Source organism: Abrus precatorius, unplaced genomic scaffold (assembly GCF_003935025.1).
Source record: "Abrus precatorius isolate BTA unplaced genomic scaffold, Abrus_2018 Scaffold7, whole genome shotgun sequence".
Lineage (NCBI taxonomy): Eukaryota > Viridiplantae > Streptophyta > Magnoliopsida > Fabales > Fabaceae > Abrus > Abrus precatorius.
This window is the reverse complement of record NW_020874417.1, coordinates 29007010-29260726: the sequence shown is the minus strand read 5'-3', so window position 1 is coordinate 29260726 and position 253717 is coordinate 29007010. Positions and strand designations below refer to the sequence as shown.

Sequence of the window (253717 nt, the reverse complement as noted above, 5' to 3'; positions counted from 1 at the left end):
CTGAGGAGTGAGGACAAAAGAGCCAATTTGTTAGTTTTGTTAAGAGTGTTATGTGGTCAAAATTGAAACCTCAAGTAATGACCAATAATAACACCACCTTAGATTTTTTCACTTCTCATTCACGTTAGATTTATTTAAGGATAACGAAGCAAGTTTTTAAGACTTCAATAAATCTTACTATAGCATTTGTTACGGTATTTTTAAATTTAACAAAACATTGCATGTCCTTTTTATACCGAGTATTGTGATTATTTTAATATCTTAAAAATATAAGAGTATTTACATTTTTTAAATAAATCACTAATTTTATTATCTATTAATATAAAGTTAATAAAAGGTATAAAAAGTATCGTTGAATTTACTTCTTACTTATTAGCGTTGTAGCCTGCATCATGAAAATGGAAAGCATAAATGTATTGTTTTCAATCAACTTTGAACAACAGCGTTATTTATTTATCTTAAAAAAGAAAAAGAAGGATTTAAGAGAACAATAAAATAAAATAAAAGCTGGATAGTGTTATAAAAGCATATATTAGTTAAAAATTAGTTATATTTTTTTTATTGAAAATATTATTAATACATTCTTATCTTACAAATATTCATCAACAAAGTCTTATAATTAAAAAAAAAAAAAAAACAAGCGAGACTGTAAAATTTAATGATTCAAAATAAAATTTATTAAGATAAATTTTTAACTTTATTTTAAGTGAGTACTAGGTAGGACTTGCATGATTAACTTCTTAGAATAATTAAAACTCAGAATAATTAGTTAATTATTATTTATGCATATACACATCTCAAAAAATATTTCAAAAATAAAGAAGACAACTAAATGATTCCTCCAAAAGTTATGAAAAACATTCCTAAAAATATAATGTGGAATACTTGTTGGCTGTGTACGGTAGTTGTGTGTGACTTCTTTCTTTATAAAGATTAAAATAACTAACATTTGTAATTTATAGAATAATTTAGAGTATTATACTTTATTTTAACGCAATTATCGGTAACTCACGCATTATTAGTTCGTACCAAAGCAAGACTCGTCAGTGTTGTCAGCCTGTCATTTTGTAAGAATAATGTTATTTATATTTTTTATTTTATACTTTGTTTTAATGAATATAAAAATAAGCTATAATTTATCATTTAAATAAACAAAAAACTATCGAGTACATGAATCTCACAGACATCGTTTCAATTAAACCTATAGATATAACTGTATTAAGTAAGAAGAGAAAATTTTGCTGACTTAAATATGATTGTTTTTAATAGAAAATATGTGATCTAGACAAAAAATAATAAAAAAATAGTTATATAAAATTTTAGTATTAATTAAAAATAAATAAATTTAACTAAAATAAGTAAACCTTTTTATTGTATTTTTTTCTGAAAATATATATTTTTATTATTTATTTTTTGTTATAAAATCATGTTAAAATTTTGTAAAATATAAGAATGATTATGAGTGTATAGATTCAATTAACCGGACCAACTCAACATAATCTAGTACTAAATCTAATGAATTAGTTCAGATTTTTTTATTAATTAGATTATAAAATCCTAAACCCAATGATTAAATTAAGTTGAATATCAGTTTTTCATTATTTAGCCCGACTTCACCTAAATATTATTATTATTATTATTAGACAAGCACACAATTACATATATATAAATTGAAGAATTTGAATAGTGATAATTTTTTAAAAGTATTAATTAATCATTTAGAACGCAATTTTTTTAGGACCCGACTGCTTAATCCTATTTAACTCATTTTCAATCGGGTTGGTTCAATTCGAGTTGCAAATAAACAATGTAACCAATTACCTATTAATATCTCAATAATGAGTTAAATATACAAGTCCTTAGTTAAACAAATATTTTAACACGCTGAATGGCTGCATTACGTATATGCTCGAATTAAATAAGTGAAATTGTGTAGATTTATATTTAAATAAGCATAAAAATTTAAAATTATATATAATTTTTTTTGTTGTTGGTAGATTAAATGGGTCAACCCATATAACTCGTGAGTTATGTTTCAAGTTTAAATAAATCATATATTTTCAAGTCTAGACTACTAAAATTGTGAGCTTTTAATATATTAAAAAAAATTGCAAGCTTTTGGGGGGGCGAATTTGTATGCCAATGCCCATATATTTAACTTGTACATATATTTTTTCAAACGTTTATGTATATTTATTTGTATAAGATAATTTTCATTTTTCATTGTGGACTCTATACACGGCCCACACATCCATTCCCTACATGCCGAGTACACCAACTCAAACTTTTCACTTATTCGACAAAAAAGAAAACATTTCTGTTATGAATGACCACAAATAAAAGTGCTAATAAAATATGTTTACACATTTTTTAGTTTTTATTATACTTTCATTTTTTAATAATTAAATTATTTATCAAATAAAATATTTTGTAAAATATTATTTATCTTTTTAAAAAGTAAATTAGTCACATGAAATTTGTCAAAAACTATATTTTAAAAATATATTGCTGACAAATATGAAGAATTTTTTATATGGAATAATAACATGGTATGCTGGAGCATGCCTTGGCACAAAGTGACAAAAGGGAAAAAGATCAGATGCTTCATCCCAAGTTGTATGTATCCGAGGGACCCTGTTATAGAATTATAAAGTATATATATTTACACAATATTTTCATCTCATCATTTTTCTTTTGTTATTTTCTGCCTGTTCAATTTTTTTCTTTTCTCCATTTTATTTCCTTATGTGTCTTTAGGTGTACATTCGGTGAACGTATGAATATTATATTTTCCTCTTATAAACGGGACCCGGATATCACATGCAATTAAAAAACATAACTCTTCGTGTAACGTGTTACACTTGATACATTATAATTGATGTTGTGGGTAATAAACAATTGATTTTAATCGTGAAAACCTTGAACAGTTTGCTCCTCGATTCTATAAAAGGAGGTGCGCAAGAAAGGTGGTGGCAGAAGTTGCTTTGGACCTTAACTTGCTATCTGTTTTGTTGCTTAATTCTGAGAGGTAAGTCCTTATAACTCATCTCTTCCCTCTCATCTTACTTCAGTTAGTGTACGTTTCTTCTGCATTTATATAATCGTGCATGCTTATCACATAATTAAGTGTATATTTGTAAACAAAGAAAAATTTATAAACATAAATCTAACGCCGAAGTAACAACTAAATGAAGCAAATGTAGATTCAAATGTCTAATATCCAAACATGTTATATATAAATCATAGTGAATATTTTGTGGGTTGTGTGTGTGTATGGTTCGATTTGTTGAAGTCTTGCTCCTGCCGTCACAGACAGTACGTTAACCTGACACGCTCCAGGGTCCACCAGCAAAATTTCCACTTATATCATACTGCAAAAATATAAATAATCACTTAAAAAACAAAGCTCTATGCTGTAAAACTTACGTTTGTACTTCCATTTCTTACATATTTTTTCTCGTCTCTTTTGATGCAACAGACATGGATTTCGCAATTTGCATGCTGCTCGTGTTGTTGGCATGTGTTGCTGTAATGCATGCAAGAGGCAAGAAAACAAGCTACAAGCTACCACCGGGACCTTCCCTTCTTACTATCATAAAAAACTCTCTTGATTTGTACAAAAAGCCACAACAGACCATGGCTAAACTTGCTAAGGTGTATGGCCCAATAATGCGTTTTAAGATAGGGCAAGCAACCACCATTGTAGTCTCGTCCACAAACGCAGTCAAAGAGATTCTTCAAACCCATGACACATTATTCTCAGACAGAACAAACCCTGATATTACAACAGCTTATAACCACAACCATTATAGCTTGGTTTTCCTCCCAGTTTCACCTCTTTGGCAAGATCTAAGGAAAATATGCCATGGCCATTTGTTCTCCAACAAGACTCTTGATGCCAGCCAAGACCTTAGGCGCAAGAAACTTCAAGAACTCCTCAGTGATATCCGTCAAAACAGCCTTAAGGGTGAAACAGTGGATGTTGGAAGAGCAGCTTTCATGACTTGCATTAACTTTCTATCCTACACGTTTGTCTCTCAAGATTTTGTTGACTCTGTAGGTAACGGTGAGTATAAGCATATTGTGGGGACTCTCTTGAAAGCAACTGGGACACCTAACTTGGTGGATTATTTCCCAATGTTAAGGTTGTTTGACCCACAAGGCATTCGAAGGCACACCAGTAATTATATTGACAAGTTGTTCGATGTCTTGGACCCCATAATTGAGGAACGGATGAAGCTCAGAAAAGAGATGCATTATGTCACAAACAATGACATGTTAGACACATTGCTTGAAATTTCTGAAGGGAATACCCTGAAGATAAATAAAAAACAGATCAAACATTTATTTCTTGTACGTTTCTCTCTCTCTCTCTCTCTTTGTTGTAGTTTACTATCTATGTTATAATTATGACGTGCATGAACATATATATATAACTGCTGGATCATGTTATATTAAATATTATGGTTTGTAATAGGACCTACTTGTGGCGGGAACTGATACAACGGCATATGGATTAGAAAGGACAATGACTGAACTAATGCACAGCCCAGAGGCAATGGCAAAGGCCAAAAAGGAGTTGGAGGAAACCATTGGAAGAGGTAATCCGGTTGAGGAATCAGACGTTGCAAGACTTCCATATTTGCAAGCAGTGATAAAAGAGAGTTTGCGTTTACATCCACCAGCGCCACTTTTGCTCCCTAGGAGAGCCAAGATAGATGTGCAAGTGTGTGGCTACACAATCCCAAAGGGTTCCCAAATCCTTATCAATGAGTGGGCCATTGGTAGGAACCCAAACATATGGGATAATGCACATGTTTTTTCACCTGAAAGATTTTTGGGTTCTGACATTGATGTCAAAGGTCGCAACTTTCAGCTCACCCCATTTGGCAGCGGTCGACGTATATGCCCTGGCTCTCCTCTTGCTGTTAGGATGTTGCATTTGATGTTGGGATCATTGATCAACTCTTTTGATTGGAAACTTGAAAACAATATCAATCCAAAAGACATGGACTTGGATCAATCCCTACGAGCTATTCCAGTTATGAGAAAATAACCAATAGCCTAGTTGTTTGTATTTTCACTTGCTCCTATCCCATTTCTTCCTTCTCATATTTTATGTATTAGGGGATGGTTGAATTTGACGGTGTTGTGTTGTGCTCAGAAATAAAAATAAGAGAGATAAATAAACAAGCTTTAAGCGACATGATCAATGTATCTTCTTGCAAAGGAATTGATTTGAGGGCTTGAGTTCTATGCACTTTAATTTTTCTTGTATGAGTGGGCTTAAGTGCCTCTCAGAGTTTCAAGCCTTTGTATGGGGATGTGAAATAGTGTCGGCTTAAAATAATACTAAAATGCATTCCATCCAAATTATTTCTAATATCCCTATTTATTATCCAACTTAATCAACATGGGATGACATTTTCGAAATATTAAAAATATTGATTTTTTTTCTTCCTCTCTCTCCTTATAGTTTCACACTTATGCTTAACCTTCTACCTTTGAATTTATAAAAATATAAGTAAAAATCATTAAATCAAGATTGAAATATATATAATCTTATATATATATATATTTTAATAAATTTTAACAAATAATAATAAAAAATATATAAAAAAGTGTTGCTAACTTTTCTCTTTCACCCTTTTCACCTCCGTACCTATCGATATACCTTAACATCCCCTATACGTACGAACTGACAAATCGTTTTTTTTTAAACTACGCTTTCACATTTTTTATTGGCCTCATTAACAGCATTAACCACAATTCCAAATGCATGCTCGTCTTTCTTAATGGTTTCTTTTTTCTTATCATTAGTTTTGTTTGAAAAATTAGTTTGAAATGATAATATTAATATTAAAATATTATTTGGTTTAAAATGACATTTGAAAAATATTAAAATATTTTTGGTTAAATAATAAAATAGACATTTTCAAAATATTGAAAACATATTTTTTAAATTAAAATATCTAATCTTAAACGTGAGTAATTTATGTCTCACGAATTAACTTTTGAAGTTAAGATACATCTGACCCAACTTTAAAAGAAAAATAATTTATTCATCTTCACATTTTGGGTCTTAGGTAGATGATGATAAGAGAGATAAGAAGGAAAAAGAAAACGAGAAAATAAGAGATGTGACTAGTGATAGAGTGAAAAAATAAAAATAAAAGATGAAAAATAAGTGTGAAAAAAGGGTATGAAAATACAATAGTTAAGTTTAAAATTGTTAATATATATTTTCTAGAAAGCATGCCGAACACAACTAATGAAAGGTGAACTACTGGAAAAGTGCATGACATCATGTGGGGAAAATCATGTAAAATTGATCCAAGCAATAATTAATTTCATACATTGATAAGCCTCATCGCTGGGTCCAGCGTTAATTACAAATATTTCAAAGTATGGATACCAATCACCTCGAATGTCGAGTAGCAACTTCCATGAATTTGTGAAGTATTTTGGACTGTGTGTAAGTGCATGTTAGCATGGCATTGAAAGTCTTTAAACTTAAATTTTAAAATGTAGGTGTACTTTAAAATTGTATTAATATATTTAATGATTTTATCTTTAAATTTTATATTTATGTCAACATGATAAATCATAATTATTACGTAACATTAAAAAAGTTACATTCAAATTTATTATAAACATCAAACACTTTTTAAATAAAATTTATTTTATAAAGATTAAATTTACTCAAACGTAAATTTATAATCATCCAAACACACGATAAGTTGTTCTAACTCTCAGTCTTCATTGAATTGGTTTCACCTTCGTCATCGGATACATCTTATTCATTCAACTCTGAGACAAATGTTGTTGAGGAAAAAGATGACTTAGAAACTCTTTCCTCCTTCTTCTTCATTAAGAAGCCCTTAGTGAATTCTAAAGAAGCCAAAATATCCATTTTTCACACCACAAAACAAGCGGTAACAAAGAGAGGAATGTAAATCTCAAGTGAACTACCTCTAATAAATTTTTATTTATTTTATTATAAAAAAAAGCTACACTACAAAGAGAGAAATGACCGACAAAACTCACAAAGTACACCTTTATTTTAGTTCCTAAAATATGTAACGTTATTCAGATTAATTTTATATCTTTATTTTAGTTCCTAAAATATGTAGTGTATGTTAAAATTGAATAATAGAGTGATAATTTATCATGTAACACGTGACAATCTATTTTTAACATAAAATGACGTTTTAAAATTTTTAAAACGTAGTTCATTTGCATTATTAACTTTTAATATTTTTGGTTAATAAGGTCTTTTTTCGTTTTTTTTTTCTGCCTTTTTCTATGACATCTTCTTTCCTCTAACCATCACTATCATGACCTTCAAGCTGCAAAAATTCTTCGTCTTAAGCTTTTTTAGTTGCATTACCAAATTCAAGTCTTAAATTTATGAGTGAATAACTAATTATGATTATTCAGTGAAAGTGGTTTTATATGTAGGATAATGAGTACTTTTATATCTCCTTACAATGATTTTTTTTTGTAGTTTAGAAACTCTTTAAAGCTAAAAAGAAAAAGATTATTGCAATTTTATTCAAATATGTTAGAAATGTTGGTTTCATTGTTGTTATACTTGGTGGTTAGTTGCAGTAGTGGTCAAAGGAAGAAAAAAGATATTATAGAACAAAACAAAACAAAGGTGAGGAGAGATCTTATTGCTCAAAAAATGTTGAAAGTGAAAGATAAAAATGAACTATTTTTTAAAAAATTTTAAAATAATAATTTTTGTCTATAATGAACTGTCATGTGTCATTTAATGTGAAAATCATCAATTTCGTTATTTAATTTTAACGTTTCTTAATTGTAAAGATTAATGTGATTGATAATAATTAATTTTAGGAACTAAAATTTCAAATTTTGAGAACTACCTTAGGTGGTAGTTTATTTATTTATTTATTTATTTTACATGGGACTAATTGTAATTTATATTAAATACCTTAACATTAATTCCTTGTCCCAGTTATGAATCAAATATATCAACCATTCATTACATAAATATTATATCTAACGACGCACATTCATTTGTATATATATCTAACAGGTCAAATTAAGTGGTGTAGGGAGCACAAATTTCAATTTTTAATTTATGCTCTCAATAATTCTTCAAAAGTGTGATTAGAGTTGAGGCTGATCTTATCATGTCTGTCTAATAATTAGTCTGTTTATATATGATCTGCTTATAGTCCATATTTTTGTTGATTGATTATAACTTTTTGTAAACTAGACAAAATCGTGTTCACACAGGGAAAGAAAGTCATGAAGGTGAGGACCGGAAAATTGGTTTGAATTGGAAGATTTAAGAAAAGCATAGATTCCGAATTTACTATAGGAAGTACGTGTGAATTCGAGGATATTGCGTATTACAGTTTATGTTGCTAGGAAAACAGAGGGAATCGCTTTGTTGTCAGATTTGAGGTCAATAGAAACACATGAAATTGTGCACTAGCACGTGTCAAGTTTAACTACCATATGCTTGTCCTGTTATTATTATTATTATCATCATCGTTATTTTTTAATCTGCATACTTCATTTTGAAGTCTCGTTTTGCAGTTTATTTTGTTGCATATTAGTTAACATATTTTCCTGCTAAAATATGTCCGTTGAATTTGTTTCGATCTTTCCTTACATGTGACTTAGCATCTAACGTATAATCACGTTTGACAAACTATTAATTAAAAAAATATCATGTAATTTCTTTTAATCTCAAACTATATTATTTGAATTCCTTGTTTGTTTTGTAAAGTAATATACCCGTTTTCAATCAAATTACCCCTTTGGTATCACGACTTGTCAAGTATAATACATTTATGTTTTAAAAAAATTGTGATATATTTAATTCACATACGATGAACAGTTTATGTATAAGTATAGTTTCTGTAAGTATAATTAATAAACATTTTAAAATGCATCAAAATTAATAATAAAAATAAAAATGATAACAAATTTTGTATAAAATTCAACTTTTTTTTTATAATTAATATATTGTACCCACAAACATTGTTCTTATGCAAGAGTGGCATTTATATTGGCAATTTCATGGACATAATTTTGGGACCTAAGTTATTGAATGCATGAAAATCACCTGAGAGGATATCAAATTATGAAAATGTTACGTGGGATAGACGAATATGTGAGGGGCACTCATCACGAGACAAACTGAGTTAAATTCAAATAGTTTGGGAGCCAGGTTTTTTAGATTCCGTCCTTAAAATTATAATTTTTTAATAACTAGTCTGAAAAAGGATATGTTTTTTTTCCCTCAATTACAAAAATTACTTTTACTTAATAAAAGTTCTTTCCAATTTTTGATCCAATTTCCTTTTTATACAAAAGAAAAACTAAAAAAAATGGTCAACATAGTGGTTTGATTGAGAGATTTATTTTGACCTGAATCCCATTTTCGTGATCAAATTAGTGATCCATGATAAACCCAAACTGATGTCAACACATGTACATTCTGTTATCTACTTCGTACAGATTGATACACCAAAAATTGCAACAACTGTTACAGTTCAATGGGAAATATGATTAAGAGAATTGAACCTAACAAAAAATCTGAATCGTAAAAATGTAATAGAAAAATCCAAAGAAAAAATGAGAATATATCGGATTAACTAGGGGTTAAGGAGAGTTATATAAAAAATCAGAGGACATTAGATTAGTGAGCCAAACAATGACAGTCAACAGATTCCTCCGATTCTTTAATAATCAGTATAGATCAATATGGATCTTTAGAATCAGATCGATTAATAAAATAATAAATATTATTATTATTATTATTATTTTAATATTTTGATCCTATTTCTCTTTTGGCTGTTTCTTAACATAAGCATAAATCCATCCAAAAGTTTCCTTCCATTCAATGGCATGGCTCAGCCGCACATGGCACAAATGAAATGTGCTCAGACGCTTCTGCCAAATTTTGTTTGTACATTCATGGGACACGCGCAAATCACGTGGTACCCAATTTAGTTTCTAACGGGGAAATTCAATTAGTTATTTATTTATATGATTTTTTTTATAAATATCCTAAGTTGTAATTAAAGTTGATTCCCCGTTGTTTAAATAGTAATATGAAAATATACTTTTAATATTATTATTAGAACAAATTTAATTTGTTTCAAGAATTTTTATCGTAGATTTCTATAAGTAAATTAGAGATACGAACTTAAATTGCCACTTTCGTGAAGGAATGATAAGATAATCAAAACATAAGTCTCTATAATTGAATTAAAAGATAATATTCTAAAACTAGCTATAACTCCATAAACAGACCAAGACAATAATTATACACATTAGAAAAACTGATAAAAAATAATCATTGTTTAAATCTAACATTTTTCCCTATTCAAAATAGTTTCCCACGTTATGCAAGTAGGTGGTATGGCCATATCAATATCGACGGTAAATAAACAAAATTAATTTTTGAATATTTTACCTATCTAAGAATAACTTTTAATTAATTAACGAAATTTAATGCTTATAATTAAATGAGGTGATTATTGTCAGAAAGTAACCCTTATAGTGAAATTTAATAATTTTCGTGATGCATTTCAAATTTTAAATCAATTAGATATTTATAGTTATATAATTTTACAGTCAAAATTTACTTGTACTTTTAGAAAGTATATTATACATCAAAACCAAAAAATATTTAGGGAAGTGTGAATTATTTTTAAACATGTATGATTTAATCTACATAATAAAAAAAATAATCTTTTACTGGCCTCAATAATATTAATATTTTTTCTTAAACTTGGAATATAACTCAATCTAATCTCTTACGAATTACTAATACCTTTGAATTCATCGATCCCGAGCTATGACAGATATCCATATCACAAAATATCGTCCCTATAATTTTTGAAGTGCTATACAATACGACAACAGATAAGTCATAGCGTCTAACTAAGTGGTAGATTTTGATTGAAAATACGGGTTATATCATTTTATAAACAAATAAATAAACATAAAGCTAGTTAGACTGGTTTAGTTGAAGATAAAAAACCTGAAAGATTAAAAAAATGATTATATTGTTTAAGACAACAGTGTGACAAGAAAGAAAGAGAGATTAAGACACGTGTAATTAGGAGATATTTATGCATGGCTCAACGTAAAATAAAGGTCCAATACGTACCATTATTTTTTTAATAATTATAAAAATAAATATAAGAGGGACAGAGAAATACAAATATTGATGGTGGTTAGACTTGAACTTGTAACAATAAAAAATAAATACGTCTGAGGACTCATACATGGTCGTTAGACTTGGCTTCATAAAATAACCCAAAAGTCATACAAACACGTTATCAAAGGGATCAACATCACAGTCACACTCTAAACACATACACATGCAGCACCACAAATGCATGCTTCCATGAGTAGAATGACAAGTAAAACCGCGACATGACATGGCCCAGAGTGAAAGAGCGCAGACGCTTCAAATTTTTGTTTGGATCCGAAAAAACGCGTTACACATAAACATCACTTGGAAGTCTAAATAAAACGACAAGAGGGGAAGTGCAGTGAGGGCTTTATTGAATGTTGATTTTTGGCATAGAAAACGTGATTTTAATGCTGAAAATAAATTAACACTCTTTAGTAGCTTAATCATTTGTTCTAGACGCTGGACTGGACTCTATAAAAGGAGGGGAAGAAGGGAGCATGAGGTATAAGTCCTCAGTATCATCTCATCTGCTCTACCTATAATTTGTAGTTTCTCATATCACTCTCGAGAGGTATATATTAATTAATAATCCGTTTGCTGATCTGCTCTGAATTATATGTGTGTGTGTGTGTGTGTTGATTCAATTAAATCAAATTAAAGATGTTAAATAATTAGTACGTTCCTAACCCATTTCATTAATTTGTCTTTGTTACAGCTAGCTAGCTTGAAGAATAATCGATATTCAAAGACGATGGATATTGGTGCAAGTAGTATATTGATGGTGGCGTTGGCATGCGTCGTGATGTATGTTGTTGTGGGTTCACTGCAAGCAAGAAGCAATAAGCTTCCACCGGGACCTTCCCTTGTAACCATAATGAGAAACTCTTTCGAGTTGTACCAAAAGCCACAACAGACAATGGCTAAGCTTGCAAAGTTGTATGGGCCAATAATGCGTTTGAAGATAGGGCAAGCAACGACCATTATAATCTCTTCAGCAAATGCGGCAAAAGAGATCCTCCACACCCACGATGCGTTATTCTCAGACAGAACAAATCCTGATATAACAACAGCTTACAACCACAACAACTATAGCCTTGTGTTTCTCCCATATTCCCCCTTATGGCAAGAACTGAGGAAAATATGCCATGGCAACTTGTTCTCCAAAAAGACCCTTGACGCAAGCCAAGACCTTAGGCGCAAGAAACTTCAAGGACTCCTCAATGATATCCGTGAAAGCAGCCTTAAGGGTGAAGCAGTGGATGTTGGAAGAGCTGCTTTCATGACTTGCATTAACTTTCTATCCTACACTTTTGTCTCTCAGGATTTCGTTGAGTCTCTAGGGAACGAGGAGTACAAGCACGTTGTGGGAACTCTCTTGAAAGCAACTGGGACACCTAACTTGGTGGATTATCTACCAATGTTGAGGATGTTTGACCCACAAGGCATTAGAAGGCACACCACTAATTACATTGACAAGTTGTTCCACATCTTGGACCCCATAATTGACGAAAGGATTAAGCTCAGAAATGGGAAGCACTATGTCACAAACAACGACATGTTAGACATCTTGCTTCAAATTTCTGAAGGGGATAGCCAGAAGATGACTAGGAAACAGATCAAGCATTTATTCCTGGTATGTATATGTGCGTGCATGTTTTCTTCTCTAGCTCTCTCTTTGTGATCCATGCATGTGACTAATGAATAAATGTAATTAATTAATTAATAGGATCTTCTTGTTGCGGGGACTGATACAACAGCATATGGATTAGAAAGGACAATGACCGAACTAATCCACAACCCGGAGGCAATGGCAAAGGCCAAAAAGGAGTTGGAGGAAACGGTTGGAATAGGTAATCCGGTTGAGGAATCAGACATCGGAAGACTTCCATATTTGCAAGCAGTGATAAAAGAGAGTTTGCGTTTACATCCACCAGCACCACTTTTGCTCCCTAGGAGAGCCAAGATAGATGTGCAAGTGTGCGGCTACACAATCCCAAAGGGTTCCCAAGTCCTTATCAATGAGTGGGCTATTGGTAGGAACCCAAACATATGGGATAATGCACATGTTTTTTCACCCGAAAGGTTCTTGGGTTCCGACATTGACGTCAAAGGTCACAATTTTCAGCTCACCCCATTTGGCAGTGGTCGTCGTATATGCCCTGGCTCCCCTCTTGCTATTAGAATGTTGCATTTGATGTTGGGTTCATTGATAAACTCTTTTGATTGGAAGCTTGAAAACAATCTCCATCCAAAAGACATGCACTTGGATCAACCCCTCCGAGCTATTCCACTCTTGGTCAACGACACTTCAAACCCTAGATAATAATATTGTCTTTTTTCTTTTTTTTTTTTTATCCCTCTTTATTACAGCTTAGCTACTAGCTAGCTAGATTCAGCACTACCTCTGTACCTTGATTTACATTTATAAAAATTAACGATAATTAATCTGCTCTTTTCCTCTCTCTTACCATCTTTCAACTACATTAAAGTCCCATCGACCATTATTTTCTTTTTGATATTGTCATCGTTCAAAATAATTGTATAGTTAATGAATCATTAGAAAGGGACCTTCTCACTTGGATAAGAATCCCTTGGCATCCCTTCTCCTGAAGTGGTCCATATCCTTTGTCAATGTGCATATTACGTGTTACCCCATCCCTTTTAATAATCTACACACATACTATTTATTTTGTTTAAATTATATATGGTTGGTTTTTAATCCTAATTTTATCCACTAATATAGCAATTTTATTATTGTTAATAAAAAATTACTGTGATTACTATTTTTATCACTGTTATTATAATTAGTGCCGTTAAATTAATATCATATTTTTTTAATAAAATATGACTATTTAGAATTTGAAATAGACTTTTACTTTTCCACAAAGTTAATTTTTCTTTTAAAAATTCGCATATTCATTGCAATTTGCGCTTATCTTGAATTAACTATATATGAAAATTCTTATAAATATGACTCAGTTGATATATGGTTTAATCACTTAATTTAGATTCGCTTGAGAAGTTGAAGTAAAATGTTCAAACCTCATGACTAAAGTTTTGAGTGGTAAGTTTAGAAGATGCTCGTACAGGTCTGTTAATACTAATTTTGACAAATTTACTTAACCTTTAATTTTTTTATTTATTTTTCTCTTGGAAAAATAGTTTAAGTGTTTCTGATGTTATCTATAATTTAACATAATATATTTTAGAAACATACATTTACAGTATATAATACTATTTTTTTATTAAAATAATTTCTTTGAAGTATATTATAAAATCTTTATTATTTATTATTTTTTCATTTTAAATATTACGATTCATTCATACATTTTAATTATGTCTTTAGGAATGATTTCGATACTATGTTGTTCAATGTTTAGAAACCCAAGCATAAAATAATCTTTCCAAAGCCTAGTACTAAGACCATTTCCTAAAAGTTAGAAAAATCCTTTATTTAAGTTAGTCTAGAGATTGGGTTTGTCTTTTCAAGTTAGAAAACATAATTTAATTTTGTTTAAATTTCTGTGAAGGATATTAGTTGAAAATTTGTATTTAGCATTTAGAATCTACAGTGATAGTGAATTAGGACAACTCAAAAATTTCCAACCTACCTTAATCATATAGAGATAATTGGAAGAAGAAGAAATTTCATTCAATTATCAAGAATTTTGCTAAAAATTTTATAGTTTACATTACATAGAAAGATAGGCCTAAAGTAAGTAACCATTTCAGAATTAACAATTTTAGTAACTAGGGTTAAAATAGTTTAATTCACGTGCACTTTCTATTTTGTTAGGCTTTGTTAGAACAACTTTAATGAAATTTAAAAGATAATTTTTTAACAAATTCTATTAAGATTTGAAGAAAAGAGCATGAAAACCATCAATAGAGATATATGTTTTAATCTCATCAAAACATATATCTCTAGTTAAGCTAATCTATATAGGCAATATCAATTAAAGGATAGGAAATTGGAGAATCTAACAAATTTATGTAAATCTTATCATTAGTTAAAAGAGTTTTGAAATAGTTGTATTTTATTTTGGCTATAAACTCAATTGTTGTCCCAATGTTTTAAAGCTTCAATTCTGTTGACTTCCCTACACATACTAGTTTTATGATGAAATGCTTTTTGTTTTTGTCCCCCAAACAACAGCCATTTGCTTTTGCCTATTGGAACCGATAAATTTCTTCTTAATCTAAAATTTGTTCATATTCTTGCCAAAGTTTAATGATTAACTTATGCAAAAACTAGTTATTTCCTAAGACAATTTTCTTTTTAATTCTCTCAATTTTGTTAAAAGTTCTTCTTTTACAGTAAAATTCCTAAGAGTTTCTTTGTTCCACTTACTATACTATATTTAAAATTTTCAAGATATTAGACCATTCACCCTTAGAAGTCCAACTACTTTTGACTTCGTTAGAGAAGTCAAGATGACTTATTTAAAGGACAAGAAATTTAAAGTAACTACAGCTTCGATATTTAAAATCAGGGTGTCTAAGTTTCAGCCATAGTGCATTGTGGTCAAATTTACTAGAAATATGGATAAAAGAATAGTTACAAAGAATATTTCTGAGCTTATGACTAACTACTATTATGTTTGGAAGCTCTCTATCAAGTGTAGGGGACATCTTTAAAGCTAAATCTAGAAGTTACAAGGAACATATCCCTTCAGCATATCATGCATATTGTGTGCAACACATTGTGTCATTGTATCAAAATTTGTTGTAAAATTTAAGAACAGAGGTGCAAAGCGATTGCTAATGAATATTATCATGTGACTCTAATTTTTATACTTAATTTCAAAATTTTCTCATCTTCAAATGACAAATTTTTCTTTATTTATAATAGACTTATTTCTAATCAACTTTAATTATGCATTATAAAGTTAATTATAATCGATTTCTTTCTAAAACATATTCATGTGTGAGTGAATGTTAATTTAAATTGACTCGTATAAACAAATTTTGAAATAATAATGAAAGTTGAATTAAATTATTTTTTATATAAAAAATTTAAAATAAAATAAAAGTCAATTTAAATAAACTTCTGTGTAAAAAATTTTGAAAGCAAAATAAAAGTTGATTTAAATTGATTTCTGTGTAAAAAATTTCAAAAGCAAAATAAAAGTCAATTTAAATCGACTTCTATGTAAAAAATTAAATCTATAATAGAAGTCGATTTAAATCGATTTTTGTGTAAAATTTTTTAAAATAAAAGCAAAAATTGATTTAAATTGATTTTTGTTGTATGTACTTTTAGGATATTTACGTAATTTTTTTAAGGATATTTAAAAGTAATAATTTTTTTAATTTATTTGTGTAAAAAAGCCTAATTTAAACTTCAAAAGTTTTCACATTTTCTTTAGTTTTATTTGATATAAAATAGCATATGTTATTAATAATATAATATTTTTAAAAATTTAAAAATATTCATATAATATCTTTTAATTATTTATTTTTAAAAAATTAATAATGCATATGTGGTTCTAAGAAAATTACTAATTTTAACTTTAAAAAATGTATCAGAAAAAATTTAAGCACGTTTAATATTTTAGAAACGTGTTTGAATCGCTTTTAACTTATTATATAAATGCAAATGGACCTAAAGCCTTGGTACCCATATTATTTTGAAATCTTGATAGTTACACCATTCTACTTATAGGACAAAATTCAAAGTTTCAATAAACACTTCTACCTGTATAATTAATAATATTCACGTGATAAGAGTCTTATTCTTTATTTGTGATATATATATATATATAAATTTTTTCACTTTCATTTAACTTACATTTAACATGTTATAATTTATTACTTTACTTGATATTAAATATAAGTTAAATGAGAGACTTAAATTAAGTCTAAGAATTTTTAGACTTAGAGTAAGAAGGTCGTGCCGCTATATATATATATAAATATAATATTTCATAAATTTTAACTTTTTATGTATTTTAAAAGTTTATAAAAAATGGCCTTTTTAGTCCTGTTTAATATTAAAAAAATATATAAACTTTTAATATATTAAAAATGAATGGGTCACAAATGTACTTTTTTTTCTTTATATTTTACAAATAAGAAACAAGGCACTAAAATAAATACGTATTCAAGGTCTTGAAGATAAAAAAAAAATTATTTTTAAAAAATAAAAATAGAAAAATATATTGTGTCCTTTCTTTTGCCTAATAAGATGATCATGTCAGAAAATTCAAAATTATGAAATAATGCTTATAAATATTTTTCATAGAATAAATAACATTTGAAAAAATTTAACTCGTCAAACTAATCTTAACTAATCTTAAACTATAGATTTAAGAAATAAAAAATTTAAGATATTTTTATAAATGTAAAAATAAATATTTATAAATAATATAAAAAATTATATAAATTAATAAAAATATTAATAATAACTTTAATCTCTAAAATATAGAATAGAATTAACAAAGGTAACAAAGGTATTGATGAAAAGTAAAATCGTTGCATAAAAAAAATTACAGTTCACATATTATTTCTAATCAATTTTAATTTAAAATATACTTGTATGAAAAAAAATTAACTTCACTTACGATTTATTTTTTGAGTATTAGGCTATAAAAAAGTAGCTCCACTAATTTTTTTTTTCTAGTAAACGGAGCTAAGATACTTAAAGACAACAAAGACTTAAAGAACACATCTAGGATACCATGAACCTAAAGCATACAGATTTAAGAAAGAATATAAGAAAGGGAGAGCTTCATCAAAGCAATAAAAAGACATTCCACAACTAACTCCAACTTTAGCAAACTAATTAGTACATTGATTGGCTTCTCTAAGAACATGACTGAATCTAATAAAGTGGATACTTTCTAACAAGATCTTAATCTCCCTAATTATATAAAACAGAAGGTGATTACAATTAGAAAAATTAATAACAAGGGAGATAGTCTCCTTTGAATCACTCTCAATTCAGACTATCTGAAAGTTCTTTGGGACAACAAGCTTTTCTCCAAAAAATTTTCCAAAGTTCAGCCGGAAGAGGAAGATAAGGATCTAAGGCACCATAAAATCCAGCAAAGAATCTACCATGCCTGTCACGAATAAAGTCATCACATCCAGCAAACCCATCACTTAATATAAAAGTATTTGGTTCTATAATATAAAAATAGATATATAAAATATTAAACTTAAATATTTAAATTATTTAATATTTTTTTTATAAAATATAAAATTAATCAATCTAACTATTGAATTATCTTATATTATTTTTTAATTATATATATTAAATTTTATATAATTTAAACATTTATATAATTTTATGTTTATTTATTTTACACCATTTAATAATATTTTATGAAATATAAAATTGATCAATTCAACTATTTAATCATCTTATATCATTTTTGTGATAATGTATATTAAATTTTATAAAATTTGAATATTTATAAATATGTTATTTATAAATTAATATTGCTTATCTTTTAAAATATATTACCCATTAAAATAAAGTATTACAATAAAAGTGCTTGTTAATTTTTTTAGAGAGAGAGTCAAATTAGTTAATACCATGTGTCAAACTTATTTACATTTTATAAAATTTAATTAAGTGAGATAAAAATTATAAAAATAGTATTAATAATATTTTTTTAGTAAAAAAATAGTTTAAAGGTTTTTTTATAAAATAAAATAATATTATAAAATATTTTTTATTTTAAATATTTATTAAATTAATAAAATATGACAAATTTTATCTATCATGTGGCCTTGTCATGTCATTCGGTTAGTTTAAATTTTATCATGTCCAAAAAAATAATTAAAAATAAAATAATGTGACAGTATAAAATGATATATTTGCTTTAGTTTAAATTTAATTTATCATTATATTAAAATGATATTTTTTTAAAAATTTAATATCTGCTTTTAAACATGACTTATATTTTGAATATAAAATTTATACGTCCTAATAAAAGTTTACTCCTCCTATTTTTTTAAAATATTTTATTTCATTTTTTTAAATAATAATTTTATAATTTTAAAATAAAATTATTTTTTAATTTTATCCTTAAAATAATTGTTATCTTGTGCTCTTTATAAGGCATGCTTTGTATTGGTTTTTACTTAATTTCTTTCTCTCTTTTTTATCTGCTTTTCTTTCTTTGATGGTCTCGGTAATCATCTTTTATATATACAAATTCTAAAAAAAAAAAATTAAAGATTTTGATTAAATAGAAATACTTTTTATAAGTTATTTTTTATTATGTTGGGTACTAATTTTTTGCAATATTTTTTAATTCAATATTAATTTAAATTTACTTTTTATTTTAATTTTTTATTGTACAAATAAATTCTAAAATAAGTATAATTTTTTATAATATTTTTAATAAAAATAAGATGATTAAATTCATTTCTTAGTTTTTGTTAGTTTTAAAATAACTATTTTTGAAAGACGGCCGGAGACTGAGAGAACTAATTTTAACTTTTAACCAAAGCTCTATGAACTTAGTACATCTTTATGAACATAGCAAGTCGAACTCATTATGTGTATAAATAAACATAGTGAACCCAGCTACTACCCTCGTTCACAAGTATCAAAAACTAGTACCATGGCTACCCAGAAATCATTTTCTCTACTCTTAGTCACATTCACAACTTTGCATCTTTTGTTAGCAAGAAATGTGAACTCCGCAAAAGTCCTTTCCTTCAATTTCACCAAATTCACCACAGGCTCATCAAGCATAACCCTCCAAGGCAATGCCGAGATTTTAGCCAATGGGGTGTTGGCACTGACCAGCCATACAAATTCTGCCACAAACGTAGGATGTGCCTTGTACACAACACCAGTTACCATATGGGACGAAACCACTGGCAACGTTGCAAGCTGTGTGAGTTCCATCTCTTTGGTCTTACGTGACATCCAAGGTTTTATGGAAGCTGATGGAGTTGTCTTCTTTCTTGCTCCTTCAGACACTGTCATTCCCAACAATTCATCTGGTGGTAAACTCGGAATTGTCGATCACGGCTACGCTTTCAATAATTTCGTGGGTGTAGAGCTTGATAATTGTGTTAATGATTGGGATCCTAATTATCCGCATATTGGAATTGATGTCAACTCTTTAATTTCGTTGAAGACCGTAAAATTCAATAGGGTGAGTGGATCTTTGGTCAAAGTTAGCATAATCTATGACTCTCTTTCTAAGACGTTGAGTGTTTCCGTGACTTACGAAAACAATCGAATTGCTACCGTTTCTCAAGTGGTGGATTTGAAAGCTGTGCTCCCCTCAAGGGTAAGGGTTGGTCTATCTGCTTCCACGTCATCTGGTGGCGCTCAATTACACGATATTCATTCATGGTCTTTCACTTCCAACTTAGAGACAACTGTCAGCAGTGTCATGGAGAATGTGAATATTGCTAGCTATGCATAATTTGGTCTACTTGTATTGTATGTGTCTAGTGTCTACATTTTGCCCACTAGTATTTCTAAATAAAGACCATGCGAGCCTTGTTTATATATGTGCCACTTGAATTGAAGTTTTGGTTAATTAACTCGTGTAATGATTGATAAATATGTTTATAGATTCATTCAATCTAGTAAAAATTAAATAACAAATGGTGAATAGGATTAAAATAGAAAAGCATTTTATTAGAACTAATGTATTTATTTCACCTCTCTCGACTGGATGAGGAACGGTAATCATGGTCTGGCAAATATCATAGCGTTGATGCAGAAGGGGAAGATTTTTGGTCATACAGTCACGATATTGCAGAAATAATAAGAAATTTTGCAGTTTAGTATCGTAAGGACTTAAATGATGGGCATGCAACGCCAATTGTAGGTGTTTCTGAAAAAACACTGCTCATCAAGAACTCACGTACGGGAGAACGTGAGATTTGAGGAAAATCGTGTTTATTTTCATTAGAGGGTCACTTGACCATATATATTTTAACTTCAAATTAATCCGATCTATTAAATTAAATTTAAAGCAACAATAATTATTATTATTATTGTTATTATGTGTTTTCATTCTATATGTATACAGGGATATGATCTTTTCATACTAATGTAAGTCTAAATATTCTTACATTCAATTTGAACTTTTTATTTAACTTACATTTAACGAGTTATAATTTCTTATTTTGCTAACCGTTAAATATAAGTTAAATAAAAAGTTCAGATTAAATGTAAGTTTTTAAATTTACACTAGTATGTAAAAATTAATATATATATATATATATATATATATATATATATTCATTCTTGATTAGACTGGTTTAGTTCAAGATAAAAAACCTTAAATACAATAAATTATTGCTTAAGGTAGTGTTTACCAGGAGTGACATAAGATATGTTAAGTATAGGAAATGAATAATAATAATACTGTTCTACAGATTACAAGATAAGATTTAGACTTGCGTAACAATATGATATTCTATCTATAGTTCAAAACAAATGCAATTCAAAATAATAGCATTATATCAGTGGAATTAATAGCAAACAAATAATCATGAAATTCCTTGATTATAGAATATTAGTTGGCTAGTCTAACATGCTCCACAAGATTGAGGTTATGTTGTGCAACACCAATCTTGGTTTGTAATTGTTAATGGTGAGCCTTTGATAGTGGCTTGGTGAGACAGTCTTCGAGTTGGATAGTTGTACAAGCATAATGAACGTTGAGTTTTTCTTGTTGAACGAAGTCTCACACAAAGTGAATGTCAATTGATATATACTTAGATTATCAAATAAAATTAATAGAGCTTGTGAGGGCATAATGCCTAAGTTATCTTGTAGAGAGTGGATCTATGATAGTTTTGTTGCAGAATTTGCGAGGGCTCTATATTCAACCTCTGTGGAAGATCTCACAACAACTCTACTTGGAGGATTTCCAAGAAATCAACTTGGAACCATAGTATACAAGTTTGACAGAGGTAAAGGTAGATGTGAAATCATCTTTGTTGCTAACCCAATCAAGATCATTCATTGTATGCAATGAGGGGGGAGGACTTTGGTTTTTGAAACTTTAAACCATCTAAGATAGTACCTTTAAAATATCGTAGAAGCCTTTTTAATGTTGTTATGTGTGTGGCAGTGGGGTGGGCGTTGCATGAATTAGGCTAGCTTGTTAACAAAGAAGGCAATATTAGGCCTTATCATGAACAAGCACTAGAAGTTGCCAATTGTACTCTTGTAGAAGGCGATGTCAGTGCTCGTAGAACCATCATCCTTGTACAAGGGCGTGCTGGTTGACATTGGAGTGAGGATAAGCTTGACTTCATTCATTTTGGTTCTTTCAACGAGGTCAATAATGTATTTATGTTGATTAAAGAGTTACTTATAATAATTATATTATTGGCATACACAAATGTGTATAGAATGAGGCTTCCAAATTTGAGAATGAACAGAGAGGAGTCACATTGCTAGTTAGCAAACCCATAGTTACATAATCAGTTATGCAAGGTTTGGAACTAAGCCTAGGCTTGCTTGAGATCATAAATGGACTTTTTTTATTTGACAAATATGGTGAGACTTTTTAGAATGAATGAAGCCTAGAGCTTACATGTAGACCTCTTTGCTTAAAGAACCATGCAAAAAGGTATTATTCATGTCAAGTTGAAGAAGTGATCAATTATGTTTAGTGCTAAGAAAAGGATTAATCTTACCATTGTTGGTTTAACAATTAGATTGAATTGAATGTCTAAGTGTAATCACTACTAGAAAAGCGCTATTTACAGATGGATTTTACAAATGGATTTATAGACAGGTTTGTGGATTATTATTTTTTGTTTATTTTCTAAAAAATCTGTCTGTAATACAGACAAATTTTAATCCGTTTGTAAAACTCGTCTGTAGTTTGCCCGCCATTTGGCGCGAAATTGTATAGATAGGAATTACAGATGGATTTTTTCGTCTGTAATTTAAAATTAGGAGGAAATTTTATAGCGGGAGTTACAGACAGATTTTTCCGTCTGTAAATGGATTTGACGAATTTACAGACAAAAAAATTCATTTGTAATTTGCCACCTGAAACGCATCATTTCATTAAACGCTTTACAGACGGATTTTTCCATCTGTATTGAGTGAAACCCATAAAACGTCGCCTCCCCCTTCCCCTTCCTCATTTTTTCATAACTCTCTCTCTCTTTAGGAGCTTAGTGTTTTGGCCTTTGCAAGTGATTGGAGCATCCATTTGAAAGATTTTTTGCATCATTGTATTCCTAGTACGATACTCTAACTTTTAATCGGTTTAGTTTTTTAATTTGTTATGTTTTTTAGAGACTTAAAATTTTTAAGATAGAGTTGTAGGATTGGAGATTGTATGACTGGGGTGAAGGGCGTAGAGGTCCTTCTCCGAACCTGATTATTGTCTGCTGTGGGATTGCTTGTGTTCATACGTGTCTATTGTAATTCACAGCAATTCATTACCAACCAAAAAGTTAGGTGTCCATGTTCTAAGTGCAAGTGTAGAAATTTTTTGGATATTGATTCAATTAGATATGATTTGTATAAGTTTGGATTTAAACATGATTATTAGATATGGGTTGAGCATGGGGAAGTAGTTAATTTGGAAAATCAAGTAGGTAATTCAAATATATTGCAATCAGGTGAGGATGTAGGTAATGTAAGTTGGGAAGAAAGTAATAGTCATTATCAAGAAATGGTTTATGATGTTGTTGGTCCTCAATTCAGAATTTTTCGTGATTTCGAACGAGAATAAGAACCTAATTGAGAGGCTGCAAAGTTTTATAATGTTTTAGAAGCAGCAAACAAGCCTTTATGGGATGAGTGTGTGCATTCAGAGTTATCTTTAGCAGTAAGAATGTTAAGCATAAAGTCAGAAGACAATCAAAGTCAGAGTTCATTTGATCAATGGGTTACATTAATTAGTTAGCTTAGTCCCCAACTTGACTCCATCCCAAAGGACTTTTACCAATCAAAAAATTAGGTTCCAAATTTGGATTAAAAGAAGTCAAAACTGATTGTTGTTTGAAAGGCTGCATGTTGTATTACAAAGATGACGTTGTTTTGACCAATTGCAAATTCTGTGGAGAGCCTAGGTGTAAACCAAGAAGAGGTGGTAGAAGTAGTACACATAAAGATGTACCACAAACTAGAAGGCATTATTTGCCTTTGATTCTTAGGCTAAAAAGGTTGTATGCGTTTATGAGTTCAGCTCCTTAGATGACGTGGCACGATGAAAATAAAAGGAGTGATGGGATAATGACTCATCCATCTCATGGTGAGGCTTGGCAACATTTTGATCAAGTGTATCCTAAGGTTGCATCTGATCCTAGAAATGTAAGGTTAGGGTTATTTGCTTATGGGTTCGCTCCAAACAATCAATTTAATAAACCATATTCTTGTTGGCCTATTGTGGTTACACCTTTTAATCTTCCTTCTGAAATGAGCGTGAAAAATCCATATTTATTCTTGACTTGTATAGTTCCTAGTCTAGAAAATCCAAAGACTAAAATTGATGTATACCTTCAACCTTTGATTGATGAGTTGAAAGAGTTATGGTGTGAGGGTGTAGTAACTTATGACCTATCAAAGAAGCAAAATTTTATCATGAAGGCAGCACTGATGTGGACGATAAATGATTTTCCTGCTTATGGAATGTTGTTTGGATGGATGACTCAAGGGAAGTTAGCATGCCCAATTTGTATGAAGGATACAAAGGCATTTACTTTAAAACATGGAGGAAAAATTTCATGGTTTGATTGCCATAGGAGATTTTTAGATATGGAACATCCTTATAGACGTCAAGCCTATAAATTTAGGAATATAACTGTTAAGAATGAGGACCCCCCCCGGTCCGTTTAAATGGTCATAAAGTATGGGATAGAGTTAGACACTTGTCAAAAATAACAGAAGTAGGAAAATCCATTAGGTTTCCTGGTTATGGGATGACACATAATTAGACCAAACAAAGTATATTCTGGGAACTCCCATATTGGAAGGATAACTTAGTTCGTCATTGTTTAGATGTGATGCATGTGAAAAAAAATGTATTTGACAGTATCATGAATATTGTAATGGACACTGATCGAACTAAAGATAATGTAAAGGCAAGGCAAGATTTAGAAGAATATTGTAGGCGTCCAAAATTGAGATTAAAACAACTTGCAGATGGTCGATAGTCAAAGCCAAAAGCAAGTTACACTCTGACTTTACCACAAAGACAAGATGTGTGTAAGTGGGTGAAGGACTTAAAAATGCCTGACAATTACGCTTCAAACCTCGGTCGTTGTGTGAATGTTGAACAAGGAAGATTTTTTGGGATGAAAAGTCATGATTGCCACATATTCATGAAGTGTCTTCTACCTGCTGCATTTAGGAAACTACCAGACCATGTTTGGAAGCCATTGAGTTAAGTGAGTACTTTAGGGACCTGTGTTCACTTGCTCTTAGGGTTGAAGATCTATTAGTTATGGAGAAAAATATTCCTGTGATTTTGTGCAAATTAGAGAGAATACTTCCTCTTGATTTCTTTGACTCCATGAAGCACTTGCCTATATACTTAGCATATGAAGCACATGTATGTGGACCAGTACAATACAGGTGGATGTATCCGTTTGAACGAGAAATTGGAGGGTTCAAAAGGACTGTGAAAAATAGAGCTCAAGTGGAAGGATCCATATGCCAGGCATATATATCAAAGGAAACATCAAATTTTTGCACATACTATTTTGAACCTCATGTTCAATCTAGGAGAACTCGGGTTGGTCGAAATGATGATGGAGGAGAAAGTAGTAATGAGCCAACTCTATCTATATTCAACCAACCAGGACGTGTACCTGGAAAATGCAAAGAACGATGGATCTTAGGTGATGAATCAGAGGCCGCACACTTGCACATCTTATTAAATTGGGATGAAGTTCAACCATTCAGAACGTAAGTGACTTATGATTGCTTTAATAAATTTTTTTGATCATGGTGATTCAAATCTAATTAATGATATTGCAATGTTTACAGATATTTTGAATAGTTATATGGTCACGAATCCCTTAATCAATTTCCATCATGGTTCAAAAGTTATGTACGTCATGAAATTTCCCTAACATTTTAGTTTATCGACTTTTGAATATTATTCTGTATTCAATCAATTGACATATTTAATGGTATGTGTAGGTGCGTGATCCTAGCAATGGTATCACAGATCTTGACCTATATAACTTGTCCAGAGGTCCAAAAAATAAAGCATTTTGTTGGCCAATTTACTTTGTTAATGGGTATAAATTCCAAACCATTGAATCATGTAAAGGGAGAAAAATAGATAATAGTAGAGTTAGTGTGAGAGGAAATTCAAGTGATGGTGACTGTGATTGGTATGAAAAACTTCATAAAATAGTTAAGCTTGAATATGCTGGTGAAACCATAAAAAGGATTGTCTTATTCAAGTGTGAATGATTTGATCCAACACGCCCAACAGGGACACGTAAACATAACCATTACAATATAATTGAGATTAACCATACCAAAAGATTTAGAGGCTTTGACCCCTTCATCATTGCACAAAATGAAAGACAAGTATATTTCTTATCTTACCTTGGCAAATGTAATAAAAGTTGGAGGATTGTAATAAAAACAAAACCAAGGGGTCTAATTGAAAATGATGAAGTAGATGATGAAGATGCATATCAAATTGATGACTCAATCCCTTCACGTGTAGTAATAGACACTATTGTCCCTCCAAATTTATCTTCTCCTTTGAATGAAATTAAAATAATTGACCCTCCTACCCAATTTTTGAGAAATAATGAATTAGATGACATGACTGAAGATGAGAAGGAAGGATTTATGGATTAACTTTCATCGACTGATGATGAAGGTAGTCTTGAACTATCAGAGTAAATGAGGTAAATTAACTAGGTTTGTCAATTTACTATGTTTCCATGATTATTTATATTGAGTTATCACAAATATTAATTATATTTTATAGCAATTATAGTATTTGTCACTAAACATATATTGTATTTGATTCAGATATGGCACGTAAAGGTAAGAAGAGTGTTACTCAGCGTCCTGATTGTGGTAACACTTCTTCACCTAGGGCTCCCACTTTGACCTCCACACCACCTATAGTGCAGACTTCCTAGGTTAGGGGACAGGAGGAATTTATCATGGTGCCCAATCCAGGGTATATTGCTCCTCCCCCTCCAGTACAACGAGTTTCACACTCTGCACTGCCTACTACACAGGCCACATAGTCACCTACTATACAGGGCACAGGAGAGGGATCCATTGCTGTCCCAGCTGTAAGTGAGCAGCAATCATCATAGACCCAGGCATCATCGAGATCGTTACAAACTTTGAGATGAGATGGGTCCACTTGATAAGTTTCCTTCAAAATATGCCAAACATTGCGTATTTTATGTGAATGTTAGTCCTGATATTTTATTTTATTGTGTTATCAGTTGGATACCACCACAGAAAGGTATCCACCAGGTCACATATACGATTAAGAAGATGTTTGATGTGTCTTGCACAAGTTTTGCAAAGGTGTCGTAGGATACAAAGATGAAATGGTTCAAAGATTGGAAGGTAATAATAGTGTATTAATTTTAACTAAGTGTAATTACATATGACTGTTTGTACCTTTTGTAATGAAATTGTATTTTTGTAGAGCAACTTCTCCATTCTCCCCAAGACGAAAAGATGATTTTCAAGACCTGGAAGAATCGCACTGCAAAGCGACTAAGACAGATATACACTGAGGCTCATCAGGTGTAACATCTTGTACTTTGATTTAAATAAAATGAGGTTTGTTAAAATATAATTGGAATAGATTTGGATAAAATTTCTATTTTAAAAAAAAATGTGAACAGTAAAACTGCCTATGAACAGTGTCGATAAACAGTAAATTTCAAAAAAATTCTATAAAAAGGGAGTTTCACATGAAATTTTCATTTCTTCACTCTTATCCAAGGTTCTCAAAGGTTCTAAGGCTATATCTCACCATTTTCTCCCATACTAAACTTCCTAAACTTAGATTTATCTTTAGATCTGTGATTCTATATCCGTTCTAAAGGATTTCAAGTTTCTCTAAGTTTGAAGTTAGATTTACCGTGTGTTTCTTTTCTTCTTCTTTTTCTTATAGATGTTCATGATATTCTTAGGAAAAACTCATTTCTAGAGTTAAATCTTTGGTTAAATCTTTGTAAAAGCTCTGTTTTGAGATAAGGGGGCTCTACTTTATCATTTTATTATGTTTATTACTTGTATTCTCATAGATCTTGTCCTGTATGTGATTATATGTGGAATAATCCTTGTTTTATGAGAAATAATCGATGGAGAGTGAGAATAATTGGCTATTTATGTGATTTTATGATGAATACATGGTGAAAATATGATATTATGTTCAAATAGGGCATGATAAGGTATATTGAGGATGGTTTATATGATTTTATGATTTTGTGATATGAAATACACGAAGAGATAGATGTTTCATGTTTGAATATATTGTGTTTCATGTAAAAATGATGTATATTGTGAATATGCCATAGTTTGATGTATATGATGAAAAGTATGTGGAAATATGATGAAAAATATGTGTGAACATGAGAAATGACATATGTGAACATGTGAATATACTTGAAAGAGTATGAGATGGAAAAGGATATGATGTAAAAAGTTACAGAGATACACTGGGGGAGTGGAAGATGGAGACAATATGAGATATCTTGGGGAAATGTGGGGTGGTGAGTAACATTCGAGATTGTGCACGAAATATTGCGTTCAAATACACCACATGGCCACACACTCGTTTCCTGACTTGACTCCTGACCATTACCTTTGCTAAGGGGTTATCTATTGCATGTGTTGTTCGTATTGCATTGGGCCATCCGACAACTATTTACATGGATGTGTAAGACCTCGGGATAGAGGCATCGGATAATTGTGGTCACAGGGAGCGGTAAGTGCGGATAAAAGTAAAAGAAATTATGAATATGTGGAATATAATATGTATTGAGATGAGAATATGCTTTATATGACACTGTGATATGTAATGCCATGATGTTTTCTTTAATCGTGATAAGATATATTTTGTGATGAATATGTGTTATGTATGAGTGGTAAAATAGAGACTCACCCTTACACAACATTTTTCAGGAGACCAGGACGAATAGTACCAGACTCACAGTGCATGGATGGATGAGAACTGCTATAGGACTTAGTTAATTTGAGTTATGTAATGGATATTTTCAGTTCTATAGTATTCTTTTGAAACAGTTGTAAAACTACTATTTCTTTTTGTGGCTGATGAAAATTTTAGGATCTTGGTTTTTCTAAAGTACTTATGAATTAATAAAATTTTACTCTATGAACCTTATATCATTTCAATGTCTTTTTTTATTATTAGAGAATTTTTGAAAGAAAATTTACTTTACCATTTAAATTTATATGAAAATTTATCATATATTAAGGAAAGAAATATAAGGTGTTACATCAGGACCCTTCTACTATTGATTGGATAGCACCTAACTTTTTTCGTGTCTTGCACGTGTATTGGGGTACGAATGAGTTTAAAAATCTCTCCGTAAAGAACAAGACAAATAGGGCATCTAATAAGGGGGGTCACTGCATATTGGTGGGTCTACAACTTTGGCTGGCACTAAAGCGAACTTAGTATGTGATTTTAAAATTCAGTTTACTCTATCTATAACTTCATATTTGAGATTGTGATTTATTTTGAATTGCAGGAAAAGTCGTTGAAGAGGCCACCTACGACTGGAGAGTTGTTTAAGGAGACACACACTCGCAAGCAAGACAAAAACCTGTGGCTTGATACACGATCTCAGGCCACATATGTAAGTCATTAATATATTGATACTATATGTTATTATTAATGATTTATTAAATAGTTCTCCAAACTAATATCTAATTATCTGAACTGAACTTTAGGATGATTATGTTCAAAGGCTTGAGGAGACATCTTCTCAGGATCCAGAGTCAGTAGATGAGGATGCTATGTAGTCACAGACAGTGGGTAGCCTTTATAAAGGTCGCATTTATGGCATGGGGGCTGCTTTGCAGACTCCATGATGAAGACTTAGATTTTATTTTTAAATGTATTTATTTGGATGCTTTTGTCTTACTTTGTAATAACATTTAAATTTTATATTTTATAAATCATTTTTAAATGTTTAGATGCCTAATTTATAGTTGTTATTATGTTTATAAATTGTGATAATTAGGAACAGTCAGAAATAACTACCTATATAAACAAAAAATACTAATAATAGTAAAATATATTACAGACGGATTTTTTCTTCTGTAATGTACAGACAAATTTTTCCGTCTATGAGTTACAGACGGATTTCACAATCCGTCTGTAATTTTTACCGACGACAATATCACAGACGGTTTTTGTCCGTCTCCAAATCCGTCTGTAATTTTCTGCAAATCTATCTGTATATACAAACTTTTTGGTAGTGAATCTAACCTCAGTCGTTGATGAAATCTCTTGACTACTAGTTTGGCCTTGTACCTGTTAATGTCACTATTAGCTTTTTACTTGATGTTATATACCTATTTAAAGCCTATGGCATTTGCACTTAGAGGCCGAGGTACGGGGTCCCCTATACCTTCATGGATTAAAGTATATCTTCGATGGACAAGTGTATCCATCAAAAAATAATATGAAATTCTAAAATAAGTTTTCAAAATATCGTCCTACAATGATTGTTTTAATTACTAAGAATTTCTTAATTTAATTGTTTGGGCTTAAAGGATGCGAAATTAAATAAAAGCAAGAATTCAACTATAAAATCAATTATAAAATTTAGAACAAATAATACAATACACATCTTGGTTGAGCTTTATAGGAGAGGAACCTAGAATATCTTAGTTTTGTTATTCAATCCTTTATGTTATTTTTTTGTTTAACTCTAAATCTGATTCCCTTGTGATTACCAATCATTCATAGAAATACTATTAATATCCAATAGTCATGGAATATTAATATTCTTTTCTCTAAACTAACAATCATGCAAGATATTAATTCAAGAAAGAATAAAATATTTATGAACTTGTTAATTTAATAACGATTGATTTGATTTACTTAATTCCTTGTTTCATTTTATTTTATAGATTTGTTAACTAATTAAGGTATGGTCGCTTAATGATATAATTAATTAGGGTTATATTACGAGTGGTTAGTTCACAACATACAATTATGCACAATTGGATACATTAATCACAGACAGAAAACAAACTTAGACTCAAATATCAAAATCTTATAAATTTGTGAACAATAATTCTTATAACCCTAGCTATGGACTTGATTACTGATGATAAAGAAAAAAAACTAAAACAATGATAAACACAACTATAATAAAAAAGAAATAGCAAACTAGAATGTCCCCAAGGGTTGGTGATGAGATGAATTTCCAGTCTTTAAGTACAATTGCTTGAAACTCCAAGAAACACTAAGAATATGCCAAAGATATAGTTGGAAGAGATGTGAGAAAGATGAAATGGAAGATGTATTTAAAGATATAATCAAAGGTGACTTAGTCACTGTTCTTGAGACTCCTTTAATAGGATTTGAAAACCCTAAAAGTTGGGATGACTACAGGTAAGCACGGTCATCCATAGTGCTCGAGGCACCCCATATTGGATGCTAGGATTTGGGCGTGTTGACTTCTGCGAAACTCTATTTTCCAACTAATTTGAACAAAAAAAAGCCCAAAACTCCAACTGTGGTCTTTTTATGTTAAACTGCATAATATATATATGAATCAGTATAAAACCAAATTAAAATAAAGGCCAAATATAAATATATGAGCTATAAAAATGTGCTAAAATATAGACTTATCAGTAGCAAACTCCTTACTTATATCATCATGCTAGTCACTGGATTTACAAGTTTGAGATAAACATGTTCATTCCACTAAAAAGGATAAAAGATGTTTGGTGGTGATGAGGTTTTTCAAGTTGGACTTGCGTATCTAGTTCATGGCTCGTGTGACAGGTCATGCATAGGCAGGCAATGGTGATGAAGGACTTGAAGCTTCGGTATATATGATTGAAAGGAGAGAAGAGTAAAGATATTGTTCACATACAAAAATATAAAAATTACTCTAAGAGCTTCATTTGTAAACTTAGGGGATGTTTGTAATTGTTATAATTTATTACCCCTTTGTATATTCCCTTTCTTTCATTTATCTCACCTCAATTATTATAACCCTTTGGCCACATTATAACCCGAAAAAGACCTCATGATTTTTACTTGCATTTAATTGATTTAGTGGAGAGTCAGTTTATAGTCAAGCCTATGGTAGTATACTCTTCTTTAGGAGAACTGAGTGATATCTTATTTTGTCCCTTAGTGAGAGAGGAAAGTAGAGTATCTCAGTTTGATGTTTGAGAGGAAAGTATGGAAATATAAGATTCTAATTGAGAATCCTTTTGATTGCTTATGCTCAGTGATATTACTGTTGTTGCTCTCTTTATCTCCTCATCTCGGGTTCCTTGTGTGGTATTATATTTTATGTTATTATGTTACTCTTAACCAACACTTTGCTTGAGGATAAGCAAACAGATAAGTATGGAGGAGTTGATAAGTCTGTAATTAGGCTCTCTTTTATAGCTTATATATTCATATTTGACCTTTATTTTATTTGGGTTTTACACTAATTTATATATTAATTATGCAGTTTAGTATAAAGAAGCCGCAAGTAGATTTTGGGTGCATTCTGGGCCCAAATTGATGGAAGCTTAGAGCTTCACAGCAGTCAGCACTCCCAGACCCATTCAATAAGCACGGGGTGCTTCGAGCCCATGCACAATCATGCTTAAGGCCTTGCACGACCGTGCTTATCTGTGGGAAGCGCAATTAATTAGAGTTTTTAGGGTTTTCAAACCCTATTAAAGAAAAGACCGAAGGCACCATTGGACACACCGTTTTACACTGGCTTTTGCTCTGGGATACATTTCATATCGTCTCTCTTGCACGGAATCTTTGGCACACTTTTGGTGGGACTTGGAGCTTCAAGCGACCGTACTTGAAGATTGGGAACTCACCACCCTCTAATTTTGCTATTTCTTTTCTTTATGGCTTTGTTTATGATTGTTTTAGTTCTTTTCTTTAACATGAGTAACTAAGTCCATAGTTAGGGCTATGGGAACTATCATTCATGAATTTATGGGATTTTGATGTTTGAATCTAAATTTAATTTCCGCTTTGTGATTAGATTTTATCCTGTTGCGCTTCTCTCTTAATCCTAATTAATTATATCGTCAGACGACCGTACATCGGTTAATTAATAGATTTATAGGGTAAAACAAGACAAAGGATTAGATGGACCAAACCAATCTTTCTCTTCTAATCGTTATTAAATTAACAAGTCCGTAGGCTCCTAAAGCTTTCTTAAATTAATGTTTTGCTTGACCATTGGAGATGTTAATTTAGAGAAAAGAATATTAATATTGCATGACCATTGGGTATTAATAGTATTCGTATAAATGATTAGTAATCACAAGGAAATCGGATTTAGAGTTAAATAGAAAAATAACATAAAGGATTGAATGAGAAAACCCATATGCTCTAGGTTCCTCTCCGATAAGTTTAACCAAGACGTGCATTGTATTCCTTACTCTTAGTTTTATAATTGATTTTATAAATTCTTGTTTTTAATTAATCTCGTATCTTTGAAGCTTAAACAATTGAATTAGAAAATTCTTAGTAATTGAAAAACAATCCTTGTGGGAAGATATTATGGGAACTTAATTTAAGAACTATTTATTACTTCTCGATGGGTACACTTGCCCTTCAAACATGGCACGTGTGACAGGTCATGCATAGGCAGGCAAAGGTGGCAATGGTGATGAAGGACTTGAAGCTTGGGTAGTAAATGGCAATTCATTGTAAGAGGTTGTGGTGAGGGGACTAGACTGGGGAGATAAAGTGGGATCAAGTGGGGTTATGGAGATAAGTGGGGGAGTTGAAGGAGAAAAGTTTGAAGTTTAAGGAGTTGGAAGGGTGATATGGTTGTTAAGATGCTGAATGATAAGAGAATGATGAGAAACAAAGTGGTTGTTGGTGTTTGAGTTTGAATTTGGAGAGGAGGTTAAGGCATATAGATTTGAATGAAAAGGAAAGATTAATTAATGAAAAGTCATATGTCTAAAGAGATACAACTTTTGAGTGTGTGGGTGATAACATTGATAAACATGGTGTTGAGAAGAATATTCAAGAAAGACATAAGGCATGCTCTTATTGGATAGTTCATTTTAAGAGTATTAGTGAAGCCAAGGGTAACACAAGCATCCAAAAACTTGCAGATTGAGATAGTTAAGATAGGAACCAAATAGAGTTTAGTGTCCTATTATTTGAATTACAAAACACCAAAAATTTTGTGTAACCCAAAAATGAATAGGAGACTTGGAGGATTTTCCATTATATAGTGACGTTTACATTCGATAGTGCCAATATGTTCAAGAGTATATGGTTGACATACATAAGGTTGAAGCTTTATATCTTCAGTGCCACCATTAAGGTAAAGAGATTTAACATTGTAGAAGAACATTGTTTCAATTTTTTTTATGGAAATGTGAAAATATAGTGACAACATCAGTTTTGATTTTTAATAGGTAAATTTACAAATAATGAGTAAAGTGATCTAAAAACACTTTATTCATATTTGTAATTATTTACAAAAGTAATAGGAGAGAGTCCCTAAACATCATAAAAAATAAGTTCAAAAGGAGTTGAAGTTTTAATAGAAGACATCAAGAAAGGGAGTTTGTGATTTTTATTAATAAGACAATAATTATAATGAAATTTTATATTTGTCTAAAGTCTTAAATTTGTCACAACTAGACATCATTTGAAAAAGTACTTTTGACGAGGGAAGGCCAAAACAAGCATGCCAAGAAGGAAAACAAGAGCAAGTGAGTGAAGGTGAAGGAGTTAGATAGTCACTATGTTATATTTCACTTTATAATTCGATAATTAGGAGAACGGTTAATAAAAAATTGCTCTCTAAGATACACCTAAAGAACCCATTTTCCCAAATAATACCAAATGCCCACCCCTAAATCCTAAACCATAAATAACCTAACTTTCTAAATACTCATTTTCTATTTCTGGCAGTTTGTGTCTATTTTCATATTATATTTTAAGATTCTGAAACACAATATTCTTGTTAATGAAGGCTTGGGAGGTCAGGGTAGTATGAAAAATCAATAAATTGAAAAATAGGAACGTGTGTTCAGATCTACCGAAGATAGAAAATAGGTATTTAGAAAGTTAGGTTATTTATGATTGGAGACTTGGGGTGAGTGCTTAGTGTTAGTGGCAAGAAGATGAAGATGAAAGGGAGAAGGAAGAAGAAAACTGCCGATAATCATATCAGAGATCTGAGGAAGAAGACGATGAACAGTAACATATAGTACACGTGGCACAAAATGATAAAACTTTCTAACGGAGTTAAGATGTTTAACAGAAAAAGACTTGTTTGAAACTTTTTTAAAAGTTAGAGGATTAAAAGAGTAATTTTACCTTTCTTTTACAAAATCCAACTATAATTCACTTAAAATATAAAGATATAGACGGTAGTTGGAAATTAACCAATAACAATAAAAAAAAAAAAAAAAAAGGATACACACATGGTAATTTTAAAATTTTGAAAAAAATAAAGATATTTTATTCAATTTTTAAAAAGTAAACATTGAATGGATTTCTCTTTAAATAAAATACATACTTTAAATAAAATACATTCAATTTTTCTTTTGCTGTAGATCATTATCACTTGACACTTTTTGAGGAATTTCCATGTCTATCTTGCTTATTCTTTGAGAGGGGATGACTTCCATGAATGTGTCTTCCTTCTAACAACGTTTGCTACATGTTTATCCCTCTCATCCATTTTGACCTTCCTGGAATTTCTCTCTTTAATATTTTCTTCACCAATTGAAATCTCTAACGATCCATCCATGTATCTTAGAAATTTGAAACTTAAAAGAATTTTACAAAACACCACTTGTCCTTAGAAAAGCCGAAAGCATTCATCTTTATAAAAGAGTTAAAATTATATTTATTAATAATTTGATCAGTTCTATTCGGATTAACATGAAGTTATATAATATCAATAAAATCTAAATAGTAAATATGCTTAAGATCATTGATAAGTCTAAAAAAAGTTTTGTTACCTATTATTCTACAATTCCAAAACATATAATCGTTAATATTTGTCTAGATAGAAGTTTGACACTTGACTAGTGTCTTCTTTACCCTTCTCATTAGAACTTTGTTTATTCATTCAAACATGTTTGTCATTTTTATAAACCTTATCTATTTCAAAATGTTGAATAAAATTTAGAAGCTTATCAGTAGACAATGTTTCTTCAATTGGGGACTAAAGTCATATTTGTTTGATTCTCATTCTTAAAATATCTTCAAAGTTACCCTTATTTTATATTTTTTTCTTTATTAATAAACTTTTAGAAATTACTCATAATAGTCATGATATCTTTTCCTTTCTCATGAGAATTAAAGTCTAATTTTATTCAATTTCGAGATAAAACTTCTATAGTTTCTCTAGTTGGAATGGATGTGTCATTTTTAAGATTTTTAATTTTCTGAACCGAATTACTTTTAACTTGACTTTTATTAGGAACAATTTTTTTATTATTAAAAAGAGTTTTGTGAGTTCTCTTATCATATTTTAGTAAGGGACTCATTATCCTTTTTTTTTTTTAATTTAAGCAAAGACTTGTATATTAGAATTCTTATTAATTGAAAAATCCATTTAATCAATTTCTTCTAAAGGGTTGTTCAGTATATCAAATCTAGAATATGTTTCTTTATATCCCATTATTATTTGAACCTTGTATTTTATATGAGCCTAATTTTTTTTCTTAAAGTCTTTTAACTATCATATATAAGAAAAAAAATGCTATTTTTCTTTACTATTATTTTCTTGATTAGTGCTCATTAGCCACCTATATTTTCTCTCCATTCAAACTAATGATTTAAAGATTTTTCTTTTTTTTTTTCCTACTAGATTAGAATTGTTCACTTTATGTTTATCTTGTATGAATACTTTCACACAAAATTCAATCATATGCCTTGATATTATATAACGTATTTATTTTAGTGCCTTGTTTCTTATTTGTAAAATATAAAGAAAAAAAGTACATTTGTGACCCACTCATTTTTAATATATTAAAAGTTTATATATTTTTTTAATATTAAACAGGACCAAAAAGGCCATTTTTTATAAACTTTTAAAATACATATAAAGTTAAAATTTATGAAATATTATATTTATATATATATATAGCGGCACGACCTTCTTACTCTAAGTCTAAAAATTCTTAGACTTAATTTAAGTCTCTCATTTAACTTATATTTAACATCAAGTAAAGTAATAAATTATAACATGTTAAATGTAAGTTAAATGAAAGTGAAAAAAATTATATATATATATATATATATATATATATATATCACAAATAAAGAATAAGACTCTTATCACGTGAATATTATTAATTATACAGGTAGAAGTGTTTATTGAAACTTTGAATTTTGTCCTATAAGTAGAATGGTGTAACTATCAAGATTTCAAAATAATATGGGTACCAAGGCTTTAGGTCCATTTGCATTTATATAATAAGTTAAAAGCGATTCAAACACGTTTCTAAAATATTAAACGTGCTTAATTTTTTTCTGATACATTTTTTAAAGTTAAAATTAGTAATTTTCTTAGAACCACATATGCATTATTAATTTTTTTAAAATAAATAATTAAAAGATATTATATGAATATTTTTAAATTTTTAAAAATATTATATTATTAATAACATATGCTATTTTATATCAAATAAAACTAAAAAAAAATGTGAAAACTTTTGAAGTTTAAATTAGGCTTTTTTACACAAATAAATTAAAAAAATTATTACTTTTAAATATCCTAAAAAAATTACGTAAATATCCTAAAAGTACATACAACAGAAATCAATTTAAATCAATTTTTGCTTTTATTTTAAAAATTTTTACACAAAAACTGATTTAAATCGACTTCTATTATAGATTTAATTTTTTTACATAGAAATCGATTTAAATTAACTTCCATTTTGCTTTTGAAATTTTTTACACAGAAATCAATTTAAATCATCTTTTATTTTGCTTTCAAAATTTTTTACACAGAAGTTTATTTAAATTGACTTCTATTTTATTTTAAATTTTTTATATAAAAAATAATTTAATTCAACTTTCATTATTGTTTCAAAATTTTTTTACACGTGAGTCAATTTAAATTAACATTCACTCACACATGAATATATTTTAAAAAGAAATCGATTATAATTAACTTTATAATGCATAATTAAAGTTGATTAAAAATAAGTCTATTATAAATAAAGAAAAATTTGTCATTTGAAGATGAGAAAATTTTGAAATTAAGTGTAAAAATTAGAGTCACATGATAATATTCATTAGCAATCGCTTTGCACCTCTGTTCTTAAATTTTACAATAAATTTTGATACAATGACACAATGTGTTGCACACAATATGCATGATATGCTGAAGTGATGTGTTTCTTGTAACTTCTAGATTTAGCTTTAAAGATGTCCCATACACTTGATAGAGAGCTTCCAAACATAATAGTAGTTAGTCATAAGCTCAGAGATATTCTTTGTAACCATTCTTTTATCCATATTTCTAGTAAATTTGACCACAATGCACTATGGCTGAAACTTAGACACCCTGATTTTAAATATCGAAGCTGTAGTTACTTTAAATTTCTTGTCCTTTAAATAAGTCATCTTGACTTCTCTAACGAAGTCAAAAGTAGTTGGACTTCTAAGGGTGAATGGTCTAATATCTTGAAAATTTTAAATATAGTATAGTAAGTGGAACAAAGAAACTTTTAGGAATTTTACTGTAAAAGAAGAACTTTTAACAAAATTGAGAGAATTAAAAAGAAAATTGTCTTAGGAAATAACTAGTTTTTGCATAAGTTAATCATTAAACTTTGGCAAGAATATGAACAAATTTTAGATTAAGAAGAAATTTATCGGTTCCAATAGGCAAAAGCAAATGGCTGTTGTTTGGGGGACAAAAACAAAAAGCATTTCATCATAAAACTAGTATGTGTAGGGAAGTCAACAGAATTGAAGCTTTAAAACATTGGGACAACAATTGAGTTTATAGCCAAAATAAAATACAACTATTTCAAAACTCTTTTAACTAATGATAAGATTTACATAAATTTGTTAGATTCTCCAATTTCCTATCCTTTAATTGATATTGCCTATATAGATTAGCTTAACTAGAGATATATGTTTTGATGAGATTAAAACATATATCTCTATTGATGGTTTTCATGCTCTTTTCTTCAAATCTTAATAGAATTTGTTAAAAAATTATCTTTTAAATTTCATTAAAGTTGTTCTAACAAAGCCTAACAAAATAGAAAGTGCACGTGAATTAAACTATTTTAACCCTAGTTACTAAAATTGTTAATTCTGAAATGGTTACTTACTTTAGGCCTATCTTTCTATGTAATGTAAACTATAAAATTTTTAGCAAAATTCTTGATAATTGAATGAAATTTCTTCTTCTTCCAATTATCTCTATATGATTAAGGTAGGTTGGAAATTTTTGAGTTGTCCTAATTCACTATCACTGTAGATTCTAAATGCTAAATACAAATTTTCAACTAATATCCTTCACAGAAATTTAAACAAAATTAAATTATGTTTTCTAACTTGAAAAGACAAACCCAATCTCTAGACTAACTTAAATAAAGGATTTTTCTAACTTTTAGGAAATGGTCTTAGTACTAGGCTTTGGAAAGATTATTTTATGCTTGGGTTTCTAAACATTGAACAACATAGTATCGAAATCATTCCTAAAGACATAATTAAAATGTATGAATGAATCGTAATATTTAAAATGAAAAAATAATAAATAATAAAGATTTTATAATATACTTCAAAGAAATTATTTTAATAAAAAAATAGTATTATATACTGTAAATGTATGTTTCTAAAATATATTATGTTAAATTATAGATAACATCAGAAACACTTAAACTATTTTTCCAAGAGAAAAATAAATAAAAAAATTAAAGGTTAAGTAAATTTGTCAAAATTAGTATTAACAGACCTGTACGAGCATCTTCTAAACTTACCACTCAAAACTTTAGTCATGAGGTTTGAACATTTTACTTCAACTTCTCAAGCGAATCTAAATTAAGTGATTAAACCATATATCAACTGAGTCATATTTATAAGAATTTTCATATATAGTTAATTCAAGATAAGCGCAAATTGCAATGAATATGCGAATTTTTAAAAGAAAAATTAACTTTGTGGAAAAGTAAAAGTCTATTTCAAATTCTAAATAGTCATATTTTATTAAAAAAATATGATATTAATTTAACGGCACTAATTATAATAACAGTGATAAAAATAGTAATCACAGTAATTTTTTATTAACAATAATAAAATTGCTATATTAGTGGATAAAATTAGGATTAAAAACCAACCATATATAATTTAAACAAAATAAATAGTATGTGTGTAGATTATTAAAAGGGATGGGGTAACACGTAATATGCACATTGACAAAGGATATGGACCACTTCAGGAGAAGGGATGCCAAGGGATTCTTATCCAAGTGAGAAGGTCCCTTTCTAATGATTCATTAACTATACAATTATTTTGAACGATGACAATATCAAAAAGAAAATAATGGTCGATGGGACTTTAATGTAGTTGAAAGATGGTAAGAGAGAGGAAAAGAGCAGATTAATTATCGTTAATTTTTATAAATGTAAATCAAGGTACAGAGGTAGTGCTGAATCTAGCTAGCTAGTAGCTAAGCTGTAATAAAGAGGGATAAAAAAAAAAAAAGAAAAAAGACAATATTATTATCTAGGGTTTGAAGTGTCGTTGACCAAGAGTGGAATAGCTCGGAGGGGTTGATCCAAGTGCATGTCTTTTGGATGGAGATTGTTTTCAAGCTTCCAATCAAAAGAGTTTATCAATGAACCCAACATCAAATGCAACATTCTAATAGCAAGAGGGGAGCCAGGGCATATACGACGACCACTGCCAAATGGGGTGAGCTGAAAATTGTGACCTTTGACGTCAATGTCGGAACCCAAGAACCTTTCGGGTGAAAAAACATGTGCATTATCCCATATGTTTGGGTTCCTACCAATAGCCCACTCATTGATAAGGACTTGGGAACCCTTTGGGATTGTGTAGCCGCACACTTGCACATCTATCTTGGCTCTCCTAGGGAGCAAAAGTGGTGCTGGTGGATGTAAACGCAAACTCTCTTTTATCACTGCTTGCAAATATGGAAGTCTTCCGATGTCTGATTCCTCAACCGGATTACCTATTCCAACCGTTTCCTCCAACTCCTTTTTGGCCTTTGCCATTGCCTCCGGGTTGTGGATTAGTTCGGTCATTGTCCTTTCTAATCCATATGCTGTTGTATCAGTCCCCGCAACAAGAAGATCCTATTAATTAATTAATTACATTTATTCATTAGTCACATGCATGGATCACAAAGAGAGAGCTAGAGAAGAAAACATGCACGCACATATACATACCAGGAATAAATGCTTGATCTGTTTCCTAGTCATCTTCTGGCTATCCCCTTCAGAAATTTGAAGCAAGATGTCTAACATGTCGTTGTTTGTGACATAGTGCTTCCCATTTCTGAGCTTAATCCTTTCGTCAATTATGGGGTCCAAGATGTGGAACAACTTGTCAATGTAATTAGTGGTGTGCCTTCTAATGCCTTGTGGGTCAAACATCCTCAACATTGGTAGATAATCCACCAAGTTAGGTGTCCCAGTTGCTTTCAAGAGAGTTCCCACAACGTGCTTGTACTCCTCGTTCCCTAGAGACTCAACGAAATCCTGAGAGACAAAAGTGTAGGATAGAAAGTTAATGCAAGTCATGAAAGCAGCTCTTCCAACATCCACTGCTTCACCCTTAAGGCTGCTTTCACGGATATCATTGAGGAGTCCTTGAAGTTTCTTGCGCCTAAGGTCTTGGCTTGCGTCAAGGGTCTTTTTGGAGAACAAGTTGCCATGGCATATTTTCCTCAGTTCTTGCCATAAGGGGGAATATGGGAGAAACACAAGGCTATAGTTGTTGTGGTTGTAAGCTGTTGTTATATCAGGATTTGTTCTGTCTGAGAATAACGCATCGTGGGTGTGGAGGATCTCTTTTGCCGCATTTGCTGAAGAGATTATAATGGTCGTTGCTTGCCCTATCTTCAAACGCATTATTGGCCCATACAACTTTGCAAGCTTAGCCATTGTCTGTTGTGGCTTTTGGTACAACTCGAAAGAGTTTCTCATTATGGTTACAAGGGAAGGTCCCGGTGGAAGCTTATTGCTTCTTGCTTGCAGTGAACCCACAACAACATACATCACGACGCATGCCAACGCCACCATCAATATACTACTTGCACCAATATCCATCGTCTTTGAATATCGATTATTCTTCAAGCTAGCTAGCTGTAACAAAGACAAATTAATGAAATGGGTTAGGAACGTACTAATTATTTAACATCTTTAATTTGATTTAATTGAATCAACACACACACACACACACATATAATTCAGAGCAGATCAGCAAACGGATTATTAATTAATATATACCTCTCGAGAGTGATATGAGAAACTACAAATTATAGGTAGAGCAGATGAGATGATACTGAGGACTTATACCTCATGCTCCCTTCTTCCCCTCCTTTTATAGAGTCCAGTCCAGCGTCTAGAACAAATGATTAAGCTACTAAAGAGTGTTAATTTATTTTCAGCATTAAAATCACGTTTTCTATGCCAAAAATCAACATTCAATAAAGCCCTCACTGCACTTCCCCTCTTGTCGTTTTATTTAGACTTCCAAGTGATGTTTATGTGTAACGCGTTTTTTCGGATCCAAACAAAAATTTGAAGCGTCTGCGCTCTTTCACTCTGGGCCATGTCATGTCGCGGTTTTACTTGTCATTCTACTCATGGAAGCATGCATTTGTGGTGCTGCATGTGTATGTGTTTAGAGTGTGACTGTGATGTTGATCCCTTTGATAACGTGTTTGTATGACTTTTGGGTTATTTTATGAAGCCAAGTCTAACGACCATGTATGAGTCCTCAGACGTATTTATTTTTTATTGTTACAAGTTCAAGTCTAACCACCATCAATATTTGTATTTCTCTGTCCCTCTTATATTTATTTTTATAATTATTAAAAAAATAATGGTACGTATTGGACCTTTATTTTACGTTGAGCCATGCATAAATATCTCCTAATTACACGTGTCTTAATCTCTCTTTCTTTCTTGTCACACTGTTGTCTTAAACAATATAATCATTTTTTTAATCTTTCAGGTTTTTTATCTTCAACTAAACCAGTCTAACTAGCTTTATGTTTATTTATTTGGTTATAAAATGATATAACCCGTATTTTCAATCAAAATCTACCACTTAGTTAGACGCTATGACTTATCTGTTGTCGTATTGTATAGCACTTCAAAAATTATAGGGACGATATTTTGTGATATGGATATCTGTCATAGCTCGGGATCGATGAATTCAAAGGTATTAGTAATTCGTAAGAGATTAGATTGAGTTATATTCCAAGTTTAAGAAAAAATATTAATATTATTGAGGCCAGTAAAAGATTATTTTTTTTATTATGTAGATTAAATCATACATGTTTAAAAATAATTCACACTTCCCTAAATATCTTTTGGTTTTGATGTATAATATACTTTCTAAAAGTACAAGTAAATTTTGACTGTAAAATTATATAACTATAAATATCTAATTGATTTAAAATTTGAAATGCATCATGAAAATTATTAAATTTCACTATAAGGATTACTTTCTGACAATAATCACCTCATTTAATCATAAGCATTAAATTTCGTTAATTAATTAAAAGTTATTCTTAGATAGGTAAAGTACTCAAAAATTAATTTTGTTTATTTACCGTCGATATTGATATGGCTATCTTGCATAACGTGGGAACTCTTTTTTATTTCTGACGTGAGACCTTTTCTTTTGACCTTGACGGGGTGCCGCCGAGTGCCTCGCAATGTTTTAATTTCAATGCAGTTCTTTCGAGACTTGTGTTAAACGACTTAATTTGCTTATAATTACTTTTAAAATGATCTGACAAATTAATAAATAAGCAAGATTGACACAGAAATCCCTCAAAAGGTGTCAATTGATAATGATCTACTGCAAAGGAAATGTAAAAAGTTTAAAATTAGTGATTTCATGACGAAGGATTCTCATATTAAACAAATGGAGATGAATTTGTTAAAGGAAATAGCTTCAAGTCAGGTGAACTCGTTTTATTCAAATGTTGACCATGTCTCTTATAGAGATAGTCTTATGGCATCTTAAGACATGCATTTCACATTTCAAAACGATGAAATAATAAATTTTCAAATGGAGGATCTTAATATCCCTTTTGATTAATAAGAAAATAATTAAGAATTAAAAAACGAAGTTCACCTTAGGATTTGAGTCACATGTATATGGAGCAAAAAATAAATAACTTATGGGAAAAGAATGGGCTAGTAAAAGTATTAGATTTAAACAACAAATTTTTTCCTTCTTTGTGTTTCTAATATGGACTATTATCGTTTTGGTCTATTTGAGGAATCAAGGCTGGTTTTAGACCATTTCTTATTAGTTCAATGATGGAGATCTATGTTTAAATCATCTGACCATTCCTTTAAGAAAGTGACAGTTTATGCTCTACGAACAATGCAAAAATATTTTTATATTGCTATTCAAGTTAAGAGTAAATTTACTCGAATCTATATAGAAATAGACCTTCAGAAAAAAAAATTAGTACTCATTTTTCTCTATTTTAAGATAAAAATACTTTATAAATATGAGAAATTACATCTTATTTGCTTCTCATGTGAGAAATATGGGCATATGATTGAATTTTGTCCAGAAGTATTAATACAAGATTAAAGTGAGCAATTCTAATCTAAGGAGGAAAGGAAGAAAAATCTTTAAATCATTAGTTTGAATGGAGAAAAAATATGGGTGGCTAATGAGTACTAATCAAGAAAATAATAGTAAAGAAAAATAGCATTTTTTACTCATATGTGATAGTTAAAAGATTTTTAAAATGAAAATTAGGCTCATGTAAAATACAAGGTTCAAATAATAATGGGACTTCTCTTAATGTTAAAGGTACATATTCTAGATTTGATATGCTGAATAACCCTTTAGAAGAAATTGATTAAATAGATTTTTCAATTAATAAGAATTCTAATATACAAGTCTTTGCTTAAATTAAAAAAAAAAAAAAAAAGAAAATGAGTCCCTTACTAAAACATGATAATGGAACTCACAAAACTCCTTTTAATAATAAAAAAAAGTTCCTAATAAAAGTCAAGTTAAAAGTAATTCTGTCTAGAAAATTAAAAATCCTAAAAGTGACACGTCCATTCCAAGTAGAGAAACTATAGAAGTTTTATCTCAAAATTAAATGAAATTAGATTTTGATTCTCATGGGAAAGGAAAAGATATCATGGCTATTATGAGTAATTTCTAAAAGTCTATTGATAAAGAAAAAAATATATAATAAGGGTAACTTTGAAGATATTTTAAGAATGAGAATCAAACAAATATGGCTTTAGTCCCCAATTGAAGAAACATTGTCTTACTGATAAGCTTCTAAATCTTATTCAACATTTTGAAATAGATAAGATTTATAAAAATGATAAACATGGCTTTTCTAATAAGAAGGGTAAAGAAAGTATTAATCAAGTGTCAAATTTTTGTCTAGACAAATATTAACGAATTGTATGTTTTAGAATTGTAGAGTGACAAGTAACAAAACCTTTCCTAAACTTCTTAATGATCTTAAGTATATTTACTATTTAGATTTTACTGATATTATATAACTTCAATTAACCTTAATAGAATTGATCAAATTATTAATAAATATAATTTTAACCCTTCCATAAAGATGAATGCTTTGGGCTTTTCTAAGGATAAGTGGTGTTTGTAAATTTCCTTTAAATTTCAAAATTTTCTAATTTCTAAGTCTAAATATATTAATTTAAAAGTTGAATTAAATAATTTGTAATTTTAGACCCTTTCTATAGTGTATGTAGCCTTTAAGAACATTTGAGAGATATTTTATGGGATAAGCTAATTAAGTTTAACTCAAACATTTTGGGCCATTGGTGTGTTGCAGGGGATTTTAATTGAATTCTTTAGGAATATGAAATGTTAAGGGACTCTTGTTAACGATAAAACTCTTTAAAAATTTGCTGAATGTTTTCAAGACTGCAGGCTCTTAGATTTAGCTTTAAAGATGTCCTCTACACTTGACAAAGAGCTTCCAAATATAATAGTAGTTAGTCATGAGCCGAGAGATATTCTTTTCTAACCATTCTTTTTGTAACATTCTAATTCTCAGTACTCTTGGTCTGCTGAATTTTGACAAAATCTTTGTCAAAATTAAAAAAAAATTAAATTATTAAAAATTAGTTAAAGTTACTTTAGAATTTTATATTCATTAAATAATTTATGATTTTCTAAAAAAAATTTGAAATTTTTAGAAAATACTCAAAATTGACCTATTTTTCAAGAATCTTAACAAAAATAAATAAATTTTCACACTGAATCTGATTATATAGCAAACAAAGTCGTAAAATTTTGATAAATTTTAAAATTCTATTTTTCAGTATGTCTAATAAGCAGACAAGAAACGAACCGATCCGAAAGCAATTTGAGTGAATTAAAATTTTAGTGACCATCCTAGTATTATTCTAAATATTTTACTACTTTTTTTAAAAAAATTTCTCTACCTTTTAAACTGCAAAAAATTTACATTTTGCAAAAGTGAAATTTTTAAGTTAAAAAAAATGGATAAAGTAATTAAATTTTGACTTTTAAAAGTGATTGAGAAAGAGAATGCATCTTCTTCTTCAACAAGCTTCCGTAAGATTTTTCTATATTTTTCTCTTCAAATTCTCTCACTTTTGAAGCTTGATTTTGAGGATTAAACTTTGATTTTCTTGAGAAGCTTCAAGAGGTAAACTTGTTACCCTTATCCTCCTTTATACTTGTATGGTTTTATTTTTTTAAAATGGTGTTATTTAATTTTCTCTTCTTATTTGGATGAGCTTGAATAGGAATGGGAAGGGTGTTATCTTACTTTTATTGTTGTGATTTTACATCTAGGATACTAGAATCATGCTTGAAATGGAGGATTAGAAGTGGTTGAGCTAAAAACCTAAGAACCCAAATTCGCAGGTCACTGTTCACTAAATTATGGGACTTGTATGGACTGAATTGGGAGTTTATGTCTTCATAAAAGTTGTAGCCTTTTTAATACTTGAAATTTAGCCACTAGTTTCACCTCAAACGAATATTTGTAACTCAATTTATGTCTATTTTACTAACAGGTGTTCTAGCTAAGACTTATCAGTGTAAAATTAGGACTCGACTCCTTCATAAAAGTTGTAGGAAATTGTATTCCTGAAATTGAGAAATTAGTTTCAGGTCAATATCTTATGTGTAACATGAGATATGGCCAGATTACTAAGGTATGTTCAGAGTGTTTGTGTAGTTGATCTCTGTCAAAAACAGCCACTGTAACCAGAAAACTGGCACTATTCTATAGGGTATTTGAATTTAATTCCTTCATAAAAGTTGTAGATAAATGAATACTTGAAATTTATAAATTGGTCTCATGTTAAAATATTAAGTATATCTTGAGTTATGACAAAAACACTGAACCTTGTGTAATCTGCTAAAAAAATTAGTATATATATATATATATATATATATATATATATATGTGTGTATGTGTGTGTGTGTGTGTGTGTGTGTGTGCGTGTGCGTGTGTGTGTATAAAAAGAAAAAATTTACTAATTCTTTAATTGAGGGTTTATAAAGTAGGGTGTTGCACTTTTATCCATATTTCTAGTAAATTTGACCACAATGCACTATGGCTTAAACTTAGACACCCTGATTTTAAATATCGAAGTTGTAGTCACTTTAAATTTCTTGTTAGACTTCTCTAACGAAGTCAAAAGCAGTTGGACTTTTAAGGGTGAATAGTCTAATATCTTGAAAATTTTAAATATAGTATAGTAAGTGGAACAAAGTTTATTGATAAAGAAAAAATATAAAATAAGGGTAACTTTGAAGAAATTTTAAGAACGAGAATCAAACAAATATGGCTTTAGTTCCCTATTGTAGAAACATAGTCTACTAATAAGCCTCTAAATTTTATTCAATTTATAAAATGATAAACATTTCTGAATGAATCAACAAAGTTCTAATGAGAAGGGTAAAGAAGGCGCTAGTCAAGTGTCAAACTTCTGTCTAGGCAAATATTAACGATTGTATGTTTTGGAATTGTAGAATAATAGGTAACAAAACCTTTCCTAAACTTATCAATGATTTTAAGCATATTTACTATTTAGATTTTATTGATATTATATAACTTCACGTTAATCTGAATAGAACTGATCAAATTATTAATAAATATAATTTTAACTCTTCTATAAAGATGAATGCTTTAGACTTTTTTAAGAACAAGTGGTGTTTGTAAAATTCTTTTAAGTTTCATATTTCTCTAATTTCTAAGATACATGGATGGATCGTTAGAGATTTCAATTGATGAAGAAGATATTAAAGAGAGAAATTCCAGGAAGGTCAAGATAGATGAGAGGGATAAACATGCAGCAAACATTGTTAGAAGGAAGAGACATTCATAGAAGTCATTCCCTTTCGAAGAATAAGCAAGATAGACATGGAAATTCCTCAAAAAATGTCAAGTGATAATTATCCACAGCAAAAGGAAAGTAAAAAGGCCAAGATTTGTGATTTTGTATAATAGAAGACTAAAGTATGTATTTTATTTAAAGAGAAATCCATTCAATGTTTACTTTTTAAAAATTGAATAACATATTTTTATTTTTTTTCAAAATTTTAGAATTACCATGTGTGTATCCTCATTTTTTTTTTATTGTTATTGGTTAATTTCCAACTACCATCTATATCTTAATATTTTAAGTGAATTATAGTTGGATTTTGTAAAAGAAAGGTAAAATTAGTTTTTTCATTCCTTAACTTTAAAGTAAAATTCACTTTCATCTTCTAATTTTTTTTTTGGTTTATTTTAGTCTTCTAACTTTTAAAAAAGTTTCAAATAGGTTCTTTTCTGTTAAACACTTTAACTCCGTTAGAAAGTTTTATCATTTTGTGCCACGTGTACTGTATATTACTATTCATCGTCTTCTTCCTCAGATCTTTGATCTGATTACTGGCAGTTTTTCTTCTTCCTTATCCCTTTCATCTTCATCTTCTTGCTATTAACACTAAGCACTCACTCCAAGTCTCAAATCATAAATAACCTAACTTTCTAAATACTTATTTTCTATTTTAAGTAGATCTGAATACACGTTCCTATTTTTTATTTTATTAATTTTTCATACTATACTGACCTCCCAAGCCTTCATTAACAAGAATATTGTGTTCCAAAATCTTAAAATATAATCTGAAAATAGACACAAACTGCCAGAAATAGAAAATGAGCATTTAGAAAGTTAGGTTATTTATAGTTTAGGATTTAGGGGTGTGTATATGGTTTTATTTGGAAAAATGGGTTCTCTAAGTGTATCTTAGAGAGCAATTTTTTATTAACCGTTCTCCTAGTTGTCGAATTATAAAGTGAAATATAACATAGTAACTATCTAACTCCTTCACCTTAACTCACTTGCTCGTCTTCCTCCTTGGCATGATTGTTTTGGCCTTCCCTCGTCAAAAGTACTTTTTCAAATGATGTCTAGTTGTGACAAATTTAAGACTTTAGACAAGTATAAAATTTCATTATAATTATTGTCTTATTAATAAAAATCACAAACTCCCTTTCTTGATGTCTTCTATTAAAACTTCAACTCCTTTTGAACTTATTTTTTATAATGTTTAGGGACTCTCTCCTATTACTTTTATAAATAATTACAAATATTAATAAAGTATTTTTAGATCACTTTACTCATTTTTGTAAATTTACCTATTAAAAAGAAAAACTGATGTTGTCACTATATTTTCACATTTCCATAAAAAAAATTGAAACAATGTTCTTCTACAATGTTAAATCCCTCTACCTTAATGGTGGCACTAAAGATATAAAGCTTCAACCTTATGTCTGTCCATATATATTCTTGAACATATTGGCACTGTCGAATGTAAACGTCACCATATAATGGAAAATCCTCCAAGTCTCCTATTCATTTTTGGATTACACAAAATTTTTGGTGTTTTGTATTTCAAATAATAGGACACTAAACTCTATTTGGTTCTTATCTTAACTATCTCAATTTGCAAGTTTTCGGATGCTTGTGTTACCCTTGGCTTCATTAATACTCTTAAAATAAACTATCCAATAAGAGCATGCCTTATGTCTTTCTTGAATATTCTTCTCAACACCATGTTTATCAATGTTATCACCCACATACTCAAAAGTTGTATCTCTTTAGACATATGACTTTTCATGAATTAATCTTTCCTTTTCATTCAAATCTATATACCTTAACCTCCTCTCCAAATTCAAACTCAAACACCAACAACCACTTTGTTTCTCATCATTCTCATATCATTCAGCATCTTAACAACCATATCACCCTTCCAACTCCTTAAACTTCAAATTTTTCTCCTTTAACTCCCCCACTTATCTCCATAACCCCACTTAATCCCACTTTATCTCCCCAATCTAGTCCCCTCACCATAACCTCTTACAATGAATTGCCATTACTACCCAAGCTTCAAGTCCTTCGTCACCATTGCCACCTGTCACAACTGGGCGGTCGCAACGGTACGGCGAAAAACTTTTTCAAATATATCAGAGGAGTCGCCACCAAAGTTTATTTTAAGAAAACTTTGGAAAAAGTTTTTAAAATAATATAATCTTTGAAACCAAAAGCGAGTTCGGTAGTCATTTACGTGTAGGGAAAGTATTAGCACCCTACAACGTCCGTTTAAAAACAGTTACCTAAAATTAATTGTGCAAATTCATTCAAATTCTGAAAAATATTTATTTAATCTCTAAACATTAATTATTTTTATTTTAAAAGAAGAAATATTATTTATTGAGATATTATTTGGATTATTTTGACAAAGAGAAAATTTATTTTGAAAATTATTTTGACTTGACGGGTCTGGTTCCCGTTCTTACGTATCCCTGGGTGCAATGGGAAACTCAAAGCCACGTAGTTCTATCTAAAAATTATGAAATTAGTTGATTATAATTAAGTTTAGTAAAAGAAAATTTTGAAATTAAAATTATTTTCGTAAAATTATAATGTTTAGGATACAAGATAACGCGGTTATACATGTACCTTACGAGAAACAATACAAAAAGTGAAGGAAGATCACATAACTATACTGCAAATCGTTAAAAATATTTTATTCGTAAATGAAGTATTTGAATTTTAATTTTGACTATGATTAATGTTGAAAGAGAATTTAAGATAGTGTAAGTTATACATTAGTCTCTTATAATTTTTGGATAATCGAAGGTAATGTAAATTACACATCGATATTTAAAAAAAAATAAAAAAAACTGTATAATATAATAAAAATGGAGAAATGATTTGTTATTTAACTTATCGGAATCAAAGATATGATTCAAGAAATTTTAAACTATAAAATTAATTTCAATTGATGAAATAAATAAATATATTTGAATTGATTAAAAAATATTTAATAATAACAATAAAAAAAATAAAATATTGTTTGATAAATTTATGTTGTATAGAACCTATGGTAACGTTGGTACACATAGGTTCTAATAATTTATAACACGTAAAGGTAGAGCTGCTGCACATTAGCATTATAAGTTACTGTGTTAATAAAATAATTTCTATTTAAATTGATTGATTAGTAAAATAATGATTATAAAGAATACATTTTGATTGATTATTAAGATAATTTTCTAATTAATTATAGATTACATATAATAAACCAATATTGCATAAAACTTTAGGTAACGTAGGTACACCCAAGCTTTATTAATTTATAACACATGACGGTAGAAAAGCTACACGTTAATGTCATAAATTGATGCAAACATGTACTATTTATTATTAATAATATAAGAGGAAGTACTCATGTATATAAAATTAAGTTACATCAACATTCTATATAATAAGTAAAACAAAAGATAATAATCTTAAATTAAAAGAAAAATAATTAATCATAATAATAAAAGTCTAAATAATCAAATAACATGAAAATATTATGGAAGAATTTATTATCAAATTAAATTTTACAATTAAAAAAAATTCAAGTATAGTAAAATAAAAGGAAATTACATTGCGTTGCATTATATTGCATTTAACCTAATTTAAATAATCTCTCATTATTATTTCAATTATTATTACATAAAATTAATAAAATGTAATTAAGAGAAGTTAAGTCAAAATAAAAAATAAAGATGTAAAATCAAATATTTTACTTAAGACAATAAAAGATAAATAAAATATAAAACAAGAATAAAATAACTAAACAAATTTTCGTTCACCAAACAATTAATAAATAAAGAAAGTTACTGAACAAAATAATAAAAAAGAAACCACGTAGATGTAACTAATGCATTGGATTGTAGATTTTGTTGGTATATTGAATTGGAACAGCACGAAGGAAAGAAAGAAACCCCTTCCATTAAAAGCTAACGAAATAATAGATAAATAATAAAAAAAAGTTGATTTGACTGGACATGGCTTAGTAGATAGCATATGCTGCTAGTGTTCAGTCTTTCAAGTCATTATTCCATCAAAAGAAATGTAATATTATTAAAATATATTTTAAATAATAAAATAATAAAGTTAAAAAAAAAAAAAACTACCCAGAACCACTTCATTTTTACAACCTTATTTTAATCAAATGCTGCAAGTACTCACGGTGTCATTCTCACAAACTCTCCTTTCTCATATTCATGGTTCATTTTACAACTCTTTCATAGTTCTTTCATTCATCTCTACACAAATACTTCAAGAAAGTTGAAGGTAAAAGACAATACCTGAAATAGTTATGCTTTTTACTTCTGAATCTTCTAGGTGCCTCTGAAAAATTTTCTCCCATTCTCCGAAAAATGATTGTGGTCTCCTTTCTTCCTTTTCTGGTTCTTTCTTTTTTTTCTCTTCCTTTTAAAAGATTTTGCCGCTCTTTTAATTTTTTCGTTTATGAAAAGGCCCCCTTTCCAAATTTCTTACTTGAGCTTTTATACCTCCTTCCATCTCACGTTTTAGGGTTTTTTTTTTACAAAATGCCAAAGTTCTGAGTTTTCCTTTCTTGTGTATGGAGTCAGTTTTGAAATTGCAATGTAAACCTGCACGTTGCAAGACTTCCATTTTCATGATCCGATTTCTCTCTTTTTTCAAAATTTTCTATTTTTCTGTAAAATAATTTTATTTTATTTTTATAAACTGAAAAAAAATTTGGAGGCCATTCCAAAGATGCAAAAATTGGTATTCACACCACCTTTGCCTGCCTATGCATGACCTGTCACACGAGCCATGAACTAGATACGCAAGTCCAACTTGAAAAACCTCATCACCACTAAACATCTTTTATCCCTTTTAGTGGAATCGACATGTGTATCTCAAGCTTCTAAATCCAGTGACTAGCGTGATGATATAAGTAAGGAGTTTGATACTGATAAGTCTATATTTTAGCACATTTTTATAGCTCATATATTTATGTGTGGCCTTTATTTTAATTTGGTTTTATACTGATTCATATATATATTGTGCAGTTTAACATAAAAAGACCACAGTTGGATTTTTGGACTTTTTTTTGTTCAAATTGGTTGAAAAATAGAGTTTCGCAGAAGTCAACACGCCCAAACCCTAGCATCCAATATGGGGTGCCTCGAGCACTATTGCCGATCATGCTTACCTGTAGTCATCCCAACTTTTAAGGTTTTTAAATCTTATTAAAGGAGTCTCAAGAATAGTGACTAAGTCACCTTTGATTATATCTTTAAATACATCTTCCATCTCATCTTTCTCACATCGCTTCCAACTATATCTTTGGCATATTCTTAGTGGATCTCAAAGTTTCAAGCAATTGTACATAAAGCCTAGAAATTCATCTCATCATCAACCCTTGGGGACATTCTAATTTGCTATTTCTTTTTTAATAATAGTTGTGTTTATCATTGTTTTAGTTTTTTTCTTTATCATAAGTAACTAAGTTCATAGCTAGGGTTATAAGAATTATTGTTCACAAATTTATAGGATTTTGATATTTGAGTCTAAGTTTGTTTTCTATCTATGATTAATGTATCCAATTGTGCATAATTGTATGTTGTAAACTAACCACTTGTAATATAATCCTAATTAATTATATTGTTAGGCGACCATATCTCAATTAGTTAATAAATCTATAAAATAAAACAAAACAAAGGATTAAGTGAATCAAAACAATCTTTCTCTTTCAATCATTATTAAATTAACAAGTTCATAGATATTCTATTCTTTCTTGAATTAATATCTTGCATGACCATTGTATATGTTAGTTTAGAGAAAAGAATATTAATATTTCATGACCATTAGGTATTAATAGTATTTCTATGAATGATTGATAATCACAAAGGAATCAGATTTAAAGTTAAACCAAAAAATAACATAAAGGATTGAATGAGAAAACTAAGATACTTTAGGTTCCTCTCCTATAAAACTCAACCAAGACGTGCATTATATTACTTGTTCTAAATTTTATAATTGATTTTATAGTTAAATTCTTACTTTTATTTAATTCTGCATTCTTTAAGCCCAAACAATTAAATTAAGAAATTCTTAGCAATTGAAACAATCATTGTAAGACGATATTTTGGAAACTTATTTTAGAATTTCATTATTTTTTGACGAATACACTTGTCCATCGAACATATTTTAATCCATTAAGGTATAGGGGACCCAGTACCTCGGCCTCTAAGTACAAATGCCATAGGCTTTAAATAGGTATATAGCATCAAGTAAAAAGCTAATAGTGACATTAACAAGTACAAGGCCAAATTAGTAGTCAAGAGATTTCATCAGTGACTGAGGTTAGATTACACTCAGACATTCAATCTAATTGTTAAACCAACAATGGTAAGATTAATCATTTCCTTAGCATTAAACATAATTGGTCACTTCTTCAACTTGATATTAATAATGCCTTTTTGCATGGTTCTTTATGCAAAGAGGTCTACATGCAACAACCTCTAGGCTTCGTTCATTCTAAAAAGTCTCACCATATTTGTCAAATAAAAAAGTCCATTTATGATCTCAAACAAATATTACAGGCTTAGTTCCAAACTTTGCATAACTTCTTATGTAACTATGGGTTTGTTAACAAGAATTGGGACTCCTCTCTGTTAATTCTCAAATTTGGAAGCCTCATTCTATACACATTTGTGTATGCCAATAATATTATTATTATAAGTAACTCCTTAATCAACATAAATACATTATTAACCTTGTTGAAAGAACCAAAATGAATGAAGTCAAGCTTATCCTCACTGCAATGTCAACCAGCACACCCTTGTACAAGGATGATGGTTCTACGAGCACTGACATCGCCTTCTACAAGAGTACAATTGGCAACTTCTGGTGCTTGTTCATGATAAGGCCTAATATTGCCTTTTTTGTTAACAAGCTAGCCTAATTTATGCAACGCCCACCCCACTGCCACACACATAACAACATTAAAAAGGCTTCTACGATATTTTAAAGGTACTATCTTTGATGGTTTAAAGTTTCAAAAACCAAAGTCCTCCCCCCTCATTGTATGCAATGAACGATCTTGATTGGGTTAGCAACAAAGATGATTTCACATCTGCCTTTACCTCTGTCAAACTTGTATACTATGGTTCCAAGTTGATTTATTGGAAATCCTCCAAGTAGAGTTGCTGTGAGATCTTCCACAGAGGTTGAATATAGAGCCCTCGCAAATTCTGCAACAAAACTATCATAGATCTACTCTCTACAAGATAACTTAGGCATCATGCCCTCACAAGCTCTATTAATTTTATTTGATAATCTAAGTATATATAAATTGACATTCACTTTGTGTGAGACTTCGTTCAACAAGAAAAACTCAACGTTCATTATGCTTGTACAACTATCCAACTCGAAGACTGTCTCACCAAGCCACTATCAAAGGCTCACCATTAACAATTACAAACCAAGATTGGTGTTGCACAACGTAACCTCAATCTTGTGGAGCATGTTAGACTAGCCAACTAATATCCTATAATCGAGGAATTTCATGATTATTTGTTTGCTATTAATTCCACTGATATAATGTTATTATTTTGAATTGCATTTGTTTTGAACTATAGATAGAATATCATATCGTTACGCAAGTCTAAATCTTATCTTGTAATCCGTAGAACAGTACTATTATTATTCATTTCCTATACTTAACATATCTTATGTCACTCCTAATAAACACTACCTTAAGCAATAATTTGTTGTATTGAAGGTTTTTTATGTTGAACTAAACCAGTCTAATCAAGTATATAATATATATATATATATATATATATATGAAAATTAATGATTTTCTCATATTAGTGTAAATTTAAAAACTTATACTTAATTTAAATTTTTTATTTAATTTATATTTAACGGTTAGCAAGTAAAAAATTATAACTCGTTAAATGTAAGTTAAATAAAAAGTTCAAATTAAATGTAAAAGTATTTAGATTTACATTAGTATGAAAAGATCTTGTCTCTATATACATATATAATAAAAACACATAATAATAATAATAATTATTATTATTGTTGTTGCTTTAAATTTAATTTAATAGATCAGATTAATTTAAAGTTAAATATATATGGTCACTTGACCCTCTAATGAAAATAAACACGATTTTCCTCAAATCTCACATTCTCCCGTACGTAAGTTCTTGATGAGCAGTGTTTTTTCAGAAACACCTACAATTGGCGTTGCATGCCCATCATTTAAGTTCTTACGATACTAAACTGCAAAATTTCTTATTATTTCTGTAATATCGTGACTGTATGACCAAAAATCTTCCCCTTCTGCGTCAACGCTATGATATTTGCCCGACCATGATTACCGTTCCTCATCCCGTCGAGAGAGGTGAAATAAATACATTAGTTCTAATAAAATGCTTTTCTATTTTAATCCTATTCACCATTTGTTATTTAATTTTTACTAGATTGAATGAATCTATAAACATATTTATCAATCATTACACGAGTTAATTAACCAAAACTTCAATTCAAGTGGCACATATATAAACAAGGCTCGCATGGTCTTTATTTAGAAATACGGTGAGCAAAAGGTAGACACTTGACACATACAATACAAGTAGACCAAATTATGCATAGCTAGCAATATTCACATTCTCCATGACACTGCTGACAGTTGTCTCTAAGTTGGAAGTGAAAGACCATGAATGAATATCGTGTAACTGAGCGCCACCAGATGACGTGGAAGCAGATAGACCAACCCTTACCCTTGAGGGGAGCACAGCTTTCAAATCCACCACTTGAGAAACGGTAGCAATACGATTGTTCTCGTAAGTCACGGAAACACTCAACGTCTTAGAAAGAGAGTCATAGATTATGCTAACTTTGACCAAAGATCCACTCACCCTATTGAATTTTACGGTCTTCAACGAAATTAAAGAGTTGACATCAATTCCAATATGCGGATAATTAGGATCCCAATCATTTACATAATTATCAAGCTCTACACCCACGAAATTATTGAAAGCGTAGCCGTGATCGACAATTCCGAGTTTCCCACCAGATGAATTGTTGGGAATGACAGTGTCTGAAGGAGCAAGAAAGAAGACAACTCCATCAGCTTCCATAAAACCTTGGATGTCACGTAAGACCAAAGAGATGGAACTCACAAAGCTTGCAACGTTGCCAGTGGTTTCGTCCCATATGGTAACTGGTGTTGTGTACAAGGCACGACCTATGTTTGTGGCAGAATTTGTATGGCTGGTCAGTGCCAACACCCCATTGGCTAAAATCTCGGCATTGCCTTGGAGGGTTATGCTTGATGAGCCTGTGGTGAATTTGGTGAAATTGAAGGAAAGGACTTTTGCGGAGTTCACATTTCTTGCTAACAAAAGAAGCAAAGTTGTGAATGTGACTAAGAGTAGAGAAAATGATTTCTGGGTAGCCATGGTACTAGTTTTTGATACTTGTGAACGAGGGTAGTAGCTGGGTTCACTATGTTTATTTATACACATAATGAGTTCGACTTGCTATGTTCATAAAGATGTACTAAGTTCATAGAGCTTTGGTTAAAAGTTAAAATTAGTTCTCTCAGTCTCCGGCCGTCTTTCAAAAATAGTTATTTTAAAACTAACAAAAACTAAGAAATGAATTTAATCATCTTATTTTTATTAAAAATATTATAAAAAATTATACTTATTTTAGAATTTATTTGTACAATAAACAATTAAAATAAAAAGTAAATTTAAATTTATTAAATTAAAAAATATTGCAAAAAAATTAGTACTCAACATAATAAAAAATAACTTATAAAAAGTATTTCTATTTAATCAAAATCTTTAATTTATTTATTTTTTTAGAATTTGTATATATGAAAGATGATTACCGAGACCATCAAAGAAAGAAAAGCAGATAACAAAGAAAGAAAGAAATTAAGTAAAAACCAATAGAAAGCATGACTTATAAAGAGCACAAGATAACAATTATTTTAAGGATAAAATTATAAAATAATTTTATTTTAAAATTATAAAATTATTATTTAAAAAATGAAATAAAATATTTTAAAAAATAGGAGGAGTAAGCTTTTATTAGGACATATAAATTTTATATTCAAAATATAAGTCATGTTTAAAAGCAGATATTAAATTTTTAAAAAATATCATTTTAATATAATGATAAATTAAATTTAAACTAAAGCAAATATATCATTTTATACTATCACATTGTTTTATTTTTAATTATTTTTTTTGTACATGATCAAAAACTAACCGAATGACATGACAACGCCACATGATAGATAAATTTGCCATATTTTATTAATTTAACAAATATTTAAAATAAAAAATATTTTATAATACTCTTTTATTTTATAAAAAAATATTTAAACTATATTTTTACTAAAAAATATTATTAATACTATTCTAATATAATTTTTATCTCACTTAATTAAATTTTATAAAATGTAAAATAAGTTTGACACATGTTATTAACTAATTTGACTCTCTCTCTCTCTAAAATAAAATTAACAAGCACTTGTATTGTAATACTTTATTTTAATGGGTAATATATTTTAAAAGATAAGTAATATTAATTTATAAATAACATATTTACAAATATTCAAATTATATAAAATTTAATATACATTATCACAAAAATGATATAAGATGATTAAATAGTTGAATTGATCAATTTTATAGTTTATAAAATATTATTAAATGGTGTAAAATAAAAAAACATAAAATTAATTTATTTTAATGAGTAATATGTTTTTACAATTAAATAAATATTTAATTTTTAATAAAATTTTTATAAATATTTAAATTATATAAAATTTAATATATATAATTAAAAAATAATATAAGATAATTCAATAATTAGATTGATTAATTTTATATTTATAAAAAAAATATTAAATGATTTAAATATTTAAGTTTAATATTTTATATATCTATTTTTATATTATAGAACCAAATACTTTTATATTAAGTGCTGGGTTTGCTGGATGTGGTGGCTTTATTCGTGACCGTCATGGTAGACTCTTTGCTGAATTTTATGGTGCCTTGGATCCTTATCTTCCTCTTGCGACTGAACTTTGAAAAATTTATTGGAGAATTAAGCTTGTTGTCCTAAAGAATTTTTAGATAATCTGGATTGAGAGTGATTCAAATGAGACTATCTCCCTTGTTATTAATTTTTCTAATTGTAATCACCCTCTATTTTATATAATTAGAGAGATTAAGATCTTGTTGAAAGGTATTTACTTTATTAGATTTAGTCATGTTCTTAGAAAAGTCAATCAATGTGCTGATTGACTTGCTAAAGTTGGAGTTGGTTGTGGAATGTCTTTTTATTGCTTTGATGAAGCTCCCCCTTCCTTATATTCTTTCTTAAATCTATATATTTTAAGTTCATGGCATCCTAGATGTGTTTTTTAAGTCTTTGTTGTCTTTGAGTTTTTTAGCTCCGTTTACTAAAAGAAAAAAAAATAAAATTAGTGGAGCTACATTTTTATAGCCTAATACTTAAAAAATAAATCATTAATGAAGTTAGTTTTTTCATACAACATTATATCTTAAATTAAAATTGATTAGAAATAATATGTGAACTGTAATTTCTTTTTATGCAACGATTTTACTTTTTAATCAGTACCTTTGTTACCTTTGTTAATTCTATTTTATATTTTAGAGATTAAAGTTATTATTAATTTTTTTATTAATTTATACAATTTTTTTATATTTTTTATAAATATTTATTTTTACATTTATAAAAATATCTTAAATTTTTTATTTCTTAAATCTATAGTTTACTTTTAAGAATTTTATCTCTTAAATATATTATTATTAATATATAATGATTATTGACATTTAACTAATTTTTTAACACTATATAATACAAATATTATTTTAAAATAAATACATTTTAAAAATTATTAAATCTTTATCCATTTAATGTATATTATTTGTAGTTATATAAGTTGTACAAGATGTGACCTCAAGAGTTGGAGCATCCTCACATAAAATATAAATTAACGATATCCACACACAAAAAACAGTTGGACGTCATCTTTTGTCATTAACTGAGTGTCTCTAAAGAAATATTGCAAGGGATACGAAAAATCAACGATGGTCCTTCCACGGACGTGGATTCATCAGTTAAGATTAGTTTGACGAGTTAAATTTTTTCAAATGTTATTTATTCTATGAAAAATATTTATAAGCGTTATTTCATAATTTTGAATTTTCTGACATGATCATCTTATTAGGCAAAAAAAAAAGGACACAATATTTTTTCTATGTAGTCATATGATTTTTCTATTTTTATTTTTTAAAAATTTTTATTTTATATCTTCAAGACCTTGAATACGTATTTATTTGAGTGACTTGTTTCTTATTTGTAAAATATAAAAAAAAAAAGTACATTTGTGACCCATTCATTTTTAATATATTAAAAGTTTATAATTTTTTTAATATTAAACAGGACTAAAAAGGCCCATTTTTTATAAACTTTTAAAATACATAAAAAGTTAAAATTTATGAAATATTATATATATATATATATATATATATAGCGGCATGACCTTCTTACATTAAGTCTAAAAATTCTTACACTTAATTTGACTCTCTTTTTTAACTTATATCTAACATCAAATAAAATAATAAATTATAACATGTTAGATGTAAGTTAAATGAAAGTAAAAAAAATTCTTATATATATTTTTTTTATTTTTAAATAAAATTTAGGTAAAATTTACCAAATAAAAATAATTGTCACAAATAAAAAATAAGACTCTTATCATGTGAATATTATTAATTATACGGGTAGAAGTATTTATTGAAACTTTGAATTTTGTCCTATAAGTAGAATGGTGTAACTATCAAGATTTCAAAATAATATGGGTACCAAGTCTTTAGGTCCATTTGCATTTATATAATAAGTTAAAAGCGATTCAAACACGTTTCTAAAATATAAAACGTGCTTAAATTTTTTCTAATATTTTTTTTAGTTAAAATTAGTAATTTTTTTAGAACCACATATGCATTATTAATTTTTTAAAAATAAATAATTAAAAGATATTATATGAATATTTTTAAAATTTTAAAAATATTATATTATTAATAACATATGCTATTTTATATTAAATAAAACTACAAACATGTGAAAACTTTTGAAGTTTAAATTAGGGTTTTTTACACAAATAAATTAAAAAATTATTATTTCTTAAATATTCTTTTAAAAAATTACATAAATATCCTAAAAGTACATATAATAGAAATCGATAAAATCAATTTTTGTTTTTGTTTTGAAAATTTTTACACAAATCAACTTCTGTTATAGGTTTAATTTTTTTTTCATAAAAGTCGTTTTAAATTGGCTTCCATTTTGCTTTTGAAACTTTTTACACAAGAAGTCAATTTAAATTGACTTTCATTCTGCTTTTAAAAATTTTTTACACAGAAGTTTATTTAAATTGACTTTTATTTTATTTTTAAATTTTTTATATAAAAAATAATTTAATTCAATTTTCATTCTGGTTTCAAATTTTGTTTACACATGAGTCAATTTAAATTAACTTTCACTCACACATGAATATGTTTTAAAAAGAAATTGATTATAATTAACTTTGTAATATATAATTAAAGTTGATTAAAAAGAAGTTTATTATAAATAAATAAAAATTTGCCATTTGAAAATGAGAAAATTTTGAAATTAAGTGTGAAAATTAGAGTCAGATGATAACATTCATTAGCAATCGCTTTGCACCTTTGTTCTTAAACTTTACAATAAATTTTGATACAATGACACAATGTGTTGCACACAATATGCATGATATGCTGAAAAGATGTCACTAGTTCCTTGTAGCTTCTAGAGCTAATTTAATTGCATAATAGGGATAGGGCTGGAGTTCAACAAGAGCGAGACAGGAAATCATACAGTCGACAACTAGCAAGAATAAGAAAAAAGATAATAAAAGCTCAAGGGATTTATCACGAAGACAAGTGCTCCAGCGAAAGCTATCAATTAAAAGAGAAGACCGGGTAGTGGTAGTTACTTAGGGGAGGGAGCAACTTATCCGTTAGGATAGGATCCCTCTACTTCACGTTTGATGGGATGGTTAAGAGATTATCTATGGTAAAATTCATCACAACTTATCAATGGATATAACCCTTTTGGCATGAATAGTTTATCAGTCTAGGCGTGGATGTTCTTATTTGGACATCTTATTTGGGCTACTGGGTTTATGTTCTTAATCTCCTGGCGCGGATATTGGCAGGAATTGATTGAAACTTTAGCATGGGCTCATGAACGCACACCTTTGGCTAATTTGATTCGATGGAGAGATAAATCAGTGGCTCTTTCCATTATACAAGCAAGATTGGTTGGACTAGCCCACTTTTCTGTAGGTTATATACTTACTTATGCAGCTTTTGGCTTATCTTTTGCTTGCGTTACGCTTCCAAAGCAGCTCCGTCTTTGCCTCAGCCTTCTTCGCTCCTAGTTGGGTATCTCCGAGAACTTAAGCTAAGGTGTTGCAACCGGCGATCGCAACGGTACGGCGAAAAACGTTTTCAAATATATCAAAGGAGTCGCCACCAAAGTTTATTTTAAGAAAAACCTTGGAAAAACTTAAATATAATACAATCTTTGAAACCAAAAATGAGTTCGGGAGTCATTTACGTGTAGGGAAGGTATTAGCACCCTACAACTTCCATTTAAAAATGGTTACCTAAAATTAATTGTGCAAATTCATTCTAATTTTGAAAAAAAAACATTTATTTAACCCCTAAATATTAATTATTTCATTTTAGAAGAAGAAATATTATTTATTGAAATATTATTTGGGTTATTTTAAAAATTATTTTGACTTGACGGGTTCGGTTCTCGCTCCTACGTATCCCTGGGTGCAATGGAGAACTCAAAGTCACGTAGTTCTATTTAAAAATTATGAAATTAGTTTATTATAATTAAGTTTAGTAAAAGAAAAAATTATTTTAAAATTAAAATCATTTTCGTAAAATTATAATGTTTAGGATACAAGATAATGCAGTTATACATGTACCCTACGAGAAAACAATACAGAAAGTGAAGGAAGATCACACTGCAAATCGTTAAAAAATATTTTATTCATAAATAGAGTATTTGAATTTTAATTTTGATTATGATTAATATTGAAAGAAATTTAAGATAGCGTAAGCTATACATAAACCTCTTATAATTTATTAGACTATCGAAGGCAATATAAATTACACATCGATATTATAAAAATTTATAAAATAAAGAAATTATAGTAATTTAATTTATCAAAATTTGAAATATAACTTAAGAAAATTTAAAATATGAAATTGATTCTATTTTAATAAAAAATAATTTTATTTGAATTGATTAAAGAAGATACTCATTTAATGAAAAACATTAAAAATTTTATTTGATAGATTTATATTATATAAAACCTAAGGTAACGTTGGTACACATAGATTTTGATAATTTATAACGCATAAAAGTAGAGTCGCTACACATTAGCATTATAAATTATTTCTTAATAAAACAATTTAAATTTAAATTAGTTGATTGATTTGTAAGTTAGTATTTAGAAGAGAAATACATCTTGCATTATTATTAAAGTGATTAACTAATTAATTAATGACAATATGTGATAAATTAATATTGCATAAAGTCTTGGTAACGTAGGTACACATAGACTTTATCAATTTATAATACATGATGATAGAGAAGCTATATGTTAGTATTATAAATTGATACAATTATATTATTATTTATTAATTAATTATAAAAAAATAAGTAATTTAGTATTCACAATATAAGATAAAGTAATCATAAATATAAAATTAAATCGCATTAATATGATACAAATATACAATAAATAAAATAAAAGATAACAATCCTAAAAAGTAAGATATAAATAATGAAATATAAAAAAGGAAATAATTTTTTGTTAATGTTAAAATGAGATAAAAAAAAGTCAACTCAAATATGATATTGTAAAGTAAACGGTATCAAGAGATTTTAAATAAATAAAATAAAATAAAATAATTTAAACAAGGTTAACATAAAAAAATAAAAAAAAATAATAAGAACTCATTTATTAAATAAATTAATAATTATCATAATAACAAATAATAATGATGAATAAATAAATAAAACTAAAACAATAAATTATATGTTGAACTAAATAATGATAAAAATAAAATAAATAAAAAATTTGGACAAAAAAATAATAAAAAATAAAAAAAAGGATAAAATGGTCCCAAATTTTAAATTTTCAGATTTGAGAGGGAAGGACTTTAGGGTTAGGGGTGTGCTTTTCTCCAAGAAAAACAAAAAAAAAGTTATGAAAGGGTGGAGGTGAAGTTAATGGAGGCCATGGTTTTGAATGGTGAAGGTTATTGAGAGCAAAAGAAAGATGAATGAGACAAGGTAGGGAAAGAGTTTTTTATGGTGAGTTTTGTGTTTGTGGATGATGATAGATGGAGGAATGGGTGGAGAGATGGTGAGACATAGATGTTTGAAGTGGTGGTTTGAAACCTTTTTTTTTTTTGTCATTTGGGATTGATTTGATATAGGAAATGTTTATTCAAAATATGAATATGTATGAAAAAAAAAATGTATAAAATGTATGATGAAGCTTACTTGACGTTTTTGAAAATTTTTGCTTGTCTCTTGTTCTTCCTCCTTTCCACTAACCTTTCTTTCTCTATATTTTCTCTTTTTCTCTCCAAGTTTTAGAATGCCTCCTCTCAAAAAAATTTTAGCCTCCTTTGATGTCCTCTTCGCTCCATGGTTCTTTTTTTCCTTTTATTGTTAGGATTTTCACAAAAGGCAAAAAAAAATCTGAATTTTTCCTTTTTTATGTATAAAGTAACATTGGTTCAAGAGTTTGATTATTTGTCATATTCTATTTTCCTTTTAAAAATTAATTTTGAAATTTTTCTATTTTATTAAGATAAATTTTTGTTTTTTTCTTTAAAACCTTTTGATTCCATTCTTCTTTTATAATATTAAAATTCAGATTTTTTTTTAAATCAAAATTTTAGTGTTCACATAAGGGATTGTTTATTAAACGTCCCATATAGTTATCATACAATCAAATTAACTTTAGAAGATACAAGAAATGAGTGACATTCCTTCAGCACATGCATATTGTATGCAGCATATTGTGTCATTGTATCAAAATTTATGTAAGGTTTAAGAATAGAGGTGTAAAGCAAATTGCTAATGAATGTTTTCATCTTACTCTAATTTTCACACTTAATTTCAAAAATTTGTCATTTGAATTTCAAAATTTTTTCATCTTCAAATGACAAATTTTTATTCATTTATAATATACTTCTTTCTAATTAACTTTAATTATACATTACAAAGTTAATTATAATTGACTTTTTTCTAAAATATATTCATGTGTGAGTGAAATTTAATTTAAATTGATTCATATATAAACAAAATTTGAAACCAGAATAAAATTTGAATTAAATTAATTTTTATATAAAAAATTTTAAAATAAAATAGAAGTCAATTTAAATCAACTTCTGCGTATAAAATTTTCAAAAGTAGAATAAATGTCAATTTAAATCGACTTCTATGTAAAAAAATAAACCTATAATAAAAGTGAATTTAAATCGACTTTTATTATATGTACTTTTAGGATATTTAGGTATTTTTTTTTCAGGATATTAGGGAATAATAATATTTTTTAATTTATTTGTGTAAAAAAGCCTTTAAATTAACATTGAATTAACAAAAATTACATAATATAAAAAAAAAACCAATAAACATGATAAAAGAAAACCCTAAAAACATTCTCTTTTAAAAATACTTTTGTAAACACTTTTAAAAATGTTCGGATTCAAAAATTATTATTTACAAAGGTTGTTAATTTCTATAAGTTACTAATTTTGAACTAAATTAAAGAAATATTTTGAATCTGTTCTTAGCTAATATAAAACATTTTACCTTAAAAGAATCGGTTTATTCGAGTTTTATGAAAAATATTTTACCTATAAAGTTAGCAAATGTGAAATATTTAAACATTATTACTATATGAGATAAGAAGTATTATCAACATGTTATTTCATAGTAAAATGTTACGAGAGCTTAAAGTAACTTCATGATTGATCATATTTCTTTTCAAGTTATGTTGCAATGCCCCATCTCTCTTATTTGTGGTTGCCAAGCATTGAGGAGTACGGAGTGAGTTCTAATTTACTGCAAGCTAATATGGTGTTAATTGATGTGGGGTATAAGCTGAGCTGACTGGTTGATGGTTGATATGAGAGTTATTGTCTCCTGTACAGTGCTGCTCCACTTGGATGGTGGATTAATGGTTGTGGGAAAGTGTCCGATCATAGATATAGCATTCGAGGACATTTCAATATAAATATGCAATAATGAATAACAATGATCGAATAAGAAATAAATACAAAGTTATTTAATATGAAAATTTCATAAAAGCTATTAGTAGTTCATATCATATCAAAGAGATTTTTTTTATTATCATCAAACAAAGACAAACAAGTATACAAACAAACTGTTACAACTAGTCAATTAAATCAACGGTAAAGCTTATAAATTGATAATTAAAAAGATAAAAATACTAAAAAAATAGAGTTATTATATAAACATTATTAATTACATCACAAATCTCGTTTCAACAATCTAACTGCCTTAAAACTATTATCAAATTTTTTATCTACCATTGAATAACTTTAAAATTGCAGATTTTTTTAAATTACTTATAAAACATTGCAAAAGTATTTATTTTCTCACTCTAATGACTCATTTTTTTTACTTTTATACATAAATATTCATCTCTACCAGTGAGACAAAGTAAACTTATTTATTTTAAATTTATTTTTCATGATATAAAATAAAAGTTTGATACCCGACAACATAAAGATATTTTTTTTCAAGAGTAACAGTAGGAAGTAGGATGAAAAGGATGCTTATAATATTGCGATGGTGCGCTCCCTCCAGTAATATAATTCGAGTGTAAGAGTCGCAATTTGGTGACACTAGTTCACGTCGATGCATGTTGAGATTCGACCAACCGATGAAGTAGAGAGAAAAAGGTAAAAGATTATGGAATGCTAACTGATATTGAGTGCATGTCATTTAAGCCTGAGGTTAATTATTGACCTGATCCACTAAAAGTGTAACTCGGACTTCATGCTCAATTTGGCCCAATTAAACGTTGAATCTGGGCCTGTTAGGCAAGTCCAAAACACTTAGGACGTTACTAATATATCTTTTAGGATTGGTCAAAATCAACATGTTTCCACGACCAAAAAAAAACATCATGTTTCTATACTTGTTTTGTTTGAGCATCGTTGCCAATTACTACCATGTTTGGTTTCCTTGATTCTGGTTTTTTCTTTCTTTTGAACCCAAAAACAAGTTTGTTTGTTCTTTCTAACGATAAGCAACAAATTTCTCATAACTTTTTCTCATCTTTTGGTTCGTTTATTTGATGTTCAGTTATTAGTGTTTGTTTAAACATATTGGACTTTTAAAATTAAAATATTAAGTGTCACAAATTACCTAGTTAGAATTTAAATACAAATTAAAATGTTATATATATTTTACTTGAAACGGTTGCTTTTGTTTTGGCGAGGGTGGCTAACCCTTTCCCTTTGCACTCTTGCTCACATTAACGTAACTTTGCCCTGATCACTCTCAAGAATCAATATCTTCGCACTTTATATTGAATTGAACGTGGAATCAGAATATTGGTCAAGAGTTTTTTACATGCTCAAGATTCAGGATAAGAACCTTTAATCGGAAGCCACTTCGATTCATGCACAAGCAGAGCTCGTGAATAGAAGCGATTCAGATCAGCCACTTTTATTTTGTGTGTTCTTTTTGTTATAATCATGTTTGAATTTTAGTTTGGCTTGCTCTATTTCTTCGATGGTCCTCATTTTGGGAAAATTTCCAAGCCATTGTTCATTTAGTAGAAAATTATAAATATGCGTTGTGTGTGGTTAGGTTTTGACACACAATTCAGTTTAATTCTTGTGTTTTTCATGTGCCTTGACGGAATGGGTTGAGGAATGACTTCGACATAGTTTGAACGGGTTTTTTTATTTGTTCCTGATTATGAATTTGATTGGTTTGTGCAAATCAAGTTGGTCTAAAGTGTCTTAGAAGTGTATGTTTGTGCAAATCCGTTGATTCTCAGTTTCGATTCCATTAGGGTCTACACTTTTCATTATTGCAAGCTCATTGGTTTTCTTTGGCTTAAATTATAATAACGATTATATGCAGACCTTTGGCTTAATGTGGATGTGAAATAGTTCCTTGGCTTCAATTCTACATGTGATAGTTTGGTACTAAGGTAAATTTTTTCCTCTCTTTTACGCTATACTTATTCTTCTCTTTTTATCTAAGGTAACATCAGATAGTTTGCCTTTCATGCATTGCACTTTGTGGGGTTGAAAACGAAAATGTTACAGTGGTTGAATCAATCTTTTAGATTTATCGTGACTGTAATCATATCAATATTATACTTTACTAGACTTTGATATTAACCTAAGGCTTTGTCATGGGCCAGAGTAACATTATATTAGTCGTAAAATTTCCAAGTTTCCTTGTTGAATGTTAGTTATAAATCTGAAATATTTTGGAGATAGTTTTAAATTAACCATTGTTTTATTCAAACTTGCATTTTACTTCTTAAATTAAGGCAGTTTTTCTTGTTGGAACTATTGATTTGAGTTAATCATTTTTCTATTTTTTCGTAATGTATATATAATTTTTTTAAAAATATATGATAACATTTGTTGGGATAGATCTGACAGTTTGATGCACAAGTTTAGATTGACTTATGTACCAATAGGGCTAACAATGTCCCAATTACTTTCTAGTCAGAATGTATTGTCCCATAAATAGACGAAATCCCAGTCATTTAATTTTTTTTGAAGTATTAATAATTATAAAATAAAATTTGTATTGTAATAACTTTAATGGTTGAATGAAGAAATGGACAAGAAAATTGAGAGAAGAAAATGGAGAGGATCTTAACTCCTCTCTACTTTTGGATGCTAAAGAGAGTCCCCATACACAAGTTTGAAGTAGTGTTTAGTAAGAGGGAAAAATGAAGGGAGGGCAAGAAATTTTATAAAATTTTGAAGAGAAGGAGATGGGAAGAATATTTATAATTTTTTTAATTTTTTGATAAAAAAATTTAAGGAATGAGAAAGGAGATAAAATCTGTCATCATTTAATTTTATCTCCCTTAAAATTATAGAATTTGAGAGGGGAGAAAAACTTAGACTAATAATAAATTTATTTTTATTTATTTCGCTTCTCTCTTCTTTCCTTATGGACTAAATACATTTTCTTGGTCAAAATAACTCCCCTTCTTTCTGTTAAAATCCCTTCATCTCCTCTTTTCCTTAAAAACAAACAGTGCTTAAACTTAAAACAAAATTGTTCGACTGATTATGTCGCTACTCAGGTATACAGGATACCATCGTCTTGTTTGAGCCTGTTGAAGTTGTGTTGATGTAATTTCATCCAGCAAGACTGGTTATTAATCCTTTTCTTTCATTGTTGTAATTTTCGGTGATACTTGGAAAACCTAGGTTTCGTATTTATCAATCAAGATAAACTAACTTATCAAAGTGTGGTGTATTTGAATTTGATGTTCAAAAATTGTGGTGAAGGAGAATGAATTACCTGTTAACAACATTGTCAAAGAAGATAGAGGTGGATTCCATCATCAGGGACACCATTGATAAGGTCCTCGTCCTCCGCTTTGGTCGTGCCTCTGACCCTGTCTGTCTCCAGCTCGATCAAATTGTATGATTTTCATTCATCATCTGTTTCTCTTGCATTTCAATTTATTGGTTTTTTTTTTCAAAATCAAAATCATTTTTTTATTACTTATTTTTTAATTTTATACTTTCCCATGATCATTTGCTTTTGTTTGTTGTGTGCATTGTTGATACAGCTTTCTAAAGCAGCAAGGGATGTGTCCAAGTTTGCAACTGTGGCACTGGTTGATGTTGACTCTGAGGATATTCAAGTCTATGTCAAGTATTTTGACATCACTTTGATACCATCTACAGTGTTTTTCTTCAATGCCCATCACATGAAAATGGATTCTGGGTTGGTGGTCTCTGCTCCATTGTCTTTTGTCTTCAATTTCTCACATCCTGTTTTGGTTTAATTCTGGTCATTTCATTATGTTTGTATAAGTGGTAGATATTGCCAGAGATTTTACTTGTAGTTATGATTCCCATTGAAAAGTATTGTTAGAAACTAGTAAATGACTTCCATATTTTGAAAAGGGGATTTGTTCTCTATTTTTCTTTATTATTATTTGACTTATTTCCCTTTGAATCTGTGATAGTATTCCTACTAAAAGAATCTATAAATGTTATGAACTATGCCTCATTTGTAGCTTGACATGTTATATGTCTTAAGATGTCCTACATTGGTTAGGAATTGAGCTAGAATACTCCTTATAGGAAGTTAGGTCCAAGTTTCTTAACAATATGCATAGCAAGTTCCAGAATAGGCATGTACTTTTTGGTTGTTATATAGCCCACTAGTATGCTCATTTAATTGAGATCTTGCTGCAATGAGAACTTGAGAATAAGATATGAAAACTTTTGCCAATAGAAGGTTTAAAAACTGTAAAGGATCTTTTCTCTTCTAGCTTCTTTTCACATACTATTCAGTGTATATAAAATTTGACCATTCCATGTGTTGGGGGCATAAGTGGGCTTATTTTTATTATTAAGCCAGGTGAGCTTGCTGTCTAGATTAAAGAGTTTTATGTTTATGCTGATAAATGCAATCTGAATTAATATCACCCAAATGCTTGGGTTAGGTGGGGTAAAAGTCTTACAATTCAGAATTGCTTGTGCAAGTTGCAACTATACGAAGTGTAGTAAAGTTTGGGATTGCGGTCTAAATGAAATGTTGCAATCCAATAATAATATAAAATGTTACACTTGTATCTATGAAAATTCTCACTATCTTTGGAGTCCAGTTAAATGTCATTTTCTAAAGAGTTTATGTAGTACTACTGCTTTTTGTATTTTGTAATCTCTTATTCTGTAAGTTGAATTAGAATTCTTGTGGTAAAGTGTTGTGATGTTGTCATTGCAGTTTTGCAAAAACAGATATCTTTCCTCTCAATCCTTTAGCTATATTTATCTTGTATTATGACTCATATCAGTAAATTTAGAGTGCAAGTTTATTGACATTTTTGCTATTGTATTTAGGACTGCGGATCATACTAAATGGATTGGTGCTTTTCACAGAAAGCAAGACTTCATAGATGTTGTAGAGGTATATATCCTTGTTTGCTGCACTAATAACATTATTCATGTGGATAAAGATCTAGTTGGAATGATTAGAAATTAACTGCTAATTATTTACTATTGAGCACTAAATTTATTGTTAAAAGTAGTAATAGATGACAACCATATGGCAGCCCAGCAAGATTACGAAGTAAAATGTGTTTTAGTCTGGCAGGTAATGGAAAAATAGTTAGTTACTATTTTTCATTAACTGTTTTAGTCTGGCACATTTGAAGTTTTTTAATGAGAAAGCATCCTTGTATGATAGCTTGTTTTAATCTGAGAAGACATATAGATAGCATTCCCTTGTAGATAGTGGGAAAAATGAAGAATGTTTCAAAATGACTTGCTTGCTTGTGTGAGTACTGCCATTTGTTTTCAGTGGTCTTCGCATTTTGTGAATTAATTTCAATATTTGAGTATTTGATGTTTTTTGTTTTTCCGCCAATCCCATGTCGTTTCTCTCCCTTGACTTGATGATTGGATTAGATGATGTATAATTGTATATCTGAAGTTCATTTATTTGGCGCTAGGTTAGCTTCTACATAACTTTACCCTCTTTTGGTGTTCGAACTTGTTTAACTGCAACGTGAAGCCCAGGAGATATTTTTGTTCTAAATGCTATTATAAATCACTTTTTTGTTCCCTTTCATTCTAAACCCTTCAATACGTTGGATTCCTTACCTGAGATTGAATAGAGCCACCCCTTCATTTAAGATGAAAAAAATATTTAAAAAACTAATAATAATAACAGTGAAGTTTTAGACCAAACAAACCCACTAGAGTAGGAGAGGAGAGAAAGTTGTCCACAACATTTAAATTTCAGTATCCTAATAGAATTCTCTTGTTTCTGGTTTAATTATTATATCATTTGTAAAATTCTCTTAACAGTTTACGAATTACCAGTTTTTGGTGGATATCTGGAAATGTTTGCTTCCAGGTATTATTTATTATCAGTATTCATGAAACTGTTTTTACATTCCTGCAGGCAATATTTCGAGGAGCAATGAAGGGAAAGCTTATTGTGAATTGTCCTCTCCCGCCTGAACGTGTACCGAAATACCAGTTACTGTACAAGGATGTCTAAAACTTAACAACCCTCCCCTCCCCTCCTTTGATGTATATGTAAGTTCATGAAATAAAAGTTGGTCGGTAAGTGCTATTTTATTCTTTCATCTTTGGATCCTTTTTTATTTCTAAAAAGGAAGTACTTGTACATTGGTGAAGTTCAAATTCACATGCAAGGTTGTTATTACGACATGGAAAGATGTTTATACAAGAGGAGAAAATCACATGCAGGTCTTTCGAAACTTGACACCCAACCCAATTAAGGGGTGTATGTTAGGCGTGAGAAAGTAATGTGATTTAAAAAGAAGAGAAAAAAAAATGTGAGTAAAAATTAGATGCAAGAAAAATAAAATGTAAATAAATTGTTTTTCAAAATTGAGCAATGCTTTAAAGATCAATAAGTTGAAAAAATCATATAAATAATTACAATAATTTTTTAAGAAAAGTAAATAGTAAGCTTGAAATTTTGTATACACAACCAACCCTGTCCCCCCCCCCCCCCACCTTGGCAAGCTTGAGGCCTCAAAAAGTCATAAATATTTAATATTGATTTAATCTATACAATTTATGCACATTAAATGTATATAAAAAATCTCTCTGATTTTCAATACCTGTTTTCTTTTACAAGGGGAAAAAAAGGAGATTATCTCATGAATAAAATAGCACTGTTTATGTCAATGATATAAAAATGTAACTAATATTCAACCGGCATATCGATTCATAATTATTGATTCAATAATAATTAAATTAGCAACTTGTATGTATATTTTTAACACCATATATCTTAATGTATTTATAAAATATTAAGTTCTGTAAAATTTTAAATTAATATACAAATTTATATTATGTTACAAAAAATAAAAACGTTGACAATAAACACCGACACACTATAAATGTATATATACTTCTATTTATTTTAAAAAATGTTTTACATTAAATAAAATACAAACCTAGTTTTAATGTATTTTGACCATGATTTTTACGGGTTTTCAACCGGTGTAATTGGATTTTCATCAATCTTTTGATTGACCAACTTTGAGAAATTCAAATTAATGACTTGATTGATTCGTCAATTTTTTTGTAACTAAATATGTATTTCTTGTCTGATTTTTAACCCACATTTTGCGTAAAAATAAAGGATGAAAATGATTTTTGTTTGGAAAAACTCTTGTTTCACTAGAATTTTAATTAGATTCAAGAAAAAAACTACGATTTAAACTTGGGCCTAATTAATTTTTTAGTGGGCTGTTTGTAATTAGAATATGGACCAAATGTTAGTAGTTTCTTAAAAGCCTCAATTGGACATTAAACAAAAGTGAACTTACGTGCAATATTTTATTATTATATTCTTTTAAGTAATTTTTTAGTTATTTATTAGTATTTTTATTAAAAAATCTTACTTAATGCATGGTCGAATAAAAAACGTGGCTGATTTTTTAATAATAAAAAAAATTTAAATAACAATTCTTATCTTTATGAGAAACTAATTCCTTTTTCTAAAATTAACTCCTGTTAATATATTATTTTAAGAATATATATAAATCAGGCCGTTTTAAATGAACTTTTCCAAAATGATATGCAAAGGGAAAAGATATAAAATCAAAAATGATATGGCTCCATGAAGTGCTCAAAATTGTTTTCGATTGATCAACACAACTTAAGACCCAAATTTTTATATGCAAGGTATATACAGCCTGGAATATTATTTATATAATGAGGACAACCCAACATGCATAGAGATAAGCTTCGATTATTATTAAAATTATAGAAAGGCAAAAAGAAAATGACAAATGACTAACATGCCAACTTATGCTTTACGAGAACCAGCTCTACCTATTTGGCTATCTGACACGAGACCATATCATACCCACAAATGTCTATTAAATATTTCAATAAAGGGTTAATTTAATTAAGTTGGACGAAGATACATATTGCAATATTTGATCTATGGGACTCGAAATTAAAGGAAAGGAAAGTGATAATGCATTCAATTTTTTTGGCAAAGTTCAAATACTATTTGTTTTTATTTCATTTTTTATTTGTAGTGGTGGAGGGAGAATATGGAGTGTAGTGAAAGGGAAAGTGTTCTTTATCTTGCTTTCAGCTCTTTTCCTTCTTATTATTCTAATTAATATCTTTGTCATTAAATGTATATCCAATAAGCGATAACCCTTCTTCTTTCATAGCCCCCACCACTTTGTTTGCTTTGAATCTTTCTGCTTAAGAGCCAAAGAGTTACACAAATCTAAACCAGCCTTAAGTAGTTCCAATTAAAAAGAGCCAAGAGACATTGAAATTGAAAGATATACCAAATATGAAATATGGGACCATGCATGTTTGTTGAACCCCGCAGCATGGCCAACTTGGTTCCAACCAGGAAGTTTCAGAATAAAGTCCTACTCATCTTTTTGCACTTTCACACTTCCCAATTCCAATTTTAACACTTTCTATTACAAAATTTAAAATAGTTTATGACTGACAAATATGGCTTTGAATTCAAATATTGTAAAACTAAGTGTGAAGCACATTTTAAATAGAATAACAAAATTTAGTTTCTTTTCCTTTTCTCCTTTCTCTTTATTTTCTCTGTTTATTTATTTTTACTTTAAGAAAATGCTTTCTTACAAACATGGGTTTGTTTGCTGGAGGCCCAGTATGGTAAAAATCAGTAATAAAATAAGAAAAATTAACGTTGACAGAATAATTGGATTTAAGGGCCGAAAACAAAATCATTCAAAACATGAATACTTAATAATATATATATATATATATATATATATAGAGAGAGAGAGAGAGAGAAGAGCCGTTGAAAATTGATCTCCAACTCAAGCATTCAAAACTCCAAAGGCCAAGTTCTTATCAACTCGAACTCGTTTGTCAAACCTTTCAAGTTAAGCTTCTAAAAAATTATTGGACCCAAAAGAAAAATCCTTCTAATAAATTAAAGCAATTATATTTCTCTATTTTTTCTTTAACGTTTAAAATTTTGCATAAAAATTTAAAAAATTAGTATCTTAAATTTTATAAAAAATTATTTTACTTTTTATTATACTCTTTACTTATTATATTAAATTAGTATCTTACTTATTTAGTATTTATGTTAAATAAATATTATTTATTAAAAAAGATATAAAAATGTAAATTAATTATTAGTTTTAAATAATAATATTTGAATAAAATAAAATTAATGCAGTATAAAAAAGTAGAAGAAATACCTAAATATTTATTTGGCAGAGATAGTACCAACCTAATAAAGCCTTCCCCACAATCTTCTAACAGTGGTGGCTGCCATTTTTCAATGGAAGGGATCGAAAAAAAAAAAAAAAAAAAAAAAACCATGCTCCAAAACTAACATAAATTATTACATTCGCATCACTTTGTGTGTGTTTAAAAAATTTAGATTCTTAGATCATATGATGATACTATTCTAGGTTTCTCGAACTGCATGTGGTCTTATTCCAACAAAATTAAACTGCATATTGAACTCTGCTGGTCGCAATTGTCCCTTATCACCCATTATATTATAGGAGAGAATAATGCTATACAACAAAAAATAAAGTCAATTTTTTTATTAAATTAATAATGGTTGTTATTGGATGAAATGAAATGTATTAAATTTCTCACCATTGAAGAAAAATAGCATACCAACTAAATTATCAAAATCATTGACTAATTAATTTAAAAAACAGAAAAGGATAACCCTCCTTGTTATTCAATTTTTTTCCCACGTTTGCTTGCATTCTAGCTAGTTCCCATTTTTGTAACTTAACTAGCTAATTAGAAATACATAACGAATTGGATAATATTACATTGATTCTTTAAAATATTCACTATCAAATTAATATTTTACAAATAAAAAATGCTAAATTTATCGTTTTGCATTAACATTTTCGACATTTGTAAACATAAAACTGATGTGACGTACACTTTAATTTGTTGATAGAATTCTTTTAATATTAATATGATATTCCTAATTTTGGGAAGACCATGTATTGATTTTACTTATTTCTCATCTCAATCGAAAATGTTAACCTGTCATAATCTTAAATCGTGTAATTTGAATCATCCTACTGCAAGCACTGTTGCCAATATTTAGTTGCAAGGGTTCAAAAAGTAAAGTAAAAATGATAGTATTTTAAATTTGAACTAATTCGATATTATCTGTTTGTTATACAAATTAAAACATAAGAAAATAAGTTTGATTTTCCTTACATATAGTAAGATCCGTTACATCATCATATAAACATTAGTATAAAGTTTAACGACTATTCTATACATTAATATCATGCATGAATAAAGACAAATATGCATCAGTACGTACGGCTGCAGTAATCCTGTTGTAATGTAAACCCTGTGGCTGTTTAAAGTAACAAAGATCTTCATAGGAATTATCTAAATTTGATATGAATATGAAGAGTACTAAGATTGACCAAGTTCAACGCATTATGAGCCACATCTGTAACCTTAACAAATTCGAATTTGCCATTACTTTTCACACGTAAGAAGATTGCTACTTCGTATTCTCTAAATATTTTATTAATTATCTGTCAAATGTTGGCAAACTGTTATGATTTGGTTCTCATGTATATGGTAAGAAAACAACAACCACCCCCAACTCCCGATTACGTTCTGACTAAAATATACAATAATTAAATAATTTAGAAACATGTATATTGCTTGCCAAAGTTTGCAAATATTAATCAAATTGAATTTAAGCTTTGAAAGCAAAGTTATTTTATTCGTTACTTGTTGAACTAAACACGATCAATGAAGATAAATTCAAGAAAAAGAATAACAAAGTAAAGGATTTAATTGAAAAAAAAAAATCAGGAACGCAGTGTAAATTAAGTGGTACATTCTCTTAAGAGACTACTTCATTTCGCAGTTGAGTTTAGACCATAGATCACATTATTTTATTTACAATTTACCCTTCTCTTCTTCTTCCAACTATGGATCCTGAAAAACGACGAGGGAAATCCATATGGGCTGTCAATATAATTATGACACTTAAAATGAGCTGTTAAATATGTGGGCTAACTGTTCATTATGAATGGCTTTAGGATTAGAGTTTGAGGCATCACATGCACTATTAATTATAAATCAAATTAAGTAGCATAAAGAGAATCAAGCTAATGGCCCTTCACAAAAACCAAGTCGTTCTTTTGTAATTGTTTAATGTAGAAAGCCACATATAAGTCTACTTTATTCCCGTTTGATTAAGAAACATGTTATTAAAACCAAATCAAATATTAAAGCTCGCAAACTGTACATAGATGATGAAAGATGATAAGGAAGGTGGACTATAAAATTTAATACAACGTAAGGTCTTTGAAAAATCAAATTCAATTTGGATTATAGTTTGTAATAATCGATGTTTCATGAGATGATAAAATAATAAAAAGAATTAAGATGTAGAGTTATTTATTTGTATATAGAAGATATTAAACTGTGTCATAATGTAACATTTTATTTATGTTTGAAAGTCAGATATTTATTTGTAAATGAGGAAGAATTGAATAAGCTTAAATATGTTTTTTATTTTTTAAAATATATTATTTATTTTTAATTTTGATCCTTAATTACTATTAAATAATCATGTAATTATAAACTTATATATTATCGCATGTCATTTTTTATTTCACATAATCTTTTTTTTAAAATCACATCAATAAGAGAAATTAAATCAATAATTTAAAAAATTAAAAAACAAAAATCAATAATTTAAAATTAAACTCAAGTTAACATAAGTTAGCAAGTAAGTCATTATGTCAAATTTTACTTTATAATAAAGAAAGACTTTAGGAAGTAGTTAATAGATAGAGAGCAATTATCTATTAACTGGTCTCTACGAAATACTTGTATAGCAATTACAAATTAATTATTTTATAAAGTTACTTTTGGACTTAATTTTGGTTTATGATAAAAAATTTATGAAAAAAGAATTTTTAAATTTTAAATTTGCAGTTTATATTTTAGAGAGTAGTTATATGAATTGCTATCTGAGTAATATTTATTTTAGACAACAATGCTTGCTTATTAGAGCAGTTTGAATTGTTCTTTAATGTCTTTTATGTTGCATTAAAAAGTGATGCACAATGAGTAAGTCTTTTTAAGTCATTATATATATATTTTTTAAAAATAAATGATTTAGATATTTGACTTGTAACTTAATATTTTCAATTTTTATATATTTATAATTTAATCTTCCATAAAAATTTATAAAATTACTCTTTGAACCTTAAAAAAAAAACTTGTTATTTATATCTTTATATGATTGTATTAATAGTCATTTTTTATTTTTTTTAAACAAATATTGTATGCATTCCGTATTTAGGTGGTAAATTTAAAAAAGTTTGCATTCACATATATTGATACAATTTTAATTTATAATAAAAAATAACTTTTGGATTAATAAAATATTTAATGTTATTTAAAATCATGATTTTTATAATTAAAATATTCACATCTACTCTGAAGGTCTCAATTCATTGTGAAAATAAACTTTTGTATCAATAGAATGGTAAATGTCATTTTAGATCTTTGCATAATTTTTACAAATTTTGCTTAAGTCAATTTTCTTTTTCGCTTAAGCGAAAGTTACAAAACAAAAAATGACTCACTAAATAAATATAACTTAAATGATTATTAATTCGCTTAAGTCATACAAGATATTTTAACATTTGCTTAATCAAATAAAGTCTAACTTAAATAAAGATTAGATTAAAAAAAATTTATATTATATCATATTTTCATTTAAACCAAATACATTCAAAGCAATATATAACAGTACTATTATTATTCATTTCTTATAACATCTCTTGTGTCATTTATGTTTAATACTACCATAATCAATAATTTTTTGTATTCAAGGTTTTTTTTGTAGTGAACTCTAATTTTATTGCTCATATATATATATATATATATATATATAAATAGATAATAATTATTGTTAAATTAAAATTAATAGATTAGATGAATTTGAAGTTAAAATATATACGTTCACATGACCCTCTAACAAAGCAAACATGATTCTTCTTAAAATTATGTTTGGGAGTTGTGTTTAGGAGGGAAGGGAGAGATTATGAGGGATTAATTATTTTTTGTAGTTGCTTAATTAGGAGAGAAAAGTTCTAAGAGTTTTTCTAAACTTTCTAAAACCTTCTTCACCTTTATTTTTTAAGTTTTCCCATTTTGAAGAGTTTTTTTCTCTCATTTTCTAACACTTTTTCATAAATAGGATTCTAACTTTTTTTAATAAAAATATTAATTTTTTAAGTTGATGAATTTTTAAAAGAAATTATAAAAAAATAAAATTATTAATTTTTTAAAATTTATTTATTTATTTTTATTTTTATAAAAATAAAAAATATAAATAAAAAATAAAAAATATAATATTATTTTTATAATTAAATCCCTATCACTTTTTCCTCTCAATATTAAACATTCAAATAAAAAGAAGTTTAACCTTTTTTTTCCTCTTTTTTTTTTTTTTCCTTTTTTCACTTCAACCCATCTTCTCTTTCACCTTCCAAACTCCTAAATAAAATCTAAATCTCACATTCTCCCGTAAGTTCTTGATGAGCACTCTTTTTTCAGAAACAGCTACAATTGGCGTTGCATGCCCATCATTTAACTCCTTAGATAGTGAACTGCAAAATTTCTTATTATTTCTGCAAGGTCGTGCCTGTATGACAAAAAATCTTTCCCTTCCGCATCAACCCTATGCTATTTGCCCGCCAGAGAGGTGAAATAAATATATTAGTTTGACCCATTAGATTGAATGAATCTATAAACATCTTTATCAATCATTACACGAGTTAATTAACCAAAACTTCAATTCAAGTGGCACATATATAAACAAGGGAAGCATGGTCTTTACCATCTAACGTTGTTAGGGCCAGTTATCTGGGATTTGTTGTTCAGACTTCATGACACTCACCTACGGACATGTGAGTGACAGAATAAATACATTCAGTGCAAGTTAGACCCCAAAAATTATGTTAAAAAATAAAAAAACAGGATTTGCTGTTAGTTTTCTTACCTCTGAAGAAAAAAGAAACATGTTCAATATCAATATTGGTGGAGCAAAACAAGAGAAATAAACTAAGAATGGTAACGGGTTAAGGGTTTGGATAGATATATAACAAATTGAGTTTTATTACATTCTCTTGCAAATTTTATATTTTTTAATAAAGTAAGTATTAATTAAAAAACGCATATAATTATTATTTTGAAAACATAAATAATTTAATAATTAAAAAATTATAAACATGAAAAAATAAATTTATTTTAATATATCAATTCGATATAAATAAAAAGAACCCGAGTTGGTTCAAAGAATTTATTTCTGATGTAACTAAGTTAAGATTTGACAATAAATATAACCTAGTTAGTCCGCGAACCGAACCGCAAAATATAACTTAACCTGTTTTCGTATCTTAGGTTTGCATTAAATATTTCTAGTATAACTCAATTAATTTTCATATGTTTATTCTAACTTTTTTTTTTCTAAACCAAATTCAACTTGGCTCGTTAACACTCCTCATGAGGGGGAAAAGTGCCATGGTTTCTGATTCTTATAATGCAATGATTCAGAAACTGGTGGTTCTACTTGCAACTTGTGTGAGGATATTCGAAGCAGTTGGCATCATAGAAGCTCAAAATATAGATATAGGACGAGAATGTGAACGCAAAAGTGGCCCACCCATAAAGAGATATTTTGGATAAATTTGGTTTTAAGTATTTGGATAAATAGTCCATCTTTTAAACATGCTAACTACAATTAATTAATTACCTAGATAAAAAATAGTTTTTGTTGAAAAGACGAAAAAATTCATTTTAATAATTTTCTCCAAAGAAATTAACTATTAACTATCAATTAATTGAGAATATAGTATAAAAAAATTGATAATTTAGGTATATTATTACACTAATAAAGTATTACACATCATTAATTTTCGTTAAATGAATAATATATTTATCAGTGTATTAATAATGAGCTAATACTTTATTAAACGAGCATATTGAAATTTAGATAATATTTTAACCACAAGCATTAAGACACCATATTTGGTTTTGCTAAGATGAAGAAAATTTTATATAAACTGATCGATCATTTAATTAACATCAATTGTCTAACTGAATTAATTACATATTTTCTTACAACTTATTTAAAAAAATAAAACTTTCATAAATCTATAAACAAATATTTACTTAAAATAAACTAATTTAAGCATACGTTAAATTTGACACATCGTCATTATACATTAAATAAAAACAAAATTATGTTTGATATTTTGGTTTTCGAGTGATTATTTTCTAGTTAAAATAATAACATGTTTGTCTTTTATTTCCATAATATGTATTATTGGTACATAATAATTATATATAGAAGAATTATTTCAAAGGATGAGAACAAATTAACAATGGTCACCAATGGCTATATAATTGCCCAAGCCAATGATTCTGATATTTTTTCTGCAGCCTATAGGATTGTCTTTAACAAAAAAAGAACCCTCTTTTTGGAGATTCAACATGATCTTAAGCCATCCATTATTATGACACTCCCTCTTCTATCTGTCTTTGTGTGTGAGTGTCTCTTTCCTTGTCTCCAATACAACCCACTTCTAATTAATAAACTTCCAACGCTCCAAGTCAATGCTCCTAGTCTCTTTCTTTATGAGTGCCCCCACCATAATTTGAGCACTAGTTGGATTTTAAGAGTAATATATATGTGTTTGTTCCATCGCATATGAGACCCACCCACACATTAATGCATATATGAACTCCCCATTTATATCCATCAATAAAGTTTATATTCTAATTTAAGGGCTTGAGAGAAAAAAAAAATCATTCAGTGATAAACTTGACCTATTTCACTTGTGATGAGTATTTTGAATTTCCCAATAGTAGAACACTTTCAGAACTATTAATCTTTAAGGCAGTAAAAATATATATGTATGTATGCGTCATGTAATTAAAAGCTAACTTTGCGATACTATAAATTAATATTACTCATGCACTTAAATAAAATCACTTCTCATTAAAGATATACAATTCAATAAAAAAAATTCGAGAAATCGAGTTGTGCTAATTAAAAAAGAACACATCTTCATTTTTTTTCCCTATTTGCGTACAATGAAATGTTCAACGCCTCAAGTCTCAAACTACTAGAATATATCATAAAAAATCATTATAATAATCTGGCTATTGAATTAATCTACTAAGTTTTGTTAATAAAAATAGAGTATCAGACATTCCCATGGCTTTCATTGGAAAATGATAGTGTCAGCGACCCATAGCTGCTCTTATAGCATAAAAGCTCAGAAAGCTAACTTATCTAAAGATAGAGCAAAGTTGGACGAAATTTGTCTATGAGGAAGAACATCAACAAGACAAGTAGACAACATATAATTCATCTCAAGGTACAACTGCTATCTTGAAACTCCATGAATCGCATCTAACTTAGCAGGCCATAGCAATATATGCATTTAAAAATACAATATATTAAAAAATAATGCATAAATAATCATTAATAACATTAAAATAATCGTAAATCCATACATATTTAAATGTAAAATCAATTTATTTTGTAAGCAAACAGTTAGAATGCAATTACTTGTTTGACTGAAGTATGACATACATCACACGGTTGACCAGTGAAGGTTATCCAAATTCGGCTACCACACCTAATCTTGCTTTATATTACCCTTTTAGATCCAAATAAAAATATACACTGATTCTATTTTTAAATTTCAGTTTGCAGCTAATTGATTAAACTTACTGTCGTAATATTACAGTTTTAAAGGTCTTTGCAATTGCAATTAATGGCAATTTTTTCTTCATAACCTTTTATGATTTTTGTAATTCCAACTAATTAATTTAAAATCACAGTATTAATCATTATTTCTCTCCTTTTGAAATTAATTAGAAAGAAAATTTGATTTTTGAAGTACACGAACTGAGATTTAAAAAACACAGTACCTAGAACCGATTTAAAAAGATGGTAGTGGCAAACAGAGAATTTTCAGAATGCAGGCTTTCCAATTTAACTCCCGAATTCTAGCTGGTCTACTGATATTGGTGACGATGTTCGTAAAACTTTCTATTTATCTTTCTCTGACTAAAATAAAGGTGCATGCACAGTCGATGTCATTATCGAGGGTGATAAAATTTTACATTTCATCTAAGAGATATAAATTAACTAGAATTAAAGTTGAGACATGTGAATTGCATTGTCTTATGTTCTAATGATTTTATTTTATTTTTACTCACATTTTTATTAATTTTTTTAAAAATTTAAACATTAAAGTTGTTACTTAACTTTTTTTTTATAATATTATATAAATTTTTATATTTTTTGTAAATATTTATTTTTACATTTATAAAAATAAAAATTATTTTTTTAATTATACTTTACTTTTAAGAATTTTATCTTTTAAATTATAATTATTAATATATAATTTAGTAACTTATGCGATGCAAATATTTTATTTTATAATGAATATACGTATAATTTAATAATTAAATAGAAAATTTTTATATTTTTAAAAATAATTATGTATAATATTATTTTAAAATAATTATATTTAAAAATTATTTAATTTTATTAAATATTTATCATATTGATGCATATTATTCGAAGTTATAGAGTAAAGTTAAAATAATTTAAAAGAAACATTGTTTAAAATAATTTTATTACATATATATAAAATATAAAATTTTATTCATTAAATTATATGTATATTTGTTCAAAAGATTATTCATTTAAAGAAAAGCCATTTGGCACACCAAGCATATCAATTTTTGTAACATTGTGTTTGCCAATTAAGAATCAAGATGTGCAGAATTGGGTGACACATGTACAAATGACAGGACCTGCATGTTATTAAATTTTGTTAGTTAGTTAATGACATTATATATGGCTATAATTAACTTGTGGTTCTTAAAATAGAAGGAGATTACTGCGTTGTACTTTCACTATGAGACCAGCGCATTAGTATAGAAAAATATTTATGACTATAGACATATACATCTTTCAAAATGTACTAGGTAAGAAATTATTAAACAAAAGGTTTGACATTAAAAATAGAATCGACTAAGAATAATATGATCAATAGCTTTATCTTACTCAAATTAATTTAAAATTTCTGATTCGATTAGAACATTAGGTAGTGATGCATGCGATTTTGTTTTTTTAGACACCTAGCTCAAGCTCTTCACCACCCTTCTCGATCAGCTATAAAATTAAGATGCTTTTAAGGTTCCAAATGCTCTGGATCAACCTTAATACTTTATTCATCTATTCCCTTTCAATACAACGCTAAGGTTGAGGATCTGGTTTAGGCTTTGTTTATTTTACAGTTAAATAATTATTTTTCAAATTTTTTAAATAAAATATTCATGTTTTATAATGAAAAAAAAAAGTAATTTAAACTTCATAAATTAAAATATTTTTCGTAAAAAGTTAAAAATATATTTCATTTTTTAAAATTTTAAAAAGTAAATATTTGCATTTTTAATAATAAATATTTTATTATACATATTTAATTTTAGTGCATTATTGATGTATTTGAATTAAATTTTTATTACAATGAATATGATTAAATTAAAAAAATTAAAAATTAAATACTTAGTATAAAAGTTAATAGTGTAACAATAAAATAAATCATTTAACAAATAATTTTATTTAAAATATTAAAAAAAACACCCTTATTTAACAGTTACGGTTCATAATTATTTAAGAGATTTGATATTAACACCATCCAGGAAGTGAAAGGAAAATAAGAGAATAATACTCTTTTGCAAAATGCTAAATTTTGGTCAAATAAGAGAATTAACTTTCAACTGACTTGTGATTACGGAGTAAAAGTTTTATACTTTACTTTTTGAAATATAAACTTTTTGGTGAGCATTTTGCACGAAATATACTATCTATGAAATTCTTCGGTTGTGCTGATCCATTAATTTGAGAGATATTTTCCCATTTATCATCTATTTGATTTACTTAATTTAGAAAACAATAAATTGTATTATTTAAAAAAAAGGAACTTTGAAAAAGGTTATTTCCTTTTAAAAACAGTTGTACTGAAACATACCCTATGTGATTCTTTCATTATTTTCCATGACAAATGTGAATGACTTTGGTTGGCATTGTCAATTAGAAGCAGATTCTTTCTACATGCTTTTCCCAGAAACGAGTTCCATACTTCGTTGTCATGATGACACAATAAGAGTTTTGGATGTGCATTATATATGCCACTAATCCTTGGCATCTTTTTGTTCTAACAAGAAGAAGTGAGCTTGAAACAAGGGAATATTCTCATTATTAAAGGAGCAATTGGGGACAACGGTTCATAAACCTCGTCACCATTGTTCATATTAAAGACACTATCAAAGTGTGAACTTGTTGGTCACGAAAGTGCTTTTGTCACTGTAGTGTGTGGTCTAGATAGGTATGTATTTGTTAGTTGTTACTGAAGATAAGAAGGATCTCTTTTCTTTATCTATTCTATGCCGCCACCATTAATTATCTCCACTCACCATAGACTTCTGAGTCAATGCTATTTTCCTTTAATTTGCTGTCATGCCCCACTGCCCTTCAACCTATTAAAATTAATTATAGTACAAGCTTGTTTGATGTAATGTAAAAAAGATAAATTACCTTTTTTTATTAATTTTTTACGTTTATTTAATTAATATAATAGTTTTTTTTAAGGTAATGAATATTGAACACGCGAAAGAAATAAAAATGTTGAGGTAAATAAAAAAAATGATACAAAATAATAATATTATACGAAAAAATATTGAAATAGTATTTGCAGTTGAAAAATAATTGAAAATTATTTAAATAGTTTGGTTATGTGAGAAAAAACAAATTTCAATAAACACTGATAAAGAGAGTGAATTTTATAACTATTAATTTAATAAAAAAAGAATTGAGTGTGATTTATAATAACTTTAGTTAAAATTATTAAAAAATATTTTAATTAATTAAATTTTTAAAAATTTAAATTTTGACCAAATTTAATAGTTTTGTGTAATACCTACTAAAATAAAGCTAGTTTGTTGATGTTGATGTATTTAATTAATATAATAAGTTTATTCTATTTTTTGTAAGAATGTTTAGATTAAAAATAAATAGAATAAAATGGATAACCCTACCAGCATGTGAAGCACTCTTGAAGACATTGCTCCTGGAATTCTTGTTTGCGAGCATGTCTGACTAAACTAATAGAAAAAGAAAGAAAGAAAAAGTTGTATAAAAGTAAAGGTTAATGAGAGGAAATATGCGAGCACTCAATATTTGTATGAGGCATTAAAAATATTTCACGTTTACGCTGTTTAATAATATTTTATAAAATATACATTTCAAAATTATAACTTTTAATTATATCAATAATTTTAAAATATTAGACTAAATCTTGGTGAAATTAGTCTCAGTGACAAACACTATTTCAGACTGTGACATGTAGGTTGTAATAATTTCAGTCGTTTAATTTTATTTTATTTTATTTTTTAAGTTAGTGTCCCTTCAAGAAACTACATATCAAATTCTATATCACATTTTTTGTGGCGATATCAGTTTTTTTTAAAAGTCACGTTATCTTAGAAAATTATATTTTAATAAATAATTTTTAAAAAATAATAATAAAGCCAAATTTCAAAACTGTGTCCATTTTAGTATATAATTTATCAGTTTTTTCTGATATATTTATGGACACATAATTAAATATGATATATTTATATTTATTGATACATTAAATTTAATATTTTTTAATAATAAATTATTATATGTATATTCTTATCATATATATATATATATATATTAAAAAAACGATAATTTATTAACGAATGACTTTAAAGTCAACAAGTAGCATCAAAATTTCTTTTCACAGCTGAAATATGGCGTTTGAATGGAGATGATATAAAATGAATGGTTATAAGATGAGTTGAAATTTGAAGTAGACAATCTTAACAATGTTCTTACAGAGTACACTACTCGCATTCATTCATTGACTAGCCTTTTACTATTGGGAAGTTTCGTCTTTTCCAAAGGCTGCTATCTCCTACCCCTACGAAGCTTCTACAATGAATAAAACACCACAAAAAGCGACATCAATCACAAACTCCACATGCAAATCCAATTTTGGATTTTTAATCAAGATTATGACTCGCATTTTACTATAATTCATATGTTTAAGTTTCCACATGCTATTAACGCTTTCATGCTTTGATGATGAAACATTCTTTTTGTTTAACTATTCTTAAGTAAATGCTAATAAGTATTTTTTAAGACATTCATTAAGATATTAAAAGTATACTTTTCTTTTGTTAAAAAATATTATCAATATATTTTTTATAATTTTTAATAAAATTTTACTATTCTTTTAACTACTGTCTTAAAAGTACGAGATTTTTTTTACTGTTGTTTTCGATGTTTTAATCGCCAATTGTCCAAACTTTGAGATGGAAAAGAAAATTCCAAACTCGTTGAAAACAGGAGGAATGAAAATATTCAACATTCTTCGCATCGCAGGCTTTAAAAAATTGTTTACAAAATAATTTAAAATTTGTTATTTTATCTATTTCAAATTAAGCAATGTTTTAGCAAAAAGAAAAATCATATTAAGTAACCCTTGAAGAATTCAATGAATTACTTTTTATTCTAATTTTGTTTAAAATAAATAATAAATATAACTTTTGTATAGTATTGTATGAGTCAATTTTTTAATAAACAAGTAAAATAAATAATAAGAATAATTTAAAATGGAAATATATCTATAAATCAATCAGAACCACCAAATTAAAAATTTGAATTTAAGCTGAGTTGATATGGTTATCAAATTTTGTGATATCCCTAATCAGCTAGCTCAATTTAAAATACAACTTAAAAGTTAATAATTATGATACTCAACCTTAAATTAAGAACCAATTAATTAATTTCGTTTAGAATTTGATAACCATATTCTGGAAGGAAAATTTAGTCATCATAATCAACTCAACTCAATTTAAAATAATTGATAAGATATCAAATATTCTAAACAAAATACTAGAACCATATTAAAAAAAACTACTAATTATTGTTTGGAGCCAAGATTGACAAAGTCAGAGAAAGCATTAATTTCTTTCCCGTTAAGAAATAGGAACTCGTTTAGAAATGGTCAAAGGATACGCAGAATAAATAAACAAATAAAAATGTTGATCGTTGACCACTACACAGACAGATAAGTAATTTGCACACAAGTGGTTATAGATACAGCTAATCAAAAGTTAAAGCGATATTAAAGTAAAAAATAACAACTATAATAAAAGAACACACATTAAAATCATTTCAATAATATCTTAAACTTACGAGAATTCCTCTCTCTTTTCTATTCAACTTCAAGTCCCAACATGTTACCAAGTTTTATCTGCTATACAAAATATTTGTTAAATGCAAACATAAAAATGAAAACACCCCGTTACAAGAACATATATCAATTATGTATACAAATTTAACGTTTATAGTATAAACTTGTTTTCAGACATCTACAAATAGAAGGAGAAGTTGTTAATAGTTGCATTTTTATGCAAAATAAATGTACCCTTGAGGTTGAGCACACAATAACTATGGAGCTTTCTCCTTATAAATGTTGGAACCTGAGTTAATGGTAACATGTATGAAAGGCTAAAATTTCTCATGGCTGAAAATTGTTTTTGTTGCGACGGACAAAATAGAAGTGGTGAAGAACTTTGTGTGAACCGTCTTAATAATTGGTCCATAAACAACGATGGTATGATAACAAGGAAAAGGGGTTTGGTGATTTATTATTACTTTTAAAGGGCAAAAAGTTACGATGTTATCGTTTTTCCCATTGTTATTTATTTATATTCGTTTTTATGGGAGAAGACAAGAGTGTGGAGTCAAGGCTGGCGAGCCGTCTCTTCGGTCCAATGTTGAATCATAACAAGCTGCTCCAATAATGGGTGCCACCATTCAAATCCTTTGAGAATCGTATCATATCATCTACAAGAAAAGTGGATGCATATGTTAAAGTTTAGCTACAAAAAGTACAAGGTTCATATAATATTAGTTAAAAAAAAATTATGGTTTAAATTTTAATATAATGCATCACTAAGTGAAACAAATACTATTATTTGATTTAAGACTATAGATGATCCCGTTCGTTTTTTCAGAAATAAAAATGTTAACGAAAATAATTGAAACAATATTACAATAAAAAATTACATTCATGTGTCCTTTATGCTTAATAAAATTTTGTTAGATGTTTCATTTTTAATCCTACACGAACATCCTTTAATTTTTTAACGATATGTATAATAGTATATTTTTCTCAATTACGCAAATCATCTATGATTTATTATGTAAATGTTTAAATTAAGAGACACTAAATCAAGATTTAGAGTTGAAGTGAGGAAAATAGAACTAATTTTGTAAATATATTAAATAAAAATGTTGAGAAGAGCATGCTTGATGACTAGGACCGCTAAAAATCAATGATGGCGATTGACTGAATAGAATTGACAAGTAATTAATGCATGGAAGGCATATTAGTTAAGGCTTACGATCATGATTATTTAAGATTTTATTTTATTTAATTTTTTCAGTATAAAAATGAACAAATAATAAAATTTTATTAAAAATTATAACATTTAATGTTATTTTTATAATATCTTGTAATTTTTTATATAAATTTACTATATGTAAATTCTTATTTTGTAGCCTTTACATATGTTAAAAAGATATTTTGTTTTATAAAAAATATTAAATATAAATGCGAATATTGTATTTGCTAAAACTTACTAGTTACTATTGAAAGTATGCAGCAAACTTTTATCCTTCAAAAAAGATAAAAAAAAAAAAAAGGAACTTAAAAGACAACTTAATCTTCTACTCCTTAAGCTACACTAATCTCATCACAAGTAGTTAGGGCTTGTTCTTCTTGCCCAATGGAGATCATGCAAAACTAAGTTGTTCATTACGTGGAATCCTCTTTCTTTAGGTTATATGAAGTTAGCCAATGAGATTATGTGAAAAAAGTTATTGTGATTTTTATGCAAAAATTGATTGATGTTCAACTTAGCAAGTTGAGCTAGGTGGGCTCTTACATGGCTTAAAATATGTTAAGATCTTAAATTTAATGATTTTATTGTGGAATTAGATTCTCAACTTTTCTACCATCTTGTTTTATAAGGATATCCCTATTTGATCGAGGAGACTAAAATTCTTATCCATGATATGAGTTGTGAATTAAACACTTGTTACAAAAAATTAACAAATATGCATATCATTAAAAGAAAGTTGAGAGCTTCTTATGATATATATATATATAGGGTTTTAGCGATAAATGATATTATTTTTTAAGAATGTAAAATGAAAATAAGGATACTTATAAGTCAATTTCCTTTTTGTGAAAGTCAAGTTAGATTTTATTTTAAATAAGTTTGTCTTACTTATTAAATCCAAAACTCGAATCTAATAACCAATTTATCTAACATTAATTTTTTTAAGTCAAACCTAATACAATTTAACTTAAAGTCTATTTAAAAAATTCCATTAAAATAAGTTAATAGATTTATCTCTGAACAGGTTAACGAGCACAAACTTTTATCTGCAAGGCAAATATGCCCAAGTCTTAAAATATGCCAAGAAGTATAAAATTATAAGATATAGTAATATTGTTTTGTGTTAATAGTATTTTCTAATTAATCCTTTCAATACTTAAAATATATATATATATATTTATTAGAAATACATTATAAGAGAAATAAAATTATTCTTTAAAATTTAGAGAAAAGAATTTAAGTAAGTACAAATTTTTTTTTATTATTATTATATTATTTTCATCTAATTAAATTAATTAATCTATTATAGTTAAATTGTTTTTTTAAATAAAAAATTGATTATATAAACTTTTAAATTATTTTAATTCATTTTATTTAATAAACAAGTCCAAATTATATAAAATTTGATGTCAGTGTAAATTCCCAATGAGCTACTTAACCTATTATCATATATACCAAAATTTTCTCCCTTATTTTAATTATACTTAAAATTTTAATCCTGAAATTGGTGGCTGCCACATTATTGTTTTATCGATGTTTGTATAAACACCCTTTTATTTATACTAAGTTATCCATGTGTGGCTGAACAAAAACAAAAAAACAAAATAGTGAAAATAATGAATGATATATCATTCTCTTTCTATAGATGGTGATCCAACAAAGCTTTAAATGATTCCCATATTCTCTTTTATTTTTAGAATCCCATTACATTTAGTAATTCTAATTACGACTAACATAGAATCAAGTTATATATGTGTGTGTAATTTTAATAGAGAGTGAAAATCTGCAATTTTTAATTGAAATTTCACAATCACCTATCATGCCAATAATAATAATAATAATATTTGTTGTTTCGTAGAGAGGCAAGTTACAATGATGGACATTTGAAAACACAAATAGGGGATCTTAAGGAATGATTCCTTTTTACATCGAAAGAAATATTCTACACCAAAAAAGAGAATCAAATTAAATGAAACAATTATAAGTTTAACTAGGTCTTAGCTTAAGGCCGATGTATATATAAATAATGTAATAGTCATATCCACCCTCTATTAAAAAAATTAAAACCTACATGCTTTAAAATTATAATATATAGTTTATTATGTTGTGCACATCTTAGTAACCTCCTCCCTCTTTCCTAGTTGGAAAATAAAAGCAAAGTGGACCCAAACTCTTCTTTTGTTTGCACATTCAAATTTTAAACCCTTCCTTCTTTCTTTCTTCTAAAATTTTAAAAAGAACAGTTTTCCATTGTACTTAAATAAAAACTAATGGAACAATTTCAATTATACTTAAAAATGAATTTTTAAAATGATTCTCTCTTATTCAAGTCGTTTCTGTATATAATGAGTAACTTATAGATGTTTCATAAATTAAGCTACACTCTAGTCGAGTAAATATTTATAGTAAATAAAATCTAATAAATATTTGCCAAATCCTGCACATTAGTAGTGTAACGGTAATTCCCCCCCCCCCCCCTCCCCCCTTCTAGAATATGCCATTATTTCATAGACAAGGCGTTAATCTCTCTTGAAATAGTTGAATGATACAAATGGAGGTTATCCGTTAAAATCAAATTTAAAATTACATATTTTATAAATTAAAAAAAATCATTACAATTTAATAGATGTTATGACAGTAATATAATTTGCATAAAAAAATTCAGTCATAATTTTTGTATTAAAATTCTATTTCATAAAATATAAACATGTAAGATCATCATAAATTATTAAAATTTAAAAATGATACCTTTGACAAATTATATTTGCCGTAAAAAACTGGCATAATATATACCAAAAAAAGGTTTGAAATAAGATGAATTTGGAAGTGAGGTTATAAATTTAATTTGAAGAGTTTTATTGGCAATTCTCTAACACTGATTACGTCATTTGGTGGAAAAGAACTTCTCCTCCTATCCTTTGTCTCGTGCTCGTCTCGTTCCGCGTTGAAGAGTTGTTCGTCATTGGCAGCGAGTACTATTCAATTCCATACGCGCGCAATTAACGTTAGACCAAATTAAATCATTAATTACCCAATTAATAAACCCAAATTTTTTAATTAAAAAAACATTTAACATTAGTGCTGAAACGGTATATATAGCAGACCACCAAGGTAAGGAAGGTCCAGTCGCACAATAGTTTCCTAAATTACAACGTTGCCCCCATCAAAGAAAAAGAAGAAACAGAGAGAGAAAGAGAAAGAGACCCAAGCAAAAAAAAAAATAACTGATTGGGTGGTGTGAAATGCTGGCGATGGGGTTGCAACGCGGTGGCGGTACCCCGGCGGTGTGAGATCTTACGGTGGCGCTGAGCATTTCCGGTGACCCTTTTGCGAAATGGGTTCGGGGCCGATTGGTGGCGGCGGTGGCGGTGGCGGTGGCGGTTGTTCTAACGGTGGTAACGGTAGTTGTTGTGATATGAGTCTCAAGTGTTCGTGTAGGTGGAGATTGGAGAACCAACAGTATTATAAGCGGTTTTTTTCTTCTGGTTTCGTTTTCTTTTTTGGGTGTTTCGTTTTGTTTGGATCGATTGCCACGCTCTATGGTTGGCTCGCTTTCTCGCCCGCAGTGCACACCGCTCTCTCTCCTTTTGGTTGCCAAGAGGACAATGAGGGGTCTTGGTCAATTGGGATTTTCTATGGTGACTCTCCTTTCTCTCTTAAACCCATTGAAGCTGTGAGTTTCTCTCTCTTTCTCTCTATGGTATTTTTATTTTTATTTTTTAGTGAGTTTACAGTGGGGTTTTCATTTGCATGTCTGTGTTGATTCGTATCTTAAAGTTATCATTTTTATAAAAAAATAAAAAATGAATTTTTTTTTGGAGTTGTGGATTATGTTGTTGGAAGTTTTGCTTTTTTTATGATGAACTGATGGTCATAAATTATTTCAATTGGGGGTTTGGTTTTGTGATGTGAGAGAAAATTAGAAAATAATAATAATTCTTTTTTATGTTTGTATCTCTTTTGGTTACTTTGATGCTTGTGTATTTTGATTTTGAAAGTGTTGTTTTTGTGATTGTGGGATGGGTTAATTTTTGTTGTTTTGGAGGTGATGGTGTTGATTGTGTGCAGGCGAATGTATCCAACGATGATAGTGCTGCTTGGCCGGTCGCCAATCCGGTGGTGACGTGTGGTTCGGTTTCTGATGCTGGTTTCCCCAGTAATTTTGTTGCTGACCCTTTTCTTTTTATTCAGGTAACAGGTTTTTGTCACCCTTGCTTCCTTCATATATCTGGTGTTTCGGATTCTGTGAAATCGCTTTGCTTCTTTCCCTTTTTATTTTTTCTTTTGTATCTGTACATTTTTTACCCGCACTATCCTAACTTTTTTTTTTTTTGCATACTGTTTTGTTTGCAAAGTCAGTGTTTGGATTCAGTCATTAGTCCCTAATAATTGAATTTTTGTGTTAGAACGTTAAGGGGAATAGTAAAAGATTATATGTTATGTTATAAGTATTATTATTATTATTATTTCTCCCGATGAACTTGCCTGTTTCTGGAGAATGTTATTTGGAGCTTTAAATTTTACATGGGACAATAGATTTTTTTTACTTTCCTGGATCTGTATGTACAAGCAATGTTTTCTTAGTTGCTTGAGATAACTAACTAATTGTTTTACTTATGTTAGAAGCTGTCTAAAAGTTGACGGGTAGGTTAGGATGTGTCTAGTGGCAACGATTGAAGTGTGAGATGAAAATTTATGGCTACGTAGGGATTGTGTGACATCTTGTATTTTGTTCTTGTCTGCAAGGTCTTGCTCTATGTGCAAGTTAGTCGGGGTCCCTACTGTGTGTCATACTTAGAGAGGAATTTTGAGCAAAACCTGATATTGTTCGTGCTGTTAAGGAGCTGATGTTAAATTGTATTCTATTTCCCATGAAAAGTAGGCTTTCTGCTCATTCTGTATATAGCTCTGTGGGGGTGTTGCTCAAGGTATTAAATAGTGTTTTTCTCTTTTTTTTATTGAAAGAGGATATTTATAAAACCTTCCGAGCTTTAGTGCCATCAGTTTAGTCTATAAACTATAAAAACTAGAATAACCGGGGTCCTCTTTTGGATTAAAAAAGAAACAGTGGTCCTCTTGGTTGTCCATGTTGTGTGATTAAAAATAAAGCTAGTAGGAAGAGATCCATCAGGGAGTGTCTTGATCAGTTCCAAAATCTATATTTTACCAATCTTTTTGGGTTTTTAATTTACATTTTCATTAAACAAGTAGTACTTATACACAATTTATTGCTTACTGTATTCCTATCTGATTTTTATTTTCTCCTTTGGACCATCATATTTTGTTTGGAAAGAAAATAAAACAGTTTGTGATAACTGGAAATCAAGTGCCCCTTTGAAATTCTTCTCTAAATTTTTGAAAAAGGATGAATCAGAATGGTGACATAATATCTAAGTGTTGTTGTCAGGGGGAATATAACAGGTGAATTAGGTTCAATATTGTAGAACGAGGGGAGATTTCTGTGGACTTAATCTCTAACAAAACAAGTTGCATCTTTCTAAATATCTGTGCATGTTTGCTCTCTATAGTGTTATTTCAAAATAATAAATAGAATCCTTTTTTCCTTTTTCTCCTCATTTCGAATTGCTTGTGAAACATTGTCTGCTAAACTAACTGTCAGTAGCTTCAGACATCATTAATTCTGCAACAAAATCTTCTGTGCCAGATAAAGTTTGTATGGAACACCCTTATGTCCTATATAGGTGTTAGTGCTTAATCTCAACTTTTTGTCATGTTGTTCTGATGTAATGAATTTATAGGAACATTTTTTATAAGCAGTCTTCAAATGGAAAGGTATAATAATAAGCCTAAAAATATTTGCATGTGCACAAAGAGATGCATCACTATGTTTGTACATAATGCTTGAGTGATGAACAATATTAATGGAAAATTGGTTAATATCTTTAAATTTCTTGTTTAACGCTTTTGAAGTTTCTTGTTTTCTATATGGATAACCAGTATGAACCTATTCACTGATGTTGGCATTGTAACACAGGGAGATACCTTTTACCTGTTCTATGAGACAAAAAATTCAATCACTGTGCAAGGTGATATTGGAGTTTCAAAAAGTACTGATAAGGGTGCAACATGGCAACAACTGGGAATTGCCTTGAATGAGGACTGGCATCTTTCTTATCCATATGTCTTTGAGCATGGTGGCAAGGTATTGTTCTTGGGAAATATTGTGTGTATTTAGTTATAATTATAAATATGATACATTCGAACTTTTCTAATGCTCTTCTTCTCAAACTGATCATTGTAGTTAAATTATAATTGTTAAGATATTCAAAATTTTTTTTTTTTTTGCTTGTTTGTAATTTCACAGATATATATGATGCCTGAGGGCAGTAAGAAAGGAGATCTTCGTCTCTACAGAGCAATTAACTTTCCTTTGCAGTGGAGATTGGAAAAGGTCATCATGAAAAAGCCCCTTGTTGATTCTTTTATCATCAATCATGGTGGGAAGTATTGGCTTTTTGGCTCAGATCATAGTGGGTTTGGAACCAAGAAAAATGGGCAGTTGGAGATTTGGTATAGCAGATCGCCTCTTGGTCCTTGGAAACCGCACAAGAAGAACCCCATTTATAACATTGACAAGAGCTTGGGAGCTCGTAATGGAGGCAGGCCATTTAAATATGAAGGAAATCTTTATCGCACGGGTCAGGACTGTGGTGATACATATGGTAGACGGGTGCGTGTTTTTAAGATTGAAACTCTTACTAGTGAAGAATACAAAGAAGTTGAAGTACCATTAGGCTTTGTTGAACCAAACAAGGGTCGAAATGCTTGGAATGGTGCTCGATACCATCACTTAGATGTGCAACATCTGCCATCTGGTGGCTGGATTGGTGTTATGGATGGGGATCGTGTTCCTTCTGGAGATTCAGTCCAGCGATTCATGGTAGGTTGTGCTTCTGTTGCAGTTGCTGCTATACTCATTGTGCTGTTGGGTGTGTTGCTTGGATTTGTGAATTGTTTTGTCCCTCTTAACTGGTTCATTCATAACTCTGGGAAGAGGAATTTAACTTTCTTGACGTGGGAAAGGTCAAATATGTTCTCTTCAAGAGTAAGACGGTTTTGCAGCCGCTTGAACCGGGCCCCGACATTTCTCCGAGGTAAGATAAAGCATAATGCTTGTGCTAGGAGGTTCATTCTGGCTATTATATTTGCTGTGGGGGTTGGATTGATGTGCATAGGAGTGAGAAATATTTATGGCGGTAACGGTTCAGAAGAACCTTACCCGTTGAAAGGACAATATTCCCAGTTTACATTATTAACAATGACCTATGATGCTCGTCTCTGGAATTTGAAGATGTATGTGAAACATTACTCAAGATGTTCTTCTGTGCGGGAGATAGTTGTGGTGTGGAACAAGGGAGTCCCTCCGAAGTTGAGTGATCTTGATTCTGCAGTACCAGTAAGGATCAGGATAGAGGAAAAGAACTCTCTAAACAATCGGTTCAAGGATGATCCGTCTATAAAGACACGGGCAGTCCTTGAGCTTGATGATGACATTATGATGACATGTGACGATGTCGAGCGTGGTTTTAATGTGTGGCGTCAGCACCCTGATCGCATTGTTGGATTCTACCCTCGGCTTATTGATGGGAGCCCATTAAAATACAGAGGAGAAAAATATGCAAGGATGCATAAAGGGTACAACATGATTCTTACTGGTGCTGCTTTTATGGATTCTCAAGTAGCTTTCAAGAGGTACTGGAGTAAAGAAGCAAAGCAAGGGAGGGAAATAGTGGACAAGAATTTTAACTGTGAAGATGTGCTCTTAAATTATTTGTATGCAAATGCAAGTTCATCAAGGACAGTTGATTATGTGAAACCAGCTTGGGCGATTGACACTTCAAAATTTTCAGGCGCAGCAATCAGCCGAAACACGAAAGAGCATTATCGGTTGAGAAGCCATTGCCTGATAAAATTTTCAGAGATGTATGGAAGTTTAGCTGGTCGAAAATGGGGATTTGACAGTAGAAAAGATGGTTGGGATGTATAGTAGGGGAGTTTTCTATAGCTAGGTCCTTGCCAACTTTTGTATTTTTCATCTTTGCGGCTATAAAGTCTTCTTGTCTATACTTGTACCCCCACTTTCTAGGGGGTTTTCCAATAGAATGTCTGCAACATGTAAATTGGTTCCATAATGGCCTTTTCATGTTATATTTTTTAATTTGTGCCTCCAACCCCCCGAGGCTGATTTGTCATAGATGGTGTTGGGATTGAAGGAAGCATAGGGAAAGACACAGATTCATCAAGGATCATTCATACATGCAAAATAGGACTAAAACTATTTCCCAAAGACATTCCTTAGAATACTGTAATTCTGATCCTGGCATTGATTCTAATTTTGATTGCTTTTTCACTACTTCTTAGCCTTTTTTTTTGGGGGGTTCCTTTCTTTTATTCTTAGATTGACTCTGGTTTCTGGTTTCTGGTTTAGGATGGGGGATGATTGAGTCTACATCTAGCAAGCAAAATGAAACAACTCTGGAGTCGCTGTTATATAACCCTGTTTAATTATTTTTAATGACGTCTAAAATTATATAAATTATTATACAAAATGCGTTTACACATAGTAATAATGATTTAGATATCTGAAAAATGACACAGCAAAAAGAAAAATGGTTATTGAAGGAACATGATGCGTAAAAATGCATCTACAAGCAGCAGCGATCCCAGGCCTGGCAGAGAATTTTTCGAACCTTCTCATGATTCTGGATAATTCGTGTTAGCTACGAAGTCTGCATGAACATGCTTCAACAACAGCATGTGCAGTTCTCGCCATCCCCGTAAGAGTAAAGGTAATTTCTTGATTATTAATTTAGGATTTGACTAAAATAAGAAAACATGTGAAGTGAGAAAGTGAAACTCTATTTATTATTAATTTAAATTTGATTATATTTATAAAATACTTTAATTCAAATTAACTATGGATAGTGTTTAACTTTCTTACTTCAAATATTTTCTCCTTTTAGTATAGTTAAATCTATTAATTTACTAATTAATTGTTAACATAATTAGGTAGAGGAGTTAACCAAAAAGGAAAAAAAAAATTGTAACAAAAAAATCACTACAATTTGGTCAATCACTCATTAAAAACATGATGCTTGAATTATGCATTGGTCCGAGGACCATTATATCCTATATTGAAGATAATCTTGTTGAAATATTCAAAACATGCTTGGGACAATTCTTTCTGCGAGATTTATTTTCTTGCTTAGAAGAAATTAGACATATATGACATAAACTCCATAAACGTTGGTTCTTTTGTTTTGTTTTATACATGTTTTGGTGGGGGAAGGCATTGGTCATTCATTGGTTGTCAATTAAAAAAGGTTGGCTAGTACGAGAAAACAAGTTGCAAGATATTAAGCTGCACTATCACTCAGATTCAACTGCATTTCATAACACTAATGTATAAAGAAAGTTTGATTAAATGCCCATTTAGATTATTGACATCTTCATTTTTTTTGTGATGTCTTGTTTTCAAAGGATTTTAACAACATATTTTCATATATTAGCAATATTTAAGAATAAATTTAATTAAAACTATTGATAAAATAACAAGTTTTTATATTGTTTTTATTAAAAAAAATTATATCGTAGTCTGTTCTCGCTCATTTTGCTTTCAACAAAGTTGAATTTGTAACATGTTACATTGGATTTACATGTCTAATGGTTTTTCTCTTTCGACCATATTCAATTATATGGTGAAGTGTTCGTATGCAAGCTTTTCATTGCGACATTTTATCAAGAAATGTCTTCTTGTGTTCGAATTGCCTATAAAAGATTCCATCTTTTTGTTTTCTTGATTGAAATCCAAAGAATAAGTCACCGACTAACCTTTTCACATAAAGCATTATTAATGTCCCCGAAAATATGTAAGGGGAAATTCTTACATTTTTTTATTTTGATTAAAAAATTATAGTATCAACTTTTACTTTTTTATGCAAAAAATAATTGTTTAACCTTTCTTTGATGAATTAAGAGCTAGTTTGAAACATTATTACACTAAGTTGATACTAACCTTTCTCATCATTTTTTTAATCCTCTGTAACTTTTGAAATAAAAAAATTTCCTTTCTCTCTCACATCAAGTGCATTTTTTTCATATGTAACAAGGATATAAAAGGGGTGTGTTAACAAAATAAAAAATTAACATTTTTGAAAAACCAAATAAAATAAAAAGAGATCAATACTAGAAATTAATGGGGTATGCCAAAATAGAAGTGCGACATTGAAGGTAAATATATACATAAAAAGCCACATGCAAAGTGGGTTAGGTGGGTAAATCCCAATTGAAATGGAGTCTTGTGATTGTCTATTCCAACAGGCTCGCCCTATTCAACACATATTATAATTTTAAAACATGTTAACATTAATTGATTACTATAACTGTTTTTAAATAACTTAAAATATATTTTATTAAAAATAAAATATTTATCACATAAAATATAAAATTCCAATAAATATTTTTACTAAAAAAGCTTAAAAAACAGTATATAATAATTTTTTCTCTTATTTCTTAGTATTTATTTAATCAACAAATATGATAAACTAAACCTATCAATTTATTTTATTATATTCTAATCTAAGTTTTATATTCTCTCTTTTATCATTATATTATATCTTATTCACAAAAATAATTCTAAAATTTAATATTAAAAAGAGTTGATTTCTGCTTTATTATCAATTTTTGTTCTTCTTTATCTGCAAAATTATGGAGTTTGTATATGGGTCTTCAACTAGTTATTTCAAAAAATGTTTAGTATATTTAAATCGAAAGTGATTCTAAAGAAGTTATCAATCTTATCTTATTTATCCAGCCTCTTTCTCGCCCTTTGTTTGATCTTCTATGTAATATTAGAAAGTCTCTTAGATAAATTAAGTTTGTTAGGTTGAATCATATTTGGAAGAAGACAAACCTTTGTGCGAATTTTATCGCAAAATTTAATCTTGACCTCATGTTTTCTCTTTGTCAGTTTAAGTCCTTTTCCTTCTCTAATTTTTTTGTTAATTAAAAATTCTTGTAAATACTGTTATTTTAAACTTTTAAGGGTTCTTGTTGTTTGAATTGGTAAGTTCTATTTATTACAAAAAATATATATATTAAAAAGAATAGTTTTAAATTTTCATTTTTTATATTTGTGAATTCTTCTAAGTATTAAATAAAAAATATACATTAATTTTTATATTTTTAAAAGAATAATTATATGCACTTTATTTAATATTTATCTCATATAATAATTAAAAATATATAGGAAAAAAACGTCATTTTTAAAATAAAATCAGCTAAGCATGCATTTAAATTCGGCATTAGAAAAAAAAAACAAATTTTTAAATAAGATTTGTTAAACTCTGACATGTAATGAATTCAAGAGACTTCAGCTTTAGTTCAGCCCTTTAAATTAGTTAATTGAGTAGAATAAGGTGAATGTCCAATCTACAACACTACACGATACAATATATGACGCGATCATTGTCATAGGTAAAATATTGTCAAAGAATATTTTGAAAATATTGATTAAAATACAATACATAGTTTTTTTTATTAAAAATAAAGGTTACATAAAGAAACTAGTTGTTGTTTTCAATAAATAAATAAATAAATATTTAAAATTAAATTTTAAAATAAGATTTAAACATATACAGTAATTTATTTTCAAAAAAGGTATCAGTATATATATATATATATATATATTCATAATGTTAAAATGAATCTTAATTTGAATAAGAAGTGTGCTAGATTTGATATGGGTGAAGATAAGATATGAAACGTGTGATTTGCAGTCAAAAGGGTCAAAGCATTGAATCCAATGTCCGGAGATGTGCCCGAAATGGCATGGGATTGGACTATTCCATCTATTGGAAAGGGAAGACTGACAGAAAAGCATGGAATTGCACAAAAGATTGTAATGATATGAATTATTTATTTATGCAAACACTTCGCTTCTTTTTTCTTCACTTCTCATGACAGGTGTTTGCGTTGTTCCTGATTTAGGCATAATAGCCACAAAGAGAGAGAGATAAAATGAATGATCTCCATCATCATTCCTTTCCCATGTGATGTGCTCCCTCTCTCTCTCTCTCCCTCTCTCTCTCTAGTTAGGGTTTTCAATTTCAATCAAACCCAAAGCACCCAACTTTCCCATTGAATCACACAATTCCCTTCACCCTTCTCCTTTTTGGCCAAAAGGGTCTCATCGGGTTTGCCTATTTTTGACAGTTTCGAGCTCTCCTCCTCTGGATTCTAGAGAGAGAAAGTGCTTTTCTAGAGAGAGAAACTCATGATGGGAATGTAGAGTGTAGTTCCCTTTTTGTTGTTGTTGTTGGTGGTGGTAGTGGTGGTGGTTGCGGTGACCGAGCAATGTTGGAAATGGAGAAGGATTTTGATTCCAAGCTGAAGGTTCAGGCGAATTCTTCCTCTTCCAACGGTGGTGGGAATGTCCAGAGATCCAAGAGCTTTGCTTTTAGGGCTCCCCAGGAGAATTATACCATTCAGGACTTTGAATTGGGCAAGATCTATGGCGTTGGCTCTTATTCTAAGGTCTGACACAAACTTTTGTTGTTTTTATCTTGTGGGTTGGTGTTGGTTTGCTTTTCTTTTTTTTTGTGCATTGCTTTGATCGATGAATGAATCCTGTGTGGATGTTGTTGGCATTTGTAGTTTTGTCACATTATATCTGTTCAGTTCTGTTGATTGTTGGTTGCCGGTTGGATAATCATTGATGCCTATTGTGCGGTAGAGATCATTGGGCAATATTTTCATCCTTGTTGCCATGCGTTGTTGTATTGTATGGAACACCATTTGGTAGCTTTCATTTAGCAATTTTTATTTGCAAAGGGGGATTCTTCTTTGATGCTGTGACATGAATGGTTGCTAAAACTGTTGTAAATACTGCTCGTAACTCCACCCTTCCCATATTATTGCTCCACTTATTTTACAGAATAGGAAATACCTTTCATTTTCGGAGCTATGTATTATTTGTTAATAGCTATTATGGTATTATGACCTATATTAAAATATGAAATTTCACATTTGTTTTGGAACAAATGAATCCTCAAGATAGCCTTTGATGTAATTAATGTGAATTACAGAAGTTATAGAGCTGGAAGTAAAACAATTTATAGGTTGTAGAAAAGGAAGCGATCCGAGGAAATGATTGGCTTAACTGTGAGGGGTATACCCAGCTGGAAGTGAAACTACTGCTGGTGCATGAAATCGGCAGGATATCCTTCGTGCAAGTGTGTTATTGCGATGCCTTTACCAGTAGCCTTTATTGGGAAGTTCACCCTGCATGTGAATTGCTATTACCAGTGTACTTATTTGAACTGCATCGACATCAAATATGACTATCTCACATCTTACTGAAAACATATATTTTTTTGTCCCTTTTTCTATTACTTTTATGTGATACATATATTGCCTTTGCCTTTACCCCTCTTGCTCTCACACTTGCTTTCTCTGTGTCTTGCTTTATTTATGATTTGTTTTTCATTTTTGTCCGACTGTTTTGGGTGGCTGTGACCAAAACAGTCTGACATTTTGGCACTTTTCTCCCGTTATAGTGAACAGTTGTTTGAGTCAATTTATTTTCTCTTGTAAATTATTACCAAATATGTTTCTTATTATGTTTAAAGGTTGTGAGGGCAAGGAAGAAGGACACTGGAACTGTGTATGCATTGAAGATCATGGACAAAAAATTTATTACCAAAGAGAACAAAACAGCTTATGTGAAGTTGGAACGCATAGTGCTTGATCAATTGGACCATCCAGGCATTGTGCGGCTATATTTCACATTTCAAGACTCACTTTCTCTGTGTAAGTATTTCTGATTATATTTTCTCTATATACTGGCATTTCCTATGGTTTACTCCTTTCCAATATCTTCTCAACTCTTCCCTTGTTTGCCAAGTTGGTTTATATATTATTTTGACGTTATCTTTTTTCCCTTTGTTCCTTTTACATTGATGAAGATATGGCACTTGAGTCCTGTGAAGGTGGAGAACTTTTTGATCAAATAACCAGGGTAAGCTAATATGAGTAAGACAGTATAATTATAGAACTGTTACACAAGTTAATTGTAGAACTGTTACACCAAAGCCCATGAAAAATAGAACTGTTACACAAGTTAATAACCAAGTTTATTAGTTTGTGAGACGATATTACAATGGTAAGTAAGACAGTAAGCACATGTTTGGTTTTGCATAATTTTAACATGAAAGAAAGCTTTTCAGCCAAGAGCTCTGTTTGCTGCATTTTGATTATAAGATTTTCTTAATGCAAAATAAGCTAATCCATAGAAGCACATATCACTAAAAATAAAAGAAGTCATAGATTATACGATAAATCAAATCACATAGAACATATGGTTCCAAAATACAAATCCGTTACACCTACTAGAACAAAAACTTGCAAAAAATGGCAGTGCTTAAATAGTATTCATCTATACACTATAGTTTGTAGAAGGTATCAAACTCTTGGCATCCCATATCCACTTAATTAACATCCAATGGCCCCTATGCCTCCAACAAAAATTACTTGTGTAGTTGTGTACTGTCATATTTTCCTTATCATTATTTGTCATCTGTGTCAGGAGACCCTTAAGACAATATTTGTACTTTAGTAGTGGTTAGAATATGGAAATTAGTAATATGTAAGCCAATATCTTTCTGCATGCTTGCTCCTGCATGATATCTACTAGTAATCTTTCTGATTTGCTATGTGCAGAAAGGTCGACTAACAGAGGATGAGGCACGATTCTATGCAGCTGAAGTTGTAGATGCTCTTGAATACATACATAATTTGGGAGTGATACATCGTGATATTAAGGTAGTTCTGTGACATAATTATACTGCATTATAGCCATATATGGCCATGTTAATATTGTATTTCTTCAAATGCAGCCAGAGAATTTATTACTTACAGCTGAAGGACATATTAAAATAGCCGATTTTGGGAGTGTGAAGCCTATGCAAGATAGCCAAATTACTGTCCTTCCAAATGCCGCATCAGGTAAAATAGGAGCAATGTGGAAGCTACTTTATATATATATATATATATATTATTTTATTTTATTTTTTGGTATTGTATTTATTTATTAAGTATTTATTTTAACATTTCTAGATGACAAAGCCTGCACTTTTGTGGGCACAGCTGCTTATGTCCCTCCAGAGGTTCTTAATTCCTCCCCAGCAACTTTTGGGTAGGGACTGCATTATCAAGTAACAGATAAATTTTATGTTATGATAATATTATTTCTTTTCCCTCCACCATGATGTAAGCAGATTTTCAAATTTCTCTTTGAATATTGTCATTCACTTTTCTCCAAAAAAATTATTTCTTGTACCAGTCTTCCTTGTATGTAGATTGTTCAATTCGGTTTGTGATTTTTTTTTCTAAATCAATGATTATCTTTGACAATTTAGATGTTAAATTTGCTTATGAACTGAATTTCATTATCGCTTTTGTCTCATGCCAGGTCCCCATATAATAACTTTTCTTTTGTTTTTTGTTTTTCTTTCCCTCAATATATCACCACAGAAATGACCTATGGGCACTTGGCTGCACATTATATCAAATGCTTTCTGGAACTTCCCCTTTTAAAGATGCAAGTGAATGGCTTATTTTTCAAAGAATTATAGCAAGAGAACTTAGATTTCCAGATTACTTTTCTGAGGAAGCAAGAGACGTTATTGATCGGCTATTGGTTCGTATTATGACTGTGCACACAGAAATCATGGCATCACTTATGTTCTGTATGATACATTGTTACACTTCGTATTTTTGTTAATTGATTAGCTACTCTTTAAATTCACAAACTAAGAGCATGAAGGAGAGTAGTATCCAGGATTTAAGTGTTTCATCTCTGGTCTTCTTGAAGGACAGCATTGTGAGGCTGGGGGCAGGTTAGGGAGGGGTCAACAGGAAGTGAAAAGGTATATGTGTAGACTATTAGATAACAAAGATAAAGGGTACATTTGATTCACATTGAAGGACAACATAAACAAAACAACAATTTTAAGAAACTGAGCTGCAGACTATTTTTTTTGTTGTCTATTGTATGTTAGTTGGTGCACAACACAAACTGGGGGGCTGTGCGAGGTTCTTAATTGACATCAATGGGGTTTGGCCACATTGATGAGTATTTTTGACTTTTGGGTGGTGTTGTGGGGCAAGTTGTTAACAAACTTTTGTCTTTTTCTTCATCTTTTGTTTTGTTAGATCCCATGTCAAATTTAAAATCAATATGAAACAAGTATTTGAGTGCTATCTAGTCGTTTCTGTTTTTAACAAGTCAAAAGCACCCATATTATACAGATCAGTGAATTTTTTCCAGAAGAATCATGAAAATTGCAAGACAATGTATTTTTAAGTACATAACTACATGCCAATCAAACTTACAGGATATGATAATAATGCATGAATTAATTAGTAATACTAAAATTCATCATTTTAACAACTTTTTTTAGCATGCTTTAAGTTGCATGCTGTAGGTTATTTTGTCAGGTTTTAATTTTAAATAGCAATGCATGCAGGATTTGGACCCCAGCAGGAGACCAGGTGCAGGACCCGATGGTTATGCTTCTTTGAAAAGACATCCATTTTTCAAGGGGGTTGACTGGGATAATTTAAGGTCACAGATTCCTCCAAAACTTGCTCCCGAACCGGGGGTATGACTACCATTGCTTTGCTCTTTGAAATGCTATATATGGAGAATGAAGAAAGGAACCTCCATTTCTTATCACTTTATTTGTTTATGAACGTAAGTTTTTAACACTGTATATTTCACTTTTAGACTCAGTCGCCGGCAGGTGATGATGTTCATGACTCATCATGGAGTCCTGCTCACATTGGGGATGGTTCTGCAGCTGTGGTTAGACAACCTGATGGTGCTACATCATCTTCTGAAGGGACTGGTCACATAACCAGGCTAGCTTCAATTGATTCCTTTGATTCAAAATGGTGTGCACATGCCTTCCTTTTTTGTAATGTTTTCGCATCCAATCAAGTTAATGCTATCCTTTATGTTTTTTCATGCTGTAGAGCTTTTCACATCCAAGAAAACTGTATTTATTATTATTGTTATTATTATGTAATACATAAATGGGGAAAAACTATGTTAGTTTTAATATTCAGTTGCTTCACTTATCCTAAAAGACAAGAAATAACAGCACATTGAGGTCTCTTTCAATCAAATTATGTTAATTTACACACAAGTTAAGTTATATATTCCCTAATCTCCTCTCGTTCCTTGTTAGTGTTTAATTAAAAAAATTGTGTTCTCATAGAGAGATAAAAAAATTGTTCCACAAATATAGAAATAACAGGATATTGAAAAGGATATTTTAAAAAATAATAAAAAGAAAGGCTCTTATGCACAGCACAGTGCCTAATAGTCTGTGTTTACGTGGCTTGTCAACTTATGCTTGTATTACAGGCAACAATTTTTGGAACCTGGGGAATCTGTTCTCATGATCTCTATGGTGAAGAAATTACAAAAACTAACAAGCAAGAAGGTGCAGCTCATCCTTACCAACAAACCAAAGTTGATTTATGTGGACCCATCAAAGTTAATTGTGAAAGGAAATATAATATGGTCTGATAATCCAAATGATTTAAGCATCCAAGTGACTAGTCCATCAAATTTCAAGATTTGCACAGTAAGTTCTCTCTTCATTACTGATTCTTGTTATACAGTTCGCACTATTTATAAATATAGAAAACAGTATGTTTAAAGTCAGAATCCAAGGTGGCCATGCTAATAGCTGAAACATTTAAATTACAATCTAATGTATAAGTAATTTAATCAATTCAGTAAAGCATCAAAATCATGTACGACTCTAGTTTTTAACATATATGTTATTCCTTAACATCTCTAGAGCTGGAATTGGGTTTTGGTTTTATTTCTCAGACATACAAGAGATCAGGTGAGCTTCATTGCATCCCCAACAATTCTTAACGCCTGAGCCAACATGATCTGAAAAGGCTATTATGATTTAAATGTTTTTCCATAACATGTTTAAGAAAGTGATTTTCCCCAACTTGTAATACCCTTCCCCTATTCATATGTAAATTCTAGTTTTTATTCTATGTTATTTAGTTTTGGTACTTTCCATTTTTCTTATCAAATGTAAATGTAACGATGCAGCCTAAAAAGGTAATGTCTTTTGAGGATGCAAAGCAAAGAGCTTATCAGTGGAAAAAGGCAATTGAAGGACTTCAAAACCGGTGAATTTATTCGGGTTTTGAGAACTTATTCTTCAGATATCTTCATATTGTTCAGCAAGAAGGGATAAAACAGTTGACTTCCCCCAACAATCAATTATTCATTAAAAGAAAACGAATGAGGATTTAGCATTGCTGAAGCTGGTTCTAGCTAATTCCTCACCGCAGCTTAATTTTGTAACAAGTTTTTCCATCCTCTTTCATACTTCGATGGGATGATAAAATGTGGAAGTTCTAATTGTAGGTATGTTGGAGGTTGGAGCCAATACTTTGTAAGAAAAACATCAGTTATTTTTTATAAGATTATGAGTTGTAAGATGATGAAATTTTTGCTATCATAATGTATGAATCATTGAATTTCTCAATTTATTGTTCCTTCAGCCCGTGGTTAGACAGTGAAGCCATCTTGAAATTTCAAAATGGATATTTTGGACATTGGCAATCTGTAAAGAATATAGGTGTAATCTGACAATTCTATGAAGTTTTAGGCATTGAATAAAAATGTGTTTCTAGCAAGCAAGTTAGGTTGCAATTGGTAAGCTTTGCTGTCAAAGTGCATCTGCACAAAGTTCAATGACTATTTGTTGAGCTAAGATGGTGTGTCAAGAATGTATATAATGAAGAGAGACACTCAGCCATGCTTGTAACCTATCAAAATTTGCTTGTGTGTGATCCAGATTGCACATGAAGCAAGACTATATATTATACATACATTCCACTGTCACTGGACTTGCCATTTTTATTGATATTTTCAGATAGACTCGAGAGGACAGAAATTGCATTGCATACGAAGTGAATCTAAATGACATTTCAGTTTGCGGACTTGATATGACAATTCAATTCTCCCAACATAACTCCAAGGTTTGGTAGGTTGAATTAATTGAGGTACCAAAAACAACTAGTAAGGAGTTATTAAGGAATGATAGTTTGGTTAACATGTAACGTTTTTTTTTAAAGTGACTACTACATATTGTGTACTTTCACTATGTCCAAGTACTATGCATGTAATAGGTTCAATTCAGGTCTATTAACCTCTTTTTTTGAATTACAAAGAAAATTGAAGTGTATGCAAGCGTTTACCCAAATTAGCAACAAGGACCTATATTATGATTTGGAGTGTGTTCCAAGACTACTTTGGAGTGAGCTTGAATCCAATTGGGAGGAGATAAATGCAAAATTGCCATCTGCACAAATAATATTCTGTCATCCAAGTCTGTGCTCGAATACCATTTACTAATCTACACAGAACCACCTGATTAGGATCTAATTCTTGGATTAGGAAATAATATTCAAAGAGACAATCGAACGTTTATTATTATAATTTTATGCGTACTAAATTCTTACAAATCCTACTACACCAATAAAAAAAAACGGAGATTTATCACGTTAATTTAAACATAACACTACCGAATAATTATGGCTAGGCTTCAACAATGATTTTATACTATCAAAATTTTAAAATTAAACTTGTTACTGATAATTTCTTTACAATGTAGAGTTAATTTCATATTGCCAAAAACATTTTCTCAGTGTACCCGTAGAAAAAAAATGAAAAATGCATGCATGGCATTTCAGGGGAATTAGAGCAGTATGCTCCAAGAGTTAATTATGAAAAGTGAAAAATGCGACTCCCATGGTTGCTAGTGGAACAGATATGTTGTCATCTACTAACTCAGTAATGGGAAGGGACTCCACCAATGTTGCCACAATAGAAACAAAAGCAACTTTGGGCACAGTGCTTGCCCAATCCAACTGCACATATCCTAGAGCTGAATAGTAGTAGAGCATCCTACATGCAATAATATCATAAGCATCAGTGCCAATATCTAAATGGAACAATATCTTTTTACACTTTACATGTGACTTTGGTTTATATCTTGCCATAAAGATAGGAATAAAATCAGAATTGATGTTGGAAGTCAATTTCCTCACTAGTGAAAGCAAAAGATCTGTTAAAAGGTTGGATAAGTTTGTGACACACCCGATTGAAACTAAGAATCCAAACACAAGCATGGATATGCTACCAGCCCAACTCTTTTTATGATTATAAGGAATCTTCATGGACCCATATCTTCTACCAATGATATCAGCTATACCTGAAAAGTGAAAACCATCAAGTTCAATGTTGATTGATTAGACAAACTAAAAAAATCATCAATTACATAAGAAAGTGAAGGAATGTGTACTAGTACCATCCCCTCCGCACATCATAGCCAAGGAAACCACCCCAATTGGAGACTCACGCCAGAACACAAGAGCACACAAAATCAACATAATAACATAATAAAGGGGACCCCTTAGCAATTCTCTGCAGGTATGAACAATCAATGCTTAGAAGTTACAACATATTCATTGTTTTTCAACTCTCATGATCAAATAAAACCAGAGCAACTGTCAAAAATGAATGAGGACACTTACTGTGGATCTCCTTCTCTAGTCACGGATTTGATCAATCCTTCATCAGAAGTCAATGAGAAACCATTCACCAAAAGCCTCAAGCAATTCACAAGAGGAACAAAAGCAGCGAAATAGCGAGCCTTAGTGGAGTTGCTATCTTAACATTAACATCAAAACATTGAAACAAAGCTACAATCAATGCACAGCAAAAACCTCAGACTCAAAACTTCTACATATATAATATAAAAAGATCAAAACTTTATCCAAAACACAGAAATGGGTTACCTGAAAATAGGCCAAGAAATCAAAAACAGCAAGCCAGAAAGTATATGAACCAGTTTTCTACTCATTCCCTGCCTCATCAAATTTCACAAATCCAGAGAGTCACATCACATCAAAACCAAGCACAAAATTGTCCATCAAAACACAAATCATTAAACAAAACCCAAAATTCAAATTGAATCAAGCAAGTAACAAACTGATTCATTTTCAAAGATTCTGCATCTGCATGCAAACACTGAAGCAATAAGCAACCAGTGACAGCACCTGGTGGAGGATGTTCCTCCGAGTGAGATCGTTAAAAACACGCACAAGGGCGTAACCGCCACCAAGAACAGCCACGGTGGCTCCGCCATTGTAGAGCAGATCCTCTGCAGTGGCAGGGACAGCAAAATGTGACACCCTTGGACCCAAAGGGACAATTGGCACAACAGGACAACGCAAAAACCGAACAGTGTCGTTTGTTGTTATTGGCTTGTTCCAGGGAAAGAGGGTGATCGATGGTGGCCGTGTACGGCAGTGCAGGGCCGAGAATACAAGTTGGTGAGATGATAAGAGCGACATAACTCACAAGACTTGAGAGGACCAGGCAGGACACCCGAAAAAACAACTAGGAGTGATAAGCACTTTTATTGATGTTGATTTAATTTAAATTAAGACAACTTAATTGTCATTTCATGCGTATTTTGAAATTTGTTTTTCAATTGAAATTTAATTTTCGATTTAGTAACATGTATATTAATTGTTTAATAATGATTATCAAGATAAAACATCGAAAATTTTGATGTTACTATACTTAAATCTTCTTGTTTAAATTAAATTATATTGTATTTTCATAAACTTTTGAGAGTGAAAGCAAGAAGTATGTTCCATTAAGCCACTTACCTAAAGAAACCAAAACAAATGTTAGGTTTCAATGGCAAATGGCAACAGCCTCTGTGTTACTTCCACGTCTCCATGGGGACCACAAATGCAGAGTATCACAGTAGCTACAATTTTGGGCATTTGCTACCGCAGCATCAGTTGCATTTCATGTATAAATTGCTTACAATAGTACTTTCCACATAATAAAAATAGATAAAAATTTTGACAACTTTATAGACTAAGTTGTCATATTTACTATTTAGTAAATACCATTTTTGGAGATGAGTAACTCTGTAGCGTGTAATTCATTATGGACTTTTTTGTGTGACAAAAGAAGAGAAGCCTGAATCACTACTTACTCATATGGTTTCATATCCCATGAATTATTTTTCTCTGTTTCCTTGTCCCCACCAAAAATAGCAGACTCTCATTGTTGCCTAGTGAGTTTTGATGTTTTCTTAGCATAGCTAAGGTAACTTGGATTCCCAAATAAGTGTATAGGGTCCTGTTTCTCAAGACCCTCTTACATTGTCCAGAGGAGAGATTTTTTTCTTATCTTTTATGTGGATGGTATATAACTAGCTAGAGAGAATCCAAACTCAGGTCATGTGAGTGTGCGCCTATGAGTCTTGTCTATCAAGTTAAGAACTAGTTATGACAAGTGTTTGTTCTTTTGTTAACTCATCTTTTTTTCTCCACTCAACTTGATTTTGCATAACCTAATTCGGCTATCTCGAATTTGAATTATCTAACTTTTTATGGCAAAAAATGAAAAAGTTTTGCAATGTTGAATTTGAAATTAATTGTCAAAACCACTCAAAGTCAAGAATTTTTTCTGCCGCAATTGATGATTCCAAATCTCTAAAATAGGAAAATCATTATGAAGACACTAATTTTAGATGTAAGAGGTAAAAAGGCTGAAAAGTAAAAAAGAGAGAAAAACAAATAAATAATAAAAGATGTGATTCTGGACCTTGAATTATGCTCACGGTTGACACTAGTGAGAAGAATGTACCATAAGCCTATAAGTTTCATGGGGCATTGCTCAATTAATGATAGATATTATCATTTTCCACAAAGAAAAGAGAGAGAGGTGAATAAGGGGACATGAGAAAAGTGAATGTGAGATGTACCAGAAAATATATATTATTGTCCTCACTAAGAATAGAGTAGTGATGGGAACAGTGGTAAAGGGTTTATAGTTTCTTACCACAACAGGACCTTGACAAACCATGTATTTGCCAGGATTTTAATGATAAAACTTGATAAAATATTAGAGTTTTTTTTTTAATTTCAAAGTTGTATTTTATTTTTAAAATTTATTAGATAAATATTACATGAGAAAAAAATATTTATATCAGTGCAAAGCCTAATACTTTTATATTATTAAATAACTTTACATAAAATATAATTTTTATCTATTTATCTATTAATTTTAATCCTTAATATGATTTTTTATGTTACATCTTGCAATAAAAATAAAAATAAACAATCAAATACATCTAACATCGCATTCATTGAGGTATTTTTCTTTGGGAGCAAATGCCACACCGTGTGCAGGTGCAGTTCATTTTTTCACGATTAACAATTTTTTTTTTTGTCTAAATGTTATCTCGTTATTTTGTCATAAAAAATTATTTTAAAAGGTTCATATCAGTTGGAGTTCATAAATTTATTTAATGAAGATTTTTTTACTGCTTTGGATAATTTTATGCAGGTAAAATGTGTGTGTAAATAGATAAAGTGCCATTATGGTACTTAAATTTAAGAAAATATTATATACTCTTAAATTTCTCTAATATTTTATAGATTAAATAATATTTATGTTTTATTCAAATAAATCATTAACTTTATTATTTATATGCTTGTAAACTTTATCATAATAAAATATGTTTAATAGTTTTTAAAAAGTAAAAGATTGTGATATTAATAAATAGATTTATTTTTTAAAAATAGTTTTAAATTTTTAATAATTTTGATAATAAATCACTAATCTCTCTTAGTTTACAAGATTTTATAAAAATTACCGATATATAAATAACAATAATTGTTGCCCATATGCCAGTAGTTAATGGGAATGGTCCACTTAAAAATGGGCCTCTATTGGTAACCCAATGTGAATGCATTGTTGTTGGGCTGAGTAAATAACAGCCCAACAATGACAATTCATGCAATAAGATTCTATGAATAAGTTACATAATTTGTAAAAATTGAAGATAAATCCATTAAATGAATCCTTGGATCTTTAATCAAAATTAGAAAATAATTATCAGAGATTATATAGAAAAAAAAAAAACAATTTGGCAATGTTTTTGTACTTGTATTAATTGTTACACCATCAATCCCAATATTGAAAATTTTAAATTTTATTTCTTTCAAATTTAAATGATTTATGAGTTTTGATTTGCAGCAAAATTTAGGAGTCCTCTTATTTGATTTGTACATACACATTTATTAAAATTGACACCTGTTGTTAGCATTTGATTTGATCCAATAAATAATATAATAATTGAATAGTCTAATTTATTTTGTAGAAATCCAACATAGTATGATGAATCTCCAAATAAAAAGACATTCTATTGCATTATCTATGGTTCAAGATTGATATAAAAATGTATAAGATATAATCATTTTTGCACTATCATTTTATTTTTTCAAAATATTATTTCTTGGAGAGCACATTCTCTTGTCTTCATTGCTAATACAACAAAATACAGTATCTTTTAACAATCGATGACTTTGGCATTTTAAAATTTAAAAAGCAAAAGATTGTGATATTTTCGTCCAACTTTATTTGAAACCTATATACTTTTAAACTTATTTTTTAACTAATCTTGATTTATTAAGACGGAGATGCAACTAATTCTGAATACAGTATTAGCATAAAAACTATTTTTGAATCAACTATTAAGTAAAGTAAGAGCATTAATTAATGGATTAATAAATAATATTTTTATTATAAATTATATTAAAATACATTAAAAATATAAAACTATGTATTTTTAAGTTTTTAAAATTTTTTTAATCAGTGTCTTGAGTATATTAGTTTCCATTATCCTATTAATTACATATACATTGCAGGAAACAATGCCTCATCAATGCGAAACGCTTCCTCCAAAGGTTGTCTCTTTATTACAGGAAACAATGCTTCACCAATTCAAAGCGCTTTCTCCAAAAGTGGTACCTTTACTTTCTAGTTTGCATCCATTCAAACCTTTAAAAACGACCCAACATTTCCAATTAATAGCCATGTAAGTGATCAAACTCAACCGTATTAGTTTACCCAAAATAAAAATACAGTTCGTATATATGTGTATGGCCATGGCAAGTAACGTAAACATGTTCTCTTTCTTGCCAGAATCTCTTCTTATTGTTATTGTTTCATTCCTTCCCTTCAAAGAAGCGGCAAGAACATGCACTCTCTCCAAACGGTGGTTGAAGATATGGCAATCAACGAGGAACATAGAGTTCAATGAACTCTTCTTTGTGAAACTTGGTGAATCTGATGAAACCAAAGAGGGACAGAGAAGGGTTTTTCTCGACTTCATCACACACTTCATCGCAAACTACAAAGACAAGTTTGTGGACAAGTTCTCTCTCAAGGTTTCACACCCTCGAAGTTGTGATGACAGCATAAAACGTTGTGTTGCCTTTGCTACGCATCGGGGGGTGAGAGAGTTGAGACTTGATTTCTCTGATCCATCATGGGAAGAGAATGATTTTCAAAATCGTGATGCTTTGTTTCAGTTGCCAAATCATGTTTATAAGCACGAATCACTTGAGACTTTAAAGATGTATTCATGCGGTTTTGCTATGCCTGATTTGCTTAACTTTAAGGCCCTCAAGAATGTTTCTTTGGGTTGGATTGAAGTGAACATTTCCACTCTTAAGACTCTTTTGTCCACATGTAAGAAAATTGAAAACTTGAGTTTGAAGAAATGTTGGAATCTTGTGCACTTCGATATGGGTGAGGAAGAACTTGGGTTGAGAAGGTTGGTCATAGATAAGTGCAACTTTGTTGGCGATGATTATTTCGTTTTCAGGGCACCAAATCTTACGTTCCTTAAATATTCTGGGCTAATGGGAGTTTTTGAAATAGATGTACGCCCCTATGTTATGGAAGAAGCAGATATTGACTTCGCCTTAATGCCCCACTTTGAAGAATGTGGCGATTTACTTTGTAAACTACTGCATGATCTTAGCTCTGTTAGGGTCCTAACAGTTTGTAGTTTCTTACTTCAGGTACCCTTCATTTATTTTATAAATTTCCCTCCCTATTATTTAAACAAATTTCTATGGTTATAATGTTACAAATTATTAGAGATATATAGTTATTAATAAGTTAGATGGTTTAGCTAACTAGTTAATTAATTCATACTAGTATATATATATATATTAAGTTGATTATTTTCTTCTAATCATTTGTATTTTCTGATGCATGAAAAGGCTATTCCTTCTGGGGAAGAACCCGTGCGCATCCAATGTGATATGAATGTGAGACATTTGATTATGAAAACACAAATGCATCATTTTGAACTATGCGGATTCATGTTTCTTCTCAACAGTTGTGCTTTGTTGGAGAAGCTCACGTTAGAGATAGGCCAACGAAAAATATTTCGTGTAAGTCAATAAATTTTAATATATGTATCTTTCTCAGTGTTTATGCATATTAAAACGTGATTGGAACTTGTGTTAGCATGTTTTGGTTATTTACATGTTTTTTGTATTACTATTAATTTCAGGATTATAAACTTCCGTATCGCGTTAGCCTCAGGAGGTTCTGGGAACAAGATCTCATAGTTTTTGAATGCTTGAGAAGAACTCTAAAGGTAGTGGAGGTGAAGGGATTCAGAGGGATGCTGAATGAAATTCAAGCGTGCAGCTATTTGATTCAAGCTGGTAGTGTTTTAGAACAGGTCACTATCAATGTACTCAAAGATGAGAGTGATGGTTCTGAAAGAGTGGAAAAGCGCTATGCAAATGCAAAATATTTGCTCACTGTTCCAAAGGCTTCGGAAAACTTGCAGATATTGATTGCATGATATAGATGTAATGTAGCATGTATTATTTGATGCAAGCTCATAATATTAATATGCATGAAAGTGAATAACAATTGTTACTTATGATTTTGAAATATATGCATGCATAAGAAAATAATTCAACAATCGAAGTCTAAAACTTAAAAAATTTCAATTTTTAGAATTTTAATTTGTATTAAAATTTATTTTTAAAAACAAAAAACTATTTTCAAAACAGTAATCAAACATACTCAATATTTTAAGAGATAAAACTAAACATAGCTGAAAACTTTGAATTTCAGTAAACTTCTAACTAAAAATTTAATAAAATTAAAATTGTTTGACAAATTAACTATACAATTGATTAATTTGTATTAAATAATTTATAAAAGAATATGTAATATTAAACTTAATTATAATTTATTTTATTTATTTATAATTTTTATATAAAAAATATATTTTTAATATAAAATATATATTTGGATAGAAGAAATAAGAGAGCAAATGAAAAAATAAATAAAAATGAATAAAAATATTGAAAAGTAAAGAGAATAAAAGACAATAAAATTTACATAATTATATGAAGTTTTAACTGTGTAATGACTAAGTCGTCATCTTCAAACAAAATAAAAGTAAAAATGTGATAGAAATGTTGATAAATAATTTTTAAAAACTAAACTTAATTTTAACTCATTTTTTCAAAAGCTACAACTTTTTTTCATTTTATATTTTTTAAAAAAATCTACAAACTTACTGACCAAGTTATATTTATAGATTTTGTAGTAAAATAAATAGAATTTTCAAAATTAAAATTTTTGTAGGAAAAGAGACAGTAGGAAAGTTTGTCTAGGAATAAGAGGTGCTGCAAAATTTGTTGTAAAATCCAAACTAAAATTTCTGAAAGATCTTACTGATTAAACATCGGTTAAAAAATTAAAAATAATCTTTTATTAAAATAGGAGCATTAGTAATAATTTTAAACAAAAAATATAAATTTAATTTTTAACCAATATCTTAAAAATACTTAATAACATATATCATTTTTAAAAAATTAACAATTCAATTGATTGCAAAATTAAAGAAGTAACGATGAAGAAAAGAGACTATATTGTAAAATCGAAAAGATGCAGGATTAATAAATAAATTGAAAATATCATAAAGGGATTGTTTGGGAGATATTTTTTTAAAAAGAGAATGTCATTCTTTTAAAATTAAAAAATTATATAACGTTCATGATAATAACTAAATTAATTACTAAAACATTAAATTTTTGTTAATTTATTATTTATATTTTAATCTAGAAATGAAAATAAATTAAGATATGTTTATCTAAAATAAGAAAGAAAATATTTTCTCCCTCCTTTCCGAATTCTATCTTTCCAAACATCTTCACGAGCGTTTGAACCAACTTTCTAGTACTAGATAGCACCTTTTATTAGCAGATCACCACGAGGGGACGCTCCATTACTCATATAACACATTTAATTCGGTTGAATTATTAATGCATACTCAGTTGTCAAAGAAGATATTTGGATATTAAAAAAACTAGAGAGACATTAAACGCAAAATTTGGATATGCCTTCACCTAAAAGGCAAGAAATATCGACATCAAAGGCTACAAATATAAAGGCAACAACAAATACAAATAAGAAGCTTCAAAACTAATAGGGGGGCAAAAAAGAAAGAAAAATACATGACTCAATTTGACTGAGTTTAATAATCAAGATGCTTTCTTGCGAGCAAATCGCTGTAAAGATTTCGGTAGTTCAACACCCTCACTAGTTTTTTGCTTCTTTCTCGATATGTTTTCCTCTTCTTGAATTTTCTGCTCCAAGTAGGGCCTCTTCACTCTAGCAACTGCATCTTGCTTTTTCTGTACCCTTTTACCTGACTTGTTTCTTCCTTTCGTTTTCTTCTTCAGTTTTATACCCTTAGCAGCTTCAACGGCAGCTTCCATCTCATCCTCCCTCTGTTGATTTGTTGACTGGTCTTTTCTTGTTGGTTTCACCGTACCAATCTTGCTGGGATCAAGCATGATAGTCTCGGGTGGAAGTTTATCAAGAAGAGACCGTATTTCCTTTTCTCTCCTCTGTTTAGATGTTTCAAATGGGTTTGCAACCCATGAGTCGAAGTTGGGTTCTCCTGCTCCTGGAATAAGAATACTAGACCAACCCATTGAATGCCCTATGCCAAGAACATCTTCATATGGTCGAAATACTAATTTTCCTATCTGGTAACCCTTCACCATCGAATGAGTCATATACTTGGAATAATTCTGTGTTCCAGAATCATCACGCAGAACCTGGATATATGAACCATTACCACAAGCAAGCAAGCCTTTTTGACTAAAATCCAAAGTATTTGCATGACCTGGTAATGTTTGAAGAACTTCAAATTTCCTCAAGTCCCAAAGCTTAATTTTTTTATCTTTCCCGGCAGTGGCCATTAAGGTGCCATTTGAGTGAAATGCCAACGCCGAGACAGATCCATGATGACATAGCATCTTAACAAGAGGAGAAGAGCTGGTTGGCTTCCACATAGTAACTGTACCACTCGAATGACCTAAAGAAACAACCCCATTGAAGGGGTTCACTTGCATCACATTTGTACATCCTAAGCCAGTTCGAAAATTACCAACCATGGTACCCATTGTAACATCCTGATAACGAAGCTGTCCAAATTTGTTGATTGAAGCCAAGAGAAAATGGTTTTTCAGAAACTGAAGCCTTAACACTGGACCATGTTCCTGGAAAAAAGGAAACAACTCAACCCCATAAATACGCACCCTATATGAAAAGTTTCATAAGATGATGAAAAAGTAACCATTTTAGCTATTTTGAGGCATTTAAGAAGCAAAGCTAATGCAAAATAGAACAAACATATACTTAGTTCCACTAACCAAGCTTATATTCAGCATGATTGCACAATTACCTACCCTATACACTAACCAAGCTTCCAGAATAGATGGAGGTGTGCAAATTAGGACTAGTTACTATTTGAAGCAGAACTGAATAGGTATTGGATCCACATGACATAATCAGATTCGTGGATAAGAATAGAGTTTAATAAACATTCAAATGAAAGGCGATAAGAAAGCAAAATATCAACCATATAACATCATATATTTAAAATTCAAGCATATCATAATGATTGGTTCATCTCTAAAAGAGAAATACTTAGATATTGCAAAAGCAATATACCGACCTTGAGGCAGTGAAGCTCTATGCCTTCTCGATTATAGATGTACGGATACCTGTCAAATTTTATATTCTAGTCAGATGAATCAGAGTATGTCTTAAAATACAGCAAACTAGATAAAATATTTTTATGGGGGAAAAAAATCCTAATCAGCTTTTCCAAATGACAGGAAATTATCAGCTCACAAATAATGTCACAAGATTATATGGATTAAGCTCATTGTGCTACCACAAAATAAGATAGAGATAAGTGAAAATTGTAAAGATTTTTAAAGCATTTAAGTCTTTTAATGTCATTTTAAAGTAATACACAGGAAGCACATGGAATTATGCAAGGAAACATAAAAACAACAGCATTAGGAAAACTGAGCTTAAAACATCATTTAATCTTCAAAGGGAAAAAAAAAATTAAATCCTAACATGATCCCAATTACCTATGGTGTTTTAGCAAAGTCACATACAATTGATAAATATCAACAATTATGAATAACAAGTGGAGGGTAGTGTGTCGCACAAATGGACGTGTCCCCCAACCCAAATTTTTTCTGCTAAATTTTATCATGTTTTTTATTTTTTTTTTAACTTCTGAACAGCCCCACCTCAAGTCACTTATTTTTCCATCTAGACTTTAGAGGTGCTTTCATTGCAACTGTAGATTAATTATACACGGAATTAAAATAATTACAAATTAAACAGCTGAATACTGAATCAAGGAAGAAAATTACTTTTTCTGGGCAGCAGCAAAAAAGAGCTCATTGTGCAAGAATGCCACATCACGCACTGTTTCTCTTACCTGAAAAAAGCAAAAATAATTTTCTATTAAGTAAATTGTGTTTTTTCAAAGCTAAAACAAATGTATCCTTAAAGTTTTATTCGGTCAAGTAAAAAGAATACTTCAAAGTTACTCTCCAGAGCCAAATTCAGCACTATATGATGCCATCTAAAGATGCCATAACGAATAACCTCATCATTTGAGAAGAAAAATTGAACAATTTTTATAACCAAAAAAATTATATTAGTTAGTAAAATCACCCAACGCAGACTCAACTAGGACTGAGCATACCTGAAACTCTCTGATTAGGCTCAGATTTATCATGTCCACAATTCCCAGATGGCCCTTACGACCACCAACAGCCATATACCGGCCACTTGAAGTAAAATCCAGAGTGTATGGACCAAGTTCTGCAAATAGGGATTGTAAAGAAAAACAATAAATAGTAGATCAAGAAAATAACAGAGCTGTTTCCACTCAAGAAAGATTCTTTGCAACTGTGCATCATTATTGTGAGGAATGAAGTATAATAAATAAGGACAGCCAAATCAAACTTGTTCATAGCTGTTACAAGGACAAGGCAAAAAGAAAGGAATATTATTTTTATAAAAGAATTAAAACAAGAACTATATCAGGTAGACGTGTCCTGCAATACTATTAACTATACACCAAGTAATCATCTTAAATCGTAATAATTAATATAAAAATAAAATGCAAGACAATCAGGGAGTAAAAATCTCTTAAATGGGGACTTATCAGTAACAGGAGCCATGATTTAAGAACAAAGAACTTATAGAGAACATCATTTGCTATCTTTAAAAATACACAAGCTATTATGTACAAGTTAGATTTGCTTTCAATTGTTATGCACTTGAACTGGTTGTAGGTTTATCTCACCTCTAGATCAATGGTTTGGCTTTGCAGCCAAATAACTCCATATTCCATTATATGAGAACACACACAAAAAAAAAAAAAATAAAATAAAATAAAATAAAATAAAAAATTTCCATATCATGCCCAACAATTCATGAAGTTAATGAACAAGTTACATTTGCTTCTTTCAACATGTACTTAATTTCATCATAATAGGTTTATCTGACCTCTAGCACAAGGTTAAATTCATTGGATTTTCCAAAACATGAGAATAGAAAAAGAAAATAAACTACATAAATCATGCTTCTTATATCAAACCCCAATAATTATAATGTTATTGAACTATATGTAAATATACCCATTAAATAACTTCAAGGAAAAATCAGCATGTCAAGACTAAATATGGGTGGTAGATTACAAGTTCCTTGCAGCACAGTGAACAATGTTTTATTTCTCATAACTAGATAAAATCCCAATAGAATATAACTTTTTTTTTAAAAGAAATCAGACTCCAGAAATCTACCCCTTCACAGCAAAAACAGTCAAACACCCCACAGAGACCAATTCAAACACAAAAAACCATAAGATATTATTAGATCATAAGATTTTACATTCTTGACTGCAAACAGAAAACTTTGTATTCCTCCGCTCAATCACACAGAACAAGAAAAGATCACATACGCAATTGGTAAAAGTGCCACCAATAAGTGATGATGAAAAATTAGGGAATATACTCTAATTCAACTTCTACTTATCCTCAATACTACATTTTTTTAACAGGTACATCAAACAATTTCTATTTTCATGATTTAACAATGCATGAGTAGGTGCGTGCTACATAAAATCAGGGGGGAAGTTGAAAAGAAAAAAAAAAACATCAAAACCAAAATATTCAAAACTTAAAATGAATAAGTCATTACTAACGTTAGAAGCTATAACAGAGACATAAACCTAACTTAGCCTAAGATACTAATAACAAGCAATGCATTAATAATACCTGGTAAAACAATATCATATTGCTTCCTAGAGCTTAAGATATCTACTTCACGAGCAATTGCCTCCTGCTTAATCCTCCATGTCTTCTCTATTCCTTCAGTCTCCAGATAACCTCCCTCACTAGGCATAAGCCACTGTGTAATTGAAATTAGAAAGGCAAACATACCACATTAATATTTTTTCATAGGGCTTATACTGTCATCCACATCCACGCACAAACATTAGAATAACTCACTTACACATCATGTGTAAAAAAATATAAAACAAAAGAGTATTTCAATCATTAACCTTCTCAGCCTTGGCAGCAGCTTTTGCAGATTTTCCATATAATTCTTCTTTAACAGCTAGTTGACTCTTCAGCTTTTTATCCTTCAAAACCTGCAAATTATAGTTTACAAATTAAGATTAAAAGGTTACACTATCAAGTACCAACGTCTTGATTCCATTAAGCTCAACTCAATGCTTTATTACCTCCAAATTAGCAACTTCCCCTCTGAGATACTTCTTTATTCTCAGGTCTAGCTCATCAGTAATGTCCTGCAAAGAAATATAGCAAATTGAGAATCAAAAACTCAAAAATACCGCGCACAGAACCAAACATTCAGCATAGCCCATGTTTAAAGGAATGTCAAAATACGATTATGACAATCACCAATTTGACGGAAACAAGTATAATTCCTAATTCTGAAGCGTGAGTCCGAAAAATGTAATAAATAAGTTCAACCAGATCCAAAGCATACCTCACTTTCTGTTCCGTTTTCATTTATCAAAGAAATCCAATGAGAGGGAAAATGACAGTAACATGTATTCAATAAATTTACTAATCACAACTACTAATTAATCGTGGCTTAAAGTACAAACATAGAAACGCAAGTTGAATGAAGCATTGATGAGTTACAATTTATAAAACTCGTTGAGGAAGTACCTGTTCAGTGGAAGGCTTGTTCTTTGGAAGAGCGTCGTTCTCTTGAATCTCACCCATCTTGTCTAGAGACGCGGCTTCAATCTCTTTTGACGACGGAGTTGGCGGCGGCGTGCCGGAGAAAGAGAGAGCGAGAAACGGCGTCGCTGGGTTAAAGGGTTTTGTTTGGGGTTTAGAACGATGTCGGTCTCTGCACTCTGCCTGTATGTAACTCCTAATTCCTAATTATTTATGCCCAACCTTTTTTATGGATTAATTTTTGAAGTGTGTAATGTTATAATTTTAAACCTCTTAAATTATATTTTTTTTACTAAGTTTCTTTATATAATTTTCCTGTACATGATAATTTTTTATTAAAAATTATAGTATATAATAAAATTTAATATATTAATAATATTAAAAGTTATAAATTTTAATAAAATATTATTACTTTTTTTTATGGTGAAACATTATGCGTACATTAAAATTATTTTTAAACTTTTAAGACTAATCTTTGGTGCAACATTTGTGGATAATTGTGTATGTACCGTTTATGTTAATTTTAGTACGGTAAATAAAAATAATATATAAAACATTAAATAAAAGTTGAATTAAAATGTTTTTTAAATAAAGATATACCGTATAATTATTTTAATTTTATAAATTTACAAATATTTTAATTAATAATAACAACTATTTTTCTAAATTAAGTAAGATTAAAATAAAGAGATAGAGTTTTTAAAATTAAAAATTCTCAAAAAAAAAATTTTTTTTCTTAAACTCCACTCAAGTTTTCTTATTAATTAATCTACGTCTTCTATGATAACAATAATTTTTAAAAAATAATTGATACATAAAAAAATATTTATTAAGATCAATAAAAATTAATCTCTCACTCTTACACATATATTTATATAAAAACTCATTCCTTATTTTTAATTAAAAATATTTTGTTTATTTCTTATAAATACCCCAAAAAAAATTACCAAAAATGATATTTGATGACAGTAAACAATTGTGTTTGTTAGTAATATTGTCATCCTTTTATCTCATCTTATCCATGTTATTAAATGGGGCTCCAAGTACTAGTCATTAAACTTCAATTATAATAAACTTTTTTTTTAATTTGATTTAATAATCAAATTATTTTCATGCTATGTATAAAAACAATGTAATAGACTCAACCGATCCAAACAAACCTGATCCAACGTTGATGTGTGTAAACTTGTTTTATTGTCACCATACGGCACATTGCAACGCCCTCGCGCTAATGCCGCGGAATCTTCAAACGAATATTTCTCAAGTATTGGACCCATCTCCCCCCATTGAACAAATCACTTCAAAACTTTCAACCCAATAAGATAATAATTTGACTTTATTTTTTTATTTGCTTTCTATAAATATCCCCCGCATAATCGACATAGAACCCTAAAATCATAATCACACAAAGGTTATACCTTGTTTCATTAATTAATTAAATAAAACAACAAGGCAAAGCTTCTTTCCCACTTTCTATTCTCTTTGACTTTGCATTATTTTTTCACAGACCCTCCGTTATTTGTATTTGAAATCGCTGCAGAATCGAACTCAGCGATCTCATTAGATCTTCATTTGTTGCACCCCAGTTGGAAAAGAATCGAACTTTGGATTTAGGTTTCCGATTTTCGAACACTGTCGATGGAGAACGATGTAGGGTCACCGCAGGGTCCGGTCGCGTGCGGGTCGTGGATTCGGAGGCCCGAGAACGTTAACTTGGTGGTGTTGGGAAGGTCCAGACGTGGCAATTCTTGTCCTTCTCTGCTCCAGATTTTCTCCTTCGATCCAAAGATTACTACTTTGTCCACCTCTCCTCTGGTATTGCTCTAATTCTCTGCATATACACGTGTGTGTTCTGTGTTTATGCATGTGTATATGTGTATGGGTAGAGTGAGTGACCCGTTTGAAATATTAATCTGTTTTGTCCATACCCTTTTAAACTGTTGTTTTTGTGTGTGAAGAGTCGGTGGAGTGAGTGTTTTTAGTGTTTTTTGATTCGGGGTTGCTGAATGGAAGCAAAGTTTGGATGGGGCTTTGACTTTTAGTTCTAATTAGCATTTTGTTTGATTGATATTTCAGGCCACACATGTGTTGGAAGCAGAGGAAGGTGATCCTATTGCTGTGGCAGTGCACCCTAGTGGGGATGATATTGTCTGCTCTTTCAGCAATGGTAGCTGCAAGTAAGCTTCTTTTATAAGAGATTTGAGAATGAAACTTCCATGGAGAATTACTTTCATAATTTGTCTCAACTTGCATTTCTAAATTTAGCATTAGCAGTTACTGCTTCTTTCAATAATCTCAGAATCAGAAGTCCAACATATTATCTTCCTTTAACTATTCAAAGGACATCATAAAACTGTTGGTTCAGTTCTACCAAATTTGTTTCTAACAGTTTCTCGTTCCTTTTCTTTTTCTGGGAACTAGGGTAATGTATGAAACAATAGTTATTGCTGTTTCTTATGCGTAGCTAGCTAAATTTTGCCTGGAGTTATCATTTTGTGGTCTATGTTCTCCTTGAAAACTATGTTAAGATCCCACATAAGCATATGCCAAAGTACTCTTTATAATGAATTTGGCAATCCTCTTTACTTGGGTTAGCTTTTGGGGTTGAGTTAGACCCATTTTATTCTCAATTCTAATAGGGTATCACATTCATGTCTAGTCTTGCAAACTTCATGCTCTAGATGTCTAAGTGTGAGATCCTCCCACCGTTCTGAATTCTAATAGATACTGAACTAACCATACATATATTAAAGTATTTTTCCATGTCTTGTAGATCATTTGAGCTGTATGGTCGTGAAACAAACATGAAGTTGTTGCCTAAGGAACTGGCCCCTCTACAGGGTATTGGTCCTCAGAAATGCATTACTTTTAGTGTTGACGGATCTAAATTTGCTGCTGGTGGGTTGGTAAGCATCACTCTATAATCCAACCAATTGCTTTTATCTTTTGACTAGCACTTTGAGTTTTCCTTGTTGAGTTTGGTCCTGTGTGTTTAACTTTCATCTTTTTAACAAGTGTAGGATGGATATCTCAGAATTATGGAGTGGCCTAGTATGCGCATGATTTTGGATGAACCAAGAGCACACAAATCTATGCGAGATATGGATTTTAGGTCGGTATAATTAACAAATGTCTTTCAATCCTGCTAAAAGATGCATTAAATCATGCAGCTAGTAGAATTGTAATAACCCGATATTGCTACCAGATATGATAATTTTGCTTTGTGTGTTCATTCCTGCAATAACCCGACTGTGTAGATGTGACCTTTTAGACAATAAAAGTATGTTACATAGTAAATATCTTTCTCAAACTTTGATGACATTGATACTTACTATATTTTCCTTCATTTTGTGTCATACTTCAGTCTAGACTCAGAATTTCTAGCTTCAACTTCTACTGATGGTTCAGCTAGAATATGGAAGGTTGAAGATGGTGTTCCTTTGACTACTTTGTCCCGCAACTCGGTATAGCATTTTGATTTAAGAACCTGTTGGCAATATCTGCACAGTTTCTTGTACCGCTTAATCCAAAATATTTCCTTTTGTTCTTCAGGATGAAAAGATTGAATTATGTCGATTTTCCAAGGATGGAACAAAACCATTTTTATTTTGCTCTGTCCAAAAAGGTACATGAGTACCTTGTTTCAAGTATTCCGTAGTATTAATTTGTATATATTCTTCAAATCTTTGATCAACAATGCATGACCTTTATTATGGATACTTCTATCTTTGAGCAGGTGATAATTCTGTCACTGCTGTTTGGGATATCAGCACATGGAACAAAATAGGGCACAAGAAGTTGATTAGAAAGTCTGCCACAGTAATGTCCATTAGCCCTGATGGAAAATACCTTTCTCTGTAAGAATCTTCTTTACCCTCTGACTTTTGGGCTTATGCATTGTCAACATTCTTTATCTTTTGTTATGCAGATAGTTTTCTGTGACTATAGTAAGTGAATGATTCATAATTTTGTTTCTTTTGTTTTGTCCTATAGAATTTCTATTCAATTGCCTTCTATTTTGCTCAGCAGTCAGCACTCTGCATGCTAGAAGGAATGCTTGTTTGCTCCTCTCCTCCCCCCTTTTATGCAGTATCTGCTGTAGGAAGGCAAATATCCCAATCTAGAAGAATAGAAAAGATTCAAACAGGCTGAAATTGCATTTTTTAATAGTAATTAAATTTAGCACAAAAAATTTAAATTTTTTTTTTAAATTGAAATGTTCTCATACTATAAAGGTATCAAATTTCATTGCATACTCCTCCTTATGTTATAAAATCAGCCACTTTCTTAATTGGTAGAGAACATTTTGTCTATATCTGTATTTAAATCACTTGGATAACAAAGTGGAATTGTGATTTTGGCCATGTTACCTAAACTATGAAGGAATGAAGAAGAAAGTTTTAGAATTGATCATGATTCTCCATCTTATTAATTTGTCTCTTTCTGATCTATAGCACTACATATATGTTTATCTTGAAGTAATTCCCTCTTAGAGTGTCTTCTATTGTGAAATCTTTTTTGACCCTTGCACTTATAAATCATCTGGGCCTTAGAGACTCCAAATCATTCTTTCTGCCTAATTGCTGAGTACTGTAGCTTTTGTATTCTTTCCCATTTTCTGAACTGCTTGTTGTTCTACCTTGTCATGTTAATTTCTAATGTTTATCCGATTCAATTAACTTTCATATTTGGGATTTGCATTTGTGTTTACCGCATAAAAAACTGTTGAAGGGTTGATCGCCAACAAATTAACTACTTAAAAAATCATTATTTCATTTTTTTTTTAAATTGTCCGTCAGCGTGATCATATTTCCTTTCACAATCCTAATCACCTTTCAAAACTCATACCTTAATTGGTTTCCCTGGAAGATGCATTACCATAAATGACATATCTTATTCTGATTTTATAATTTACTTAATTTTTGCTTTCATTTAAGTAGTTGTTTGGGCACTAGAGTCAATTCCTTACAGCCTTAGTCATTCTTTCTTTCTTATTTTGTTTATTTAATTTTTGGGTGGTGTGGGTGTTACAAGAAGGGTAAGTGATTATTTGTTTTTAAAATTATGAAAATAATGTTTATATTTTGTGGTGAAGTAACTATAGCACACTTGTAAACCACATTAGATGAGTTCGAGTTATGTCAGCAATAAAATTACATAATTGGATTAAAAAATTTGAAGGCCTGTAACATTGTGATGTGAATGGCACTTCACCTGTAAAGCACATTATAGTTGGAATGTATCTCCAGCATTTCTTCATCTCACCGCACTTCCCAGGGGCAGTAAAGATGGAGACATATGTGTAGTTGAAGTAAAGAAAATGCAAATACATCATTATAGCAAGAGACTACACCTGGGTACAAATATTGCATCACTCGAATTCTGCCCCAGTGAAAGGTAATCTATATGCTCTATTGGTTAAATTTGGCTCCTCTGATAAATATTAATATATGTAGGACTGATTAAGTTGCTGAAACTTCCTTGGGTTTGAATATTGGACTCAGAGTAGGTATTCATTTGAATAATGAAACGTGTACTGGATTATGTATACTTTGAGAAAATTGTTGAAACCTTCTTTTTACTTTTTTTTTTCGGGTATAAAACTAAGAATTTATGTATTGGATGAGTTCTTTCCCATCAGATCATTAGCCAGACTAAATGTGCATTTTTGAAACTGAACCTTGGGGTCAGGGAACCAATCTGACCTCAGATAGCCTTTCAGACTTAAAGTCTAATTGGATTATCAGAGGCAGTAATTTAGAGGGGGAAAATCAATCAATTAGTGTAATAAAATCATTCTTTTGTCTTGGCTATTCACCTTGCCCTTCATTGTTTTTGTGCAGGGTTGTACTTACAACCTCACTAGAATGGGGAGCACTGGTCACTAAACTGACTGTACCTAAAGATTGGAAAGGTTCTCTTTCTCTCTCTCTCTCTCTCTCTCTCTCACACACACACACACACACATGCACATGCACTCCTTCCTTTTGAAGCTGTACAACAAATGTGTATTTAATTTGACATTTTAAATATCCTTTCAAACCTGCAGATTGGCAGATCTATTTGGTGCTTTTGGGACTATTTTTAGCATCAATTGTTGCATTTTACATATTCTTTGAGAACTCTGATTCATTCTGGAACTTTCCCATGGGAAAAGATCAACCAGCAAGACCAAGGTTTAAACCAATGATAAGAGATCCCCAGTCTTATGATGATCAAAATAGTTGGGGACCTGTAGATATGTGATGACATTGATATTATTATTTTGATTTAGTCTTCAATGCTATTGGATGCAGCATCTGTAGCTGTAAGTGGTATCAACATTTATTTAAGCATTTGTAGATTTAGGAAGTTTACTGGTATTTACAAGCATTTACTTTTTAATTTTTTGGGTAAAATTTTTGAACCTAAAGGCCATTATTGAAATGTAATTTTAGTAGAAAGTTTAGGAATAATCAAATAACTTCCTGAAATTTACATTTTGCACGTGAGATGGCTTTGTAACTGTGTGGTGGGATTTATTAGAGAGGCACATCTCTGGATATATTTCCATTTTCCTTATTTTTATTTCTGGTTTTAATTGATTTATTAGCACTTCCGTTTGTTTTACTAATTTGTATGTATAATTTGTGAATATAAACTCTTAAATGAGAACATTTTATGAACTTTTTCAAATAAAAATATTTTTAAAAGTTGGATTTCTTTCATAATGTTAGTTATTTATTATGTCAAGTATTTTTTTTTAATACAAAAATTGTTTTAAATTTATTTTAAATTTAAAAGGTATTTAATTTAATAGAATATATTTCTTCTAATAGTTATAACATTTACTCTTTTTAAATTTTATAGATTATATTAGATTTTAACATAATCATATTATATTTTTAAATATTTATTTATATTTAATCTTAATAATATCTGTAGAATGTTAAAAAAATCCCTAATATTACAAAATAAATGAAGTTTTAGTTTCTAAAATATTTTCAATTTTTTTTATTTAATATCTCATTTTAAATTATTTTTAAACAAGTTTTTTTAAAATTATTTTTATCGTACATATCTTTCTCTATTAATTATTTTTATATAAACTTACATAATATTTAATTTTAACTATAAATTAATATAAATGATATGACATGTTACTTTTATTTATTTTTTTATATTTTCAAAATTTAATTTCAAGGTTTAATTTTATAAATTAAATTTTTATTTAGAAATTACGAAAAAAAACATGATATCATTAATAACACTATTTTTTATTCATATTATATCTTAATCAAATTATGAGTCAAGTCAAGTGACATGTAAATAAATAATAAAAATTTAACAAATCACTAATAAAAATATCAAATATAAAATAACTTTTTAAATTAGATTAAACAAAATTAAAAAAATGCACTGAAACCAAGATCAAGAAGTTAATCCGAATTTCTTGATGTTGCTATATATATAATGAAGGAATAAACGCAAAGCTGTGCTTCTTGTGTTGCTTTCAAATTTACATAAGCATCATTTTCTCTGTACAGCAAACAGGATTAAGATATTTATGTCGTTTGTCAATTATGTTTGATTCCACTCTTTTTCTTTGTGTGTGTTGATAATATGGGTGAGTATTGAAGAGCATTATATCATAACTTTTAAACTGAAATAAAAAAATATATATGTATATAAATTTAAAAACATTTAAAATTATATACAAAACCACTTACAAAAAACCTAAGTAAGATTTTTAAAGAATGATTAATAAAGAAAAAAATATATAATAGTATCATTGCCTTGAGATAGATGAGTTGTCTTTAACTAACTTCATCCATTAAAAATATAAAAGTATCACAATTGAAAACTTAAGATTTTTTTTATGCATATTTGTTCATAACTAGTCGTGCAAATAAACTTTGTTTAACTAAAACCAAAACACCTCGGAACCGCACATAAAATTTGTTCAAGTTAATAATCCACACAACCCAGCAACTCAAACCGTCAACAAATATACAGTATTTTATTTTATTGCTTGAAAGATTTTCAAGAAAGCAATAGAGTCTTGGCTTGACTGCTAGCTCTGGAAAATACTGGCGATCCAAGAAAGCGAAAAAGGTGGTTGTCTTTTTGTGGTGGTTTTGATTCTATACAATCTACATATATAAATAAATAAGTGAGAAGAGTAAAATATCGAACCCAGTGAAGTGGAAGAAGAAAATATCATGAATTGTCTTCACAATCTTCCTCGGTTCGTTAATCCTTCTTGCTTTTCCATTCTCTTTCTCTGTTCCTTCTAATCGAATGAGATTCCCTCCCTTTTCAGATTCTCTGTTTCGCCCTTTCAAACAGTTGCTACGCGCTACCACAAGAACCTTCCTCTTTCTCTGGTACACTATCTCCATTTTCCCTCTGTTTGCGTTAATCCCTAATTCCTATCTACGATAATAACACCTTTTCTCTTTTTCCAATACAGAGGATCGTTAATAGTTCTTTTCAAGATCGAAATATGGCACTTAAGGTAAACTATAAGCTTTACTTTTGTGTTAATTTGTTCTCTTAACGATGGTTTTGTTAGTTCTGTGATATTTTTTATGTTATCGTTTGAAGTTCGATAATGTCAGTTAACCTGATTATAGAAATTGGACTTTGGTTGCTTAATCAGCTTTTTTCTGGAGAATAAAGTCATTACACTATGAGCTGGGACGATTAGAATATGTGTATGTGGAAATGGAATGTTCATGGCATATTCTGTAATCTGCAAATGTTAATACAACAAATAGAAATAACCATAGAGCTAAGGAATTCAAACATAAAAAATAAGGAACATCATTTGTTTTTATGCCCTCTGCTGTGACAAATATTTATCTTCTCTTAGGTTTGACTGATGAATATGTAAGTGGACATATTGGGATCCACTATTTGTGTTGTTACTTGTTTCTTGTTCATATTTCTTGTGTTTTCTAGATAATATGATTGGCATTTTCTGTTGCAGTCTGTTTCAGGTTCTACACCGAGTGCAGAGACAAGTAGTGCAGATATGGAGGAAGAAAAGTCAGAGATATATAGTCACAACATGACAGAAGCCATGGGTGCTGGTATGTTACTATTTTGTGGTTCTAGTTCAACAATAACCAGGCCTTGTCCTGCTAGATAGGGTTGGGATACGTTGATCAAACAACATTGTTGGGCCTTAACAGAAACCAAAAATTTCAATATACCTCCATATAGAGCAACGTCTTTTATAATTGTTTCTCCTAAGTTTTCATCAGTGTTCCTTTGCCTCTTTGAATCAGACTATCTTCCAATTGATCTTCTTTTCTCGTTTCTCTTGCTCTTCTACTTTGTGGTTCTGGTTTGAACAAGTATAAAACTTGAAGACAATTTGGGGGAAATCAAAAGTATCTTTTGCCTGAAGCTCCATATTAAATTGTTTTTTTGGTAAACTGTGATGATATATTTCAAATTATGGTAAACGGCCTTATTTTTGTAATATGTGTATTCAGCAAGTAGTTTGGAACTTTGATTATCTAGAGGATTGCTCATCTCATGAGCATGCTTGTTCTATTCTTTTGTTGTTTGAATGTTTAATGTTGTTAACCCTTTCTAAAATTGTACTGCACAGTTTTGACTTATAGGCATGAACTAGGAATGAACTACAACTTCATCCGTCCAGACTTGATTGTGGGATCATGTCTACAGGTACTTTTGTTTCAGTGATGGATACCTGATCCATTTCTGTCAAATCTAGTTTGGTCCTCTGAGTACTCTTTTTTTAATCTCAAATTGCCAGACTCCTGAAGATGTTGACAAGCTGCGTAGAATTGGAGTGAAAACTATATTTTGCTTGCAACAAGATCCAGACCTTGAGTATCCTAATGAGTTTGTTTAATAAGATTCACTTCAGCATTTGAGACATATGGCACACATTTAATCTAGCAAACAAACCGTTGGTTTCCTTACAACTACTTAGATATTTTGGAGTTGATATTAATGCCATACGAGAATATGCCAACAAATGCAATGACATGCAACACTTGCGTGCTGAGATAAGGTTAGTTATGACATGAAATTTTTATATCATAATTGTTGAAGAAATTGTTGATTAAAATGGGAAGGGGCAAGAACAAGAAGGTTCTGAATACTAATGGGTTGAAAACCTCGTTAATTTTAATATATTATAAAGATATTCTAAAGGGTAAAATATGCTTTTGATCCCCATTTGGTTTTAGCCCCTCATATTTTTTTCATTGTCATCCCTTCAATATCTAAAATGCTCAGTTACTCTCTTTGAGGTTTTGCGCTAGGCAGTGGGATTTTTGTTGGCACATATAAGACCACATGTGAAAGGGTAACTAGGAGTCCAATTTGGGCTCCTCCAAAATGTTCTCCCAGGGTTCCTCTCACTCTTCAATGTCAGCTAAATCAATTAGTCTCTCTAATTTTGTTTTATTGTGATCCCTTCAATACCTAAAATGCTCAGTTAGTCATTTCCCATTAATTTTCTCCATTAAATGCTTGTCTTGTTGAACAGGTATCCATCTAATCTAAGCTTTCACTTGTCACTCACTAATACACAGATTGAAATTTTATAAATAAGCATGTTATTTGCCGTTCAAGTGAGTTTCTCTTATTCCACCACTCTCCTCCATTCCCAAACATGAAGAGGTTCTTGCTGTAGGTTAAATGTGGCCTGTGGCCTGTGTGGACAATTTAATTTTGCTGACATTGGAGAGTAATAAACACCAGGAGAACGTTTTGGAGGTGCCCAAACTGCCCAAAATGGATCCCGAATTACCAGCACCTGGTGCAAAATCTCAGAGGGACTAAAGCCAAATCTCATTGATTTTGCAGGAAGAACATTTTACTCTATTCTAAAACATTATAAGGCGTAAAAATATATTATGAGATACCTTGTAGATATTAATAATAACCTTATGAGGAAACCGTAACTCAAATTGAACAGAATTATTGCTGTCAAGTATTAATGTCAAGTTATGTGTGTGTGAGCCAAAAACTCATGCAATTAGGATGATTCTTTGTGTTTTTTTCTTTTTTTTTTTGGGGGGGGGGGGGGTGTTTAAGACTAGTTGGTAATATCACCTTATTGTAATTCCTAATTTCCCAATACATAGGGGTAAATTTTAGTCATTTCTGCTTTACATCTGTGTTGTAATTTTGTGTAACTACTAGCATTTCTATGTTTACTCACGTTATATATGTGTAACTAAACATGGGTATCATCTGCATTACACTTTCTTTTTGCAACAGGGACTTTGATCCATTTGATTTACGGATGCGGCTTCCTGCTGTAGTTAGCAAATTATACAAGGCAATAAATTCCAATGGAGGTGTGACATATATTCATTGCACTGCTGGACTTGGAAGAGCTCCTGCTGTTGCTGTATGTCTCTTGATTTCATTTATGTGATACATGTTACTCGCAGAATATTTAACCTGAAATGTTTTGGGTTAGTTCTGGGTATGTTAAAGGGAATCATCTTAATCATTTTTTATGTGAAAGAAATGCCTCTTAATCACATGCTGAATGGTTTTGGGCCTTTTGGCAGGTTTTTACTTAAATATTTTGATGTGAAAGAAACGTCTCTTAATAATTTTTAATGCTGAAACTTTTTATTATCATAGCTCAGTTTAATTTTCAAACAGGGCAGTTCACTCTTGATATAGTGCTATAGTAGGGTTGTTGCCTTGTGATGGTGGTTATGGGTTCCAGTTATAGAAACAGACTGCTCTCTCATGATTAAGGTTAGGTGCATCTGACCTTCCCCAGACCTCACTATAGCAGGAGCCTGACGGGTGGGCCTCCCTTTATTGTCTATCCTTTTTGCTTGGGACTACTAGAATCATTTGTGTGGAGATCACTTGGCCACATGCCATCTGGTTGTATTCACACCTAATTTCATCTATAGATGTTTGCTGAAGCTAGCCTTGCTTTTAAGAGAGAAAGGGTAGAAAAGAAGTTCTAAAATTGATATTTTCTTTTTTAATCAACAAAGAAGTCTAAACATAAAATGTGAGCTCTGTGGAGTTTTTGCTCATTATTAATGTACATCTTAGAACTTCATAATTATATTGATCAATAGAAAAAATTAAAAAACAGATACACAATAATGTTTTAACCAAATCAATTGAAACTACCATGAAGATAGAGATGAAAGCGGTAGTGGTATCTATTTTTCTATTTTTCAAACACATTGGCAATTCATGCATTGTCGTTTATCTGTTTTGCTACAATGGTTATTCACTAACAGTTTGTTTTGACTCAGTTGGCATATATGTTTTGGGTACTGGGTTACAAATTTAATGAGGCTAATACACTACTTCAGGTAACTGGTCAATATTCGTGTTTTATTATTTTGCTTTTTAAATGCACTGGGGTTCTTGGTAGATATTACACTGCTTGGTTTTCAGTACTCCTAATTCTAGGATTAAATGGAATCGATTCTTTTCGTTCTGGTTTTCTTCTGTAGGGTTTTTAACAAACGTTTATTTTGGGCTTTGTAAACCTATTTGTTCCATTAATTTCCTTTACTCAAGCAACTAAAATTGAGTTTATGGCCTTGTCTTGTAATTTAATTTCTATACATATTAATAGTGCAGCTATTGATTACCAAAATAATAATAATAAGAAGAATAACAACACTAATAAATAATAGTAATATTGATTTTCGCACATCTAGTTTATGAAATTCATATTTAGTATTTTGTTATCCTGGGTTCCTTTACTCAAAATTTGTGGCATATTTTCTGATTATTTATGTCTTAAGAAATTAAGTTTTTATACCTTAAGAAATTAATTTAATATCATTTTCTTTTTCTGTATTTCAGAGTTTTCATTCCAGTTTGACCTTTGATGGTTATAATTATTCTGAGATCTGAAACAGTATCAAATACAGTTGCCGTAAAGAAGGAAATGAGATTGAAATATTGTTAACTTATCTTGAGCTTTATTTTTTCTTTCAGAGCAAAAGGACATGCTGTCCAAAACTGGATGCCATTAAAAGTGCAACGGCTGATATCGTGAGTCAATTTTGTTTTTCTGTTTTTTTATGTCTGTGCTTTACAATTTTTGGGTGATAATTTTTTTTATTCCATTTCAGGTTTGATCTTGATGAGTCTTTTTCTCGGATCAGGATCCAGTCCCGTTTTTGTGGGAACTGGACGGTCCAGTCAAGCAAGTGCAAAATAAACTGACTGAACTGTCCAGTTACGAGACTGAATCCAGATCCCTTTTTCTCATTGAAAGCTAACATGACTAATTTATTTTGAAATTTCAAATTGATAAGTTAATTGATGCTGTTTTTCATTTTGTTTTTTAATCTTTTTGTTGGACAAACATGCTTTTAGTGCTCTTTTTAAAAATGGGAATATAACGTTGGAAGTGGGCTTTTTTTTTTATCATTAACCATTATTTATTTTTGGTACTGAAAGCTTACAGGCCTCAGTAAGAAGCCCATCACTTTGTCATGGGAAGACAGCAATTGCGCTTCAGTGGAAATTTCAGGACTCGATATTGGATGGGGGCAGGTGATGATTGAGCCTTATTGTTTAGATTTAAGATATGTCTCTGTTCCTCTATAATAAAAAGTGTAATGTTACATTACATGGAGATATTATCGCATAGCATCATCATCATTAACTGCTTCAGTTACAAGTTACAACCATTTATTATTTTGTTCTGAAACGTTCATATGTATGTTCTTTGGTTTTCTGTTGGGATTTTTATGTTGTATGGTCATTACCTTAAAGAATATTTAAAAAATAGTGTGTACTGTAGCTTGTGGTTCTTGTTAGTGTAACTATGACTTGAGAGTCCTTTTGACAATATGAATGAGGTGGCTGATGTGTCAGTGTCAAAATATTTGAGAAGGGAAAAATATGCTGCCATTACATCTCTTGAACATATTTGAACAATTTAGGTAACAAATTCTTGGATGATGAGTGTCTTGATAACAAGTTATATGCAAGGCCAATCTACATCCCCTATTGTTGTGTTTCTATTATTTGTTCTTTTCATTTTTTTTTAATTCATTTTCACTTGTGGTCTCGTTTGTAAATCCTGGAAGCGATTCTTCATCTAGTATATTCAACTCCCATTTCAGATTAAATAAAACACTTAAAAATAAGTATCTATATGTGTTAAGTCGACTACACATTTTGTTCAAGGCCCCTAAAAAGTCAATAGCTTATAGTTGCTTATTGGATGTTACCAATTCTTTTTCTCACCACTGCTGTCTGGGATTCTGACCAACTAGGAGAAAATAATATATCTGTAGAATTTTTAATTTTGGTCCTTGGCTGTTCAAAGTTGAACTACTTCTGACATCTTTCCAACCTGATCTGCTCACAACATGATATGAAATGTCATTTCAGATTCAAAATCTTTTTATAATTAAAATAATCTGAATGTATAGTTTGACTTATTATGTTTTGAACATACTAAACCTTATGGTTGTTATGAGTTAATGCTAAACCTTTACTCAATATATCTTGATCTCTTTTCAGAGAATGCCCCTAGATTTTGATGGCAAACAGGGTTTATGGTTTCTCAAGAGGGAATTACCTGTAAGTGCACTTGTTAAAACTGGACTGTTATTTTTTATTAATTTAAAGTTTGGTCTTTTATTTGATGGATGATAAAATAAAATAAGTTGAGATCTGATTGTCAGCTGATATTGAAAACAATACACGGGGGAAAAGGATTATTGGATAATTTTATTTACAATGTTTATAATAAATCAACTTGTCAAAATCATATTAAAGGAGATTTCATTTCTAATAAAGTAGCTTTGTGGTATTAAGTTCTTTTCTCTCAACCTTATGCATATGAGATGAGAATAACTATATTTAATAGCTCAATGATGTAGTAGTCCTAATCATGTGTACTAGATGGCTGAGGTTCTTCCATAAGGTATTTAATTTAAAATTACTATTCTCGCTTAAATCCATAGACACAATTTGCATTTCAGAGAAAATTATGGTAATTCCTAGGATGGATTGAGTGAGTACTTTTAAACACTTGTGATTTTTGTTTATGGCTTTATAAAGGTATTTATTTAGGTGGTCTAAAGAATTCAGATGTTCGAATGCATATACTATTTTCTGGACATGCAAATCTGTAGCTTATTTCATTAGATTGATGAGAATCAAGTTTCTTGTTGTTCTATTTACCAGGAAGGACTCTACGAGTACAAGTACATCGTTGATGGGGAATGGACATGCAATAAAGATGAGCTTGTAACCTCTCCCAACAAAGACGGCCATGTTAACAATTTTATTCAAGTAAGTTTGAAGTTTCAACTAATTATCTCAGAAAACTAACTAAAAATAAAAAAATTGTATTGGTAACTTCTTTGAATCCTAGGAAATTGCTGGAAGCTCGAAGCTAGATGTTATCTCCTAAACTAGTACCACAACATACAGTGCTCACAATCATGATGATTTTTATCTCCTAAAGCCTCATCCTGGAGAGGGATTTTGCAGCAAATCACATTTTTTGTCATCTGATTCTAATTGCATCCACTATTCATTTTAAGTCGTTGGAAGTTTGTGCAATGCATTCTTCGTTCTTGATTTCACATTTCACCCTCTCTGAACAGGTCCTTGATAGCAGCAGCGTTCGGGCCTCTCTTTGGGAGAGATTGACTGGTGACGATCCTGATCTGACAAAGGATGAACGACTGAGAATAAAAGAGTTTTTTGAAGCTTGTCCTGATGAGGATTTGTGAATCATCAATGCACTTCGTTGTTGATATGTAAAGTATTAGATGCACGTATATACAATACATATCTAATAAAGATTGAATCTGAACCGCAGATAAGATCTTTGTTTCAGTTATAATGCTGGAATGCCGCAGCTTATTGTCTTCCGTAGCATTGTTTAAATAGTACACATACTTTCAATGTACCATTATATATATGTGGCAATGAGCTTTACATCTATAGCTCAATAGTTGTTAAAATGTTGTAGTTAAACCCCAAGAGTCATTTTGATATATTTTAGTTGCAATCTGAGTTATAAAAATTATAAAATAGCATCGATCAACTCCCCAAGAATATCAAATTCTATTATCCAAACAACTAATATCCCCTAATAAGTAGACTTGAAGAGGAGATGAAAAGTAATGTTCACTGTACGCTCTAACGAAGCAGAACATAGACTACTGAATTACGAAACCCAGTTACATTAAAAGGTAAAGGGGATGCTAAATCCATCCAAGGAGTCAAAGGTTTGTTGATCACGCGCAACCCAAACTTATTCCCTTCACCATGCCAGACAAAAGTCTAATTTAGACAATTTTTAAAATAAATACTTACAAGGACAAAAAATAAAACGAACAAGTTTCTTCCAAAAATTATAATTAATGTATATATTTCATATTTAAAAAAATTTAAATGAAATAACTTTTAAAAGAATACAAGAAAATAATTAAATTTAATTTAAGGAATTTTTTTGTTTCTTCAATAAATAATTATTAAAAAGTTTTTTGACCATAATACACCTATGACAATAGATGTTTTGATCCATGATTAGTGTTGAATGTGGCTGTAGCCTTTTTTTTTTTTTTTATTAATGTTTGGCCTTAGCCTAGCGTATACATGCTTTTATCAGATCTGGATCCAGTCTAATTAATACGAGAATTAGACATCCAGTTTCATTTTTTTCTTAAACAAAAATGTAGAAAACGACAAATATTTTTTATACAAAATTAGCTTAAGCGAATTTGTTTGAGATTTGCTTAAGCGAATTATTTCAGCTTAAGCGAATTTTGTGCATTTAAAGAGATAGAAGCTAAATATAAGGAAAGAAAAGATTGAAGATAGATGAAAATAAGAAAAACAGTGGTATAAGAGTAGTGATAGTGGGAGGAGAGGAGGGTGAAGAGTTGGGTATAAAGCAAAACGAAAGATGTAAGTATAAGGTAGAGTAAGTGGAAAGAAAAAGAAGTTGGGTATGAAATGGAGGGAAGAAGGTTGAATATGAAGGTTAAAGAGAGTTGAATATGAAGGTTGAGAAGAGAGTGTTAAGCATAGGAAGAATGAGAAGAGAAGGTTGAGATTAAAAATACAAAATTCCTTAAGTTGAAATAATTCACTTAAATAAAAAAAATTCGTTTAAGCTAATTTTACATAAAAAAAAATATCGTTTTCTGCATTTTTTATTAAGCAAGTCCATTTTTATTTAAGAAAAATAAAACTAGACATTTAGTTTTTGCGTTAACTAGACTGTATTCAAATATACTTTTATTCTATATTATTATTATGTTTTAATATAATTTTTTGTATGACAAAAAAACCCTTTGATTTTTAGACTATGATAAAAAGTGACAAAAAAGAGTAAGATTTTTAAAGCATTCAATTGCTGTGAAAAAATAAAGTTATTTGAGATTTATTCGTCTGTTGACAAAAAGAAAAAAAATTATAATATTATGTAGTAGTATACAAATTTATTATAGAATAGAATACTATTTAATTTTAAAAATTATAAATTTTGCTAAACTTTAAAAAAGTAATATAATATACTTTAAATTTTTCATTTAAAATTTTAATTTAATAATGTTTGCATATGATCTAAATATATAAATTATATATTTTTAGAAATGAGAAGGAAAATAATATTCATTAATTTTTTATGTATAATTTCTCATAAAAAATTGTTCTATAATTATTTATGAGATAATTTTTTTCTCATCTTTAGTTTTGATATTAACATTTAAATTATTATTAATTATTAATGATTTAACAAAATTAGAAAACTTATAATTATTTGTACTTATATACTGCGAGGTATAATAAAATTATAAGCAAGTTAGTAAAGCAAAAATAAACTTAAATTTAAAGATTAAAATTTTAATTAAATTTTAAATTAACGTTTAAATGGAAATTTTATATTAAGCCAACTTTAAATGTCAGAGCACTATTAATTTTTATTTGTTATTATTTTATTATTTGAACTAATCAACTAAAATTTTATCAACTTCTGCTCCACTTTACCCGTATGATCATGCATAACATTTGTTTTATAAAACCAATGGCATTATAATTACGATATGTGTAATGATTTGTTATATAATAAATTATGATTAATAGCTTTCAACATATATTTAAATCTCATTTAATTTTTATATATCCATATTATTTAATGCCTCCCAATCCATATTTTATTAAGTCAAATCATAATTAGTTAGGTTTCAATTTTTTTAATCTTTATCTCTTTACTCACTTCAATAATTACAGTCAACATTAAAATAACAAAAATTCATATTAATAAATTAACAATGAATTAAATACTATATAAGTAAAATAATTTAAGTTTAATTCGTTTAAAATATTTTAAACAAGTAAATCACTTAAAATAAGACTTATATTCAAAATTTTAATATTTAAATGGTAATAAATAAGTTAACTTATCAACACTGTACACCTAAATATATCATTGACGAATAATAATTAAATTTTTCTTAAAAATCAAATAGAAATAAAAATTAGAAAGTTATAACCTTCTCCACACTAGCACTCACCTTAAGTATTAAATCATTGACGAGTGCATTGGTCGATGTGAAACAAATTTTTTTTTCTCTAGTCGTTGATAAATAGTATTTAAATGAAAAATATAATAAATTAGAGAAAGTGACACAATTGAAAATAGTTTATGAAGTGCCACTTTTTGAATTAAAGTTTACATTCTTACGTCAACAAAAATTGGACTCTTGCGATACTCCTTATATGACTAGTTTTTTTTTTAAACATAGTAACTAGTAAGAAAATTTATACTCATAGTTCATGTACGACTTTATATTTAAAACTTATTTTTTATTCTTGAGTTATAAGTTATAATGAATATATTCAAGGAAGATGTATTTTTTTTCAAATATAATTAATAAATTATGTGATTAATTGTGTTTGATTTTAATTTGATACAAATTATATATTTTGTACTTTAATGTAACTTACTTATGGTTACATAGCTAGATCCAAATTCAAGTAAACAAAGAAAGTTATGTTAGACATTCGTTAGTCAACGTAAATATTTTTAAAATTCAAACAAATTATTATTACAGTGATTTGGATATAAATAAAAAATATCACTAGAAACACCAATAATTGGGAAGGAGGGAGGAATGTTGACTAAATATTTCTCTCTATCGTTTTAGTTTTTTAATTATTAATTTTTACATAACATAAAAATATAAATATTACATAACAAAAATTATTATTTTAAAATTAAATTTATTATTTTTACGCCTTTCAATTCTTGTAAATAAATAATAGAGGATTGAACTATGAACATTCTTAAGGTTTTTATTTATTTATTTATATTTTATTTTTATTCGTTTAAATAATACATATTATTTATCTTATATATTTTTATTTCTTAATTTATTATTTATTTTCTTATTACACCCTTGACGCAAATAGTGCTAGCGTAATAACCAGCGTGAGTCGTAGAATTTGTATTTTCTTTTGACGGATAAATAATTATATTTCCCGCAAGTTGTTTTAAAAAATTAATTAAATAAATAATCATTTCAGAAAATAAATAATTATATTTGATAAAAAAAACATATGAACTTATCATAACAAGAACTGGTCATTTTAAATTAGTCTAGGAAGAAGCAAAAGAATAAAAAAAACACAGAGGAGAAAAGAACAAGAGAACGTATTGTTTAAAAATTTTAAAAGTCAAAAAATAAATAAAATAAAATAAACTATTTTTTTTTGACACCGTTCTGTTATTTAATTTTAATGATTTTTAATAATAAAACAAAATTAATTGATGATATTAAGGACTAATTTAAAATTTAAATTTAAGGGAAGTGAAGGTTTACTCAGCGAAATAGTTTATAAAGTGAGAAGAAAGAGATGCAACTCAGAGAGGACGCGAGTGGTAGAAATTAGAATTCTTATGACAGCAGCAAACCAGGAGCAGAACCAGAACCAGAACCACGTTGAAGCCCCTGCACCAGTGCACGCCAATGGTGTAAATAGGGAGAATATCATCACGCGGATTGATCGTGACCTTTACGAGGCTGCAGTCAAAGGAAACTTCCAAGCGTTCGTCAATCTCCACAGCATCCACACTCTTCTCACCCCTAACAAGAACACCGTCCTTCATGTCCACTTGACATCCCGAACAACCCAAACAATTTCACAAAATGTGTGTCTAAATTTCATAAAGCCAACTCCCGATACAGCAGTTTCAGAGGAATTTGTGAAAAATATTCTTCACAATTATAATCTCAGATCTAAAATCGGTCTACTCCCTAATGCTAAAGGTGAAACGCCTCTTCATGTAGCTGCTAGATATGGACACTACAGCATCGCAAAATTACTAATTCAACATGCTAAGGCTTTTCTTCCTGACATTGAACATGGGATAGGAGCAGAAAAAAACTACATTAGAGCAAAAACTTGTGATGGAAACACAGCTTTACATGAAGCAGTGATTAGTCATCACATTAAAGTAGTTCAAATTTTGCTACAAATAGATCTGATTACTCCTATTCTGCTAATAAGGCTAAGGAGACTCCACTTTATTTGGCAGCAGAGAGAAAATATACGCAAATAGGGCACGAAATTTTACACAAACTCAAATCACCGGCATATGATGGCCCCAATGACAGAACGGCGTTGCATGCTGCCGTCATTAACCGTGATTTAGGTACCAAACCTTCCTCCTCTTCCATCTTTTTTTCTTCAGCCAGTGTTTTTAAACTCGCTCATAATTAAATCGATAAAAATATTTATTTACAGTTGATTAATTTAACGATAACTTAATTAAAATAAACTATATATATTTTAATATTATACAACAAATTAAGATAAAATTGGAGTAATAACACTAAAAAGAATTATCATTTATTGATACATAATTTTTTTCTGAAATTCCGAAGAACAGTGATAAATTTTTAATAGTTATAAATAATTATGCGACCAAAACAGTAAGTGGCGGTTAGTTTAATTAAAAAAAGGTGAGGAGATTATAATATATTATTGGGCAAATTTTGCGTGTTAGTACTAAAAGAATGTTCTGGTACCAGCAATGACAAAAGATCTTGTAGCGAATATGCACGTGAGAGGTGCGCTGAAACATAAGGACAACAAAGGTTGGATTCCTCTTCATCATGCAGTGAAAATCGGGGACCGAGATTTGACAAGGTTTCTCCTTCGACAAGATGAAGACACTGCATACATACAAGATAAGGAGGGCAGAACAGCTCTTCATGTTGCTGCTTATTGCGGTCATCCATTTATCGTCGAAATCATCATAGAACACTGTCCAGATTGTTCAGAGATATTGGATAACAATGGTTGGAACGCTCTTCATTATGCCGTCAATGGGAACAATATCCGCATTGTGAATAAAATCATGCAAAACCTCTCACTCAGCAACCTTTACAATGAGAAAGATGTTGATGGAAACACACCCCTTCATCACCTCGCAAATTCCCGGATCAAAGGACTATCGTTGATATATCACGGCAGAGTTGACAAACTGATCGTCAACAAGAGAGATCAAACTGCCCTCGATGTTGCCCACAGTAGGGAAGATTCAGTTTTACAATTGAGACAGCAGGTAAGAAAAAAAAAAAAAACAACAAATTTTCATGTCAATATTTTTATTTATATCATTTTTTATTATTATTTGATGGGTTATGTAATTTTCACTAAATAAAGTTTGAATTCTGAACATTTAGTGAAATCACATGTAATTCATTTAATAATAAAAAAACATGATGCTTTAACCCTCCTAATTCGATTATAAATTTATTACATCTGTTAGCTTACATTCGTAATGGAGTGATTATTCTAGTGTTTTAAGAATGGGGTGGGTTTCAATACTTATTTTAGTCTAGATTAATAAAATAAGAACAATATTAACAATATATTCTTTTAAACATATTTTTTAATATACTCTTTTTAATTAGTCAATTTTTTCAATAGTTAAATATTTTTTTTCTAAATAAATCAATTTAGGATGCAAATATTTTTACCTTTTAAAAAATTGACTAATTACAAATAGTGTGTTGAAAACTATATTTAAAAAATGTGTTGATAATTTTTTTTATAAAATAAGGACACAAGGAGTTAATTTAACCACCTCATATTATGACGTGTTTGCATATATGTATTTTATTTATTTTTATTAGTTTTGTATAATTAATAAAGAATCCCATGGGGTAGATGCATAAAATAAAAAAGAATGATTCTCAACTCAACGTTTAGGCAAGAGGAACTGCTTCAGTTAATAGCATCTTTCTTTTTATACATAAAGATAAATTTGGGGCAACAAGAGGAACTAACTATCTAAAAGAATAAAGGCAAAGGAGAAGAATGGTTGTTTTATGTATGCATGAGATTGAAATTTGAAATGCAGGGGTTAATAATGCGATTAGAAAAGACTGGAGCTAGACGAAGTCAGCGAAATGTAGAAGTGAAAGATGAACAAAACAACATGTTAGAGTTTACTAAGGAAGCAAAGGAATCACATCTATTGGTGGCGACACTGATTGCAACGGTGAGTTTTGCGGCTGGGATTACCCTACCGGGAGGGACCATAATAGATGGCGATAATAAGGGGTCCCCTATTTTAGGACACAGAGCCTCTTTCAGAGCATTCATGATATCAAACACTATATCTCTTGTTCTGGCAGCTTCTGCAGCTTTCATACACCTTTTCTCACCTCTGAACAAAGCCAAGTGGAAGGATGGTTATCTCTCCCAAGTAGCCTTCTCATTCACTTTGGTTGCAATAGCAACAATGATTGTGGCATTTGCCACTGCCACTTATGCTGTGTTGGGATCTTCCTCATTTGGCATTGCAGTTATCACCACTGGATTGGCCTTCTTCCTTGTCTTTAGGCAGGCGCTGAAAATCAATTTCAGAGGCTCCTTTATCGTTGCATTTATACAAAACATAGCCGATATAATCATATTTCCTTTCATAATATTCGCCCCCAGACCCTGGGGTTTCTTCTTTCTCCCATTTGAAAGACATCACTTTCAGCGAAAAGTCATCTTCTAGATGTGTTTATAAACACTTTGAAGAACTTATAGACTTGAATCTAATGCAAATATTACAAGATGTAATGTTTAAATAATGTAATTTATTTTTTTAATAAGATTCGACTATTACTGTACCCCCATGATGCCACACGCGGCTTTGTTTGCTTTATATCACTTCCTCAACAAATTAAATGTACCTGTTTTTCACTCCATTTTATATTTTCATGAATGATTTTCCTGTCAATTACACAGATTACTTCCTCAATTAGATAAGAAATGAATTCCTAACATACAATGAAAAAATTGTCCTATAACATTCATATTAGGAAGGGGAGATGGGAAGAAAAATGCAGAGACACGGCTCAACTATACATCCTAGAAAAGTTCATACCCGCCTGTGCAAAAAAAGAAATGGCCCATTGCTAAAGAGGATCTCCTTTAGAACTCCTATACAACCCCCTTTAGGATTGCTATGCCATGTGAATTTGCAGCCCTTTAGGTCCACATCTATTAGCCCATGATTGTCCATGAAATCTCTGAAATTATCAATTCTGCTTCGAGGTTGATTGTGCATGCCTATTTTCTCATGTTGGTACAAAAATTCATTAAGATCACCCATACAACACCAAGCTTGGTCAGAGTTACTAATCAGGGACCCAATAATTGGCCAGAGATGTCTTCTATGGTTGAATGTAAGATTACCGTAGATGAATGTACATAACATACATGTATCAGTGGGCCTATATGTGATGGTGGTGTGTATAAAATTGGGGTAGGCCTTTTCTACCTTAACTTCCCCAGTACTATCCCACAACAAGCGTAGCCTTCCAGATTGCCCTCTTGAATCAACACAATAGAAGGAGATGGACATCAATAAATATTTAATTCCATAATTTTTTCTTCCCTTGTTTTGATTTCAATGAAGAATAAATCGGCAATGTAGATCCTTATTCTCTCGCTTGTTACTGCTCTCCCGGCAGTCTCCTCTGATCATTCCCCATAGATTATTGGATTTGGGACAGAATCATAAGATTCAGAAACCATGCTGACTATTGTGATCAAGCTATTTCTTCCCTATTTTTCACTTTGTGGCAGATATGGAAGGCAATAAATCAGATTGATCACATCAATGCAATTAAGCAAAAAAATAAAAAAGATTATCATTAATACAATGCAAGAAGACAGATGAAAGTTGATAGCAGTAATTGTGCACCGTACTCCGGGTGATGGATCACTTCAAACAAATCAAGTTGATAAGGTCAAGCCGTGGGCATATATAGCTGTTAAAATGTCTCAAACTGAAAAGGGCATTACCGCTCACAAAAAAATTGAACCTGATTTCATGGAAACGAAACCACGTGATGAAGTTTCAGCTTCTTATTTTAGCTCATCAGTGAACATCACGCGCATTGATCCAAGGCTGCAGTTGAAGGAAACATCCAAGAATTCAGCAACGAGAACAACATCCAAAACCTACTCACTCCAAACAAAAACACCATCCTTCACTTATACTTAAGCATATGATGGTCCCATTAATGGTATGAATATCATCAACCTTGCTCCTCCATGTCTACACAATATAGTATAGAGTGAGAGAGTTTGCTTATATATTAGATGAGGTGCCTTAACATGTTTCAATTGTTTTTTTTTTAATGTATTAAATTAAAGGTGTAGTTTATTAATATATTTGTCCAAAAAAAATAAAATAAAGTAGTGATATATGTTAAAATTTATGGTCTAACATGTATTTATTATTTTTTAGAATTTTTTAAATAAATTTTGATACTTAAACTAGCGTATAACATAGTTGATTAACGTATAAACTTATTTGATCAAAATATAGGTGTTTGTAGCGAGTTTATTTCATTATTCATCGCATTTTTTTTCGTACGTTACTTGAATTAACTTTTGAATATAGTTTATTATAATTTTTTTTTTACTTATATCTTTATTACTATAGTAAATGTTTCTTTTATCATGATATTGTAAAATGTCATATGATAGATTCATTTTGTTTACTATAAGTTTACGTATTAATAGTAATTGCATTTGTTATTTGCAACACCGACACCAGCCTCCCTTAAATTATAATACATATGGAGTAATTCTCATTAATCATTGTGTTTCATATCACATTTTATAACAGAGATATAAAAAGAAAAGTGTTTTCTGTATTTCTTTGGGAGATATTTTTAGGTGCCTTCTTTATAAATGTGCATATAGAAAAGATAAAAATAAGCAAGAGATAGAAATTATAATTATATATAATGTTAATTTTAATAGTTTAAATATTAAAACTGAAGAAAAAAGGATATATAATAAAGGGGTGGAGAGAATTGTCTTTTAGTGCTTTTCTAGATCTGTCATGAAATTGGATCTCACTATGTATTAATTGTATACCCGACTTCTTGTGTTGTTTATATATGGTATGAGGAGTTAAGCTAACTACTCAAATAAATAGATCAAATTTACCAATTTCTTTATCAAAGTTAATGATTTCTGCCTAAAGTTAATCATCATGACATGTTCAAGTTTTCTTCATGCTTCTCTTCCATTCAGTCACATTGCGTAAATCACTGAGTGTTGCTAGATTTTCTCAATTTCTTGTGTGGATTAACGTTAGTTATTAAATTTATAATATTAATTATGAAAATTAACAATATGATTTTTAATTATCACAAAGTAGAATAAATTTTGAAGAATTTGGGTTATTCACTTAGTGATTAACGAAAGTTCTCTACTTTCTTTAAACGAGACTATGTAAATTATTTTATAAATATTAATGTTTCTATTTTTTAATTTTACGATAAAAATTCATTTTTATCTTTTAACTTTATTTTACGATAAAATTCATAGTTTGTAAATTACATATTAAAAATAATAAAAACTATGAAAGTATACATAATTCATTTTTTAAAAATTATGTTAAAATTACAAAAATGAAATGCACGGTTATTTAAAAGGAAATATAACATATATGAAATTTAATTACTCTGAAATATTAATTTGATTTATAAAATAAATGATTAAATTTCATTTAAATGATAAAATATATTTCATTCCTTGAAATAGCATTAATAATACATTTAAACAAATAATTTAATTAAACTCTGGGTTCAAAAGAGTTTATTGTATTAATTTAACTATAAAATGTATTAAAATAACTTTATAAAGGTGATATATTATTTTTATGAATTTAAATAAATTACTCATAAATTATGTAAACATTTCCTTAAGTAAATTACTTTTAATTTCAAAATAGTTCACATATGCAAGTGAAAACATAATTACACAACTTTTAAAAATTATATATATGATATTAATTAAAAGTAAACTAATGATCTTGTAATATAATTCGGGGAACGCGCCACTAGTGATATATAGGTAATAAACAAATGTAGATTCAGATTGATGATGGAAAGCAGGAGGAGAGAGAGTGGGTTGGAATGTAAAGTTCTCAGTAACAAAAGAAGGTTGGCAAACTCAGTGCACAAAAATGTGAAATAATACTATAAACAATCAATATTCAATATTAATTAATACCAATGATTTCACTTCTTCTTCTTTCCACTCTCTTCTGCAAATCGCAATAAAATTTTCGCGGCAAAATTTTTCTATTTTCCTCATTTTTTCAATTTCTCAATGGGATTGTCGCGAAACGCGTCGTCGCAGCCGGAGATCGACGACGCCGGCAACGACATTGGATTCCACTCCACCCGAGGCCGATTCGCCTTCAAGCGGAACCCTAGCCACCACCGCCACAGGCTCTCTTCCGATCGCCAATTTCCTCGCTTCGCCAACACCAACGCCAACGCCCGATCTCACGTCCACAGTCGCTTCAATCGCAAGGGCTTCCTCTCTCTCTTCCCTTTCTTCAAGGCAAAGTCCGGATTCTACGCCATGCTCATCGCCGTCGTCTTCCTCTTCGCTCTCGCCTCCATGGTCATGCAGAACTCCATCACCTCCGTCTTCCGGCAACGCTCCGAGCGCGGGAGGTACCTACGTCAAGGCCTCAAGTTCGGCACCACGCTCAAGTTCGTCCCCGGAAAGGCTTCCCAGAGGTTCCTCTCCGGTCACGGCCTCGATCGCCTTCGCTCCCAGCCAAGGATTGGTATTCGCGCGCCAAGGATAGCTCTCGTCAGTTCCCTTTCCTTTTCTGCAGAATGATTCTCTTTCTTTCATTCATTCGTTGTTGTTTGTTTAATAGTGTATGAATGTTTTAATGCCATACTTTTGATCTGAGTATGATTAAGTTTGAGGTGCCGAATAAATCAAGATAGGATTTAGTTGTTTTTATTAGGGTCGTATTAATTACTCAGTTAATTCAAATTACTGTATATTTCGTCCGTTTATATTATGACAGGAGAACCGTACTATTAATTTGCTTTTGGTTTGTGGCGTTTTTATTGAGTGATTATTGTGTTCATTTGTTTCTTTCAGTTTTGTTTATTTAATAGAGATTAGAGAGTAGGTTGTTTACCCAGTTATGACAAAGCCGAACTAATTTTAGTTGTTTTGACGGACCATATTGGTGTTCTGTTTAATTAGTTAATGGAAAAGATATTTCTTATTATGGATTATGCATTCGAGTTATAACAGGAGAATCATGCATTTCATTCCAATTACCATTTTTCGGACTCTGTATTGGTCCTTGAGTATGAATAACTTGTTCTATTCCACTTTTTTCAAATACACTTCTCCCTTATGATTAAGGTTAATTGGAACAGAGTGACAATAATATATATATATATATATATATATATACACATTCTTGTTGAGGTTTGTACATCAGAAGTTTACAATGATGAAGCAACAGAGTTTGCCCCTGAGTAATGAGTTAACTCCAGGAGAGGATGTATAATGTATTTATTTTTTTTGGATGTTGTACATTAAATAAAATTCAAATGCTATTTTTTGCGTATGCATATGAAAAGGTGAATAAACAATGCTTGGAGCAAATCAGTACTTTTTGCCATTTTTGTTTAAAGTTATGTGAATTCTTGGGGCAGCAATGCTGATCAACACAACAAGTCATGTACAAATGAAATTCTACACCTTAGCCAATGGCTTTGCAGCCAAGTGGCCCTTAGTTTCCTTAGGAGGAAGTTGATACCAGATTTGGTACCTGATGAGTGTCAAATTGTCGAAATGTTTGTGCATTGCATCTTATTTTTCCCATTGCAATGACAAGTCTTAGTACTTGCTTTACCAAAACCGAACAAAAAATAATGAGGAATTTCTTGAAATTATTTTTCTTGGGGATGTAGCTTACTATACTTTAATTGATAGAAGGTTGAAGAGTTAGAGATACTAAGTTCACTAAATTACTGGACAAAAATTCTGCGCCCGTTACTTCTATATCAGCTTTTTGTTTGGATTTATCATTTCATAGGTACTACACTTAATATTTGGAGTTTTCTATGTAAATCTAAATGTCTGACAGAAAGTGAGGGTTTGCTTGACTGAATTGGCAGGCCTTGTAATGTAGCATGCCTCAAACTTCTAATTGTAAGTCATTAAAATGGGGTGATTATTAAAGTAATGGAGGGTAAAGAAGCTATGCTCTTATACTTACATTGGATAGGCATGTGTACTGCTGTATTGTAATGCCATAGCAGAAATTCAAAATTTATGGTGTTTTCTTTATTTTATACTGATCATGCATTTATTATGCAAACCTTCATTCCTCTCTGTTGTTCAAGCACAGACATAAAACCTTACTAGTTACAACTTGAACTTCAGACAAGAATCCCTGCTTAAGAACTTTGGTAGGTACCTTCATGATCATGGATTGTTTCATCGGTTTTGAGTAATGAGCATAAGAATGACAGATGGAGGAAGAGAATCTAGCCTTTTCAGAAGCATGCAGAAAAACAATATTTCTAGACTGTGGTCCTGAGTGTGGATCTTGTAGCCCTTGGGCCAAAAAGGCTGGCTCAAAAGGTGTAGACTAGTCACTTGGCCCTTTTATGTATTATTTTACAAAAAATAAAAGGGCTGGTAACATTAAGTTTTGTGCCCTTAATTAGGTTATCGCTTATCAAACATCCTAAAAATCATTTGCATTATTCAACATAGTATCCTGCATGGAAAAATCTTATTGAATTTTGTTATGATTGCATGCTCTCGGTATATTTATCTGTTGTTTTGTATGCCAGATTTTGGGGCACATGATGATAGATCCCCAGACACTGATGTTGGTTACTGTGATTCGGAATCTACAGAAGTTGGGTTATGTTTTTAAGGTACATCATTTCGATTCTATGTGAGATATTTTCTTTACAGATGCTGATAATGCTTATTCAAAATCTAGGCCTGAGATTCAAGTTTTGCAATAACTTGTAATTGATGCTGTAGCTTGTTTGTTTATATGTTTGGTTTTGTAATTAAGGATAGGTTTTGAGCCATGCATTTTTTCCTTTTCTATAAACAGATATTTGCAGTACGGCATGGGAAGGCCCACTCAATATGGGAAAACGTAGGTGGTGGTCTCTCTCCTTTGAATACAGAGCAGCAAGGCCTGATTGATTGGTCAATGTATGTGTCTTTTACTAAGTTTACTTTTCCAGTTTGATGCTGGGGTTCAAGTTGGGGTTACCTGCATCATTTTTAATGCTTTAACAATTTTTTTTTGGTAAATATGTTTTGGCATAATTTCTTGTTGTAATTGATGGGAAATTGACCTTTTCGTTTTGGTTTCCCCACAGTTTTGAAGGCATCATTGTTGACTCCATGGAAGCAAAAGAAGCCATTTCTAGGTGGGTTTTCTTTTATCAGTTGCTAAATGTTTGACCTTTGAACTTCTGTATTGGGCTTTTGGGAAGGGGGTGGGGTCCCAATTTTGTCTCCAAAAGTTAAAACAGTTTTTCTGTTCTTTGAGTGTTTACCAAGAAATTTTATATCATGTTGCTTATAATTTCAGTGAATACTTGAAAATTTGTCCTATATCATATGAACTGAAGATCACTCTGATAGATGGGTTTAATAATTGAATTATCCACCGATCTTGTGAATATGTTTTATGTTGATTGGTCCAACTTTTCCCCATTGTTTGCATGATTAATAGAGGAAATAATTTGTTTGAAGTGAAAGTCAGGGGTGTAAGTTTGTCTACCTTGTTTGAAAACACATAAAAATTGACAGGAATGGAAATTAAATGATATATAGTTTCCCATTTTTCATCCTTCTTTTATGTCCAATAAATGTTTTAATGTTACTTATGTTGTTGTTTTCTTTAATAGTTAGGTATTTTTTTTATGTTGATTTTGATGATTTAAAATATTTGCAGAGGCTTCTAGATAGAGTAAGCTTTAACCACAATAGACCCACTATAGTTTTAAACCTGATTGCTTGAAATTTTTCTGTCTCAAATATGTTTCTTGTTTGTCCATTGATGTTTTTGTCTCCTTGTATGTACGAGTACACTTGTGCAAATTCATTCTTCCAGGCAATAAGTTTAGAAAAGGAATTAGGAACACAGGATGTTTTGATGGTGGTTTAAAACTTAAAAAAAAAAAAAAGCGTTATGCTTTATTAAACTTTGAAAGATATTGGTTTCCTGATATATGCTTCGGTACTTGTAAGTTTTAATATTGAAAATAGATATAATCATTGCTAGAATTCTTTGGACCTGTATTTTATCATTATTATCTTGAAAGGTTAATTAATGTTGAATCCAATAGTCTGGATTTGAACATTGAGGCAGTGAGCATTCTGTGACATCTTTCTGTCCTTTCTCCTTGGTCATAGGAGATGTTTCTTATTTGAAGTTTTAGATACTATGATTAGTGAGTTTTATATTTGTGCAGCCTTATGCAGGAGCCTTTTTGTTCAGTACCATTGATATGGATTATTCAAGAAGATAGCCTTGCAAGTCGTCTACCAGTTTATGAACAGATGGGTTGGGAGCATATTGTTTCTCATTGGAGAAGTGCTTTTAGCAGAGCCAGTGTTGTTGTCTTTCCAGATTTTACTTACCCGGTAAAGTTGCAAACTGTTACATATGCATTAAGATGCAAATATTGACTGTATTAGAATAATAGAATCTGTTCTCCAATAGCATGCCTTAAATGTTTTAAAGCTATTGCTCAGTTTTTTTTTCTTTCTATATCAGATGTTATATGGTGCGCTTGACACTGGAAACTTCTTTGTGATTCCTGGATCACCGGTAGATGTGTGGGCTGCAGAAAGCTATGGTAAGACCCACACAAAGGATCAGCTAAGAGAACTTAGTGGATTTGGTAAAAATGATATGGTGGTTCTTGTTGTTGGGAGCTCAGTATTCTATGATGACCTATCTTGGGACTATGCTGTTGCAATGCACTCCATAGGGCCTCTGCTGACAAGATATGCGAGGAGGAATGATGCAGCTGAGTCATTTAAATTTGTCTTCTTGTGTGGCAATTCTACTGATGGCTATGATGATGCTTTACAGGTAGTTTTTCTTTTTAAGGTGTACTGTGTGTCATATGTTATGTTGATGACTTGGATCCCAACAAAATATAAGACATCTCTGCTCATTTTATGTAATTAATTGACAAATAATTGATTATTTACTTTAAATTATTTTCACTTGTCAGGAGAAATATATATAAAAATATTTGAAAACAATGGATAGAATTATATTTAGGAATTTAGTTTTGTTGTCTAATAAGATGTTAATGGTTAACTACTTCACAGTATTTCCACAAGTTGATGTCCTTTGAGGTTATTGTTGGAGTTTACTTGTTTAATAAAAGAATATGAAACCAAAATCGATCACCGAGGTGTAAAATTGCATTTTTTGGACTTCATGGAATACTGCATGTGCTCCAGAAGCCCTTTTTCATTGTGTAATTCTGAAACCCAGTGCTGCGATTTAACCATATGATTTTTCTGAAGAATACACCTGGTTTTTCTTAATCTTGCCTTTTATATTTTGAGATAAGACACAATTGTTGGAGGAAGCTTCTCCAAAATGGTTGGAAATTTATTTCTTGGGCAGGTGGATGTGATGCAAGGTGGCAGGATATCAATAAGAAAATGGACTGAATAGAAAACAATATGCTATTAGTAATGAAGCAAAACATAAACTGATGAAGATAATGACGAAATAGAAATCTTGAAGATGAGCTCTCTGAATATATTAGTTGCTAGGCTCTGTTTTACTGTGGATAACTTATTTTTAGTGACATTGCCTCAAAGCTTGGATATATTGTCTTTGAATTGTTTGCTGATCCATTATCTTTTGGTGTAGGAAGTTGCTTCACGTTTGGGACTTTCTCCTGGTTCTATAAGGCATTATGGCTTGAATGGTGATGTGAATGGTGTGCTACAAATGGCTGATATCATCCTATATGGTTCTGCTCAAGATGTGCAGGGTTTTCCTCCATTATTAATTAGAGCAATGGCTTTTGAAATTCCAGTCATTGCACCTGATTTTCCTGTGTTAAAAAAATATGTAAGTTTATTCTAGTTTCTTCCTTTTCATCATTCATTAATTTCTGAAACCATAACTACTTCCCTTCATTTTCATTGAGCTTTCCTATGCTCACAGATTGTGGATGGAGTTCATGGAATATTTTTTTCTAAACACAATCCTGAAGCTTTGATGAATGCTTTTTCACTTTTGCTTTCAAATGGAAGACTTTCTAAATTTGCTCAAGCAATTGGATCATCTGGAAGACAGCTTGCTAAAAATGTACTGGCTTTGGATTGTATAACTGGCTATGCAAGACTTCTGGAGAATGTTCTCAGTTTTCCCTCAGATGCTTTCCTGCCAGGTCCTCTTTCTCAGATTCAACAGGGGTCATGGGAATGGAATTTGTTCCAGAATGAATTAGACCTACACATTGACTTGCCTAAGATGGATGACATTTTTTCCAATGGAAAAGCTTCCATTGTGTATGCTGTTGAGCGGGAGTTGGCAAGTGTTAATTATTCAACCAGCACTTTTGAGAATGGAACAGAGGTTCCATTGCTAAATGAACTAACCACATTGGATTGGGACATTTTGAGAGAAATTGAAATATCTGAAGAGAATGAAATGTTTGAAACAGAAGAGGTATGATGTAATCTTGCAATAGCAGCAATTTGTTTTAACTTTCATCTTTACAACTCATGATCAGTTTATTTTAGATATATGTTGCTTCAAAATGTCATATATTTCTGTTGAAGGTTGAAGAGAGGATGGAGAAAGATGTTGGTATATGGGATGATATATATCGTAATGCTAGAAAATCTGAGAAAATGAAGTTTGAAGCCAATGAGAGGGATGAAGGGGAACTTGAGAGAACAGGACAATCTGTGTGCATTTATGAAATATATGATGGTGCTGGATCGTGGCCATTTTTGCACCATGGTTCTCTGTATCGTGGGTTAAGCATTGTGAGTATCTTTGTCCATATTGAACACACCATCCCTTGTTCCCAAACCCTTTTGTTTTCTTTCCACTTTTTCAATTTTTTTCTTACAAGTTCACACCAGATTTTGATATATTCATTATTATAGTCTCTAGATACCATTTTTAAAGATTTCAAATTTAGAATGCTCCTCTTTAATTTTATTACCTCTATTTTTTCGTTTAAAAGCAAGAGAAAAGGCATGCTATTACATTGACTGTCTAACTTATCAAGCATGGGCGTGTTATTTGGCAGTCTAAATTATCTGATGCTTGGTTTCTTTAAGAAAGTTTTTGCTCCTCTTTAATTTTATTACCTCTATCCCTTGGGATGATCACTTGTTTGAATTTAACAAAAAATGGTTAGTTTTGTTAGTCTTACATGTAAATTTTTCTGATAATAATGAAATAACAATTCTGGCAGTCTAGAAGAGCACAGAGACAAAGTTCTGATGATGTGGATGCAGTTGGCCGTTTGCCTATTTTGAATGACACGTATTATCGGGACATTCTCTGTGAAATGGGAGGAATGTTTGCAATTGCAAACAGGGTTGATAGCGTTCACGGGAGGCCTTGGATTGGGTTTCAATCATGGCGTGCTGCTGGTAGGCAGGTATTCCTTTGTTTTGTTTGCAATATTATTACTATATGGAATATGGCAAACCTCTTTGTGATTATGTGAGGCCATGCTAAGTAGCTTTCATAATTTAAGAAATCTCTGAAGTTAGCCTTAAATTTAATTAAGACTGGAGAATTAGTCTTTTATTTTAGGAAAATTGGCTCTTTTCTTTTCTTTTTGTTTCATTTTATTCTTTTATTACTTAATGTGTGGGTTATGTAACTTTCCAATGGATGAGAAGTTTCTTTTTAAGATTATTGCCTGATCGATACACCTTTTGTCATAGCAGGTAGCATTGTCACCTGAAGCTGAAAAGGTCTTGGAAGAGAGAATGCAAGAGAATTTTAGAGGAGATATAATTTATTTTTGGGGGCGCATGGACATGGTTAGGAGTATCGTAGGAAGCAATAATGCACTTACTTTTTGGTCCATGTGTGACATCTTAAATGGAGGCAACTGCAGGTATATAATGTGGAATATAACACTATACATTCATTTGTTCATTGCTATCTCTCAGCTGCCTAAGAATTTCAAGCATCACACCACCTTCCCTGATATATTCTATCCTAAAGTTGCATCTAGTGTTATTTGTACTGCCTACAGATAAAACGTTTAAAATCAGTTAGCTTAATTTGGTATGACAACTTGTGTGAAAAATGAGACGCTCTCTAAAAGATATAATGGTTGGAGGTTCAAAACGGAGGTTCTGGAAGTTGGGATTTGGATTTTGTAATGTGTTTCAAACTTGTCTAATATTCTGCTTCCAATTGCATCAGAACTGTTTTTCAAGATGGTTTCCGCCAGATGTATTCGTTGCCTCCGCATGCAGAAGCACTACCTCCCATGCCTGAAGATGGAGGTTATTGGTCAGCACTGCACAGTTGGGTGATGCCAACCCCTTCTTTCTTGGAGTTCATAATGTTCTCTCGGTAATTAATGAATCAATATTAGCTTTCTTAACTGTAGGTTAATAAAAGGTATTCTCTTGATGTAGATGAAACTAGAAAACTGAAATGTTGTCAATTGAATGCAGGATGTTCGTAGATTCCGTTGATGCATTGCACAGAGACTCCAGTAAATATGGCATGTGCTTGCTAGGGTCTTCAGAGATTGAGGTATTTTTTGGTTGCATTTGCTTTTAAGGTTTCTTAAATTATTTGTATTTCATAATACTGTTTGTTCTACGCAGAAGAAGCACTGTTACTGCCGAGTGTTGGAACTTCTCATCAACGTATGGGCTTATCACAGTGCACGAAAGATGGTATACATAAATCCCAACACTGGTTCTATGGAAGAGCAGCACCCATTTGAACAACGGAAGGGTTTTATGTGGGCAAAATACTTTAATTTCACATTGTTGAAAAGTATGGACGAAGATCTAGCCGAGGCTGCAGATGATGGTGACCATCCAAGGGAAATGTGGTTGTGGCCAATGACAGGGGAGGTGCACTGGCACGGAATTTATGAAAGGGAGAGGGAAGAAAGGTACAGGCTAAAAATGGATAAAAAAAGAAAAACAAAAGAAAAATTATTTGAAAGAATGAAGTATGGTTACAAGCAGAAATCACTTGGACGATAAGAAATCCTGGACTTGAAAGTTGCATAGCCAAACACTTTCTGAACCCAATTTTGCTTCACTCGGGAAAATTGTCTTGCGAATTGGAGAAGCTTTGATTCTAACAAATTGGCACAGATCATAGGGAATGTATTGTTTCTTTCTTCATTAACTGAATACGCATACTGAACCCTCGGTCTCCGAAATAGGGTGAGACAGAGAGCAAAAGGAGTTTCCCATCTTCTGCTGTTCATTAGTTTAACGGCCTTTTTTGGTGGTCAATTATAGCAGCAGCATAGAAGATGCAGGGAGTTCGACTTCGAAGTGTACTCATAGTCTATAGAAATTCATCCATCAATTACATTTGATTAGCATAAATATGTATTCATTCATTACTGTATATTTGTTAAACGTTAGTGGCAATTTTGAGTAGAATAATGGCTGGTTTTCACATGACTAGTTACAGTTGTTATTATTATTATTATATGCTAACTGCTAAGCTTCGTTTTCACTTCTGCCCAGAGCTAGTGAACTTTCCGTTCAAAAACTAACAAAATGGCGAACCTGCCAAAGTTCTATAATCAAAACATACTCTTAACACATGGAACAGTAATTAAGTGAAAGCAATTTAGTTCACGCGTTATTTGGAAGGAATGAAATAAATGAGAAAGAGGAGTGATATAATTTTAAAAAAATTAATGAGTTTCCCTTAGAAATTTATTTAAATAAATTAAAAAAATTGCACTATTACAAATTATTTTCATAAATTTAAATAATTTTTGTATAAATTTTTTTATTTGCCTTTGTAAAGGTTGTAAGAATGTGCGCGCAAAGTTTAAGTCTAAGCAGTTGGTTAGAAAGATCATATCTTTAACAAATAGTGGTTTTGTTATTGTTCCTATAATTTCATTTTTTTGTTGATAGTAAATTCTTAATTTCTGGCCATTAGTCGTTTGGACTTGCTTATTTAAAGGCTTCGATTAAGTAAATAACAGCAAGCAGCAATTCATTATAATTTTCTATTATTTTCTTATCTTAAACTCTTTCCTCTATAGAAGCAATATATTACAACAACATTTATTTATTTGTTTGTAACAGTAGTATCATATCGCAGTAGCATTTATTTATTTGTTTGTAACAGTGACATCAGAGCCACTCCAAACAAAGTGATGGCCACCAGCAATTTCGTTCAACCATCCATTCCCCGCTTTGATGGACATTACGATCACTGGAGTATGTTGATGGAAAACTTCTAAGGGAATTGAGGAATCAACAAATGTTACAGCAATGACAGAGACTAAGAAAGGGAAATAAAAGAGTTGCGCTTGAAAGACTTAAAGGCAAAAAAAATTATCTTTTCCAAACAATTGATCGTTCAATCTTGGAAACCATCCTTTGTAAAGACACGTCCAAGCATATTTGGGATTCCATTAAGAAAAAATACCAAGATTTTGCAAGGGCAAAGAGACAATAACTTCAAGCCTTTCGTTCGGAGTTTGAAACACTACGAATGAAATCGGGTAAGTCAGTAACTGATTATTTTTCACGTACAATGACCATTGTCAACAAGATGCGTATCCATGGTGACAAAATAGATGATGTTGCTGTGGTTGAGAAGATACTCCGCTCCATGACTCAAATTCAATTTTGTAGTTTGTTCCATTGAGGAAGCTCATGTTATTGAGGAACTCTCAATTGATGAGTTGTGAAGTTCTTTGTTGATTCATGAACGGAAAATTTTCCAACAGGAGAAGGAGGAGCATGCATTGAAGGCTTCTACAGATAATCATTCTGCAAACAGAGGAAGTCGTGGTAGAGGAAAAGGTAGAGGAAACAATGACCATGGTTACCAAAATCAAGACAGAGGTAGAGGAAACAATGATCGTGGTTACCAAAATCATCACCACCAGCATGAGTCTTATTTCCAACGGAGAGGAAGAGGACAAGCAAGCTATCACTCTACATCCTTCATAACAAAGTCAGCAGACAAGTTAGATGTTGAGTGTTTTCGGTGTCATAGGTATGGTCATTATCAATCAGAATGTCGAGTTAATTTGGAGAATGAAAATGGAGAAAGAACTAACTTTGCAGAAAATAAAGAAGAAGTGTCTTTACTGATGGTTTATAATGTCAAAGAAGAAAAAGCAGAAGAATTTATGGTATCTAGATACAGGTTGCAGCAACCATATGAGCAGTGACAAGTCTGCATTTTCGGTGTTAGATGAATCTTTTCGTGACAATGTGAAGTTTGGGGATGATTTTAGAGTCTCTGTAATAAGAAAAGGAGAGGTAACAATTCAAACAAAAAGAAATGTTGTTTAGACTATATCTAATGTTCTTTTTGTTCAAGATTATATGAGATTTCCATTAAAGATGGAGTTTGTAAACTTCAAGATGAAAAATTGGGATTAATTGCCCAAGTTGATATAACACCTAATAGGATGTTTCCACTGTACTTCCACACCATCACCAATTCATGCTTCACTGCAAGATTGAAAGATGAAAGTTGGCTTTGGCATTTTCAGTATGAGCATTTAATTTTTGGAGGTTTAAAGACATTGCAGCAAAAGAATATGGTGACAGGGCTCCCACAAATACAAACTTCTTCTCAAATTTATGAAGAATGTGTCATTGGTAAACAACATCGAGAACCATTTCAGAAAAGAAAATCATGGAGAGCAAGGAAGGCATTGGAACTCATGCATTCAGACCTGTGTGGACTCATTACTCCGATGTCAAATGGAGGTAAACGATATTTTATATCGTTCATTGATGATTTTAGTAAAAAACTTGGGTTTATTATTTGCATGAAAAATCTAAAGCTCTCACAGCCTTTAAAAGTTTCAAATCTCTAGTTGAAAAAGAACCAAGGACTCCAATTAAGGTATTGTGCAGTGATCGTGGTGGAGAATACAATTCAGAAGAATTTGTTAATTTTTGTGATAAGTAAGGAATAAAGAAGCAACTAACTACATCATACACACCTCAACAAAATGGCATTTGTGAAAGGAAGAATTGCACAATTTTGAACATGGTACAAAGTCTTTTAACAAGAAGTGGAGTTCCAAAAGCTTTCTGACCTGAAGCAGTCAATTGGAACATCCATATCTTGAATAGAAGCCCCACAGTAGCTGTTCAAAATATCACACCAAAAGAAGCTTAGAGTGATCAAAGACCGACCGTAGATTATTTCAGAATTTTTGGGTGCTTTGCCTATGCCCATATCCCATATTAGAAGCGAAAAAAACTTGATGATAAAGGAGAAAAATGCATTTTTCTTAGTGTTAATGAGCAATCAAAAGCTTACAAATTGTACAATCCTATCACTAAAAAAATTGTTATTAGCCGTGATGTGGTGTTCGATGAGGGTCTGTTTTGGAATTGGGATGCAGACAAAGCTGAACAACAAATAAAGCTGATTCTAATGGTGAAGATGAAGAAGGAATGCAGCAGCCAATAGCACAAGTGCAAAGTGAGCAACAAACAGTTGAACCAACAAATGAATGTCCTCAACAAAACAAGAGGAGACCTGCATGGATGGAATATTTTGTGGTAGATAAGATTAATGAAAAGGAAGTTACGCATTTTGCTCTATTTTCATATTGTGATCCAGTAGCCTTTGAAGAAGTTGTCAAAGAGTCAAAATGGAGGAAGACAATGAATGAAGAAATGGCAGCCATTGAACACAACAATACTTAGGAGCTTACTGATCTTCCCAAAGGGCACAAAACTATTGGTGTAAAGTAGGTTTACAAGACAAAACTAAAGGAAAATGGCGAGGTCAAATTTAAGACGCACTTAGTAGCTAAAGGCTATAAGTAGCAATTTGGGGTTGATTATAAAGAGGTGTTTGCTTCTGTTGCTTGTCATGATACAATCAGGTTGATAATTGCTATTGCAGCTCAAAACTCATGGCCCATCTTCCAATTAGATGTGAAATTGGCATTTATACATGGTGATTTGAAAGAATAAGTGTTTGTTGATCAACCTCATGGATATGTGAAGCAAGGAAATGAGCACAAAGTATATAAGTTAAACAAGGCTTTGTACGGATTGAAGCAAGCCCTAAGGGCTTGGTATAGTCGCATCAAAGCTTACTTTCTAAAAGAAGGCTTTCAAAAGTGTCCTTATGAACATACACTCTTTACCAAGGTTTGTGATGGAGATAAGATAATTATTGTTTGTTTATACGTTGATAATCTTATTTTTACTGGGAGTGATGTTGCCATGTTTAACAAGTTCAAGAAGTCTATGATGATTGAATTTGACATGACTGATCTTGGCTTGCTTCATTATTTTTTGGGCATTGAAGTGGTGCAATCAACTGCTGAAATTTTTATTTCCCAAAAGAAATATGTGCAAGCTATTTTAGACAGGTTTCAAATGAAGAATTACAACTCAGTTTGCACACCTACTGAAGTAGTTATGAAGCTTATTCAAGATCCTGAAGGGAGGAAAGTTGATATCACCATCTACAAGCAAATGGTGGGAAGTTTGATGTATTTGATTGCAATAAGGCCAGACATTATGTAAGTCTCATTAGCAGGTTCATGGAGTGCCTAAAGGAAATTCATCTTTTAGCTGCAAAAAGAATACTTCAGTATTTGAAAGGTACTGCTAGTTATGGTATGCTTTATAAACAGGGTAAAAAAATAGATTTATTTGGCTTTACGGATATTGATTATACTTGTGATTCAGATAATAGGAAAAGTACTTTGCGTTATGCATTTATGTTGGGCTTAGGGGCCATTTCGTGGTCCTCAAAGAAACAACCAAATGTCACTTTATCTACAACTGAAGCAGAGTTTGTGGCTGCAATAACATGTGTCTGTCAAGCTATCTGGTTGAGGAAAATACTTGGTGAATTACACTTGTTGCAACAAGAAGCAACATCAATTTTCTGTGACAATAATTCAGCAATTAAACTTTCAAAAACATGTACGGAGCAAGCATATAGATGTAAAGTACCATTATTCGAGGGACATTGATGAATCCATATTTTATGGGATTTTTACTTGTTATTTTAATGTTTCTTAATAGAAAAAAGTAAACTTAGGGTTGTAAATAACATAAAAATATTATTTTGGTCAATTTATAATAGATTTCTTAATTTTAGGTTAATTTACATTGATTTACATAGATATAGTTTGTAATTTTGATCATTTGAATAATTGTGCAGGAGTTTCTAGACTTTTTCCATGGATTTTTAGCATTTGAGAAAGTTTGAGGTGAGAGTGATCACTTTGGAGTCTATAGTGAACACTACAGCAAGCTTGTTCCAAAAAGATAGACCAGAGTGATCACTATGAACCCATAGTGACAACTCCAGAAAGGCCAAAAAGTACAAGATCCTGCGCGTAGCTACTATAGAACCATAGTAGACACTCTGGAGCAGCCAAAGTTATCACTCTGATGCCAAAGTGACAACTCCAGAGAGGGCAAAAACACAGGACCTGCGCGTAAACACTATGGAGCGAGAGTAATCACTTTGGGGCGTTGCGCGTTATCACTATGAAGCCAAAGTGATAACTCCAGAGAGGCCAAAATCACAGACCTTGCGCGTTATCACTATGGAATGTGCGTAATCACTTTGAGACGCTGCGCGTTATCACTATGAAACCATAGTTGTCACTTTGGGCGAAAATTTCTGCACTATAAATAGAATTTGAGAAATTAGGGTACGGGACTTTTTACATTTCCTTAGATTCTTTTGCCACTTTGGGAGCATTTTGCAGAGCCTAGGATCTTTGGGTGACAGCCAGGGGTCCATTATAGGTTTTTAATTTCCAATTTCCCGTTGATTCTCATTGATTTTACATTGATGTTGCTTACGTTTCTGCATTTCCTTCTTTCATTTGTGAAGCCCATCCATATGGAGGGCTAAATTCTCTTGTAATTCCTAGTCAACTCATGGTTTTTGAATTCTTGGGTTTAATGGCAATATTACTCTTTATTTCCTTGGATTTATTAACCCCAATCTCTGAATGAAATGAAATTTGCATGAGGGGAACATTGCTTAATGAACCCTAAATTACCCAAACGAAATTCTAATCCAAAATTGCTTAATTTTGATTAATCTTTGAGATTGCTTAATCTTAGGGATAGAGATTGGAGCCCATTAAGATGCTTAATTTTAATTGGGATGCTAAGGTTAATTTTCGCTTGTTAGATTAACTTAATTCAAGGGAAAAATAGGGGATTATTGAATCATTTGGAAGAATAGTGATAGAACTCATTGATTGACTAGGGATTACTCTTCTCAATTGATTGAATTTTACTAGTTTACATTTTGCTCTTGATTAAAATCTGGAAATTGACAAACCTCCCCCCAATTTACTTGCTTTAAAATATATGTTTACACTTATTCGATGTATGTTCCCAACCAAAAATTCCTTGGAGACAACCTAGGACAACGCCTTAGTATTGCATACATTTCTTTGCATATTTGATGAGGATTAACGACAATCTTTGTGCATAACGAGTAGCAAAAATCTCGCAGCATCAGACATCAACAGGGTTAAAAAATAGATTTATTTGGCTTTACGGATATTGATTATATTGGCGATCCAGATGATAGGAAGAGTACTTTGCGTTATTCATTTATGTTGGGCTCAAGGGCCATTTCGTGGTCCTCAAAGAAACAACCAAATGTCACTTTATCTACAATTGAAGCAGAGTTTGTGGCTACAACAGCATGTGCCTGTCAAGCTGTTTGGTTGAGGAAAATATTTGTTGAATTACACTTGTTGCAGCAAGAAGCAACATCAATTTTCTGTGACAATAATTCAGCAATTAAACTTTCAAAGAACCCTGTGTTACATGGACGGAGCAAGCATATAGATGTAAAGTACCATTATTCGAGGGATATCACAAATAATGGAGTCATTGATTTGATTTACTGTAGAAGTGAATACCAGGTTGCTGATATTTCCACTAAATCTTTAAAGATAGTTGCATTTCAGAAGTTAAGAAGGTTGCTCAGTGTCTGCACTTTAGATGATCCATTAGTTTGAAACTGTAATCTTTTAAACAAAATATTTACAAATATTTTGGTTTAAGGGAGAGTTTGTTAAGGCTGTATGTACTTACGTGCAAAGTTTAAGTCCAAGCAGTTGGTTAGAAAGGCCATATTGTAGAAATAATTTATTATAATTCTCTATTATTTTTTTTTTATTTCAAACTTTTTCCTTTATAAAAACAATATATTGCAGCAATATTTATTTGTTTGTAACAATCTTCATAAAAGGAATCAAGATGGATGAGGGAGAGACGTGAGATTTTCAATTCTCACCAATTGAATAGGGAGAGAAAAGCAAAAAGAGTTAAATTTTATCGGGTAAGATTCACCTTAAAAACTCTTTCCAATGGGTACAAGTTTTTTCCATTTCTCTTCTCTTTCATAAGAGACTCATAAAAATTTTCTCCTTGACCAAAAAAAAAAAAAATTCTCGAATTTATCTTTCCTATTTTATTCTTCTTTTTATATAAGGGAGTAAAATTAAAATAGTATTACACTCATTTTTTTACATATTTTTGCACTCATCTAAATAATATGTTTTTATTATATTTTTCTTTTCTTTTTCTTATTTCTTTTATCATCCAAACAAAATATAAATATTAGGTGTTTAAAATCTTACCATTAGGGATGTGAATAGATTAGGCTAGAGGTTAAATTAGTCTACCTTATTACATAAAACTAGAGTCTAAGCCTATACTTATGACCTGACATATATTAAATTTTTAGGCTTGACTTTACTTCTTTAGAAATCTATCCTGACTCAGTAGCCTATTTAGTAGTCTATTTAGCAATAAATCTTTCAAATAAACTGACAATTTAAATTTAATGAACCAGTAGGTCAATGAACTAGTAACTAATGGGCTAGCAAGCCAAAAGGTCTATTATTAGTAAAATAGAAAACATATGATAAATAATTATATTTAAATATTATATTTAGCAACAAAAAAAACATAAATAACTTCACAGATATTATATCTCAAAATAACTGTATTCAATAACTCCACTAAACTTTAAAGAATTATATTAGGATTAAAAAATTGAAACGTATTTAAATTAAAAAGACTAGAATAAGAATTAAAAAAAATAATTCTAATAATAAATTAAAATATTTTAAAAATCAGACAAAGTTTTAATTGATACTTTAATAATATAATTATAATTATCATATTATTAAAGTATAAATATTAAACTACGTTATACATTATATATATATATATATATATATATATATATATATATAATTTTTTAGACAACTATATTTATATTAAATTATTACAAATAAATAATATAAATTATAAAATAATATAATTATTTAATTAAGTTGACCTAATAAATTTAATTTTTTTTTAAGTTTAAGCTTAATTTCTTTATTTAAATGAGCTTTTTTAAAAATTTAAATTCACCTTTTAAATAAAGGTGTCGAACTGCTAACCCATATGCCCGAACACATTTCCATCCCTACTTACCGTTCTCTGAATTTTGACACAATACGAGACGAAAATAAGCTTTAACTACGAAATGTTAGTTGTTTTTTAATTTATATATATATATATACACAATGGAAATGTCCCAACTTGAAAACAATAAAGAATAGTCTCCCGCGCCCCCAATCGCTATCGTAATGGTATTGCTACGATATACAGTTCGCCTCTTCATTGTTGCGACTTGCGAGTGAGGGTTTTACACTCTTCACACTCTCCCAAACCCTTCTTCTTCCCATTCTCAAGTACTCGCACTTCTTTCTCTATTTTCTCCATTCCTTTTCTTGTCTCTCTATTTTGTTTTTCTCAGTAGCAAACCTAATTTACATCAATTTCCGTGAGTTGGGCCTGGGAATCGTGGACCCGGCCCAGCTACTTCTATGCTGTTTATTGCTTTCTGATTATCTCTCAATTTAGCTAGTAAGGAGTTGAAATTTTTGAGGAGGATCTTTCGGTGATGATATTTCTAAGATAATTTTTAAGTCAATATTTATGATTGGAGTATGGTACTTGCAGGTTGATACTGTACAAGTTGTGCCAAACATGATGTATTCTATTAAGGGTGGCTTGGGCCAAACGTTTGCCCTTGCTAAGCATAATGAATCTGAAGGCAGAAAAACTCGAATTCGTCGCTCAAAGGAGGAAAGAAAGGCAATGGTGGAATCCTTTATAAAGAAGTAATTGCATGCTAATTTCTCTTTATCCAATATTTTACTATCCAAGAAAGTATCTCAATTAGAATTTGTCCTCTGACCACTGTTCCTGCTTTTGTTTTACACATTATTACATTTAATTGTTTAATCTGCGCTGTCCTTTTGTATTTTCGTATTTCCCAACTCCAATCTATACACAATACCTCCCCCCTTTTTTTTCTTTCTGAACATTCCATGGGATGTGATTGATTGTTACCAATTGTGATTGATGAGTATTGATGAATTAGGAGATTCACTCATTTTGTCAAAACTAAGGGCTACAAGTTGGAGTTTTTTTTTTCCTTTCTAATGATTGATTGTAATATTGATATTGTTGTTTGAGCAATGCCTGGATTAGTACTTCGCTACATCTTGGTGCTTGTTTGGTGTGGGAGTGCAAAATTGATATTTGTTTCCAATATAGTTTTACTAATAAAACTTATGCATGGATTTTTTTACCACATTTTTACCTTCCTCTTTATTCCTATTATTCACAGATTAGATTTTCTGTATTTGTGTATGCTTTCTGTTATTTGATATCATTCTATTTTCTAATTTTGTCTGCCACTGTACTGTTTATGCTTAAAAGGTTGAGCACTGGAACCTTGTAGCATGCCTGTTATTCTTCATTTGTCGTAATTTAAGTCAAATTTTAACAGCCTGTTTTGTCAATGATTTGTTGAATGCATCACTTGTATTTACTATCTATTTACTTGTCTCCAGGTACCAAGATTCAAACAACGGAAACTTTCCATCACTTAATCTTACGCACAAAGAAGTTGGTGGTTCTTTCTACACAGTACGGGAGATTGTACGTGATATAATTCAAGAAAATAGAGTGTTGGGTCCTGCTAAGTTCACTTTAGAAGAACTAAAAACTGATCAATTTTTTGAACAAAATCCATTGGGTTCAATTGCGAGAGATCCTCAACCTTCTCTGGCTGCATCTTCAAATGAAAATCATCCTGAGCCTAACAAACTTCAGGATGCACATAGCAAAATGATTTCTATTTGTGATGGATCTTATGCTGCAGCTGAGGCTCAGGTGGTTGACAAGGGACATATCATGAGTGTTGGCCATGTAGATGTGACAAACAAGGAACCCATTGAAGTAACTGTTGTTTCTGATGGGTATGATACTGGAGATAAGCATCCAATTGGTGAGAAAGGGCATGCCATAAATGTTAGCCAGGGGGCCGTGGCAAACAATGAATCTTTTGAAGCTACTGTTGTTTCTGATGGGTGTTGCACTGGAGCTGAGCACAAAATTGTTGACAGAGGGAACTTCTTAAATGGTGGCCAAGTAGATATGATAAACAAGGAATCCAATGAAACTGCTATTTCTGAGATGCAGGTAAGTGATCCTACCACACTCAAACAAAATGTTGAACAAGAGTTGGGAGCTGCAACAACACCAACGGCTAAAGTAACTGCTGTGACAGAAGATTTGATAGTAGAGACATTTCCATTAAGACCTGTTGCTAGGACTACCAGTGGGATAGAAGGACTAGGAGAGTTGAGAGACTCAAGTAGTTCAACAGAAAATGGTATAGAAGTGTTGGAACTGGAACATGACGAGAAGTCTGAACTAAATGGTATGCAGCCCCCAAAGAATTCTAATTTATTGGATGAGAAATTTGAGGTTGCCCCTGGAAATCAAATATTAAAGGATATCTCTAACACTGGCCATGATAAGGAGGAAACTATAGGAGTTACATTAGATGATAGTGCAAACCATTCTACCCACAAAGATGATTTTGGTCATCAATTTGAAGATCGCACTGATTCTCAAGTTAGAGTATCTCATCAAAATACGAAAACCTTTGAAAGCATTAACCAAAGCCAGACAACAGATGTAGCTAAGGTAAGTTTTTTTTATCCATACTTTTAATAAAATTGTCAGAGTCAAATACACTTCAGTCTTCAGGTATTTGGATTTTTGTCTGTTTCTTGGGGGCAGAAATTTATATGTTTCTGGTTAATTCATTGTCTTTTACGGGCAGAAAATTAGATCCTACTTGGAAAATGTGTCAATTTTGTGTTTTTTCTTTTTCTTGATCATCAACTACTGCATAAGTTGGTTTGCATTTTCTCTGGAAATATTAAGGCTCATGGTTCCCATAAATAATAAGCAATTTATAAGAAACAATATTTTTATAATTATTCGAGGAGAAATTTACGTGTAGCATTTAAATATATTCTTACAGACAAGCGTTCAAACTAAGAACCCCAGCAAGACTAATCAATCTTCTGACGAAGAAGGCTTGTGTAAAGCTGATAAACATAGAGTTGACGGTCAACTTTGTGGCAACTCCCAGAGAAGAAGCAACACAACTGTAGATAGGATCAATCTGTAAGTATATCCGAAGTGATTTGATCTCAAATTATCTGCAGATTTCAAACGCCATTTAATTCATAGAAGTATTATTTTACAACAAACAATTGACTCTTTCTCTGGATTTCACTGCAGAGAATCATGGGACGGAGCAGCAAGAAATTCGAAACCCAACCCACTTTTAGCTGTTTTGAAAGTTTTTGTGGATGCTTTTGTGAAATTTTGGTCAACATGAATATTTTAGCATTTGTTTCCTTTTCTTGTGTAACCTATGGCATGCAGTTGATGTTTTGTACCTAACAAAGAACAATTTTGACGAGTCTTGATTAATTAATGTGCCCATCTTTCTTTTCTTTTTCATTTTACGTTTTCAATTGCAACGATCTTGTTTTCTCAGTTGACTCGGTTATGTGGGATAATGAGATCATGTAAGTTCGGTGATGTTTGTAGGCACACGGGATGAATCCATCGGTTTCTTTAGCGTGCGAGTTTGTGAGTCTAATAACGCCAAGTTAGTCGTTAATCCCCGCATGTTGATTTCTTATGTTTTACTCAACATTTTTTTATTATTTTAATTTCGATTACAAATTGAATAAGACTATGTTCAAAGTCGTAGTAAATTCTGTCAATTTGGGAGAACGTGAAGAGATACTCAGCAAGGCTAACCATTTCTATTGTCATTCAATTCAACCTCGATTGGTTTTTAGTTTGCTTGAGATTAGGTGACAGACAGACAGACAGAACGTGGGTCTCTCAATTGGGGAAAAGGAAGGATAAGGGTAACCATTTCAATTATCATTCAATTCATTTTCATTTTTGATGCCCTTACTAAATCGTAAATCCAAATTTCAATAATGTCTAATTGCTTCTTCCCCCATGAAATTGTGGTGGAAATCCTCCACAGGCTTCCATCAAAGAGCCTTGTGAAATGCACCTTGGTGTGCAAGTCATGGCGTTCCCTCATCACCGACCCTTCTTTCATCTCCCTTCACCACCGCCATTCCCCTTCCTTCCTCCTCCTTCAGCTCTGCAACGAACGCACCTTCCCCAACCTCCTTCACTATTCCCTCCACCGTGACGACCCCTTCCTCACCCACTCCTCCTCCCTTCGCCTCCCCACTTCCTTTGACCGTGAATTCTCCGTCGTCGCCATCTGTAACGGCCTCGTTTGCATCACCGCCGGTGAAGCGTACCATGCTCTCATCATTTGCAGCCCTTCTGTTCGACGATTTGTTAGCCTCCCTAGACCCCGTGACTACCTTAGTTTCTATAGTGCCTCCGTTGCCTTCGGCTTCGATTCCAGAAACTGTGATTACAAAGTCGTGAGAATTGCTTGCATGGTGGATGATGAAAGGTTCGGGATTTCTGCTCCTGAGATTGAGGTTTACTCCCTTGCCAGTGGGTTTTGGAGGAACCTTGATGGGGTTGCTCCTTTGTGTACCTTGTGTTTCGTTGGTAGAGATGCTCCTCATGGTTTTGTTGATGGGATTGTTAATTGGGGTGCCAAACGCTGGGTGGGTGGTGGTGATGATGGTTGTTGGTACTATTTTGTTTTGTCGTTTGATTTTGAGGATGAGGTGTTTGGTGAGGTTGTGCTGCCGGAGACGTTTGCTCGTGTCTCCTCGGATGCAGTTACGGTTACTGTCGTTGGTGGTGGCAATGGGAAGGCTCTTACTGTGTACTCTGTGAATGGTGATTCGCCCTGCTCTTGTGACATTTGGGTCATGAAAGAGTATGGTGTTGTGGAGTCTTGGAATAAGGTGTTTGCTTTTAATCTGAAGGGGTTTTGTCTGGAAGCACCCTCTCTGGGGATAACGGTCACTGGCGTGACTGCTCCTCCGGCGGCATTGTGTGTTAGGAATAGTGGAGAGGTGTTGCTGCTGATGGATGAGGAGGGAAAGGGGTGTTTGTATTCGCTAGACTTGGAGAGCAAAAGATTCACATACCTTCAAATTGGAGGAGATGGGTACTCTTGGTATCTTTATTCTGGTTATTATTCTGAGAGCTTGGTTTTACTCAATAAAGCAAGTGGTTTGGTGTCTTATTGAAGAGGTAATGCCATCTGAATCCGATACATGTGCAACATATATTAAGATGCTAAATTTATTGTGTGTGGATATATTTTTTACTGTCTTTACGCGTTGTTTTCTGAATGGGAGGAATGCCTCTCTTGAGGTTTGTCAAGTGTGTAAATGAATGATACGAGTATAGGGAGTGTGTGCCTAGTGTTTATCTATGTTTCTTGTTTATGAATTCCAAGTATTAACTAGTTTTCTGCTAATAGAATAGCTATAAACTATATTTTTAATAGAAATTTCTCTGTCAAATTATTAGAACTTGTGTGGTGCCAAATATGTTAGAAGCCGAAGATTGGCATAATCGAAATACAAAAGTATAAGAAACATTAGAAGGGCCAGAGTTTTTGGGATTGTATGAAATCCCTTTGAAGCCAATAACACTAGTGACTGCAAATAGGGAGGCCCAATTTATCCAATTCAGTTATGATCAGTTTACTGATCTCAAATTCTTCGTGACCCAATTCAGGATTCTCATCAATCTTCCTTCTGATTTTGACCATCCAATAAAAAACCTCTGGCTTCTTGGCAATGTCTAGAAAGTTGGTGGAGTGTTGGGTTGAGGTGAAGGAAGAATTTCTTGATGAGAAGACGGGTGTTGCAGCAAACACAGAAAATGATGAAGAAAGGGAACCGTTTGAAGATGGTTCTTTAACAATCTTTTTTACAATGCTGCATGACATCGTAGTGCTTAGCCAATATTGGTTAACCATCTACCTTACAATAGCGTCTGTTGATGCAACTACGAACAAGTACATTCTTCAGGTTCATCATGACCCAAAACCCAACCTGATATATATTTGATCAAGTTAATTTTTTTAGTGACCAAAATAATAAAACAATAAAGTTAAGTTTTAAATTCTGACCTGATTTAATCATCACTATTAAGAGTGGGTCAATTTGGTTTTAGATTAAAAAAACAAATTTTAAACTTGTTTAAGGGTAAATTACAATATTGGGATTGTAGGAAGTCCAGCCAATGCTGCATGGCACCGAAGACCTTGATGCCTAAGGTGCCGCGTGGTGTAGAAAGAAACAGACTAAGTTATTTCCTAGTTATCAAAATTCGATCAATTTTTGTTGTCACATAATTTATTTATTTTTTGGTATAATTGTCACATTATTAAAATAGAAGCAATGTTTTAAAGAACGACTCAGGTTGCTTGGTTACCTTTCCCGTTAGATTCTTTGTTTATGTTTCTGCCTTTTAAATTAGCATAGGTGAATGGTTTTTATCTTTATCATTCCTGTCTAATGTATCTTTTGAGCTTCGTTGTATTGCCTAAAATAAGAGTTGCTTCAAGAATCTAGACGTTATTACAGGATAAATTTACCTTACATTCCCACACCAATTTGTTTGTTTTTTTTGTTCAAAACTTCTAACAGCAATTGAGTTAACTTGTAATGCTTTGGGTCTGCCCTATGTTTGACAGCCCAAAACTTCCTTCACGTATGAAAATTGGGTTCAATCTTATCTCTAAATTTCACGGAAATTGGGCCGAATCCACGCATATGTACATATCGATTAGTTTTCTGGTACTTTTTTTTTGTGTGTTCTTTAGCGTGCATATGTTTTCACTTCTTACATCACATTTCTTTAACATTCTGCATTTTTTAATTATTATTTTGACATAATTTATCCTTAAAACAAGATAAATTACCAATCATATTGAAAGTGGTAGAACTCAAATCGTGTGATTAGGCATAATGTAATAATCTTTTAAAAAAATTAGAGTGAGTTTTAACACAATAATTTATCTACCTTATAATTGCTGAAAGATTGAATATACGATTGTCTCCTAAGTGGCAATATGCAGTTACTTAGTTCTTAAAATTTGTGTTTGTACGATGAAGCTTTTGAATTTATCAATTTCCTTACAAGTTTTGGACAAAAATCACAAATTTTTAATGGAAGGAGTAATTTGGCACAGATAACAGTTCAGGAACTAAATTATATACACACAAGCTTTCAAAGTTCACTCACGAGTGTGTGAGAGAGAAAAGAGAGAAGATCAATTGAGGTTTTAAAATTAAAGACTAACCCATATACGAACAAAAAAATGTCTAACCATATAATCTAGAAGACTAATTCGAGGTTTTACTTGATTTTTATATTTTGATTGGTTTCATTTTGAGAGATTTTCAATGTGAACCAACTATACTTCCTTTGGCAGAGGTTAATAAGTTTTCTCTTTTTCTCTCTCTTTATTTACTTTGCAAACAATCACTTGCTTAGCCTGAAGCCAATAGCAACCCGGCAACTGCTATTCACTCCAAAATCCTAAATCAGCATAAAGCAATTAGTGTCACTTAACAATCATCACGCGTTATTTTTAACAATAATGTGATTCATTAGTCAACAATCTTGTAGCTTAGATAATAGCAGTATACCTGCAACTACAATATATCTATAAAAAATGAATTTAATTTTGGTGCATTTTCAGTTATACTCTAAATTAATTAGAATATATTGTGAATATAATTTTTGTATTAATTTATATAACAATTTATATTTGAATAACTAGCTGTATTTAAATTAACTTTTAAAAAATATGCAATAATTCATCAAAACCATCCATCCCATTCTCAAATCCAAAGTTTCAACTGAAAGTGAACATAGAAGCATAGGAGGCAAGCAGCATGTAGCAGACAGCATCATAACACATCAAATAGGAATAAAAGAAAATAACAAAGACAAACCTCCAAAACTGGGACACCAGATCAACCAGTCAAGTTTCAAAAACACTGAAACCAAAACTTCATTATTCAACAACCATTCATCATTCATAAATCTCATGGGGTTTCACATCATAACTCTTCCTCTAGTGATTCCACAAAATTAATTCATCATAATACATATATTAGTTCAGTTCCAGTGTTGATAGTGCCTCTATATAATCGCGTACCAAAGCTCTAAAAGACTATTGGATTCAAGAGATTTAATTTTGATACATGTATTATATAGCATCTAATTCACTAATTATGTATATCTCCAATCATCATGTTGTTTTCACATCACATGAACCATAGATGTATGTTATTTTCATGTGTCTCCCTTCTTATGAATTTTCACATTTGGTCCCATCTTTATCCACTTGATTGTCAAGCTTAATCATTCAAACTTGGGGTCAGCATCAGCATCTGTTCACCTTAATGCTGGTTTTTCTGAAAAGGAAAAAAAATTCTAGCCACTAGTTTCATACTGATTTTGATACCTAGTAGCTATATATAAGATATTTTCACGTAAAGAAAAATATTCATCTTCACATTGCAAATTAGGTTTAATTTAGTATATAATGTATGACATTTACTTACACAAACACAACACCTCAACGGCTTTTGCTACATAAAATGATACAACTAATATTTTTAAAAATATGCAATTATTATGAATATTTACATTAATCACTGCATTTGAGTTTGGCCTAAAGTTTTTGAAAAAAAAAATTTCATAAAAGTAAAGTTTTCTTATTAAAATTTCCTTTACCCATCTCTTCTATCAGAATATTTTACTTTTTTTGGTCAAAGGTTCCATCATAATCAATTATAATGGGTTCTTCTAATGCACCTTCACAGGCAACAGGTGGGGAACCTTATTTGAATGTCCACATATTGGCCCAACTTGCGCGTTTGATTGTCCACCTCAATCAAACTTTGGGTCACCATTCACATTACAATTTCATGCTGATTTTAGACCCATTGATTAAACCCTCACCCTATGGTGTAGATTTGTCACAAACAAGATGGAGACGTGTATATCTTTGTTTTCTATTCTGAAACTAGTAAATGCATCTTCATATTTAATTTTATTATGAATTTACCATTAGTTTGCATAGCACAAAGATATTTACTTTCATTAATTTTTATTTTAATTAAATAAGTCGTGTTATGTATAGCAAACATATTTGCGTATGCACATGGCCAAGAAAAAAAGGGAGTGTAACTGTGATAAAAAAAAATTATTAATAACGTATTATTATAATGATTATCTTGAAAAGACGACTTTTAAATAAATATCTTAAAAGCATTACTTAGGGGGAACGATGAAAGAATCCCATCTACTAATAGAGCCCGTAGCGTGTAAGATACAACTGCATCATACTAATTCGACACGGGAAAAAAGGTTGTTATTGTTCATCCATGCTACCCCATTTGCTGATAGAAACTATATTGTGGTTTAATCTAGTAAAATTACCAAAATACTTAGCTTTTGCAGTTTCCAACTTCATGATCTCCACTGTTTAGTCACTTTATTTATTATATGCACATGATCAATTGCCTTATTTTCATTCACACTATCAGGCACACCTAATAAAATGGATTTTGAATGAGAAACTTCAATTCACAATTGTTATTGGCTCTCTTTTAATTACTGAGTAGTTAAAAACATAAAAGCAAAAGGTAGGCATTACATTTTCAGTTTCAACCAATACATCACATGCATGGATTAGGTTTAGAATTCAATAAAGGTTAAAATGTTGATACTCATTTGGGCAACATTTCTCACATAATCATTTGGTCACGAGGAAAAGGAAATACTCTATCCAAAAGGCCATTATATGAATGACCTGCACAAAGGGATTTTGTGTTTCTTTTTTGTGAGCTAATTCCTGTGACACCAGCATCACTCAGTTTATTCAAATATGCAGTGAAAATTAGTTCGAAGTTCTTTGGAATCCACTAGGAAACAAAAAAGCATAATAATTTAAGATCATCATCATCATCCTGGACCAGCCCTTGAGCCCATATCTACCTAACAAAATATCATGCAAACACAAATTTCAATGTTTAGAGTTGTAGAACAACCCAGATCACTAAATAATCAAGCCGTGCATGTATGTATAAGGTTCATCTATAAAATTGAGTTGTAAGATCTAACCAAAGTATGATAAGAAGGGAATAAGGAATCATGTTAAGAATAAAGTATTATTTAAAGAACAAAATTAAGATGAAAGAAAGACTCATTTATATATCTTTGCAAAGATCTATTGTGTCTTAACAATTACTTATTAACATTGAATATAGTAGCCACACCAATGTCCATGTTATAGATGTTTCGGCTTTACTTGCTATCTGCTGGTTGCTATCAACATTAATGATTGGTCAATCATAAAACCCTTCAACTACTGACTGCATTTTTAATTGCTATACATCAACAACTGCAATCCTTAGCTTCTATATTTCCATATATTAACATGTTCAGGTGCAACCAATGTAAGAGATTTCAATGACGATTTTTCAATAATATATAACTTCAATTGCAGCCAGCTATTTTCACAAATCAGTGGTTAGGAGTCGCTCTTCACAAAAGTTATCTGACATGCATATTATTATTCTATCTGCTGACATGAAATTTCCTTATCTGCACATAGCCAAACACAATCAATGTGTTCATTTAATAAGTTCCAAGTACTATCTGTTCTTGGTCCCAATCTTAATGGTTCTCAGTCTTTACTTCCCTTAATTACATACTGATAGCATTTTTTATTGCAAAAAGATAAAGAACTTCAATGTTCAGTGTTTTTTGTCTAAAACACGTATACTATTATATAAAAGGAGTGTCCTAAACAAATATCACTTAAATAAGACTGGCAACTGACACACCCATTATTTTCGATATACTTGCATGTATGAGCACAACCAAAAACTATCTTTGAATCTGATAACCGTAATTAACTCTTAGATGTCTTCATCATTCAATAGTTAATTAGAAAGTGCACAAGTTATGGGTATTTTTTATTCTGGTTACAATTTTAAGTATTTCATATCCATTTATACAGTATTCATAACACCTTAGATTTTCTTGGCTATAAATACATATTTTGTGGAGGCTAACTCTGTTTCTCTCTGGACATTTTGAAAAAAATAAAAATAAAAAAGATTATTAACCTTCTTTTTCCAGCGGCTACAATTGAATTAACAATAAGTGAACAAACAAATATTGGGAGGTTTTTAAAATTTATTTTTCATTTTTATCTGATTTGTTAGTCACATGTTACCTTACTTCTTTATTTATTTCTGAGTAGATTTATACGTAGATGAAATGTGTCATTAATTAATAATATCACATTATTTATATTTTCAAATGAATTTATAAGCTATGTAATTAAGATTTTTAATACGTTATTTCTAACTAAATAGACTCTAATACTACTATATTGAAAAAAAAATTGATCTAACTCACTTTAAAAAATGTTTATTCAAGACTTACAAAGAACATTCTAACGATGCATATTTTTAACAATTATAAAACATCTTGATATATAAATTTATTATAATTAAAATGAATGATTCATGATAATTAATTATTAGGCGATAATATCAATTTATTGATCAAATTCTAAAATATATGTGCTCATTTTACTCAAATCTACCTACAAAAAAGTTTGAAAACATCATCCAAATATATATTGTCAATTCATACACACAGTACAGCAGCTTGTGTTGAGTAAATTAACAAGCAAGCAAAATCACTCACTGCTTAAGATTCTGTGGTCCATATTACTTCCCCTTCCTCTCCTTTCTGATAACACCGAAAACTTAGCCAAATAAAATATAATTTTTTTATCAATGTCTTTCTATTTGATCTTTTGTTTATGAAATTGTTTTTTTCTAACTTAATCATTAGAATTAGTAAGAGAGAAGAAAAACAAAAGAAAAAAACAATATTTTGAAAACTAAAATACCCAGTCAATCAACTATCGTCATTTTCATTTATAATTAAAATGAATTTATAACTTTCTAACTATCATACAACTAAATTATAGGATAATAAAAAATGGGAAAATAATAATTTTCCCTCTGCACTACAAAATGAATCTTCTTAAAATTAAATTAGTAACCTATTTGCTTATCACTGCCTGCAACCATTTCTTTCACAAAATTGTTAATCTATTTGTTTTAACTAAACTAGCTAGTTGCCCGCACATTGTATGGATATTTTTATTTAAAATAAAATAAAAAAATAAATTAAGATATTACCAATTTTAATTTTTAAGAGTGGATATTATATTATATTAAATAAGAATAAATTAAAAAACTAAACCAATATTAAAAATCAATATGTTTAAAAAATAATTTTTATATTTGATATAGCGTGTCAAAATTAGAATAATAAGTAAATTTAAAAAATAATATTTAAATTAAATTATATAATTAGTATAAAACAACTGCGTACATAATAAATTAAAATAACTTTAATCGAATAAGGAGGATTTGGTTATATAATATAAAAAATTAAAGGTGTTTTCATTTTTTTATATTTTGACCGATGTAAGTCTGAGAAATAAATAATAGAAAGTAATTTTCATTATAAATTAAGAGAATATTTTATATCATTTTACATTGTAATAATTATCATCATTAATTTTGTATTAAACTGTTAACAGATAATATGATTAATAATTTATTTAAAAAATATAAATATTTTTTAATTTTTAATATATTAAAAAGTACAACTGTCAATTTTATTTTATTTTTAAAAAAGGTATGCAATGTTTTCTACTCTAACAAACACCTAAATAAAATTATAAAAAGAAGATAGTGAGGGAAATAATAAAAAGTCAAAGTTGATAAATAAGTTTTCAGTAAACTGTACTTGGTAGTTAAGCAAGTAAAGACTATGTAGGCTGAGTTTTGTTTGTTTCTACCGAATTGCTTCCCTAACCTGAATGCTGCCCATGGTCAAAGATACAGTTAACCGTGAAATTTTGTACTCAATCTTCGTTAACTTGTGCACGTGTGACCTTCATTCATCAACTCTCAACTAAACCTAACATTAATAGACATTGTTTATACCTTATGTTAGTTGATTGCCCTATCATTCAAAACTATTTTAATATTAATTGTCGAGACAAATTACTCTACTTTATTTCTTGCACTCCACGGCAGAGACTATATCAACCTCTTTCAACACCATCTTATGCTTGATTAATGTAAAATTAACTCAATTTCATACCAAAACTAGTGTATTAGCAAGAACAGATTCATTCATTTTCCAACCCCAAGGAGTTTGTTAGCATTGGATCCCTATACTAATTCATCACTTCAAGGAGTATATTAATTTTAAGATATTTTTAATCAATGACTTAATAATTACCATTTTCGTTAAAATGATTGTCAAAACACGAAGCAAATGTCCATCATCAAGGGAAAATATTATATTTTATATTTTATCACGTTATTAATTATATATATATATTTTTATTTTTTTCACTTCACATATTTTTCATGAAAAAATGAGCATCAATGTATAATTTTTCGAGGTGAAAATGCTTAAAAAAATTTCACGTGAATTATAAAGGGGTGGTTAAGGCGGCAAAGAGTAGAAAAGTTATAATCCTACAGTTTTGTTTGTTTCTACCAAAGCTGTCTTAATGTCAATATTGGTACAGCCCACCTGGGACTGCGTGTAACTTGTGCACGTGTGACCTCGATTCATAGAGATGATCATATAAGTCAAACTGAAACCCCAAAGGATAACGTAAATTTTTGGTTGGGTTTCTTTCGATTTGTGGTTGGTGAGTGGCTCTGCTTCATGCACGGGTCAGTAATAATAGATTTTGTTTACATACATATATGGTTGATTCACTTATCATTAGAAAAACATTCGTATATATACTGTATACTAATTATATAAAGTAGCAATATATCATAGCAAATTGTTCGTAATAAAACTGTATGGTAAAAAAATTTGTATAATGACAAAAAGTTATTAAAAAGAAAAAGTCCCAAATGACGACCTGCACAATACCATGATATGCATGTGGCACATTACAGAAAGCAAGGATCTCGAAGAGCAAAGGAAAAAAATTAGGTTTGTTTAACCAATCTCAATTCCTGCTTAGTAATTAATTACAAGAGAACTGCTGTAAAATAATAATGTTGATTAACGTACGTGACAGTCTAATATTAACTTTTTTAACATGTCCAATGTTGCATAAGATAAAAAGTTATGTAAGATAAGTTTTTCTAAAAAATTTGTAGCATTTAATTTTATTAATGTATTAAATAACGTTAAATTCTATATTAATAAAAATTTGTTATATATCATCTTCAATATTATACAAATTAAAAAAATTTCTTTAATTAATTATTTGGAGCACATTCAAGAAAACATTTTCAGAAAATTTTAGGGTGAGTTTATTTTTAATATTTAGTCAATGAGTTTTTACTTAATACCTAGTATAATTATTACTTTTTTTTTTTACTTTGATTGTTATTTTAAAGAATTTATAAAGGAAAATGTTTCAACAACATGAAAAAAATAGGAAAGCAAAAAAATGAAAAACTAAATGACATATATATTCTAATACTAATGTATAAACACAAAATAATAACAAGAACAAAAAACTAGACGAGGAATTGATGCTAAGAGATTTTTCAGAGATTCTTGAATATGTATCATATCAATTTTTTAAAAAATACTTTTTTTTAGTACAACTAAAGTAAAATATTTTTTTCTTTTTTAGGTGTGATATTTTAAGATAAATGTATGCAAAAAAAAAATGAAAAATGATATATATATATATATAAAAATCATATAGGGTATTAACTTTTTAATATTGTATCTATACTTTGTTTAAGCATCCATGTCTATATTTATATTTACAAAATTTTATAAATTACTCGTAGACAAACTCACTTAACGATTGAACACCTTAAAATAAATATGGGTTTCTGCTCAGTAGAGCTATCCTTATTAGTGCAAAAAAAAAATTCTGATGAATTAGCACGAATCAGTGTGATTTTATATTTGTAGCTAAAAATATTTAAAAAAGCATATGCATAATTGAGGAAGTGAACACAATCAGGTTGAATTTATAGTTTACAGTTTTTGTCATACTGTTTAGTATTTTTGCTATTAAGTATGAGTTTGATTGTGATCACAAAATATGAGTGTCGTGTACATAAAGACGAAACTTATCAAAGCAGTCGTCAAAGCCGAACAAAGGCTAGCTGATTGAGCATCGATTTGTTAATTGTTAAATTATTACATCTATCATTATCTTTACAATATTTTTTTATTTATTAACTAGATAAAAAAAAACTTTTCTTATACTTTTAAGATATTCAATATATTTGTTTATTTTACGATTAAGTTACTATATAAAAGATAGGAGAATCACTAAAAAGACTATGCGAGAACATTATATTATTTAAAAGAGTAATTACTTTTGTGTTTAAATAATTTTAAATTCCTTTACAAAGTTTTTCACAAATTCTATATTAAATTAAAAATTAATTATTTTTTAGTTTTTTAAGATATTAAAAAATCAACAAAAAGAACCATTCTTATATTTATGTTCACTAAGTTATTAGGTGATGATATATTTATATTCACCTAGAGTTTCTAAACAGTACCAAAAGTTTTACACGAATTTATCACAAATTTACGTGGTTAATTTTTGTTGGTAAAAAACCACTACTTTGTTAATAATTAAATACATCTTATATTTTTTAAGAAAATTAAAGAATAGTATTCGTATATAATTTTCGTCGAAATTTTCTTACCATTCATTGTATTACTCTTCTTATCTTATTAACAATCGTATCCTTTGAAATCTCTCTCCAATGTCTTGGCTTATTAGACTTTTAAATAATGCTTTAATTTGATTTTATTTATGCTAGTTTCATCGGATTCCTTCTAGATGACGTGGCAAAATGTATTATTTGAAACGTTGAAAACTACAGCATGAACGTGATTTGCTCTTGAAAACTGATGAGACGAGACTTTCTTAAATACAGCTAGCATTTATATGCCCTTAAATAAAAAGAAAATTGCCATTTGGTATGTTCGATCGGTTTTCAGTTGGAGTTCCTCAGACTATGATTTATAAAAGTTAGATGAGATAACTATTTCTCCAAAATCTAGTGCATTTAAGTTAAGTATTTAGATTCATATTAAAGGGATTGATTTGGGACTGAAAATAATATATTTTAAAAGTAAACTCATCTAGTTCTTTTTTGTCAAAAATTAAATAATGGTATAGAATTTTTTTTATTTTAAGTTTGAATATAAGCTAATCCTTATTAAATAGTGTCTTTAGATATTAGTTAAGAAAGTAAAAAATATAAAATTAAATTAAAATATAAATGCTAATAAGTATTAGGAAAGATAATAAATAAGGGTTGAGCTTTTTATTTTAATATTTATGCTCTTATAAATACTTATATTATAAGAAAAACAAATTGTACTTAAATTCGTTCTCATGTAAGGTAGCAACTTTTCAATTCCTATGTCTATACACAATGGGCATTTATATACCCATACTTGCATTTTAGTATGTGTCTTATATTTTGCAAACTAAGAAAGGAAAATATCATTTAAAATTTAAAATAATTAAATATAAAAAATAATTAAACAAAAGGCATGCATTAACTAAAAGTGCAACGTAATTAACTAAAAAACCTAAATATTTTTTTATATTTTAATTATACCATTTGTGCACGCATAAAATATAGGGAGTGAGGAACAAGTTGAGCACTATAATATTTGCATTCACAAATTTTTGTGAGTAATTATTAAAACCCAAATTCAAACCCATTTGATGAGTAAAAGAGTCCCTCGTCGCACCAAAAATAAGCCTCTACGAACAGTTATCTGTTAGGTTCATCTCAATTATTTTCCTTTTTGTCTTATAAAAAATGTATCAATATTACATTTCTACATGGTATATAATTATGGTTGTTTGTTTTTGTTGGCCAAAATGTACCTGTTTATTGAAAGTAGTAAAATTAGATATTTAAAATTTGAAGTATCTTCCAAAGATTATTCAGTAAATATTAAAATATTTAATAATTTTCAATTAATAATATTTTAATAAAACATGTCAAATGCTGGTCGACAAACATCGTTATTAAGATCCTCCATATGAAACAGTCACCTGCCATCATAAATCACAAGATAAATATCTTAGCAAAATTTATGATTCTGTAATTTTTTCAATAACTTCCTCTTGGGGTTAGGTTCTTGGAGTCGGAGTAAAAAGAAACTGCGTTTTCATTTATTGTCAGTATTAAAATAGTATATCATCATGTCTTTCGACAATCAGCTTTTGATAGCCCATTATGATAAGTTCCATGGTTCATATATATTTGGCTGTATTCAATATTTTGCAGTACTGACACATGCATGAACATGAAGCTTTTGTGATTCAGAGTCGCCTTCTTTTTTTGAGTGTCACGACAATCAGTTGCAGTGTAGTTTGTGAGCGTATATTATGATAAAAATTTATCAGAATTAACATTTTTAACCCTTCAAAACAACCGTACGTAAACTCAAATATGTCTCAAAATTTTCAACCCTTCGAAGCAATCATAAGCTCAAATATGTTTCCAATTTGGTACATAAACACATGGGAAACTATCTATACGCCAGTATCTCTTGCTGATAGAATTATAGAAAGAAGAAAAAGAAAAATAACCTCAGTATAATCTTATTTTTAGTAAAAACCAAAACCTACCTCTGACGGTTATGGGACATTACTATTCAACCAAACAGCTGCAGTCTGCGGTTGTCCACATATATCCCTAAATTTGACACATTTGTTCGGTCCGTTGAACTGAAACTGATTGCTTTTGTTTCTAACTATTATTCATCCAAGATCTGAAAATGTAAATACACCCATTTTTGTCTCGGGGCAAGATCCTTCAATGCCAACTTTCGAGGCTTAAATTAATATATACTTTAAAATATAGAGAATATGTGATTTTATTTATTCTAATTTTTATTTAAATTTTGTCCATTTTTAATCCTTATATTTAATAAAAAAATATAATTTTAATTGTTAATAGAAATTAAAAACACATAATTAGAGAGTTGAGAATTTTCAAATCTTTAGCTGACACAATGGTAAGTTGGTACAGTTAATTTATGACTAGGTGGTCGTAGGTTTTAGAGGTGAAATGAAACTACTTTTCCCTTAAGATTTTTGTTTTTGTGTGTAAGTATTTAACTCTAATCGATCGACCCTACAATCTCGTGTCCTGATAAGCCACCATTAATAAATACTACTTTTCACACGACTGTGACTATAAAACTTGTATAAGGAAGGATTGTTAATTTTTAGGATTCAGCGCGTTAGACTGTGGTGATTTCCAAGAGAAGTATTATGCTGAGAAATTTGAATGAAGTTTCTTTGGATACCATTGAGTACAAATGGGAACGATGGTTAGGGGATCATAATCAATTCATAATGGGCATGCTTTAAGCTAATCCGATATCAGCCAAAACATGAACCTCATGCAAGCACAAATAATGCCAATGGTCCAGCTGTAGAACAACATGTTGAGTCAACAATTAAGCAACAATAGGGATACAAAATTCACTAGCCAATATTGTGAATTGTCTTCTAGCTAATTCTTTTATTTATTTACTCTTAATGTCTTTCGGTGCTTGATGTCTAGTATAACCACTGAATGGAATCTGCACTAAAATACTCAACTTTTATGGATGTATTTAGAAAAACAAATCACATATTGCTCAAATCCTCAAATTCGATTTTGCTTCAAAATGCAAAAGAATTAACGTGTATGAGATCTTATGCACCACCTCAATCTGCATGTTATTAGGTTCCTTATTATACAGTAATAAATAAAAGAAAAAAATAGTACGTGGTCAGACAGGAGCAAACTTGACCCACAAGCTTGAGATAAAGACAGATTGGAAAAATGGAAATTAAAGAAAACCTTAACACAAGGCTTGCCATGAACTCTTCTTATACTTTCTTTGGATCTGGCGTCTCGTTGATCTATCTTAGAAAGAGAATAAAGCATATTGAATATTAAAATGAAAAAGCGAAAGAACTAACGAAAGGTAACAATTCTATATTAACTTTGACACGAAGAGTAAAGTAGTAGTTAAGCAGGTAAAGACTAGGAATGTTGAAGTTTTGCCTGTTTTTTTCCATGAAACTACTGACTGCAATTAATGAATTAATTAATATGGAATAATCTTAAATCTTTTTACTTTTTATGTTTAATAACTTTTTAACTGATAAAATAATATTTTTAATTAAGATAATAAACATATGTATCTTTTTAATTAATATTTATTTAATAAAATATAATAGAAAATTATTTTTAAAAAATATCGCTATCTGAAACTTGAAATGGAGTCGTCGCATTAATGGACATCTCCTCAAGCCTCTAAAATTACAGAATAAGTAAACTTGTGAAAGACACTGAAATACTTGAATCAATATGAATATATGCAAATATACAAATGAATAAATGAGAAAAATGAAACAGTTATCTGGGGTTCTGGGAGTGCAGTCACAATCATTGTAAAACCTCTCTGCACGTGCGATCCTCGGTCGCATACTCATAGGGATCAATGACATTACTGGATGTATGTACAAAGTCAATAACATGAATTAGTATAATGCGAAAATGCCCAAATAAGAAAAATACTCTCTCATCGATAAATACATTGAATTTCTTCTTTTATCTGTTTTGCATATGCATTATTAGTAACACATTTTATTTTAACTCAAATATTTTATCTCCCAAATTTTACTCTTGATCTAAAGCTAAAATTAGTTTTTGTGTCGATCCACATGAATTTTTCATCAAACTGATCATGCTAAATGCACTTATATTCAGACTAGCATTCCTGTAAGCATTTAAAAATGCTCATCAAATTATATATTATCAAAGTTTTTTAAGTATTTGGTAAAATTTACTATTGCATAGAAAAAGAGTTTTTATAATATGTTATACATGCATAATTAAATAATGATAAATTTTTCGTATGTATGCATATAATGCATCAAAATTACCGTTTTATTAATATTCGTTATTAAAGTCAATATTAAATATTGCAAAGTAATTATTTTTTAAAAATGTTTTTAAGTACTTAAACACAATCATAAAATTTGGGATGATCAGAATTTCCTGAAACAAGGAATTTATTTTTTTAATATGTAAAATTACAATTAGTACTATACATTTCACTTATATTTGTCAAGTGCAACTTAAAATACGGATTAAATTTTCCTAATAATAATAATCATTTTGAAAGAAAACTATAAAATGATAATTATTGTGTAAAAATGAAAAAAAAAATTAGAATAGATACTTGTAATAGTCAAACTGAAAAAAGTGTGTTAAAAATTGCAGTAGGAAGCAATTATAGGGGTGCAATATAAAATAATTAGTAAAAGAATAATATAACTGCTTTGCTTATGATTAGCGGTGAAAACCAAGCACATAAATATGTAGTAAGTAGACAATGCACGTGGAAAGATTCATTTGATGATGGGTTGGTATTTGGTAAACCCAATCCACACTAACAAACACAATTTTTTATAGAAAGAGAGAGAAAGAAGTAGATGGGCGTATTGAAGGCTCTAAGATGGTATCCTATGCTCTAATGATATCAAAGAAAGATCACGATGAATTTTTCATGTCATAGGGAGAGAAAACAACAAGGCACAGAAAGATAGGTCGTCTTCTTTGCATGCATTGCCCATGTGCACGCGCATCTTCTGTGGGGTGCCATGAAAGCGAACACCCTCTTCCATCATGGGATCAGCTACGAGACCCATCTTCTCGCAACAGACAAAGAGATTACAAACACATGTTAATGCCTTATTACAGGGGACAATATATATATATATATATATATATATATATATATATATATATATATATATTATATTTCAATTTTTCATTTCTTCACATTCATCTACTTCCTGCGATAAATACACCGCTTCCATTTAATCTCTTTATTATAATTAGGCTTTTAAAACACCCAACTATACAAACAAATCAATACACTTTGATCAGTACGTAGTTTCTCTATCTCTAGAATAATTCTTAATCATTAAAATATGTATTCAGAATTAAATCAAACAATTAACCCCTTGGTTATTAATATAAATTCCCAATTCATAACAGCCGTTTAAGTTTAAATTCAATCTTCCCGCTCTTGTAGTGTGTGTCAATATATATACGTATATACATATCAGTAAAAACAAGACGACGTAATGAAATTGAAAATTAGTAAAAGTACATCTGATTTCAAGAATGGTTAATGAACAGCATCGCAAGTTTCTATTAATCATCAAACTAATAACATGATAATCATGATTAGTATTTGCGGTAATTTGCTTACCTCTCAACATTCTTAGAGCCAAACACAAAGAAAATTAGTGAAGAATAGAAAGTCATCTTCATATACATATGTAGTAGCCATTTGTCAATCATGTAGCACTAAAGGACAAAAATAATCAAAGATGACATGTATATGATCGGTTATATTCTATGATACATCAATCCACTCCGATATATATATATTCATTTGCCATATATTCAAAAGATAGAAGTCCAATCATTGCCCTATGATATTTTGTTTTCTTCACTCAATTTTGGTAAATAGATAACATTTGGCATGTACGATCACATTTGTAAAGCATTCATATTGCATATCAAATATTAATGCTCCATATCTCGAATTATGTAGCATTTTACATAGATTCATAACTCATAAAATTATAACATTTACTAGAAAATATACAGTACTAGTTATATGTGTGTTTTTTTCTGATAAACAAAATTAGTAAGCAAAGATAGGGTGACGCCATTGACCATACAAGGAAGAACGAGAGCACGTGAGTGATAATTCTCTATACTGGGTTAATTAACATGAAATTCAAATTTGGTTAGTTTGGCATATGTCTTGTAAAAAGTAGAACATAAATTCTGATGATAAGGTGAACAAATTTTTTAACATTTTTTTGCTACATAAAGTTATTTACCATTGAAGTCATAGAACTTGGCAATTGTCAATTTGTATATTCTGGATGTACGTAGTAAAGTACTGCTGTCCAGAGTTAATTATAGAGACGTGATTTTTCGCAAAATCTATCCAAAACAAAATAATCAAATCATGCATATATATGTTTTCTTTTAATCGTTAGGTAAAGTTCACGTTCATATGAAGACCAAAAAGACTATTAACTGTGGAGGGAATTTATGATAAAATTACACACCGGCTCACTAAAAACTTATTTATCTTAACTCAAATTTCAACTTCACAGAATTGAAATGACGACTAAGAGAATCTTGCCCACTAAAATGTTTATTTATGTTTCGGACAATTATAAAGTCCTACAAATATTTCAAAATCACCTTAATAAGCAATGGATATGAAAAATCATGAAAACTCAAAAGGAAAAGGAAAAATGGTCCCTGAACACTACCTACAAATAATAATCAGATAAATAGTAACAATAATAAGATTAAAACGAAGAAAAGAAAAAAGGAATGAAATATGTCAGACACGCGCCTTGTAAGGCGCGTGGTGATGAGGCCAAGCGACAATAGCTATCCTTTTGCCTATAACGTAAGATGTACGTTCCACTATTGACCGTTCGTAAAAGCAAGGGGCCGTGACATCCGTTCAGGAAGCCGGTTTTATCTACTGCGGCCGAGACTATCTAATATCCTACTGAAGAGGGTATCTTTGTCCCACCAAGCTAACTATTTACACGTGGCGCAGTTCCATTTGTGGTTAACAAAACAGGCTGTTGCTGGTGAAATTTTTGATACTAGAGATTAGGGGCCAATAAGGAAAGAAAGGGCGAGGATTAAACAAGGTTTATTCTTGTTAACACCACTGTTGGTATTATTAACTTTGATTAACTGAGTTTCACATAGAAAGATATATTCCCCTATATCAGAATTTATGCAAGTAATTATATCTAGTTAAGACATTTTAATATGCACTTATAAATGAGATTAATAAAGGTCTCCTATAGTGTTCACATCATCCGAATCCGAAACAAAATTTCTATGATTTTTCAAGTCCTGAATTTGCAACTCTCCCTAACTAAAGTAAATAATGAAAAATGACAGTGCTACAAGTGAAGCTTTACAGGGGAGTTGTTCATCGCTAATTAAATAATAAAATTAAGGAAAAGAAGAGTTAATTTAAAGATAATAATAGATGAAACGGAATCAAAACTCTCAGACCAAATTAACCGCAATCCTCCTAATATAGTTAAATAATAAAGTGGTGTGAAATGTGAAATTAAACAGAGTTAAGGGATCGGGATACCCCGGTGCCCCACCTCCAACCAAAACACTTATCACGCACACATTCTCTCTCTCTCTCTCTCTTCTTCCTACCATTCTTTCTCTCTTTCTCGCTCTAATCCTACCCTTCTCTCTCTCTCTCTCTCTCTCTCTCTCTCTCTCTCTCTCTCATGGTTCTACCTTCTAACGCACGCTTTGAAAGCTTTCCGTAAAGTTTTTCAACTCCCCAACTATCTCTATATATATAGAGGAACAAACGCAGTTTCACGCATCTCACGTTGAGTAATTTTCTCTTCCACTTTCTCACCGTCCAAACACGTCCAAACCATGTCCACCGACCTGCACCTCCACCACGAGTTACCCAAGCTCCGAATCGCCGCCGTCAAAATAGACGACGTTCCCTCCCCTGACCATGACATCTCCTCCGTCGTCACACGAGCCGAGAATGAGAACGACGGCGCCGTCACGGTCGCCGACGACGAAGAGAGTTACCGTACTCCGACGTCCAAGGAGAGCAAGATTCCGGCCGTGCTGACGTGTCCTCCGGCGCCGCGAAAGCCGAAGCCCTTCGTGTCGTGCAAGAGGAAGCTTCTAGATGAATTTCAGTTCTTCGAGGTGACGAGTAAGGAGGACATGGATGCGTTTTTCAGATCCACTTTTCCTAAGAGGAGCTGCCCTTGTACATGAAAATAATTCCAACCTTAGCTTCCTCGAAAACACTACCTTGGTGTCAAACTACGTAAATTACACAATTTTTGTTTTTTTTTTTCTTTTAATCCTATTCCACTTCTTTTGTTCAATTTCTTTCTTCTTCTTCTTCTTCTTTGGTTTTTTTATATGTTATATATATTTCACTTTGTATAAGATGTGAAATATTGGATCCCGAATCGTATATGTTCATTAATCGAATCACATACCTTGAATTCTCTCCAATCCCATTATAATTTGATCGTTTCAATTTGTTTCTATACTTTAGATTTATGGCTGTTCTTAATTATGTTGAATTGAGGTTGATTCTCGTTTATACGGATTTTTGTGTGTGAATCTCATGAATGCTGTTCTTCGTATCAACAGAAGCGGTGAATTTTCAGAATTTTATGTTTAATTGTTTTTTCCGCTATATGATTCATATGTTAATTCCTTTTTCTAGGTTTATTATATGATTGATTGATCAAATTGTTACGTTTACAGGTATGTTAGTATATAAAATTATTGAATTAATGAAAATTAATGTTCTGAAAATTGGAAGACGATAGGGTAGATGAGGTTGGTGGCTTGTGTTACGTAATGGAATTAATCACTACTATTTTAATATAACGCATGGGGTTTGTGAGAATTTTGATAGGTTGGTTAATATACTTGGTGAATTATTAATTATGATAGCGTTGGTTAAAGAACCAAGAGACATCTATAAGCTTGATCTGTCTTTGTGTTTTGACAATTATGCATGAATGTGTGAAGTTTGACACGGCCTTGGGATTGATGAAAAAACTTTGATTTTGTCTGTAAGAGGGATTGAGGAATGGAATAAATAACACGATTGGGGGATGGATGAGATACGTGGTGATGGTGAGACATGCTATACGTACCTTGTGATTTTGAAACAATAGCTAAGTTTTTGTCTTTTTATGAGAAATCTAATATGTGAGTCTCAACAAGGATGAAAATTATATTTATTAGACGCCATTTTTGAATATCATCTCTCCCAGTGGAATTCTATAATATTCCTTCGAAATTTGGCAGCTCAGTGTGGAGGATTTAATGAGAGAGGTGTGTTACTTTTTTCCCCTTTTTATTTGGGTAACAAGTGATTTGATCCATCTAAGCTACCAGCTCATCACCTAATAAATAAGAAATTGCTTGAATAACAAAAAGAAATCTTGAGATTTTGTTTTTATGATATTTCCTTCAAGATTCCCGTATGAATATAATATCATGTTAATCATTTTTTTTAAAGCTATTAACAATTTTCTCGATATGGCTAAAATATTTTATTTTATATAAATAAATAACGCTCTGATAATATTTCAACCTTTACTAAAATAATGATACCACGTTAGTAAATCATGCAAGGAAAAGCATTCCACTATTATTATCCAACTTATTGATTTACTATCCTTGTATTTGAAAAAAAAAAACTCAAAAAAATAATTTTTCGTTGAAATAAATTACAAATCAAGCCCAATAACACGTTCTTATCAATTTTTAGGAGCTTTTATTATTTTCAATTACATATTAAATTTTTAAAGCCAAACTTCATTAATATTTTATCTTCAAAACTAAAAACTCATCATACCCATTTTCTTTTCCTTTTTTAAGATGGTCACGGCATTCAGAATGACTCTTTTGCAATAAAGAATTTATTCTAAATCATGTTTGTAAAAAAAATTAACTTGATTCGTGTGTGTAATATATATTTTTTTTATTCTTGTAACACAGGCATATAGTCTTGTATGATTTTTTTAAGTCTTAATTTTTGTCATTTTAATTTTCTTTCTTAATTTAGTCTTTCAACTTAGTTTTTAGTTATAATGTGTTTCTTCCTGTTAAATTTGTTACCCCATTTAAGATATTTTCAGGAGAAATTTTTAAAATAAAAAATATTTTTAAAATTTAATAGTTATATAATGTTATAAAAGTTAATTAATTAAAATATTATATTTATAATATATTGTTTTGTTTTTTTTAATTATTAAAAAAAATTCTTCAAAACCTAAGTTCTAAACATATCCCTGTATAAGTATATTACTTAATATCTACGTGGAACCGATATCCTTTAGTGAACCTTAACTAAATTAAACATCTCAAAACATTATCATTTTGAGCAAACAAAATATCAATTAAACTATAACTTAAAATAAACATAAAAAAAAAATTAATAAGTTTGCATAAAGTAAAAATTTAAGGTGTATTCCACTCTATTATGTTCTTCTACATCGACACATCATCACAAAACCTCCACTAATGCTCTCTACAAGTCGTAATCCCCAAGTTCCAAATCTCCAAGTTGTATCAAGGACCACCCCTACAACATTGTCCTACAATCTTAAGTGGGGTAGTCGACAATTTAAATTAAAACATTATTCTACGAGTGAAAATTTTGATGCTTGAAACTGAATTTTTTTTATCATTGGGATTTTAGCTTTTTTGGATCTGAAGTTTAAAGCTTTCATTTTTGTTAAAATATAATGATCTATTTGAGAAATGGTTATTCTTTGTTATTAACATTAAAATGTACATGTGTACGAGAGTGTGTTTGTATAATATGAGAAAGAGGGAGGTGGAGAGAGAGATTTCTTTATATAAACACTTATAGTAATTGAGAAAAGAAACTGCTAAATTAAAAGCAGAATAGTGGTAAAGAATTAGAGATTTGCAATTAGTTTAAAATTTTAAATTTTTCTTGCTTTTGTGTATTTATAGAAAAAACAATTAAACTTAGGCATTTTACAAAAGATAATAGCTAAGTGGATTTTTTCCCGTTTAAAATTATATAGACGAGGAAAGATCGATTTATATTAGTTAATTTAAGTTAATTCAGAAAAATTACATCTTTGAATAAGATTTCATTGAATAATTACTTTTCAAAATTCTTTTTAATTTTTTTATAATATGAATCATATCTAAAAATATTTGTTATTTTAATCTTAATTTTAATACCGTATTGATTTATATTAACATTAATTTTTTGCTTCTGAAATTTATGAAAAAAAAAATATTTGCATTTCTCTTGCTATTCAAGTTTTATAAATATCGATACAAATAATCTAAATATTGTGCCTCTGTGTGAAATAGAAAAATTTTAAAACTTTTTTAATATCTAAAAAAAATATAGATCTTATATTATAAATATATACAATTTTAATATCTAACAATTTAAATATATAATTAATTTACATATATTTTTACTTTTAATAATATTTAGAATTATAGACCCATTAATTCATTTATCAATCTTATTATAAAATATGTTTTGAAACAAACTTTTAGATTAAATTTATAAACAAATTATGTCATACCTTAATAAAAGAATTATATTAAATAATATGCCACGAGGCTTAAAACTTTGTTTTTGATTAGAACAAGTCAAATACGTTAAAATTAAAACCTAATATAACTTAATTTATTTTCACTCTTACTTAACAAGCATAAAAAAGGACAGACATATCAAGGGGCATACAGGGAGGATGATATTAAAATAGGGTATCTTACCGTAATCAAGAAGAAAAAATTAAAATAATTGTTTCTATGATGAAATTACAAAATTATTATGAGTTTTATGGAATCACCTAACTAAACGGTGCGTATGTTCTTCTATTTTTAATGCCAACAAATGTGTGTAACGTTTTCTCCTTATAAATAATGTCATTCTTTAAATAAAGGTAATTATAAGTTCCATTTATGATTATAAGAGTAAAAAAAAAAAAAAAAACTTTGATCTGAAAGTCTACGTATGAAAAATCTCGAAGTTTGCTAAATATTCAATGTCACTCAATAACTCCTTTTCGGAGACAAACTTTTTGTACCTATATATACCTATATTATGGTGCATTACTGCGTTAGGATAAATTTTTAAAGAAAACACTTTTATAACATTTTTTAGAGCTACTTTTCTTTGGTTTATAAAAAAGAAACTTAAATTATTTTTTTAGTTTTAACTTTTTTACAGAAAAACAAAAATTATATAAAAATTAAAAGTATTTTAAAATCTTAAAAAAAAAAATCTCTCTGCTTTGCTTCAGTCAATGGACAACCCAATGGTAAAAGGAAATTAAAGAACAATTGTTATATATATATATATATATATATATATATATATATATATATATATATATATTCAGAGCATTAATGTATATATGGATATAGAAATGCCACATTCTTGTTCCAATTAAACGTGATGAGTATTCCTTCACAAAGCCAAATACATCCAGTAATTTTATGATGTTGAAATATATCCAGTAATTGATTACAGAAACACAGCATCTATTAAGTTTTCTTGCTAACATACATACATATATGTAATGCATTTGTATGTATGAGTCCGGAGGGTGAAATGATTAATCAATAATCCATGTGAATTTACAATTTTGTTGGGCACAGAAATAGGGCCATATGCATGTTCTTTGTCTGGCTGGGCATATATTTAATCAATTCCATAGCTTCAATTTTACGTTTCTTTGTCTTTACTCTTCCAAATGTCCTAAAAGGTGGGCGTGACCATAAAATAATGAGAAAAAGTATAGTCATCGTTGATGAACATGATGGAGTATAAATCTCCAAGCTAAGCTAAGAATGAACCAATAGTAAAAAGAAAGAGAACTTGATCTATAAGCCAGTGATTGTAGAGGTACACTTTATAAGTTGGATAAGGAATAAAGTGATGGTAAACAACAGTGGCTCATCAAGTTGAGGAATATACAAGCTAGGGAAGCAAAGAGAGATGTAATAATGTTATTATAAAACTAATAAAGCACAAGTTTCAATGAGGATTATCACCTTTCACAACTTAGTTAAGGAAAAGAATATATATGAGAGGGTTAGAAGCATAGGATGCGTCATTGTCACGAAAAGGATTCCAGGAATGCAGATCCACCGCCAGGTGGGGGCTACCCTCCAAGAGGATGTTCCTCTTCCTCGTGGAGAATACTTGATTTCCAATTGTGCTTGTGCAGTACTATATGCATCCCCACCCAATTATGCACACTCTCTTTATTTAATGTCACTTTAAGGTCTCTCATGTATAATGCATAATATATCTACAATTACCCGTTCATAACACCTATTGCATAACATATAAGTATTTTGGGCGTGTCATTTTAATAATTTGTTTGTCTACATTTGCTAATAACTTTTACTTTGCAAAATAACACAGTCCCTGTTTCTAATAAATTAATTCATCTATATTAGAATGATTCTTAATTTTATTATAAACACGCTTTTAAGATAAACATATTCATATATAAATCTCTAGCACGAGTTTTGTAAAACTAAAATAACTTGAAATAAAGTTTATGAACACATGCATACACAGTCTAGCAATCCCAAAAGACAAGAGTGAGGAGCACAAGTGTCTATTTAAAAAATTGTTGGGGAAGAAGAAAAAGGATTTATGATTGACTTGAGGACTAAAAAAACTTGACCATATATCTTAGAGTAGGGCATTATATGGAGAACAGAGAAGTGGTATAGAGGATTCTATAATAATAGGTTCGGTCTCTCAAGGCAAGAAGTCAAGAACCAACAACATTATCCCATCTGAACACCGACAGTTATTTCGTGGTTGTGAAGTGGATAATTGGATGTAGAGTCCAACTCCATATCATTCTGCGTTCTATATCTTTTTGACTTGATTGTATTTGTGGCAGAGAATGCTGAGGTAATATATATATATATATATATATATATATATATATATATATATATATATGTAGGATCCATAACTAAAAGGAGTCTATAGTTTTGTTCTTAGAGAATCTACTATTTAACATAAATTGAGATATATATGCATGCATTGCACGTACATATTTATTTAATAAATTTTTATTAAAATTACAATATTTACTCTTAAGTATATTAAAATTAGTAGTTTTATAAAAGTATTATTAAAAATAAAAAATATAAAAGTACAATTAATAAAAAAAAGTTCAATATGGTAATTTAAAATATGAAATATTTGTCTATTCTAAAATCTCAAATATTTTAGGGGCATTTGGTATATAGATTTTTTGTTCTAGTGAATTATGTTTCTCATAGGAATAATGTTTTATGAAAATTTAGATTCTTAATTTTAAATGAAAGTGCCTTTAAGTTATTTTGAATTATAATGTTTTTAAATATATATTTTTTGTAATTATGCTGCATAGTTTCTCGTATTAAGAGTTTATTTTTTTATTTAACTTTTGAATCTTGATTTTTTTATAATTTTTCTTAATTTAAATTTTTTAGTTTAGTAGTATTTAATATTATAAAATAATTATTTTTAACAGTGGAAATATTTAGTTTTTAAATTTATTAAATATAAATATACTTTAAAATTTTTATTTACAATTTATTTTAATTTAATAATATCCGTAAGTGAAACTTCTTATATTAATTATGACAAAATAACTCATGTTTATGAGTATTCATGTCCAAATTTTAATGTGGAAAAAATTAAATTAATCAAGTGATAGCAAGTTAGTTTCTTTTAACATGCATTTTTTTTTTAAAATTACATGGTACTTTTTAGAACCTTTCAGTGCTGTTTTCTGTTTATTATAAAATATTTTGCAATTTTTATGAATATTTACTAACTCTTTTTCTATTTGTCCTTATATAATAAATAAAACTAGTAAAATTTAAAAATTAAATTAATAAAGATTAAAATTGATAGTAATATTATGTTCTATAATATTAAATAAGAATAAATTTATTATGCGGTCATGAACTAGAAAATTGTAAATACCTACGTTGACCTCAATTCGATAGTAATTAAATTATAATGTTATATTTTTTGTTGCTCTTACAAGGTTATTGGTTTTTTCTTGTATACATTAGTTGAGTTTAAAAAGTATTTAATGTATAATTTATTTGAAAAATAAGAGGGGCAATGCAAGTCCCTAAGACCCTAACACAGATAGATGCAATATTAATGGTGGCTACTACCAATTTTTTTTAATCTTCGTTAGCCCCACGAGGAAGGGATAGATACCTCACATGCGTTAATTAGGAAAATTTCTCAGTTCAATCTAATGCAACTCATATACAAAATATTCATATTGGTTTATATATTTTGATTATACTAGATAAATAAAAGTATAATCCAAATATTGTTTCATGCATTCTCAAACTCAACCTGATCTAAACCACCTTGTTTCTCAAAATCTTCATATCTTTTTAGTATGTTAATTGCTTTTCCACATTTATAATAAAATATAAAAAAATTCGATAATCAGACCCAACCTAACACAATTCAAGTTTACTTGGGTGGATTCAAACTTAGTTAAAAAAAATTGATAGATTCTATAATAACCCAACTTAATTAAGTGTAACAGATTTAGATTTTATTTTTGGCTAAATTAAACCAGTGCTCACATTTAAGGTTAACTCTGACCATTATTTTTGGCTATTTTTATTTATTAGTTTAGTTTTTGAAATTATGATAATTAATTTTTATTTTTTTTCATCCCCCAGGTCAACCACATGATCACGTCCAAAAGAGCCTAGAACAAGAACATATTATTATCTAGGATTCGTCAGAAAAAAAATGCAGTCATAGTGCAAAATGTCGCTGTTTAACTACAAGAATCTCACTATTTTTTAAGTAACAAATATAACTTTGAAGTGAGAATATGGTGGAATGAGTGGCAATTGCTGAGTTGACAACTACACCACTAGCAATTATGTTATTGATCAGCGGATTCTACGTTGTTTATGAATGACAATAAGTCAATAATAGAACAACTGCTATAAATGGGAAGATCAAAATCAGATTAAAAAAATGAAAAATAAAAGATAACATTGATTCTGTTTGTGTGATTGTGCAACAACAGTGAATTAATTGGGAGGCACTGACAACTGTATGTGAGCTACTCCAAGAAACGTGATGATAAAGGCATTGATTAAAAGATTAGGATTATTACTTTGTGAGAAGATTGTGTTGGATCTCTTTATTGCCGAAAGACAAGGAAGGGTAAGACTGAGTAAAGGAAATGAAGTGGGTAAAGAGAAACAGAACACATGACATAGATAGTGTTAGTATTATAGTATATGTTGCAGCAACAAAGAAAAAGGGAAATCTTGGGAAAGTGTAAGAAAAGGTGTCTCTAAACTTGGCATGTACAGTAACACTTAAGCATGATTCCTTTTGCTTCTTCCTAGTCAGCCAACACTCAATCTTTAAAGAGGAAGAATTAGAATGCCCTTTCATTGGGAATGTCAATTCAGTAGCAGTCATCAGACATGCAATTCATTTCCCTTATATCACTTCCACCCTTACTAAAGCAAAGCTTTCTTTTATGTAGTTTCTTAGGTTATCATTTTGCATTATTCTTGCACCAGAACCAGGAGAGATAAGAATACATCTTTTAATATTTTTAATTATTAGATAAAATTTATTAAGATATATAATATTTTTCTTTTTACTTGTCACGATATTTTTCAATTATCAGGTGCAATATATCATATTTATAAATAATTAATTATAATATTTAGTATGGATTGTTAATTTTATAAACGTACAGTGTTTTCTTTTAACAACAGTTTGAATTTGCTATTAACAAAATGATAAAAATAACTATATATTCAATATTAGTTTACTAATCCTGTGATTTGTCTAATTTATTGCAATAGATTTTCTTTCACCTATTTGTAGGTTATCGCTTGTAACCTTTTTTATATTTTTTTAATTGTTTAAAAAAATAAGTCAAAAGGTGTAATAATTAATTTTACGAATTACGAGTGGTTTTATTAGACTTTTAAAGTTAAGATTTGTGTTTTAATTAATTTATTATAAAGTAAGAATTTATTTAAATATTTTAATTATAAATTTTAGAAAGTAAATAATATGTAAATTTAAATATGTACGAGATATTAATAAATTATCGTAAAAAGTAAAAAGTCATAATTATACACGTGAGATTTAGTGTGCTTAAATAACAAATCAATTAATCAGTTTGTTTCACAATATATAATACTTTTTTTTTTTTGTCAGGATAATATATAGTATTTAAAATATTCAGTTATGCCGGTTTCGCTGACTTTACTTAAATTGTAAGCCCATATCAGCCCAAAAGTGGTTTTAGGCTTAGACATTCTGCTCGATCTCTTCGTTGCCTTCAGATCTATTTATTTTTCGGTCTAGGATCTACTTTCAAAAAAAAGCCCATAAAGGTCCAATTTCCAAAGACTAAACCCATTCATATCTTTGACAAAAATAAAACCATTCGTATCCAGAACAGAACGACGAAAAAAATTTAACCCATTGGTTTCGACCTTTTTTTTTGTGTTTTTTTTTCGGGAATTGAATGCAAACAAAATTTGATGGGAACCCTAGACGCTAAAAAAAAATGTCCATTAATCTAATTTTGTTGTTAAATCAATTAATATACACTACGTTACTAATTCAATAAATCAGATGAGATCTATAAGAGAAATTATATGATCACACTTTTTTAGTATAATTTACATTATTGATTTATTTTCTAAACAAGACAAAATATTTAATCATAATATTTTTAAAATTATTTAAAATAAAAAAAAGTATCCATTCACAAAGAATGTGTCATTAACATTCTTCTCTCTTTTTAATTTTGTTAGAATATTAAAATGTTAGATTTACCTCTGAGAAGTCCAAAATCATGATTTGAACAAAAACTTTTAGCATGCTAAGGCTTAGTAGAAGAAGAAAATTAAGGTTTAATTGAGCATATGTCAAAAATAACTTTTTCTCTTCAAATTTTAAAAAATTTAGATGAAAGAAATTCCTAAAATTTCTTTTAAAAAACATAAATTTTTTTAAATTTGTATAAAAAAAATTTATTTATTTTTTATATTAATTTTTTTTCTAAAAAAAGAGTCTAGTGAAAAAATGAAACAAAAAAAAAAACTTATTATCACTGCAATAGCCACACAAATAGCAGTAAAAAGGTCTTCTCAATCACTCCAATTTTCATCTGCTTCCACCAAAACATAAAAGTGGCCACACGCAGGAAAAGGCGAAGAATGAAAAACTGGTGTCATGGTATTGAGTTTTTTTTTTTGGATTATAGATATTGTAATTTCTGTTATGAATTATTATATGAGGGAATGTCCATATTTATAACTCCTCTTTATTCTTTGTAACTTACGATTTTATAACTGTTTCATTTAATTACCATTCAAAGATATGCGATTCTTCAGTTATAGATTTAAGCCTATAAATAAGTGTTGCATTTGTATTGAGGGTATGTGTGAAATGAAAATGAGATTTTTTCTTCCTCTCTATGTTGTTCTTTCTATTTTTTCTTACAATTTTACGTTCATTTTATAACACGTTATCAGTATAAGGCTCTAATACACACTTTACAAGGAAAGAACATTATTAAATAAAGGTACGATATTATTCTATTTTATTTTTCTTACAAAAATATATCATGATTTATTTATTTTAATTATTATATTTATAAATTTGTATTCATAAAAACATTTACCAGTATTTTCATTTAACTAAATTTGTGTGGAGAAAAGGTTTCCAATGATGATATGTTAGAATAAACATTCCTGACTTTTCACGCATGTGCTCCTGTAACAGCAATATTGTGAAAGATGATTAAAAAATATTATGAATTACTTTCTTGTTTCCTTATAGCCGAAAAAATAATGAGGTTTCGATGAAAAGTTATAAATCTCGTCTAACTGACATTGCTATATTCTCAAAAGTTAATGTAACAACTCGTGACTATTATAACTATGCAAAAATTTACTGTCATGGTTATGGTTATGGACATGGTCGATGTTATAATCAGAAATATACATTTTTACACTAAAAGTAAAAAAATGATGAGAAAATTGAAAAGGGTAAAAGTACACAAAGTAGTGAAAATATGAAAAATATATGCTATCGTTGTGGAAACAAAGGTCATTGGCAATGTATTTATAGCACACCAATATCTTATCTATCTTTATCAAAAATCACTTAAAAAAAAAAGATAGAGACAAATTTTATTTGTGCAGATGATAATAATTTTATTTATGATAATATAGACGTTACTCAATTAGATGTTGGTAATCGTTTTGTTAATCAACATAAAATTTTTTTGACTATCCCATTAGTAATATCATTGGTGATAGAAGTATTCAAAATAAGTTTATTATTATTTTTATTATTATTGAGTTATTATATTTTTTTTCTTATATGTTAATTTATGTTTAATGTATTTTTTTCTCTAAACAAAAAAAATAGTAATGATTAAAAAATTGTCATATATTATAGTTATATTTTTCACTGATATAGTTTTTTTAAAATTAAATTTTAATATAGTTAGTGTAAATAAATAATAAAAAAAATCACCATTTTTTTACTATCTAGCTTTTTATTATTTATTTTTGTAACGAAGAATGAATGTTTTTATGGACGACACCAATAACGAAGACATATATCTTATTAATAGTGCAACAACTCACACAATTCTCAAAAATAAAAAAATATTTTTCTCATTTAGTCGTGCAACAAGCTAATATGAGTACTATATCGAGTAGTATAAAGATTATTGAAGGCTCTGATAGAACTAATATATTATTGCCTGGTAGAACAAAATTACATATTGATAGTGTATTATACTCTACTAAGTCTTATAGAAACTTATTAAGTTTCAAAGATATCTGTAAAAATAGATACCATATCGAAACAACAAATGAAGGAAAAGAAGAATACATGTATATCACAAAAATTATCTAAAATAATAAATATGTATTAGAAAAATTACTTTTTTTTTCTTCTAGTTTATATTACAAATATAATTGAAACACACATTATTATAAACCAGAAGTTTAAAAATCATGATAATTTTTTTATTTGTAATGAACGGTTAGGCCATCTTGGATGAATCATGATGCGAAAAATAATTGAAAATTCATGTGAACATTCATTGAAGACACACCAGATCCTTCAATCTAATAATTTCTCGTGTGTTGCTTATTCCTAAAGAAAATTGATTAGTTGACTATCACCAACTAAAATTAGAAATAAATATATCATATTTTTGGAACGTATACAAGGTGATATTTATGGACCAATACACCTATCATGTGGACCATTTAGATATTTTATAGTTTTGATTGATGCATCAATGAGATGGTCACATATTTGTTTGTTGTCAACTCACAACCAGGTGTTTGCGAGATTACTTGTACAAATAATTCATTTAAGAACTCATTTTCCTGATTATACAATTAAGAAAATACGTCTTGATAATGTTGGTGAATTTACATCTTGAGCTTTTAATGATTATTATATGTCTATTGGAATTGATATTGAGCATCCTGTAGCGCCTGTACATACTCAAAATGGACTTCCTAAATCATTGATCAAGCATTTAAATTAATTGCAAGACCATTACTAATGAGATCAAAACTTCCAATTTATACTTGAGGACATGCAATCTTGCATGCTGCAACACTTGTTTGCATTAAACCAACAAGCTATCATACATTATCCTCTTTGCAATTAGTTTCTAGTCACCAAACAAATATTTCTCATCTTAGAATTTATAAATGTGCAATGTATGTACCTTGAGCCAATGGCAGGGGATTTACTCCCTTCTCGATTTGTTGATTGTCATTTTGATGAATCACTTTTTCCTACTTTAAGGGGAGGAAATAAGCATTTGCAAAAGAAGATAAGTTAGAATGAATTATCTTTATCTCATCTTGATCCTCCAACAGAACAGTGTGAATTAGAAGTTTAAAAGGTAATTCATTTGCAAGGTTTAGCCAATCAACTACCAAATGTGTTTACGAATCCAAAACAGTGACTAAATCATATGTGTTAGCTGCTGATAATAAAAAAAATGTTCCAATTGGACAATCTAAAGTTGTAAATCAATCTAAATCACATATGAAGCATGGAAGACCTTTTGATTCCAAAGATAAAAATCCTAAAAAAAAAGGAACTAAGAATCAAGACAACCAAAATAAGGATGTAAAGACTCCAGTAAAGTCGTTAGACATAATCAATATTTTAGTTCCAAAATAAACCCAGGTATCTGAAAATGATGAAAATAAAGAGATCTTAATAAATTATGTCGTGAATAGAATACGATGAAACCGAAATAAAGTTAATGTTGATGATATTTTTTAATTTAATATAGCATTGGATGTGATAACTGATATAAAGGATCATGAACCAAAATCAGTTAACGAGTATAGACATAGAAGTGACTGAAGAAAATGAAAAGATGTAATTGAGGCATAATTAAAATCGCTTACACAACATCGTTTTTGGACCTATTATTCGTACACCTGAAGATGTAAAGCCAGTTGGATATAAATGGGTTTTTGTATGAAAATAAAATGAAAAAGGTAAATTTGTGAGGTATAAAGCACGACTTGTTGTCCAAGATTTTTTGCAAAGACCTGGTATTGATTTTGAACAAATATATTCACTTGTAGTGGATGCAAATAATATTTTGATACTTAGTCAGTTAAGCAGTAAATGAAGAACTTGATTTGCGATTAATGGATGTTGTTACAGCCTATTTGTATGGCTCACTTGATAATGATATTTATATGAAACTCTCTAAAGGTTTTAATTTGTCAGATGCATACAATTCAAATTCTAGAGAAAGTTATTCAATCAAGTTGAATAAATCACTTTATGGATTGAAACAATCTGGATGCATGTGGTATAATCGCTTTAGCGAATAATTGTTGAAGGAAGGATGTAAAAATGACCATATTTGTCCATGCATTTTTATAAAAATATCTTATAATGAATTTGTAATAATTGTTATTTATGTTGATGATTTAAACATCATTGGAACTCCTGAAGAGATTTCAAAAATAGTAAATTCCTTAAAGAAAGAATTTGAAATGAAAGACCTTAAAAGGACAAAGTTTTGTCTTGGATTATAACTTGAATATATAAAGGATGGAATTTTTATGCATCAAGAAACTTATACCACAAAAGTATTAAAATGGTTTTATATGGATAAATCACATCTATTATGTACTTCAATGGTTGTAAAGTCATTAGATGTAAACAAAGATAATTTCTTGCAACGGAAGAAGGATGAAGAACTATTAGGTCCTAAAGTACCTTATCTTAGTGCAATTGGGGCACTAATGTACCTTGCTTGTCATACATGACTTGATATATCATTTGTTGTTAACTTATTAACAAGGTATATTTATTGACCTACAAGAAGGCATTGGAATGGAGTTAAACATATATTTCATTACCTTAAAAGTACAAAGGATATGGATTTATTTTACTTAAATAAATCTAAATCTGAGTTAATTGGTTATGCAAACACAGGTTTTTGGTTTGACCCACATAACAGTAGATCACAAACAAGTTATTTGTTTACATGTGGTGGTACAGACATTTCATGGCAATCTATGAAACAAACTATAACAGCTACATCATCCAATCATGTAGAAATTTTAACATTTTATGAGACAAGTTGAGAATGTGTCTAGTTGAGATCTATGATTAAACATGTGCAAAAAACTTGTGGCTTATCTTCAGAAAAAATGACTCTAACAATTATCTATGAAGATAATATTGTATGTATTACTCAATTGAAATAAGGGTATATTAAAGGAGATAGAACAAAGCATATTTTTTCAAAAAAAATTTTACCCAAGATCTTCAAGAGAATGGTGATATAAATATTCAGCAAGTTCGTTCATGTAAGAATTTAGCAGATATTTTCACAAAGTTACTTCCAAGTTAAACAACTAGTTCACAAGATTGGACGTCTTCATCTTAGAAATGATTGTCCACATAAGGAGGAGAATTGAATATGCTCTACACTCTTTTTTTCCTTAGCTATGATTTTTTCCCATTGAGTTTTCCTGGCAAAGTTTTTAATGAAACAATATGTAATAGCGTATTAAATAATAATATGTTTTTCTTTTCACTAAGTTTTTGTCTCGTTGGGTTTTTTCTAGTTAGATGTTATAAAACATATCCTCAAATAATGAACATTCAAGGGGGAATGTTATGAATTATTATATGAGTGAATGTTCATATTTATAACTATTTCTTATTCTTTGTAACTTATAATTTTGTAACCGTTTCATTTAATTCTCACTCAAAGATATGCGATTCTTCGGTTATAGATTTATGCTTATAAATAAGTGTCTCATTTGTATTGAGGGTATGTGTGAAATGAAATTGAAATTTTCTCTTTCTCTCTATCTTTCCTTATAAGTTGACATTCATTTTATAATAATTTCTTATTTACTTATTCAAGCAAGTAAGAGAAATTAAGAGAAGAAGATGATGGCATTAGATCTCGCAAGGCCCACACCAGTCAGTGTGTAATTAGTCTTTTACTTTTGGACCTTTGCCCGTGTTTCACAAAATCACAAAATTACTTTGTAAATATTGTGTCAAATGCTTTGTGAGTGAATATTTTTTCATTCTTATTTGATGAAATTTTATCTAAATTATTAATTAGATTTATAAAAAAATGATAAATTGTATTTAAACAACAACAATAATATAATAGATGATAAAAGAAACAATGAATATATATTTATGGGGTGACATGGAGATGATATAGCATTTATATCTCATAATATACTATGATAAATAGGAATTATTGTAAGTGAGATGAATTTGGGTGAATATTGACAATCTAAAATATAAATTGTAATAATAATAAATATTTGATAATAAAATATCACAATTTTATTCATAATTATAATGTGTGTATTTGGTGTGTAATTGAAATAAAAAAAATAATGTGATTTTATATTATATCGATATAAATTATTTAACATTGTTAACTAATTAAAATATAATACAGTTTTTTAAATAATTACAAAATTATTATTTTTTGTTGATATAATAATATATAACTAAATGAAAATGTAGAAATATACACATTATTAATATATTTTAATTAAATATATAACTCGTTAGTTTAAAATATTTAAAAAACAATTAACAATATTATTTTTTAAAAATATTATTAACTCTATTTATAAAAAAATAATTGTAAACAAAATTTTGTCCTAATTATAAGAAAGAAAAATTTATTTTCAAATGTATTAATTATTAAAAAATTATACTTTTAATTTATTATGAATTTATATTAACTAAGATCTCACCTGTTTTCTACACAAGTCACTTGCTTAATCATTTAATCATATGATGAAGATTTTTAGAACAACATTGATATTTATAATGTTCAACTGTTTTTATTAGTTTAGATGAATTATTTATTTGTTTTCTAAAATAGTATTAAAGGTAGGATGATAAATAAAAATGATTTTAGCAGTTCATGTATAATGCGAGAATTAAATCTAAGTACCATGTTATAATTTTAGTGCAGGTTTATAAAAAAATAGAAAAAAAAAAGTAAAATTTAAATTCAAGTGACTTGTTAATTTAAATATTTGTTCATGATTTATATTTCTAAATTCTTATTTATATATTGTTTACTTGTTATAAACTCAAAGCATGTAAAACATTAAAAATAAAAAATTAATGTATATTTACCAGTTATCTAAAATTAAAATATTTGATAACTTTAATTTATTTTAAATTAAGGTTAAATTAAATTTTTAGTTTCAAAATTGTTTGACAATATTTAAATAATTTTGATATTTTAATATTTATAATTAGGTTTTTCAATTTTTTTTTAAGTTAGAATCTTAGATAAGGTTTTGTAAATACATAAATTTTATTAATTTTGTATAAATAGTTTAAGAATTTGTTACATAGTTAAATTAAACATGTCTACTTAATATTAAAAATTTAATAAATCATTAAATTTCTTTATAAATAGACATGTTTTTACAAAGATTTTATATCTAAATAATTATAAAAAAATTCAATATTTTAAATATTTATAATAAAATTATATATTTATATTTATTATTTTAAATAATATATTTAATTTAAATAAATAAATTATTAAATATTCAATAAACATAAATACTAGTTAACGTTTCAACTGTAATAAAAAAATTATATTATATTTTTTATATAAAATTATTTATTATATTATTATAAATTTTATGAATCTTAAATAAAATATTATATTAGATTTAATAAACTTTTTTTATAACTTAATTTATTAATCAAATATTTTAAAAGTCTAAATCAATAAGTTAAAATTTAAAAAATTAAATTATAAATTTATGTTAAACAACTCGACTTATTTCTATTTTTAAATATACTTGATAAAATTTTAAATTTAAAAATAATTTCATAAATTAAAAAGTTAAATTATAAACTTCAAAATAAGTATAGTTATATAATTTTTTATATTTAAATATATTTTTTATTTTATAAATAATTTTATATAAATAATTGTTTACAAAAAAAACTATGTTGTGTACTAAACTTATAGAAGTTTTTAAATTTAATTCTCTTTCTATACATGTTAATAAATAATAAATATAGCAAGCGACTTAGTATATTATTCACTACATTCAGATATGTAATTTGGGTCAAATTCAGATAATATAAAAATTGAATTTAAATAATTATATTATTTAATAATTTTTATATAAATTGATTCATGGTTTATTTTTATTAAACATTATAAATTTAAATTGATAAGTTTTTTATTAAATATATATTAAATTACGAAACAAGAATATTAATTATAATTTTGACAAAGAAGTTTTAGTTTTTTTTCCTTGATTAAAGACAGCGATTAACATTTATTTATTGTTTTTCAATATAAAGACAAATTAATTTGAACTGAAATTGTAAAAAAAGAAAATTATACTTTGCGAAAAGAAAATATTATTAACATGAGAAATATATAAGATGAGAGGAATGAAGACGCACAGTACTAACGCCAACGGGGATATGCTTGACAAGAGTGCGACGAGGGATCGCAGATCTGAATCTCATCTCCACAAAACCCTCTTTCTTCTTCTTCTTCTTCTTCTCTGATCTCCATTCCCCCCTTAATCCCAACCCTAACCCTAACCCTATCCCCATCCTCTTCATAACACAGCACCATGTTGACCAAGTTCGAGACGAAGAGTAACCGAGTGAAGGGCCTCAGTTTCCACCCCAAGCGCCCATGGATCCTCGCCAGTCTCCACAGCGGCGTCATCCAACTTTGGGATTACCGCATGGGAACCCTCATCGACAAGTTCGACGAACACGACGGCCCCGTCCGCGGCGTCCATTTCCACCACTCTCAGCCTCTCTTCGTCTCCGGCGGTAACTCCTCTTCCATCTTTCTCCCTTTTACTAGATCTGAAACTTCCTAACCATTATTATTCACTTCTCAGGTGATGATTACAAGATCAAGGTTTGGAACTACAAGTTGCACCGCTGCTTGTTCACTCTTCTTGGACACCTCGATTATATTCGCACCGTGCAGTTTCATCACGAAAACCCTTGGATTGTGAGTGCTAGCGACGACCAAACGATTCGCATATGGAACTGGCAATCGCGTACCTGCATTTCCGTTTTAACTGGCCATAATCATTATGTTATGTGTGCTTTGTTCCATCCTAAAGAGGATCTCGTCGTTTCGGCGTCGCTGGATCAGACGGTGCGTGTTTGGGATATTAGTTCTCTCAAGAGGAAGACTGCGTCTCCCGCTGATGACATTCTGCGGCTGAGTCAGATGAACACTGATCTTTTTGGTGGCGTTGACGCGGTTGTGAAGTATGTTTTGGAAGGTCATGATCGTGGTGTTAATTGGGCTTCATTTCATCCCAATTTGCCGCTCATTGTGTCTGCAGCCGACGATCGCCAAGTGAAACTTTGGAGAATGAATGGTAAAATTTGACTGACTTAATTGCGTGTTTTAGAATATGCTGAGGTGCCTGGATTTTCGTATAGGATTGATGATGTTGTGTTGATTAATTGTGTGGATGAACTTACCTTTGTAGTGTGTTTGGGTGAGTGAGTGATTGTGAGCTTATTTTACGAAATCGGTTTTGGTTAAAATTGAGTTTGAAGTGAAGTGATTTATTTTTGGATATTTTTCTCAGAAGTAAGTTTGTTGTGAAGCCTTCTTTATAATTCTCACCTAATGCAAAATCTTCGATTTTTGCTTCTATTTTGATGTGTTTTTAGAAGCTAACTAGATTTTGGCTGAAAATAAACAGATGCCATTTTTTATTTTCTGGCAAAATCACATTCGTCATCCACTGACCCCTGTTTGGAGTTCTGCACTGCATAATTAAACACATCACCAGTTTTTGGGGTGAATGAAAACTGAAAACAAGTCTTATGTATACCCAGTTTTTGGATGCATTAAATCATGTTGGATGTGGTGAAGATTAAACTTGTAGTGTTTGAAGTGGTATTGTTTACTTTATGCTGTAATGAAATGTGTCTATCTTTATTTTCAGACACAAAGGCATGGGAAGTGGACACCTTGAGAGGGCACATGAATAATGTTTCATGTGTTATGTTTCATGCTAAACAGGATATCATTGTGTCAAATTCTGAAGATAAAAGTATTCGCATATGGGATGCAACAAAGAGAACTGGAGTTCAAACATTCCGCCGAGAGCATGACAGGTTTTGGATTCTTGCGGCACATCCTGAAATGAATCTCTTGGCAGCTGGTCATGACAGTGGCATGATTGTTTTTAAGCTGGAGAGAGAAAGGCCTGCTTTTGTGGTTAGTGGGCATTCGATGTTCTACACAAAAGATCGGTTCTTGTGTTTCTATGAATTCTCAACACAAAGAGAAGCTCAAGTACTACCATTTCGACGGCCGGGCTCTTTAAGCTTGAATCAAAGCCCAAAGACACTTTCCTATAGCCCAAGTGAAAATGCTTTTCTTCTATGTTCAGATGTAGATGGTGGATCCTATGAGTTGTATTGCATATCAAAGGATAGTTATGGCAGGGGTGATTCACAAGATGCAAAAAGAGGTCATGGAGCAGCAGCAGTCTTTGTGGCTCGCAATCGGTTTGCTGTGCTTGAGAAGAGCAGCAATCAAGTCCTTATAAAAAATTTGAAGAATGAGACTGTAAAAAAGAGTGCCCTTCCAATTGCCACTGATGCTGTATTCTATGCAGGAACAGGCAACTTGCTATGTAGGTCCGAGGATCGGGTTGTAATATTTGATCTTCAGCAGAGGATTGTTCTTGGTGATCTCCAGACCCCTTTTATTAAATATGTTGTCTGGTCTGATGACATGGAACATGTTGCTTTGCTCAGCAAACATGCCATTATAATTGCTAGCAAGAAACTTGTGCACCAATGCACTCTCCATGAGACAATCCGTGTGAAAAGTGGAGCCTGGGATGAAAATGGTGTTTTCATTTATACAACACTAAATCACATCAAATACTGTCTTCCCAATGGAGATAATGGGATAATAAAAACATTGGACATTCCAATTTATATCACAAAGGTTTCTGGAAACACAATCTTCTGCCTGGATCGGGATGGAAAGAACAGAGCAATAATTATTGATGCCACTGAATATATTTTTAAGCTTTCCCTCTTGAAGAAAAGATATGACCATGTTATGAACATGATACGGAACTCACAGCTTTGTGGGCAGGCTATGATTGCTTATCTACAGCAGAAGGGCTTTCCTGAGGTTGCCCTGCATTTTGTGAAAGATGAGAAAATTCGGTTCAATTTGGCTTTAGAGAGTGGGAACATTCAAATTGCAGTTGCATCAGCTACAGCGATTGATGAGAAAGATCACTGGTATCGTTTGGGGGTTGAGGCTCTTCGCCAAGGCAATGCTGGTATAGTCGAGTATGCATACCAGAGGACAAAAAATTTTGAGAGATTGTCTTTCCTTTATCTTGTCACTGGTAACTTGGAGAAACTATCAAAGATGTTAAAAATTGCTGAAGTGAAGAATGATGTGATGGGACAGTTTCACAATGCCTTGTATATTGGTGATGTACAAGAACGTGTTAAGATCTTAGAGAATGTGGGCCATTTGCCTCTTGCTTACATAACGGCATCAGTCCATGGGCTACATGATGTTGCAGAGCGGCTTGCAGCTGAACTGGGAGATAATGTTCCTTCTTTGCCTGCTGGAAAAGTACCATCTCTCATGATGCCTCCATCACCTGTCATGTGTGGAAGTGATTGGCCTCTTCTCAGGGTCATGCGAGGCATGTTTGATGGTGTGCTCGACAATACAGGTCGGGGAGTTGCTGATGAAGAAGAGTATGAGGCTGCTGATGGGGATTGGGGTGAGGAGCTTGACATGGTTGATGTAGATGGCTTACAAAATGGAGATGTTACTGCAATTTTGGAGGATGGAGAAGTGGCTGAAGAAAATGATGAAGAGGGTGGATGGGAAATGGAGGATTTAGGGCTAGGCCCTGAAGCTGACACCCCAAAAGCTTCTGTCAGTGCACAATCTTCAGTTTTTGTGACCCCAACTCCTGGCATGCCAGTAAGCCATATATGGATTCAGAAATCATCTCTTGCAGCAGATCATGCAGCTGCTGGAAATTTTGATACTGCAATGAGGTTACTGAACCGGCAACTCGGTATAAGAAACTTTGCCCCATTAAGATCCCTGTTTCTTGATCTTCATACTGGCAGTCATTCCTATCTGCGCGCATTTTCTTCTGCTCCAGTCATATCACTTGCAGTTGAAAGAGGTTGGACTGAGTCATCTAGTGCAAATGTAAGGGGCCCACCTGCACTTCCTTTCAAATTGTCTCAATTGGATGAAAAGCTTAGAGCTGGTTATAGGTTAACTACTGCCGGGAAATTCACTGAGGCTCTTCGGACATTTGTTAATATTCTTCACACAATTCCTTTGATTGTCGTTGAGTCAAGGAGGGAAGTGGATGATGTGAAGGAACTGATTATCATAGTCAAGGAGTATGTTTTGGGACTGCAGATGGAGCTGAAAAGGAGGGAAATTAAGGACAATCCAGCACGGCAGCAGGAGCTTGCAGCTTATTTCACTCACTGCAACCTTCAGGCACCCCACTTGAGGTTAGCTTTGCAGAATGCGATGACTGTCTCTTTCAAGGCAAAGAACCTTGCAACTGCTGCTAACTTTGCCAGAAGGCTTCTTGAGACGAATCCTACCCTTGAAAACCAAGCTAAGGCAGCAAGACAAGTGGTAGCAGCTGCTGAAAGAAATATGACTGATGCTACAGAGTTGAACTATGATTTCCGGAACCCATTTGTAATCTGTGGTGCAACTTATGTCCCAATCTATCGAGGCCAGAAGGATGTCTCTTGCCCATATTGTACTTCTCGTTTTGTGCCAAGCCAGGAGGGGCAACTATGTAGTGTTTGTGATCTTGCTGTGATAGGAGCAGATGCTTCTGGACTGCTCTGTTCACCTTCCCAGATACGCTGATTGAGCTTATTCACCAGGTGTAATGTTCTTAAATTTTGTTTCGGGTCAGTTTTCAGCACTAGATAAATCCTTATTGATTAGTTATGTTCTCGGTACTGTGGTAGAAGCAAGAATAGTCATGAGGAATTACTTTTTGCCCTTTTGCTTACCCTTTTGTTTAGTTGAAAATGATTTTCAATGTAATAATTCCATTTCGTATGCGAGGGGTGTTAGTTTTTCATACACAAGAAAGTGAAAGGTTGTACTTCGATCAAATGATGGCTACAGGCTGTGCAAAATCTATAATTGCGCAGTTATTTGTCAAAGTACATATTATGTCTGTGTTTAGTCGGGTTCAGTCCCTTGGTTACAAAATGATGTTTCTTTGTAGTTAAGCGACACTTAATACTTTATTTGATTCAGTCGATGTTACTTACTTACCGGTTGACTACATTATAGGTGCACTCAATGAACCTCGAGAATCGTTATCGTAAGAGTTCTTAAAATTTAGCATGTGATGATAGCATGTGGAATGCCACATGCTGTCATCACCTTTTTCTAGATCGAGTGAGTCACGTGGGGCTTTGAGTGGTTATAGTATTTCTCAATCTTGCATTGTTAGTCCGTCGGTAGATACCAAATAGGCAGAGTTGTACCAGTAATAAATAACTCAATTCTAAACAGTATAACATACCATCTGTGATTTCGTACCAAATAACAGCTATCAATAAAGCGCAACTCATTTTTTGTTGTCAACACAATCCAACTCATTAATTCTTTCCAAGTACGAGTTTGGAAACCTAAAATTTTGTGTTCTGCTCGAGACTATATTGATTTTGTAAATCTTAACTTTCTAAGCTAGTTTTTTGTTTGTCCATGAATAAATTAGCTGGCTGTTTAAAAATGTTAAATTAAAATATTTAAAATAATTGATTATGTAGTAATATAAACACTTATACAAATGCTAAATGTATTTATCGATTGAAATTCACAATGCTTATATTTGATTTTAATTTTTTCGATCTTGAGAAGTTAAGAATTTAATTGTTTATTACTTAATTTTATTTTATTTGTATTTTGGAATTATGTATACTAGATAATGTGTGTTAAAAGACTAGTTCAACTGATTTTATTTACAAGTGATAAATATTGAGTTTTTGACATGCTAAAGACAATTTGAGTTATCGACGGCAAATTCGATTGATGAAATCATACTTCTAAACATACTCAACTTTAAACAGTTAATTATAAGAACTGTTGAATACATTTTCATCAATAATATATTTGCACATATGTTACGTTATAGATCAAGTACTAACATAAATTTGATCTTGCTATTCCAGTAATCTTCCCGTACACAACCATGATAAAGAAATAGAGCCGGCCATAGATTTGACTTGAGGATCTCAAAACCAATATTAGATTTCTTTTACGTTCTTCAGTAACACGAGAACTACGATGAGAAAAAGTTACAAATTTCAGTCAGTCAACATAAATGCTTTTAGGAGTTCTGCTCGACTAATCAATCACAATACAAGAAACTAATGGAGAAAAGTACGTATAACAAATTTTAAAAGAAAGATTTGACAGAATATCTACAAGACAAAAGCATCCAGTTTCAATGACCTATCAATCAGTAGCACGTTTATTTTTGTCCAAGGTCTCCCTTACTTTGTTTCACCACAATGACTTAGAAACTGAATGAAAAGTAATCCAATTATTAGAATATCAGTTTTCAGAAGCTGAAACTCACGTGAGATTGTTTGTGCATCTTCAGGGAGGGGCACGTGACCTCACTAAAGAGTAATGTAATGACAACCAGAACTGAACCTCTTAGCTTCCTACTAAACTGAATAGTACTAAGGAAACGACAGAAAATATTTTTCTAAATAAAAATAATCAGCCTCAACTTATTCCACACTGAGAATATAGTGAGCAAAGCTAGTTTACCTGAGATATCGAATCAGTCAACACATCCTGGTCTTTGTGTACCCCTGACTTAAAATACCAAACTGAACTAATCGTAACTGTGAAAAGAAATGCTACTAATATACTACCTTAACATTCTACTCTATAAATGGTATGTGTTCTAAAACGTCAATTTAGTTGTCTCATAAATAGCCGCTTTTTAATGCGGGTATCGACTTCTTAAAAAATGGGCCAATAATAATTAATGTGTTACTTACTAGCATTTCTCTTGGTAAGAAATAGCACATGTAGCATTAGCCTCCTCAGTTGATATGTAAACTCAAAACAGAGCCACACGTTCCAGAAACATAAACAATCAGATAAGATCAGTCACAATATTATCATGGGCTTATAACAGTGTCAAAATTAGGTAGCACAGGTGCATTTGTGCCAGCCAACAATCAACATGAATTGGTCACTACCTGGAGTCTGGAGTATATTGACCCATCCTTTGCTGTAAGAAATAATACATGGAGATGCTCCTTTAGAGCATCTAAGCAAATTAAAACGAAAATAACATTAGAATATTAGATGCAAGCTATAACATGCTTAAACTGTAATGTTACTATGGTTCCTACTATCTCACGAATTTAAAAGATAAATGGGGTTAAATCTCTCACTTTAAAAGGAGTTAAATCCTAAATAGTTAACAGTGATTGAATGTATGGATTGATCAGAAACCTGCTAGATGAACAAAGGAATAATTGAAGCTGTAAGGTATCTGATAAGTCTGTAATTAGGCTTTCTTTTACAACTCATATACTCATATTTGACTTTTATTTTATTTGAGTTTTACACTAATTTATATATTAATTGTACAATTTAGTATAAAGAGGCCGCAAGTGAATTTTGAGTGCATTCTGGATCCAAATTGATGGAAAATTAGAGCTTCGCAGCAGTCAGCACGCCCAGACCCATTTAATAAGCACATGGATGCTTTGAACCTATGCACGATCGTGCTTAAGGCCTTGCACAGCCGTGCTCATCTACAGGAAGCCCAATTATGAAGAGTTTTTTAGGATTTTCAAATCCTATAACACCGTCAAAATCAGGCATCATAAAGGGACCATTTTTACATCTTGACTTTCTCTCTAGAATACATCTGATCTTGTCTATCTTGCACGGAATCTTTGACACATGCTTGGCAAGACTTGTAGTTTCAAGCGATCGTACATGAAGACCGGAAATACATCTCATACTCTAGTTTGCTATTTCTTTTTATTATGACTTTATTTATAATTATTTTAATTTTTTTCTTTAGCATGAGTAGTTAAGTACATAGCTAGAGTTATGAGAACTATTGTTTATGAATTTATGAGATTTTGATGTTTGAATCTAAATTTGATTTTCGTTTGATGATTAGATTTTATTCTATTGCACTTCTCTCTTAATCCTAATTAATTATATCGTCAGGCGACCATACCTCGGTTAATTAATAAATCTATAGGATAAAACGAAACAAAGGATTAGGTAGACCAAACCAATCTCTCTTCTAATCGTTATTAAATTAACAAGTTCGTAAGCTCCTAAAACTTTCTTAAATTAATGTCTTGCATGACCATTGGGGATGTTGATTTAGAGAAAAAAATATTAATATTGCATGATCATTTGGTATTAATAGTATTCGTATGAATGATTGGTAATCACAAGAAAATCGAATTTAGAGTTAAACAAAAGAATAACATAAAAGATTGAATGAGAAAACCCATATGTTTTAGGTTCCTCTCCGATAAGTTTAACCAAGATGTGCATTATATTCCTTGCTCGTAATTTTATAATTGATTTTATAAATTCTTATTTTTAATTAATCCCGTATCTTTAAAGCTTAAACAATTGAATTAGAAAATTCTTAGTAATTGAAAATCAATCCTTGTGGGACGATATTTCGGAAACTTAATCTAAGAACATTTTATTATTTTTCGATGGATACACTTGTCTTCCGAACAGTATCCATACCTCATCACAGATCAATGTAATGGAATTCAAGTAAAATTCAAGATCATACACAATCAGAATTGTTCATAAGCATTAAAGAATAAATTTTGCATACTTTAAGAGTGAATTCCACCTTGATATTATCATTCTCACACTGTTGCCCACATATGATTATAGTTATGTATGATTACTCTAGAGCTAATCTAACTAAAGTCCAGTTATCAAAATATCATAATTTGCAATTGAATTTACAACAATCAGAACTTACACTTGTGTGTCCTGCTTGATGGATACTTGTATAATATTCCTAGAACCTCGGTAAAGATTAAGGACAAAATTGAGAAACTCAAAGTTGACCATTGTGGGCTAGCAGCTACCCAGGCAGAAATCCATTAGAACCTCCAACTTTACCACCAGATAATAACCTGTGCAGGCCCTCTCTTAGAGCAGGGGAAATTGCAGGACAAGAAGTCAAAACATGAGTAGACCGAATCACGCCTTTGCTGACAAGAAACCAAAAAGCAGACCGCACACCTTTAACTATGAGACCCTTATGTTCTACATCATAATTATCCAAAAGAAGTAACAAGAAGCCAAGAAGAGCGTGGGTAATGTCAACGTATTTTGGAATAGAATGCACCATCAACAAAACCGCAGGCTCAATGTTCATGATATTGTCCACCCTTTCATCATAAAAGAGCCAGTCATAAAACAAAGCCAGTTTCACATTGGCCTCAACATAGTCCTTCCTACACAACTTCAAAAGCCAACCAATAAGAGCCCATCTAGGAAAAATATCAGACCCAATGATCTCATTTGGAGGATGGTGGGCACAACATATGAACCTAACAATATCAACTATAACAGTCTCTCTATCAGGCCCATTGAGAAACTTCCTAGCGAACCACATTTGGTGCCTCCTCTGGCACCCCAACTTCACATTGGTAAGCAAAAACCTCAACCATGTCTCCATCTCAGGACTAATCCTAAGCAAAACAAATCTACTAGGAGTCCTTGTGCAGTAAATCTGAGAAACACCTTTAAAGCCAGAAGTGTTAAACAAAGAAGGGTTCACCACAAGGTCCTTCAAAATAGCCCTAAACTCAGGAACATGACCCAAATCATGCAACAACCGAATAAAATCCCTCCCAATTTTCAAACACAAATGAAACTCTTCCCTCACTATCTTCACACACAAATGAATCTCCAACCTTCTCAAAGTCTCCAACTTTTCTACCCGAACCCTACAGTGATCACCCAAAACCCTAAGAAACGTGTACAACGCACACGACAACACGTGCGGCGCTTCGTCTAGAAAACACTGCCACTGTTCCACGAAAAGGGTCACCAACTTGAAGCAAAGCCACAAATTTCCATCACCGAAATCACCACCAGAAATTTGCCTCAAAAGTGAAACCAATAGAGCGTCGAAACCGGTTCCTAAAACCCGAACCATTTCTTCAGTGACCCAAAGCAACTGGGTTTTAACGGAAGCGAGGAGTTTAGGGTACAAGTGGTGAACGACGTTGAGGAGTGAGTTGAGGAAAGTGGCGTAGCCGTCAGTGACGATACCGTGCAAGTGTTTGAGGTGGGTTTTGGATAAATGGGGTTCCGTCAAAACGGCATTAAGAATTGCGTGGTTGAGGAGAGTGTATTCGTCGGGTTTTGGAATGGTTAGAGAGAATGGGGGCTTCAGGGTTTGTTTGAGTGAGTCGAAGGCTTCTCTCAGAGAGACTTCGATTGGGTTATCGGTTTCGAAAGGGGACGCGACAGTGAGCCTCGAAGCCATGAGAGTAGCGCTGTTCTGTGACAGCGGTTGCTGGGGAAGACTTTCAAATAATTAAAATAAATATTTACCAAAATAAAACTTTAAAAGAATTATACTATAATGTTTGAATAAATAAATATTAAAATATATAATAAAATAAGCACATACATAATTTTTATTGATAGTCTTGTTTATTAGGATTAAGCAAGTCATGATCAACCAAAACAATTTTTTTTTTCTTAAATATGAAATAGTTTCTATATTTATCTGCACTATTGGTTATTTTTTTTATAATGCTTTTTAAATACCCAATCTCTTTCTCTCTTAACAAATGTGGATTATCCATAACAGAGCAAACAAAATTTGAAGTAATCTTATAGTCAACTCTCAGTAACTAATGCAACTATGTTCTGTTAATATGGCCATCTTGACTTCTGCATAATAATCCATAACATGAACCTTGACTTTGGCCATCTTGACACGATTGTAGTTTTGGCTCTCATAGCCATAGCCACCCTCATAATTTGCTGCACCAAAGGATCCTCCACCTTCAACAAAATTGCCACAATCTTCCACTCAATCATCGCTGGCTTCATCAAGGCCAACTCGAAAAATCTCACTACCAGTTTGCTTCTGCTGGTGTTCACGGTATGTTTAAAGCTCCAACTGTCATTTTCTTTGCTTACATAGGCTTTGATGCAGTGTCAACTGTGGCTGACGAAACAAAGAACCCTGCTAGGGACATTCTCATTGGTCTTATAGGCTCAATGATGATCACCACGGTGGTGTATTGCTTACTTGCAATTAAGGAGTCTTTTTTAATTCCCTTCGCTTTATCAACACCAGCATCCATATTGGTATCGGTTTGCACTGAGTCAAGGCTAGACTTTTCATTAATAGTGGTAGAGGAAGAAAGGACAATTTTCACAATAGAAAAACCTCTAACGGGGTTCATCATTATCTGTGGTATCCTTCATTTTGTGATCTGAAATATCATCCGAAGTGATGAAATTTTAGTATTTTGCTGCACATTTTTTTTCCAATTTTATCTACATGTGGAAGGACAGATAAATCTTTATGAAGATTATAATGTAGGGAGAACAGAGTTATGATCGTTGACTGTAGCTGAGATGTAAGAGTTGACACCAAGATCACGTTCACGTGTAAGGACTTCTATCATGTTAAAGTATATATTTTTATTCTACTTTCACATTTTTTTATACCTTAGCCAAAGTAGTTATGCTTAGATTATAATCACAATTTAGATTAAATTAACAAGAAAAACATTAGATATCATAAGAATTGAGTATAATAATTTTATCGAGATTTCGAGAAGGAGGAAGGAAAAAAGCAGACGGATTATAAAAGGTGAGTGAAGAACGGAGAGAAGGAAGAGGAAGTGAAGGATGGAGAAATGAAAGGGAAATGGTTCACAACACCTTAACTACTAATTTACTACCTTTTTTTTTATAGTCTTAGTTAATACAATACTTTTGAACTATTTACAAGGATAAATGTATTTTTATTTTTTTATTTTTATTCTTTTTTCTCTATTTAACTATAATTACAGTTACTCATCGAAAGTAACAATAATGAATAACAGAGACAAAATCATTTTTTTTTAATCTCTATGTGTTCAAATATAATAAATGACAAACACCATGTTACAAAAGAAAGAACTATTTTTTAGCTTTAAAACATTAAGTGATAGCTTTTAGCTTTAATTCAAGAGTTCAAACAATTTTTGCATGTTGTTAAGCTTCATTGCCTATGGATCGCAATCACACCCACACAAATGTGAGATTTAATATAACTGTAAAAATCATAAAATTTGAATAAAATATAACAAAAGAAGAGATAATAAAAAAAAAAGAAATAAAAAGAATTAATGTTAAAAGAAGGAAAAATACCTTCTTTGGATAATCTATTTCTCCTTTCCTTATATCTACACACAAATAAGTATATGAAATGTTATTGATTAAGATAAAAATACGCTAAATTTAACTTATTTAATAATTTTAAAACTTAAATTTATTCTATTATTTATCATAAATTTTTTATTAAATTTAACTTGATCTTTTTAAGAGTTTAACTTTTACTTTAATATTTGACTAAACTTTCACTTTATTCTTTGAAATTACAAGAAATCAAAAATTTTAATTATTATAATTTTTAAGATGTCATGTTAATTTTTAACTTTTTTTTTCGTCTTTGTCTATTATTTTAGTCTCTTTGAACAATATACCACTAACATACAATAACAAAATACTGACATATCACATTAAATGACATATATGGTTGATTATGTGACAAAAGTAACATCTATATAGTATGATATATATTTTTATTTTATTTCATTTTTTAAGATTAATAACTGTTAAATATTTTAGTTTCTAATTTTTAAAACCTTTCAATTACCAATATTTCTTCTTCATCGTTATTTCTTAACATTACCCATATCAAAATTTGCCATTATCGGTTCATGTTTGTGTCATGTCAGTGTTGAAAAGTACTAGTAAAAAGGAAAAAGTCAAGTTTAGACAAAATGTTATTTTTTACCTTTATAGCAATCACCATAAGATATTTAGCCACAAGTTTTACAACATGGTTTAGAAGAATCCATAAGTCTTGAGAAGATAAGAATAAGTTGGGACCATTTAAGTTTTTGAAATTCATTATTTGAGAGAGTTTTTTTAGCCAATTTTGTGAACACTTGCACTAGTTAAGAGGCAGAGAGTGTAAAAGTATCATTTTTATGGTAGTTTTGATTCAAAATTAAGAAATGGATGAGGTGAATAAGTTGATGAATAAAAAGAAAGTAATGTGTTTGTGTTGCAGAAGAGAATTCAATGGGATTAAGACCCTTATTATTTTAATGTAATGAATGATGATGTAGTGTAGTTAATTTTGTAACGAGAAATTCATGTTTTCAATGGAGAACACAAACTTAAATGGTAGTTAGCAATGAATAAAATGAAATGAAAACATATATTACATTGTAAACAATGTTGCTTTTGTAATGCAATTAATCATACATGTTACTTAGCATTATATTATTATGTACTAACGGTGTATGGTTCAAATGATTAAACTGATGAAAAAAATAAAAATTAGAAATTAATATAACATTTTTAATACTTTAGAAATTAAAATATCTAATACTTATAATCTCATAGACTAAAATAAAGATTTAATTAATAATATTTGATACACTATCTTCACTTGTTATATTTCTTTCTTCACATTTATATCTTAATAAGTAGTTCACTAAATCGTTACCAAATGTGATGTGTCTTTCTTCAGGGTGTGTATGGATTGATTTAAACAAAATCAATCTAAATTTACTTTAACTTAATTATATGGACTTGAATTTTAAACTAATCTAATTTTATTTTTTTAAATTATTTAAAAATAGTTTTAAAATCTGAATTTTATTTAAAATTATTTTTAAATTTACTTTTAGTTTTTTTATTAAAAATTATTTTAATTTGATAAGATTTATATTAGTTTACGTAAAATATATTAATTAAAAATATAGCATTTAAATACATTTAAATCTCTCAATAAATAAAACTCTGTAACCATCTACTTTTTTCATAGTGTAGGATATCAAGAACACTTGATTTATCTAAAATATGTAGTTTTATTCTTTATGAATCTAGACCCAAATCCATTTATCTACGCTAGAGTTCATGGTTATTACCAACATTGAAGCAACTAATTAGAATACGTCAATAACAAAATAAGAGAAGTGAATTTAGGTATCAATTGAAGCTACGAGTGTGTGGACTTGGTCATGTGGGACTTTATATATATATATATATATATCAAGTTTTAGCAAATAAAATTTGATTTTGTTAAATGAAATCCAACATAAATTTGGATAAAAAAAATGGACTTAACTATCTGATTTTATTAAAAACTTAAATTTTAAAATAAGTTTAGTTTAAGTTTTAGATAATCAAAGTGCCATTCTTCACTACTCATATTTCCCACTATTGGTGGAGCACTGTGACTTGGCAACAAATGTAGGCGATCAAAAATTAAACTACTGATTTTATTTATTTATTTTTGGTAAAAAGGAACCCATATTGTCATAATTTTGATAATTTTAATTTGAAATAAAAATACATTTATGAAATGCAAAAATTGACATACTTTGTAAGATTCATGAATTAATTTTTTCAGAATTATATCGTTGGAGTGAAGAGTTATTTAAATTAAAAAATAAAAAAAATGTGTTAAAATAAAACTTACTTAAACAACTTCGATAAATAATTTAATATAAATAGACACTATATTTAATTATCATTTACTAATTTTTTTTCAAATTTTAACACAATTATATTTATTAAAATTGTTATCCAAATTGCCTTAATGATTATAAACTTTTTCTTAGATTTTATAATCTACAATCTTTTTCTATAATATTTAAAAATTTAATTCAAAAACTTAACTTAGTAGATGAAGAGATACGAGAGTTATACGAATAAACTATCAAAGAAATAGATTTACAATAAATTAAAGAGATAAGGAAAAAGAAATTACAAACTTAATTTATATTGGTTCGGCCATCCCTTGTAACCTACGTCCAATTTTCTATACTACACTCTTGTTTTTACACGAGATTCTTCACCTTTTTCACAACTTTAATAATAGTACAAGAAATTACTCTCTATATAGAATAAGTAATACAACTTAAAATCTTACAAAATTTTCTCAAAAATAAAAAATTGACCAACATTTAAACAAGATAATTAATGAATAAGAATAATTATTCAATTGATCTTCGCAGTATATTTTTCTGTGTATAAAAGTGTTGGAGAATATTAACTATATTGAACAATTTGTATGGACGGTTAGAGATTATTTCAAAAGGACACATCTCTTCAAAATGCACCTTTTTATGTATTTTAGTCCTTGATAATAAATTATATAGATGAGATTTTAAATTCTGAGTCCAAGAATAACATAATAATCGATTATTGTATATAGTAATTGATTAAAATAAACTCAGAACTTGAAAGATTGAAGTTTTACCACTTTTTAGATAGTTTTAAATTATCATTTAAGCTTTTTTCAGATTAAATAATTATTTTAAAATTTATTTTAAGTAAAACTTGATTAATTTAAAAATGGTTAAATAAACTTATTAAAAAAAAACTTTTAACAATTTTTTCTAAAATCTAAATGTTTTAACCATTTATTTTTGTTATTTTGTCTATTCATCTCAACGATCTTCATGACATTGATTTTTCTTCTTATTATCTTTTTGACATCATTAAAACCTATAAAATACATATTCATAAAATTTAAATTTAAAACTATAAATTAAATTGAAATAATTTCATTCAAGTTAATCAAATTCATTACAGTAAGATTATAATAATTTTAAAATATATTTTATAATGATTCAAATTTTAAAATAATTATATTATAACTAATGCACAAAAATTTGTGTAACTTAACGCAAAAGAAAATAACTCTTAAAAATCTTTTATTTTAAAATTAAGGACTCAATTTTACAATATAAAGTCCCTCAACCATGCCTTATCCACAGAAAGATTTACGAATATTAACAGTGTTATTTCAATATTAAAATTAATTAAAAATTTATTAAAATAAAAATATTGACTGACAGTGTAATATCTAATTTAATTTAAAATATCTATTTTTTTCACATTCTAATCATAAAAACATAAAACATGTTGAGTATTAACTTGTATTTACAAAAAAAATTGTTAGCAAGAGAAATTTTTGCTAACAAAAATTTTAACAGTACATTCATTTCCCAAGTTAATTTAGTTAAAATTAATCTGAATTAAATTGACTTTTTAGTTTTATTACATTTTTTAAGAAAATAGTAAATAAATCCTGAAGCCCATATTAAATATAATAAAAACTCATTTAAGATATCAATTATCTCTTCTCATAAATTAATTACTATAATTTTAAATTACATTGTGACTTTATTGAAATTACCTGATCATATTTATTTATACTTATTCATTCTTTATTAAAAATTATTTTGAACATAAAATGCAAAAATCATACAATGAAAACAACCTTGACTTTACCCTGCACTGCATTCTAAAGCCTAACCATTGGAAGCTAATACAGGCTAATGCGCTAAACATATCCACAAACGTCACGATTATCGTATGAACCACACAAAATTGCCTTTTCTAATCTTCAAGAAATCGTTGTGTAAACTTATTTTATATAATTTACGTAGATTACGTCAATTATAAGTTAGCACATCATTTTAATGTTTTTGTTAAAATAGTAATTTTAAGAAATATTTATTAAGGAAATAAAATTTGAGAAATATTAAAAAAAAGTAATATTTCAATTCATAAAACAATTTATATTTATTTTTAAAAAATAAAAAATATTTATTATATCACATTATATTTTCTATTTAATTCTTAATATTTTAAATTTCTCAATCAATATGTTTTGAGCATGGATTAGTGCAATTGATAATGTATATATATATAATTACACTTGGATGAAAATTGAAAAAGTTTACATTAAATTGTTTGAAGTTCAGAATAATTCTTAAAATATTTATCTAATATAATCAGTTAAAAGTTATTTGCTTAAGCATTCGAAAGATCATTGTCTCTTCATCATGTGAATTGCCACCCTTCACAAGCCAAAAGAACAACCACAAGAAAGAGCTTTAGTTCTTCTCACTCTCCATGCAACCCTCCTCTATCTATATAAACAAGTATTGATGCTAAATTGTTGCACTGAGCAAAACAAACAGCACCAACAACAAAAAAACAATACAAAAGAAATATGGGTGCTTTCACTGAGAAGCAAGAGGCTTTGGTGAATAGCTCATTCGAAGCATTCAAGCAAAACATTCCTCAGCTCAGCGTAGTATTCTACACCTTGTAAGTTCCCTTTTGCTGTTTGTAGTGTTTTCCAAAGATTCAGTGTACATGCATGCATGTCTTTGGTTTTGAGAAATGTTTTCTGCATCACTTTTCTCTTTTATACTTGTATTTTTGAGATGCGTGTAATAAATAAGAAATATAAATGATTATATACGATATCATATTTTAATCATTTATATAATAAAATTGTTTGATCAAAAATAGGATACTGGAGAAAGCACCTGCAGCAAAGAACATGTTCTCGTTTCTAAGTGATGGAGTAGACCCCAACAATCCTAAGCTTAAGGCTCATGCTGAAAAAATTTTTCAACTGGTAAGTGCCAGCAAACTAAAGTTATAGCTATTTTATGTGATTTCAAGATTAAGCATGTATCTTTAACACTCTTAGAATATATCAATAAATATTTGTTAATTTGTAATTTATATTTTTACCATGTTCTCTTGGGAATGTATATTATCAAATCCTATATATAATTAGAATTTTCTGATTATATTCATTGTCATATGATATTTTTTTAATTCGCAGACGCGTGACTCAGCTGTTCAACTTCGAGCTAAGGGGGAAGTGGTGGCTGATTTAAAGCAACTGGGTGCTGTTCATGTCCAAAAAGGAGTCATTGATCCTCATTTCCTGGTATGATAAATGATAAAGTGTCGCAATAAATGTATTTTTTAATTTTACAAGGGATAATTGTCCCCTCTTTGATTTAGCAACGGTTTTATTGATTAATTAATTTTTTTATTTGTTTTGTTAGGGAGATAAAATATAAATTACATGATATAATTGATATCCTTGTTTATATTAAATTATTTTAGATTTTTTAAATATGATTTTCACTATCATTTTTCTCTCATTCTAAAGTATTTCAGAACTAGGTAGATAGAGATAAAGACATGATTAAAAAAATTAATATTATCTTGAACTGTTATGTGGATAAATGAATAAAAATGAATTCTTCTTTGAAAAATAGACAAATATAAAAAGAAACATAAATATTACTTTAAAAATGTTTAAAATAGTGAAAAAAAATGTAATGTTTAATATCAATATATTTTTAATTGTATTTTTAATTAGAAAACTTCATTTGTTAATATAATCAGTATCTTAAAAAACCTTAATGGTTTTGCAGGTGGTTAAAGAAGCAATGTTGAAAACATTAAAGGAAGCAGTTGGAGACAAATGGAGTGATGAATTGGGCAATGCTTGGGAAGTAGCCTATGATGAATTGGCAGCTGCAATTAAGAAGGCAATGGCTTAGGATCTATTGTCATATATCAAGTTTAATAAATACTTTGTATTTCACTAAAACTTGTTATTAAACAAGTTCCTCTTATAAATGTTGCTTAAATAAGTTAATTATTGTATTTGAATAAGCAATCTTAAGTTATTTGCATATTTTAATGTTCGTGAATCTCTATCCATACTCTTTAGAAATAAATTCAAAATAATCTATACGTTTCAAGAATCATTTCAATAAGATTATTTAAATGGGACACAATACAAATGTTTCTACCCAAAAATAAATAAAAAAATTAACAGGAAAGTTATTTACAAAAGTTTATTCTCGCAAATACATTTAACTAAGTTAAAAATATATGTAGATTAATTTAATGTAGTAAAGCAAAAAATTATCTTAATTGGTTGAATAAATCATTTTCATTAATTATTTGTTTGCTGAAAGTTAACTCACACTATACTTAAAAATCATTTAATTCGTCAAAAAATTCATAGTAAAAATTAATATTTCATTAAAATATTAAATATTTATTCAAAATGTTTTTACTAAAAGTCGCTGAATTTAAAATAGAGAAAATAACAAAATATATAAATATAGGAATTCAAAGCATATATATAAATTATACAAATTATGAACGGTAGTTAACCATAGTTTTATCACTCTGTTGGTTCTATAAGAATTATAGTTACGTCCTGAATATACTTTATGCATGAAATTTTACACTGTAATTAAAAATAAATAAATTTAATCAAGCAATTATTTATTACTTTGATTTTAATCTACAGGTCCTTCTATTTTTATTATTGAAAGGAGGTTTATAATTTAAAATTTTTCACAAACTTTTTATTTTATAATTAATTAGTAATTCAAGTGATATATACTTAATTTTCTTTAAATAAATTTTTTATTTCAAATTAGTTTTACCATGTTATGATTTTTATTTTTTTTTAAAACTCAAACTAGATTATTTCTTATAAAAAGTACGCGTAGTGTAGATAAAAACATTAACCCCTTAATACTTAAGATTAACGTTTGGTCAATTATGAAAATCTTATTTTAAGAGTGAATTATAATAATCTGTTCAATTGTTTGCAAACGTATCAATGTAAACGTAACAAACGCAATACAAATTCAAATACAATTGTTTACAGGTTAATAATTTGGCAGAACAAACTTGTTAGTAAGTTAACGCTTTAAAAAATCAATACATACAGATGAACAATTTCAAGTATTAATTAAAGCATTACGAGTTATCATATTCATGGCACCAAATTAAATTGTATAATTTCTATATTATTATGTTATGTGTCTGGATAAATTTTTGTAAGAGAAAAAATTAATATAAAAAATACTAAAATTTCTTTGGAGTTAAAATTAACTTTAATTTTTTAGAAGTTACTATTATATACTTTTTCTAAATTTTAAAGAGATAAATTATTTTTAATTTATGAAAAAAATTATTTATTTTTTATATTATTTTTTCCTCTCAATTGACTGTTCTTGTTTTATTGTGAGGTTGTGAATTATATATATGCTTATTTGATTGTTAACAAGTACTTCAGACATTATTTAAGCTTGCGGTGCTTAAGATCTTAAGAAAATCAAACAAACCTTCAAGAACCCCAAGATGAAATAAAGATTGCTATATCAAATTTCATAGAGCAAATTTGTTTTTTTGAAGAATAAATTTCAGACAGGAAATTTAGGTGTGCTATTAATATTTTTTATTCAAAACTCCTCTTAATTATCTAAATTGGAGAATGGTTTTTGTGTCATTTTCAATCCTATTTTATTTAGCTGGAATATTTGTTTATTTATCAAGATTGTCCTTTGGATAACTATTCTTTATAACAAAATAATCATACAAAACTATAGCTATTTTATTATGCGATACTTAATGGTTACTATTTATAAATTAGTAACTAAAATGGTTACCTTACAATAATAACATCGATCCTTCAAAGGAATGAAAGGAAGAAACTCGCGTAGTTGACCTGCACTTAGATAATTGATTGGACCGCATGAAATCTCAAATCATAAATGCTTCCTTTCTTGAGTTCATTATTCAGTTAACGATTTCCAAAGGAACCTTTGTAAGTTATTGCAGGCTAATACAAAACAGAAAAAGATGATGTAATTATATAATTGTTTTTGTACTGCAAATAGATATTGGAAGAGAAGAGAGAAGTGTACAATATGATTATTAATGTGATAAAGAAACATTAAAAGAAAAAAATTTTAAAACTGTCATAAAAATACTATACAAATAATATAACTTATTAAAGGAGGTTTGAAAAAATTATAGCTTGAAATCTGAGTTCTAATAATGCAGCTGTGTTAAATACTCAGAAAGAGAATTTTGCTGTTTATAATATTAACTTTAGCTAATGACACGTAATCTTAAAACAAGTTTTTAAAATTAAAAGAAAACAAGGAAGGGACTATGTTAGCAGCATTTATATAGCACTTTTTGTTTCTTGTCACAAGTTACTTACCTCCTGTGGTAATATCACACTTCACTTTCTGCAGTGCGTATAGAAGTAGAATGGCTATGTCAAGGTAAAATTTTCCTTTTTGTTATTTCTAAAATACAGTACATTCACACCCACATCCACAAAGATTCTAAATTAATGGAGTGTTTAAACTATCTTGGTGCTTTTCCTCACAATTTAGATAATGTTTAGTGTGCTTTCTTTCTTATTTATATGAATTGTTGGTTATACTATAGTTGTATAAGAATTGATTTGAATAACTCAAGAAACTGGTGTAAAAAATAATTGATCGGTTCAAACGTACTCCATCTTTTGGTTACATGGAACCACAAGCAACTTCCTCTTTATTCTAAGCAAATGATGTGACATGATATGATTCAATGTGGCAGTGATGAAGCCTATTATGAAAACGGGAAACAATTGAAGGGTAGAAAAGGAAAGAGTAAAATATGCAGTTTGAGTAGGCATGCCAGAAATAAATTCCATGAGAGATTGGATTTCAAATTCTATGACTTCCAGGCTCTTGAGGTTTTTCTCCAACTCTCCAACTTATTATTGTTCATATTTCAGTACCAAAAAAATAATGTTCATCTTTACAATTATCCAATTTCAAGTTATTCTGGCATCACCATTTCCATGATCAAATATACTAGTAATTATTGAATGTTTCTTTTTCTTGGGTGTGATGATTAAAACAAATCATTCATTAATTCAGCCTCGTTTGGATTGCTGTGGAGTGAAAACAGGAAATAAAATAAAATTCTAACTGTTAACCGTAGTTTACAATATTATCATTGCTTAAGCCTCAAAAGGTTCCTGCGTACTTATATCATTCATCTTACTATTATGCAGATAGAGAAGGGGTGGAACAATCTTTTTCTTTCTATTATTTCTACGGAAACAGGGGAAACAATAGCCAAATCTGGCAAAGCATTAGTACAAAATGGACAGTGTTATTGGGAAGACTCAATGTTAAGTACCATATGGATTTCTGATGATTCTCTAGAAGATAATGAAGGCCTCCTCCTTAAGCTTATTGTTGCCATGGTCTGTCTGTTACATTCATTTCTTGATTATATTTTATTTCGTTTATTTAATATTCTCAAAGTTAACTTGCTCAACCTGATATGAGTCAAGTAGCATAATTGTTAATATAGGGATCTGCAAGGTTTGGGACCCTTGGAGAGGCTACCATTAATTTAGCAAGTTACATTAGACCAGAAATTTCTACCACATCATTGCCTTTGCAACAACATTGTTCCCATGGGGCGATCTTACAGGTAAGACTTGAGTTTCTTGAATTATATTTATATGCCACTTAATTGTCACTAGCAACTTTTATTCTAGTACTATCGTAGAACACTAACATTATGAAATAGTATTACTGTTCAAATGTTTATACTTGTATATAATTTTATGGTTTTGATTTCAATTACCTTTCAACTAACTAGTTGCCTACATTATTTATAAAGATATTAACCTGCTTTATAACAACGAATTATGCTTTCAAAGAAGATGAAATTCATACATCCATGAATTAATTATCAACGTATTCTTGAATTTCTTTGTCCAACTTACACATAAACCATTAAAAAAGAATAAATATGAGCAATCTTACACATAAACCATAGCTAACTAAACATTCAATTTGCATTGAACTATAGATTTGCCTTCATCCAGGCAATTCTCAGGTGTTAACATGATTTCTGTGAATATGTTAGAGACAAATTGTGCCATAAAGGTTTAAGGGGGGAGATAGAGAGAGAGCTGTTAAAATTGGTAGTAAACAGGTTAGAAATCAATTTAGCTATAAATATTTAAAGTAGAAAACAATTCTTATTTTGTTTAATGTTAATTTTAAATAAATAGTAAAAAAATTAGAAGAAACATAATTTAATAATTATATCATTGATAATCTTTCTTGAGCATTGATAGCCTTTGGTAGTTCTGATTCATGAGTGCAAATGGCAATGATAGTGAGCAGAGTAACTACCTTAGATTACTGGTTGCAACTGAATAGGGTGAAGTATTAAGGATCCCAATTTTACCTTACCTACCTACCACACCCAAATATTTCCTTTACCAAGTAAGTGGAAAACATCCCAATTTTTCAACTGGTCAATTTTCCTTTTTCCGGCTTTCAGCTTGTTCTAAGTAGGACCGGAGTTTTTGTACAATTGTTAAAAAAAACTTAATCTCTCTCTCTCTCTCTCTTTCTTCAGGTTAAAATTCAGTGCTTGACCCAAAGAAGCAAATACAGGTCTGCTGTTTGTGGAATAACTTTATTCTGCTTTAACTTCTGCATGCTTATGATCATGAAATATGAACTCATTCTTTGGGATAGCACAGGAAGAATGCAACTTCATATGTGGAGGAAATGAATGTTGGCTATGATGACGTAGACAATATATCTGATGTATCTGACAATACATTCAGCAGGACTAGTGGATCTTCGCATTGTGAGCAATTAGAAAACACATATTATAAAGGAGAACTTAGCAGCAAGGTATGAGGATTGTATAGCTATTTAACTGTTATGCAATGAACCTTTTGTGCCTATCAATATCTTGTGCTTTAGCCTTAAGCCAATCAATTGTTCAAGATAGGAGTGGAATATGAAGTGTTCGTAGTTGTAAATGAAAAATCTTGTATTTCAGAATGAGTCATCAAGCTCTATCATTCCAGTGTTGTGCCTGGGAAGAAAATCAAAAGTATACTGCTACTTGTGTAAAGCAAACCTACTAGTTGTTTCAGATCACTAAGTATGGCACCAGATATTTTATCATGAGTAATGAAACTTGCATGAACTTACACTTCACTTACTTCTATGCAAATCGTTCAATAACACCTGGTCTCCCTCTAACTTCTTTTTTTCTTAGTCCTAATTATGCAAATACCTCTCACAGTTTGTGCAAGTAAATTTTCTCTTTTATTATCTTACGATTCTTATACTGTAATTTAAGCACCTTTCCATTTTCAAATTGACTCTCTTTTTAAGACAATAAAATCACCTTCTGATGTTGCAGAGAATAAGTCCATTGGCAACATGTTCAGATCATGGCGTTGACTCTTTGGAGAGTTCCTTTTCCTTTTGGATTGAAAAGTTTCCCCAACAAAGCAATGTCAGTGGATTGAAGAACACGAATGATAGACAAGATTCAGCTTATTCTAGAAATTGTCCCAATTCACTCCATGATACCTCCAGATCAATACATTCATCCTCAGTAACGTCAAGTTTTGGGACGCAGCTTCAAGATAAAATGGATGACTTTGGGAAGGCTTCACATGCCAGTGATACAACATTGACAAGGAGTGTTAGTTCATCTAAAGATCTCCTGGGTGTAGCACAAGCAACAATCGAGTTACTTCATGGTGAAGCGAAGATGTGGGAAGAAAGTGCTCGAAAGCTGATGATTGATGTGGAGAGACTGAGAAATGATTTAAACAAGAAGTCAAAGAATAAAAAAGAACTTGAGATGGAGTTATCAGCATCATACAAAGAGAGTGATGTGTTGAAGGATGAAATTCAACGGCTAACCACCATGGTTAAAAAAAATGACAGCAGATATCTTAAGTTCCAGATAGAAGAGATGGATAATACAATAAAGGAGTTGAAAGATGAGATCAAGTATCAGAAAAGACTTAATTGTGACTTGGAGTTGAAGCTAAAGAAAACACAGGAGTCAAACATTGATCTTGTTTCCATTCTCCAGAAATTAGAAAAGACAATAAGAAAGCAGAAAATGGAAATTGCTGATCTATCAATGAGGAGCTTGCAGTTTCAAGATGCTGAAAATAATAGTCGTGGGCTTGAAGAGACTGAGGAAGAGGACTTTAGTTTGAGCGTGGAAGTTTTAGGAGAGAAGATGAAAAAGGAGTTATGCAATTCAGATGTTGATCTTGGTACCAATGAAAATGCAATAAGATGCCTGCATGAAGGGATTGAACTACAGGAATTCCGGAACTTGGAGCTTGAGCTCCAATTTATGCAGGAGAAACAAAAAAATATGGAGAGTGCTATCCAGTTTCTGGAAAAAACTCTGGCCGAGAAAGATCAAGAGATGCAAACTGAAAGACTCTGTATGGCTCAAACTATGGAAGAAAATGAGGAAAAATGGAGGAATAAGCTGTTTAAGAAAGGGAAACAAATCATCAACTTTGAAAAGAGGCTATCTGATGGTGTTTATGCTTTCAGCAATGAAATCTTAGCTTTAACAGAAAGGGTGCAAGATCTTGAAGCTGAACTTTGTGAGAACCATGGAGAGTCTAGAAAGGATCTAATATTTTCTGGTTCCTTTTCTTCTAACTTTCCTCTGTTTGCCTCTGATACTGCTGTCAACATCACTGAGGTGTTTCTTGAGTTATATAAGCAAATTCAGCTTTCAGTAGAGAACCTGAGGGGTCAAGATTCACTTCTGGGTCAAGTGACATTCACCAAAAATAAGAGTTGTTTCAGTATATCAGAGCTTTCCAAAGATATAGGTAAAATAGATTTAAAGGAATTGACTGAGGCAATCCTGTATTCTATTGTTCTTCTAAGGAAGTTGCTCGAAACAAAGACTAATTGCTTTGAGTATGAGATTAATTCCTGCAATGAGTTGGTCAGGAGAAATGTCAGAGATGATAATACATTTCAAAATGAAGTTAGAGATTTCAGTCTAGAGGAAAATATATTCTGCATTTCTAGTCAGGAATTGAGAAGTATGCATGCAAAGTTGGTATCTGAATTTACACCACCGACTAATTATCAGGTTCAATCTGCAGAGGCCAACAAGCTGAAATCTTACAAAAAGCTAGGGAAGGAAAAAGCCTGTCCAAAGTATTCCAAGCTAGAACAGAAAACTGAAGTTGCCTCTCTGCCATCTAAAATTTCCTCAAATTGCTCAACTGATTTTCCACATGATTCGGACTTTCATGATTGGACAAAGGATTCCCAGACTCTAGTCTACAATGATCATGTAAGTAATTTATCTGTGTTAGAAAGTTCAGATGATGGGCACAATGCTTTGTTTGGCATAGAAACAGAAAATGTGCAGTTATATGAAAGGATATCTGACTTGGAAGCTGAAATGAGACATCTGATTGAAGAAAAGGAGTCAACCCATTTGGCACTGGAGAATTCTGAAAATGTGGTCATAAATCTCCAGGCCGAGATCGGGAGACTGGAAACTTCAAATGAGGCACAAAAAGTTGAGTTGAAAAGGAAGGAGGAGAGCATGGAGAAAAAATGGATGGAAACTCAAGAGGAGTGCAGCATTCTGAAATTAGCCAACTTAGAAATACAGGCTACAAATGAAAATTTGATTAAAGAATCTAAAACTCTCCAGGCAACAAATGATGAGTTAAGAATGCAAAACTTGGAGTTGCATAGCCAATGTACAGTATTGGAATCTAAATTGGGGGAATCACAACTTGCTTTTTCTGATATGTTGAAACTAGTTGAAGACTTGGAATACAAATTTACTTTAATCCTGGATGAAATTGCTTTGAAAGAAAAAATCATAAATGTAGACCTAGATTCACTGCTTCAGGAAATCAAAAAGCAAGATGAAAGGTTTATTATGGAAGAGAAATTTTTAACACAGATGTATTCGGAAAAAACAGCTGAAGTAGGTAACTTGCAGAGAAAGGTGGAACACCTAAGAGACCAGATGTCTGGCATCTGTGATAGACACGCAAGGATGGCTTCTAATATTATTCTTGAGGTCTATGATTTATATGCTGATAAAGCTATGCTTGAAGCTTCCCTCCAAGAAGAATGGGAGAAAGTAAAACTATATGAAACCAAGCTTAATAATCTTCGAGCAGAAAATGAAGCCATGGTGCAAAATTTTACTCTAGAGCTAGCTTCTACCAGGGAAAACCATGAAACTCTGATGAATAATCATGAACAAGTAGTTGTTTCGTTGGAAAATGTCAAGTCAAATGAAGAGAAGCTGAAGGGCATGGTTAGAGGACTCAAGGTGCAGCTGAAAGCCTCTGAACTTGAGAGGCTACAAGCAAAAGAAGAAATTTCTGAAATAGAAGTACAACTTCAGAAAACAGAAATGCTTCAAAATGAAATCTTCATCCTTAAGAGATCACTCTATGAAGCAGAATTTGAATACAGAAAATTGGAAGCTTCGTATCAGACTGTATCCTTAGAGTGCGATGAGCTGAAGGCTAAGCAAATATCTTACATTCAAAGAATCCAAATGACTGCAAAAGTTACATCAGAGTTGGAGGACTGCAAGCTTACTAAAATTGAGCTTGAGGAAAAAATTTTACGGCTGCAGTGGGATCTAACCACAAAAGAAGCTTCTTGTAGCAATAATGCTCAGTTAAAGTATGAACTTGCCCAAATGACAAAAGAAAATAGTGAGCTTTATAGGAAGAAAGATTCCCTTCAACAAGAGAACGAAGATTACAAGAACAGAGTTAAAGCTCTTGAAGAAAACCCGAAACTAAAGAAAGGTGTAAAACAAGACCAATATCATGCCAAAGATTGTACCAGTTCTACTCCCTTCCTGCATGATTTGAAGTTCCTACAGGTATGTGCAAGTAACTTCAACTTTATTTTTATCTATTACAATTGGTGGCCGAAAGATGATGGGGTTCATTACTTTGGCTTCTTATGCAGAAAGAAAACAATTGACGCAGTATCAAATGCAGTGAGAAGCCATTCTTATTGCCAAATCGTTCCGATGTTTATTCACATGAAGCTTCTGACAGAATGATATCCCAAGTTGGTATAATCACTGTTTACATTAAAAATAGTCTTTTTTCATTGTTTGCTGTACAAGACTAAAAGCCACAGAAATGTTGCTGATTTAAACTTTTCTTAATTTCAAACACTATGATTCTAGGAACTTTCAAGTCCTATGACACTGCGCTCCCGGTAGCGCTCTCAAAATTGCAGTTTTCTTTATAGACCAAACAGTTTTCTCCCCTCCATTTGCCACCAATTAATTATCCACGCATTTATTACTTTTTAAAATTTGCTATGGGTATCCAAACAGAACTACTCTGCTAGAATTATTTAACGCAATTTCACTGCAATTTACGAAGATTCAATGATTATTGTTGGATGAGTAGCTTTGCAAACTTCTCATTTCTTATTTTTGTAGTTATAGCATGCACATCAAAAGGCCAAAATTAAACTCGCTTTAGTATGACGTTGCGATCCTTGCAAATCCTTTTTCCCAACATCATGCTATTAAATAAACACACAGGCAAGGTGGCAACCAAATAGCTTTAGATGTGCACCTGTTTGATTTATTATACAGGAAACGGATCGATGTGCTGTTTGGGAATACTTACATAACTACAATCTTTAAGCAAAAGCAAGGGCTTAACAAATTAAACACAAAGCTAATAGTTGCCGTTATCAATAGACCTAAAGGCCAAGTAGAGTTAATTACATTTTAAGCAAGCCCGTATTTCGAATCAACTGGGAGCCAAAATCAACATATCTTTAAATAAACGAATTTCCCACTTTGAGAGGAGCTATACAAATTTTTAGGAGTGATTCTTCTTTTTATTTTTTGTTTACATGAATATAGTTCCTTTAATAATGACGATAGTAATATCAGGAAACAAACCAAACCGATTAAAGAAACCAAAAAACATAAAAAGTGAGCACCGGCTGGCCAAAGCCAACACACACACAACACGCGCGCATATATATATATATATATATAAGAGAAGAAATAACCAGTTTGTAATCGCGCTTGTTTTTGGGGAAAATATTGTAGATATAGATTGACCAGCACCATATTTTTTTTGGGTGGAATCGTCTGTTTTTATTCACATATACAAGCTTGGAAATTTTAGAAAAAGAGTAGGATTTGGAAAGAATAATCGGGCCAACTATTTATTTACGCAAGAATGATGAATCAACAGCGCCATTTGCTAATCCAATTATACAATTCATGGAGTTCCATATAATCAGAAAAACAAAGGCATCTAGAACACTTATAAATATGAACCTCAAGACTTCCAGAACTGAGATCAACTGCCTCAGATCTTTCCTTCTTTCCATGCCCTTTTAACTTCCTTTTTACAGTATGGAATATGCTCGGACCACCTCAACAATTGGTGCTCGGCATAAAGGACACTTACCTCCACCTCGAACTAACTCATTGGCACATTTTGAACAAGTGCACATGTGCCCGCATCTGCAGGAAATTGCAATTTGTTGAACGAAAGAGACAAAACCATTGATCAGAAAATGTAATCAATATAAATTACAGATCCCCAAATGAAATCTAGGGCTATATTTTGTTCATCAGCACAAATTATGCATGTATAGTGCATAAATACCTGTACAAAAGAGAATCGATATGGTTATCACAACATACACAGCAAGTTCCTTTTTTCACGTGCCCCCATTTGGACCCATCATCAGATGTCTCAGCACCCAATCCTACAATATGAATAAATATATAATGTAAATAACTGAAGATAGAGAAAGACAAACACTGATAATAAACACTTAAATATATGCAACCAATACAGCTGCACTATGGTTAAAAGAATAAAATCCTTCATCCAAAGTAAAAGGAAAAAAAAAGAAAACATGACATATAACTGCATTGGGCAAACAGGAAATAAAGCATGCACCATTTTCACCGGCTGAGCGGTTCAGAGCTGCAGAGACTTCCTGTCTGACAGAGCGCTGCAACTCCAGTTGCATATCCATGCAAGCCTCCAGCATCCTCTGCATGTGATTCATGCCTTGCTGAAGTCTTGCCATGTCTGATCTTAAATCATTCATTATCTCCCACTCCTGCTCCCAATCAGCATCCAAAACCAGTACTTTAAAAAGAATTTTAATAAAATATAGTATGAAAGAAAACTATATAGGCAAAGAAAGAACTCCAAAAATAAGTTGACCTATTGTCAGAAAGGCATATCAATAGTTAACACCTGAATGACAACACAGAACTCAAATGATAAGTAGCCAAAGCTTTAAAGCTACTTAGAATTTTTCATTATACAAAAACTTTGTTAGATTCAACTTCAGAGTTACTTGGATATCATATTAAATAATCTGCAATCATTTGGAACAAAATGGATGAGACATGATTAACATCCCAAACCTAATCAAATTTAATAACTTTCTAGCTTAGATTGGTATCCTACTAGCTTAGTAGTAGCTACCAATGATCTTGCAAAGAAGCCTAAATTGATTGCACATAAAAGAATGAAAGAAAGAAGCCACATACTACTATATTCTATATGCCATTTCACAGTTTTTATTTTTTAAGGATGAAAATGTTATATAATGAAAAGTAGAAGACAACCAAAATAAATGTCCCTAAGGCACATAGATTAGAAAGATGCTCACAATTTCAGAACGATGCATGCTATGGCGAGACCATCCAGTTTGATGCAAATCCTGGTGCCACAACGGTTGTGGTGGAGGTACTGGTGGAGAAGGCAATACCATTGAAGGTCTGTTAATGGCTTCATGTTGACCCTCACCACGTTCATCACCCTGCTGGTCAGGGTCCCGTTCAGGTGAGGCAGGAGTTGGTGTTGGCAAGTTCCGATGCAAATCCCAGTCAATGGGTGCACGACCTTGCCTTTCCACATATGATTGTATTAGTTGGTCCAGACTCTCTCGGAAACCACTACGAAGAAGGTTAGAAACACTTCGCCTGAAACATGAATAAAAATCCATAACAATCATAAGGCTAAGTGGCTAGAAGAAATGAAAGCCAATAAATGGAATATTATCAACCACGTTGTGTACAATCTCAACATACAAATGGACCTTTCATTTTAGATTTTGGAAAGGGTTAAACAGGTATTTGTACTAAAAACAAGATACTTATGGGAGAAATTCATTTTATTTCCTTCTCCCAGACCCCTGTTGGCATTGGGATAAAACAGGCTGAAAGCAATCTGTAAGGCAAAAGATCCAAAAGGGAAGAATACCTGCTCAGAAGTTCTCTAAGCTCCATACTGTATACATTATCATCATCAGGTGGATGAAATCTATTGAATCTTCTAAAGGGAACACCACGGCGATTCCTTGAAGCTCCAGAAGGTCCTTCGGACCAATTACTAACAGCTTCCCTCGTGTTATCATCGTGCCAAGCTCTTTGAGTTTCCCGCGGATGATCTTCCCCAGCTAAATTTCTGGGAGGTTCCTGTGGCCAATCATTGACTGCCCTCCCATCTCTAATCTGGTTGAACGGACTCTGTTGCCAGTTTCCTCCCCCTTCTTCAGCAATTTGTTCCTGCCAATTCACTCCTTGATTACTAGCTTCTTGCCAACTAATACTCTCACTTGTGCTACTCTCCAGAGTTCCTGTTTGATTAGGCAACTGTCGCACATCAGTTTCCACACCCCTTCTCTGCTCTTGTTCATAATTTTCTTGTTGGGCATCTGCCAAACTGTTTGCTTGGTTTTCATCACTTCTTGTTTCACTAACATTACTATTTGATGTGGTATCAGGATTGGAGCCTGCTTGACCACGAACAATATTTTCTAATCTTGAACGAAACCCCTCCCTGAATTATGCCATTTAAGTGTCAATTCTTGACAACTAGCAGTGATGGCAAGAACAAGTTGTAAATCAAACCAACACACATTATTTGAAGAGATGCATAATTTATCATAAATGTATGTTATATAGAAACTTCGGTTTTGTTAATCGAAACCCTTAGAGCTAAGTTTAAGCATCCAAAAAAAATACATTTTTATTGAAAGAAAAAATTATGACATTGAAAATACAAAGGTGCAATAAGCATATTATTTGTTAATAAAATTTTACTACTTTTGAATGCTTGAATTCAGCCCTAAGGGCTGAGGTTAACAAAACCATATAAAATGTAAAAGAATTTTAAGAAAAAGGACAGAAGCCAAGCTAACACACCATAACCATGTAATAGAGTTCATCAAATAGAGTAAGAAATTTACGAGAGAAAACCAAAGTGCAAATGGACATAAATAAATGAAACTGGGATATTAGCAAATAATAAATTAATTGCAAATATTTTATTTGTAATAAAACTCCAAAGAAACCTAATATAAGTATCTGACCATAAGAAAACCAGTAAGATAACTTGAGTACCTAGATTAATCTCCAATGAAAAAATGGAGTAAAATCAAAATCCACCATTGTGCATAAGTTACTTATTATGTATGATATAAGGGTAAAATAAAAATCCACCAATGTGTGCATACGGTTACTGCTCATTGACACAGATGATACAGCATCCCAACCACTTTTTATTTTATTTTCTATGCCAGGAGTTCCACTACTTGAGTATTAGACAGAAGAAGTGCCCACAACACGGATTAAAAAGACTAAAGATAACATTCGATTTTATTTAAATCATAGGACAGTACAGCAATTTCTTTTGTATCTTGGGGATGCCTATGAGGGAAAAAACCAAGTTCTTCAATATTATAAATTTAGATTCTAAAAAACCAGAAGAAACAAAAATTAAAACCCTAATTAGACTGAAAATAATTAGAGACTGCAAAAAAAAAAAAAAAAAAAAAAAAAACTCTACCTTAAACCAGAGACTGTGTGTCGTTGTCTTAACTGAACTAATTCACTTGCAGCCATAGACGGAGGCCTCTCATTTTCAACAGTTCTTTCATTTCGGAGGAATCTACCTCTGAGCAGTGACTGAAAAAGGTAATTTAGTATAAATATTAAATAATCAATTTTCAAGAGGAGCAAGTATACCTGTGGAAAAAGTGAAAACAAACAAGTGCTATGCAGATAAACATCTTCAAATCATTCATTATGTTTTCAGAGAGAAAATAATTGAAAGAAAACAAGCAATCAACTGGATGAATCAAATTGAAACAAGATATAGAACAATGAAAGGAGATCTCTTATAATAAGCATGTTATAGAAATACAACTTGGCCCATTATCCACTACAACAATTAATAGAACAAAAAGGAATTAAATATAAAACTTTGTTTTTCCTTCTTTCCATTATTTCCTTCTTGAAAAAGGTTTGGTAATCCAGACCACCAAAAATACCTCTTGAATAATATTCAAAACATGTCATGCATTAGGCTACAAAAAAACCACCCAGAAACACTTTTGAATTTTATATTACAATAAAAAATGAGCAGGTGATTCATAACGTTCCAAACAATATTTCACACTAGCTTTTCTAAGGAAGTTAACCACAGTAATTTCAAGCCAATATTACATGGTTTCTTTCATTTTCTAAAAGGTCAATTCCACAAAACAAATTAGAGAAAAGAAACAACAGCATGTGTGATAGTTTCCACTTTCCAGAACATGTAGCAGCAACCTTAAATACAGGAACCAATAACAATCTATGAGTATACATCCAAGGAGGGAAAAGCCACAATCAAAACCTGACATAACAGAGAACAGAGTATGCAGGTTATTCAATATTAAGACAACATAATAACGGGTCTATAAAGTTTTAATCCCAATCAAAACCAAACATATCAGAGAACAGAGTATGCAGATTATTAAACATTAAGTTAAAAAATAATGCACACTTTAACAGGTTTGATAAAGTTCAAATCCCAACCATAGTACAGTAACCGGTGCCTCTAATTGAATTTGACTTCTTGTAAGATTTAGTGGAGACACCATGACTAAGACAAGCACAAATTGCAAGAAAAATCTAATAGAGTACCCAACAAACCTGAATACGGTTGCGATGAGCAAAATCAGAAACAGCTCGGTGCTCCAACAAACCCTGCAGCTCTCTTTGTCTTTCTCTTTCTATCCTCACAAGCAAATCAACTAGAGCCTGTCTTCCCCGCAACCTCAACATGTCCCGCCGAACATGCTCAGGCTGACCCTCATCATTATCAGTCACCACATCACGGACTCGATCAACTTGAGCACCTTCACTTACTTGAGTATCCCTCCGGCTCCCACGAGATCCTCTCTGCTGGCTAGTCATTTGTACCCATTCCCTGACAATTCTTACCCTCTCACGCTCTGTTTCTCCAAGCCATTCTGCCCTACGGTTATTGTTTCTCTGACTCACATTAGACGAATGATCACTAATACCACTTTCCATCCATCCCCTAACAATCTGCCTAACTCTCTCCCTCTCAACTTCGCCAAGATCAGGAGATTGTTCCCTGCTAGACCCATTATGATCCACATGTGCATTCCTTGATCCAATGTGATCATGTGACCAAGTACCATAATCATTTTCACTTTCACTTGCATCCCCCAAACTCCCTTGATTCTCACTGCCTCGACTATCAGACATGGTACTGGACACATTGGTATTAGAGTCAGAATTCCTTTGACGGCGCAACCTTTCCCTCATCCTTTCACGTGCCCGGTTCAATAAATGTTCATCTTCCAATTCACGCCACATCTGCAGAATGGCAGATGCCTGAGTGCTGGGCCTCTCCACAGCCCCCTCCTGGCCAGAAGTTGGAGACTGTGACCCCCTCAGGAAAGAAGAGTCCAGCATTGAGACGGTATGCAATCCTGCGAGCGCCATCAACTCAGACTCTCGATTCCTCCTCTCAATAGTAGTTATCATCTCCTGTGCCTGCCGTGCAGCCCATCTGCTCAAAATCCGCGAATGACGCCTGCGTGCAGCCGAAGACTCAGCTAAATCATCCCCTTCAAGATCAGACCTCCGCCTCCTCCGAACTAGCTGATCACCCTCATCGTCCTCATCATCTGGTGCACGGGAGGAGCTACACGAAGCAAACGACATACAATCATCCAAGTGCCCGCGCATAAACTCCTCCAGTCCACGCTCAAACTCGGCGTGGGCATCAGCAGGTTCAGGCTTCTGCTGTAGCGGCTGAAAATCTGTCATCCTCACAGAACCTTTCTCTCTCTACCCTCCTTACCACTACACTAATGAACTCACCCAACCCAACCTCTATGCCCCTGTCTGTATCAACCCACCAAGACCAAGCATAAATACAGTTCAAACAAACCCCATTCCTATAACTAACATAAATACAACCCAGTTGCTAAGCCACCATTTCAATCTCTCGGAAACCGAAAAGAAAAACAAAAAAGAAAAAGAAAAAAGGGAAGCCCAATCTGAGAGTCAAACCCATGGGGAAATAGGGGGAAAACATAAAAAGGGTTTCCCTAATTAAATCGAAATTCAAAGCCCCACCACACATGCCACCTGATAAACGATACGTGTCAAAATCACCATAACACAACCAAGAAGAATTCAGGTGCAAAAAAACAAAAAACCAAAAACCAAAAACCAAAAAGAGAATTGTCAAAATCAACCCAATTATCCAAATCAAAATCGGGATCACCGAAAATACGAGGATGACGTGGAAATCAAAGCAGGGCGAGAAACAGAAGAGGCAGTGCACGTACCTGGGAATTGGTATGAAGGCGAAATGAAAACCCTAGATTTCGTTGGAATGGAGGAAAATTTAGAAACGAAGAGAGAAAAGTGATGAGAAAATTTGGTGAAAGAATAGAAGACGCACAACACAAACAGAAAAAGAAAGGGAGATGAGGGGAGCCTTTGATGGGACAATTTATAAATTATTACAGAGGAGAGAGAAAGAACAAATAGAGAGAGAGAGAGTAGTGTCTTCCAAATCTAATCTTAACACTAAATTTGTGTTTTCCATTAACCCTTCATTATAAACATAAATAAATAAATAAAAGTTTTGCCCCACTTTTATTTTATACAATTTATTTTGCTCATCATATTTTTTTTGGTGCAATATGCTCATCACATTTTAAATAGTAGAGTAATAATTTTGTATCCACTCAAATGAAGACAAGATCATAGAACTAATGCGATTTAATTTCCATCACCAACGTTAATTAATTAACTCTTTCAACAACAAAAATAAATCCACACCCAATCTAATTTATTTTGATTTTATAAATTTGAATTATTTATCTTATAGCTATAATTTATAACCATAATAATCATGTTCAGAAAATATTACAGATTGATCATTTATGTAAACATTTTTCACTCAACTGTCCAATGACTGTTTGTAATTTTCTTACAAGTTATGAATGTTTTGAGTATTTTACTATTTTCAGACATTTTTTATGGCAAAGCACAGGTTTCATATTCCTGTTTTTAAAAGTAAAATTAATGTTTTCTTATATATATATTCCTTTTATTTCATAACATGTATTTCATACCATGTTTTAATACATAAAATTTTATATATAGTAATTTTTTATTGAAATTTATATAATTTAATGCATTAATGTTAGTAAATATTTTAATTTTTTGATAAAATTTATTATTTTTTATCATATATAATTATTATACAAGTTAAAAAATTGTATTTTAGAAATCTTTTAATTAATATTTCTTAGGAGGAATTTATTTTCATGTATCAGCAAAATAATAACTATATACCAAATTTAGCTTAAAGTTAAGCATAATTTTAATAAAATTAATTTTAGTTATTAAAATATGTTTATGGTTTTTTTTGGTTTTTTTTATGAATTAATTTGAATCATATATTTTTATTACAACATATATTTTATATTAACAAATATAAAAATGTATAATAATACGTAAAGCTTATTTTGTTTATCATTGCTGTTTGACGTAAACAAGTTATTACTTTTTAAAATGTCAAATTAAATGAATATTTTATAAAAAAAATACCAAAAAAATATAATATTTTAAGGATACTTTTTTTTATTTGTAATTCATGTGGACTACGAGTCAGTTTTTCTTTGAAGGTGAAATTGGAAACAGATTTATAAATAATAATAATAATAATAATAATAATAATAATAATAATAATAATAATAATAATAATAATAATAATACATAATTCTTGAACTGAGTTTAATTAAGTAAAAGCCAGGAAAATGCTACATACGTACCTTAATATTTTTGCTATTTTTTTCCATGAGTTTTGGTACATTATTTTTTGTTAATATTACTTGTTAGGATTGATTTGAAGTATTTTAAAATAATAAAATTTCTTTAAAAAATACTTATTATATCCTTATATTTTTAATGAAGAAATAATTTTTATATAATAACTTATATTTTTTATATACTTAAAATTATTATTAGAATTAATGTTAATCTTTTATTTTATTTTTTAAGACAAATCCTATTTGAATTACGGCTAAATGCTAAATATGTATGCCTTTTTTTTTAAAACGAAAACACTTTCTCACTGTTTACTTCATATTATAAATTTAATTTTTAACAAGAGGGTATTTTTTATATTGTATTATTGTTTTTATATAATCACATATTTTTATTTTATCACGTAAGTTTTTTAAAATCTTATGTTATAACAAAACAATATTTTTTCTTTAATTGATATAATATTTATTTTTAAATGTATTTAAATTTATTAAATCAACATTAAATAAATATATTAATAAATCAACATAAGTATTAGATACTTTTTATAATTAAATTATTAACTTTTAAAATATGACAGAAATTTAATTTTTTTAGAATATGATGTATATTTACTTTTATTGATAAACATCAAGTTATATTTATGATGTATAACATGTGATTCAACTTCTATCTTATAAATAAAATTACTCTTTCTAAAAAAACAAAACCTTACTATTATTATTTAATTTAATTGCTATATTTAATTTACTATTTTCCTATATTTTTTTCAATAAAAATTAAATTGGCCAAAAATATGCAAAGAATTTTTATTTAATTATTTTTTGGTCAAATAAATATAAAAATTTATTGTTATTGACTAAAAACAAATTAAGCAAAAAATGTCACTATAGTTTTTTTTGGGAAAAGAGTTAAATTAAGAGTAGTTAAGAAGTATGCAAAAGATACCTCATTCTGGGTCCTTCACTAGTTTTCTGCTGCATGATTAGATATTCAAACAAATTATACTCTTATAAAATTAATTAAATTTGTTGAAAATATAATTAGTAATAGATGGCAATAACACAAGAAAAGTTAGTATTTTTGTTCAAACAAAATTATCATTAATGCATAACTTTTTCAATTTAATCCATAATTTTAAATTTGAATTTTAGAAAAATAATTTTATGAGGCTCAAACTGAATTGTCTTCTATAAAGGACATGTATAGTTTAAACCAAAAGAAATACCCTAACAAAAAAATATTAATTACATTGTAAACAACTAACTTTTTAATTACTTTTTTCAATTGATTATCATTATTTTTTCAATCTATCCTTTTTATTTATTCATATAATAACTTTAAATTATATTTAAATGATTTAAAAGCCTATTAACAAGTTGAAAAGGATATTTGCCCAACATTAAAATAAATACAAATTACATGAAAATAAGTATTGTTCTTTATTAAGTATATTAGATATATTAACTTTCACCAATCTTTTTTCAATGTTTTTTTGAATAAAAATCAAGTTTGATAATAAAATAACAAAAATGTACATGAATATTTAAAAAATACTAGTTATTTTTTTATTACTGTATTAGTATTTAATGATAAGAAATTTAATTGTATGTTTTAATTGTTTCATTAGAAACAAGAGTAATTATCAACGAGCCACATGATCAAACATGAGAACTCTACAGGACTCCATTGCTTTCCAAAAACAAAGGTTTGATATAAATGAAATCAAAGGAACAACTTGCTTCTCAAAGCCATCGATTGTGAGTTTTCAGATCAATGGCCAACTTGTTCACGGATTAGAAAGAGCATCACACAAATCTACTTATCACTGTACAACATATTCAATGCAAAATTGAATCATGACTTCACATTGTCAATAACTGCTACTCTTGGACCTATGCAAACTATAGTCATAGCAAATTTTAACCATTAAATTTATAATTATACGATAACAAATTTTTACATGATAATATTAAAATTATACGATTTTATGATGAATAATTATAATTAAAAGCACAAAATTCATATATAATTGCAGGATCTAAAATTTGTTGATATTGCATGTTATAAATGTTCAAATATAAAATTTGATATATATATGATTATGAAAATAATATAAGATGATTTAATAATTAAATTAGTGAATTTTATATTCTATAAAAAGTTATTAAAAGATGAAAATGTTTAAATTTAATGTTAGTATCAACGGGTTTTATATATATATATAATTTTTGTACTGTAATCTCACAATCATGCAAAAAATTATCAGAAAAATACCAAAGAACACTCCTCTTGTGTGCCATTGTACCCTGCTTGCTTCAACTTAATTTCTACCACGAATGAGCGTTGGTTACAAGGAACGATTACTTTTTGCAAAATTGTCGAAAAAAAAGCCAAAGACAGTGTTTCAAAAGCTTAATCAAATAAGCTTTTAACAGTAAGTCTTCATTTCTACAAAATCCTCAGTGTTATCCATAATTAGTTACTTGAAGCAAATGCAACCTTTATTATATATATGCCAATTTTGCCGGACATGTATGGTAGCAAAATTCAACATAATTACCCATCACAGATTCTTTCCTGTTCGAAAGTACCCACCAAAAGTGAAAACAACGGTTTCCCTTTATTTTGATCGCATTTATCTAAATGTTCAACCAAAGTTACCTCTCTTGTTTTTGAGTTGCTTGTAATTAAGGTAGCCTGACACATTTAAGATCATGAACCAATCTAACATGCTAGCTTATCCATTGTTTTTCCTTTTATTACAATGATGACAAAAAAGTTTAAATTTATTATTTCATATAAATTATTCAGATCTCTCGTTACCAGTCCAACATTAATAGCTTCAAGCATTATTCAGATTGTCCTTTCATTGAGGGTAAAAACCAGGGTAGTAGGTTTTTGTCACCCTTTTTACAGTTGGTGTTGCTTTGTTTTTTGATTTAGCAAGTGGGATTATGTTTTTGTGGTATAATTGAATTGAGGTTAGATTATGTTTTTGTGGCTTATTTTCATAAGGGATGTGTTGTAAAGGTGGGGGAACGTTTAGTTGTTACCTTTTGCATTGGTGACTCCATTGATTCGGTAACAGGTGGAGAACAAATTTGGCCTTTTTAGAACTAAGTACATTATTTTTTTGGTGATAAAGGAGATTGTATTTGTTATCCTTTTTTAAGGTGCCAAAGTCGGTGATAAAGGAGATTGTGACTATCCAACAAAATTTTTTATAGAAGGATATTAAGGATGAGTCTAAAATTCTCTGGGTGAAATAGGAAACGATATGTAAACAGCGAAAGAATGATGGCTTGGGCATTAGGAATGTGCAGTGGTTTAACTGGGCGCTTCTTGGTAAATGGATGTGACGAGGTGTTGATTGTTCTAATTCATTGTGGGTGCAGGTGTTAGAATTTAGGTATGGTAGATTAGCTTCTTCTATTCAGCGTTCATCAGTTCACAACAGATGTTCTTTGTGGTGGCGTGATTTGCTAGAGGTTATTCATCAAAGGAATGTGTGGCTGGATGAGAAGTTTGATAGGAGTGTGGGTGCAGGTTTACACACTCTTTTTTGGAGAGATAAGTGGGTAAGCGGGGTGCGATTGTGTGAAGCATTTCTGCAATTATTTGCGGTAGCGAGGAATGTTGAATCATGTGTATTGGAGAATGGTTTTCATGATGGCAATAGGTGGGTTTGGAACGTTAGTTGGTGAAAAGGACTCTTTCAGCATGAGATCTCAAGCTTTAATCTTTTGTTGGAGCTTGTGGATGGAGTTTTTATTAAGTTACTACAAGAAGATAAATAGGTATGGAGGGCAGATTCTTCAGGTTGTTATTCAGTGCAATCTGTGTATTCATGGCTATTTGAACTTTTTGGTAGTCCTAATAATGTAGATCAGTATGGCAAATGCCTTGCAAGGGCTATGGAGAGGAAAGGTTCCTCTTAAGTGTCTGATATTTTCTTGACAATTGTTATTGAATGCACTTCCTTGTAAAGATTTGTTGATTGATCGTGGTGCTCAAATTGGTGATATAACTTGCTGCTTTTGTCATGGTTTTGAGGAACTTCTAACTCATTTATTTTTAACGTGCTCAGTTTCATCTCAAATCTGGTACTTTATTGCGTGTTGGCTTGGATTCTCACTGGTTTTGCCTTCAGATTTATCGACTCACTTGTTTTCTTGGGTTGATATTGGCTGTAGTAAAAAAGAAGGGATATGCTTATTAATTATTTGGGTAAATACAATGTGGTCTTTGTGATTACATAGAAATAGAATTGTGTTTTCTAATAATATTTTGAATGAGAGGGGGTCCTAGATTCTATTATTCTGAGGTTTTGGAAATGATTATCACTTGTTAGTAAGGGAGAAGCTATTTTGTTAGTTGATATTTACACCCACGCAATTGCATCCATCTTAACTTTGTATAAGTATATTTTTGTTTTCTATTTCTCTGAGTAAGTAATTTTTTTCTGTATATATGGGTTTTGAGTTTCCTTAAACTCTCTTTAATAATATTTATTTTACCTATAAAAAAAAGTACATTATTTTATGTACTTCTACAACTCTCATGTTAATAATATCTTGTTTTGCTTATAAGAATAATAAAAATATGAATGATGATAAATTTTCTTGTAACTTATTCAAATACTAATGATATTTTTGCTAAATTATATTTCTGGGTTCTTTAATTTGAGTTATGCATGATTTGTTCTTAAGTTTTTTTAGTTAATTAAATTTCTTTATTTTAATATCAAGTAAATTTTTTATTAATTTTCTTTTATATGACCTTCAAAATTTTCTTTTATATTTATTTTTTTAGGATTCATGATGGATACTGGATATAAAATAATTTAAAAAATTAATAAAATTTGAAGGATTTTATAGAATATGAGATTAGGATTTAAAAAGATGAATTAAAAAAATAGTAAAATTTGATATTTTGATTTGTCAGTTTTAAGTGAGAGAATATTTAAAATAAGTAAAAAAAATAAGAATTTGATCATTTTATTTTAAAATTTTAATAAAACAACTAAATTTATCTAATTTTTAAAAATATAAAAAAATTATTAAATTTAAACTAAAATCGTAAATAGTAAAAATGAAAGGGACAAAATATAATTAAGTTTTATTTATTTAGTTAAAAACAAATTATTCACAAAGTATAGAATAGGAATTCAAAAGTTACATTAATCGTAACTAAAAAGTTGGCAATTAATGAATTTGAAACTCAAACCTTGAAATTTCCTTCTAATTAAAAAAAGTGTGTTTCGAAGCAGTTAACAAAATTAATGTTTATTTTATCCCTCACTTACATGTACCTAACCTTGTTTGGGTCAAATAGTGGCTTTAATGGTTTGTTCAACCATCAATCATCACAGTTAGTGATAGGGCTGACCTGTTAATTATATAGTTATGACTAGGAATATTATTTTTACAATATTTGGTTTCTCTAATTAAAGCATGGAAATTGGAAATCATAATGAAAAACACCATGAAATTACAATACATTTTATAGAAAAATAGTAAGGTGAAAAAGCATCTTAAATTCTATCAACTTTCACAGGCTAAGATTCAAAAACTTCAATGAAACACAGATTTAGAACTAAGAGAGTCCCAATGTCAATGCCATGATCAACTTCTAATGTCTATAAAACGTTTTTTTATTAAAATTTACAACTTAATGCAATGAAAGAAAAAGAAAACTCAAGCAAGCTTTGTAACAACACGATCCAATCGTATCATATAACCATTTTGAAAAGGTTTCATTATCAACATGAATAAAATGATATTAGAATAAAAGAAACACACTGGTCACACCTAACCAAAATTGGATGACTGGTTTTACCAAGAAAATGATATTCAACATGAATCTTCTTAAAATGGTGGAACTGCGTGCAATTGTTTACGATCAAATGTTATAGTGGTCCTCATTGTGAAAACTAACCTAAGACCTAATTATAGGTGGGAACCACATTTTCAAATTAATAATGATTTCACAATTCTCAAGCATGATTAGCAACTCAATATAATATTTGATCATTTTTGGACTCTGATATATTTTTTTTCGTTCCCAAAGTTCATATATTAAACATTGTCATCATGTCTCACTGACTTTTATTTTTAATATTTGATGGGTATCTTCGTGCTTATGACTGTGAGACTAATGTCTCAGACCTAGGTGGTAACTATTAACTAAAACTCTCTTCAAAGTTTGGTAAAATTTACTTGAAGTCATAGATATTGAAATTGAAAAAGTAAAATCAAAAGAGTTCTAAAATATAGAAACAAGAATTAATCATCAATGGTCTCAAATATAATTGCACATTCTCAAATATTTTCCATCAAAATCCAATTGAGTTTCTTTTGTTTTGTCAACTAGGAATGGAATTAAGGATGGTATTAATTTTAACTAAAAAAAAAGAGGGATGATATCAACTTAATCATATTAATGCATGTGTTTTAGACGTTCAAGAAACCATTTCACTTTAGTTGTTTTCAAGTCATTGTCTTACCTTTTAAACACAAATATTAAATTCGTGAACATTCCTGCTCTTGTTTGACTTGAAATATATGCATTTCAACCATTCTATTTTTTTTCTTTTCACATTAGTCTTTTGAGTTTTACTGTCGACTTTTTAATGGCGTCAAAATATTCCCACTTTGAGTTTCAATATCTTTTACAATAGTTAGAATAAATTTTATGTGGCAAAAAATAATCAGCATCGTTATTTCTCTAAAGTTTTGTTCTTATGCTAGGTCTGTGACATTATTTATTTTATGCTATACGCAAACATATTTATAACATATGTATAACTACAGATAAAAATGAGCCACCTACGTACGTAAATTTACTTACATAGGATCCAAGAAATTTTTTTGTGGGTCTTGAGTTTCAGAAAGCTTCCTCTTCAATTGATATATTTTTCAATAATATTTTATTTTCAACGTTTTCAATAATACTAACAAGTGTTCTTCAAACAGTAATTACAAAATTTAATAAAAAGTATTTATTATATTAAAAATTTGAAAAAT

General features: G+C 30.3%; 23 protein-coding genes across 34 annotated transcripts; 17 read left to right on the top strand and 6 right to left on the bottom strand.

The window, feature by feature from the left end:
* Positions 1-3531: 3531 nt before the first annotated feature.
* On the top strand, positions 3532-5056 carry LOC113871746 (geraniol 8-hydroxylase-like). Its single transcript, XM_027508847.1, has 2 exons — positions 3532-4353; positions 4478-5056. The coding sequence occupies exons 1-2, from the start codon at positions 3532-3534 to the stop codon at positions 5054-5056; spliced, it is 1401 nt and encodes a 466-aa protein (XP_027364648.1).
* Positions 5057-11697: 6641 nt separating this feature from the next.
* Positions 11698-13638, top strand: LOC113873278 (geraniol 8-hydroxylase-like). Its single transcript, XM_027511330.1, has 3 exons — positions 11698-11759; positions 11904-12821; positions 12915-13638. Exons 2-3 carry the CDS (start codon positions 11940-11942, stop codon positions 13509-13511), a joined length of 1479 nt encoding a protein of 492 aa, XP_027367131.1. The 5' UTR covers positions 11698-11759; positions 11904-11939; the 3' UTR covers positions 13512-13638.
* A 6113-nt stretch (positions 13639-19751) lies between these two features.
* On the top strand, positions 19752-20667 carry LOC113872375 (putative bark agglutinin LECRPA3). The gene has a single exon (XM_027509883.1). It carries the CDS (start codon positions 19765-19767, stop codon positions 20581-20583), a length of 819 nt encoding a protein of 272 aa, XP_027365684.1. The 5' UTR covers positions 19752-19764; the 3' UTR covers positions 20584-20667.
* A 20248-nt stretch (positions 20668-40915) lies between these two features.
* On the bottom strand, positions 40916-42856 carry LOC113873260 (geraniol 8-hydroxylase-like). Its single transcript, XM_027511309.1, has 3 exons — positions 42795-42856; positions 41733-42650; positions 40916-41639 (listed from the first exon to the last, which is right to left on the bottom strand). Exons 2-3 carry the CDS (start codon positions 42612-42614, stop codon positions 41043-41045), a joined length of 1479 nt encoding a protein of 492 aa, XP_027367110.1. The 5' UTR covers positions 42615-42650; positions 42795-42856; the 3' UTR covers positions 40916-41042.
* Positions 42857-57448: 14592 nt separating this feature from the next.
* LOC113872030 (putative bark agglutinin LECRPA3) lies at positions 57449-58374 on the bottom strand. Its single transcript, XM_027509199.1, has one exon. The coding sequence runs from the start codon at positions 58343-58345 to the stop codon at positions 57527-57529; it is 819 nt and encodes a 272-aa protein (XP_027365000.1). The 5' UTR covers positions 58346-58374; the 3' UTR covers positions 57449-57526.
* A 9804-nt stretch (positions 58375-68178) lies between these two features.
* LOC113873480 (thioredoxin-like protein 4B) lies at positions 68179-73505 on the top strand. The gene is made up of 6 exons (XM_027511610.1): positions 68179-68757; positions 69174-69243; positions 70574-70709; positions 70861-71018; positions 72143-72209; positions 73209-73505. The coding sequence occupies exons 3-6, from the start codon at positions 70578-70580 to the stop codon at positions 73305-73307; spliced, it is 456 nt and encodes a 151-aa protein (XP_027367411.1). The 5' UTR covers positions 68179-68757; positions 69174-69243; positions 70574-70577; the 3' UTR covers positions 73308-73505.
* Positions 73506-93719: 20214 nt separating this feature from the next.
* LOC113872499 (glucosamine inositolphosphorylceramide transferase 1) lies at positions 93720-99897 on the top strand. 2 transcript variants are annotated; one of them, XM_027510095.1, is made up of 4 exons: positions 93720-94529; positions 94925-95047; positions 96852-97019; positions 97182-99897. In XM_027510095.1, exons 1-4 carry the CDS (start codon positions 94191-94193, stop codon positions 98862-98864), a joined length of 2313 nt encoding a protein of 770 aa, XP_027365896.1. In that variant the 5' UTR covers positions 93720-94190; the 3' UTR covers positions 98865-99897. The 2 variants fall into 2 exon arrangements, with proteins under 2 accessions (XP_027365896.1, XP_027365897.1); XM_027510096.1 differs by having other exon boundaries at positions 93981-94494; positions 97182-99411.
* Positions 99898-102665: 2768 nt separating this feature from the next.
* LOC113870900 (3-phosphoinositide-dependent protein kinase 2-like) lies at positions 102666-109696 on the top strand. Of its 4 annotated transcripts, none has more exons than XM_027507440.1 (11): positions 102666-103411; positions 103963-104686; positions 104842-104894; positions 105596-105697; positions 105772-105880; positions 105992-106070; positions 106409-106574; positions 107404-107538; positions 107664-107830; positions 108306-108528; positions 109017-109687. In XM_027507440.1, exons 2-11 carry the CDS (start codon positions 104557-104559, stop codon positions 109098-109100), a joined length of 1248 nt encoding a protein of 415 aa, XP_027363241.1. In that variant the 5' UTR covers positions 102666-103411; positions 103963-104556; the 3' UTR covers positions 109101-109687. The 4 variants fall into 4 exon arrangements, 3 of the variants coding, with proteins under 3 accessions (XP_027363241.1, XP_027363240.1, XP_027363239.1); XR_003505706.1 differs by having other exon boundaries at positions 102721-103411; positions 104506-104686; positions 107404-107501; positions 109017-109696; XM_027507439.1 differs by having other exon boundaries at positions 102722-103411; positions 104506-104686; positions 107670-107830; positions 109017-109692.
* Positions 109697-110552: 856 nt separating this feature from the next.
* Positions 110553-112371, bottom strand: LOC113873078 (probable phytol kinase 1, chloroplastic). The gene is made up of 6 exons (XM_027511052.1): positions 112037-112371; positions 111776-111843; positions 111512-111643; positions 111286-111401; positions 111075-111189; positions 110553-110882 (listed from the first exon to the last, which is right to left on the bottom strand). Exons 1-6 carry the CDS (start codon positions 112331-112333, stop codon positions 110696-110698), a joined length of 915 nt encoding a protein of 304 aa, XP_027366853.1. The 5' UTR covers positions 112334-112371; the 3' UTR covers positions 110553-110695.
* A 3583-nt stretch (positions 112372-115954) lies between these two features.
* On the top strand, positions 115955-117675 carry LOC113871745 (putative F-box/LRR-repeat protein At1g56400). The gene is made up of 3 exons (XM_027508846.1): positions 115955-116875; positions 117080-117253; positions 117376-117675. The coding sequence occupies exons 1-3, from the start codon at positions 115955-115957 to the stop codon at positions 117673-117675; spliced, it is 1395 nt and encodes a 464-aa protein (XP_027364647.1).
* Positions 117676-119168: 1493 nt separating this feature from the next.
* LOC113872793 (probable U3 small nucleolar RNA-associated protein 7) lies at positions 119169-124608 on the bottom strand. The gene is made up of 8 exons (XM_027510617.1): positions 124415-124608; positions 123961-124026; positions 123778-123867; positions 123491-123623; positions 121912-122030; positions 121574-121641; positions 120856-120904; positions 119169-120397 (listed from the first exon to the last, which is right to left on the bottom strand). The coding sequence occupies exons 1-8, from the start codon at positions 124469-124471 to the stop codon at positions 119372-119374; spliced, it is 1608 nt and encodes a 535-aa protein (XP_027366418.1). The 5' UTR covers positions 124472-124608; the 3' UTR covers positions 119169-119371.
* Positions 124609-125873: 1265 nt separating this feature from the next.
* On the top strand, positions 125874-130934 carry LOC113872590 (SEC12-like protein 1). Of its 2 annotated transcripts, none has more exons than XM_027510262.1 (10): positions 125874-126244; positions 126506-126606; positions 127203-127335; positions 127450-127541; positions 127794-127893; positions 127982-128054; positions 128166-128286; positions 129713-129826; positions 130273-130343; positions 130479-130899. In XM_027510262.1, exons 1-10 carry the CDS (start codon positions 126068-126070, stop codon positions 130673-130675), a joined length of 1179 nt encoding a protein of 392 aa, XP_027366063.1. In that variant the 5' UTR covers positions 125874-126067; the 3' UTR covers positions 130676-130899. The 2 variants fall into 2 exon arrangements, with proteins under 2 accessions (XP_027366063.1, XP_027366061.1); XM_027510260.1 differs by having other exon boundaries at positions 125929-126244; positions 129707-129826; positions 130479-130934.
* A 1353-nt stretch (positions 130935-132287) lies between these two features.
* LOC113872218 (phosphoglucan phosphatase DSP4, amyloplastic) lies at positions 132288-140475 on the top strand. Of its 2 annotated transcripts, XM_027509595.1 has the most exons (14): positions 132288-132656; positions 132732-132795; positions 132882-132926; positions 133401-133503; positions 134031-134107; positions 134199-134275; positions 134379-134459; positions 135677-135809; positions 136693-136752; positions 137390-137446; positions 137858-137953; positions 138932-138991; positions 139601-139708; positions 140026-140475. In XM_027509595.1, the coding sequence occupies exons 1-14, from the start codon at positions 132631-132633 to the stop codon at positions 140152-140154; spliced, it is 1116 nt and encodes a 371-aa protein (XP_027365396.1). In that variant the 5' UTR covers positions 132288-132630; the 3' UTR covers positions 140155-140475. The 2 variants fall into 2 exon arrangements, with proteins under 2 accessions (XP_027365396.1, XP_027365397.1); XM_027509596.1 differs by lacking the exon at positions 138932-138991 and having other exon boundaries at positions 132468-132656; positions 140026-140295.
* Positions 140476-144332: 3857 nt separating this feature from the next.
* On the top strand, positions 144333-147452 carry LOC113871744 (ankyrin-1-like). The gene is made up of 4 exons (XM_027508845.1): positions 144333-144890; positions 144944-145088; positions 145468-146003; positions 146805-147452. Exons 1-4 carry the CDS (start codon positions 144333-144335, stop codon positions 147450-147452), a joined length of 1887 nt encoding a protein of 628 aa, XP_027364646.1.
* A 3317-nt stretch (positions 147453-150769) lies between these two features.
* Positions 150770-160440, top strand: LOC113871967. Of its 3 annotated transcripts, none has more exons than XM_027509070.1 (14): positions 150770-151570; positions 153592-153678; positions 153867-153970; positions 154141-154191; positions 155242-155413; positions 155547-155867; positions 156669-156872; positions 156969-157475; positions 157589-157798; positions 158236-158424; positions 158720-158892; positions 159207-159359; positions 159464-159545; positions 159620-160440. In XM_027509070.1, exons 1-14 carry the CDS (start codon positions 151076-151078, stop codon positions 160007-160009), a joined length of 3138 nt encoding a protein of 1045 aa, XP_027364871.1. In that variant the 5' UTR covers positions 150770-151075; the 3' UTR covers positions 160010-160440. The 3 variants fall into 3 exon arrangements, with proteins under 3 accessions (XP_027364871.1, XP_027364872.1, XP_027364870.1); XM_027509071.1 differs by having other exon boundaries at positions 150844-151570; positions 159623-160434; XM_027509069.1 differs by having other exon boundaries at positions 150882-151570; positions 158717-158892; positions 159620-160434.
* An 8139-nt stretch (positions 160441-168579) lies between these two features.
* On the top strand, positions 168580-171868 carry LOC113873185. 3 transcript variants are annotated; one of them, XM_027511207.1, is made up of 5 exons: positions 168580-168674; positions 169001-169161; positions 169900-171040; positions 171384-171529; positions 171647-171868. In XM_027511207.1, exons 2-5 carry the CDS (start codon positions 169028-169030, stop codon positions 171744-171746), a joined length of 1521 nt encoding a protein of 506 aa, XP_027367008.1. In that variant the 5' UTR covers positions 168580-168674; positions 169001-169027; the 3' UTR covers positions 171747-171868. The 3 variants fall into 3 exon arrangements, with proteins under 3 accessions (XP_027367008.1, XP_027367007.1, XP_027367006.1); XM_027511206.1 differs by having other exon boundaries at positions 168580-168729; positions 171647-171867; XM_027511205.1 differs by having other exon boundaries at positions 168580-169161; positions 171647-171834.
* Positions 171869-172142: 274 nt separating this feature from the next.
* LOC113872828 (F-box/kelch-repeat protein At3g17530-like) lies at positions 172143-174367 on the top strand. Its single transcript, XM_027510665.1, has one exon. The coding sequence runs from the start codon at positions 172366-172368 to the stop codon at positions 173557-173559; it is 1194 nt and encodes a 397-aa protein (XP_027366466.1). The 5' UTR covers positions 172143-172365; the 3' UTR covers positions 173560-174367.
* Positions 174368-191679: 17312 nt separating this feature from the next.
* Positions 191680-192589, top strand: LOC113873392 (cyclin-dependent protein kinase inhibitor SMR1). Its single transcript, XM_027511491.1, has one exon. It carries the CDS (start codon positions 191953-191955, stop codon positions 192310-192312), a length of 360 nt encoding a protein of 119 aa, XP_027367292.1. The 5' UTR covers positions 191680-191952; the 3' UTR covers positions 192313-192589.
* Positions 192590-210099: 17510 nt separating this feature from the next.
* On the top strand, positions 210100-215330 carry LOC113870918 (coatomer subunit alpha-2-like). The gene is made up of 3 exons (XM_027507465.1): positions 210100-210499; positions 210571-211065; positions 211645-215330. Exons 1-3 carry the CDS (start codon positions 210292-210294, stop codon positions 214596-214598), a joined length of 3657 nt encoding a protein of 1218 aa, XP_027363266.1. The 5' UTR covers positions 210100-210291; the 3' UTR covers positions 214599-215330.
* A 2482-nt stretch (positions 215331-217812) lies between these two features.
* LOC113872918 (integrator complex subunit 3) lies at positions 217813-220319 on the bottom strand. The gene has a single exon (XM_027510805.1). It carries the CDS (start codon positions 220267-220269, stop codon positions 218854-218856), a length of 1416 nt encoding a protein of 471 aa, XP_027366606.1. The 5' UTR covers positions 220270-220319; the 3' UTR covers positions 217813-218853.
* Positions 220320-227040: 6721 nt separating this feature from the next.
* On the top strand, positions 227041-228412 carry LOC113872368 (leghemoglobin-like). The gene is made up of 4 exons (XM_027509873.1): positions 227041-227150; positions 227358-227466; positions 227680-227787; positions 228284-228412. The coding sequence occupies exons 1-4, from the start codon at positions 227053-227055 to the stop codon at positions 228410-228412; spliced, it is 444 nt and encodes a 147-aa protein (XP_027365674.1). The 5' UTR covers positions 227041-227052.
* Positions 228413-230936: 2524 nt separating this feature from the next.
* LOC113871743 (synaptonemal complex protein 1-like) lies at positions 230937-238199 on the top strand. Its single transcript, XM_027508844.1, has 7 exons — positions 230937-230950; positions 231273-231411; positions 231736-231930; positions 232041-232163; positions 233228-233389; positions 233910-237413; positions 238149-238199. Exons 1-7 carry the CDS (start codon positions 230937-230939, stop codon positions 238197-238199), a joined length of 4188 nt encoding a protein of 1395 aa, XP_027364645.1.
* A 402-nt stretch (positions 238200-238601) lies between these two features.
* LOC113870987 lies at positions 238602-245443 on the bottom strand. 2 transcript variants are annotated; one of them, XM_027507618.1, is made up of 8 exons: positions 245198-245443; positions 243522-244994; positions 242392-242510; positions 240805-241383; positions 240212-240524; positions 239485-239650; positions 239185-239287; positions 238603-239039 (listed from the first exon to the last, which is right to left on the bottom strand). In XM_027507618.1, the coding sequence occupies exons 2-8, from the start codon at positions 244668-244670 to the stop codon at positions 238922-238924; spliced, it is 2547 nt and encodes an 848-aa protein (XP_027363419.1). In that variant the 5' UTR covers positions 244671-244994; positions 245198-245443; the 3' UTR covers positions 238603-238921. The 2 variants fall into 2 exon arrangements, with proteins under 2 accessions (XP_027363420.1, XP_027363419.1); XM_027507619.1 differs by having other exon boundaries at positions 238602-239039; positions 243522-245314.
* Positions 245444-253717: the final 8274 nt, after the last annotated feature.

Coding starts and splice junctions, on each gene's coding strand:
- LOC113873392 (XM_027511491.1), top strand. CDS start 191,953: ATGTCCACCGACCTGCACCTCCACCACGAGTTACCCAAGCTCCGAATC.
- LOC113873185 (XM_027511205.1), top strand. CDS start 168,977: ATGATTGGAGTATGGTACTTGCAGGTTGATACTGTACAAGTTGTGCCA. Junction 169,162..169,899: donor GTGGAATCCTTTATAAAGAA/GTAATTGCATGC, acceptor ACTTGTCTCCAG/GTACCAAGATTCAAACAACG. Junction 171,041..171,383: donor AGACAACAGATGTAGCTAAG/GTAAGTTTTTTT, acceptor ATATTCTTACAG/ACAAGCGTTCAAACTAAGAA.
- LOC113872218 (XM_027509595.1), top strand. CDS start 132,631: ATGAATTGTCTTCACAATCTTCCTCG. Junction 134,460..135,676: donor CACTTGCGTGCTGAGATAAG/GTTAGTTATGAC, acceptor TTTTTGCAACAG/GGACTTTGATCCATTTGATT. Junction 135,810..136,692: donor GAAGAGCTCCTGCTGTTGCT/GTATGTCTCTTG, acceptor GTTTTGACTCAG/TTGGCATATATGTTTTGGGT.
- LOC113873078 (XM_027511052.1), bottom strand. CDS start 112,333: ATGTCGCTCTTATCATCTCACCAACTTGTATTCTCGGCCCTGCACTGC. Junction 111,844..112,036: donor GGAGGAACATCCTCCACCAG/GTGCTGTCACTG, acceptor TTGATGAGGCAG/GGAATGAGTAGAAAACTGGT. Junction 111,190..111,285: donor TATGATGTGCGGAGGGGATG/GTACTAGTACAC, acceptor TTCACTTTTCAG/GTATAGCTGATATCATTGGT.
- LOC113872918 (XM_027510805.1), bottom strand. CDS start 220,269: ATGGCTTCGAGGCTCACTGTCGCGTCCCCTTTCGAAACCGATAACCCA.
- LOC113872590 (XM_027510260.1), top strand. CDS start 126,068: ATGGAGAACGATGTAGGGTCACCGCAGGGTCCGGTCGCGTGCGGGTCG. Junction 126,607..127,202: donor TTCAGCAATGGTAGCTGCAA/GTAAGCTTCTTT, acceptor CATGTCTTGTAG/ATCATTTGAGCTGTATGGTC. Junction 127,894..127,981: donor CTACTTTGTCCCGCAACTCG/GTATAGCATTTT, acceptor TTTGTTCTTCAG/GATGAAAAGATTGAATTATG.
- LOC113870900 (XM_027507438.1), top strand. CDS start 103,232: ATGTTGGAAATGGAGAAGGATTTTGATTCCAAGCTGAAGGTTCAGGCG. Junction 104,687..104,841: donor TCAAGACTCACTTTCTCTGT/GTAAGTATTTCT, acceptor ACATTGATGAAG/ATATGGCACTTGAGTCCTGT. Junction 107,539..107,663: donor AACTTGCTCCCGAACCGGGG/GTATGACTACCA, acceptor TTTCACTTTTAG/ACTCAGTCGCCGGCAGGTGA.
- LOC113871746 (XM_027508847.1), top strand. CDS start 3,532: ATGCATGCAAGAGGCAAGAAAACAAGCTACAAGCTACCACCGGGACCT. Junction 4,354..4,477: donor AGATCAAACATTTATTTCTT/GTACGTTTCTCT, acceptor GGTTTGTAATAG/GACCTACTTGTGGCGGGAAC.
- LOC113873260 (XM_027511309.1), bottom strand. CDS start 42,614: ATGGATATTGGTGCAAGTAGTATATTGATGGTGGCGTTGGCATGCGTC. Junction 41,640..41,732: donor AGATCAAGCATTTATTCCTG/GTATGTATATGT, acceptor ATTAATTAATAG/GATCTTCTTGTTGCGGGGAC.
- LOC113873480 (XM_027511610.1), top strand. CDS start 70,578: ATGAATTACCTGTTAACAACATTGTCAAAGAAGATAGAGGTGGATTCC. Junction 71,019..72,142: donor CACATGAAAATGGATTCTGG/GTTGGTGGTCTC, acceptor TATTGTATTTAG/GACTGCGGATCATACTAAAT. Junction 72,210..73,208: donor ACTTCATAGATGTTGTAGAG/GTATATATCCTT, acceptor ACATTCCTGCAG/GCAATATTTCGAGGAGCAAT.
- LOC113872828 (XM_027510665.1), top strand. CDS start 172,366: ATGTCTAATTGCTTCTTCCCCCATGAAATTGTGGTGGAAATCCTCCAC.
- LOC113872375 (XM_027509883.1), top strand. CDS start 19,765: ATGGCTACCCAGAAATCATTTTCTCTACTCTTAGTCACATTCACAACT.
- LOC113871744 (XM_027508845.1), top strand. CDS start 144,333: ATGACAGCAGCAAACCAGGAGCAGAACCAGAACCAGAACCACGTTGAA. Junction 144,891..144,943: donor TGATTAGTCATCACATTAAA/GTAGTTCAAATT, acceptor TCTGCTAATAAG/GCTAAGGAGACTCCACTTTA. Junction 146,004..146,804: donor TTTTACAATTGAGACAGCAG/GTAAGAAAAAAA, acceptor TTTGAAATGCAG/GGGTTAATAATGCGATTAGA.
- LOC113872793 (XM_027510617.1), bottom strand. CDS start 124,471: ATGGGTGAGATTCAAGAGAACGACGCTCTTCCAAAGAACAAGCCTTCC. Junction 124,027..124,414: donor ACAAGCCTTCCACTGAACAG/GTACTTCCTCAA, acceptor ATTTCTTTGCAG/GACATTACTGATGAGCTAGA. Junction 121,642..121,911: donor GCCTAATCAGAGAGTTTCAG/GTATGCTCAGTC, acceptor TGCTTTTTTCAG/GTAAGAGAAACAGTGCGTGA.
- LOC113872030 (XM_027509199.1), bottom strand. CDS start 58,345: ATGGCTACCCAGAAATCATTTTCTCTACTCTTAGTCACATTCACAACT.
- LOC113870918 (XM_027507465.1), top strand. CDS start 210,292: ATGTTGACCAAGTTCGAGACGAAGAGTAACCGAGTGAAGGGCCTCAGT. Junction 210,500..210,570: donor GCCTCTCTTCGTCTCCGGCG/GTAACTCCTCTT, acceptor TTCACTTCTCAG/GTGATGATTACAAGATCAAG. Junction 211,066..211,644: donor GAAACTTTGGAGAATGAATG/GTAAAATTTGAC, acceptor CTTTATTTTCAG/ACACAAAGGCATGGGAAGTG.
- LOC113870987 (XM_027507618.1), bottom strand. CDS start 244,670: ATGACAGATTTTCAGCCGCTACAGCAGAAGCCTGAACCTGCTGATGCC. Junction 242,511..243,521: donor CTCATCGCAACCGTATTCAG/GTTTGTTGGGTA, acceptor TACCTTTTTCAG/TCACTGCTCAGAGGTAGATT. Junction 239,651..240,211: donor GCATGCATCGTTCTGAAATT/GTGAGCATCTTT, acceptor GATTGGGAGCAG/GAGTGGGAGATAATGAATGA.
- LOC113871743 (XM_027508844.1), top strand. Junction 231,931..232,040: donor TTAAGCTTATTGTTGCCATG/GTCTGTCTGTTA, acceptor TTGTTAATATAG/GGATCTGCAAGGTTTGGGAC. Junction 232,164..233,227: donor CCCATGGGGCGATCTTACAG/GTAAGACTTGAG, acceptor TCTTTGGGATAG/CACAGGAAGAATGCAACTTC.
- LOC113871745 (XM_027508846.1), top strand. CDS start 115,955: ATGGCAAGTAACGTAAACATGTTCTCTTTCTTGCCAGAATCTCTTCTT. Junction 116,876..117,079: donor TTTGTAGTTTCTTACTTCAG/GTACCCTTCATT, acceptor ATGCATGAAAAG/GCTATTCCTTCTGGGGAAGA. Junction 117,254..117,375: donor GCCAACGAAAAATATTTCGT/GTAAGTCAATAA, acceptor TATTAATTTCAG/GATTATAAACTTCCGTATCG.
- LOC113871967 (XM_027509069.1), top strand. CDS start 151,076: ATGGGATTGTCGCGAAACGCGTCGTCGCAGCCGGAGATCGACGACGCC. Junction 153,679..153,866: donor AGTTGGGTTATGTTTTTAAG/GTACATCATTTC, acceptor TTCTATAAACAG/ATATTTGCAGTACGGCATGG. Junction 157,476..157,588: donor AAATGTTTGAAACAGAAGAG/GTATGATGTAAT, acceptor TTTCTGTTGAAG/GTTGAAGAGAGGATGGAGAA.
- LOC113872499 (XM_027510095.1), top strand. CDS start 94,191: ATGGGTTCGGGGCCGATTGGTGGCGGCGGTGGCGGTGGCGGTGGCGGT. Junction 95,048..96,851: donor ACCCTTTTCTTTTTATTCAG/GTAACAGGTTTT, acceptor ATTGTAACACAG/GGAGATACCTTTTACCTGTT. Junction 97,020..97,181: donor TCTTTGAGCATGGTGGCAAG/GTATTGTTCTTG, acceptor GTAATTTCACAG/ATATATATGATGCCTGAGGG.
- LOC113872368 (XM_027509873.1), top strand. CDS start 227,053: ATGGGTGCTTTCACTGAGAAGCAAGAGGCTTTGGTGAATAGCTCATTC. Junction 227,467..227,679: donor CTGAAAAAATTTTTCAACTG/GTAAGTGCCAGC, acceptor TTTAATTCGCAG/ACGCGTGACTCAGCTGTTCA. Junction 227,788..228,283: donor TCATTGATCCTCATTTCCTG/GTATGATAAATG, acceptor ATGGTTTTGCAG/GTGGTTAAAGAAGCAATGTT.
- LOC113873278 (XM_027511330.1), top strand. CDS start 11,940: ATGGATATTGGTGCAAGTAGTATATTGATGGTGGCGTTGGCATGCGTC. Junction 12,822..12,914: donor AGATCAAGCATTTATTCCTG/GTATGTATATGT, acceptor ATTAATTAATAG/GATCTTCTTGTTGCGGGGAC.